The sequence below is a fragment of the Squalius cephalus genome, assembly GCF_949319135.1.
Source record: "Squalius cephalus genome assembly, chromosome: 3".
NCBI lineage: Eukaryota > Metazoa > Chordata > Actinopteri > Cypriniformes > Leuciscidae > Squalius > Squalius cephalus.
This window is the reverse complement of record NC_137124.1, coordinates 39,176,164-39,419,956: the sequence shown is the minus strand read 5'-3', so window position 1 is coordinate 39,419,956 and position 243,793 is coordinate 39,176,164. Positions and strand designations below refer to the sequence as shown.

Genomic DNA, 243,793 nt, shown 5'->3' with positions numbered 1-243,793 from the left:
GTTTTGGCTCTCACATACATTTGTCTTGGAGGTCTAAACATAGCATTGACATCACTGATCTAGTTTTATTTAGCCCACTGAGTGGCTAAGATGTACTGTAGCAATATATGGTTGGAACTTGACAAGACCCGGCTTGTTCTGTGCCTATTGTGTTGTGATTCCATTATAATGACTCAATCAATTCAATTCAGCCCAACTGCCCTGTCTCTGAGGTGGATTAGTCATGTCTGAGGAAGATAAAGATAGTGTGCGAAGAAAATAAATTGTGAAAAAGAAATTGAACCGTTACAGCAATACACCTGTCTGCTACTCATAGTACTAAGCAATGAATACATAAAGAAAAAAAAAATAGTGAATATGAATATTATTATTATAAATTAATATCATGAAGATTGATATTATCATACACTACAGTTCAAAAGTTTGGGGGCGGTAGGATTTATTTAATTTTTTTTGAAAGAAGTCCTTTATGCTCACTAAGGCTGCATTTATTTGATCAAAAATACAGTAAAACAGAAATATTGTGAAATATTACAGTTTAACCCTTTTCTATTTTAATATAAAACAGTTAAACAGTTATTTGAAACATGTTTTGTAGCATTATTATACATGTCTTTACTATCACTTCTGATCAATAAATTCACCCTTGCAGAGTAAAAATACATTTCTTCGCTGACTCCAAACTTTTGAACAGTACACGTATACTGTTTTTGAAGATTATACAATGAAACACATTTTTCTAAGTATCTTCATGTTTCACAGAAGCAAAAAAGTCACACGGGTTCAAAGCGACATTTGAAGAGAGGAACAGTGCTGTCTGGAAACTTGTGTTTCTGGTTTTGAAATGAATTCATTATTGGTGAGAATCCTAATTTGCATTGAATTTCAATATTTCCTTTTCGGCAAAGAGTCCTAATCCTTATGCACCGAGACATAAGCCCGCGTTAGCTCCTTACTTGAGACATCACCCTGACTCCTCGCAGGTAACCTAATCCACAGCCATTTCCCAGCACACCCCAGCTGCTTGCTTTCTCCTTCCCTGTCATCACAGTGAGCCCAGTCAGGGCCCATTTACAATGTGATTTATGGGCTAAAATGGCTGCTCTGATTTGTGACTGTAAATCTGGTATGTCTTGTTTTTTTTTTGTGACTAGCAAAGTATTGACTGTCCCAGTGAATGTGGGCTGCAGAAATCTAACTGCGCCACTGTGTATTTAATTTATTATTAAATAATGTTCTTTATTAAAGGGACAGTTCACCCTAAAAAGGAAATTATGTCACTATTTACTCACCTCATGACTTACTTTCTTCTGTGGAACATAAAAGGAGATATTTTAAGAAAGGTCTCAGTGCTTTTTTGTCCTTACAATGAAAGTAATCAACAAAACTGTTTTGGTATCAATTTTTTTTTTTTCAAAGCTGCAGTCCGTAGTTTTTCGTCTTTGTGGCCATCTCTGTTCGAAATATGCAATTGCAGTTATTCGCGGAATTATCAATTTTGTGTGGGTTGTGCCTCAGCACGGCACAGCGCGGATGAATCCAATGTTTTGAAGAGAATGTGCGGCTGTCAGTCACCGCGCCGGTGTGGATACTGTCATTCGGAATCACAGATTCTACTTTTTGGAAGTATGACCAACATAAGAATTTTCACCGGAAAATGTCATCTGAACAAGTAAGTAACATCCACTTTTGTTCTGACCAACTAAGGGAAAAAAAGAATCGATTGCTTATCATGTCACGTCAAACCGTGCAAATTATACTTTTGTTCTCAAATTAACAACATCAGCATTGCCTGACTACATTTAATGTGTATTAGGGCTACCTGTAGTTCAGTTTCCATTTCTGTGCAGTCTAATTTCTAATTGTCATACCAACAAATTAATGTTTCTTAGACCTGGTTCTCTTTGAAATGCAAACACACGTATCTGTAATCAGATGCATATTTATTATAATCTAATTTCAGTCGCATACATATGTCATTACCATCATTACCGTCTCTGTGTCCGTTTTTAACCTCTTCAAAACACGGAGTTCACGCCACCTTTCAAAAGCCCTTCCGATATTTATCTTTGTTTTTCGCATGGGCCAGGTTACAGTCTCTTATTTTCAGTAGTCACCACGAAGTCCGAAGTCTTTTGCATTTTACAACGGGTGAATCTCCAGTTGGCACTGGTGATTGTCGTTTAAACCTTTCTGGATCGGCCATCAAATTGATAAGTTTAATTTGATGGAGTGCTGCGATAAAATGTTATAAATCTCCACATCCACCATCCTCACAAGCAATATAGCCTACTGTATCACTGGAATTAAAAACATTATTACAAGCTTACCGTTTTGAATCGAGCTAAGGCAAGCAGATAGTTTTAAAGACTGGCTGGTTATGTACTTGCTCAAATTTATTTGGATAATTTTTAACCCAAAAAAGTTACGGACTGCAGCTTTAAATATCATTCTTTAAAATAAGTTTTTGTGTGAACTATTACTTTAAAAGAGAAAATAAACTTTCAGAAACACAAATATGCACACAAAAGCTACAACAATAGGCCTATCTTATTTTATTGTGTCCTACGTGTATTTGCTATAGTAATAACAGTATATTTTGCATAATTACAAGCAACTAGCACTGAAACAAACCCTAACCCTAGTACGTGCATGTTGTTACTTAATATTGCTCAGTACTTATTTGTGTAATTACACTGTAACAAGGAAACTTTCAAATAAAGTGTGACCGGCTCAACAATATAAACATTTAATATGTCCTCAGGTTTAGTTTCCATGTGGACGTTTCCCTCAATCCATCTATTTCAGCTGAAAGTAATGTCTCTGTTTTGTAAGAATGGAAGGTTATATTTAATTGATCTGAAGTAAATTGTCGTTTGTGTGTACTTTAATTTCCTAATAGCTACAAAAAATGTCAGTAACAACAAAACAAGGTGTGCACCCCAACAGATGTATTAATCTTCTATTTTTCACTGCAGATGTTGCTAAGGTACTGTAGACAGCCAACACAATTATCAGGTAAAACCTCAAAATTTAATAACATTTAATTTACCTCAATTTACTCGCTTCCTTCCCTCATACATCTTGATGGTAATTCATCCATTTTGAGTGGGAATTATTCCCTCATCCGGTGTTCATTGCACAGTTTCTTCAAGGGGGCTCTGATGAAAGCTCTTAGAGCTCTGGATCAGCATAAGGCCCTTGTATATTTACAGCGGCTCATGACAGCTGCATTAGAGAATCTAGCAGTTGCTATCAAGAGCAGTACCCTTGCCATCTCCTTGCTCCACTAACAACTAAACGTTCTTGACTGAGGCTGCAGAATGTCTTAGGAATCATAAATCAAGGCCTTGATAGAAACTTGGCCGCCACAGCAGTGATCCGTTGTCATGTTACAGTAGATTGGACTGTTTAAAAGTTACTAAACAGTTCAGGGATGGACGTTTTAAGCACGGAGGGACAATTTGTTTTAATTATAATTTGAGAGTGGCCCTCCTTCTTGTCACTACGGCCACTGAAAGCCCGATCCAGAGAGCCGGTCCACATTCCTGCAGTAGATTATTACTGTGATCATTGTGGGGATGCGCACATCTTTCCATGTCTATAATCTACAAGTCACTTGCTGTGCTACACCTCAAGCAGACACACACCATACAGAAATCCCCTTCCCAACAAAGCATCCCTGCTTGATCCAAGGCTGTGTGAGAATTATGCTGTGGGAGTGGGTGAGATCTATTGAACAGCCAGTCACGGCTCAATATGAAGTTTGTTTGTTGCCTCCCTTGTCTGTGGCATATGCAAATCAGTCGAGTGGGAGGGGTGTGTGTGTATGTGTGTTTAGCGGGGTCAGTCTGTGGGAAAGTGAAGGAGCTAATCCTGAGTGTTTCACAAGGGAGGAAGGACCATTCAGTCGCTTGCCCCTCCCGTGAGCCCACCCCACCACTACAACTCATTGCATGCCACTTCTCAAGACAAGGACGTTGTGTTTTCTCTTTGTATCAAAGTCCCCTCTCACCCCACCCCCATATACACACAAACACTTTAATGCTGAACACCTGTTTCTGTACACACACATCCCGCTGATGCAGAGACATGATAAAATCCCACGCTCCCATCTACCGTGGATCACAAAAAGACCTTAAGCATACAAACTGTGGATAATCACAGAATGTGATATCAAATGGTATCCATCTAAACTGTCAATCTTTTTTTGCATTTTTCAAAGTCTAAAATAGATAAATTATTCAGTACCTTAATTAGAACATTTGCAAGTAAATCTGGCACCCATAAGTTATCCCACACTTGCAATCAAGTGTTACACAGTCGAGTCTGTACTTCTAAAATGATTTCATAACTCTTTTCATAACTGCCTTCAAGTGTGAATGGGAAGCTCCTGCTTCTGAGTTATGGCACCACACATTCAAGTCATTACATTTCGTTGTCCCCCCGACTAAGACTGGTTTCTCCCAAGGTTTTTTTTTTCCCCCATTCTGTCACCTGATGAAGTTTCAGTTCCTTGCCTCTGACTTGCTGAGTTGGGGACACTTAATATACAACAATATTATTTCTTGACTGCATTGACACCATTGTATGAGAACTGAACTGAGCTGGATGATGACATCACTGTTTTCTGCTTTATAGATTAAATTAACTAATTTAATAATTTATTATCTTTAAACTGGAACTGAATCAACACTGAACTAACTTCAGCTGAACAATGACACAACTTTCTTTGAGAGCTGCTGTACAGACTAAATTAACTGTTTGCATCATTGAATAATTTTCCTGTTATCACAGTAAAGCTGCTTTGAAACAATCTGTATTGTATAAAGCACTATACAAATAAAAGTGACAGTTGTATAAAGCTAATTGTTAAAGTGAGTGATCAACTTTTTACTAGTTGTCTATGAAGTTATTCATACATAGCGCTATGCCTTAATATTACAGCAAGTAAAATAAAAAAATAAAAAAAGAGTATTTGATCCAAAAATAGTTTTCTAATGTTTTTGAATATGTCTCTTATGAAAAAAAAAAAAAAATTTTACCTTGTGATAAAAGAATACAGTAGCAGGAATATTCATTAAAAAGCTTTGAATGGCAAAATCCATAGTGTAGGATAGTTTTATCAATACACTATTTCAGAAATTCAGAATCCACTTGAAGGCCTCCCAATCCCCATTCACGTCTCCCAGGCCGTTCCATACCTTTAGTGTTTCATGATGGTGTTCACTTCACCCAACCTTCTGCTGCTCCTTTCACTGAAAACAAAGCCAATCACCCAGAATCCTGCTGTGCCTCTGCCCCACCAAACATTATCGGTCTTCAACGTCATCAAATCACCAACAGCAGTCATTGATAGAAAAAAAAAAAAAAAAAGCCTTGGAAAATATGTGGGACACTCCAAGAGCCAAAACCCTATTCAGACTTCAGCCGCACTATTGAAGCCAGATGTTTACTTAACTGGCCAATTTTGATAAATGGCGTAATGATAACCATTATGCATTGGGGTAATTTTATATCTGCACAGCACCACATTGTTTTTGTTTCGCAGCCAAACAAACTGTTTGTGCCCACGGCCAGGTGCTGGTTTCGACCTAATTGATAAGCAGACAGCAGGACTGTGGTTTTCATGTTCTTCCAACATGGCATCCACAAAGACCTAATCTGCCTTGTTCTCCGCCCTTAGTGAACTATAGCATTAGAGATGCTTTGCTATGACACTAAGTGTAGTCAGTGCTTATGGCTTATCAAGTGGACACAGTGGTGGGTTTTTGCTGTTGTTGTGTAATCACCAGTCCACACATAGACGTATGAGCTACAAGATTATCATAAAACTCTATAAAAATAATTTTTCAACATATATTGTAGTCTTTGCCCAACATACCAAGATTTGCCTCAGGCATAACTGATGTTTTGTCAACGTACATTTGCTTGTGGGGAGATTGTAGAAAACCACTTAAGTAACGTTTTTCCTATCATATTTTCAGTGTGATTACATTTCCCACTTGAAGCAATATGCAATTTTATTCACCTACAAACAACACTCTGTTTTCATAGCTGGTCATTGGTATATTACTTGTGCAAGAAAAACATACTGAAGATCAGCAATGAAAAAGCAAACAACAGTTGCTTTGTAGCATAGCTCATTTTATTGTTTAAACAGTTTTGCATAGGAAATATATCCACTTCCAGTAATTGACTGCAGTAAAAACAGCTGCTAGCAGTATAGGCTGGATATAACAGTAACAATCACAAAAAAGTCAAGCGTTATTTACACTCATTTGTAATCTTGTGGCATTTTTAGCCCCTGCACCAAATTCAACCAACTCGAAGGCAAGGCAGTGCCTACTGTTTATAGCTGTGAAAATGAAAAAAAGTCAAAATCAACAGGAAATAAAACAAGGCCTTCACTATACAGCTTCTTTAACTGTGAGTAAAAACACAAAAACTTGATAAAGTGATTCTATAATGTACATTCAGAACATACAGTAATATTTGCATACAACTGCTGTTTCCACAATCACTACTAAAAACTGTTACGACTTTATAACATTTGTTGGTGTTAGTGTTGTTGTTGTCATGTTATAAACCCACTTAACACAATACCACTGAATTTGTAACGGGCATAAAAGTGCCACAAGACCCCTTCCCCCCTTAAAAAAAGCAAAAGAAAAAATAAACAACTTTGCTGTGGAGCTGGCAAATTTTTTTTTTTCACCTGACATTTTTTGTCATCTATTGTAGTACTAAGTGTAGCCTAGAGAAACACACTGCCCAACTATCACTTGATCTCTGTGAAATAGAGACTGGGGTATCCCATTTGACTAAATTATCCAAAATTGAAGAAAGCACAAAAACACAAAACACAGAACCAGGCCAAAAAACAAGCAAAAAAAAAAAAAAAAAAAAAAAAAAAACAGAAACGTTTGGGGGATAAAAAACATGGGAAGAGGCATCCCATAGATTCTATTTTGATTGAAGATTTTTTTTGTATTCCCTAAAGAAAATTCCTTGTTTTTATATTTACAAGGGAAAGTCCACTGAGACTTTGAGCTGAAACAGGCACTGCTTGAAATATTTTTTCCTTTTTTTTTTTTTTTTTTTGGTAAACGTCTCATAATATGCTGGTTTTTATGTTCCTATTTATGTCAATGATCACTCATGCTGTTGTAAATGCCCTAGAAATGGAAATATGAGAGTAGATGTCCTGCCGTTTCCCTGCACTGACACACAGAAGAGCTGAAAATAGACATTGCATGAGTTCCACTGGTCCTCCTTGCATAAGTTATAAACATGTGGCTTCTCTAGGGCCATGGATCATGGCTTTCACAACTTGACCAGGCCATCATCTTACTGCTTTCAATATCTGAATTCTGCAACAAAAACTATTTTCAAAAATATCAGCCCTTTGAAAAAAGAAACTACTCTATATAGCTACTTCTACCCAGAAATAAGGTTTAATCTGATCGTTGTATAAGCCTCGTGACATTGTATGCTCTGGTGAGGGGAAGTGCTCCGAGCTCCCATGACAACATTCGGTCCGACTAGATACGAACACTATCTAATTGTAGCTCCGAGGCTAATCAGAGCATCATCGCTAGCTAGACGTAATCCAAACAACAAACAAATGTGCCAATGAAAGGGGTGGTGGGAACTGCAGAAAGTGCAAATGCTCAGCTGTTTTCCTCTGTGATGGCAACATGAAAAAGACATCTGTGGGTGCACACAAAGGCTTCTGGGAGTAACGAGCCTGCCCTGAAAACTATGCAGCATTCATCCCTGCCCATGGCAGACACATGTAAACACTGCAGAATGGAGGTGCCTACGTGCAGCAGAAAAATCTCAGACTTTCAGATGGCAAATTCTGTACATGGTGTGGTGGGTCAGCCTCTATTGACGGGGAAATAATGCATGCTTTATTTTTCACAAGACAGCAGAACAATCTGTGATGTCGTGTAGCGACATTACCCTGGTAGTTGTTGTTGGGAGACTCAAATCAGGTGCCTTGCTTCTAAAGTGACTAGGAGTTCCCAAACGGTTCAAAAGAACAAATAATGACCCTATTTAGCACAAATTTCAACATTATTTCTTGTCTCGTTTTCAATATCACATAATCACATCACACACACTCTATGGCCACACTAACAAACCAACACTTCAAACATTTATGAAATGTCTCAAGGATCCAAGTTAATCAACACGAAATACAACAAAAGACCTTCATCATTTTGTTTAAAACATTTACAGTCCCATACGGGAATTCACTCCACTTTGTAAGTACAGGAAAATAAAAATAAAGAATTACATATTCAACCTCTTTCTTATGTATCGGACAGCTGTTGAGTCGTAACACAAATCTGAACTCAAGACAAACTCAAGGTTTTGATTTTTTTGTTTGTTTTTTTGTTTCACTAAAAAATATGGACATCACTAAAATTCACGAATACACATCAAAAGATTTTCTTTTTACAAATGGGGAGAAGAAATAAATTTACAGTGTACACACTTTTGTCAACAAGGCAGGCATTTCAATAGAAGACCCTCATGTACTCTCCCTCTCGTAGTGTCAGAGTCATCTTGAAACACATGATGTATTCATCTACACACACACACACACACACACACACACACACACACACACACACACACACACACACACACACACACACACACACACACACACACACACACACACACACACACACACACACACACACACACACACAGTTCACATAGCTGCCAGAGCAGATTTTAACCCATAATGACTACTATCGAAAACTATTGCTATTACGATGGCCATCGAGATGACCCCTACCTACGTCCTCCTTCACGGTTTCGAACACAAGAATGACTCTATGACCCTGACACTCCCACCACTTCAGGAGGAAATGCACAATGCACTTCAGTGGCATCGCCAACGGCCAGAAGGCTGCAAAGCACTTTTTTTTTTGCAAATCAAAAACAACGAAAAGACGGAACAGTGTACATTGAACGGGGTGACTCTAGCTTAATTATATATACTGTATATATAAACATCTTGGATGAAGGAGGAGAGATTCAGCTTGACTTGAGGTCTCAGAAAAAGACTGAAAAGTGATTAGTGTAAGAGCTACCATTCTTAATCATGGTGATGTGAGAGGGATTTTAATTGTTATTATTAATTGCTGGTAATGCCCTGTGAAGCAAAACGCCTGAGTTTTTGTTGTTCTGTATTTAATTGAAAGACACTATGGGTGGATGATTGCCTATATGCTGTAGGTGCAAACCCGTTTTTTCCCCCTTGATCCTCAAGACCATAAGAGCATTAAATTATTCCCTTTGACCGAAGTCTATAACAACTCGAACAAAATTATAAAAACTTGAGATAACTATAAAAAACGATTCTCCCCATGGGGGTTTTTGTTTTACAGACTACAACCTCAAATTGGCTGTAAATTTCAAAAGGGAAGAATAAGAAACACTGATATTTACTGATTGTGACAGATTAAACACGCAGCATCTTGCGTGACAGTGATTGTAGCGCATTTTATAACAAGTCATTGTTTGTAAAAATTTAAGGCATCTACTTGGGAATTGCATATAGCTATGTTTTTTTTACTGGACAAGGGGAACAGGGTGGAGAAGACATTTGATAAAAGGATGCCAGCATTTAATACTTTGCCTTAGTGTGCGTCATTCGCCTGTGATTGTCACTCCCAAGTCAAGCTCTCTCCTCTATGAAATTCATCTTCTAATAAAGGTCAAACTATCACCCCAGGTGGGAAGTTTAGAAAGAGTTTTTTAGTTACAGTAGACAAATCAGTGACTTTGCAGCCGTATTAGACCAAATGGTGCCTTCTTTGCAGACATGCTTCAACGTGTGGAAAAAAAGTCCTCCCTTTCTGGAGAATACAAAACAAACGTCTCTCGCACGTACTTCTCTGCCTTTAGGTACACTCAAGGGAAATAAGACCTTGTCGCACACTGCATAGAAAGCAGTTCCCACTTTGGTCAAATACGAATTTAAAAAAAAAGGAAAATAACAACAACAATGTCAACAACAGCAACAGCAACAACAACAACATCAACAAAATAAATGTTTACACTATTTGTATTTCTGTACTAGCTTCTAATAATCCACATAGCTAAAAGCACTACCTACATAGGCAAAACTTGGTATTGCATAATTCTTATAAGTCTGGACCCGCCCTCCCCAATAATGACTGGAAGATGGAGAAAAAAACACACAAATAAACAAATGATTAAAACAGAATAAAAAAAATGTCAACCACCAAAAATACGGGAAAAAAATGCTGGTTGATTATAAACTTTAGAACGGCAACTATACACAGCCTTGATACACACTGTAAATGTGAGATAAAGTAGTAAATGAAGCTAAAAATCAACAATGTCACAATTTCATCCAGAGTACAAAATATTTCTTATCATAAAAATGTTACTTTTTCCCAAAAACGATAATAAATGCAGCAAAAACAAGTGTAGTGATGTTTTCTCTAAAGTTGAAGGCAAGGCACGTAACGTGGACTATATATTTTCGTGCAAATTAAGATTATTGGAAAGATTGATTATATAAATATGTCTGATTGGAGAGGCAATGGCATTGTGAATGCCGGGAGCAATCGACGATTTCTGGGACTGCGTCTGTTGGGAACTACCAAAGTGGGTTTGAAATAAGCACCTTGAGACCTCGCCTCAACCTGCAGGTTAGTGTTAAAATGAGTACAGCTTTTCACACATACACAATTTGTTTACATTAAATTACTCTGCGTTCCTCTTGTTTCTCATGATATCAAAGTGTAAACAGTAGCTTTACAAGCTAACAGCCGACTAAACATGCATACTAGATCGGTGAGTAATATGTCAAAATAAGCCATTTAACACACACTGTGTCTGAGTCTTTTTTCACCTAAGTTTAACTTTTTCATTTTAATAAATAAAAAAAAAACTACCCGCATGTTTGGGTACGGCTCAAAATAAGTGCTGTCTTGTTCGTGTTCAGTTCTGTTCACGTAAACGTTCACTGTTAATCCCACTCTTCTCTTCCACCCTTAGCTTTCCCTAGTTTCCCAAATCAAGGTTTGCATTTTTTTATTTTTTTTATTTCATTTTTCTTTTTTATGTTTTAAAGTTCACCTAAAAACATTTACTCCCCATTCCTTTAGAGTCTTAGGGCAGACAGACTATGATAGCTTCCCTTCAGTAAAATCATTTAAATTGCACTTGCCTCTTATGAGATATTGTCTTATTTTTCTCAAAATCCTTTTCAAAGGAAATATATATAAAAAAAAGAAAGAAAATGAAAAAAGGGGTTGTATTTCTTACCTAGTAATATAGGTTTTTTCTTTCATTGAAGGAAAAAAAAAAAGGTTTTCAGAGTTCTCAACTCTGGAGAGTAAATTCCAACCTTTACCTTGAAAGGAAATTAGTACAGGACTGACAAGATTACGGATTCAAAAGATTTTCCACCGTAGGTACATTAAATGTTGAGTGTAATATGAAAATAGAAACATTCAGTTCATTGAAAATTGTTCCTATGTTTTTGTTACGAATACGATAAACCTCTGTTTGATGAAAGTTTGTTCGAATTGCAGCCCGCTTTACAAATCATCCATCCAGCCAGCCCTTGTGTGGCCAGCCCCCTCTAAATCGTTTCGTAAACCAAGACTAGCAATCGTGACATAAGAACAAGAGAAACACTAACAAGAGAGACTAGCATGTCATGCATATACAGTAAGGCATCTAAAGTTTGTATGGTAAAGATCACAGTATCTCAGTTCAGGGGCCTCCTTACACAATGACTGACTGGTGTGGAGAGGCTCATGTCAGAAGAGAACACTTTGACCCGACTCACTCTACTGCTCTAAGCCAATGTCCTTGAGAGGGTGGGACAAAGGTCCATGTCGATTGTATAAGTGCTGTTAGCTGGTTTGTCCGAGGACCTGTCTCTCCGGGGTCCAGTTCAATTGCTTGATTCTGCCTGGAGGAGGGGCTCACCAATGATGTTTATGCTGTAATTCTGGACATTTGTTGGCAGAATCGGAGTCCCGTTCGACACTTGGAATGGAATTAAGCTCGCCCAGGTACCAGGACTGCAGAAACACAGGGGAAAGATAGATTGTGGGAGATATTATAATCACATTACATACACATAAATAAATAATTTATAACACTTCATATTAAGGTCTACTTAATGCATTAGATATAACGAAAGAGTCATGAACTTTTATATGCATGAATGCTTTTATAGCATTTATTATTCTTGGTTCACATTAAATTCTACATTTATTAATGCAATTTTGAACATTTATCAAGTTGTATAAATGGTTCCAAAAGTCTTGTGCACAATATCAAGAGTACTGCATTAAAAGAAGTGCATATATATATACGTTTTAAAATATAGTGTATTGATACATTTAATTAAAGTTAGAACATCTTCAAATTCTTTAAATCTAAATCAGTTAATGAAAGAGACATATCAGGTCTAGACTTTATCCCACCCTCTTTTGAAAACTACCCCTTTCCTTCCCATTAAATACACACACACACACACACACACACACACACACACACACACACACACACACACACACACACACACACACACACACACACACACACACACACACACACAATAATGGGTTCGGCATAGTGTCAGGGAACAGGATATCCCAGAGAAACAAAGCACCCTTAGTGCACATGCACGGGGGAAGTTTCCCCAAGAGCACGCATCCATCTCAGCCCCCTGCAGCTGACACCAACTTTTGGATCAATGGGGTTAAGTCAGCGGGACTGTCTACAGACCTTTCCTATCTGCATTCAGCACATGTTAATGGCACTACAACACGAGACTGTTAATTGCGAGCTGTGGTGCGAATCTCAGATGCAAAAGCACCAGGGTGCACAAACAGCATGTTGTTCCCTGGGGGGAGGACAGGGGGGCTGAATGGTGCGTACATGTGTCGAATAATTAGGCAGGCCAGAAACCAGAGCCCTGGTATGCCCCCTCCTCTTCTCCCGCCTCCATCTGAAATACCTGTCTCACCCAATCGCCGAACACAATCTTTCTGCTCACAGATTACAGGCCGTACTCCTGCTCTGTCAACAGTGCCCAGCGCACACAGCCACCTCTTTGTTTTTCCCCCCTCTCGTTTCTTTTTTTGGCCCCGAAAAAGAAAGGGGACATGCTCGAAGAGGGGTGGAGGGTGGTGGGCTGATTGAAGGAGAAGGAAAGAGACTGTTGTGTGCATAGACATTTCCATGGGTTCACTGCTTTGGATGCAGGTGCAAAGCTTTAGTGGGCTTTTCTTATGGAGTTTGTTGTTTGTTTTCCGAGGGGGAGACAAGGGCTAAAGCCAGTGGCTGGTGAAGGACAGGGACCCAGCGGATGTGGAACAGTGACTTTATTCTTCCTGAGGTAGCCCGGGGTGATACGGCTGCCTGTCGCCCTGAATGCAGCTAATGATTCAGTCTGAGTTTTATACAAATCACCCGTAGCCAAAGCCTGAAATCTTGTTTGAGAAAAAAAAAAAAAATCGTATTTTATGATTCCAGTGCGCACTGGGTCACACTTAACGATTCAGAAAGAGAGTCACAAAGTTGTGTGAATAGAAACTAAATCAAATGTGCACTAAACTCTCTTTAAAAAGGGTTTAATATATCAAAAGAAGAACTAACTGGGCTCTGTCTCTCCTCCCTCCTGCTGTCCCTTTTCATCTCCCTCTCTCTGCCGTTCTAGCCAGCTAGAAATCATCTAACAGGAAATGAGAGATTAAGTGTTTCAAAGATGTGGACTGGAGACTTTGGGGCTCACATCAGACTCAAGTCACTGTTTGGAGGATTTACTTGATAAATATTAAAGTACTTGAGACTTGATTTTGACTTTGTTTCAATTACCTATGAGTTGAGCTGAAATCCAATGGCATTACAATTGTGCACTGACTTCATTTTATTTTATTTTTTCGGTCCTACCAGACTGAAAAAGCAAGCAGTAGATATTAAGTAGTGATATCATCTACAAATATAGACTGGAGTAATGGCTGCTGAAAATTCAGCTTTCAGAATCATTTACATTTTAAAATATATTCAAGCAGAAAAACAGTTATTTTAAATTGTAACAATTGTCATGGTATTACTGGATTTAATGTATTTTTGATCAAATAAATGCAGCCATGGTGAGACCTCATTTAAAAAAAAAAAAAGAAAAAAAAAAAAGATTTCATAAATTTTGTTAACATTAGATAACTGGTTGATTTAATTTTTGTTAAGAACTAACAATGAACAATACTTCTACATCATTAATAATCTTTGTTAATAATAATTTCAACATTTAATAATACATTTAATTAACCATGCTACAGTAAAAAGACTAAAATACTTTAATTGCCATGCTTTTCACCTTGATCAACCAGTATGGTCTTTCTTTACGGAAATCTTGCTGGTTACATTAGTTAAGAAGTTCGTTAAGAATCTAGCTAAGATGCTATGCTGGAGACCAGGATCCAAAACAACAATGAATGCTGGTCTCTTAAACAGGTAAATTGAGCACAAAGGAACTGCATTGTAGTTCTTCTCTTGCTTTCTATTTCTTTCCCTGAACACGTACATTGGTCAACTCCAATAAAGGATTACTAATGGGACAGCAAAAACAAGACTACCACCCATCAAGCTCGTAAATTGTCTCATGTACTGCTGCCCTAAACTTTGCCTTTGCAGAGCATCAATAAACAGTGTCTGACTGATTGCCATGGGGTGGGGTACTACCCCTTGTTTCCCAAGTTCAAGGTTCAGTGTGGTGTTTCCTACGGCCTGGTTTCCACAGTTACCAGACAAGTGCAGATGTGACGGGCCCCTTCACAGGGGAGATTGGTGTTATGTGGGATAAAAGGGAGATGAACAAACAACTCTGCACTCTTATCAGATTCTTGCTTCTTCATGAGCCACTTACAGGTCTTTCGTTCTAAACGTCCACCCTCTTGCAGGAGCAAGCACAGGCCTGCTTCGTTTTGAAATCAGATGCTAAATTAAATTATGTAATGCCATCTTAATGGATTGCTGACCCATTTCCTACAGGATGGCAACAAACAAGCCAGGCTTCAATTCAATTTGGGTTGAGCAGTGGACTGGCATGCATCACACTGCGGCACTGCAGTTTTGCACGTGCATGCAAGCAACAAATCACATTTCCATAAGTCAGTGACCTGAAGTCAACTCTTCAGCTGCATCAGCCTTCATCTGCAGCACATTGACTTGCTTTCAAATCACGTTCTGTCAGGCTGCAAACTTATTTCTTTGCAGTTGACAGAATCATGGTAATTAGTAAACTTTTATTGAATATTTTAAATGTAACACCTGGGCTTGGTTTTTAAATGCTCAATAATGTTCAAGCCTGTGCCCCTATTTTATGTCGATTATAAAATCTCTGTATAGTAATTGTTGGAGAAACAGTAAAGGGTGAGCCACTGCTAGAGAACCTATTTCCCCTCATACTCCGTGTGGTCTATTACGAGGCCAGAAAAGGGACTGAAATGAATGAGGCCTGTAGCACTGATGCCTACAGAAGGAAGTGAGAGTGTGTTCAGTTTAACTCCACTTTTCCACACATTTACTGCAGTGAGGAAGTGCTGAGCAAGGCCTTTTCCACTGCAGGGAGCTGGAAAGACTAAATAAGTGGATGAGAGAGAGGATATGTCAAGGACATTTAGCTCACACTTAGACCACCTTACACAGGGATTCAGTGACTGCTCTAAGAATACATAGAAGCACAGCTTTCCCTTAAAATGTCATATGACGTTTATGTACATATAAACAATTTGTACATACCATATAATTTACTATAATGACAAAGCAAAAAAACATGTGATAACTTTTAATATAAGTATTCAGACTTTGCTTGACATTTGAAATTTAGCTTAGATTCATTATATTTGTAATCATCTTTGAGATGTTTCTAAACATTGACTGGAGTAAATATATGGCAAATTTAATTGGACATGATTTAGAAAGACACACGCCTGTCATGTAAGTTCTAAGAGCTGAAAATGCATATCAGAGCAAAAGCCAAGCCATGAGGTTAAATTAACTGCCTGCAGAGCAGATCTGAGGAAGGCAAAAAAACAAAAAAACAAAAACAAATCTGTTGCATTGAAGGGTCCCAAGAGCACAGTGGCCTCCATAATTCTTAAATGGAAGACGTTAGAAACAACCTGGACTCTTCTTAGAACTGGCCTCCTGGCCAAACTGAGCCATCGGGGAGAAGTGTTTTGGTGAGAGAGGTGACCAAGAACCTTAAGGTCACTTTGGTTGAGCTCCAGAGCTAATGTGTGGAGACTGGCAAAGCGTGCAGATGGACAAACAACACTGCAACACTGAGCTTTATGGCAGAGTGGCCAGAAGCCTCTCCTGCACTGCATGAGATATGAAAGTCTGCTTAAAACGAGCAAAAAAAAGCTCCTAAGGGACTCTCAGACTGTGAGAAACAAGATTCTCTGTCCTAATGAACTGAATGGTCTGGAAAAAACCAGGCACCACTTATCACCTGTGCAATACCATCCCAATAGCATGGTGGTGGTAGCATCATGCTGTGGGGGAGTTTTTCCATCGACATGGACTTGGGTAGACAGAAAACTGAAAGTAACAAAATACAGGGATGTGCTTATGGAAAACCTGGCCAAGAGCACTCAGGACACCAGACTGGGCCAAAAGTTCACTTAGAGTGTCTTAGGGTGGACTCTGTGAATGTCCTTGAGTGGCTCAACAAGAACCGGACTTGAACCCAATCAAACATCTCTGGAGAGACCTGAAAATGGCTGTCCACTGACAGTCCCAGGCCAACCTGACAAAGCTTGAGAGAATCTGCAGAGAAGAATGGCAGAAAATCCCCAAATCCAAGAGTGCAAAGCTTGTCACTACATACCTAAAAAGCCTTGAGGCTGTAACTGCTGCTAAAGATGCTTCAGCTAAGGGTCTGAATATTTATGTGATGTGATGTTTATTTCATTTTGTATAAAGTAGCAAAATTATCATAAATCTGTTTTTTGTTTTTCATTATGGGGTATGGAATGTACATTTCTGTGAACAAAAAAATATTTTGCATAAGGCTGCAGTTTAACAAAATGTGTAAAAATGAAAGGTTCTGCATTTTTTTAAATCCATTATAACTAGTAATGTTTCAGAAATTGTATTGTTTTGTAACTATGTAAAAAATGCATTTCTGCGCTTGTTCGAGAGAGAGAGAGAGAGAGAGAGAGAGAGAGAGAGAGAGAGAGAGAGAGAGAGAGAGAGAGAGAGAGAGAGAGAGAGAGAGAGAGAGAGAGAGAGCGAGAGAGAGAGAGAGCGTGTTAGCTTTGCTTGATGCATAGTAGCATTACCAAAAAGCATCTGGAGAGAAGATACAAGAATTGTAAATCTTGATTTCAGTGTCAGATATTTATGAAAATATTTTTTCAGAGAACAGTGCAAAGTTTTAATGCAGAAGGGAGGGTGAGGGGAAGGGTGACTGCCTCAGCTCTGAATCCCCAAGCTTAGCGATGACCTTTGTAAATATGCAGCTCTCAGTGAGCCTCAGACAGATTCTGCTGCACTAATGCTTGAGATCTTCTCTTTCCCAGCAGTAACCATCTTCCTAACTTCCATTTGTTCAGGGAGATAAGGATGTTAACCATTAATTGCTCTGATTTTCTTTATAACGGAAGAATCATCAGAGGTAATTTTGTGCTGACACTCCTATAGTCTCATTCCAGAGGTCTAACTGACCATGAATATCAAGGGAGGCTGACCAAGTGTGACTTGTCATGTATACTGAAACAAAGTCTTAGAACAACATTCATGGGGAAATCATAAACACTGTTGTCTCCAAGATGGGCAGAAGCTCTTATGACTATTTTGATCTAGTAATGATAGATCAGGATGATTATCTAAAACCACCCAGCATCTGTTAGTTAATCTTTTTTTTTCTCAAATATGTTTAGCAGCATTGATTTTAAGTGAATGAATCAAGATATTCAACTTCTTGGAGATGGTCCTAGAATGCTGTGCTAACATTAAAAATAATTGCTTGATGCCAGTATATCAAAACCTCTAAGAAGTTGCATCTCTAATTTCATCCAAATGTAGCAGCTACAACCAACAAATCCACCACTTTCAACATTAAAGGGATAGTTCACCCAAAAATGAAAATTAGCCCATGATTTACTCACCCTCAAGTCATCCTAGGTGTATATGACATTTCTTCTTTGAGACGAATACAATCAAAAGTTATATTAAAAAACATCCTGGCTCTTCCAAGCTTAATAATGGCGGTGAATGGCCGTTTCTTTTTTGAAGTCCATAAAAGTGCATCTATCCACGGCTCCAGGGGGTTAATAAAGGCCTTCTGAAGCAAAGCGATGATTTTGTGTAAGAAAAATGTTCATATTTAACAGGTTACAAAGTAAAATTCTAGCTAAAACAGCCATTCTCAGGCTACTTACGCCTAATGCGCATTTTTGGGTGAACTATCCCTTTAAATTCTCTCAAGCAAATGCACTGTGATGTGTGAAGATTATATGAATTTGGCCGCAGATTGCTCATCCAGATGTGCACAGAAACAGTCTTGCGACAGCCTGAAAAAGGTGTGTGAAGTTCCACTTATTACACTTTGAGAAACCAAAGTTTTTTGAACATCAAAGGAGATGGACCTAAAACATTTGGAAATATAGTTAGAAGTCAAAATGCAAATTAGAACATATTAAATTTTCTATCATGTTGTTTGCTTATCTTTATCTTTCATGACATATTTAGCCATTACATGAATGAGTGATGCACTCATGGCCTTAAACACGAATACATGAACAAAATTCATCACAAATACACTTTTGCGATGAGTGCAAAAACACAGAAAAGGGGGGCTTGATCTGGACAGGGTTGGAGGGGGTGTTGGACTATTGCAGATATAGGTTGTACATAGTAATATTTAATGGAGAGGTGGGTTAAAAATAAAGGAAACGTTTACCTTTGCCAAGAAATCCCCAAAGCCTCCTCTGAGCCATATGACCTGATGTTTTGATTCACGGGCCAGTCACAAATCCTCAGCTGTCAATCAAACACCTCTCAGTCAGACAACTGGGCTAGCACAACGGCACTAACACACATTTAGCATGCAACAAGACCTGGAGCAAGACCTAAGCTTATCTCAACACATATTCTTACATTTATCTGATGTTAATCTTACATTACTAGAATAAGAAAACACCATCACTAATGGTCATATTAGATCTTAAATCTTCTTTTCTAGGCCTAAAATTATGCCTAATTTAAATTACAATTCCATTGAAAGAAAGTTGCCATCAAAAATGTACACAAACAAAAGGCAATTGTCACATGTGGCATGCAATACCATTAGGGTTATAATAATCATCCTGAAAGCAAAAGAAGTGGTTAGTATACAAAAATGTGAGCTGGGTTATATGGAGGTTATTCATCTATCCCAGAATGCACTCGAATGGGAGGAAGCACATGCATTCCAAGTGGTGCATGCAGTTACGGTCACTTCACTGCTGTTAAATATTGTAAAAGCAGCCTGTTTTCACTGAAGCATAACATGAAACATGCTATGTGAGAGACTAATCTTGGCCAGTAGATTCAAATTGTTCTTGGTCGTCACAGTTTACAAAGCACCAGTTTTTGAAAATGTCAGTGTCGATGAGAGGGAAAAATAAAAAACTGGTCACATTTACACACAAACATGCAACAAATTGTGTGCATGAAAGTGTGAGAAGCCATCAACAAACAATGACATTAGAGTAAATCATGACACTTTTGCTAATGAACATCACTGCCCTGTCAGACACACAAGTGCTATATGAGCCTTCATCAGCTATATGCACTCTCTGAATATTCAATGGTACTCTGTCAATAGTTCCTGCTATATCTGGAAAGGACCTGTAGACTCCCAAATCAAATCCATTTCCATCGCAATAAATCTAGGAGGGTGAATAATTGATTTTCTATATTTACTTCAAAGATGCTTTAGTGCTCACCCCAGAGACTTTTGGGTGGCTGAAACACACATTTCCCTGAGTGAAAGCCACATAAATTAGGTGAGAAGAGCTAACACTGAACAGGAACTTCACCAGTAGCATGGAGGTCCTGTCACGGGTGCTGTGGATATATATCAAATTATATGTACTACATATTCAGCAGGGAAAACATTGTAACTACATGTTATGTGTAAATACATTTTTATCTAATTAAACTTTAATTCGTATTATACACTGCTGCTCAAAAGTTTGGGGTCTGTAAGGTTTTTTTTTAAGGTTTATGAAAAAGTCTTTAAGCATTCATTTGATCAAAAATACAGTAAAAAGTAATATTGTTACTTTTTCAGCAGCCGGTCTTTAGTGTCACATGATCCTTCAAAAAACATTCTAACTGACTGATTTGGTGTTCCAGTAACATTTCTTATTATTGTCAATGTTGAAAATAGTTGTGCTGTTTACAGTTTTTTTCAATCGCTAACAAGCGCTTACCCATACTTCAGATAATTTTTCTTAACTCTTAACACAGACTCACACCTACAAAACACAATTGGCCAAATGGTTAATTGTCTTCTCAAAAACACATTTTGTTAAATATACACTAACTCTTCATTTCAAAACAGAACACATGTTTCTCTGTGCACACACTAACTTTACCAAAACACTGGAAATCTGACTCAAAATGAAATTATTCTGTCAAAGAATAACACTTGTTTTCACTTCACAAGGTACATGCAGTCAATCAAAGTACACCAGGTTTCAAAATACTGGCTATTGTTGACATTACTAAAACTGCATAGACTTTTATGTTTCAGTTTTACAGGTATCTGCATGCAAAACATGCAATCCACCGTTTTACACTAAATTTCTTGGTTGGGAACTGTATGTCCACATGTACAGTACTGTTCACATTCATAAACATTCCAGTAAAAAGCAAATCAGTTTTTATTCCTTTACTGTTTACTACAGGAGGTACAGTAGAAAAATATCCATGAAACACACAAGAGCATTCTGAACAAAAAAACAACAGCAAAAACATTACATTTTGTCCAGGTCGACGCCTTTTGGCCAGATTGAATCCTGCCTCATCTATGTATATGAATTCATGAGGGGCCTGTTGGCCTCCAATTCCATAACTCTCAAAACAAAGTTTATGTAAATCATATCATCACTGTATACTATACTGTACTGTAACATATTACTGTGTAGGTTACCTACTTGCAAAGTGCAAAGCTTATAGAACTGGACATTGAATTGAATATACAGTACACTATATCTGGACATATTGTCGTTGTAGCTCCTTGACTCTCTCACTGATATATTGTTTCTGAACTGATATCATTGCAGAAGCAGAGGTTTTTATAAACTTTCATACTGTAAAAATATTAGTACAATTTGAAATAACTGATTTCTTTTTAAAAATATGTATGTCATGTGTAAAATGTAATTTACAGTATTCCTGTGATGAAAAGCTGGATTTTCAGCATCATTACAGGAAGATGCATATGGACTCGAAAAGCTTGTTTCTTCATGACATTGTTCAAAAAGCAACACATTTTGCTAGCAATCAAAATCACATTTTGCTAAAATCATGAAATTTACAAAAATGGTAAAAGTTTCATGTAAATGGTAAATAAATGCAGTCCGTACTGTATCTAAGGTTTGGAATATTGTTTTTGCTGTTGTGGGATGTTGTGTGTTAACATTTGTAAATACTACAAAAACACTCTATAATTTTGTTGGGAGGTATAGCTTGTCTGTTAAGAAAATTTAAGCATTATGGAAATGTGTTCACTGACTGCATATTGTGTGAAAAATACAAGAAATATGTGAATGGTATGGCCACAAAAGACTGATGCTGTGCTAATTGTGTTTAGAGTTTTGAAAATGTGAACACTGGTTGGACAAACGCTTGTTAGCGACTGAAAAAAACTGTAATAGTTTTTGTGGAAAACATGGACATATTTTTGTGGAAAATCTTTTTTTCAGGATTCTCTGATTAATAGAAAGATCAAAGCAAGTTTTTGTTGTAACAATGTAGAAGTCTTTGTCACTTTTGACAGAGACTTTTGATCCTTGCCGAGTAAAAGTTAACTTCTTTGAAAAAAAAAAAAAAAAAAATCTTATAAATAATCTGACTCTTACATTTTGAGAGAAAAATAAAAAAGTGCCATTAAGCTGAACATGCTCTAATAAGAGTGACTAATAGAGAAATATGTGAGGTATTTTCACATTGCTATGTACGGATATCCACCTCCGTCAGTACTGCCAACACTACTTTAACAAACTCCAGCAACGAGTGTGACAGTGTGTGTGTGTGTGTGTGTGTGTGTGTGTGTGTGTGTGTGTGTGTGAGAGAGAGAGTGTGTGTGTTCTCGAGTGACCTGAAGCCAGAAAACAATGGCACTGGGGCAAAGTCTGAGGTCAGCTATATCAGACTGTTTTGGTAGTGCACATTCATTCATCCTGTTTTGGTCGACCCCACACATTGAAAAAACACACACTCATACAATATGGTGATGAGGAGTTGCACTGAATGTATCCTCAGTGTTTAAGATCTCTGAAATTAATAGAGGGGATTTCAGGTCTTCAGATTTGGTTAATTAAACATAGACCAAAAACACAAACCACACAATACACTAAAAGGTTAAAAAAAACTGTAGTACTGTACTTGTTAAAAAAAAGTTTCTTAAAAATGTCAGCACTGAGGGTCTCTAGCTCCCAAAAAATAAAAAAGGAATAAGAAAAAAAACAAATTAATAAAATAAAAATATAAAAATAAATGGATCAAAAAAAAAAAACATTTTCTCCTAACTTGAATTTGAATCAAAGCACAAGTGCTATTTTAGTGGAGTACCGCTATTAACTGAACTAAATGGTCTTATCTATAATGAAACAACTAAAGTGCCACAATGAGGTATAAAATGCCACAGTATGTTGGCTTCAAAAACATAATAGCGAGACACAAGCTCTAGGCTTCTGTCACTGGCACCAGCGGATCACAGAGTTACGCTACAGCAGCGCTAGCACCTTCACAGCTGTGAGTGGTGGTTGCTTTAACATGTTTGCATTAGATAAAGCCAAAGATTGTGATCACTGGTCGAGAGAGAAAACAGAAGGAGAACTGAAATGCTGAAAGAGAAAGGGAAGAACCCCTGGGGAAAGTGGCTAATGAAATCTTCTCATCACTGGTGTTTTCACAAACAAATTACACAGGGGTATCAGTCTAGAGCAGGTGCTGTTGGATGGTGTGCACGAATGCTCATCTGTCATTCTCCCCTGTGTGTTTGGGTTTTGAGTAAGTTGTGAATGAGCTTGATTTAACAACAGGGCCATTGTGATCATACTTTAAGGCAGGTGGGGAAATCTCTGGCCCTCAAGATCCACTTGGATGAATGGATCTGGAGGGCCAGAATTGCCCACCCCTGCTATAAGGTAATCCGTCAATAACTGGTCATCTGTTTTCTGTCTGATGCATCAAATATAGAAATATGCATATTTAGCTCTACAAACTGTTAGACAAAACATTAAACTGCTACATTTATACGTTTAATATAGTATATTCATGGTTGCTAGGTTAGGAGAAAATACATTTCAGACAATGTAACCATTTAAGAGAAAGGCTCTGATTTTTTTTAACGTATCGTTAAAATGCTCGCCAAGGTTGCATTTATTTGGTCAAAAAAAGTCAAAACATTACTATTGTAATATATCTAAAAATGTAATTTTATGGCATAAGTCTTTACTGCAACGTTGCTGAATAAAATTTTTAATTCCTGTAAAAATATTTTTTACCGACACCAATGGCGTGTACACAAAACTTTTGACAAAAAAAAAGTTTACAGTAATAATAGTATTTAAAGATTAACTTTAAGTGAGCATCAGGACACGTCAAAGGTAATCTAAATGTAAAGACACTTAAATGAGCATGAACAATAAAAATCTCTAAAATCAGCCAATAACTGATAAAGTATGTATATGGATTGTGAATACCTAACCCTTATGTTGATAGGACAGTTGGTCACAGTTATCGTCCGAAGCAGATATTCTCAAAATGGCCAAATAATAGTCTGTAACTAACTCAGAGACAACATACTTGGTATCCTCAATTTGTGCTATGCATATATCAGCATTATTCTGGCTATCGGCAGGCATTTTTTCTAGATAACACTGTCAGCCTTTGAAACACCAAATGCAGATGACCACTAAAGCTTTCTTTTACTGTTCCAATAAACACATGTCCACGGCTCTATGTGACACTGTCCGTACTCCAGATGAATTGTCTCTATGGCTTATCACAGGAAACTGTCCATTACTATAATGGCTGCCATCCCAAAGCTGCCACTTCAGAGTCTGAGCACCATATCATATAATGTATGCGTGCTGCGACAACAGACTACAAGCATATTATCTGAAGGACCTGGGGCCACAAATCACAAGCAGCTGCGTCTCAACATCTTACATAGGGGTTATAAGCATACAGATGGTTCTTGTAAATGAAATAAGCTCAAACAGTTGCTATGGGACCAATAGCAGGAGTGATTATGTATGTATGGACACACCCACTTGATTTACTGACTCCAGTAAACGGAGACTAAAGACACGGCATCACGGCACGGCTTATGTAATGGAGTCATTATAGCGAGGGTGTGTTTGAGCTTATACATAGACCCTCTCGATGCTAGGCCCTACAAGAGGAATACAGGGATAGAAAGAGAGAAAAAGAAAAGAAAGGTAAGGAAAGAACGAAACACAAAATGAGGTAAAGAGAGAGGGGGAAAAAGCTTAGATTTGAGTGAACAGTGAGAGAATGAGAGGCGGCATTAAGGAACAGAGAGAGAAAGAAAGCGTCCCGCTGAGCGTCTGGAGCTTTCTCGGTTTTCAGACGGCCTGGCTGAGCTGAAGGCAGCACCCTGCCCCACAGCATGCTGGGAAAGGAGCGCTACGGGTCTGTAAGGTGACGCCACAGCGACGGCTGTAATCCATACGCCCCACGCGTCACACCGCATGCCCTGACAAAAGCTCAGCAGGGGAACACAGGTGTCAATATATCTCATAATATCCTATGATAAATCACTCAGAATAAAGGCTGCTGTGTACGGAAGACATTATTTACCCAGCGAAAGCGCCAGCTCAATGGCCGCAGGTTAACTCGGGTCAGGTCTGGCTTTACAATTCTCACTTCTGAAGACAAACAAAAGCTCCGGCTCATATAAACATGATAGATGGTTGATATATCATCCTGTCTACATCTGATCCCTCTCCCTGTTAAGTGAACTACAGCTAAAACAAAAGGCATTAAGCCGTATGAGACACTACAGCAGCTGTGGTGCCTACATGCGATACCTGCTAAAAGATATTATAATCACTCATTCATCCAGCTCACACACTGAATCACTGTTATCAATTTCAGTCCTTTCATTATATCCAGTTACACCATCTATGCATCCGTTCAACTTCTGCATCTTTATAAAATAATTCTCAATGTAGAAAACCGCCCCATGTTTTTTTGAAATAAGGCCTGCATCACTGTCCCTGTTGGTGAGCTGTACATTTCTTGGCCCCGTCCAAGTATGCAAAACCAGAGAGCAATAAAAGCGAGGCTTGCCATTACTGTAACTCAGGAGCAGGGCAAGAGAAAACCACTAATTATGATGTCGCCGCATGCAGATGAATTCAATTAGAGGGTGGAAAATACTGGCCTCAGACCAGCCCTTTCATGCTGCAGAGGGCCATCGCACACTATTACTCTTTTACTACACTATTACTCTTTATACAATACTGAGTGTTTTGCCAAAAATTATAATTTCACTAAATACCTTCTAAGCCGAGCCTGACATAAACCAATATCGCTCACGTTAACTACTGCATTTAGTCATATATCATTTTGTCCATCTGAAGACAATGCTAGCTTTTGTTGCACAGTAGTTTTAACCCTAAGACAAGATAGATTTTATGTTGGAATTGGTCTCAAGGGATGTGATAGCAATAAAAAAGTCCAACAAACATCCCATGCTGTGTATAAATTTATCAATTACTTTTTAACATGAACATAAACCAAATGGTAGAAAAACTGAATTAAACTGGACAGTCTGAAACTACTTGATTTCAATAAGTATAAGCATTGAGACTAATGTCTGTCTAAATTCTACAGTGGCCCCAAAAAGTATTTTGACACTTAAAGCACACTTAAAATGTAGGACTATCACTGTGTTAAGTAATAAAACATCAAACTTAGAGGTTTATATTTTAAAGAAAGAGTTTTGGAAAAAAGTGAATGTTTAAACAGCAGAAAGTTTAAACTGTTTAAAAAAGTGAAATGTGTTTGAACACTTGCTGGTTGTCAAATGTTAATCGGACATGTCCATAGCTAATGTGAGGATATACACCTGTGGTCAATCTGCTGGGACACTGCAAAAATTTGAAAAAAGTAAAGTTAGTTCTGAGAAAATGTCTAGCGTCATTTGTTGGTTTGATATTTTGCAAAGATATTTATACACAAGTATGGCTTAGTTGTCCACCTAACTTTTGGGGGCCACTGTATTTATTTTCAGGGTACTTAACAGAAAATGCCTTGGTTTAATCTTAGCTTATTTATAAAAATGTGGACTCTAAATATGTATGAATTTATGGAAACCAACGGATTATTCATAAAAGTGACATTCACCCACACTAGCAAAAACCATAAACCTCTAAACGTGACCGTCGTTATAGAGCAAGTGGAAAGATGTGCTCAATATTTGTGAGTAACAGAGGAGAGCTTGCCAGGAATGTCAATAGCATTAAACGCTTTATAAATACAATATCCTACACAGTGTCTTAGAATATGTCACTTGTGCCCAATAGGTGCATTCAATTAACAAATGCTGACACAAAACAAATGTCAAGAGTTTCCTCCTCATTTTGTCTCAACAGCCCCGTATCTTCACAGGACCACAACAGTGCCTACATTTCATGACCAGATTATTTGATGTGCTACCTGTCTGACAGCTCTGATACCTGTTGGGAATATAGAACAGCCGGATGGGGATTTGAGAGAGAACAGGGGGAAAAGAATGGTAAAGAGGGTGGGTTATATCTCACCTGTTGCTGGTGAAGAAAGGCTGGGTCTCTGGAGCTCAGTCCCACAAAACGATTGGCAGTGGGGGTGCCTGGAGCCGAATAACCTAAATATACATTCAAATACAGTATATTAATACAGGTGGAGTAGACACAAGTAATACACTATACTGTTCTAAAGTTTGGGCTCAGTACAGTTTTTTTATTATTAATGAATGAATTAATTAACACTTTTATTCATCAAGGACACACACACAAAAAAAGTGACAGTAAAGACATTTATGATGTTAAAGATTTCTATTTCAAACTTTCTATTCATCAAAGAATTCTGAGGAAAAGGGTATCACCGTTTCCACAAAAATAACAACTGTTTTCAACTGTGATAATAATAAGAAATGTGTCTTAAGGACCATATCAGCATATTAGAATGATTTCTGAAAGATCATGAGACACTGAAGACTGGCGTAAAGGCTGCTGGAAATACAGCTTTGCCATCACAAAAATAAATTATTAAAATATATTACAATAGAAGACAGATTTTTTTTTAATAAAATTGTAATACATTTTCACAATATTACTAATTTTACTGTATTTTTTTTTTACCAAATTAGATGCAGCCTTGTGATAGTGGTAGCGTAGAGATGGGAGTAACTCACCCTCTGAGGATGTGGTGATTGGCTTGGTGTCAGTCATCGAGAGAGACACTGGTCTGACCGTGCCGTGGTGGGGCGAGGGGGCCAGTACTGGCGTGAAGTGACCGGGCACTTTCCCCAGTACCTGACCACTGCTGTTCGGCTGTGGCATTCAGAGGAAAAAAGTAGTCTGTTAGCATATCAGGCCACATGTTACATGTTTTTTTAATGAAGCTAATGATCATGGTCATTTCTTTTTGTTGTCTGTGATTATGCGCAGATTAACACATCTTTTGATGTTCTCCCATTTTCTTCTGGCACTGGCGCTAGACAGCTGAGTGTGCACTTTTCATGACTTAGTTGATACAAAAACCAGAAAAAGAGGGGGGAACACAGGATTCAGACGCAGACACAGAGTGAGCGTCTACCTCCTTCTACTCTGGACTGCAGGAGACAGACTCGACTGAATTCACATAGCGGGGCCCCAAGTTCAAAACTCAAACAGGCCTTTATGAAAGAGAATGGTGTCCATGGGGTTCCCCAATGTGAATAGAATGTTTAATTAGGGTGTAATATAATCTGCGTTAAAGCAAGCATAAAAACATCCTGGCTCCCATCCACCCGATTATATGCCCCATGATATTTGCAGAGCGATCTCCCCTCACCAAGCTCCAGACCCCGGCAACGGCAAATATTTACGACCTTTATCGTTCCCTGCGGTTTCTCCCAAGTAACAGTTCCAGCGTGCTATGCCTTGTCCAGTCTATGAGCCCTTTGTTTACTGTTTGAGCGGCGGGGATATAAAACTCTGTCATATCGAAACCTCGCTTTCAATCACACAGAAAAAGAAGAAATCCCTCAGACAATCAGCACTGTGTTTCCCAACGTATCAAATCACAGCAGATATTTCTTATACTAGTTTTGCTTTTGTTAAATTCTTAATACATTGTTTTAAACAAAACTGATTTACCCCAATCAGGTTAAAAAATGAGAGAGACTGTTTTAATGGTTATACCACAAGCAAATTAGATCCTTTTACTGAATTACCCACTCTAACTTTACCTCTTTTTTTGTTGTTGCTATTGACTTTCCACATTTCCGAATAGTTTAAGCAACACAAGAGAGGTATCAAATATCTTCAAGCAAAATGGAACTGTAAGTGTTAACCAACCACAATAAAATCCAAAATAAACTGAGTTTAAATTTCCCCTTAACAAAATGTTTAGAGAGGCTTGGCCTTTTTTAAAGGTCCCGTATTATGCCCCTTTTCACAAGATGTAAAATAAGTCTCTGATGTCCCCAGAGTGTGTATGTGAAGTTTCAGCTCAAAATACCCAACAGATCATTTTTTACAGCATGTTTAAATTGACATTTTTTGGGGCTCAGAAAAACGAGCTGTTTTAGTGTGTGCCCTTTAAATGCAAATGAGCTGCTGCTGGACGACCCAGGGGGCGGAGCTTCATGAGCTCGCGCTCAGTCTCTCAGGACAAATTCATCTCACGGAATGATGATAATATCAGAAACTCTCAGTAACGGTGTTCATTTCGAGTCGGACAATAATGCCTACAGAGTCAGAGTGCTGTATAGAGATGAAACTGGTATAGTTTAGTAGTTTAATTACGGTTATTATAACGTATTTGTCATCTGCTTGTATGTATCCATTATTTATTAATAGCCTACAAGTCTGCTGTTTCGGACCAGGTCCGAATGATGATCAAACATGTACTGATGAGTTTAATAAAGTTTATTGTACATCACACAAAAGATGAAGCGTCAGTTTTACTTCAGAAAATCACCGTAAGAGCTGAGTAAACACAGTAGGCTAAGTTATAAGAAGTGTGCAAGTAGCCAGTAGAGTTGAGGGAGCATTCCTGTGGGCGGAGGTTAGTCAAAAAACGGTTCTAGTGACATCACTAAAGAAGGAAGTAGAGGGGTGTAGTCCAAACGAGCCGTTCACTGTAGTCGACTTCTGTTAAATAAAATATCTCGCTTGGCATTGAACTTTGAGCTTTATAATTTTACAGATATTATTTATGCTCTAACAGCAACATTACACACTAACTAAAGTTTGAAACATGGGATCACGAAGAACGGGACCTTTAAAATGTTGTGGTACTAATTAAGACGAATGGGACAGTCTGAGATGCTTGGCAGAGATGCAGAAAGTTCTTTAAAATTCTATTCAAAAAGAGCCCCATCCATCACCTGCTAAGGAGGAGGAGTCAAAACATCCAAGTCCTTTAATTAACAGGAATGAGGTAAAGCTAGTGTTTTACATGTTGTTGTTTTTTTCATATAACAATGAAGACATAATGGCCTATATTAAATTATATGATACAATAAATACAATAAATATTCCCCATATTTTCTCTTAATTCATACTTTAGGGAATCTCAAGTAGTTTTCATAGAGACACATTGAGTGCATGTGTGTTAGTGCTAATGCGCAGTGGCTGCCATGGTTGGAGTGTTTATTGACTTGCTTTTGTTGTTGTGTTTTTTCCTCTCTCTCTTTTCATTCCCCTTCGCTTCATTTACGCCGCTGCTGGTAAACAGTCGCCACAGCGATGAAGAGGCCGTCGTTTGGCTTTGCGCTCGGCGCCGACAGAGAAAACCACTAATGATTTTGTGTTCGTTAGCTAAACTGGGTCAATTACCGTGCTGAAACAATGTGGCCTGTTAATCAAACTTGAGTCCGATGCACTGGCAACAACCAGAGACACCAAGACAGACAGGCAACGAGAGGTAGAGGCAGAAAAAGAAGAAAACTGCACTAAAGCACCTTTGTGTTTACAGCATGTGCTCTTACAATGAGGGTCTCATTAGTTTTAGGGGGTATAGTGCCTTTAGCTCACAGTATGGTTAACATATGTGACAACATGATGATTATGATTGGAGAATTTACGGTACACGTGATGCATGTTATTTCAAGTATTTTATAAATGTGAATCTGTTCTTGCGCGTCTCAGGAAAGGGAATATTTCAACTGAGACGTTAAACCAACACCCTATTTTAACAGCTGGCATCTATTATGTATTGTGGACAATGCACACACAGTCATGAGATTTAAAGGCTCTGTTCTAGTACAGATAAACTGTACTAATTATGTATGATTGCATTAGGGTCTGGGTTAATGCGCGTGTACGTTAGTCTTTGTGCGTGTACGTGAGTACTCCATACATACCTGGCTGCTCTGTGGGCTGGACGGGTCGTAAGACTGCATGTAGTTCTTGAGGGAGTCGGGTGGGTTGAGGTGCGGCGGGTAGCGGATGGCGCCATGAGAGATGTAGGGCGAGGGGGCAGGGGGATGGATGGCAGGGGCGGAAAACTGCAGCGGAGAATGCGGAGGTGGACTCCTAGTGGAAATTACTGCACATGCAGAGAAAACAACTACTTTACTAATAGATTTTAATTTGACAACATGTACAACTCAATGAAAGTTTTTCTCATGGGTCATTATCAAGAAGCCATACCACACATTTACATAAAACCTATGTAAAAATGTTTAAAATGCTATGTTCAAGTCATGTCAGAAATGAATATATTTAAGGGCTGAGAGAGCATGAACATCACCCATAAAGTCATGTCTACCAGTGAGAAATTTGGAATATTGTTTAAGCCCTGACTTTCCCAAAGTCGTGTCATTTAAATAACTATGGTGGAAACAAAATGGTATTTGTCATAAACATTTTGTGTTGATGAAGAACATCAATAGATCTCTGTGCCAGTTACAGTGGTACTGATGATAATCGTGATATAAAAAATTAATATAAATATCATGTTCATACTTAACATACTAAAACTTGTAAATAATGCTCATATACACTCCAACATAGTAGGTGGTGATATTGCACCGTAACCCTGGTTGTTGTGATAAATTCAAAAAAGAAGAAGTGTGTAGCTACTACTGCCGCACAAAATGATATCGGAGGAGAGGACAGATGTACATACAGACAGCGAGACACTCGAGCCTGAAAAAAGTTAGCTCGCCAGTGTGGGAGTTTTTAAACGACTGTTAGACAGCCCAGTCTGAAGGAAGTGCAGATCATCAGTTAGATATGGTTAATTGTAAATATGGTTACAATCTCTCTCTCTGCCTTGCATTTTGACTGTGATTCTTTTTTTTTCTTTTTTTTGCCCTAGAGGCAGTACGAAAATGATAAAAACATCAATTACTATACACACCTAAAGCACATGCTTGTATTTCACTAGGCTTAAAATTATTTTGGGAGGAAGTGAAACAGAAAGACATAATGAAATTGCCCATTTAAGTTTAAGATCAAAATAAAAATTCAACAATCGAACTCATACAGTAAGCAGAACATTCTGCGCTCAGAATTAGCGTTCAGAATGTTCAGTGGTTGTTAGAAGGTTTGCTTGAATCAGGGAAGGATTGTGAGAAGTATTTTTTAGAAAAGTAATACCACTATGGCCAACGGTGGTCAGTCCTGGGTGGTGGTGCTGGGGGAAGGTGCTGAGCCGAGGTGAAGAGTCTTGTGGAGATGTGGGGCTGAATAATGTCTTCTCTGGCTTCTTCATGCTGGGAGAGGACATGTCTGCTGAAGAAAAGAAAAAAATAGACAGCGGATGTCAGATATAAACTTGCACCAAGATCTTTCTCAAAGTATTAATAATGTAAGAAATCAAAATCTGGGATGAGCAGAACTTGCGTATTAAAAAAAATAAATAAAAAATCAACTAAAAGAAAAGAAAAAAGTCTTAATTGACTAGGCGACTAAATCTTCGCCAAAATTACTGAACTAAGCATCCAAAAAAATAGTCAACAACATAAGAACACATTCTTTTGACATTTTCATGTTTTGTTATGCTGTTTCTCTTTCACGTCCCCTCTCTGTAGTGCAATGCAGTGTATCATCTATCTTGTTTGATTGTTTAAGAAAAAGATTAACTTCATATCTACTTCCAAGAGACAAAAAAAAAAGTCTCTTCATCAGCAGACATGGAGGAGACATAGTGCTTGGCCTGCATGTCTATGGTGCTCCTCCCTGACAATCATAGATGAGATGAGAAAACAGAAAAGAAAGGGAGGCAGACGCAATGAATAATGAAATAAGGAAAAGTGAGGGAGGTGGAAGAAAAGAGAACCGCTAGCTAATGACATATCTGCAAACACTTCTCATAATGTGTATTCTGTCTTGAGATTGTGTGTTTGGATATGCACAGATGCTTTAGGTGAAGGAATCAATCAAGACTACGTCTCTATATATTTAACTTCATAAATGCTCTCACTCTCTCTCTCTCTCTCGCAGGAAAAAGGTAAATGATCTCGACTCAAATAGCACAAAGGCATTGGAATGTAGGGGGATTCCATGTGTCCGTGTGTCCTATTCAGGGTCCCAAATTGCCTAAATGACTGTTTACCACTACTGCCAATGACAAGACAATTGAGAAAATGTTGCTGCCAAAGATTTCCTAAACATACAATGTTATTTTGCAGTATTTTTTATCTATTTAATTGCATTTTAAAATATTTAAATGATTTTATTTTAAAATATATATTTTTAAAAAAGACACATTAGGGTTGTAAACTGTTGAACAAGGCGCTCATAAATCATTTTTATAAACCGATTTGACCAAAAAGAAAGTTTACAAACATGATTCCACAACTATAAATGGGTATTGTAATAGTTTTCTAGACATAATCTACAGATAAGCATTGCAGTAACAGCACTTTAACAGAGCCTATCTTTATATGAAATATTAAATATTTTTCTTCCAAAAAATTTTCGACTGCATTTTCCTGTATCAACATGTCCGAATTTAGCATATGGCTTTCGAATAATATTTTGTCATCACACCTGTTGCAACAGAACATTGAAGAAGGAAGAAAAAAAGCTGTTAGAAGGCAGGATTGTGCTCTCTCGGGAATATCCATACCTGTGTTTGAGGAAAGAGGGAAGGAAGGAAGAAGAGAATGAAGGTGGGTGGGATATAGAGAGAAAGAGAGTTTGCTCTCCTAAAAGCCTTAAAAAAAGCAGCAAAAAAAAAAAAATGTGCATGTTTTGTTTGTTTGTATGCATGACCAGGGAATAACTACACACGCATCTGAAGAACACAGATTGGGAAAACTGATATATAAATTTTTTTCAAGCACACTCTAAGAAATGGAGACAGTGAGAGACTTGCAACTTTATCGAGGCGCAGTGGCCATACAATGACATTGTCTTTTCACAAAGTTGATTTGATATGAAATTAGAAAGGTATATTACTGGCGAGTGTGTGTGTGTGTGTGTGTGTGTGTGTGTGTGTGTGTGTGTGTGTGTGTGTGTGTGTGTGTGTGTGTGTGTGTGTGTGTGTGTGTGTGTGTGTGTGTGTGTGTGTGTGTGTGTTTCTGGGCACAAGAGGACTAGGCTTTGGCTGAGACAGTTTCCTTTTGTCAAGGCCTCATATGGCTTTAATATTCATGCTTCGCTCCTTCTGATATGGCTTTTACAAAACAAACCACTTTCTCATGAGCTCTATCTACCCCACCCCCCTCTTCACTCCTCCCTCCATCTTTCACAACAGCTCATCAGCAAAAGTCCGGGGGGGGGGGGGGGGGGACTAGTAATAATAAATTGACCAGAAAATCGACCAAATTAAGATTTTTTTTGTCACCATTTTAGCAGAAATCCTTAAATAGACACAGACTTGAGGCTATAATTTTGTATCACATTATTTTTTCCAAAATAATCAAACTAAATTCACCAATTAAATTGAGAGCCCTACCAAGTAACAAAACAAGTGCATGACAAGAAAATAAGACATAACATTTATATGTACAGTGTAATGTGTCCTGCTGCCTGGGAAATGAGTATGGAACTTGAATTAACTACAATTAAATACTTTTTTTTTTTTTAGCGCTCAAATTCTCTCTCTCTCCCTCTTATACTGGCAACCTGTTGGTCGTCAAGGGACAAGTTCAAACAGACGCTGTCACACCTGCCTGTTTCTCTGTCTGTCTCTAACACACATACACTTTACAAAAACAATCTCTCTTGACTACATGCTAAAATCTACATTTTTCACAGGGAAAGTTTTTTTTGTTTTGTTTATGTATTAAAAATAAAATCTTTTAGCTAAGATCTGAACTGAACGCTACAGAACTGGGCGTCAGGCATGTGAGCGAATGAGTAACAAGGGTAACTAATGGTGCAAACTCATTGTTAGAACAAGAGATCTCTCCTTTCATTCCTTGCCACACACCCCTCCCCCTTCCACCCCATCTGGGTCTGGTGTCTGAACTCAAAGGTCACAACCCTGCTCTGACCTTTGACATACCCATTTTAGAGATCAGGTCAAGTTCAATAGTTGCCACATGCCAGACAAATCCCCCTTTCTGAAGGAGGAAACATGGCTAATCAATTACCAACCCATGCAGATAGGAAACCAGGCTAGTCTGATCTACATCTGACAGATTTGTTTTAACACATACATTAAAGTTTTGTTTTGTTTTGTTTTTATTTTGCTAAAATGAAGAAAACTATTTTGGGGGTTTTGTCTAAAAAAGTTATATACTGTAGTTCAGGTACTTTGGGATTTCTTTGATGTTGAAGATGTGTTCAGAAATGTATCATTAATTTTATATCGACAATATTCTATATTCTATATTGTTTAAACTAGGCTTAAATTGGGCTAAAAACAGTCCTTCAAATGTATCCACTAAACTACAGTACAAAAGAATGAAACCAGATCCAATACTAACATACACAGATTTTGCCCACACAAAACAAGAGACTGTGACACTTCTCCTTAATGAATGACATCTCATCGAAGGTTTCAATCAAAACATACAACAGGACAACCTGCTCTTTCTTTCTAGTTATGTTAAACTGCAGCACACTAGAAAGTAGCGCACAGGAATGAAAATCCTTCACCAAACCCTACAATTTCTGGATACATAAGGCTCAATTAATGCAAAAAGTTGAGATTACATTCCATGTATTCATTGTGTGACTTCACAATAAAATACAGGCCCTAAAAGTGCAATTGCGTTATGAGCAAAATAAAATAAATAAACTCCAGTGAGCAGTCCCACTCACTGTAAGTGAAATTTTATACCACTGAAATTTTCAATGGTCATAATTTCAGAAAATCATTATTGTGGCAGAAGTGTTAGAAGGACAGCCGAGGTTATGAGAATGCCACAGGCTGATGCTGACAGATGTGTTTTGTTCAGTTTTGCATGAAGACTGGAGTTCACGAAGTGCTGCAAGAATGAAGACCAGTTTATCAACATCACACTTTACTGAGAACTGAAGAAAGGGGAAAATCACACAGAAAAGATCTTCACACAAAGGACAGAGAGAGAAAGAAAGAGAGAGAGAGAGGGGGGGGAGGGGGGAGAGGGGAGAGGGGAGGGTTAAAAGAGAGAAACAGTGCAGAATAGCTCTTAGTAGTGCTTAAATGGAGGAAATAAGCTTAATGCTCACATGATAATGAAATGAGAGCAAGTCTTGACCATGAACAGTCTCTCTCACCTTGGTCTCTCTCATGCCAGGGTCTGCTGGCCGGTGAACTGGGGGATGGGTAGAAGTCTGGCCCTGTGGGACTAGTCTCCATACTGTCCTCTTGGATCGTCTTAGGCCGCTTACTGCAGAGGACAGAAGAACATGCATTAATCTGACTTCTGACTACACCAATCTGTGCTGTGACATTGAAAATCATTTATTTTAAAAATCACCAATTTTGTAATTAGAATAAAGGGCATAAGGAATATTTTAATGAACTTTGACCCAAACTAACTCTAATGTAACATATTGTAGGGCAAAATTTATTTAATATATTTAAATATACACAGAGAAAAAAAAAAAAACAGTTTTTTAGCTTTAGAACAGTTTTTTCTTCAAATATGGGTTACATTTTTATAAAACAATTCTATAAAAAAAAAAGAAGCTTTTATTGTGTTTGTTTAGCTGATCTTTTGCGAAGCTGATCTTACACTGAAGACCACAAACAGGTTTAATAATGTATGTGTTTGTATGCATGGGTGGTGTTTGAACATGAATGCTAACCTGCCAGGAGGAGATGAGAGGGACCGGTGTAAACTCACTCCTGAGTTCAGGTCTTGATAATATGGCTGACTTGGCATGTCAGCCATAGGGAAGTTCACTCCTGAACCCTGTGTGATAGGAGCTGGTGAGATGTGAAAGAGAGAGAAAAGAAAGTGGTTAGGGATAGGTAGTAATGTCGAGTAACTTACATCAACATTTTGGCATAAAGAGCCAATTAACTAAATCACTTTTAACACACTCTTTCTGGCTCGCAGTTAGAAGCTGTTATTCAGTGCAGAATTTGCATAAAGGCAAACCCAAACATGTAGCTGTAATTCAATCTAAGAGAGAACAGCCGTAGGGGCTGTAACAGTATGAAGTGTGTCAGAGATATCATATCTACAGAGAAACCACAAGAGCCAGAGCACCTTTCAGTGGTCTAACCTCTGTCACAAGCCTCTTTGTTTACATACAATAGCATGACAAAGCTAGTTTGGTCTTTCATGAACAGATAGCTCTATACCTACAATTCTTCAAAAATTAAACATACCTTTCATAATATGCTGATGATTTATAAGCTGGCTAATGTACACTGAAGCACATCTTTCATTGGCAGTATCTGTGTTTATTAAGGCAGTGGTTTTGGTTTCAAGGGAGCACATGTGCTGATAACATACGTATCATGTTATAAGCTATAAGTTGCTCTGAATACAAATATTTGACAAATGCAAAAAAGTAATTTAAAATGTAAATGTTACATTTTATATAACATTATTAATTATATTATATTATTATATTATATATTATAAGTTTAGAAATGTTGTGTACTTGCTATATTATTTCCTATCATTAATCATAGTGTCTGTGTACTGGTTTGACCTCAATTACTGTACATAAGGATAAATTAGGATGAATGTCCTCATAATGTAGTGTGTATTCAAGTTTCAGGTCTCTACCCACATTATGAGAATATCCAGCTGTCTTCGTAATTTTTATTAAAGATGTTGATTTTTTTCTGTGAGGATTACGTTTAGGGGTGGTGTTAGGGGATAGAAAATATCATTAGCTCAGTATAAAACCCATTAGTCCTGTGTACAGTCCTGATAAGGATAGGTGAACAAACAACTGGGTGTTGTGTAACATATGTATGTATATAAAACCAAAAACACATGGCTAAAAATATTCTTACTGAATTAATATGCAATGCTTGTGCTATAGTGTTAACATTTCATACTAAAAAAAATAAAATAATAATCTCTTTTGCAGTAGTTTAAGGAGATGTGTCATGACGTTTTAGCAGAGTCTGTGTTTTCATGTATGACATGATATGACCTGAGGGTCTGAGGTGAAGGAAACACATGCAAAATTACTGTCAGTCTCTGCTGGCACTGAGCCCAAGACCTGCTGCTGCCACATGAATGCAGGTGAGCAGGCATGACATTTGTTCTAGTACTTACAGTTTTTTCCAATTGCTAAACGACAGTGTGCACAACTGGAGCTACATGTGCAAAACTCTAACTACAGTCTGCACTACCAACAGTCACCTGAGCTAAACACTTCACATCACCTGCAAAACTCACTCCAAGCAACACAACTCTTAACACATGGCTCAAAACAGGCTCAGTGCAGCCAAACACTATGCACAACCCTCACTGAGATAACACACACTGTCACTCAGAACACACTGAGAGTAAAAACACTCGCATTAAACACCAATACAGAAAATACAAACTTTTCATCTTTACAGTTTGAACAATTTCAGTGACTTCATACAAAGTAATATTTTCTTCAAAGAAAAGAGTGACATTCTTTCACATGATTTATTTAAATTTTTAGAACATAACTATTCTTTAAGGTAAATGAAAATTAGCAGTTTGCTTCAATAGTCTGTAGTAATTTACGGAATTACAGTAATGAGAAAAAAAGGTAGAAACTAAAAGTACATACTGTAATTCGAACAAATAATTGAGGGGCTAATCCTGAAATTGCAATCAGCAGTGTTTGAAAAGCACAAGGCTGAAATCTATTCTGTTTTGAATGTGTGGTTCACAGTTTTGACAGCAGTGTGTTAGCATTTGAACAAAGTGCTGTAAATCCACAGTGTTGTGCAGGTTGTGGTTAAAGTCATGGGTTAAGTGTGTAGAGTTTTGAAAACTGTGTTCAAGCAATGAAAAACGAACTAGAGTTTGGTCCACATGAACTGCTGCTGTGCAGACTGTAGTTAGAGTTTTGCACATGTGACTCCAGTTGTGCTCACTGTCGTTTAGCAATCGAAAAAAACTGTAATATGTATACCCTCAACGATACATACAGTGTTCACTATAACCTCATCTGAACTGCATTACAGAACAACACAATGCCCATTAAATTATACATTTTAAACCTTAAGTGTGCAATAAACTGTCAGTTTGTTCAGGAAGTTGACAGACCTTCCATTGTTCTGCTTTTTTTTTTTTTTGGTACATGCCGTTTCCTGCAGGTAAGTCATATGGCTGTAGTGTTTTTAGTGTTTGAATGCCTTTCCAAAGAGCAGAGGATCATAGAGGCCACAATGATGGCAGTGTGTGTGTGTGTGTGTGTGTGTGTGTGTGTGTGTGTGTGTGTGTGTGTGTGTGTGTGTGTGTGTGTGTGTGTGTGTGTGTGTGTGTGTGTGTGTGTGTGTGTGTGTGTGTGTGTGTGTGTGTGTATGTGGGACAGATCGCAAGCGTTGTGTTACATTTAGGTGTGACATGGATCAGTTACAGCGTCACCAAGTGCATCATACACCCTTAGGGTGAATATGAGCGTCTTTGTGTGTGTGTGTGTGTGTGTGTGTGTGTGTGTGTGTGTGTGTGTGTGTGTGTGTGTGTGTGTGTGTGTGTGTGTGTGTGTGTGTGTGTGTGTGTGGAGGGTAAACGTGTGTGTGTTTTAGGCCCTGATAAACCTTTTGGCAATTAGTACAAATCTTGCCTGAGGGCAAAATTGTCCTCAGTTATCAAAGAGAGATTCTTTTTGGAACATCTGTCATCATCTCCGATGAAAACAGGCATGTCTACACATAAACTACTGTATGCTTGTGCACCAAAACTTGTGAACACACACACAGACACACAGACACACACACACACACACACACACACACAAGACCCACTAGACTGGATTTTCCACAGATGTTCTGGGCAAGTCCCTCCCTTGCTAAATCAGGAATGCCTCAGCATAAAGCATGCTGGTTGTGTTGCTCTGTCTGTTTACTTAGCTATACTTGTGGGTTGAAGCTGTCGCAAGAAGTTAGAAAAAATTCCCTTAGGAGGCAACCTATATATATATATATATATTTCAATTTATATAAATATAATCATAATATTCATATAAACATTCAGTTTTTTTTTCCCCTCTAAAAATGCTAAATATTTTATTTTTAAGCTAGGGGTTGGGTAAGTCTAGTAGATTCATATTTATACTAGTCCATGTCCATGCGTGTCCTCATTTAGCTAGATAAACGTGTGTTTAAAGGTATAGCTATACTTTGAGACCCACATTTTTTTAAATGTCCCAACACATTTAGTGAAACTTCTCAAAAAATCTACTTGCCAGGACATATGAAGTGGTTCCCACTATTTGAAGGTCATGTTTACATTAAATCTACTGATTTCAACAGATTTATCTGATGAGTAGGTTCAGGGGCAGATCTATAGAGGAGGCATGGGATGGCAACTGGCATCCTAAGAAAGAGCATTGTCACCGCATCTGGCACCCAGTATAAAATATAAGTGTAATCAATTTCCTGTACCGCTTTTCAGCAGAGCAGCGGCATTTGATGGCATACCAAAAAAAAAAGAAAAAAAGAAAAGAAAAAAAAGATAGTGTACCACAGAATAATGGGAAGAAAACACATTTTTCTATAAACTGTCCCTGTGGGTTGCACACACATGCAACATTTTCTGTGTAGTCAGCTTCATTAAAGGGGACATATCATGCTAAATCCACTTTTTTAGCCCTTAAATGCATTTAGTTGTATATTTGGAGTCTTTAGAAGTACAGAAAAGTTGAAATTATTCTCTTCAGGTGCTTCGTTGATATCTTTATATTCTGTTTTGGCCTTATTTTTCAACCTGTTCCGATTTTTCTGTTATCTGTGACGTTTTGTGATCTATTACGTCACAGTATTTGCAGCGGAACTGCCAAATAAGGACATACATACAACCGGCGTAGCGTCATAGAACGTCTCTGAAAAGGTTCACGCCCACTTTTAGGGGAAAACAAACCGGCGAGCACCATACACAGTATCGGATTGAGGACGTGTACTAACCCTTACAAACATGTAATTTGTATTTAAACTTTTTTTTTTCACACAATAGGCTACCCCTATTATGTATTTGTATTTAATTATTTTTTTCCACACAGTATTTTGTATTTTTATTTTATTTTAAATACATTTCCATGTATTTATGCCCATCTCTGCCTGCCATCATCATCAATATCTTGCTGTTATGGAAATATCATGAATTACAGATGATGCTATCGAAAGCTAAATCAGGCTAGTTGTATGACTGGACAGAAAAGTGCACTCAGTAGCTCCTCTAAATATAAAGACATAATATTATACATTTAAAGATGTTTACTTCTTAAAACCGAAGTAAAATCATTCACTGGCTACCTGGTGACTCGATGAGGTACGAGTAAATGTCCGGGTAAGACACTTCTGGCCACTGGGTGGGGTTGTTAGACCAATTTGACGCTGGTAGGGACATATTTTTAAGTTGCCCAAATTAAGTTTATAAACGTATCGTTCACGCTCTATGGAAGGCAGGGTGAACATATAATTACTCGACATATTTCATCTAAGTGATTTCTGAAGTTATACACGTCTGCCGGCTGTGTACGGACATTGTTTTGTGCCGCTATTTTGTATTGAAGTCTATGGGAAGTCTGGTTTGTTTTCCCCTAAAAAGGGGCGGTTACAAAATTTACAGTTAAGTTCCCGGATGTGCCGGTTGTATGTATTGACTTCCAGCCCAACACTTCGAGCAATCCGCCATTTTTATTTCTCGCTGCAATTTTGTAGTCCAAGCTAAAAGATGCAGAAGTTACGAGAGGATAAGTTCAAATGTTCGGTTGTTGGATGTAGTAACCCACACGCTTCATTACACCGTCTAATGTAGATGAACTGCTTGTGACAGGGCACATGTTTAACTGAAAGAACGAGCAGAGAGAGAGAGACCCGGTCGCGCGCACGCACTCTCTCTCTCTTCAGAGCCAGGTGGAAATGTAAACAAGACACCGTCTCCAAACTAGACGCTGTCTTGCTCTCTCTCCCTCGCACATATTAATCAAAATAAATCGACACGGTGGTAAAAGGTCGGAAGACCAAAGTTTCATGTGTAAATACAGTAACACACCATTGCGATACATCCATATGAAGACGTTGTTCTGCAGGTTCGTCGTCTTCATTTTCATCTCGCTCCGGCTCCGACTCTGGCTCGAACATGTAAGGCTGGCTGGACAAGTCTTCCGTTGTTGACATTTTGTTAATAACGTGTGAATAAAAAGTTTCTGTGCCGCTAGATAATCATATCTCTGCTATCAAACTACAAAAATGGCCGAACGGGGTGGAGTTGAACCGTGTCACCTCTGCATCCTGGAGAGGGGGCGGGGTATGAAGTGTCTCAATTGTATTTAAAGAGACCGCACCAAAACGAGTTGCTCTCAGACGCACATCAGAAAAGGGGTAGAAAAGGGGCCTGTGGAGCTATAATAATGAGGAATTCAGACCCAAGCATTGCAGTTCCGCTTTATATAGACTACAAATGTATGATTTATATGTAAAAAGGAACGATTTAAAAGCATGATATGTCTCCTTTAAAAATTACTCTTATGAATCAGTTCTTAGTGAGTCAGAAACACACATCGCAACCAGTGCAGCCCAGTTTACGAACAAATTGATTGTTTATCCATTTGTTCGTGAATCTGAAAATTGCTGCTTCTCAGCTGGTTTCTCTGAGGTTTTCTGAGAAATCTAATCTCGTCAGTATATGATGTGAGCGAATTATATGAATGCCTGTTTCACTTTCATCATTGATATAGACCTTTTTGCCATCTGACAATACAATTAAATTAAATCAATAAGAAGATTCCGATCATGGAAACTGATAGCAGAGTTGGGTAAGAATCTAATCTTAATGAACTAGATTGAAAAGTTTAAAAGACAAATTTTGTGTTGGCTTGTCTTGTTTTAAAATGAAAAATAGTTTGAAGTTAGGTCAGAATAGATAGATAGATGATCTGAGTGTTGCTGTTGTTTCATAGCATCCACATACAGACAAATCGACTTCTGTTACAGTTTTTTCCGATTGCTAAACAACAGTGAGCACAACTGGAGCTACATGTGCAAAACTCTAACTACAGTCTGCACTACCAACAGTCACCTGAGCTAAACAGTTCACATCACCTGCAAAACTCATTCCAAGCAACACAACTCTTAACACATGGCTCAAAACAGGCTGAGTGCAGCCAAACACTATGCACAACCCTCACTGAGATAACACACACTGTCACTCAGAACACACTGAGAGTAAAAACTCTAGCATCAAACACCAATGCAGAAAATACAAACTTTTCATCTTTACAGTTTGAACAATTTCAGTGACTTCATACAAAGTAATATTTTCTTCAAAGAAAAGAGTGACATTCTTTCACATGATTCATTTAAATTTTTAGAACATAACAATTCTTTAAGGTAAATGAAAATTAGCAGTTTGCTTCAATAGTCTGTAGTAATTTATGGAATTACAGTAATGAGAAAAAAAAGGTAGAAACTAAAAGTGCATACTGTAATTTGAACAAATAATCAAATAAACAAGACACCTGCTTAGCCTTTCAGCTGAAATTGCAATCAGCAGTGTTTGAAAGGCACAAGGCTGAAATCTATTCTGTTTTGAATGTGTGGTTCACAGTTTTGACAGCAGTGTGTTAGCATTTGAACAAAGTGCTGTAAATCCACAGTGTTGTGCAGGTTGTGGTTAAAGTCATGGGATAAATGTGTAGAGTTTTGAAAACTGTGTTCAAGCAATGAAAAACAAACTAGAGTTTGGTCCACATGAACTGCTGCTGTGCAGACTGTAGTTAGAGTTTTGCACATGTGACTCCAGTTGTGCCCACTGTCGTTTAGCAATCGAAAAAAACTGTAATAACAGACACTCAAACAGTATTTGCACAACTGATCCAGTCTTAGTGTTTTGATATTTGGGCATTTCTTTCTAATGTTAGCAAATTCGAAAGTTTCATTTTTATTTTTATTGAATTTTATTTATTTTTAGACATAATAGATCTGGTAATGCAACCGTTTCACATATTCATGAACATAAATGTGTATGTCAGGCCATAAATCTACAATAACTATGCATGAATATTTGCTTTGGTGTTGCTACCCCTAATAGTCCTCATGCCACCATATCTTTTCTAGATCCGCCCGAGTAGGTTTATGCGTATGCAGTATCTTTACCTGTATAAAATATAAATCCATGTGCTTGTTTAAAATTGTATAAAACCATGCGTCTACGAGATGCCCTCACTAACATACAGTAGTGAAACCAGTGTGTGTGTGTGCGTGTGTGTGTGTGTGTGTGTGTGTGTGTGTGTGTGTGTGTGTGTGTGTGTGTGTGTGTGTGTGTGTGTGTGTGTGTGTGTGTGTGTGTGTGTGTGTGTGTGTGTGTGTGTGTGTGTGTGTGTGTGTGTGTGTGTGTGTGTGTGTGTGTGTGCGCGTGTGCGCGTGTTTAGAGAGAGACTTACTTCTGGATACTCTCACCAGCTCCGAAACACTAAAGACCCCTGATTTAATAAAGCTCTCTTCCAAGTAAACTGTGGGAGACAAAAGCATTTTCTTCAGACACATGTCCTTACTTAACACATACACATGAGGACATTTCAAATGCTGTGTGTTTGGTGAGCAGGCATCAGAAAACATTTTAGTTTCCTCATAGATTAAACAAATAATCTTTCGTCCTCGTCACCATTTAATTTTTGCTTTCAGGGATTGTGACGAAACTAACTGTGACTTGTTTTATATACATACTAGAGATAGATTAGGTTCAGAGAAGGCCAACTAGTACGTAACACTGTATTCCAGACTTGTGCCCAAAAAAAGACCAGATCAAATAAGCCTGTTTTGGTATAATTTCTCTAAAAAAAAGCAAAAGAGTTAAACTGGTAGACAGTGTAGGATTTTTTTTTTTTTTTTTTGTGGTACTGTGCAATATAAAGAAAAGTTTAGCTTTAATTCAGCTGCTAATTAATTAAATTAAATATATTTGTAGTAGAGTTATTTGAGACCTGGTTTGGTTTGAGTGACCAACTGATCAGTAGTTGTAAGTTGTTTCAGTGGCAAATGACAAGATAAATGTCTATAGCCCCTTTCACACAGCGCTTTGAACCCGGGAAATTGCCGGCAAATTGCCAGAGTGCCTTCTGTGTGAACGCAAACACGACCCGGGATTGATGCCGGGATCGATGCTGGGTTGGGGACCTAGTAACATTGCCGTGTTCAGTCCCGGAACGCGCGCTGTGTGAACAAAAGCCGTAATAATGCCGTGTCGTAGTGATGACGCTGAAGCCGGGATTGTTCGCCAGCTGTGAAACGGTACGTAATGCGCAAGTTTATGATCGAATCAGAGAACAAAATGGACAAGCTTGGTTTCTCGAGAGAGAAATCGCAGCTCATAAGCAAACTTGAGAGGCTGTTGAGACATTACAAGTCACATCGATGTCACGTGTCTTTACGGGATTTTTACGGGTCGTGTGTGAACGCACTCTCTCATTCCGGAAAATCACTCGCAGTGTGAATGAACCAAAATCAAACAAACCCGGGTCAAATCCCGGCTCACTTTATCCGTGTATTTTCCGGAATCTCTGTGTGAAAGGGGCTTATGTTTCTCTTCTCTGAACATGAGTTATAGGCCTACAAGTAGCTTATATCCAGTTACAAATATATGTACACGAAAACACATACATCTCACAAAAACAGGGGTCCCACACCTATTGATTATTTAATTTCCATAATGTTTTTTCAAGTCATTTGTGAATAATTACTGGATTCGATTTTTATGAATTTGTTATTTGTACATTTTTTAAATAAAATAAAAAGTTTGTATCATTTTATAATTACTCTAAATTTCTTGCTGATGAAAAGTGAGCATAACTCAAATTATTAATAATAACAATTTTAAAATTCCCAGATATTTTTAGATTGTCCATGACTTTGGGAACCTTGAAACAATATAATGAAAATTAAATAAACATCCATATAACATTGGTGTCATACAGGATTTATCTGCCTTTATGGGGTGTCAATATTATGGGTACACCAGCACCTGGCAATAGTTTACTTAAAACCCTTGACTGCAGATGTAGATTTATGTGCATTTGTGTTTTTTGCATTTATGTTGACATACCTGGAGGGTTCTTGCCAGGCTCATTGTTGCTTGGACTTCCTGACTGTTGCGAGTCTGAAAACACAAAATAAAGTTGGTGGATTAAAACACAAAACCCAGAAAGCACAGTAGGTCTACAGATGACAGTACTGCACTTCACTGTAATTTATCATCCACTTGGCAGTGTTTTCTCATGTTTGTTTAGCTGTTATGGTTTTGTTGACATTAGGAAATGAGAAAAATTTAGAAAAATCAAAACAACACAAATACACAATATATAAACAACAAACAATAGGATCCAAAAGACCACATATTTTACATTTTAATCTGGAAACAAATTGAAATCTTTAGGGTGGAACTCTTTACAACATGGAACATCTCTGGTATAAACTGAAAAATAATTATTTCAGTTTCTGCAAATTTGTGACTGATCATGTGTGAACTCTTTGTAATAATGGTCAGATGCTTTTTGGATAATCACAAAGCATGCTGGAGAACATGATCATCAGGTTTTACATATCATGCAGCTCGATTAAAGCAAATAGGCAACAAACCCAACACAAAGAAAGAATTTAGTACAGTAAACAGCCTGAAAAGCAAACTACAGTTTCTGGGTCCTGACAGGACAGGCCAGATGTGTGCAGTTACATGCTTGTTTCTTTCAGTGAGGGGGAACGGGAGAAGAAAAGGGGAAGGGAAAAAGAAGGATGTAGGAACAGGTAAAGGCAAAGCTGAAACGTGCCTCAAAAGTAAAATGGAGATACAATACACACCCCACCTTGAAGAGCATGAGCAAAGTAGAGGAGCAGGGGAGGAAAGATGGAAAAATGAGAAGAATCCTGCCTGCCATTGATGTGTGCTTTAAATGTTACATGATTAATGATGTTACCTTACAAAACCTTTAGGAAGACCCTTCCTTGATCCTACAGTGCTAATGATAGTGGCATGCATTATCCCAGTCTTTTCAGGAGCTCATTTAATAATCTGCTTATTTCAAGATCACAACAAGCAACATATTTGGGATTCACTGATATAAAATTCTGGACGATAGCAATACACCAAAGTGAATTTAGGTATCACAACATTCTATTGTATAGTATGAAAATGCTTTTTTTTTTTTTTTTTTTTTTTTTACATAGATTGCATTTAACAATGTTATTACATTATATTAAACTAATATAATATTTACTTATTAGTGATTTTAAATATTACATTTTGTATTATCCAAATATTACAGCTTTTACTGTCATCTAACATTTATTTAAATGTAAAAAATAGGATATATGAGGTTATGCAAATAATATAGTACCAGATGATCTATTTATTCAATATGGATTGATACTTTAATAATAATAATATTAATAATAATAATAATAATAATAATAATAATAATAATAATAAAGCAATCATATAGGCCGATAACCAATATAATACTAAAACAACCCACTTGCTTAAACAATAAGGCATTGCTGTTTTGTTTTGTTTTCTTTACCTAAAGGGGCACTAAAACTCCTTTTAGTTAACCGACCAATTCAACACTGATATCGGACAATGCAATTATGATGCCTAAATGTTGGCATTTAGTAAATAAAAAATGGGGGGGAAAAGAGAGAAAATGAGCTCTCATTACTCTTGTTCCTTCCTAAGCTCCATTTCAGAAGTGAAAGTTAAAGGGGGAGAGTAAGAGATAGAGAGATGGGAATAAATCTCCCCCCCCCCCCCCACCCCTCCACCCCCCCACCCCCCTCACTCAAAAATGACCATTAAGCAGAGCTGCAAAAATGGAATGTTCTTGGCTTCAGCTCAATAATGACAAAAAAGGGAGGGAACACCATATATTAAGAAGAAAAAAGTCTGGAGAAAATTAAGATAGAGTGAGAGGAGGAGAAAAATCCCCACTCGTGGTTTGTCCTGTGCATTTGTTAGAAATTTTAAGAGTTATTTCTGCATTAAGCTTCAACTATTTTTTTCCCACATAATAAATAACATCTTAAGTAGTGTTTGAATCATGAAAGCGTATTGGACCATTGGCCAACAGCTGAGTCTTTGATTGGACAGAAGCAGGTTGGCATTGTGACAGTGCCCGTTCCTATGCCAACTACCCTCCCCCTACAATTTACAAGCAAGTTATACACCATCCATCAGTCTGCTTAAAGACATCTCCTACTATGCCGATGCTCCAAAAGAGAAAACAGAAACGGAGAGAGGTAAAGGAATAGTTTGCATCTCTAAGTACAATCTTGCATGGATGTTGAGTGATTGAACACAGGGCACATCAATAGAGCAGATGGCACACACTTTTTCAAACAGCTCTGATCCAGGCACACTGCTACGGCCCACAATGAAATAAAGAAACTATGGCTAATTTCAGCAGGAAATTCAATATTTTTGTAATAAATATAAAATAAAGTTTACGTTTTTCCATAATAAGTAATACCACATCTACAAGCGCCAGCTCTTTTGTAAAGTTTAATATGGCATATATTATACACTCACTGGCCACTTTATTAGGTACACCTGTTCAACTGCTCGTTAATGCAAACATCTAATCATCCAATCATGGCAGAAACTCAATTAATTTAGGCATGTAGACAAGACGATAGGTCAAGACAATCTGCTGAAGTTCAAACTGAGCATCAGAATGGGGAAGAAAGGTGATTTAAGTGACTTTGAACGTGACATGGTTGTTGGTGCCAGACGAAAATGCCTTCTTGATGCCAGAGATCAGAGGAGAATGCCCAGACTGGTTTAAGCTGATAGAAAGACAATTTTAACTAAAATAACCACTCGTTACAACCGAGGTATGCAGAAGAGCATATCTGAACACACAACATGTCGAAACCTTGAAGTAGATGTGCTACAGAAGCAGAAGACCACTTCAGGGGGGAAAAAACGGGAAACTGAGGCTACAGTTAGCACGGGTTCTCCAAAACTGGATAATAGAAGACTGTAAAAACATTGACTGGTCTGATGAGTCTCGATTTCTGCCGCGACATTCAGATGGTAGGAGCAGAATTAAACAACATAAAAGCAAGGAGTAAACAACACAAGCATGGATCCAACCTGCCTTGTATCAACGGTTCAGGCTGCTGCTGGTGGTGTAATGGTGTGGAGCATATTTTCTTGGCACACTTTGGGCTCCTTAGTACCAATTGAGCATTGTTTAAATGCCACAGCTTACATGAGTATTGTTGCTGACCATGTCTACAGTATCTCTTTATGACCACAGTGTATCCATCCTCTGATAGCTATTCCAGCAGAATAACGCGCCATGTCACATAGCTCAAATGATCTCAAACTGGTTTCTTGAAGATAACAATGAGTTCACTATACTCAAATGGCCTCCACAGTCACCAGATCTCAATCCAGTAGAGCACCTTTGTGATGTGGTGTAACGGAAGATTTGCATCATAAACCGTTTTTCTACCGTTGGGCTGAACAGTTCTAAAAACGGTAAGGAACAGTTATGTTTCCACTTGAACCTGGTCCGGCATAATTACAAACCATTCTCGGCCCGGAATTCTCAGCACGGTTAGCTAACCATGCTGGTAGAATGCATGCAGTGATGTCGCCACTCAGGATTGGTCACTTGTCTGTTGCTTGGCTACCAGTTTCTCTGTAGCTGATTAATCGTGCTATTTGAGCGATGCAAACACAAATTAATAATAAAATTAAAATAAATATCTGATAATCTTCCATGACGTGGTAGTTATCTCATAAAATCAGTAAACCGTTGCATTACCAAGGCAACGACTGACACATTTGTATTACATTCCAAAGAGCTCCGTTATCAGCCCCACAGTGGAAAATGAAACCATATCCGTGGCCAGATCGGCACGGAATGGAATGGTTAAACAAAGAGAACGGTTTCGCCCGACAGTAGAAAAGTGGCTATACTGTAAATGCACAGCCTACAAATCTGCAGAGACTGCATGATGCTATCATAATCTCTGAGGAATGTTTCCAGCATCTTGTTGAATTTATGCCACAAAGAATTAAGGCAGTTCTAAAGGCAAAAGAGGGCCCACCAGGAACTAGCAAGATGACAATAATGTGTGTGTGTGTGTGTGGCTGTGTGTGTGGCTGTGCTTTACACATGGTGGGGCGTTTGAATAAGCAACTGATGGTTCGTTCTGAAAATAAATATCTATAAGCCACACATTTAAACAGTTTGGCCAGGGCAGTGCTGTGTATGTGTGCGCACGCTTGTGTATAAGAGAGAGACAGCTCCCAGAAACACTCTGAGCTTCTCCAAACACAACAACCCTTGGCACCCAACAGCCCTGCCACTTGTTTAAACAAACAAACTGTCCGAGGAGAGAACATGGAAGAGAGATGGCAGACTGAGGAGGAGGAAATTAATCTTTCCTTTCTTTGTGCAGTAACCCATGAGGAAAGTATGGTATAACTACTTTTTTCTGAAGAAAATGTGGACTGTTTGCCCATGCTAAACTCTTCGCCATAATGACAGGGTGCTCTTGAGTAGATGCTAGGGCATTGCAATACAGTTTCTAATGTCTTCTGAGTGGCCTGTAGCATGTTAATATGCTGTTGCAAAGGTATTCCTAGTGATTGCTAGCGCATTTCTAACTGCCTCCCTAAGAGTCCACTCCCAAGACCAATGATATTCTGCACTCTAAAACTCTCTGGGATTTTTAAACCGATTTTATCATTCGCCAGGTGAGAATTGAAAGTCTGATGGGTAAGAAAAGCAGTAGCAGAGTTCTCCTTAAAGGCTGAGACACACAGAGCCAACATCAACAAACTAGTGGCAACGAAAGCCATCTGTGTTGTCGCTTTGTGTCATCTGTGTTTGGGCCAAAAAATATATTTTTGAATACACCACAAAGACTACAGTCCACGGCCAGCTAGCATGTATGTTCAGCACCTGCGTTAAAATAAATAACTCTCCATAACAGTAGGTGGCAGTAGTCTATATACGTTATTCAAAAAGGGAAACTAGGACTGTGGATTTTGAATATAAAACATGTTGTTCAGTTGGTTTTCACTTTCTTCATTCTGGCACCGATTCAACATGCTCAATTGGCCGAAAAGTCGCCGACGGTGAACTGACTAATGTCAATGCTGCAGGACACACTTCAAAAACTGGGCCGACAGAACCTCAATGATGGCATTGGCTGGTGGCCGACTGTCAGCTTGGTGTGTCACGACCATAAAAGGCCACACAATCTGAGCAATCTCATGTAACAGTTCACCCCCAAAAAATGTATTCTGTCAATATTCACTCCAAACGTGTATGTCGTTCTGTCTGCTGTGGAATATAAGATGATATTTTAAAAAAAAATTAAATGGCTCTCTTTTTTTTTCTATACAATGGAAGTCAAAGGGCACCAAGACATTCTTCAAAAATATCTTATTTTGTGTTCTACAGAAGAAATAAAATCTTTGGAACGACATGAGTAAATGATGACAGAATTTCCTCAGTAATAGTAATTACTAGTAATTAATAGTAATAGCAACAGTAATAGTGATGCTTTTCTTGGTGACTAAAAATCTAAGATGAAGACATTCGATCTAGGATCATATCCACATGAATAAAAGCAAGATGAGCTCATCACGGATCGCTTGAGCTTCATAAATATGATGCCCTAATGTATCCTTGTGCCACCTTATCTACTGGATAGCATCCATGCAGCTGTCACAATTATACCTTCAGCACTTCTTCCACCAGCAATGTAACGTAATGTTATTCTGCGGGAAGAATGCCTCCAATACCTGAATCTGGGGTATTGGATCTATGAACCCAAACACACAAGCGCACACACTTACACTTGGCTCCATCCCAATGTAACCCAAGCAGCATCTTGTCTTTGTTTTGAGCGTGGTTGAGAGCTATCACATACTTCAGCAACTTTAATTCACAGTATCACACCCCCACCCCGCGTACGCAAACGCACACGCAAACAGACCTGCCGCGTGCACACTGTCGACATTTCAGGAGGAGGCGTCTGGCAGCCATTTTAGAAAGCTGCACACATATACTGTTATGCTTGCCAAAGAAACCAGGCCCGAGCCAAGAACGCTCTCTCTCTTTCACTCTATCCTGAATCCTGAGCCAAGCAGAGGGAGGGAGAGCGAGAGAAAGAGAGGGAGAGAGATAGGCAGCAGAGAGAACCAGAGAGGTAGAATATCTTCTAATTATGGCCAGTCGTGGCCCAAATGTTTTGAACTGTACAGCTGCAATTGTGTAAATATTGTGTGACTGAGTGACACCCAGCAATTGAGTGTGTGTTTGTGTGTGCTAGTCACTGACCGCTCTTATGACCTCACACTATAGCTGACTTCAGCATGCATACCCAAAAAGTGCACAGAGAAGGATCTTTGTGTTTAATTTCTACTTTTTTCTTCATGTTTACATCTTTAAATCAATCTTTCAGATGCATATCTCTCACTACTTGTTTCACTTTTCCCTCTATTCACTATGGCAATTGTTGATAAATCACAGCTCTTTATCAAAGTTTGTTGTAACCCAAACATAGATATAGTGAGCAGCGAGCCAGCTCTAGAGATAGAGAGTGAATGTCAGATGAGGCTTGTGTAAATGGGCATCTCTTCTCTGAAAGGACCTCAGTATATGGGTTGATGGTCATTTCATAGTGCAGTTAATATCACCTCACTTCTGTAAATTTAACCATTTAATTAACAAATATCAACTCAATGAAAATATTGAAATATCATAAAAATATGCAAATTATGCATGCTGAACATAATTTGTTTATGCCAAAGTATTTTGTTAATCAATGCTACATATATTAGATCAGGGATGGGCAACTTCAGTCCTGGAGGGCCACTGTCCTGCAGAGTTTAGCTCCAATCCTAATCAAACACAAGGCAAGGCAAGGCAAGGCAAGTTTATTTATATAGCACATTTCATACACAATGGCAATTCAAAGTGCTTTACATAAAAGAAATTAAAATAATAAAAAGAAATAAGACTAATTAAAACAGTTAAGAAAAAAAAAAAAAAAAAAAAAAAAAAAAAAAAAAAAATACAGTACAGTACAAACAGTCGGACGAACATTGGCACAGTGCTCATTCAGTAAATGCACAGCTAAACAGATGTGTTTTGAGTCTAGATTTGAATGTGACTACTGTAGGAGCACGTCTGATCTCCACTGGAAGCTGGTTCCAGCTGCGGCTGGCATAATAGCTAAAAGCAGATTCACCATGCTTTGAGTGAACCCTTGGTATTTCTAGCTGATATGATCCTAGTGATCTGAGTGATCTGTTGGGTTTATATTCAGTGAGCATATCTGCAATGTATTGAGGTCCTAGGCCATTGAATGATTTATATACCAGTAATAATACTTTAAAATCAATCCTAAATTTAACTGGGAGCCAGTGTAAAGACCTGAGGACTGGTGTGATATGTTCATATTTTCTAGTTCTGCTCAGAATCCTGGCGGCAGCGTTCTGTATGAGCTGCAACTGTCTTATGGTCTTTTTGGGAAGGCCAGTGAGGAGTCCATTACAATAATCCACCCTGCTGGTGATGAAAGCATGCACAAGTTTCTCTAAGTCTTGTCTGGAAACAAAGCATCTAATTCTTGCAATATTTTTCAGATGATAGTATGCTGATTTAGTTATTGCTTTGTATACACACCTGATCAAGCTGATCAAGCTAATCAGCGTCTTAGGATTATTAGAAAGCTACAGGCAGGTGAGTTTTATCAGGGTTGGAGCTAAACCCTGCAGGACAGTGGCCCTCCAGGACTGAAGTTGCCCATCCCTGTATTAGATGCTTCAATGATTCATATTATGCAAAAATCTTAAAAGCAAATAAATAAATAATAAATAAATAAATAGCTCAAATATTGATTATTGCACAACACACTGGGATACTGAAGTCTGATTGGTCAACCACAACATTCTGTAATCTGTATGACTGCAAAACTGTACATTTAACTTTGACCCACTAATTTCCCACATCTTTTTCTTAAAATATTTTAACATGTAATTTATTCCTGTGATGGCAAAGATGACTTTTCAGCAGTCATTGTTTCAGTCTTCAGAGTCCTCCTTAAGAAAGCAGTTTAAAAAGCTGATCTGGTGTGCAAGAAACATTTACAGTGAGGAAAATAAGTATTTGAACACCCTGCTATTTTGCAAGTTCTCCCACTTAGAAATCATGGAGGGGTCTGAAATTGTCATCGTAGGTGCATGTCCACTGTGAGAGACATAATCTAAAAAAAAAAAATCCAGAAATCACAATGTATGATTTTTTAACTATTTATTTGTATGATACAGCTGCAAATAAGTATTTGAACACCTGAGAAAATCAATGTTAATATTTGGTACAGTAGCCTTTGTTTGCAATTACAGAGGTCAAACGTTTCCTGTTCCTGTTTCACCAGGTTTGCACACACTGCAGGAGGGATTTTGGCCCACTCCTCCACACAGATCTTCTCTAGATCAGTCAGGTTTCTGGGCTGTCGCTGAGAAACACGGAGTTTGAGCTCCCTCCAAAGATTCTCTATTGGGTTTAGGTCTGGAGACTGGCTAGGCCACGCCAGAACCTTGATATGCTTCTTACAGAGCCACTCCTTGGTTATCCTGGCTGTGTGCTTCGGGTCATTGTCATGTTGGAAGACCCAGCCTCGACCCATCTTCAATGCTCTAACTGAAGGAAGGAGGTTGTTCCCCAAAATCTCGCAACACATGGCCCCGGTCATCCTCTCCTTAATACAGTGCAGTCGCCCTGTCCCATGTGCAGAAAAACACCCTCAAAGCATGATGCTACCACCCCCATGCTTCACAGTAGGGATGGTGTTCTTGGGATGGTACTCATCATTCTTCTTCCTCCAAACACGTTTAGTGGAATTATGACCAAAAAGTTCTATTTTGGTCTCATCTGACCACATGACTTTCTCCCACTCCTCTGGATCATCCAAATGGTCATTGGCAAACTTAAGACGGGCCTTGACGTGCTGGTTTAAGCAGGGGAACCTTCCGTGCCATGCATGATTTCAAACCATGACGTCTTAGTGTATTACCAACAGTAACCTAGGAAACGGTGGTCCCAGCTCTTTTCAGGTCATTGAACAGCTCCTCCCGTGTAGTTCTGGGCTGATTTCTCACCTTTCTTAGGATCATTGAGACCCCACGAGGTGAGATCTTGCATGGAGCCCCAGTCTGAGGGAGATTGACAGTCATGTTTAGCTTCTTCCGTTTTCTAATGATTGCTCCAACAGTGGACCTTTTTTCACCAAGCTGCTTGGCAATTTCCCCGTAGCCCTTTCCAGCCTTGTGGAGGTGTACAATTTTGTCTCTAGTGTCTTTGGACAGCTCTTTGGTCTTGGCCATGTTAGTAGTTGGATTCTTACTGATTGTATGGGGTGGACAGGTGTCTTTATGCAGCTAACGACCTCAAACAGGTGCATCTAATTTAGGATAATAAATGGAGTGGAGGTGGACATTTTAAAGGCAGACTAACAGGTCTTTGAGGGTCAGAATTCTAGCTGATAGACAGGTGCTCAAATACTTATTTGCAGCTGTATCATACAAATAAATAGTTAAAAAATCATACATTGTGATTTCTGGATTTTTTTTTTTAGATTATGTCTCTCACAGTGGACATGCACCTTCGATGACAATTTCAGACCCCTCCATGATTTCCAAGTGGGAGAACTTGCAAAATAGCAGGGTGTTCAAATACTTATTTTCCTCACTGTATTATTATCAAAGTGAAAATAGTTGTGCTTTTCGTGGAAACTTTGATCATTTTTTTTTCCAGGATTCTTTGATAAGTAGAAGCATTTATTTGAAATTGAAATATTTTGTAATATTGTAAATGTCCTTACTGCCACTCTAACTGAGCCCAAACTTTTTGTAGTGTATATTATACAAATTAATATTCATGTTAATTTTTGTTTAAATATTCAAAATTCAGGTTAAGTAAATATAATATACTCACAGCTTGAATGGTTAAACATGGTTTGGTGATGTTGGTTTTCTACATTGGACAATCTTTAGATCTCTAATTGGGCCAAGACTGTTTTTATTAAGGACTCTGATTAGATTACAACTCCAGTTTTCTTCTATCAAGTATCCTAAGGGGCTACATGTCACAGATCAGACTACACACAGCCTGAGACAAACACTGACCCTCTCTGAGACACAATATATCCACACATACACAGACAGACAGGGTGTGAAAATGGGACTAAAGCCCGAGTGACAGAGACTTACCACCCCCAACCCCCAATACCCCCCCCCCCCCCCCCCCCCCCCCCCCCACACACACACACACACACACACACACACACACCAAAAAAAAAAAAAAAAGTTTCACCCCAGCCACACACACTCACATTAAACACTGGCCTCAGTTTCCAGCCTGATCTCAAGCACTTGATTGCAGACATGAAGAGGGGAGGCTAAAGTCAGAATCTCCAGGGATGAATGAGAGATTGAGCAGACAGAGAGAAAGAAAGGGGGTGGGAAAGAGAGACAGAGATGAAAAGAGGAACCGAACAATGGTAGAGACAGGACGGGGCTATTAAAAAGGAGTGGGGTGGATCATGCTAGGACAAACTAGAGAGAGAGAGAGAGAGAGAGAGAGAGAGAGAGAGAGAGAGAGAGAGAGAGAGAGAGAGAGAGAGAGAGAGAGAGAGAGAGAGAGAGAGAGAGCAAGACTGAAACAAAAGAGAAATTGTGTGTTTCAGACTGCCTTCTGTGGCTAAAAAAGTGCAAATAAAAGAAGTGTCTGGGAAAACAAGTCACTCAGGGCATCTTACACACACACACGCACACACACACACACACACACACACACACACACACACACACACACACACACACACACACACACACACACACACACAGACACATGTGTAACTTCAGGCACACGTCTTCACAATATCACACTGTGTTAATAAAGACATACAAGCAAATAGCGCACACAATGGCTGAGACTAACAACTAACACTGCATCACGCAGCGAGCACCGATGTACACATGTTCCCATGTCAGCACAACACTGAACCCAGGGTGGCTCATCCGCCACATTAAAAATGACTGGACCACTGTGACAGCACTATGTGTGTGTGTCTGTTTTCCACCTCAGTAACAAAGGAAGCCTATAGAGGGCACATCAAAAAACTCGCTCACAACTGCTCCATCTGGCCTTACAAACTTTAGTCACACGTTCGATCCTAGTCGTCATAACACACATCAATAAGTTGACAAGTGTCGACCAAACCTCTCCAAAATCTCCCCCTGACAGCGTATCGCTTCTGCTCGTATTGTTGTTTGATTGGCCAAGTGAACGGTCCATTTGCATGAGTGTGCGTGGAGTCGTGGGATGCCACCGTCGGCCTGATCCATCCATAGCTGTGGCAAATGTCCAAGCCTTTTTGTAGCCGTCAGACGTGAGGAAAGGAGGAATGAAGAGAAAAAGGGAGGGAGGGATGAAGAGACTGAGACTATAGATTCAATTATGCATGCACATTTCCCCATTCATGGAGGCTTCTACGGATCAGGACAGGGGAGGCGGAAGAGGGGAACCAATGACATTCTGCCATATGTAGCTCCTGTCGAGAGGAACACTAATGAGGTGACACTCAGTGGCTGGAGCCAAGCCAAAACAGTCCATTAACTCCGCACAAGTAGTTAAGAGGAGGAGAGATGGGGAGGGGAATGGATTGAGAGAAATGAAGGAGAAGAAAGAGAGAGAGAGAGAGAGAGAGAGAGAGAGAGAGAGAGAGAGAGAGAGAGAGAGAGAGAGAGAGAGAGAGTTGTGAATGACACGCCAGGAGGCCAATGGCTGTGTGGAGTATGTTGATCAGTAGCAGTATAGTGTGTGTGTGAAAATTAGCAATGTATGTGCAAAACTACATATTTTCAAAGTCGACAAAGTTTAAGTGTGCGATGGAAGGTGTCTCAAGATTCAGGCTAAGAACAAACTTTTCTCTTTCAGAAAGTGTTGTCTTACTCAGCGCAAGAATTAACCTTTCACATGCTATACAGATAACAATTCTCAATGTTTTATTTTCAGACTACAACAAAACACCTAAAGCAATATTTTATGTTTATTCTTTTAGTTGCATTCTCCCCAGAGTACTGCTATCAGTCAAAGTCAATATAGCATTGCTCACACATCTAAGCATACATATTTGCACACTCACAGTGTGAGAAGAAATCCTGTTCACATTATTATGCTTCCACTGTCAGGACATGTCATAATAAGTGTATCTTTCTTGTACACAATGTAAAGTTCCTCTCCTTTAAGCTATATTTATATAAATTAAATAATTACAGTACATGTCAAGAAATGCCAATTCAGAGAATGTAGAAGTTATGGAGCAGGAATGTTAGGAATGAGCTCCATCAATTATTCTATAGCTGAACTGACTTCAGCTGAACAACAGCCAAAATGCATTTTCCTGTTCTCACAGTAAACCTGCTTTGAAACAATCAGTATCATATAAAGAGCTATATAAATAAAGGTTCAGTTTAAGATAGCAGTCTAGGTGACGTGGTGACATTTGCATATTGCATAGCTGCCAACTTTTGAATTTAGCTTGGAGTGAGAATAATGGAGGAGGAGGGGGAGGGGGGATCTTGCATCACAATAAGTGTATTGTGATTGTCAAAACATTTTAGTAACTAAACTGAATTTTATTAGGTTTAGTGACAACATGTTACAATGTTTACATGGTACAATTTCTGGTAAGCTACATTTTTGTATTATTGCTTGACACAAATTTCACAATTTCAATTCAATTCTTGTGATTTGATTCTTGACTCATTTGGATAAATATTAGGTTCACAAGATAGGCGTTACTTTTTCTCAAGAAAAAAAAATATCTCACCTAATGCTGTAAACATACAGAGAGCCCTATCAGCTGGTAGTATTATTTAAGGTTAAAGATAACTCAAATTAATAATAATACCTTTTTTATTATAATAACAACTTTATTTAATGATACAAGTAAAAATATAATAAATATGTAATATAGTACACATATTTAGTAAAATAGTCAAGTCAAGTCATCTTCATTTATATAGCGCTTTTAAAATACTCTCTATAGCTGTTTTTTTCTAGCCAACTAACGTTCTATAGCCTATATTATGGTCATTAAACGTCTTTCCTGAGGTAAATGTTCTGACATAATTGTTCTCCAGCTGTTTTACGCCATTTTTTCCTGCCCTTTCCATGGTTGAAAAACACTGATTGATCAAACACTTGTGGCTTTGACTTTAGTCAAATATTCTTAAATTCCTTAAAGAACAGAATGGAGTTTTGCAGAATGGATCTCCACATTGCAGATTGTATGCTGTAGTTTGTTAGCAATGAAAAAAAAAGAAAAAAAAAAACTAAAATTGTTTCTTTATGATTGACAATGATACCAATTATTTACAATGATACCAATTATTTATAAGCGTATATTTTTAAGTTACATTACCAAGTTTACCAAGTTGCATCATGTATCAAACCCAATATTCAAGAACTGACTGCTAATGAAAAATTAATGAATATTGGTTAAGAAAAATGGTAAAGAAAATCGGTAAAGATAGTGTCTTGGTAACACAAACCGAATTATTATGTACTGATTGCGTTGGAATGTAGCTAAATTGGTTACCTTAAAAATCTGTTGCAACTTTGATCGTTTGATCACTGACATTCAAGTTCCACAAACTCATCATCTTACATTGCATAAGGGGTTGCAGACAATATCAGCATATACAAATTTACACTTTTAAAATCAATGGAAAAGCATTTCATCCAAGTATTTTTAGCTTACGATTTTCAAAACTATGATCCAGGTTGTGCTAATTCTAATCTCACATACTATTTAGGATGGACAATACGTAAATTGTGATGCAAAATGGAAAAGCCTACAGATCAGAATCCCTTATGCAACTGTATTTCCTTCAGCTGAAAGACATCACAGTGCCAACCTCAGTTGATAGCCAAGCTTCCATTTGTGGTGAGGGCCAATGGGGTGTCAGCTCAAGCATGAGAAGGCGGGGCAATGTGCCAGCACAGTAGAGAAGTGGTACCCAAGTATGGCCTCACTCCAGCTGGGCCAGAGGCGACAGACAGCCACTGTTTAGCACCCATATACACACAAAACACACACACACAGACACCCCCCACCCCCCACCCCCCCACCCTACACACACACACACACACACACACACACACACACACACACACACACACCCTAATTAGGATGTTGAGGGAATTATTGGATCATATAATGCCACATCTAAGATGAGATCTTGGCCTGAAACAGACAAAGGAACAAAGCACACACTCATTTAGACAGCTCCACTGGCACACACTTCTGGAACAAGATGGGGGGGAACACTGAGTTTAATGTGTCATTATAAACATAAAAACTGACTACCAACATAGCCAACAGATGTCTGAGCACTTTTATAGTGCTATGACACCACTAATTTCACTGCACACAGAAAAAAAAAAAAAACTCAGCCAGGGCTAAAATAGATGCTGCAGGTGTCTCTCAGTGCAACAGCACTCTATTACCTGTAAAATGCTCTTGACATTCTGTGTCTTGTCTCACCTTCATAAATTGCTGAATTATGAGTCCTTACTAGTCTAGTCAGATAGTCTCTTAATTAATGGGCAACATGATTCTGGTGTTCGAATCCAATATAAGTTGAGGGATAGAATTCAGAAAAGAAAATGTATCAAGAATTAATCGGCTGTGCCTATAAAAGGTGAGTCCTTGACAATAAGTAATCCAACCAAGTTCATCATGTCATCTATTGTTTGAAGATTTGAACTGCTTTTCATTAATATGCCTCATCATGGTATCCCAGTTTTCTCTGTAATAGTCTTTAGATAGTGACGCCTCAATCTATCAGAAGTGGATCAGAGAGAGAGCAGATCTCCTTGCAGCAGATGTTGATTTTCACTTCCACCTTAGAAGGAGACAGTCCTTCTCCTGGACCCTCTCCATTCCAAACACTCTCCCGCCTTCTATCAGGTATCAATCGCTCTTACCTCTACATCATGCAGTATTGATATGTATCTGAACCCTCTATGGCAGGGGTGTCCAATCCTGTTCCTGGAGGGCCAACATCCTGCAGAGTTTAGCTCCAATCTGCCTAACTCATCTGCCAGGGAGTTTTTAGAATTGTGAAGACCTCATTTAGATGGTTCAGGTGTGTTTAATTAGGATTGAAGGTAAACTCTGCAAGATAGTGACCTTCCAGGCGTAGGATTGGACACATATGCTCTATGGTGGCCATTGCTGAAAATGTGTACATATTCAAAGCCAAAGTTTTTAAAGATGTTTACCTTATTCCCAAGCTACGTGTATGTATAGGGAACCAAAGAGATTACTGTGATTAGCATGTAGACACGATTTTGGCCAACTGTATGTTTCTCCTGGAAATTGGCCCCCACAGCAATGAGTTTTTGTTTTCTGGGATAATTATGTCATTCAGCTTCTTGAGAAAGCTGTCATATTTACAACAAAAAGCTACAGTTTCCTTTTTTTTTTGGCAAATGTAGCAAGTGTGTGAGGCAGGATGGTGTTCCCCTGACAAAGACTTTCCTTTGAAGTGTGTCAAAAAGCCAGCGGTTGATGATTAATACAAGAGGCTGTCCTTTCACTCTGAAGAGTGCACACAACCGCTGCAAGGTCAACAAACAGGCCAACTGACATGTCTTGCCGCAGCAACTGTCCAACTGCCTCAAAGAACTCCAGCTAGCCCACCAGAATGGAGTGATGTAACCCATAATTCACGTGGCAGGATCCCTCATCCCTGGCAGATGCTCAGGCAGGCAAATCCTCCATGTGCTTCTTTGGCTTGCCGGGGTGGCCTTGGGCTTCAACAGTAACATGTGGTTTGGCTCCAGTGCTCAGTTTATATGGCCGATTGTAAGAGGAGGAACCGCTAAATGAATTTCAGATTCTGTTGTTCTAAAACCATAAACAATTTTACACAAAGCCTGCACTGTAAAAACTAAAGGAGCCTCAAATATCCTGTCGGATACTCAAGGAACTTCAAAATGTAATTTTGGTGCCTCAAAGCTCTTTCTCCTATAGTAGGGTTACTGGAGGAGCATTGACAATCTTTGAGGTTCTTGCTGGAACTTATGGGATCCTTTAAGCACTTTGTATTTAGTTCAGAGGTTCTGGAGTCACCTTTTCATTACCATGAGACCTCGAAGTGCTTTGGGGGAAAATAGAGGAACTTGAATGCGATAGAAGGGTTATTGGAAGATCTTTTAACATTTAAGTGGTTCCTGGAAGATCTCTTATGTTAAAGCCAGCATCTGGAGGAACCCAATGGTTCAGTGAGGCCAGAATAAGATTATTATTATCCTATTATTATTATTATTACTATTATTATTGTTATTATTATTATTATTACAGGCTATACTTAAGTTTGATTCAGTATACATACCCAGGTGAAAAAGACGTACTATTAAATGTATTAAAAATGTACTTGAGTGTGTTTTTAGTAGACCTACAATACAAATGCATTTTTAATAGGATACATTTAACAGTAGCCTACCTCTTTTTCACTTGGGTAGCATTTATTTAGTAGGCCTATAGGCCTACTTTATTAAATAATTTAAACCTTAAGCAAAAACACAACATAATAATAATAATATTAATAATATGAAGAAGAAGAACCAGGAGGAGAGAGTTTTATTCTGTTTTATTTTATTCGAAACTGCTGCTATTCCTCTGCTGTCGTCGCTTCAGTGATGCTTCAGTGATGCTCGCGCTGCTCGCGCGCAACAAAGCTCAGCTGATCGACGTCATCGGGTTTGAACTTTGAAAGTAACGGCTCTCCTCATCAAAGCTTCCGCCGTTTGTTCGGCTCTCCATTACAAGGTTTGTAAACTCGCCAAATATATATAAATACAGAGTATACTCACTATATATTCAAACACACATATATAAACTAAATTTATTATACATTACTACGTTTTTACAGTGTTTACCCCTCGTTTATGGCACACTATCTGGTATGAAGGTTTTAGCCGCAATGTTAACTAACGTTACGTTGATCTAACGAACAAATGGAAATTATTGACGTATTGTCTTAGATTAATTTTGTCATTCAGTTCAACATATTCCTTACAATTGTGTCGTCAAATTGCTGATATAGCCTAACTAATTTAGCTGAATAACAAAAGCAGGTTAATATAGTTTGGTATGTTTTTGTTTAGCCTTACTTTAACTTACTACATGTGCCCTCATTCTCTCAAATACCATTTTAAAGCCATTTATGGTCAATAAATATTTTGCTTTGTTCTTTTGTTTCCCCAGAACAACCATTCCATTTCTAAAATAATCTGAAACATTTCAGTGGCAACATTGAATTACAGTAAGTTACCTGCACCACATGCTGTACTTTATTACTATGAACTTTCTCTGTGTGAAATTGTATTGTTTGACTGTGACTGTGTACTTGTGTTTTTTAATCAGTTTTTCTCTGAAAATCTTCCCTCATGCTCTCAAATCTCATTAATGTTACTCAGAAAAATAATATCACATGTTTGGTTCACAAATAATGCTATGCATTTTTTCTTATATCTTTATTATTTGCATTTGAATAAGACATTTTAACTCTGAATTATAACTTCAAGTTTGTTATTTTTCTACAAAAAAAAAAAAAGGAAAAAAAATATTATATGGCTCCAGAAGACTTACAACACAACCCATAACACATGAGTTGTGAACTCATTGATTCTTTTTAGGATCTTTTCTGGGACATTTTTGGAGCTTAACCATTTTTACATAAATTGTTTCATTGAATTGAACCATACAAGTGTACATAAGAATGGTTTCATGAATGATTTACACTATTTTCTGCTTGTGTTTCATACAGTGTAAGCGATCGGTGACTGGGTGACATTATGCCTGAGATCTGCTTTTGGGTTCCACAGACAGAAAGTCAAACAGGTTTGGAACGTCACAAGGCTTAGGAAATTATTTAAATTTCACAACTATCAGTTTAATAACCTTACTAACAGTACATTTTGTACTTTGCAGAGATCTCGGTAAGCTGAAATACAAGTTTGATCAAGAATCAAAATCCTCCTGTAGACCTGAAAATCACTGAAGTGCTTGGACCATCCACCAGAAAAGAGGAAAAACAAACGGAAAACGAATCTGCTGTACCTCACACCAACTTGGTCCCATAGTGACATTTTTGACCACAAACGAAATTGCTGATCGTGTGAATTCTTATTGAAATGACTGAATTCACCAGTGAACATTCACAGAACAACAGATCATTTTACTGCACCTTAATACTGTTTCCAGGTCGAAGCCTCTACTTCCTCTATCTTGTTTCATGAGAATACTCAACAACAATTTATGAACACTGTTGATTCAAGTCACACATTTAAGCTTTTCAAAAGCCATAGTGTACATTACAGTCTCCAGTCTCATGGCATCCCGGACTTCAACATTTTATGAATCAAAATAGCTGAATAACTAACCATCTGAGATTTCGGTATAGAGATAAAGGTTAGGATCATAATTTTCAGGAATATTACAGCACAATGAGTGCATATTAGCACTGTTTGTTTGTTTGTTTTTGGCATCTGATAGAGCTTTTGGACTTGGAAACAGTGATGTCAGACTTACCATCGACCTGAAACACAAATGTTTTAAAGTTAAGTGAAGATGGACATTTTTAATTAGTCAAAATGTTTGTTTTTTTTACATTGTTTTATTTTGTGGAACATATGTGTTTCCATGCATTTTGTTGAGATGTCTTTTCTTGTTTATCTATTGTATGGTTGATTATTCATGTTGCTTATGTATTATATTTTTTGTGTATTCATTGATATTAATTGATAGCTTTTTTTCCCATGTGCATGGAAGTGTATGTATAAAAATGAATATCAAATATGTAATAAACAATTCTTATTTTGTATTTGGTTCAATTTGTTTATTATAATAGAAGTTAAAGGTAACCATAGTAACAACATGAAATTAAATATAAAAAAAAAAAATGAAATTTGGTTCCTGGAGGCACCCAAAGTGGTTCCACACAGTGCCTAATATTAGAGTTCCTCAGGAAACCTGTGTGGTTCTTCAGAGAACCACCTCTTTTTAAAGGGTGCCTAGAGGATCTACAGACGGTTCCGCCGGTGTGGCAAAGTGAAGAACCCCAAAAGGTTCCTCCAGGCACCTTTTATTTTTACAGTGTGGCATTAAGAAATGGGGTCCTGGCACAAAATGAGAAATGCTTCCAATAACAAACAGCTTTGTCTTCATTCTTCCGTAACCTGTAAATCTCTCCTAAAAAAAATAAAATAAGGACACATCTACTTGTAGTGAAATGTCTTAATGGATGTCTCACTGAAAGTATGTTCAGTAGATTATTTGACAGTGCCATTTGAGAAATTTCAAAAATTATGCATTAATATCATGTGCTGTCTGTTTATTTTAATACCATAAAAATGTTGTCTGCAGTTCTACGCAAACATATACAAGGATAAAAGTAGGCCTTGTGAAGAAGGTGCAAGACCATGAAGAAGTGCAAATAGTGTCACTTTTTGAAAAAGAGTGAAAAAGAACAATGCCAAGCTGTCATGCAGCTGAAATTCAGAGGAGGCCTGTTAATTTGCCTTCACCTACAAAGGTGGCATTTCTTAACAAACCTCCTAGTAGACACACTAAAAGAAGCTGAGGAAGGCTTAGGAGAAAGGAGGGAGGGTGCAAGCCAGCGTTGGGAGGCCTGAGATGTTAGTTCACTGTTTTTGTTCTCTTGACCTCAAAAGGCAAGTTCACATGTTAATCACATAAGAACTCTTTTGTGCAAACGATGTAGCCTCTCCTTCATAAGAATGAAGTGGCGGATGGAACTCTTAGTCCCAACAGTCAGCTTTTCCAAGAGCCAACTCAGGAATTTCCCGTCCGACATTATTTCTTCTCCTGTTGTTTTTTTCTGTCACTTCCTCTGTTCTTTGCAACTGTCTACTTGACCAAACCTCAGGGGACTTTTTTGCCTTAACAGCCAAACCTGTCACCTTCCACCGTCCGAGTTTCTGTTTATTAACAACGCCGATCAATGGGTCAAAGGTGAGCGATTCGTCACACATGGGAAGTGACGTACGCTTCTCATGCATAGCTCAGAAAGACAAACAACATGAAGGAGAGTGAGGCCTTCTTGTTTTTGTTTTGTGGGACAAGTTTCTCAGAGGCAGGGCTTAAGGAAATAAGTGAAGGAAGGGAAGGAGAAGGAAGAAGAGGAAAACAACCCTTTTCTCTCACTATACGTGATGTGATCTGATCTAGTTTTTCAACACAAATCAACCACCCCTCCAGCGCACACCTGAAGACCTTCAGTGCACAAACACATTGCCACTGTTCTAGACAACACACACATTATTTCCATTCAGTCACTGCTGCACATGGGGAGATCAGGGCTAAGAGGCACACCCTGTCTCTTTACCTCAAGAAGAATTCTAAGGACCAGAACACTTTTAAGCTCTTTTTACAGCCCAGGTATGCTACCATCGTGAGCATTAATTATTATTGCCTGCAGCAATTTTCCATCGTCTGAGGAAAAACCCAGCTACATTTTTACTGCCCTGTATGGCGCTGCCATAAACATGTAAACGTTTGATCATCTACCTTTTCATTTCGTTATAGAGTAAAACTGCATACTGCATAAACATATTGACATGGTCAGGGTTGGATACATCATTTTAACATTCATATAATTATACAATGCTATAAGGTATAGATGCTTCCCCATCAAAATCTAAAATATAATGCCTTGCTCAAAGTATCAATTATAATCCATAAGTTAAATGCATGCTCATAGATGTGAATTTAAGATTATGTATGAATCACATTTTCTATTTATTTTTTATTAAATTATTAGATTCAGACAAAAAAAAAAAAAAAGGCTACATCATGTTGCTGACCCAAAAGACAATGATAGCAAATGCCTTTGCTCCAGTGGATGTGTTTTACTAAATGTTCATAACTATCTTTAGTTTGTGGTGACATCAATAAATCTGGGACCAAACCAAGAACGAACAGTTTTACAAAGACAGCGGCAAGTTCTTTAACTCATGATGCTTTCCTAACATATAATGTGTGGGAATACACTGTCCATTTGTTTCTAATCAATTAGCATGGCTTTTTCTAACAGAAATAGACGGTACCCTATGTAAGCATCAACAGTCCAGAAATGTGTTTCCCTCAAAATAAATCTTGTTGCTTTACAACATTAGAGGCCTATGCTAAAGTGATACTCCTAGCACTTGGATAGGCTTCCCAGCCAATGCTTCAAAATGTTATCTGCACTGGGCCTGGATATGCCATTGCATCATGGGAACTGGAGAGGATATCAAAGAGCCACCATTAGATCGGACACACTAATCCACACTCTTGGCAACTGTTTGCATGTACGTATGACCCCAACCTTCAATACTGGACTACTTTTCTCAGAGAGGGACTTTTTCCAAATGCTCTCTAGAAGTAAGGTCAATCTCATTGCTGACACCAGTGGCAGGCGTAAGGCAGCAGGGCTTCGGCCGCAGTCCCAGGCGGTTGGCAGAGGTGCTGCAACATTTCCCATCCGTGGCCTGGGGCCCCAATCCAAGCCACTCGAGTTTGGCATGCCTCACCTGGAACACCCCAAGCTTTCATTTGTAAACATTCACTATGGCAAACCAAGGCGCCCATATTTTCACACTGCTAAAAGTACAGTAAAACAGATCCTCTGCAACGCAAAAGCAGAGACAGAAGAAAACGCTGGGGGAAGGGCCTTTATATAAGCTTTTCATGCTGAGTGCACCAAAAGCAGGGCATGCAAGGTGGGTTTTTATCATTTGAAGGAATTATACAGATCGTATGTCATCATATGGAATTCCTTTTACACATAATGCATTTCCTTCATGGAGACAGTCTGTTAGAGGCCATATAGCATGTCTACAGGGAGAACTTTTTAGGGTAGAGAAAAAACTCCATTGACTTTCAGTGCACGTGGGGTGGGGGTGGGGGCCTCCAGCAGGGGCGGTCTCTAATCTCTGAAGAGAAATATGCCATATGCACTCGTTGAACTGGGGCCTGTGCAGGCTCCTCTCAAGGTTATTAAAAAAAACTTGCACACAAAGTAGCCAGTGCAAAAACAAACTTCAAGAAAGTTGTGCCACGGTCTGTGACTTGCTGGGAACTTTCAAGTAGTCCTATACAGTCAAACAAACATTTCTATGATGATTTGCATAGAATTAATTATTCACTTTGTTCTATCGGTCACCCCGTAATGGCAGTGATTTGTCTCTGCCCCAGATAGCAGAGCTGCTGCCTTTGACACTGAGCTTCCTTCCCCTTCAAAGCGGCTAGCGCAGAGGCTGTGCATCCGCTGCCGCACCCCTGGGCCCTCGTCCACACAAAGGTAGGAAATGACAGCCACAGCAGTTCACATTGTGACCAGGTCTCTAAATCACATCTTGTTTCATGCACCGCTCTTCATGCATGTTTCAAAAGAGGAAATTATAAATACAACAGTAGCTTGTAAAAGTTTCTGACCACAGTCATTAGAGCACTCTAAAAAAACAGGCAACTAATTGAGTAACGCCATGGCTTATTGCGGTGGCATTGAGTTACAGTGTGCTGTAAACAAAGACGGCAGATCTACAGAAAAAAAGTCTCTAAAAAAAGTAAATGGATACTATCAGGGATAAGACAGCAGAATCACAGACAACTTCAGACAGTGCTACACGTACAGGGTGTGCACCAGCTGAAAGTTTATTAAGGATTAATCATTGGTTAAAACAGAAATGTCTAAATTAAAAGAATGTGGCACAGTAGAAATCGTTTGATGATATTCCCAGCTTACATGTATTGGTAAGCAGGAAAGTATATGAACTGCTGGGGGATTTCTGTCAGCCTGCTCTCATTAGGGGGTGGTTAACCTGTCAACATTCCACTCGTGGTCTGAATAGAGGCCTACCTCGATAGGCAGTAAATAAACAAGCAGGTAGATGAATTGGTTCCTTTGCATTAACAGACCATTAGCACCTCGTAAAGAACCTATTTTCTGTTTTACTACAGATTAACCCCCGTCTTCATAAAACCAGGCCCAGGAACTCATCTGCCGCAGGTATCTAGACCTCACAGTGGGAGAAGGGCTTGATGACATCAGCTTAAGGAATCTCTCTCCAGAACTACAGACACCAAAAAAGTTGGATGGGACATGAAGGGTCATTTGTCTTTACTCATTCATGGATCATGCCATTACACCATGCTGTAAATTCTTGTATGGGGCAGAACGATAGAGAAGTGAGAACTCCAGGTCCCTGGTACAGATCTTTGGCTCACATGGTATTGAGGTTAGAGCACACAACTGAAAGAAGCTGCTGCCTTTCAGATGCCTTTATCAGAGACTGTTAAGTAAAAGATACACTAGGTCATAAATATGATGACGTAACATAAAGGCATTCCAATAAAGTAAAGGAACCTTGGTCTGCAACACAGAGGCGAATATGGATTAGATGTCACGGGTGAATGTTTACACAAACTAGTCACAAGAGAGCCATCTTTTGAAGGCAATGTGTGTGACTACTAACTCCTTGGATTAGCTCTGGTTTTATTAACTGTCATCTCTGGCTGCTCTTTGACAAATTTGCCATTGTTATTAAAAGTTCTTGAGTGCTTTCGCTGAAAGGGGAGGGTTGAAACAAAGGCAATAACTAATCTTTTTTTATTGGAAGTTGTAATCACTCCATTCGCTGGGCTGACTGATAATATGCCACTAACATAACTTACACAACCCTCCCAACTATCTGAAGTGGGCAGGCTTAATGACAAACCAGCCAAACTTGATAGAACATTTCAGCAAGTAAACGATTTGCTATCACCTTATTTAACCTTGGCAGCTGCAACTAAAGCTCAGTGGAAGACGTCTGGAGTGTTAACCCTTAGTGCACATGAGGTAAAATCCCTGAGCTGCTGTATACTTGAATCAGCGGTTATGGGAATGAGCAATGAGTGCTTTAAAAGACCAAAAAAGCATGACTACAGTATTTGAAATAGTGATAACCAGTGCTCTACAGAGCTCTTTTAAGGATTTCTGTTTTGTTTTTTTGTTTTGTTTTTTGTGAGTGTGCCTCCAGCCTCCAACACTATACACATGCAAGCAAAGCAAGTAAAGTATTTTTTAACTGGTAGCATTTGACATATTAACTGTATCCTGTCATGTTGAATAGTGACAGTGGTAGCAAGAACATTTTATGCTGAGCTGCATATTTTTAACCTCCCTGTGTCCCCTCTGCTGGGTCTCTAACCATACACCTGCACAACATAGATAACATTGTTTTCTTTTTAACTAGTGCTACTGCTATCAATTATTCTAATTATTGATTATTCAATAAATTAGATAAAGAAAAACACTTCACTGCTGTGTATATCTTTGTCTGAGGTGACTGTATAACTTGAAGTGACATTATTTGGTTTGGGGGTGGGCAAAATACCGGTAGACACGATAAACCATAAGATATGCTCCTTATATTCAGGGTCATCTTATATTTAGGACAATATGGTAATATCGCTCATCTCTAAAAGAGCTCAAACTAAATAGGGCTCAAACACTTCTAAAGGTTTTACATTGTCCTGTCTCTTTTCCTGTAACTCAGCCACACATCACAATAAATTAAAACAGACAATGTTTCCTTATAGTATGACAATGTCAAAGTTCTTTGGCAAAAGAAGCAGTTTCACTTTTTACTGGTGCAAGAGGGTAATAGGAGCAGTCCAGACTAACACTGACCTAACTCTCAAAAGCTGTCAATCATGTCTAAATAGAACAAATTCTAATGGAGGACATGAAAGTCACTGCGCTAGGCTTGGTTTACATTGTGTCTTAGTGGTTTCTACTGTGTGGAAAGAGGATAAGCATCACCCTTGCTTTATCTCTTCAGCAAAACTCTATAGAAGACATAAACATTTGTATAATCTGGCCTTAGATGCCTCTGTTGGAAAACGGGTGAAGGCATGCCATCAAGAAAAGAGGTCATTACAGTAGGCTCCACTCCAAGTAAATAAAAAAGGTCCACAGTTATTGCAATTTCTCTAAAATGTTAAATATTATAACCTCTGCTTATTCCATATCATCTCTACAAAAAACACAGTTTTAAAATGATGACCAATTCAGACTCAGTAAGCATCATAGAGCACAAACAATGCTGTGCCTCTTTCAGGGGATGGGGGGAATGAAAGAGCTCTCTGTTATACCTGGCAGATGACAGAGGTATGTATGTGAGATATGTCTACTCATTCAAGTGCAACGCCCAGCACAGCTCCCAATGTAATGCTTATTACAGTGCAATTGTGCAAGTAACTTTCAAAAGCTATCAAATGTAATAAGCATCGTGACCGAAACTACAAAAGGGACAAAAATACTATATAGAAAAACAGCTGGTAATGCTTTACAACTATTGTTAATATTAGATTGATGCATTAAGTATCATTAACAATAAAAAGCAATATACTATTGTTCATTGTTGAACAATAGTATATTGCTTTCCAGAGTATATTGGTTGAAATATTCTTAATGATATCAATCCACAATCTGACTTGTGATGCAGCGTGGAATCATAATTACACCACATTCATTAATTTACCACAACTTAGCCTGATTTGCCTGTCACCTTTGGCTGCCAGTTGGGGACACTTAAAGCAGAACTCGGCAACTCTAGCGAACTCTAGTCACTTCTTTGCTGATTTTCCCTTTTGTTGTCGCATGTTTTCCCCACGAGCTCCCCCTACAGCTGTGGGGCGTATATTTCACAACACTCACTGTCATAATAAAACTCACTTGCGGCGGCCTCCTCCCCCTCTCTACCGCTGCTCATGTGCGTTTGTTATGATCGGAGCAAGCCAACTGTATCGTGTGGAGCTATGTCTACCGAGGTGGGTAATACATCATACATGCGTGTGTGTTTATGTCGAATTGCCGTAAAGCAATTCGTGTTTCGCGCTCGCTCTCGTTCTCGCTTCTCACGAGACTTCCAATTTCTATCTTGCCGGGACGGTAGTCCCCAAGTTGCAAGGTTGGTTTTCCGCCTGGGAACGCTGGGGGGAGCGGGGAAAGTCACCAATATCACCAGAACAGGTTGTTTAACCACCCAAATGATTTCTAGACAGTTTTATTAAGTTAAAAAAGTTACCAAGTTCTGCTTTAATATTCTTAGTAGTAATATTATTGATTTGACTGCACTGACACTGCTGGATGTATAAGAACAAAACATGAACTGGAATGAGCTGGACGATGACACCACGGTTTTCTGCGGAGCTATAGCTGATTCAACTTAGTCAATGTTGCAAAATTTGCCAATTATGAAACTGTTATTGAGCTGAATTGAATCAACATTGGACTGACCGAGAGTGAATAAGAACACTATTATCTACTACAGAGTTGTTTATTGTTGAACTGAACTCAATTGACAACATTTATTTCAATTCATGAACTTTACACAATTATTGAACGGAATTGTATCAACACTATTGATAATAAATAATGCCACTATTGACTTTTTTTAGAGCTGCTTTACAGAAGAATTGAAGTTGTTTGTATCATTAATCAGTATCTTCCTGTTTATCACTGTAAATCTGCTTTAATCACTCTTTGGGGTCAAAATGACCCCAATGGACTTTTCCTTCATTTTTTAAAAATGTTATCTTCATCTCAGGGGCATGAAACTCTGTGACTTTTCCTAAATAATCTATCTAAACATGCACAAAAAAAACTGGGATTGATTTGTTGTTCTAAAGGTGTGTAAAAAAAAATGTACCACTTAAGGTCTTTGGGGTCAAAATGACCCCACATTGAAAATGAATGGGAAAATGAAAAAAATGACTTTTTTAAATTTTGTTTGTCAAAAAAATAAAATTAAATCCATTATAAATCTGAAAATTTCTACATATAAACCAAGGTCTGGTCCTAGAGCATAAATAAAAAGTAGAACGAACTTTCTATCTCATACACACACACACACACACACACACACACACACACACACACACACACACACACACACACACAAACACATAAACAAACACACAAATGTATGTGTTTGCAACAGAGAGCATTTTTACAGAAATTGGCAAATAAAATAAACAAAACTGGCATAAATCTAAAAAAATGTACATTTAAATCAAGGTCTGGTCCTAGAGCATAAACCCAAAGTGGAACGAACTTTCTATCTCATACACACACACACACAAACACACACAAACACACACATGTATGTCACTGCAACAGAGAGCATTTTTATAGAAATTGGCAAATAAAATAAACAAAACTGGCATAAATCTAAAAAAATTACATTTAAATCAAGGTCTGGTCCTTGACACACACACACACACACACACACACACACACACACACACACACACACACCACAGTCATGTCATAGTGGTGACTTGTAATGGTTCTGCAAATGTATAATAATTTGCAAAAGCAGATAATTCAAAATATATCAGAAAACAACAACAAATTCTAACTCTGACAAAAATACAGATTTTTTATGTATTTCAAAATGTTTAAATAAATATTCACAAAATATATATCATAAAGTTGTGAGGAGAAGTTGAAGCATCAAGAACAATGAAGTGAAAATGAATGAGTCTCTATGGCCCTCTATTGGATATATGTGGTCATTGCACTTTCTTTCTTTAATTATAATTTCTAAAGTTTTTCCACAAACCAGCAGATGTCAGTATTCTATCCCTAACACATAGAGCAATGTCCAAAAACTATTTAGATTTAATTAAGATCATCATTTAAGTGATTTTTTCTTTAAAAAATCATTTTTCATGAGACAATTTATGGCCTAGTTATGTAATTGTGCAGTAAATAGGTAAAAAAAATTCAAAATTTCCACAAAAACACAGCATAAATGTATAGTTGAGAAGTAAATAAAAAAAATGATATATAGTTTCCATATAAAAAATGTATATTTCCTTATGCAATCGCTCTTTAAAAGTTTAAAAGACCTTAAGTGTTGTCCTTTTTTAGGAGTGATTAAGGGTTAAAACAATCTCTATTGTAAAAAGGTGTATGCATATATATATATATATATATATATATATATATATATATATATATATATATATATATAGGTGACTTGACTTGTGTACATGTTTGTCTATGCATTTATAATTTAATTTATAAAACTTGCTAAAAAATAAAAATAATAATAATGTTCAAATGTATTTGTAATCAATAACATTAAATAATATGAATAAATTCTGTAAAAGTATTGTTTATTGTTAGTTCATAATACCTGATGTATTTACTAACTTTAACAAATTAAACCGTATTATTTTTGTTACCGCAGAACTTTTATACAACAATGCTGTGATTACCTGCAGTACTTGGCCTACAGAATATTAAATAAAACAGCCATCTTTCTTGTGTAATGTTGTTTAATTATGTCATGCATGTTTCGCATGTCCTACGACAGATCATGTTTTGCCAGCATAAACACAACTGACTCCTAACCAAATTCCTGAGTATGTGTATGCTGACTAACATAAGACAGCAACAGTGCCTCAAATGGGGCTAAACAAGTCACCATGTTCTCAATCATCTTATTACCAACAGAGCAAACGCAGCCAAGAATCACATCATGCACACTGTAGTCTATGTAATGCAATAACTTGAACTAATAGGTTCAGTACATGCTCTTCTACATGCTGGGTCTTATTGGGTACAGACAATAAGAGACCACTAAAAAATAGCCAGATGACTTAGATTTCATATACAGTAGAAGCTAATCCTACATTCCTACCCTTATGCAACAAAAATATATGGTAATATACTGCAAAATATAATGCAATATATTACATAAAACATTTCCATATATAGGAAACTACTGCTTATATTTTTCAACATACTGTAATATATGTATTGACCATGTTTGGTTATATTTTGATATAAAAATATTTAGAAATTAAGACAAAAATAACATTACATGTAATATTCATAAAGTTGTATTCTTTATTACGCACATATAGTGCACATACATGTTCCCATATACAGTAAATGTGAAAGTATGTACACACATATATACACATTCACAGAATGAGTTACAGCAGATTTCTAGTTCACAGTATGCTTTGCTTCTGACTGTTAAAGGAGAGTTTCTGGTATGTCTGGGTTTTTGGGGTTACCACTGTGCTGAAGAAGTCTGTGGAGGTCTGTCTGTGGTTAGGTTGACGATTGGCCAAAGACCATTAAGACTATATGTTACTTTATTTAAAAAGTAATGGCTATACATTCTTCAGCACAGTGATAAGTCTCTTTGCTAAATACTACATGCATGTCTGCTTGCACTACTGTACACAACCAGTGCCATGTCTTGTAAACATGAGTATGTGGAAGTTTGTTGGAGTATTTAGTTCATTGTCCCACATGGTACCAACAATAAAAAGAGAGGGCAGAAAGAGTTAAACACTGGGAGTCTCTGAGGCTTGACAGTCATGTATACAGTGCAGCTTACAACTATTCAGCAGGTGACTCTCAACCCTAGAGCCTGGTATGCAGCTCATTTCCTGATTACAAGTACATGCAAGTGAAGCTGTAGGAGAAAGAAAGGTTGAGTGAAATGGCGGAAGAGCAGTGTTTGGTTAGTGGCGGTATACATTAGCTTAGCTTTCAGTGCTTTAAAGGAATACGAGTACCAACCCCTCTGGACACACATCCCAGCGGAGCTAGTGGGATTTAACGGCTTCTAAGAATAAACACAAGTTTTACAATAGACTCTTTAGGAGTCAAATATAGGTGTGGTCACAATTTTACAGATCACAGAAACTGAACTTAAACCTAACTGGAAGACTTGTATAATTGGGCTAGTATTAGGTTCATCTGGCCCTGATCTGACACATTTCTTTCCTGTGGTAAAAGATGAATTGCAAGGGTATGAAACCGAATGCAAGAGGCATTTCATTTTATATTTTTAAAAATGCAACTGTTGTGGTGAGATGTTAACAGTTTTACAGTTGATCCCATGTACCATACAGGACCAGATTCTGTATTGTAAAAGTACTGTCTATCCATGTCCTCCTCTCTGGTTTTAATTTGATGTCACTCTGGAAAGCCATTTTTGCGGTTGGCTAAAGCATATGGTGTGTGGTAGCGTGTGGGTTCCACGCTCGGGTGAGAGGAGAAGATTGTGAGATTTATTTCTGCAAAGTTACAACAATAGCACTGGTTTATATTAGTGCCTGATTTGAGTAGAACAGCATCAGCCACCAGAACATGAGACATGTATCCCCTGCGGAAGGGTCACACATCACTGGGCCATATGTTAAACATCATGTAGTGGAAATAATGATCTAGTAAAAAGAAATATAATAATACTTGCAAATTTCACTAAGGTTTATTGTTAGTTTAACTGGTAAAAATACAACAGACTTTTCACACTATTGCTAGTTCCTTGTCTGGGCTTAAGAGATACACAAAATATCAGGTTATCCTATAACTACCGGCCAATATTTTTGTGTTCTTTTTAACTCTGATTTGTTAGTTCTTCTTAATCTGATCAGGCAAAAACTGGAAGTAGATAATATCAAGTCTTATTGTTTCCAATTTAAATAGTGTACTTTTTTAGAGAGCAGTACAGGTTTATTATTTAAAGTTGTGATAAAACCGAAGTGACAGATTTTCTTCTGTATTGTGATGCACATCCAAATGAAACGGGATATCAGAAAAGAAAAAAAGCAATCACGGTTTAAATTATTGATCTGTCTGTGCCCTATCAATTGTAAAAGTAATATTCCTGATCATTACTTCGTCTCCCACACTTTCTGTGACATAACTGCAAGCCACCTTCCCATACACAAAAGAAATATATTTGAAATATATTTTCAAAATATATATTTTTGGAATATATGCAAATATTTGAAATTGGCCCAAAAATATATTTTAGTTAAATATATGTAAATATATTTGTACATATATACATATATAAATGTTCATATATGTTTTAACTTTTGCAAATTGTTTCATTTGAAATATATTTTGAAATTTAAAAAGTTAACATTTTCACAAACAAACAACACATTTTCAATTTATTTTTTTAGATAGACCACTTCAGCCATGGATGTGGGCATGGGAGAGCAGTGCTCTACCACTTCCCCCGCCCACATTTTTCCTACTGGTCAGGGATCGAACCGGCAACCCTTCGGTTACAAGCCCCAAGCCCGAAGCCCTAACCAATAGGCCACGGCTGCCCCTTTACTGACTTCATTGGCCTAATTTTATGTAGGAAATAACCCACAAGAATGCAGAGATTTTTTCCCTATTTTTACAGAATTGAATACAGTTATTTAATAGTGTGTGTATGCAGTGTTAGACACTGAGTTATATCTATTGTTTAAGTGTACTTCACTGTTGGAGTGTCACTGTTATACTTGCATCATAAATATTGTGCATATTTTCAATATTTAAATGACTTCAGGAAAGATGTCAATAAAACAACAATAAATCTAATAATTGCACTTAGTGTTAGGTACGTGCCACCTAATATGGCCTAATAGTCCTAGGAAAGCAACTATCTGTCATTTTACATTGCAGTCATTTAAATGTAAGTACAGTATTTATTATAGCTGTGTGTCATAATACAGTAGTGAAATATGGTAGCCTACTGTTGTGTATAGGGGAAAAGGTAGAGGAATTACTATGATCAAAATCGAATAGGAATTAGTGATCCAACGCTGGATACTCCTATAGGTTACGTCCGTGGATCACGTCTGAACGCGTCTTCTCAACACTCACTTACAAACATTTTTCGCCTATCGTGCGTCTACTCTACACCCGTACCACTAAAAAGACGGATTATATCTAAGACTTCAGTCATAAATTAGTATTAATATTGATAGCATCACTGGTAGCGTCGTTGCTAACTTACTGTCCATCTGTTAAAATGGCGAATATATCAGATGTAAGTAGTCTACCTTTTGGTGCAGGTGAGGACATATTTGAGCTGCACGCGGTGCAGTCTGAGCTGGAAGCTGTTGAGAAACAGATCCACGACCTTTTAGTGAGACAAGCCGAACTGATAGACCGGCGGTTAGCTCTTGAAACATCACGCGCCGATGCACACAAATCAGAGATTAACGTTACTAACCCGCTGATTCCGACCTCGTCTACTCCGTGCGTTACTCAGCATCGGTCCCGAGTGCCGAGGTCGCGATCAGCCATGGTCTTGTTCACTCCGGCTCCAACACGCCACCACGAAGCCTGGATATTTCCGCAGCGGAAGACGCGAGTCAGGTCTAGACCAAGACCCTCTCCGACCCTCCCGGTTTTCGAGTTATCCACACAAAACCGTTTCTCCCCTCTTCGCGAAACAGAACGCGATGCTGTGATCATCGGCGATTCCATCGTTCGGCACGTCCACGCTACATTAGGTAAAAGTAAGGTGCACAGTCACTGCTTTCCTGGTGCTCGTGTTTCTGAAATCTCTGCTCACGTACCCGAGATTCTGAACTTGAAAAGAACGAGGTTCTTTTAAATAGATTAGAACATTATGTTGGCATTAGTGGAATTGCACTAGCATGGTTTAAATCATACTTATCTGACCGTTATCAGTTTGTAGCAGTAAATGATGAGATGTCTCATCGATCACAAGTTCAGTATGGCGTACCACAAGGCTCAGTACTAGGACCGTTGCTGTTCACTCTGTACATGCTACCCTTAGGAGATATCATTAGGAAACATGGCATTAGCTTTCACTGTTATGCCGATGATACTCAGCTCTATATTTCTTCAAAACCTAACGAAACTTATCAATTCACAAAATTAACGGAATGCATAGCGGATATAAAAAATTGGATGACTTGTAATTTCCTACTTCTAAATTCTGAAAAAACAGAGTTTCTAATTATTGGACAAAAAACTTTCTCACGTAATAATCTAGAATACTGTCTAACACTCGATGGCTGCTCTGTTAAGTCTTCGTCGTCGGTTAGGAACCTGGGTGTGCTCTTTGATACCAATCTTTCATTTGAAAGTCACGTGTCTAGTATCTGTAAAACTGCATTTTTCCATCTTAAAAATATATCTAAATTACGCCATATGCTCTCATTGACAAATGCGGAACAATTAGTTCATGCGTTCATGACCTCAAGGCTAGATTATTGTAATGCTCTACTGGGTGGTTGCCCTGCACGCTTAATAAACAAACTACAGCTGGTTCAAAACGCAGCAGCTTGAGTTCTTACCAGAACCAGGAAGTATGACCATATTAGCCCGGTTCTGTCAAAACTGCATTGGCTCCCTATTAAACATCGCATCAATTTTAAAATATTGCTGATCACTTACAAAGCACTAAATGGTTTAGCTCCGCAGTACTTGAGCGAGCTCTTAACGCATTATAGTCCGTCACGTCTATTGCGATCTCAAAATTCCGGCCAGTTGATAATACCTAGAATATCAAAATCGACTGCTGGCGGTAGATCCTTTTCCTATTTAGCACCAAAACTCTGGAACAGTCTTCCTACCATTGTCCGGGAAGCAGACACACTCTGTCAGTTCAAAGCCAGATTAAAGACACATCTCTTTGACCTAGCTTTCACATAATACATTATAGACTTCTATAATTTAATGTTAGGCTGCATAGATTAGGTCAGCCGGAACCGGGAACACTTCCCAAAAATCCTGATGTACTCGTTACATCATGAGAAGAATGGCATCTACGCTAATTTTAGTGTCTGTGTTTATCCCGAGGTTTTCCTGCAGCCTGCCGGATCCAGGCCGTATCCAGATCTGACGAAGGACCTTCGCCTGGACCGATGACAACGCAGTGCTGAAGTGCCAACTAGTCTCTCCCTATGGAGGATCCCACTACCACTCTACAGATAAGGCGTTGTCGGGAAAATCCGTTTCGCGTTCCTACCCCAAAGCAACAAAATAAAATAAAATTCTTTATCAAAATTTATAGGGAAAGACAAGTACTTTGTTTAGGCTTGGCTTGTAGGGAATTCCAAACCTGCATATATTCAAACGCACATAACTATAGAACCCATTCTAAATGCGCATGTGAACGCCATCAGTGTTTCTCACAGGTTCGCGTTTAAAGTCTGTGTAGAGGGAATGGTGTCGTCTTAGCGGCCCCTAATTTAATAACAAATGATCATTGCGACGGAAGCAAATAAATCAAAACTAACTTTAGATTGAAATAACTTAACTCTGCTGTAAAGCCGAAACAATCTCTGTTACCTTAAATTATACGCTTATCTCTGTAAAGCTGCTTTAAAACAATCTACATTGTTAAAAGCGCTATATAAATGAAGATGACTTGACTGAACGGTGACGTGCGCGTCGGAACTGTGGTCTTGCACGCGGGAGTGAACGACATCAGGCTGCGGCAGACGGAAGTTCTGAAGAAAGACTTCAGGAATCTGATCGATACGGTACGCAGCACATCGCCTGATATAACGATCATTGTGTCAGGACCGCTTCCCACGTACCGTCTAGGACATGACAAGTTTAGTAGATTATTCGCGCTAAATGAATGGTTAACGTCATGGTGCAATGAGCAGAAACTGCTCTTTGTAAATAATTGGAATCTGTTTTGGGAGCGTCCTAGGCTTTTCCGTGCTGATGGCTTACACCCAAGCAGATTCGGAGCGGATCTTCTGTCAGATAACATCTCCAAAATGTTAAATACCTTTTGACTAGTAACCAAAAGTCCAAATCATAGTCTCTGCTGCACCAAATTAACTGATATAAATACTAGTGTAGAACATTGCATAGAAATTGTGTCTATTCCTCGTTTAGTGCGATCAAATAATAAATCTACTGCAGGATCTAGGAAAAATCTAATTGTTATTAAAACAGAAAATGTTAGTAATGTTAGCTATTAGTAAACAAAAAAAATGTCTAAAGCTAGGTCTTTTAAACATTAGATCACTCACACCTAAGGCAGTTATTGTAAATGAAATAGTCACAGATAATAGCATCGATGTACTTTGCCTTACTGAAACCTGGCTTAAACCAAATGATTATTTCGGTCTAAATGAGTCTACTCCATCAGGATACTCCTATAAGCATGAGCCCCGTCTGATTGGTCGTGGCGGCGGTATTGCAACAATCTATAGAGATTTTCTTAGTGTTACTCAGAAAACGGGTTATAAGTTTATTTCATTTGAAGTACTTGTACTAAATGTTACACTCTTAGATGCTAGAAAAACATCCCTATTATCTTTAGCCTTGGCTACCGTATATAGACCGCCAGGGCCTTACGCTGATTTCCTAAAAGAATTTGCAGATTTTCTCTCAGACCTATTGGTCAATGTCGATAAAGCATTAATTGTTGGAGATTTTAACATACACGTAGATAATCAAAATGATGCGTTAGGGGCTGCGTTTATAGATTTATTAAACTCCTTTGGGGTTAAGCAAAACGTTACCGGACCAACTCATCGTTTTAATCATACACTCGATTTAATTATATCACATGGAACCGATCCAACCGATATAGATATCATTCCACAAAGTGATGATGTTACTGACCATTACATGGTAACTTGCATATTAAGTACCCCTGTAATATATCATGCTGCGCCGCGTTATCGATTAGGCAGAACAATCCTTCCATCCACCATAGATAATTTTTCAAATTGCTTATCGGATCTGTCTCAGCTGCTCAGTGAACCCAAACAAACAGATGAACTAGAGGAACTAACCAGCACTATGAGCACCATTCTCTCTGGAAAATTGGATATTGTTGCACCTATTAGACTAAAAAAAAAATTAAAGCACCATGGTACAACAATACTACGCGTGTTCTAAAGAGAGAAACCCGTAATTTAGAGCGTAAATGGAAACAAACTAATTTAGAGGTTTTTAGAATCACTTGGAAAGACAGTACGTCACGTTATAAAAAGGCCCTAAAAGTAGCCAGGGCTGAGCACCTCCGCAAACTAATAGAAAATAACCAAAACAATCCTAGGTTTTTATTTAACACCGTGGCTAGACTAACAAATAAACAAGCGTCACCTGAACAAAATATTCCGTTACAGTTTAGTAGTAATGATTTCATGAATTTTTTCACTGAGAAAATAGAAAACATCAGAACCACAATTGTAAACGTTCAATCCTCAATCGCGCCTTATAACTCAGCCTCGATTATCACCCCGCAAGAACAATTACAGTGCTTTACAACTATAGAACAAATAGAGTTAAATAAACTTATCACTTCCTCTAAAACAACAACATGTTTATTAGATTAGATTTACTAAACTACTGAAATAAGTGTTACCTATAGTGGAAGAGCCTCTCCTCGATATTATTAACTCATCTTTATCTTTAGGTCATGTTCCAAGAACATTTAAACTGGCAGTTATAAAACCACTCATTAAGAAACCACAATTAGACCCAAATAACCTAGCAAATTATAGACCCATTTCAAATCTTCCTTTTATGTCTAAAATACTAGAAAAAGTTGTGTCTGCCCAACTAGGCTCTTTCTTACAAGAAAATGACATCTATGAAAAGTTTCAGTCTGGTTTCAGGCCGCACCATAGCACTGAAACTGCGCTCGTTAAAATCACAAATTATTTACTCTTAGCTTCTGACCAAGGCTGTATCTCAATACTAGTTTTACTTGATCTTAGTGCTGCGTTCGATACTATAGATCACACAATACTCTTAGATCGACTACAAAATTATACTGGTGTTCAAGGACAAGCATTAAGCTGGTTCAGATCATACCTATCTGACCGATACCATTTTGTCTATTTAAATGGAGAAAAATCTATCATAACTCCAGTAAACTATGGAGTGCCGCAAGGATCTGTGTTAGGCCCTCTATTATTCTCAATATATATGCTGCCACTTGGAAATATTATAAGGAAACATGGAATTAGTTTCCATTGTTATGCTGATGACACTCAAATATATATTTCATCACGGCCGGATGAAAACGCTAAATTATCCAAATTGACAGAGTGTGTTAAAGATATAAAAGATTGGATGACGCGCAATTTTCTTTTATTAAATCCAGACAAGACAGAGGTAATACTTATCGGTTCAAAAAACCGCCCACAAAACCTCTCACAATACAACTTTAACATAGTAGGATGTCCTGTTACTTTATCCTCTACAGTAAAAGACCTGGGTTATACTTGACTGCAACCTGTCTTTTGAAAATCATATTTCATATGTTACAAAAACAGCATTTTTCCACCTTAGAAACATTGCTAAGCTACGTAATATGCTATCTGTTTCTGATGCAGAAAAGTTAGTTCATGCATTCATGACCTCGAGACTAGATTACTGTAATGCTTTATTAGCTGGTTGTCCTGCATCCTCAATAAACAAGCTACAGTTAGTCCAAAATGCCGCCGCTAGAGTTCTTACTAGATCAAGAAAATTTGACCATATAACACCAATTTTATCATCACTACATTGGTTACCTATAAAGTTCCGTATTAATTACAAGGTATTGCTACTGACTTATAAAGCCCTAAACGGCTTAGCTCCAGTTTATTTAACGGATCTTCTATCGCCCTATAATCCATCGCGCTCTTTAAGATCACTAAATTCGAGGCTTTTGCTCATACCTAGGATATCCAGATCAACCAAAGGAGGGAGATCATTTTCACATTTAGCTCCAAAACTCTGGAATAGCCTTCCTGATACTGTTCGTTGCTCAGACTCGCTCTCCCAGTTTAAAACTAAATTAAAGACGCATCTCTTCAGCCAGGCATTTATATAATATTTTTAATCTTACAGTTAAATCCGGTCTCTAGTTCATAAACGCCAGAGGAGAACTGGCCCCCGACTGAGCCTGGGTTCTCCCAAGGTTTTTTTTTCTCCATTAGGTCACCTGATGTAGTTTTTCGGTTCCTTGCCACTGTTGCCTTTGGCTTGCTCAGTTGGGGATACTTAATTTAATTAATCAATCAACAATACTATTGATCAGCATTACCAAACGTGGACGTTTTACACTAGAAACAAACACTGATGTACTATTTTATTTAATACTGTGAAGCTGCTTTGATACAATCTGTATTGAAAAGCGCTATATAAATAAAGTTGACTTGACTTGACTATGATCAAAATACATTTTCGACCCTTCTTTAGCAAGCTAAACATTTTATGACCATATTATGACCATTACATGTTATAAATGTAAATATATTTCACACTTAACATCATATATTTTTGTTATATTTCAGAATATATTTCAAAATGATAAATATAAGTGAACAACAATGCAAATATATTTCAATGTATTTGGAATATATGCCACATATATTTTTGACACTTTAAAATATATTTCAATATTTTTTTTTTCTGTATGGGTTCTATATGCAACTACAAACCTGTTCCCGTTCTTATTAATCGAATTACTCAGATTAGACCGAATATAAGCACTGCTCTTTCCCATCAGAGCAATTTTCGCTCAAATAAGGAGTGTAATTACTATCCTTTATATCTGAAATATGTTCTCTGCACCTCTGCCTTTTCACCTGTGTTCAGACTGTGCTTGACTGCTTGTAGAGTTTATATGTTGCTTTTGCTTGGCTTCTCGCTTATCAATCCCCCTTGTGAGCTAATCTCTCCTCGGAAAGCTCTCCATTTTGTGTTTCTTTCTAGAGATACTGTTACATGCAGCCCAGACACAACTTGCAGGGCCAGGGTGGGGTGGACAAACAGCGCAGGGCTGATTAGCGCACTTCCGCCCTCCTCAGCATGTGATACATACAGTATGCACTCCGTTTACTCCCTCAGTGCGTGTTTTCTGCCATACCACCGGAAGTGTGGAATGAGCGAACGGCCGTTGGAGGAGATGATGTCATTTGGCGGGAATGCAGATGGCCGAATTAGTGGAACATGGAGTCGCACAGGGTGGACACAAGCTCTTGTGGATAAAATAAAAATTCTCTTTTTTTGCTAAATGGGTGTTTATAGTATACCTTGCAAATCAGGTCAATATGCAAAAACAATGCTTGTAGTATAAATGGCCAGTGTAGATAGATCTTGCTCTTATATGTTTTTTATATTAGCAAAAGCATCAAAGGCTTGCACAATAAATCAGATTTTTTACTGTAAACACAAAAATCCGCACGAGATACGTTTTTTTCACATTCGATCTGAGCCACTTCCAAATGTGGTTATAAATCAGATACATATCCGATATTTGGACTTTCGGATATAGCCCGGAAAATAACAGTAATTATCAATTTTCAGTAATGTAGGTCACATTACTGAAAATTGATAATTACTGTTATTTTCCGGGCTATATCCATTCGGTCAGATATTGCACTGCAAAACATCCATGCCAAATGTTATCTTGTCCATGCTGGCAAATAAGCTAGCTACCCAACATGAATTATATAAATAATTTTAATAGCATGGCCATTCAAAACCAGGGTCTACCATGTGAATAGTAAAGCGATCACCGACAATCATTTTGGGCTGAAATTAATGTAAACAGATATCGGATATACCGGATATACCAATCATCATGTCTAAAATAAATGTAAACAGACGGGCCAAAAAAATCGGATATGGTCAAAAGATTGGATTTTTGCATTAAGACTTGCAGTGTAAATGCAGCCAAAGTGAATCGGAAGTATCTGCAAGCATTCAATTCATTTCCCACATACGCAGACCTCTGTATGTGTACAGTTCCAGTAGATCGTTATCAACTAGACTGAGGGGACTTATCTCAAACGCAATTGTGCTATGATCTTATCTGGCCTGTGTGTGTTGTTTATCATTGTTGACAAGGAGGCCTGGAGTGGAGTGTGAGGGTTTGGAGTTCCCCTGCACTAAAAATCTATTGAAGTAAAACGGCCAAATGTGTGTGTGTGTGTGTGTGTGTGTGTGTGTGTGCGTGTGTGCGTGTGTGCGTGTGTGTGTGTGTGTGTGTGTGTGTGTGTGTGTGTGTGTGTGTGCGTGCGTGCGTGCGGCTGTGCGTGTGTGTGTGATAGTTGGAGATGGGACGTGTCGAGGAGCTTGATTTGACACAACATTTAGTCACACACGCACACACTTCCCAGAGAACATGTGCGCACACGTATGCTCCTTCTAGACAACCTCTCAGGTGACCACTGGCCTCAGGGTCATTCTGCGTATCTTCATGCTTCTTTCTTAGAAAAAGACAAGGGGGAAGAAAGGGGAAATTTTCTCATATGCAAGGAAGGGAGAGACGAGAGAGACCCCCACACAGCGAGCTAGTATGGAAGACAGCACAAAAGAGTGAGTGAGAAAGGGAGAGCTGACAGAATCTTTTCCTCAGAGGAGAGAAGTGATAGGCCTTGTGTTTACACAGGTGTTTTATGATTATAGCATCTTACTATAAATACTGCAATGCACAGACATGTACTGCAGATCCAAACCACAAAGCACACACCTTAAATGTTCAGAAACTTAATCTGTTTGACTTTAAAATGGAAAAATAATGACCTCTGAAAACAAAATGGCTATTGTTATTGGGCTTATAACACCTCTTACAATCTTTTTATTGTTGTTGAGAGTGTACATTGTACAAGCACCTTAAGGAAAGAAGGGGCACTTTTACAGTGAGGAAAATAAGTATTTGAACACCCTGCTATTTTGCAAGTTCTCCCACTTGGAAATCATGGAGGGGTCTGAAATTGTCATCGTAGGTGCATGTCCACTGTGAGAGACATAATCTCAAAAAAAAAATCCAGAAATCACAATATATGATTTTTTAACTATTTATTTGTATGATACAGCTATTTATTTGTACAATCAGCCCAGAACTACACGGGAGGAGCTGGTCAATGACCTGAAAAGAGCTGGGACCACCGTTTCCAAGGTTACTGTTGGTAATACACTAAGACGTCATGGTTTGAAATCATGCATGGCACGGAAGGTTCCCCTGCTTAAACCAGCACATGTCAAGGCCCGTCTTAAGTTTGCCAATGACCATTTGGATGATCCAGAGGAGTCATGGGAGAAAGTCATGTGGTCAGATGAGACCAAAATAGAACTTTTTGGTCATAATTCCACTAAACGTGTTTGGAGGAAGAAGAGTGATGAGTACCATCCCAAGAACACCATCCCTACTGTGAAGCATGGGGGTGGTAGCATCATGCTTTGAGGGTGTTTTTCTGCACATGGGACAGGGCGACTGCACTGTATTAAGGAGAGGATGACCGGGGCCATGTATTGCGAGATTTTGGGGAACAACCTCCTTCCCTCAGTTAGAGCATTGAAGATGGGTCGAGGCTGGGTCTTCCAACATGACAATGACCCGAAGCACACAGCCAGGATAACCAAGGAGTGGCTCTGTAAGAAGCATATCAAGGGTCTGGCGTGGCCTAGCCAGTCTCCAGACCTAAACTTCAGAGAATCTTTGGAGGGAGCTCAAACTCTGTGTTTCTCAGCGACAGCCCAGAAACCTGACTGATCTAGAGAAGATCTGTGTGGAGGAGTGGGCCAAAATCCCTCCTGCAGTGTGTGCAAACCTGGTGAAAAACTACAGGAAACGTTTGACCTCTGTAATTGCAAACAAAGGCTACTGTACCAAATATTAACATTGATTTTCTCAGGTGTTCAAATACTTATTTGCAGCTGTATCATACAAATAAATAGTTAAAAAATCATACATTGTGATTTCTGGATTTTTTTTATTTAGATTATGTCTCTCACAGTGGACATGCACCTACGATGACAATTTCAGACCCTCCATGATTTCTAAGTGGGAGAACTTGCAAAATAGCAGGTTGTTCAAATACTTATTTTCCTCACTGTATATTCTTTGACTAAGGCTAAGACAAAAGTGAATAAGGATGTCTGAATGCAGTGTTACTATTATTTCACTCTTTATATGACAAAACCAACGTGACCTCTGAATCTCTTAATATATGGCATCTTCTATGTTACCAGAACCTGTTTACACAATATACTGTATGTACTGCTTATAAAGCGTGTTAGCGGTCTGTCAATGAATAGGTCTAATCAGAGGTGTTTGAGATAGATAAAGGGAAAAAACTCTGTGCTAATATATGTGTGGTGTGTGTGGGGCTTGAGGTCGGACTGAAGGAGCATTATCTTGGCAGTCAGGGTTTGTGATCAGGGTTGATGGGGAGGGGATGAGTGGAAATCGTCCAATCAGCTGCCTTCACTGCTCAGTTAAAGCAGATTGCTCCAAAAACATTAAGGGCCCTATTTTAACGATCTAAGTGCATGGTCTAAAGCGCAGGGCACAAGTTCACTTAGGCTGCATTTACACTGCAGGTCTTGATGCCCAAATCAGATTTGCTGACTATATCCGATTTTTTTGACGACCCGCTTACATCATCTTTTAAAAGTGACCCGTATCCGATTTTTGCATTTACACAATACACTGCCGAATCTACCAAATCTACGTTCTGACCCGGAAAATGAAGTAAAACAGCACGAAATGCAATGGATGCAGATGCAAATAAAATTATCCAGTGTTTTGCTTTCCACAATATTTAATATAGCCTACCACAATATATATATAAGTCAGCTAAACATTGGTCTCGTACGGCGGAGAAAAAAGACATAAAACCTCTGCATTACTGTGTGTAGCTTCAGGTGCGTTCAGACCTAACGCGAATAGAGCGTCTGGCACAAGTGATATCAATGTTAAGTCAATGCAAAGATGCGTTTACACGCATCTGGAGGTCCTGCGGCGCGAATAAGTCATGTGATCTCAGTTGGTGGTGTCCACCTGAGTTGACGTCACTTTTTTAATGACGTACGACTCGCATTTACTGGGGAATATCCGATTTGTCTGCTTACATGGCACACGCAAATGCACGTATCCGATTCATATCCGATTTATTACCACATATGAGTGAGGCCTGAATCCGATCTGAGAATATCGGAATCCATGCGTTTTTTTCCTGCTTACACGTTCACCGGTCATATCCGATCTGTGCCACATGAGAGGAAAAAATCGGAATTGGGTCACTTGAACCATGCAGTGTAAATGGGGCCTTAGGGCGTGTCCGAAACCACTTTTGCTAGTTTAACGATGGGAAAAATGGTCGGTACATAAAAAAAAGAGGTACATACTGAACTGTCAGGTTTGTGTATCGTTACACTCCTAATACTCTTGGTGATTCTATGGGCCATCTCTCACCACAAACAAGAGACTGTCCTTGGTCCTTGGTCACCAGGTCTTTCCACAAAAACCTCCCCATTACATGGCTTGGGACTCACACACACATTCACACCTACAGACAATTTTTAGTGTCTCCGATTCACCTACAGCATGTTTTTGAATTGTGGGTAAAACAAGAGCACCTGGAGGAAACCGACACAGACACAGGGAGAACATGCAAAGGCCTGTAGGCTTAGCACACACACACACACACACACACACACACACACACACACACACACACACACACACACACACACACACACACACACACACACACACTATAATTACATTTAAATATTGATATTAACAATTTAATGTATTATATTAATACTTACATTTCTAATTGTATATTAATTATAGAAAATGTTACATTATTAAAAAATACATGACTAAAACTAAAATTTCCCAAGTGAATTTAGGTCATAGGGTCTAACCAGCCTGGTAAACAAAAGTTGTGCTCCACTGGTTGACAGCAAAGCTCCTTTTTTTTGCACTGAATTTCAGAGGAATTTCAAAGACTTCCCACCATTTTGCAGGCATGGCATTCAGCGTCAGCAGCTCACCTCACAGCCAGAGGAATGCAGCTGTGGCTTCGCCCACCGTATGATTCTGCTGCGTCTGCGAGACGAACTGAAGGCAGATAGTGGCAGTGAGCACATTCAACAACAAGCCAAAACTACAACTGTGAGTAAACTCACTGAGGTAATTGTTCCAAACACTTTGTACTGACATAGATTACAGCAAAATAAAGCCTCTATGCCAAGCACAACACATCCTTTAGACTTGAGCTGGAGTTTGTGTGTAAAAAGTGAAAGCATTTGGAACTGAATTTATAAATAAACTTGTCACTGTTCTCTTATGTACAAGAAATAAATTGTACATCAGAACTTGTTGGTAGAGTCTTCTAAGGTAAATGAGAAGATTTTAGATCAGTACAGCTAAGATGTTTGAGCAGCTCATGCAACTCCTCGGTGGAAAGAGCATTGGAGGCCCTAAGGAAGCAGGGTGTATGTGTCCTGTACAACCTAAGCAAGCCTAGGCTCACACACACACACGTTATAACAGTCATAACTTTAGTCGCTCTGCACACCTACATTTATAAGTACCGGCAGGCCGACAGACAAGTGCCTGGCACTCGAGCTGTTTCACATACACACACCCACACACAGACAGACTGTAAACAGTCTTTAAGGGGACATGAGGCCCTATACAAACACAGCGAGCTTCTATTGAGCTCTCTATTGAGACGACTGCTGAACAATAGCAGGCCAGAACGTCCATCCGCAGATGTGTGTGTGTGTGTGTGTGTGTGTGTGTGTGTTTCTTGCAGACGGTGTGAGTAAAATCCAATTATCAAGGCCACGGCATTAACATTCCTGCAGTCTGGCAGGTGACGGCAGAGTCTTTTCAGGCAGTAGGGCCGCCACACCCTGACAAAGGCCGGCGATGAAGATGTATAGATGCAGAGCGGAGGTCCCGCAGGGGTGCGCTCACAAACACAAGGCCATTCTTAAGGAATTCATAGCTTTTGTTGGTGGAGTAAAACAAGTGTGCGTGTCGTCACAAAGCCCTGTGCTGTTCTGCTTTCTGTACTCACACATCAGCTCATATAAGATCAGATCCTCCTTTAAGAGCACCAGCCTTACCAGCTTCCAGCCAAACCGCAGCATTAAGCAGAGCTGACTGTCCAAATCCCACAAGATAACATGAGTGAAAGAGAGAAACAACAAGTGCGAGAGCTTTCCTCACAATACTGAGGACTATAGAAGTTGGCGCTTGAATGAAGCCAACACACTCTGAATCAGCACTGCTCTCTTGAAAAGGTGAATAAAATAAAAAAACGGATGCAAGGATATCCTTGTGTAAATGTTATTCAAAGCCTTTAACTTGTCCAATTCACTTAAATTCAATGGGATCACTTTTCAAAACACAAGCCAAAATAGATTATTATGCTTTCTAGAGAAAATGTGAGTGGTGTTTAGAGAAAATGTAAGTGGTGTTTGCTTATGTAATATTCGCCACCACAGGTTGTTTAGGTGGTTTCCTGGGCAGTGCTATGTGGTTGCTAAGGTGTGTAAGGAGTGTCCTTTAATGCATTGCTAAGGAGTTGCTAGGTGATTGCCTAGCTTGCTAGTCAATCCCAAAGAAAAGTAGCAAACCTCTCCTTAATCAATCACACGTTTTGAAGAGTCATTCATGTGTGTGACACACATAATGCTGCATAATTTATATGAAAAAGTTTATTATCTAGTTGTTCAAATTCTCTATAAATCAAATCCCGTTCAAATACTCTAAGTACAAGTAACAGCAACAGTGGTTCTAGCCTTATCAAGTACTACTATTGATACAGCTTGTCTATTCTCTGCACAGCCTCTGCATCTGATCGTAGTTTACAACTGATGTGTGTATGTGTATTGTGTACATCATGAGGGCTTTTCACTAGTAATGCACCGATCATGATTTTTTTTATTGCCGATTCCAATTATTTTAAGTAATTTGGCTGATTCTGATTTTTTGGCCGATTCTGATTCCGGTTGCAGATTTTTTTTCCTTTTTTTTTTTCCTTTAAGCAAATTTATTTGTTGTTTATTTGCTCTATAACAGGCCAAACTGACCCTAATAATAATAATAATAATAATAATAATAAATAAATATACATATACACACACATTTAAAATTAGAGACAACCACTGAATTTAATCATGATACAAACAAAGATGCTACACACATGCAGCATGAGCAGTTTTTTTCAATTTAAATTCAATTGTATAATTTCAAGATTTAAAGCAAAAACAGAATGGTGTGATTTTAGATTTGTGGAATTATGCTATAGACAAAATAAGACACACCTGCACAAAACAAAAACAGCAGATAGACTGAATGAAAATGCAAATTCACTCTCCAACAGTATGTGGCGCTTATGGAACAGCAGTGATATAGTTTATCCTTGGTTACCGCTGTAACGGTTCCATTTTTCCATTGGCCACAGGATTGTTAAACTTTAGTGCAATGGACACAAGTGTGTGATTGCTACTGATGCAGGTATCTTGTTACATGGCTTATCTGTATTGCCCAAAACAAATTTCCCTTAAGAGGGACAAATAAAGTATTATCATCGTACATCAAGCAGCGCTACGCTTATAAACAGGCATTATACAGAGGTAAGAGGAACCTGCATTGCCATCGAAACTTTTCTGATGACAGTCGGTTCCCTTTAGCGATAAATTCATATAAACCCCCACCCCCAATTCAATATTTATATTTTCTTTCAATATGTCCGGCATCGCAAACAGTGAGCTTGCTGTGCCTGGTACAGTATTTACTCTGCTGGCACATCTCTGTACTCCTTTTATCATCCGTCTTCAGTGTGTTCTGTCTCTGGCCTGTGTTAACGCCTAGTTTACAAATTACATTTTGGGAAATTATTGCAATTGCGCAAGTCCGGAATAGAGATCGGCCAAAATAAAACGAAAAAACGATTGTGTATTTGAAGCAAAATCCAGTTCCGATTTAGGGCTGCTCAACTGGTAAATCTCCACTTTTCACACTTGATTTAATGGTTAACCCTGGGTTATTCTAAACCCTGGATAAATGGTTTCACACTGCTCATAATTTACCCAGGGTTAACAATTTATCCTGGGTATTCATAAACTGACATTTTACATTGTACATTCCTAAAGCCTGGGTTAATGTTACATTAAGGTAAGAATGAAGGTAAGAATGAAACCGTCTGTTCTTCACTTTAATTGATGCAAAGTATGAAACATTACCCGGAGTGTGTCGTTTTTTGAGAGACTGTAGTGCTCTTAACACTAGAACTGCCATGGCGGTCATTTTGACCGTTTTGAATTTTATATATGCAATAACTTTGTTGAAAAAATAAATACAATCCTGCTGGTACCTGACTTTTCTTAAAAGTGTCTATATTTTCATTTAAAATGTTTTTCATATAATTTACACATAAGGCAAAAAAAAAAACAAATGAACATATTTACCTATTTCGGCCATAGACGGTCATATTGACCGCACTGAATTTCGCGGTATTATTATACATAGGCTATACCAATATACGCAACAATAAAATGTGGTAAAAAATACACTAAACATATTCAACAACAAATCACTTAAATGTAATGATACTCAGAACAGAACAAGAATGAAAAAATAACTATAAACAAGCCAAAATGAAATACTTTATAAGCGAAAGTGAAAGTAAGCGGCGTTAGGCTCACGTAACTCTCTAATTAGAATCAAAATGTTTCAACATTTGCGATGTATTTGGATGCTAAACTATTCTTTATCATAGGCTTTGAACTTCACTCACGTTCCAATATCGACGGAAAAAATCATCCTCTTCACACGCATAAAATGGTACGAATTAGCCTAGTACTGAGAAACAGAGCAGTGGAATTGTTGGGTTGACTATTATTATATTTTATTATGGCTATAATGAACAGGCTGCAATGTCAAGATTGCAATGCTGGAATATGGTGTGTGTGTGTGTGTGTGTGTGTGTGTGTGTGTGTGTGTGTGTGTGTGTGTGTGTGTGTGTGTGTGTGTGTGTGTGTGTGTGTGTGTGTGTGTGTGTGTGTGTGTCGGCGGGCGCGATCAAACAGTGGAAACATGAAAACATAGGCTAGGCTACTCCGTCATTTTGTTCAGGGCATCTACGAATATTATTTATTTATAAATGTATAATTAAACTTGTTTAAATGTACAGTTTGGTGTTGTTTTGTTTTTAAAAGACATCCTAATACAATAAATGCATTAATCTCTCAATTGGGGATTTATCATTAAAGATATAGAGTTTTGAATCTAGCGATCAAAATGACCGCTTGCGGCAGTTCTAGTAGTTATGGAATTCTGGCACTTCTAGTGTTAAATGTAATGAAACTATTATAAGACCTTTTAAATTTTCTTCCGTGTTTCTTTCTCCCTTGTTTTGGGGAGTTTGTTGTCTTGTTATATTTTTAAAATGTATCAAGGTGCACTCAACGCTGTTTTTTTTTGTTTTTGTTTTCTCTGAGGTCATATTTTAATAATGTCTGTATAATGAGTGTGTTGCAGGTCTGTGTTTTATTGGTTATCGTCTCCCCTTTTCCAGCTTCTACAAAGCTTTACACGCCCATTTCTAGAGACTTTTTCAACTATGAGGTGTGAACGGCCAGGCTAAAACAGGAGAGGTTTCATGACACTTTAATGTAGTTCTGAGGAAACGGCAGCAGAATGTTAAGTACCATCTACAATGGGCAATGTTCATAACCACAATACCATGCATTAAAATGTGACCCATCAAATAAGGCTGGTGTTTATCCTGATCCTTTAACAAAATATTACAAACATGAAGGGTCATTTATCTATAAACAAAAGTCTTGACATGAAAGCTTGAATGAAGAATCTCAATGAATAAATCCTGTACTGTGTGTGTGTGTGTGTGTGTGTGTGTGTGTGTGTGTGTGTGTGTGTGTGTGTGTGTGTGTGTGTGTGTGTGTGTGTGTGTGTGTCGCATGGGGCTAGTCACTACTCTTGCCAGTTCTGGTTACATCTTCTCCACACTCTTACAAACCTTCCCTCTCACTTCAATAATGCTGTGGCTTTGTCCACAGCCAGAGGGACTGAGCTTAATTATTCTTGGATTCAACATAGGAAAAAAAAGGCAACCCTTTTTCTCATTCAGTTTTTCATTCATGCGTTCTGATACTACTCAGCCATTTCAAGCCTGGTATAGTGGAACACTTTTTCCTTATATCAGTCAGTCGTTAATTTTCTATTCCATGTTTAATGCCACAATATACTTCTGACCAACTTTCCATGCATGATTGTCCAAACTAAAGGGTCTCAACAAAACATCTCAGGTTACAACTGTAACCCTAGTTCCCTGAGAAGGGAACGAGACGATGCGTCAACGACGCTTTGGGAACGCCTCCGCGTGATTACGTCTGAAGCACGTATGTCAACTAGTCCAATAGGAAGAATGAGCGTCACGGGCGGGTGACGTCATGACCAGGAAAGGATAAAAGCACATCCGGTGCAACCAGCGTTAGCTTCTAGAGCCGAAGCAAAGTCGATAACAGGGATGCAGGAAGTATGGCCGGGCGACGCATCGTCTCGTTCCCTTCTCAGGGAACTAGGGTTACAGTCGTAACCTGAGACGTTCCCTTTCGAGGGAACTCGCGATGCGTCAACGACGCTTTGGGAACGAGAATACCCAACACGCCAGACTTACAATTGCCTGTATCAAAACTGTCGGCAACTTAAGTACCAAGCACCTGAGAACCTGGGGCAGCATCCAGGTCCAGGCTATAAAACCTCACGAATGTGAGCGAAGAAGACCAACCTGCCGCATCACAAACCTCCTGAAGAGAAACCCCAGATAATAAGGCTTTAGAAGCCGCCATACCCCTAGTAGAATGAGCTCTGACCACCAAAGCGCATGGCTGGCCAGAAGACTCATAGGCAAGAGAAATAGCCTCAACTATCCACTTACTAATTGTTTGCTTAGAGGCCGGAAGACCTTTCTTAGGTGACCCAAAGCAAACGAATAACTGATCAGATTTCCTCCACGGGGAAGCCCTGTGGACATAAGTGTCGAGTGCTCGCACTGGACACAAAAGATTCAGTCTTTCCTGGTCCGAAGATGTAAAAGGAGGAGGACAGAAAGCCTGCAGCACAATAGGCCTAGGAATATTGGTTGGCACCTTAGGGACATATCCCTGTTTAGGGTATAAGAATGCCTTGACCATCCCGGGTGCAAACTCAAGGCAAGTGGGAGAAACCGAAAGGGCCTGAAGGTCTCCGACTCTTTTTAGGGACGAGATCGCTAGAAGAAATATGGTCTTAAATGTCAGAAATTTCTCTGAAACTAACTCAAGGGGCTCAAAGGGCGCCCCTGAAAGACCTTCTAGAACAATAGCCAGGTCCCAGGCCGGAACCCTAGTGCGAGATGCAGGCCTCAGCCTCAAGGTGCCACGAAGGAAACGACTGACCAGGGGGTCTCGACCCAATGACGTACCACCCACCGGGGCGTGGAAAGCTGCGATGGCCGCCACGTAGACTTTTAAGGTAGATGGACATAAACCTGATGCAAAACGATCTTGGAGAAATTCAAGTACTGTGTTCACTGAACAGTTAACTGGATCCCACTGATGCTGGTGACACCAAGAAGTGAAGACTCTCCACTTAAGTGCGTATAATTTCCTCGTAGCTGGAGCTCTGGAGCTAAGAATGGTCTCAACAACCTCGGTTAAGAGACCACTCTCTATAAGTTGGGCCCCCTCAGAGGCCAAACCCATAGTTTCCAAACATCTGGCCGGGGGTGAAATATAGTGCCCCCTGCCTGAGACAGAAGGTCTCTCCTGATCGGGATCTCCAAGGGAGGGCCGTTGAGGAGATGAATTAGATCCGCAAACCAAAACCGGCTCGGCCAACGTGGCGCTACAAGCAGTAGACTTATTCCGTCCTGGCGGACTCTCTCCAGAACTCCTGGGAGCAGAGCAACAGGGGGAAAAGCGTACAGACGCAGCCTCGGCCATGTCTGTACCATAGCGTCCAGCCCCAGGGGGGCTGGCTGAGTGAGGGAAAACCAAAATGGACAATGCGTCGTATGCTGAGACGCAAAAAGATCCACTTCTGCACGTCCGTAAAAGTCCCATATGAGCTCCACCGCCTCGGGGTGGAGTCTCCAATCCCCTGGCCTCAGCCCCTGCCTCGACAGGGAGTCTGCTCCTATATTCTGAGCCCCTGGTATATACACTGCCCTCAGAGAGCGTAATTTGCCCAGAGACCACAGGAGGATCTGGTGTGCCAGTTTGCAGAGCGGACGCGAGCGCAGACCCCCCTGACGATTTATATAAGAGACCACCGATGTGTTGTCTGTGCGGACAAGCACATGATGGCCCCTCAGGTCTGGAAGGAAATGTTTCAACGCATTGAAGACAGCCATCATCTCCAGGCAATTTATGTGCCACGAAAGATGATGACCCCTCCACAGACCCTGAGCTGAGCGCCCTTCCATTACCGCTCCCCAGCCGGTGAGGGAAGCATCTGTCGAGATCGCAACTCGATGGCAAAGAGCTCCCAACACCGGACCCTGGGACAGGAACCAATGTTTCCTTCATATAACCAAGGCGCGGAGACACCGCCGCGTGATCTTGATCATACGAAGTGGGTTTCCCCTCGGGGAGAACCCTCTGGTCCTGAGCCACCACTGCAAAGGTCTCATGTACAGCAGGCCAAAGGGGATCACATTGGACGCTGCTGCCAAGAGACCCAACAGTCTCTCGAACTGTCTCACAGTGCGTGACTGGCCTAGCCTCAACTCTTTCGTGGCTACGAGGATAGCAGCTACACGAACGGGCGATAATGTGGCCCGCATCGTGACTGAATCCCATACCACACCAAGGAAAGTGGTTCTCTGTAGTGGAGATAGCACACTCTTCTTGGTATTGAGTCTCAACCCAAATTTCTTCATATGAGCGAGGACGACATCTCGATGCCGAACCGCTAACTGCTCTGATTCCGCCAGAATAAGCCAGTCGTCGATGTAGTTCAGAATGCATATGCCCTGCAGCCTGAGCGGGGCCAGAGCTGCATCTACGCACTTCGTGAACGTGCGGGGTGATAGAGCCAGGCCAAATGGAAGCACCCGATATTGGTATTCTTTGCCCCCGAAAGAAAACCTCAGGAACTTCCTGTGTTGAGGGAGGATGGAGACATGGAAGTAAGCGTCCTTTAAATCTATCGTGACAAACCAGTCCTCGGATCTGATTTGAGTCACGATCTGTTTGAGTGTGAGCATCTTGAACTTGAGTTTCATGACTGCACGATTCAACAGACGAAGATCTAAAATGGGACGCAACCCCCCATCCTTTTTCGGAACAATGAAGTATCGGCTGTAAAACCCCAATTCTCTGTCGGGCGAGTACACCTGCTCTATAGCTCCTTTCGCTAAAAGAGATTCTACTTCTTGCTCCATTACCAGAGCCTGCTCGGGGTGTACTAACGTGGGTAGCACCCCGTTGAAGCGAGGCGGAGGAGAACCAAACTGAATTCGGTAACCTTTCTCTATTGTTTGCAGGACCCAAGGAGATATATTCGTCAGATTCTTCCACTCTGTCAGAAAATCTACTAAGGGTACCAGTCTCTCGAGACTGGCCTCTGGTATTAAAGGAACAGCTACTTCGGTGACCTGAAGCATACTGGCAGGAAACAACCGAAGTAACTGTCTTTGAACCCACCTCAGAGGGCGCGAGTCTGACGCAACGTCGAGTTGACGCTGGGTCAGAAACTCGCTGGAAACCGCTGCGCCCTGAAGCACCAAGGGTGGCAGGATTGGCAGAACGGCTTCCTGAGGACCCCGAAATGGAACGGGCACCGTAAAAAGAGGTGAACACCGTTCCACCCCGTCAGGGGCTGTCCTCAATGGTCTGACACTGAGGGCGTCAGGACCTCTTTTGAGCCGAAGCCTTCTTAGCCATAAGAACGGTCCTCAGATCCGGCTTAGACTTAGAAGACTTCGGCTGAGAATGACGGCTCGGTCCCCAAGGTTTTAAAGGGGGAGCCCGAGACGCGACACTCTCCTTTTGCTGTGCACGAGTAAATTTTGAAGTGCTAGTTTGAGGAAGCTCACGCCCAGCATCCTCAGGGGCTTTGACTTTACGAGGGATGAATTTTTTAAATGCCTCAGATTGCTTCTTTGTTTCTTGAAAACATTCAACAACCGTATTGACCGCATCGCCAAAAAGACCAGATGGAGAGATTGGTGCATCTAATAAAAAAGCACGATCTTTGTCTTTAATCTCAACTAGATTAAGCCATAAATGTCTCTCAGTAGCTACAAGGGCTGCTCAGTAGCTACAAGGGCTGCCGGTCTCCTTCGTAGCTCTGAGAGAAAGATCTGTTGCCCGACGAAGCTCTTGAATATCGTCGGGACTGACCCCCTCACTCTTGTCAATATCCCCTAATAAATCCGCCTGATAAGCCTGAAGCACTGCCATGGTGTGCAGGCAGGCTCCAGCTTGACCAGCTGCTGTATAAGCTTTGCCCACTAATGCAGATGTATTTTTTAGCGGTTTAGTGGGCAACACGGGTGATTTCAGGGACGATGCTTACGCGGGAGACAGATAGCTCGCGAGCGTCTGTTCTGCCGGCGGCATCGACCCATAACCATATTCCTTCAGTCCCCTTATATCAGAATATGTGTGCACTTGAGGACTGAAGAGACGTGACGAATATGGTTTATTCCACGATCTACTTATCTCACTATGCAGATCGGGAAAAAATGGAAGTGCCCGTGAGGGAGATGAAACACTAGACAATAAAAAACGCTCGTCAAGTTTGCTTTTAGGGCGAGTGTCTTTATTTTCAGATGGCCATTCAATATGTAATTTCTCAACAGCGCGTGTAATCACCTCTACAAGCTCATTACGTGCGGGAGAAGAAGATGGCGTACTCTCTTCTCGTGTGTTTGTGTCACTGGCCATGCTCAGCACATCTACCTCCTCGGAGCTAGAGCACTGAAGCATGGGGCTCTCTTCCTGGGCAAAAGAAACCGCGGGGCGGGCTTCTGACACCGGGAAGAGAGCACTGGATCCCCCGGGTAAGGGAGGAGATAAGGCGGAGCCCGTCTCCAACCCCGCCGAGAGATCCATTTGCGAACCCCAGGTCTGCTTTCTCCGGGCTGCCTCGGCAGCGGCGGGTCCAGCACCCTGAGGTTCGCGAGCCTGCCCACTCTCGTCAAACATGGACAGGCGGGAGCGGAGCATGCGGAGCGGGAGAAGCTCACAATGTTGACAGTCAGCCCCCTCGAAGGCTGACATAGCATGCTCCGCTCCCAAACAAACTACACAAAGCTCGTGTGTATCCCCACCCGTAAGGAAACGAGGGCAGGGAGGAACACACTGCTTGAATAGTTGTTTCGCCATAGTGATATATATATATAGTGACAAACAAACAGTAAATATACAGACAGTTTTGACATATAGCGCTTTGCTGAGGCAGAAAAGCTAACGCTGGTTGCACCGGATGTGCTTTTATCCTTTCCTGGTCATGACGTCACCCGCCCGTGACGCTCATTCTTCCTATTGGACTAGTTGACATACGTGCTTCAGACGTAATCACGCGGAGGCGTTCCCAAAGCGTCGTTGACGCATCGCGAGTTCCCTCGAAAGGGAACTGCGACCCTCTCATTCTACAGTTCCCTTTCGAGGGAACTCGCGATGCGTCAATGACGCTTTGGGAACGCTTCTGCGTGATTGCGTCTGAAGCACTTGTATCAACTAGTCCAATGGCGAGAGTGGGCGTCACAGGCGGGTGACGTGACGACCAGGAAAGGATAAAGGACATCCGGTTTAGAACCGCGCTAGCTTCTGTGCCTCAGCAAGCGCTCTGTGTTATACTGTCTGTGTTATTTATTGTTGTCTGTCACAAGCATAGATATTATGGCGAACAAAACAACCTTATATCGTGTGTTCCTCCCTGCCCTCTGTCTTTACGGGTGGGGATACACACGATGTATGTGTTGTTTGTTTGGAACGGAGCATGTTCTGTCAGCGCTCGAGGGTGCTGACTACGAGCATTGCGAGTTACTATCGTACTCGCTCCGTTCCCGCTTGTCACTCTTTGAGGAGGGTGTTCAGGCTCGCGTTCCTCGCAGTACCGACCCCGTGTTGCCGAGGCAGCACGGAAGTTGGTATTGTGGGTTCGCAAATGGATCTCGCGGAGAGGATAGAGACGGGCTCCGCCTTTTCTCTGCTTTTATCCGGGAGATCCAGCGCTCTCTCTCTGCGATCGGAAGCCCGCGCCGCGGCTTCTTCCGTCCTGGTTAGAGAGCCCGGTGTTTCAGCGGTCTATCTCTGAGGAGGTAGAGTGCTGAGCATCGATGCATGTCCACAACCACAAGCATATTATATATATCTAGACAGGAGTATGGGGAGCAAACAGCTTTGGATTGTGTGTTCCTCCCTGCCCTCGCTTCATTACGAGTGGGGACACACGCGATTCATGTGTTGTTTGTTTGGGAGTGGAGCATGCACGGTCAGCTCTAGTAAAATAAGGGGACTGACAGTGTTCATTCATAAATTCCCGACGTGTATCTTTTGCACTATCGAGAGTTTAGCTCTGCTCCCGATGGCTTTCTTCTCGAGGGAAGAAAGTCAATAAAGATTATTTGGCTCGGATCTCGCGTTTGCTGAGGCAGCGCGTAGATTACGGGTCTGCGATAAAGATTCTGTTGCTCGATCTCGGATCTCGCGTGTGCTGCGGCAGCGCGTAGATTACCGGTCTGTAATAACAATAATAGTGGACTGGATACGTTCATTCATGAACATTACCGACGTGTGTGGAGCAAGAAGTAGAGTCTCTATTAGCGAAGGGAGCTATAGAGCAGGTGTACTCGCCCGACAGAGAATCGGGGTTTTACTGTTACTTTATTACCGCTACTTTATTGTTCCGGAAAAGGGATGGGGGGTTGCGTCCCATTTTAGATCTCCGTCTGTTGTATCGTGCAGTCATGAAACTCAAGTTCAGTATGCTCACACTCAAACAGATTGTGACTCAAATCAGATCCGAGGACTGGTTTGTCACGATAGATTTAAAAGGCGCTTACTTCCATCCTCGCTCTACAAAGGAAGTTCCTGTGGGGGCAAAAAATACCATTATCGGGTGCTTCCATTCGGTCTAGCTCTATCACCCTGCACGTTCACAAAGTGCGTAGATGCTGCTCTGGCCCCGTCAGGCTGCAGGGCTACGCGTTCTGAACTACATCGATGACTGGCTGATTCTGGCGGAATCAGAGCAGTTAGCGGTTCGGCATCGAGATGCCGTCCTCGCTCAGATGAAGAAATTGGGGTTGAGACTCAATGCCAAGAAGAGTGTGCTTTCTCCATTACAGAGAACCACTTTCCTTGGTGTGGTATGGGATTCAGTCACGATGCGAGCCACACTATTGCCCGTTCGTGTAGCTGCTATCCTCACAGCCACAAAAGAGTTGAAGCTAGGCCAGTCACGCACTGTAAAACAGTTCAAGAAACTGTTGGGCCTCATGGCAGCAGCGTCCAATGTGATACCCTTTGGCCTACTGTACATGAGACCCTTGCAGTGGTGGCTCAGAGCCAGAGGGTTCTCCCCGAGGGGAAACCCACTTCGTACGATCAAGATCACGCGGCGGTTTCTCCGCGCCTTGGTTATATGGAGGAAGTACTGGTTCCTATCCCACATGAGCAGTCACGCACTGTGAAACAGTTCGAGAAACTGTTGGGCCTCATGGCAGCAGGTCCATTGTGATTCCCTTTGGCCTACTGTACATGAGACCTTTGCAGTGGTGGCTCAGAACCAGAGGGTTCTCCCCGAGGGGAAACCCACTTCGTATGATCAAGATCACGCAGCGGTGTCTCTGCGCCTTGGTTATATGGAGGAAATACTGGTTCCTTTCCCTTGTTCCGGTGTTGGGAGCTCTTTGCCATCGAGTTGCTATCTCGACAGATGCTTCCCTCACCGGCTGGGGAGCGGTTTTGGGAGGCCGCTCATCCCAGGGCCTGTGGAGGAGTCATCATCTTTTTGGCACATAAATTGCCTGGAGAAGATGGCAGTCTTCAATGCGTTGAGACATTCCTCCCAGACTGAGGGACCATCATGTGCTTGTCCTTACAGACAACACATCGGTAATATGGTAATACATAAATATGTTGGAGCAGACATCCTGTTGAGGCAGGGGCTGAGGCCCAGGGAATGGAGGCTCCACACCGAGGTGAGGAGTACATTTGGGGGGTTTATGGTCAGGCACAAGTGGATCTCTTCGCGTCTCAGGATACGACGCACAGTCCACTTTGGTTCTCCCTCACACATCCAGCTCTCTTGGGGCTGGACGTTGTGGTATGGACATGGCCGAGGCTTCGTCTGTACATCTTTCCCTGATTACTCTGCTCCCAGGAGTTCTGGAGAAGGTCCGCCGGGATGGATAATTATACTATTAGTAGAACCGTACTGGCCGTGCCTACTGGTTCTCAGACCCGGTGTCTCTCCTCGACGGCTCTCCCTTGGAGATTCCAGTCAGGAGGGACCTTCAGTCTCAAGTGGATTGGGTGATCTTTCACCCAGCCCAGAGATTTTGGATCCCGTGGGTTTGGCCTCTGAGGGGGCCCAACTCATTGACTTTGGTCTCTCAACTGAGGTTGTGGAGACCATACTTCACTCCAGAGCTCCCTCCACGAGGAAACTTTATGTGATGGGTTTTCACTTCATATTGCGGGTCTCGGACAGTGTGGCCCAGTTTACTGCCCGATTGGTACAGTGCTGGAGTTACTGCTGGTTAATTTTTCCGCAGGGTTATCCCCTTCCACACTGAAGGTGCATGTGGCGGCCTTAATGCCAACCATGTCCCTTTTGGTGGTATTTCCCTGAGGGGGGGGGGGACCTTTGGTTGTTTCCTCCGTGGTGCTTTTAGACCAGGACAGGAGTATGGTGGCTTAGAAGCCTTATTATATATGTTTATATCCTTGTAGGATGTGGTATGCGGCAGCCTGGTCCTCTCCGCTCACATTCGTAAGGTTTTGCAACTTCGACCTGGGCGCTTCCCCAGGTTCTCAATGCTCTTGTCTTAGTTGTGCAGTATTCACACAGACAGGTTCTGTTTCGTATGGCATATTGGGCATTCTCGTTCCCAAAGCGTCATTGACGCATCGCGAGTTCCCTCGAAAGGGAACGTCTCAGGTTACGACTGTAACCCTAGTTCCCTGAGAAGGGAACGAGACGATGCGTCACTTTGCCATACTTCCTACATCCCTGTGATCGACTTGCTTCGGCCCTTTTCGAAGCTAGCGCGGTTCTAAACCGGATGTCCTTTATCCTTTCCTGGTCGTCACGTCACCCGCCTGTGACGCCCACTCTCGCCATTGGACTAGTTGATACAAGTGCTTCAGACGCAATCACGCAGAAGCGTTCCCAAAGCGTCATTGACGCATCGTCTCGTTCCCTTCTCAGGGAACTAGGGTTACAGTCGTAACCTGAGACGTTTCCAAATGGCTCAGTTCCAAAACATAACTCTTCCTTAGTTAGGATCCATTTCAGTTGTGATGCTCCCTTAGAAGTAAGCAAGGCAGCTGAGCTCGCTAACTGAAATGGATCCTAACTAAGTTAGAGTTTATAATGCTCACAAACAAGGGGACCCCAAACCTAGACTTTCAGTTAACCTGGGAACCTAAAAGAAAACATGTTATAAAAACTTTCATTAATAACTTTAACAAATATGCCTTCTATAATGCTTTTCAGATAACTAATGTACCACAGTTAAAATAAATATAAAGAATATATTTTAAATAAAATCCCATGTTCAATGTTTCTGCCCACAAACCCCTTCAGGACCTTCATGGATCCCTAGTTGAACTCTGTTACACCACAATAATGCAACACAGCTTATTCCAATCGAGTTTGGCTTTAGCATGTTGCTAAGCTAACAGTAGCCGCGTTTACATTACAGATTTTTGAAACTTGAAACTTTTGCGATATTTTCTAAATGTCGATAAAAAAACTATTGCAAAATGACGCCGTTTCCATTTACCCATGTTATGCGACTAAAAAGTTATTTTGCGATAAGTCGTTCCAAAAATCATGGCAACGGATGTTGATAGATTTAAGTATATTGCAGCCATCGCACTAGCCATTTATATTTTATCTAAGGAGACGTAGGAATGTTATCCAAGCATTAATGGTATGGAAAGCCCCTTATACTTGGGAGCGGCCATGTATGAGGTGTTTCTGGGTGTTTCTCCCTTTTATCTAATTCAAGGTCTTGATAAATTGTGGCATTTCTTTGTTGTTTAGAATCCAGTATTCCCGTAATTCCTTTGTCTTTTACGAGTTTAATAAAGAACTCTGTCTCGTCTTTGTCCAAACATACCACGCCTTCTTTAAAGAATGATCGACTGTTATGTACACCAGGTGATCTGTAAATGTGGAAAAAACGTTTCCATTGCAGTTTTGCGAAATACTCATTTTTCAAATTGCCTGAAAAAGCACCTCATGTGAGAGTAAAAACTTTTTTGCAATATATGGGGGATTTTGCAAAATTTACGTTTCCATTGGGCATATTTTCAATTTTCAATTTCAATTTTTGCAATTTGAAGGGTACAGCAAACTTCTAACAACTCAATATTGTAATAAAGAGCTGTATTGAATATAATACAGTACTGTACATACAAATATTTACAACAATAATCCATTTTTATTCGATACAACTATTTTATCACTAATTTTTGGCATTTAATTAAACGTATTTAAAAAAAAAAAAAAATCTCATATGCCATCTTGAATAAATGTTTGCTTATCGCAATGATTGTTGATCCTGATTGTGGAATGGTAGGACACTGGTCTCTTGAAGGGTTTTGTTGAGTTGAGTTGAGACGACAGTGACCACTGCAACATACACTTCATCATTACAAACCCAGTGGGAATGTAGCCCCTGACAAGCCACTTCCCGCCACACGTACACACAAGCAAGCTCCAGCAGCTGTGTAAGTGTGCGTGCATGCACAAGCGTCTTTTGGCTACATATAGTGACCTAAATACCTTAACTATTTCTATTCATAAACACTGTACATGTGCGAATGCTATAAAGCACACTCATATTGACCTACACAAACCCACATTTGATTGACCTGGTCACGCCAAGCTAACGTCAGCTCAATAAAAACACATCAAGCACTTTAAGACATTTCTCCACACATACACATGCGGAGGTTTGCTAAGCCAGCGGGAGTAGGGGCAGGTTGGCGAGCTGTGGATTACAGTCTGACAGTGGCCCATTGTTAATTGAATGCCATGTGTGAAAGCTACAGAGAGATTAGTTTGTACAGCTGCTGCCATTTGTCATAACTGCCCTTAACAAGACACACATGGTTGGTTTTGGTTCAAGTCATAAGAGTCCTGGCTTCTCTCTTGTTCACTGCCCAATATCTTCGGCATTAGCTCATGAAGATGTACCAAATACCAAAACACATTATTGTCCTTGAAAGACGATTGTTGTTTTACTCTTTATTGCTGGGTTTTAATAATCAACTTACTTGAATAATTAATCTTAGGGACACCCTGATTAGGCTGTTTGGGGTTCACCTGACAATGAAAGAACAGACATGAGATGTGCTTGTGTTATTATTCCCATGAATAATCTCCCTTCATTACACACAAAAATGCATTATGAAGAAATGAAAGTTTAGCAATCCTGCATTTGTCAATGTAAGGGAAAGGCTAAATATGATACATCCTCTCTGGAGAACAATGGTCAACTTTCCTCTAATCCTTCTTAATGCAGAATTAAAAGTTCAAGTCTGTGTCTGAGCAAAGGTGGCATTGTTTTGGTGCTCAGAAAAGACACTACAAAACATTGTAATGCAGCTCCACTGATGGCAAATGAATGAGCTGGAGGAAATTCCAGCTGGCAGTTATGGATTGGGATGTTTTCAGGTTCAGGGGTAAATGTGGTCAAGTGGGTATCACAAAACAATGGCCACAGTGAAGCCAGGACTAGTTTCCAACCCAGTAATCAAAAAGAAAAGCCTACTTTGACCTATAAAGTGTCCCTTTCATTTTTAATCGTTCGTACGTTGACCATGGGTGAAAAGTAAAAATGCAATGTGTACACTTTTGACCAAGCACAGCTGTATTAATATGCTTTCTCTGTCATAGCAAACTTTATTGGACCGCATAATTACTTTATTATTTTGGGAAAAAAGCCTAAATGTAGTGTGGGTTCAGGGCCTATGCACATGTAACATCCTTAATTACAAACTTCCACGGCTGAACTCGGGACCCAAATCTGAAGTACTTGCATACAAAAATATACTGGCAGTACTGACAAATGCCATGGCAGAGCTGCGGTTATCAAAGCTGTATGCCTGATTTTGTCTAAGTGCAGGCTTTAGGAACTGAAGTGTGGGTGAGCGTGTGTGTTTCTGCATGTGTGTGTGTGAGAGAGTATGTGTGTGGGTGGGTGCATGTTCTACAAAAGTCAGAGAGGCACATCGGGGGAGAAGGAGAGAGAGGGAAAAAAACAGCAGCTAGATTCCTGGGCCAGCAGAAAGGCAGGCCAATTTGAGAAAAATTCCAGTAATCCGGAGCCAATGCGTATATCCTTTCAGTGCAGGCTCTCATAATGAGGCACATACGTAGCCGTTAAAGCCCTGTATTCATTAGCGGCCCCGTAACCGGCAGAGTGCGTTTAATCACCGCAGCCCAACTGCTAGTTCCGCAGCACTCTGAGTTTAACACACCAACTTCCCAGAACCCTCAGCTCTGAACTGTCACCGGATAGGGCAAATTACCGGAACAGTCTTCTTCAGAAACGAAGAGCTGAAAGCAGCAACAAGTTCACTATCAGTGACAGGTGGATCCACAATGGGGATGTCAAAAATAGCAGTATTTCATTGACAAGTCGAAGACTTTTATACCAAGATAAATTATGGAACGATAAAAGTCTTTCTACAATCAAACTATGAAAACTGTAGAACAGTTTTAAAATATAAAGCCTAAAAGACCTATTACATTGAAACTCACTCATTGCTCTTAATTTAATTTAATTTAATAAAGGAGTATGTTTCACCTATAAGTTTTGTATTGGAATCAAACTGGTATTGAGAATTGTGAAATCACACTGGTATTAGTTTTGACAGTTGAAATAGTGATACTGTCTCATGCAAACACTAATACACAAACTACTAGTGTCTGTTTAATTTTATTTAAATTACTTTTATCACAAACCAAGTAATAAAGTTACTCAGAATCACTAACCTAATATGACTCTTTAGTATATATCTCTGCTCATCTTTGTAGATTAACAAAGTGTGGTGAATATTTCCTCTGTGGGTGGATTACTAGTGAAATGAAAGAAATTGTTAACTCCCAAACCTGCATAAACATGCCTCAAAAATAGTCCTAGTGGTATCTGAAGTCACTAGCTAATTTTTTTAACTGATCAAGTCTATCAACTATAATTAAACTAATTCAACTCACTCTTATTGTTCTCTCCTGCTCTTTCTTTCTTTTTTACCGAAATCTGCCCTTATACAATGAAGCCGTGTGAAAACAGGATGCTATTATCACTGGGGGAAAGAGACTGGAGAAGTATGTTTTGACATCTGTCGTTCCCATGATTGCCGCGGGTTAGTTTTTATGTTGACCCACCTCACAGGATGTCCATACAGGATTCACTGTCACTCAGCTACAGAGAAATAGCACTTGTGTGGCTATACTTGAGGGACTAGAACTAAATGCAGATCTGGACAGAAGTGTACTTATTTCAATAAGATTTTTTTTCCTTATTCAAGTGGTTCTTGCCAGTGCAAAACTTGTTTTTCAGATATAGCTTGTGTCTCTTCTTCAAGGTAAGTATATGCAGTTTTTTTTACCTGTTTATCACCATTCTGGTTACAATTGTCTGCTTCATTGAATAGTAAAGTAATTCTAAAGGTAGGCGTGACTAATAGGCTTTGATAAAGAAGCAGTTTCCTCTAAGCAACCAATCAGTGCTAAGACTAGACAAAATGTCTTAAAGGAAAAGTTAGGGCAGATAAAGAGCGTGTGACATGTTGCACTATAGATGATGCTTCTGCAGAAACTTTTAACCCCATACAAAGTCATTCATAATGTGTTTTACGTCTTGGGGGTCATCTTTTTGACAGACTTGACCCCATTGTTGCTTCCCAACCCTTCCACACTGTTACCTCTGGGTTGTCTGTCTCAGCAACGGGAGGTACTGTACCAGACAACACAAAAGAAGAGACGGCCATCACTCTGAATCCTGTCTGCCATGAAAAGACTTTAACTGTGGGCCGAGGGGGGAGAAGTCACTGTATCCCATGGCAACCTCTTCGATTGTCTCTGGCCTTCTCTGGCAGCTATTCATCGGGCCTGTCCCCCTAATGAAGGACGCCCATCAGCATAGAGATGTGAAAGACACTGACTGTCCCACCATGGAGGAATCCAGACTCTCTCTCTTCACGTCTGTCTTGTGCCCTGTTCAGCTCCCCAGGTCTCAATATGGGTTTCTCAGCTACCTTAACCCTAAGCCCCCTCTGTCTTTCCCTTTTGTCTGCCTCTCTCTGGATGATCTCCATTGGCGTAGATGCATGATTAGCATGTTTGGTTGATGGCAGAGAGGAGAAGAGGCCATTATGGGGTGGTGCTGGTCCAGTCTGGGGGGAAAGACCCAGACACCCCACACAGTGAGATACTGTAAGGGAGGATGAGGCCATCCTTCTTCATTTTGAGGGAAGGAGAGGTCGGTGCTGGTCCTCTTGTAAGAGGGCCCCAGGGATCACAAATGCATTATGGGTTCTCACAAAGCCTCCGTCTACACCAATGATGTGAGGTTGTGTGGAAACGGCTTTGAGTAACACAAGATAAGTCTTTAGAAAAAAACAAAAAGCCAAGAGGCAAAGCAGGAAAGTCTGTGACCCCTGAAAAGAGAGTTCATTTTCCAACATACTTTCCCATTTTTTCATGATAGTAGACTGGCATTTAAGTCAACATTCGTGATAGGCTGAGCTTCCACCACTTTTGATAAAACATTCCAAAGGGAATATCCCTTCTCCCGACCACACACTCAGACACCCACTCAAACACGGGGTGAAGCAGCACCCACACTGCAGCACAGACCCTTCCACACTCCTCATAACTACAAACATTTATGTACACATTACAGTGTGTGAAAGAAGGCGAGGGAGGTTGTAGTGTGCTTGAGCCTGAGGGTATTCAGTCAACAAAGAGTCCCGGAGATAGCGTACACAAACACACTCTCCAACACATACATAAACTTATTTACACAGATATAAACTCATGAGGCCTGTTTATAAAATCTAGAATGCAGCACCTTAGAGGGAAATTGTGTGGTGTAAAATAAATAAATCATTAAAAAGCAAGAAACGAAAGAATGCAAAGAACTCAAGAACAAGTAAAAACTAAAAGAAAATAATTCAAGATTTCTTCATGAGTTTTTTTTTCCTGAGACTTTTCCTGAAAGATATTCTTTCTCGAAGATATTCTTCGAAAAAAAGAACTCAAGAAAGAACTCAAGAAAGAAGGGAAGGAAGAAAGAAAGAACTCAAGAAAGAACTCAAGAAAGAAGGGAAGGAAGAAAGAAAGAACTCAAGAAAGAACTCAAGAAAGAACTCAAGAAAGAAAGAAAGAAAGAAAGAAAGAAAGAAAGAAAGAAAGAAAGAAAGAAAGAAAGAAAGAAAGAAGGAAAGAAAGAAAGAAAGAAAGAAGCAACAGGCAACAAGGTAGAAGAGAAACAAAGTGCAGAATGTAAGACAGCACGACAGAAAGTAGAGAGGGAGAGAGAACAAATGAAAGGGTGGGGGAGATTTCCTTTGCGGCAGCATGTGGAGTAACAGTACACCACTGAATTGAACCAACAGCGGGCTAAGAGGAGAGACGGTGGAGGGGTGGGGGGGGGATCAATAAGGGAGGCCAGAGAGCTGGAGGGAGCTCTAAATGGATTAGACTAAGGGAATGTGTTCGATAGGTTATGGCTTTTGCATGAGCTAGTCACCGCAGGCCATGCAGAATACTAATCAGTACTGCAGCCTCTGCTTCAGAGACCTCACTGCATGCTCAGCACAAATGCACTGCGACCTCATCCCACTCTCCGCTCCAGCTCAGAGATCACAGACGCATCTGTAGATTTGTACGGCAGATTTGTCCGCAGTATTGCTGTGAATCCGAATGTTTTCCAGTGACATTCCTGTTATGCTTACATCATAAACTGATCCAGTGGGATGCGATCAGATGGCCTTGTACCATTGGGCTGCTTGGAGTAGAAGGGGATCATGTTCCTCCACAGAAAACCAAATGGATGCCGGAGGTTAAATAAGGCCAGCGTATGCCTGTCTTTATCTCTGCTCTGGTATTCAACAGACTGCACGAACCGCTCTACATATATGCCACCATAAAATTGCAGCTTAAATACTTTGAAATGCACTAGTAGCTAAAGCAAAGGGTGTTTCTGGAATAAAAACAGTTTAATATGTCTTTTAGTACCGATTTTTTTTTGTTGTCGAGCAAAAATAAACAGAGATGCAAAGAAATGTTTGGATGTGTGTTTTAGTCAATCAGACTCTTTAATCGGAGGAAACTCAGCAGAAAAGCACTCACAACACCCACAGGCCACTAAGATTATCGTCTAGATTGAAGTAGCAGTGGCAAATCCTTTCACTGCTCCTCCGCCGCCCCCCTCCTTCCTTTTCTTTCCCTCTTTATGTTTAATGTGGCGGTACACCAGTGTACTAAAACATCAAACAGAAGCTATTGCCTTTCATTTCCACAACTGAAACCAAGTCGTGCGTTGTAGTTCTTTTTTGAAAGCAAAGCACCAACAAATGCGTGGTTCAGAGAAGAAACCAGAGAAATAGAGGGAGCGGAAAAATGAACCATCTGTACTGATTTTTGGGAGCGAGTCAGTAGCTGCGGGCCATCAAGTGGATGTGCTGAACACTTTATGTCTCACTCCAAAGGACAAACTCATGACTGCCTCCGCCACAAGGGCTCACTGGAAACAATTAGCAAATAAATAAATAAATAAATGACTGAACAAAAACAAATGCTGTGGCCCTGTTGCATTCCATACACTTGTAATTCTGTATTGGTTTTCCTTCAGGTTTCTGTTATGGTCCCAAATTGTCAATGGGTTTGTATGTGTTTTGTCCCAGCCAGCTGTCCTTTAATTTATCATTAATACAGCACACTGGAGTTTATATTGTATCAGTAAACGCTGCCAATGAGGACGATGTGTCTGTCCCATAAAGGAAAATCGCAAGTATTTAGAAATGCAGAGCTTCGTATAGAAAACAAAAGTTGAGAATAGGGATGGAAATCGTAAAGAATTTAATAGTCTCAGTTAATTATAATAATGATTAATTTCCACTGTCAAATTGTGAAATAATTTCAAAAAAATTAAATTAATTTCATAAAAGGTGTGAACTCACACTAGGCGATATGAACCGTGCCGAGCGCGTTTGACCCCCAAAGTCTGGTTCGTTTGACTAATGTGATCGCTCCAACCCTGGCCCGCTTGGAAGAGGTGGGCCAGAGCATGGTTTGACTGGGCTTGGGTACGGTACGCATGTAGTCTGATAGTTAACCACGCCGGAGCACGGAACAGATGTGCACTACTGCCACAATTACGACAACAAACACCCAAAATCCAATCTGCTGTATTTCGGCTTCATTTCAAATCTTTCCATAACCCTAAAATACCTCTTACGCTTATACAATAAAATTACACAATCCGTCCATCGCTCCATCATAGTTTTCTCTAGTGGCCATAATCAGGAAGAGCAATCACACGGTGGTTTCAAGAATACTTCTGGTCTAACTTCCCATGTATGTGGACATCAGGGACAGTGTGAATTAGATAGGAGGAGACAGACAGGAAGAAAAAAGTGAAAGTGGAGAAACCACAAGCTGTACTTAGTCACTGACAGGGGTGATGACCTCTAGGTCACGCTGGCTAGTCCTGACCCTGTCGTATACTCAGTCAGCTGGAAAACTAGCTGCAAACAGCTCCTCTGCAGAGCACACACACACTGCTAATAAAGGCCCAATAGGGAACTCAGTGTGTGTGTGTGTGTGTGTGTGTGTGTGTGTGTGTGTGTGTGTGTGTGTGTTGGGGGTTTTGGCAAGTTGAGAGAGGGAGTTTGATGAATGACCAGCTCTTCTGAAGGAGCTGGCAACCGCTCCGCTGACCCAGACATCCAGAGGTCATGAGTCAGCTGGGGGTCCAGGTGCCCCCCGAAACGACACCCTGGCCTGCCCCCACGCGCCACAGGTCGCCACCTTGTTTTCAAAGATCTGTTGTGCTCAATTAAACTTCACATGACACCTTCCACATCTTTAGTGAGGTCTTGACATGGGGGCAAAAGCTAAGTCCTGCAGTCGTAAAACAGACCTCTTTAACATGCTAGAACAAATGAGAAATAATCCATCCAACACCAGAAAAGCAGCCAATGAAACAGTGTCTACTTCACAGGGAACCAAAATAAACTAGGGAGTTTGGGCAGGAAATCGTGACACCTTCACACTGTAACTGATATGTTGAGCTCTTGCGATTGTGTAACACCTTCTAGTTGTTGAGTTACGTTGACTGTTCCTGCACAAAACATGACAGCTTATTGTTGGTGTTTGACGACTTAGGTAAAATTTTCTTATTAATTGTTAATTCATTTTATTTAGCTTTACAAAAGGGCGGCTAGATATTTGAAACAAACCAACTGCCAGATAAATGTAAATATTTATGAAAGGCTTGAACCGGCACTTAATTTACACTAGCATTTTTGAGGTTTTGTGTTTATTTGAAAAATAATGTCATGTGTTTAGGATAATGTAAACCCTGAGATAAAGGTTGTGAACATATTCCAGAATGTGCTGGAAAATAAATATCTTGGGTTAAACTGAAAAATGCCTTTTTGATATAAACCGGCTGGTCCCTTTTCAAATCTATTTCTGCTTAGTCACTGTTCTAGTATAAAAAGCCTATACCAACATTTGTAGTACAGTATAAAATGCAGCAGACACAAAAAAACAATGGTACATTAATGAAACATGTCATCAATCATACAATACAAATTATTAGCATACTTCCCTTGACTGAAAGAGGGCCTGGCAAGTGAGAGTCATGATTTATGAGTTCTGAAGTAAAATGAGCATCACTTCACATGTACAGACTTGACTTACATGTACAAGGCCAATGTGGAATCAGAAAGTTGGAACAGCTGAAACAGTCCAAGCAACTTTAGCTGAAAAAGTTTCAAAGCATTGATAATTACAGCTAATAAAAATAGATCTTCAAAAAAATGTATTTATTTGAAAAATGTATGAAGTACTTTAAAAAAGACTACAAAACAGAAATGAGCCAATCACACAAAACAGGATGTAAGTATCTTGTCTTTTGTTTTCTCATTTGCTGGAAATCTGATTGTTGTGATTGTTCTGAATTCTGTCTTCATATAGAATAACTGTTATCTAGATGATGTTATAATCATTTTACGAGAGAATGAAGCAGAACAGCGCACGCACAGGCACAGACACAAATGGCATGGCCAGACTTGGTGAAGTGCAGAGGCAGGGCATGGCACAATGCCCACCAACAAGCTTGCCGCCCCTCATTCCTGTCCTCTTCACCACCTTTTCAATGGGGATTCAGCTGGGCACTAAGGTGCTATCGCAAACACTGGCGAGTCTGCAAACTGTTTGAGAGGCAAACTGTTTGATGCCCCTAAGGATGCCAGGTGCTGCGGATAGCGATTAAAACACCTTTAAATTTAAACCAGACCATGAGATGAAATACAAAGAGTGCACACAAAACACTAGTTGTGTTGGAGTGTGAAAATACTTACAATTATACTGTGAAAAAAAGCTAATTGTTCTATGAAATAAATAGAGCAAAAGCAGTAATGGTTTCCAGTCACCTTACAAAGCACCCTTTGCTGGCATATGGACATCAAAATCAGCTGAGCACAGAACACGATTTACCTTTTCAATTCACAGCCACAGACCACAGCCACAATTTCCTTATGATGTGAGTAAAGATTCCCTTTTGTTTTACATTTGGTTTTATTTAGCTGGAAGTGAATAACTGCCATTCCACCACTTTCAGGAAACTTTCCTCCATGCCTACTGCATTGCGGATGCCAATTAACGAATCAAAGGCATGCAGTAAGCAGACAAAGAGGGTTTGATATCAACGGCCATCCTCAGTCACTGGCACTCTTCCTACCACTCTCCTGGCACACCGCTAACAAAATGGCCGCCCTGTGTGCACTGGCACAATGTGAGGGCATTGTCTAGAGATGGGCACTGGATACTAAAGGCAAAACACTCCACACTGCCACGGTAAGCCCTTAACAGAGAATCCAATATTAATTTGGTGACAGAAGTTTATTCCATACTCGTCTTTTTTTTTTTTTTTTTTTCAGATTATATAAAGGTCAGAAATATCTTTAGTGAATAACAGTTATAACATGAGTCAGCCACTACGATTATGCTACACAGACATTAAAATATTTTGATAATATATAAAATTACTGTTAGAATTTATATACAAATTACTTCATATGTTATTTGTAAATAAGAGTGGAGACTAAGGTCAATTCAGAGAGGTATACAAGAGATTTAGGTTGCCGTGTGAGTGCCAACAGGCGAATGCACGCCATCTTACAAAGACACAAAAGAGAGACTGATGCCAACCATGGTGCCAGTGGCAACCATTATTGTCCCTCCGCTTTGCCTTCTGCTTACCCTGGCACTTCAGTTTCACAAAATGGAGGTGCCATGCCTGACGTTAATGAAAACATTTACATACTCACAAAAGCAACACTTCTATGATGTTAAAATTATTTTTGTTGTGTAGTGATTCTTATACATAACCTGAATTGTTGCCCCCTGGAAAATATGGGTGATGTCCAAATTAATACTTTTCAAACAGAAAATTTTAAATGGAAATAAAAGGAATAGTTCATGTTGTAGCCTTCCTTGTTTTTAAGTCATTTTGGATAAAAGTACAAATGAATAAATGTGAAGGAACATGTAAGTGTGCAGAGGAGTTTAGACCTTTTTCCTTAACTTTGCTAAAAAAAAAAAAACTTGCACAAATAACTAAAAATAACTGAAAATTACCAGAACCGATCTAGTCATTAAACACAAATAAGGGGGGAAATTTAAAAAATACTAAACAGAATTCTAATAGAATAGTACTGTGTAATTGTGTCATTTGTACAAATTCTTATTATGTAACACATATTTTGCAAGTATTTATATAATGAGTATTTGTATGTCTTTATACTTTTTCTGATTTTCTGATGTAAATTTTGAATTGTATTCTGAGACTGACCTCATCGAAAAAAAGTGCTGCTTGAGAATTCTGCTGAAATATCTGTATCTAGTTCATTTTTACAAATGCATGTGATTCCAGCGCAAGCAACACACTTTTGTCACTCATTCTCTTTTTAAATGCCAACTAATCTGTAAAATGTAAAAAAATTAATAATCATTTTAATACTACTTAAATGTACTAAATTCATTTTGAAACTCTTTGCGTGTAAAACAAGAAATGTATGCCCTTACTCTTATATCCATAACAATTGGAAATTACATTCATTTTATTTTGGCTACATCCTTGAATCTGCGAGTTAAAGTAGCACACTTAAATCAAGTCAAGAAATGTTATCTCCCAACCTCCCCTCGCACTTACCTTGATCCTGGACATAGTATGCCAGAAACAAGTCCAGCTCTTTCACAGAGACAGTGATGTGGTGGGGCTGGACGCAAAGTCCCGGGTTGGTGCAGTGCGGGGACTTGACCAGACGCTCCCCATCTGTGCTCTCCAGCGGAATACCTTTGAACAGGATGACCATCACCAGGTCCAGCCGCCACACTTTATCAGCCTGCCTCAGGCAGTCGATTCGCCGGATCTTGCCCTTCTGGTCAGGGTTGGAGAGAACACAGCACGGGTGCTTCTTGCCCGTTACGCTGAGCACAAAGTCCTCCCGGTACTCCTGCCGGATGTCCTTGCGCAGCTTGGCCAGGAGACGAGATGCCCACTTCTGCTTGATTTCAGGCTTCTCGCTGAGAAGCTCGTCTTTCACGGCCCGTTCCTCATCCTTGGACATCCGCTTTTCGTGCTTCTTAAAGTACTTGCGCTTTCGTGCCTGCAGGTTGAACCAGGTGTAGGCTATGGCACGGACATGAGGGAGCAGCGCCTCAATGAAGGGATGAAACTCATCCTAAGAGAACAGAGAGAGGGGAAAAGGAGAAAAATTGAGCAGGAGCAGAAGTGACCTTTTGGCATGGGTTCTTGTCTGAATTAGCCAAGAGCCTGTGCAGCCAAAAAAAAAAAAAAGGCAGTTTAGAAAACATTGCAGATAAAGACTATTTATAAGATGCAAAAGTAGATAAAGTTATACAAATGACTATTTAATGGTCCAGAAAAGCATTACATTACAAAGCATTACAGAGTTACAGTTACAAATATCAGTTGCAAATATAGTTTTCTAACAACTCTAGTCTTCGGTTTCCTGCTTTTATAGAACTTTTAAGCAGTAAAGTTATTTAAAATTAGATTTTAAAGCATCAGCATGAAACAGTCATCTACCATTTCCACTGCGACTGCAGGCAGCGTTGGTCTGCCTGCAGGTGTCGGAGGCACGCAGAAAAAGGATGCCACTGTTTACCGCGTCTGCCCGCGCCGTGCCAGTGAAGAATTAACAGTTCCAGAATCACCAATCTCTCACTCCCTTTCTCTCTCTCTCTACCCCCCTTCTCTCGCCTGCTCGCTCTCCGTCTCCAGCAACGCTCAAAGCAGCAGTCCGTGTGTTGGCACAAGAGAGCAAGCACCCCCCATACTTCCAGATCTCTTATCAAAGCGCCCTGCATTCCTGAAACAGCCCTTACCACAGAGACCCACAGAACCTCACGGAATCCTGGAAAATTCAAGATAGTCTCTAAATGCCTTGGACAAGGACAGCTGATTATCAACCACACTTGCAAAGAAAGCAAGACAAATGGGGACATGTCTTTTGTCTAAAATGACAGTGCAAACCTTCCCAAGGCCAGAAGTACTAGGTAAGGCTTTTAACTAAACATGGAAGAGTGAAGAAAAGTGGGGGGTGGGTGGGAAATCAATTTTACACCTTGAGCTTTTATTCTTGACTATGAGGAGGTGTTTGCGGTCCTTGGGAATCACTTAATTTGTTAGCATTAATGTACTGCAATTATTCCAAGGCCCTCCAAAAATCAAATCTAGATGGACAATGAAAATGACATCTTGGCACAAAAGCCACATTCTTTGGGCCTTAGAGCTGTTTGGTAAGAGTGGCATTAAAATGCCAAACCAAAACTAAAGCGCCCTGACTCCTCAAATAAGCGGCACGGCTAATTCACACTTGTCTTATTGAACGCTTTTTTTTTCTTTTTTTTTTTTGTCTTCATATGCCTCAACTTGCTATATAGCTTTATACTACAAACTTAAACTGGGTAAACTCAGTTGACAATTTTACAGACCTTTTCCCACACATATAATCTCCTCATCACCTCAGCAAGTGAAATTGATTCAATATTGTCAAGCAAATTCAATCATGTTTTAAAACATAAAATAGAACAGCAGGAGAATTTGTCACACTATACACTAAAAGACAAACACTACCATGATCTGAAGCTTCCCTTTATAATTTTTCAGTTCAACAAAATATAATTATAGTTCTTTTTAAGTCAAAAGATCAATAAGCACTGTAAATTCTTAGCAATGGATGAGGTTTAAGAAAAAAAAAAGTAAAAAAACATGAAAGCAAGAGTGCAAGAATCTTAACACAATGAAAAAGACCATCTTATACACAAACACTGACTCTGCAAACTTCTATGCAATTTTTTTCACCGCCACATTGAAAAATGAACAAGGACTGCAGCGAATGGATCGAAGAAGAGTTAAACCACATATTGTTCTGTGTGCAGGTGGGCGGCAGCTCTTTGGGAAACCACAACCAGCGCACCACTGCTGCCTATATTTCTGTGACAGCCCCCCCACACACAGCCCACACTCCAGCACTGTATAAATACCATACAAACTACACAACTTAAGAACGCATGTGCAATCCTTCATGCAACAATGTTGCACCAAAAATATATAACTCGCAAAAGAGTGTGAGTTTTCGCACTATGCTGGAATGTATAAAAACTACAGTACATTCAAAGTGCTGATTTTCATTAAAAAAAAATCACATCAGATGATAGATGATTGGATTATTTTTAAATTATAGCTAGCTTCATATATATTTCCTTTTGTCACAACTACATGCAACCTATAATGTATAATGCCCACAAATCCACTCCACAAATTATGCATTAATATCGAAATGACTATACTGATATAGTATACAAAAATGATCTCTATCAAATATGTTTTTTTCTGCTATAAATTTAATGAGTCTATTGACCACAAAGAAGGTAATTCTTGCCATCATGAATTTAAATAAATATATGTCTAAGGCCTTGCAAGATCACACATTTTTGTATCACTAAAACATCAAATTTAAATAAATGTAAATGTAATGTAAAAAAAAAACATTATATTGATCTGTTGTCATATCAGCTGTTATGCAAATATATTCAACAATGTTAAGGAATGTCCTTGAACCAAAAATCACACGAATTTCTATTTTTAATAGTTCAAAGTGTAGCACGAGGTTGTTGGCTGCGCAGGCTCGATGTTCTCTTGTAGGCTACTCACCATATCTCAGTCAATCACTCTCTGATGCCAAGGAAAATATAAACAGTAAAATTGTGTCAGCCAAACCCGGCGGACTCTGTCCAACCGCCGAATCAACCTTATCATTGTTTTCATCTTAATTCACTCTCTGAGAGAAGCTCCAAGTGCAAACTAAAGCAAGTTTCCTCAAAGAAAGATGAGGATAAAACGGTGAGCTCTCAAAAAGGGAATTCAAAGTCATGCCTTAACCTCGCGCTTGAAATAGCAAAGAGATGAAGATGAACTTCTCCCTGTTGTAAACTTCATAAATGTTGCCTTGTTTAATCAGGTTTTAAAGCACAATACATTTAAAGACGCCATAAAATTAGATTTAAGAAAACACTGTTATGTTCATTGATTAGGAATAAATGTCTTCGCCTATGATGCGCGCAGTGAGTTGAGTAGGCTACATTCTATCATAGCCTATCTATACATCGAGTTAGATGTTAGATTTTTAGAACTCCTGTCTACTTAAAAAACGCTTTAAAATTCAAATCGATTGCAGTCTTTAAAAAGAATAATAATAATAATAATAATAAGGTTCTTCAATGTGTCTTCAAAGAAACAACTTATTAAGAACCATTTCCCTCTCTACACAGTCCTTGAGTTGGTCATATGGTTCTTTGAAGATTAAAAAAGTTACTAGCCATAGGTTTGTCAGATTATGGTATTGGATTTTGGGTACTTTAAAGTACCAGTACATAGATGGTTTTCTAAAGAACTAGAGAATAAAAGGTTCTTTGATGAATTTAAAAACGACTTCTTCCTTCTAATTTGATTATTTATTTTCTTGAGTGATTTTAAAGGTTGCCGTTAAGTTTAAATGAATCGATTTTCTCACGTGCTTTTTGTAAGACACGACGTCGAAGAAGTTGTTCAAATACAATACTTAACACTTAAAAAGACAAGAGGGAAGTGTAGGCTACAATAAATGCGAAATAGCCTATAACTGCAGCAATTTTTAAATTAACCAAAAGCACATGCAATGAATAATGTACACAATTAAGTATAAAGAATTACCTAGTAGGCTACTCAGTGATAATTCAAAAAATATATAAAATATACCTGTGTGAGACAAATCGGCGAATACATCGTAGATCGCGCGGTTATCAAAGTCCTGAAGGGTATCAGATGATTGATATTATCGCTTCATTCTTCAGAGCCCGTGCTGCTCCGTGCACGTTTGAGTAAGACCTGATATCCTCATTCAAAAAAACACGCTCTTATCCGGCAACAGAGAACAACTGGAAATCCCACACTTTGCATTTAACCGATCCCGACGTCTATTTAAGAGCACAAAAGATTGTAAACGGAGTGAATCTAGACGCATCCACAGCGCGTGAGGTGATCCCGCCGCTGAGTAAAAAGCTACCGGAATCTGAGAGCCGAGTTTCAAATAGGAATCTTGAATAATATAGCCTATAACACGTGCAATAAGAAAACTTGAAGGCGCCTAATTTCTGATCATGTGTTTGCTTTTCAAACTTGATATAATATGGGCCGGTAACACCCTCTAGTCTGCTGGAGCCTAACAAATCAGTCTGAAGATTTTTTTTCGCCTTTAATTAGGCTACACAGTCATACTCCTCCTCTTCCAGCAAGCGCATATCCCATATCTCCAGCCCACCTCGATTACACCTCCGTGACATTGACAAAGATTTAAGCAATTTCCTACTTTTTATCCAAATGTCATTTTTATGTTGTGAGGACTTTGAGCAGGCATGTAAAACTATGAAACACGATGAAGCGAGCCCAATATAGCCTACAGTATAAGATTTTTGCTGGCTTCTTCAATTGCAAATGAAAACATCTCATGAATTGATTGTGCCTTTGACTTTGATTACATTTTATACAGGCGTCGTCTTAATAAAAACAAAATATGATGCTTATGATCAAATCATATCAGGGGATATAAAGAAATTTCGACTAGCCTACTTTGTCTAGACTTTCGTTGGTTAAGTTTACTTTCACTATCAGCTATTACAAACCAATACTGAGATATGGCATTACTTAAAAAACATAAAGGCTTTAAAATGATATCATACGCTTGGAAAAGCACGATTAACAAATGGCGCAAATGTAAGTGTGGGCCTGCAGCGTTAATATGCTAAATAACTCCAAACTGAATAAATTAATTAGTTTATCAATGTTCAATGTTATTTCTGTGCTTTTTAAAAGAGCAGTAGCCAACATGACAACGGTTTAAATTGTGCGAGAAAAGAGAGAAATCAACAGCAGTACTGCATACGGTTCTATCACGTATCCCAGTAAGAGAAGAGCACAGGGCCAGTCTGTTTGTTGGACAGATAGCCTAATGATTCCCTTCGCGTTACATCGAAATGACGGCATCTTGTGTCGAAGTCAAAGCCCACCCCCTCAGTCCAACTCATAAGTCAACAAGGCTCAACAAAGACTTTATGAAGGACACCGAGTCCATTACTAAAATGTAACTACAATGGACCGCAACAAAAGCGCAACGCAACAAAGTCCAATGTTCATGGTAAAACAATGAATCGGTTTATGGACGTGCAAACAAACATCTACGTGTACATAACGTAATGTTTTAAAGTATCAAAGAACAAAGTTACAGAGTTAAATAGTGTCAATGCAAGTGTCACTACGTAAAACAGCCCCCAGACAAGCATTTAAATGACAGTGTGAGTAAATATCAGCACGGCTTGTCCAGGTATTCACGCCGCTGCTCCGTGCCAGAAGCGCACGGCTATTCAATTGGGGAGAGTTTGAGCTAACACAGGATGCATGCCAAGAGGCACAAACTCGACTTCTTACACAATATGACCCATATAGGACGTCTGCCAATGCATGACATAAACAATCCAACATTACGATAATTTTTTCTGCAGTTTTATAGTGTCTTGTTCAGTTCAATATTGAAACGTAAAGCTATTGCTCTGTTGAGGTTACATACGCGCAACACAGCACAATATTCACAAATGTTAGTAAGACAGTGTTTTCTATCATAACGTACCATTGCACTGTATTGCATGGAATTGAAGGGGGTTCCTGGAGGCCGGACGAAATAGAAGCCGGTACGCTCACATGTCTCAAGTTAAAAAAAAATTTTTTTTTTTTCTCTCTCTCTCTTTTCGTTTCACGTTGTAGTGCTTATAAAAATGAACACCGGAAGCGAATTCTTGGCAGACAGGCGGCAAAATCAAGTCAGCGAGCACCTCAGATATTTTTTTATCTTCCTTCCTCTGCAAGTCAGTCTTTTGGATAGCTTTTGGTGGTTGAGTTGAACGCGGTCCAGAATAGGCTGAGTTTTTTGGAAGTGGGTAGGTCTGCGCCTTCACTTTCTCTGTCTGTCGTCGCTGTTGCTCGCTGGCAGCAGCCAAATGTAGCTGCGCATTTGGAATTACATCGTTGTTTCTGATTGGCTGGCGCACCGGTGGAGCTCCGCTCGCCGTTCCATGCCCTAGGCCCCTCACTTCCGCTCGGCAGACAGTGTCACTATTTGCATATTAACATTGACCAAGTCCCATCAAAGCGAGACCGAGCGCAAGTTAGACTAGTGGCTGAAGATAGATCAAATTCCTCTGTGCATTTTGGCCTTGGGGATTAAGAATATTTCCTTATGTACAGACATTAAAGCAAATAAATCCCTACTAAATTAGTAGCAATTAGTAGCTATTGTTTAAAGAAATTATTTAAATAAATTAATAATAACGATTTTCACACTTCTTCCCCTTCATACAATGTGTGCTCGATTTTTGACATAATCTCAAACCACATTGTTTAGCATTGTTAAACTTTGATTACTTTTTAATAACAGCTAAACAATCTTTAAATCGGTAGAAATATATACTGTCTTATATACTGTCTATAGGCTGTATTACTAAACCATTGTTAAGATTTTGAATGATATAGCAGAGAAAGTCACCACTGTTAGAGAGCACAATGATGGCATTGATCCAGACCAGAACACCAGTGCGCCCCCCGCGCGCGCGCACACACACACGACTCCAACAACATGGATGAAACACGCATTAATTTGAGCGTGTTTACCGGGGCCATTAAATGAGACATTATTAAAAGATAGTAGTAATAAAACAGTTTATGATTATTCACGTCACCTGTAAATAAAAAAGTGTAGGCTAATCATATAACAGACAGCAATGAATCCGAATGATTAGCAATTCTGACTAATTCATTTTTGTCTATATGCCACAAGACATGCTATTCAGTGGTGATCTCAACAAAACAACTCATTTGGTCTGTCATTTAGGTCTTTACAAATTTGTACATTTAAGTCAATCGAGCAAAGCAGAAATCCGCCTCACTTAGCCTATACATTAAGCGCTGCATGTAATATGACAAATAAATTGTTTAATCGTTCCTAATTTTGTTAATGACATTTTTAGCTGTTGTTTCTATAATTTCTACAGAATAAATTTAATGAGGCTATCATACATTCTATTTTTTATCTCTTCGATAGACAGACCTTTATAACAGGTTTCGTTTTATAACCTGGATTGTCATCTTTGCTCTGCATGACAAGTTGTCACGTCGAAAAGTTCGTTTTGGTTGTGACTGCACTCGTGGCTAACTCACTGTATCTGTCAAGATAAACGACTTATATAGAATGAATCGTTTATTCTATGCGCTGTCACACTTGTAAAGACAAACAAACAAGCCCTGTGTTTGAATCAACAAACACAAGGGCTTGTTGGAGCATTAGGCTATATCGAGTAGGTGGAGTGTGATACGAAATGAAGCGAAAGGGCTCCAAATTCTTAGACGTAAACTTTGGCAATTTCAGTGGCGAGCGGAGGACATGGAATCATTATTAACATATAGAAATATCGATGTCCTGAAGATTTTAGAGATCTGTTCACTTGTGCCTGTCAAGTTCCACATGAGTTTGGATAGCCTATGTGCCGTGTGCGCGCAGCGAGCCTCGATACTGCCTCCGTAAGTTCACTACATTTCATGTACAGATAGGCTATTCTATTCTCTCGACTCCAGACGCTCGAAGCCAAACTTTTCTAGTCATTAATTGTCGTTTTTACTTAGGCTGCGTTGTGTAGCCTATAGCTGGTGCATCGGTGGGTTGCTGTATCAAGGCGATATTTCGTTTATAATGTCTCTAGAAAATATCAAAAATATTCCGTTCCTTTCGATTAAAACGTGTTTTCGTGTTTTCACGGGTTAGGAAAGTTATATTGCTTTTCAGTAGTAAGCATTCAAGTCCTACGAGTGAATATTATTTGCTTATTACTTATGCTTCATCGATTATATTTATTGTTTTAAAAATATCGTTGCTTTAACGTGCAAATAGATTTTTAAAACTGGTAAACGGTTAAGTTGCGAAATGTACATTTAATGCAAAACAATGACCTGCTGCTTTTGAATAAACGACACCACCCTTTTAAAGTCTACCGGGTAGCAAAGAGACACACGACCGGCTTGAAGATGACCCATATGATTCCATGATCCCATATGCCCGCTTTTTACGTCATAGTTGCGCGATATGTTGCAAAGGTAAAAAAAAAAAAAAAAAAAATATATATATATATATATATATATATATATATATATATATATATATATATATATATATATATATATATATTGTAAGGTAACTAGCCTAATTTCTAGCATGATTTCCATTTTAGCATTTCACTCCGAGACAAAGCCTATGAGAGCTTCTTTCCCATGAATTAGCAGTATTCTAAATGTAATATTAATGAATGCCACATTTATTCTAGTGCTTCGATTTGTTTTGAGCCAGAATTAAAATAGTCTATGTTAATCAATAATTCATATTTATTTTATTATTATTTTTATATCAATAAGATATTTTCAGTCAAGGCACACTGTAGTTTGGTAGGACGGGTAGTGTTTCTCTTTTTTATAAGAATGAAAAACTGCGCATTTATTGTGGTGTTTTTTATTTTTATTTATTTATTTATTTTTTGTTTAATTTTAACAAGATTATTGTGTGGAATGAGAAATATGTCAGAAAAAATATATTTTGAGAACAATTGATGACCATTCAAATTCAGGATATAATTCCATTTAATATTTCACATGTATCGACCAAGCTCTCTGCAGTGCTAAATTCAACATCATCATTGTTTGCTCGGTGCAAAATTGCAAACCAGGTAAAGCGTTTGTCGAATATTCTGCTATTGGTAGCCTATTTTCTGAGTCTTCTTTTAGTGTCTTTGCTTTTAAGATAGCCTATACATAGGATTATAATTATGTCGGAACGCTTTTTCATATTGCGCCACAACGCCATATTTGTATCAGCGGGCCTAGATTGCAAACGGGGTGATGTGAAACAAATCATAGTGTATTAGATGAACACTTTCTCAAGACGCATTTTCATAATTTACAAAATAACATGTAGACTGAATCCTCCTCGAACGTAAGAATGCAGGAGCTGTGAAACTCACATAGGAGCACGCGCCAGTGACCTCGCTCTGCTCTGTTCAAGTTCCATTCATTCACTCGTTCCAAAAAACACTTTGTCTCCTTATAATGGTGTAGAAACATGTAAAGCTTAGGCTACCTTGTAACAGCTGTTTTGACAATGTATTCGCTTTAATTTTGCGGTTTAATAGGCCTACTTTAAAAACAATATCACAGAGTGCCAACATCATAGCTACTTGAAGCCACACGTGAAACATTAAGTAAAGTCCGCAGATTTTGACATATGTAATGACGTCTCATAGCGACATATTTGTTACTTTAATGCTTTAAAACATTAATACTGTATTAATAACAATATCCTTGTTCTGTTTTTATAGGGTTACATCGTAATCGTACGTCTAGTGTGACTACTGATCCTTAAACGCTTATCTCCGTGATCGTATAGTGGTTAGTACTTTGCGTTGTGGCCACAATAACTTCGGTTCGAATCCGGGTCACGGCAGGAAAATAAGTTAAGTAGTAGCTTTTACAGTTGTACGTGATTTATTAGTGATAGATAGTAAAAGCCACAACGTGTCAGGTACAGCTGGCTGGTAACATATTGTTAGAGAACATTGCGGTTGTCGGTCTATCTATAGCCTAAACTCAAAGTGACATCCTACATTAACCTGGATAACCTTCACTGAAAAAAAAAAAATCGTATGAACTTTTAAACAGCACGAATAATGCTGGTTATTGCTTTTGGTTATATAAAAACGTAAACAGAATAAAATATTTGCTCTCTGTCGATTTTACAATTTGCAAATAACCTCGTTTGTCGAAGGCAGAAGAGAGCGATAACGATGTAGGCAACCTAGTCATAGAAATTAAATTGGGAAGTGTACAACGCAGTTTCCATTCAGCCCACACGGATGCGACAGTGAATTGCTGGTCGAGTGGCATACCAGCACTGTGCCGTAATTGTATAGTGGTTAGTAGGCTACTCTGCGTTGTAGCCGCAGCAACCCCGGTTCGAGTCCGGGACACGACAGATATTTACTCAGTTAGTCTTTTCTTTTGAGAGACAAAATTATGTGTTCATGAAAACGCTAAATAAAAATCTATGTAAATCCCCTAAAATGTGACATTATATAGCCTAGCAGCCTACCATGTAGCCAACTGTCTTCGACTTGGTAACATTCCTACAACTCTATTTATTTAAAATAATTCGTGTTCATTCATAATCTTTTTTTTTCTTCTTCATTTCACAGTGATGGCAAAGTGGACCATAAAAGCATAACCAACATCTGCCTGACCTATATGTTTTAGTATGTTTCTGTAAGTGCAGTTTTAATCTGTACGCACCCGATGATTTAAGCACCAGAGGGCAGCAAACGACTATGTATATAAAACCACTGCCTACAAATGGATCAAGGAAAACTTGGCAGAGATGAAGACTGATTAATTACCTTACTGTGTTCGTTTGAGACTACTGCACCTGTAGTAATTCTATACACTGCTGTTACTGAGATGGCAAAGACTAAAACGGCCAGATAATGTTATTCAGTAGAAATGCTGTGAAAATGAATCAATAATTACCCAAACCAATCGAGGTATTGTTAATTATTATTATTATTTAAATTTCTTTTTTCTTTTACACGTTCACTGAAATGTAGTGACATGAATTTAAAGAAACATGTACATGTCCTTTGTTACAATGTCATTTTTATTTAATGTTAGTTTTCTTGTTTCCTTTCTCTTTGCCATGTGATCAGTCTTGAAAGAAATATCACACACTTACATAAAAACAAAACAAAAAAAACACTCAAAACCATGCAGAGGGAGCTCTTATGCACCTGTAACCATGAAAGACTGTCCTTATTCCTCGCCACCACAAACCAGCAACCAAGAACAAAGAGCAACAATGAGACGCACACTCAAATAAACAAGGAGAAAGCTTATATAGTGAACATGGAATCCTGCCAAAACCATTGCGTTCCATTCACACTTACTCACACACACACACACACACCCGTGCATGCATTGCAAATCCCTCAGCTTTGAGAAAGAAGCAGCAGGCCTCCACAGAAGAGTCAGGCAAAACTGCTGTGTACTTGCTTTCTCTCTCTATGTGCATCTGTCTCACTCCTCACTTCAATGGGTCTTGATTGACAGGACAAGTATGCACCTATGTCGCATGAAATGTGCATCCCTGCAGGCCTTTGTCTGGTCTCTGAACACATGTTCCTGTAATAATGTGCATCTTCATTAGCCACAACTTCGCGGTCTGATTTTTAATCTTTCATTTTCACTAAACAGGGTTTCCTCCACAAACAGCATCAAAAATAACGACTAAAGTTGTTTTCTAGTGATCACACCACATTAAAAGCCTGTGTGAAAGAGTATGAATGATAGGACTACCAATAATTTCAACATGTGCAATATCGAGTACTGTATAAGTACTCCAAGAAATTAGAGCAAAGATGTACAATTAAACTTTAAGAGTACAGAAGTAAGATTCTCTGTAGAGGTGATCAAAATCCGATCAGTTACCATAACAATTATGGTGTTTAAACGTCCACTGTATACGTAATACACTGAACTATTGTTGTATCATGTTGTCATCAGACAGTCCATTTACCTTAAAATGTTTAACTCTTCTGTCTGTAGATAATAGGACTTTGTGTATATTTCAATATGTTATTATCAGTTGGCACTGGATAGTTGAGCACTGAAACATATAAATGGAGTTAAGCATTACAGCAAGATTAATAAACATGAAATGCTTAAAGCCTCAGTTCTTTGTGAGAAAAAAAATAAATAATTTTTTTTATATATATATATATATATATATATATATATATATATATATAATAATAATAATAATAATTCATTACATTTATATAGCGCTTTTCTCGTCACTCAAAGCGCTTTACATAGAACGGGGGATCTCCTCAACCACCACCAATGTTCAGCATCCACCTGGATGATGCGACGGCAGCCATATTGCGCCAGAACGCCCACCACACACCAGCTTACTGGTGGAGAGGAGACAGTGATGAAGCCAATCAGTATTATGGGGATGATTAGGAGGCCATGATGGACAGAGGCCACTGGGCAAATTTGGCCAGGATGCCGGGGTTACACCCCTACTCTTTTCGAAAGACATCCTGGGATTTTTAATGACAACAGAGAGTCAGGACCTCGGTTTTACGTCTCATCCGAAGGACGGTGCTCTTTGACAGTATAGTGTCCCCATCACTACACTGGGGCATTAGGACCCACACAGACCACAGGGTGAGCACCCCCTGCTGGCCTCACTAACACCTCTTCGTATATATATATATATATATATATATATATATATATATATATATATATATATATATATATATTAACAGTAGCACTGTCTAGAGTTTTAATACTTGTAGAATACTTGTAGATTATGTTGGCATGACTCTTCTCATGAAAATGCTGCAGGTATAAACAATAAATAATATAATCATTATATATCCTCAGGTCTCAGAAGGCATTTAGGTTTGAAAGCAAGCGTGAATTGAATGAATTAGTGACTTTTTCTACAATATTTTTTGTTGATCTTTCATCTTAATGAGCTTTAAAAAAAAAAAAAACACTGTCTGATCTAGAACTGAACAATGTAGATGACTCCAACTCCTGCGAGGTCTTAACTCAAAATCAACATGCACCAATGCTAAATTTCTATATATTGTAATCATTATGTTGACAACATGTAATTTATTACTTCAGTGAGCTCATTGTTTCTGCCTTAAATTTAATACCTTGTTAGCTAACTGCATGATATGTACCTTGCTGAAATACATTACTTGGACACAGTCATCTCACCTCTGATAACAGATCACTCTAAATTGTAATGTTGACATGCATTTTTCTGTAAAGCTGCTTTGAAACGATTTGTAGCTATTGTGAAAAGCGCTATACAAATAAATGTGAATTGATCTGATGGAGATTAAACGTAGCATCTGGCAGGTCACATTAGTCAAACTCGCATCAGCTGACTCTCAGATATATCCACGTCTACCTATAGGAATACGACGCCTATCACTGTATACATATATAAGCTCCTTCAGTATTATCAGCAGCTATTGCATTTCTCAGGAGCTAATTACCCTCCTCCATCCCCAGCTCCTCCTCTCATCAGTCAGGATTTGGCATTCTGATTCCCCTCAAATCAGAATAAATTCTCGAATTATGTTTTACTTTAAAATCTTGAATTAATGATATCTGCAATACATTCATGTTGGTTCTGCATGGGCATTGGTTCCTAAGGGGGGTTATTGCTGCTCTCCCTGCTCTTATCCTATAGGCTGCATGGGTGTGCAGGGAGTTCTCGCCCAGAATGGAACCATACCACCAATCCAAACCATATGTTAATTGTCATTCGTATTTGATGATAGAGGTCCTGACAGAATTAACATTAAACTCTTAAAACTCTTAAAAGCCTTTACTAAACACTTATTATTGATGACCTTAATTCATGATCTTAACTTATGCTCTGAGATCAGTTAATATAAGTTGTCAAGTTACATCTATACACCATTCCTCTATGCAGCAGTTCTGGCCCATACCTTGACGCTTCTCTTTTTCCTCTCTCAAGCCTTCTTTCTTTCTTAACGTCCCCTCATCGACCCCCCCAACCCTGTTTAGAACAAAGAGGCCTTTTGTTTCCTAATTGCCCCAAGCAGATATTTGTCAGGCATGACTACACATCGCTGTAGCAGTTAAAGAACCCCTGGTCGATCATTCTCTTCAAAATGCTCCACATCTGATCTCTAAAAGATAAGTTAACTGATAGTGCATATCCATATAAGCCTTTTCAAAGCTTTTTAAAAATAGTCCCCACGTGTACATGCTCTACATGTGAGAGTACCTTATTCACTTGCTCAGTGTTCCCAAAGGACTGAAAGTATTATCTCCTTTTCTTAACAGTCTTAAAGGTATCATCTGGTTGCATTCTGAATATGCATACTTAGTATATAGTAGAAGAAAAACAGTATGTAAAAAGAGAAGGATGTCCAAATTCACAGAATTCATAAAACAGTAAGTGAAAAATACCCAGATGACTTTCTACTTCTGACAAGATTCTAAAGTGCACAGCCAGTAGACACTTTACTATCCCATGAGGCCACAGGATGGCAATTGTCAATGGCAACAGTTGAGTTCCGGAAGTAAAAATCCCATTCATTTTCTAAGGGAATTGATTTACTAAAAGATAACTTACAAACCATTAAAGACAGACCTACTGTGAGCTATGAGTTTGTTAATCAATGAAATATGCTTTAGCCGAACCCGTCAGTAATCGTATTTAACAGTGGAAGTCCTAGTGGGAAACTATTACCCAGGATGCTGCAAAGAAATCTCCACGAATAAGACCAACAACAAGCAAATTGTGCCAAAATAACTTTTAGCACATGTCCACTCCCATGAAGCACTGCGAATTATGTAATTGAGTCAGTGTCCCTACACTTTTAAACTACTTAAATATTTTTGTATATATAGATGATACAGTTGGGGCGCCATCTTCTTGCGAGACGCAGGAATTTGTTCGGCACAACCCTCACAGTGCTTTATAGGTATTCTCTAGCCATTGAGTGTACATCGGTTGTACACTCATTATTGCGGTGCATTGTGGGATTGAATGAGTGCACTCAATAACGTCCACTATGGTTTCGGACACCACTACAAATGGCTGTACCCTTAGTGCCCTATTGTGTGCCTGTTTGTTACCATAGTAACCTATTGTGTTCACCTGTCCCTCGTTAATACACTCATTTAGGGTATGTTTACACAGCACAGCAACGATATGCCTAAAACGGAGAAGTTTTTCCTTTGAGTTTTCTGCGTACAGACCATTGTCAAACCATTGTCAAAACGATCCTCATTCAGATGGATCTGCAAAAATGACTAAAAATGCTGTATTCTGCTGCCAGGACATCAGATGGTGATGAAATCCTACAGATTGTAAACAAGTAACCCTAAACATGTAATACGTCATCATTTTCAGAGATTCATGTTTTTGTTTACACGGTGAACGTTTTCAAAAACTTGCACTTTGAAAATCATTTACAAAAGTTTTCGTTTTCAGGCACCCAAAACGCTGTTGTCATATAAATGAATGTCCAAAATGATTAAAATTTTTACATTTTTAGTTTCAAATGGGAGTCCTGTATTTATACCAAAGCCAATTAAAGGCAAACCTGCAAGGTTAGAAAAAAAACCTGTGTAACTCCTGCAGGAAAGGAGACCACAGGCCGTTTTTTTAATGGATGTCAATGGAAGAGAGTCTCATTCATTTCTATGGGATCGACTATCACACAACTCTGAATGAAATTCAAATACGTCAAGGCTGTAATGTGTTTGGTTATCAAAGCACACATGATCCAATTTAGCTGTTATGCTCTCTCTAATGGTAGAGCCACAAACCCTTGTATCTCCCAGTAATGAGACCATCTCTATTTATACCTCCTGTTGAGTTCAGTTACTTGTCGGTTATTGTCTATTTTATGGTGCTCTATATTAGTGTTCTTCTTGAGATCTTTGCTTTGTATTATTGTAGAAGTTTAGTTTTGTAAATAAATTAAGATTTCTGCCTTGGATCCAAGCCTCTGCTCTCTCTGTGCTTGCATACCATATAGTGATGGGAGAAACAAATCTTTTCAAAGCTTCTAATGAATTGAACCAATTGCTTTGCAAAATTATTCACTGTTTCAAACCATTCTAAACACCACACGCTGGTGATGCCTGCTGGTCGAAATGCAACAGTTTAAATGCAACAAAAACTCAGGCCAAACATGCATAAAAACAGTTTTTATACATCCACTGCAAATGTTTTATTGAAAGTATAATCTACGAAATGCAATTAACTAATCATCTAATATCAATAAATATTAAGTGTCTGTATATGTGGTCTTTTAGCAATTTGGCTCAATGGCTCAGCTAAACAGGCCAGTAAGAGACTATTAACTACTACTATTCTTTTTAATTATACAAACGTCTCATTAAAACGTCTACAAATGTATAAAACTTGATCAGAGATCAGGTAAAAACTATATTCTAACTATATTCTACCCCCCCCCCCCCCCCCCCCCAGCAATGTACCATTGAAATTTTTAAACAGTTGCGATGTAATAAACCCTCGTTTACTGAAATTCACGTGACTTTAGCAGTATGACACACGCTCCGAACCACTGATTCGAAACAAAATATTTGTAAATATTTTGAAGCTTCATGAGGCAGTGTTTCGAAAGTGCCCATCACTTACATACCATAACAGATTACTGACCTAGAGAAGATTTAATGGATCTATCAGCAGTTCCCCTCTACACTGTAAAAACTAAAGGAGCCTCAAATATCCTGTCGGATACTCAAGGAACTTCAAAATGTAATTTTGGTGCCTCAAAGCTCTTTCTCCTATAGTAGGGTTACTGGAGGAGCATTGACAATCTTTGAGGTTCTTGCTGGAACTTATGGGATCCTTTAAGCACTTTGTATTTAGTTCAGAGGTTCTGGAGTCACCTTTTCATTACCATGAGACCTCGAAGTGCTTTGGGGGAAAATAGAGGAACTTGAATGCGATAGAAGGGTTATTGGAAGATCTTTTAACATTTAAGTGGTTCCTGGAAGATCTCTTATGTTAAAGCCAGCATCTGGAGGAACCCAATGGTTCAGTGAGGCCAGAATAAGATTATTATTATCCTATTATTATTATTATTACTATTATTATTGTTATTATTATTATTATTACAGGCTATACTTAAGTTTGATTCAGTATACATACCCAGGTGAAAAAGACGTACTATTAAATGTATTAAAAATGTACTTGAGTGTGTTTTTAGTAGACCTACAATACAAATGCATTTTTAATAGGATACATTTAACAGTAGCCTACCTCTTTTTCACTTGGGTAGCATTTATTTAGTAGGCCTATAGGCCTACTTTATTAAATAATTTAAACCTTAAGCAAAAACACAACATAATAATAATAATATTAATAATATGAAGAAGAAGAACCAGGAGGAGAGAGTTTTATTCTGTTTTATTTTATTCGAAACTGCTGCTATTCCTCTGCTGTCGTCGCTTCAGTGATGCTTCAGTGATGCTCGCGCTGCTCGCGCGCAACAAAGCTCAGCTGATCGACGTCATCGGGTTTGAACTTTGAAAGTAACGGCTCTCCTCATCAAAGCTTCCGCCGTTTGTTCGGCTCTCCATTACAAGGTTTGTAAACTCGCCAAATATATATAAATACAGAGTATACTCACTATATATTCAAACACACATATATAAACTAAATTTATTATACATTACTACGTTTTTACAGTGTTTACCCCTCGTTTATGGCACACTATCTGGTATGAAGGTTTTAGCCGCAATGTTAACTAACGTTACGTTGATCTAACGAACAAATGGAAATTATTGACGTATTGTCTTAGATTAATTTTGTCATTCAGTTCAACATATTCCTTACAATTGTGTCGTCAAATTGCTGATATAGCCTAACTAATTTAGCTGAATAACAAAAGCAGGTTAATATAGTTTGGTATGTTTTTGTTTAGCCTTAGTAAGTTTGTTTAGCCTTACTTTAACTTACTACATGTGCCCTCATTCTCTCAAATACCATTTTAAAGCCATTTATGGTCAATAAATATTTTGCTTTGTTCTTTTGTTTCCCCAGAACAACCATTCCATTTCTAAAATAATCTGAAACATTTCAGTGGCAACATTGAATTACAGTAAGTTACCTGCACCACATGCTGTACTTTATTACTATGAACTTTCTCTGTGTGAAATTGTATTGTTTGACTGTGACTGTGTACTTGTGTTTTTTAATCAGTTTTTCTCTGAAAATCTTCCCTCATGCTCTCAAATCTCATTAATGTTACTCAGAAAAATAATATCACATGTTTGGTTCACAAATAATGCTATGCATTTTTTCTTATATCTTTATTATTTGCATTTGAATAAGACATTTTAACTCTGAATTATAACTTCAAGTTTGTTATTTTTCTACAAAAAAAAAAAGGAAAAAAATATTATATGGCTCCAGAAGACTTACAACACAACCCATAACACATGAGTTGTGAACTCATTGATTCTTTTTAGGATCTTTTCTGGGACATTTTTGGAGCTTAACCATTTTTACATAAATTGTTTCATTGAATTGAACCATACAAGTGTACATAAGAATGGTTTCATGAATGATTTACACTATTTTCTGCTTGTGTTTCATACAGTGTAAGCGATCGGTGACTGGGTGACATTATGCCTGAGATCTGCTTTTGGGTTCCACAGACAGAAAGTCAAACAGGTTTGGAACGTCACAAGGCTTAGGAAATTATTTAAATTTCACAACTATCAGTTTAATAACCTTACTAACAGTACATTTTGTACTTTGCAGAGATCTCGGTAAGCTGAAATACAAGTTTGATCAAGAATAAAAATCCTCCTGTAGACCTGAAAATCACTGAAGTGCTTGGACCATCCACCAGAAAAGAGGAAAAACAAACGGAAAACGAATCTGCTGTACCTCACACCAACTTGGTCCCATAGTGACATTTTTGACCACAAACGAAATTGCTGATCGTGTGAATTCTTATTGAAATGACTGAATTCACCAGTGAACATTCACAGAACAACAGATCATTTTACTGCACCTTAATACTGTTTCCAGGTCGAAGCCTCTACTTCCTCTATCTTGTTTCATGAGAATACTCAACAACAATTTATGAACACTGTTGATTCAAGTCACACATTTAAGCTTTTCAAAAGCCATAGTGTACATTACAGTCTCCAGTCTCATGGCATCCCGGACTTCAACATTTTATGAATCAAAATAGCTGAATAACTAACCATCTGAGATTTCGGTATAGAGATAAAGGTTAGGATCATAATTTTCAGGAATATTACAGCACAATGAGTGCATATTAGCACTGTTTGTTTGTTTGTTTTTGGCATCTGATAGAGCTTTTGGACTTGGAAACAGTGATGTCAGACTTACCATCGACCTGAAACACAAATGTTTTAAAGTTAAGTGAAGATGGACATTTTTAATTAGTCAAAATGTTTGTTTTTTTTTACATTGTTTTATTTTGTGGAACATATGTGTTTCCATGCATTTTGTTGAGATGTCTTTTCTTGTTTATCTATTGTATGGTTGATTATTCATGTTGCTTATGTATTATATTTTTTGTGTATTCATTGATATTAATTGTTAGCTTTTTTTCCCATGTGCATGGAAGTGTATGTATAAAAATGAATATCAAATATGTAATAAACAATTCTTATTTTGTATTTGGTTCAATTTGTTTATTATAATAGAAGTTAAAGGTAACCATAGTAACAACATGAAATTAAATATTAAAAAAAAAATGACATTTGGTTCCTGGAGGCACCCAAAGTGGTTCCACACAGTGCCTAATATTAGAGTTCCTCAGGAAACCTGTGTGGTTCTTCAGAGAACCACCTCTTTTTAAAGGGTGCCTAGAGGATCTACAGACGGTTCCGCCGGTGTGGCAAAGTGAAGAACCCCAAAAGGTTCCTCCAGGCACCTTTTATTTTTACAGTGCCCAAAGACCTACTGCTCTCACTCTCATGATCTCATCTCAAGATGGCTGTCCCCTGGAAGACTACGTGATTTTTTTTTTCTACTTTATGCACTTTGGATGTGTGTGCAGCACAGAAAACAGTGTGAGGGTCTTCTTGTGCTTGAATGGCTTAAAATCACATTAAAATCACATTTTCCTGGGCGTGCTTTGGGTGTGTGTGCAGCACAGAAAACAGCATGCAGGTCTTCTTGCGCTTAAATAATTTAAAATCACATTAAAATAAATTTCTGTGCCCATGTTTTGAATGTGTGTGCAGCAAAGAAAACAGCGTTCGGATCTTCTTGCTCTTTAAAGATTTAAAGTCATATTAAAATGCACACAAAGCAATTGATAAGAGGAATCAAAATGTGTCTTATCGAATCCCCGGTTTTTGGAATTTTGAATCCGGTTCTAGATACCCAACCCTACTCAAGACAGCCAGTTCCTTGTCCTGGAGGCCTAGGCGAGGCCTCGGTGAAGAGCTGCCAAGGTGGAGCCAGGGTGCTGGAGGACGGAGGCACTCCCTGGTTCCCTTCAGTCCCTCGGCTCCTTCTCAGTTGGCTCCAATCAGTAACTTGGATCCGCCTCGTGTCTTCTAGTCTTCTAGTTTCTGCTGGTCCTGCCCAGCTCCAAGTGTCCTGCATCTCCATTGGTCCCGCCCAGCTCAAAGTGTCCTGCGTCTCTGATGGTCGCACTCAGCCTCCCTCTACCGCCTCCTCTACTCAAGACAGCCAGTTCCTCGGCCCTGCCTCCGCTGGTTCCCTTCTGTCTCTTGACTCTTCCTCAGTTGACTCCAATCAGCAACTCAGTTCCGCCCAAGGTCTTCCAGTCACCAGCTCCGCCTTGGCAAGGGGATCCCCTGGCACCAAATTGGGCCACCAAGCCCATCACTCCACCTCAGCCCATTAACCAGTCAACCATCTGGTTTAAGGTATAGTGTACCGTTTTTTTGGACTGCCTGTGCACAAAGATCTTTTATATCCTCCAGTATAGCTCTGTTAAATAAATTATTGTGATATCACAGTTGTCAATTTACATTTATGGCAGTGATTTTGCTGTTGCAAGAGGGATGTTGTTGATGTCAGTTGTATTTTGTAAAGTACTTTTGTATTTTTGATGTTTGTTTTTATTTGTCACTTGGTGTTGGTGATGACTGAAGGGTACCACAGACACAAAAGAATTTCCAAAAGGACAATAAACTTAAAACTTAACTTAACGCCACCTTGGCTCCTCCCTCCCTCAGCTCCACCTGGGACTGTCGTCCTTATAGCTTCACCGGGCTCCCTCGACCATCCGGCATTTCCACATTGAAAACACTTTATTCTGCTGCCAGGCCATTAGATGGCAATGAAACACTATAGACTGATCACGTAATATGCATGTGCATTACGTCATCGTCTTCAGAGATTCACGTTTTTATAGTTTACACAGAGACCATTAATTTGCACTTTGAAACCAATTTTCAAAAGTTTGCGTTTTCAGGTACCCAAAACGCTGTTGTCATGTAAATCAATGGCCAAAACGCTTAAAAATATTTACGTTTTTAGTTGAAAATTATGTTATGTAAACAGCCCCTTAGTCCTGTGTATTTATCAGTTGGGTTCAGTTACATGTCGGATATTGTCTATGTTATGGTGCTCTACATTTATTTTATTATTGAGATATTTGCTTTATATTATTGTAGAAGTTCAGTTTTGTAAATAAATGTTGCTTACCTAGATCCAAGCCCCTGCTCTCTCTGTGCCTGGAGACCATAACAACTATATAAAACACTTTTTAAACTGCCAAAAAGTATTTTGATGGTCCTCCAACAGACATTCTACTGACTAAATAACTTTGCAAGTACAAGTAAACTTATTCTACTTACCCTAACCCTAACCTAACAGTCTACTAATACTCTAATGAGAGTTAGTTGACATGTATTTGCAAATTGATGAGAGTTAACTGCTTTTAGCCTCTTAATATCCTTGATGTGTCATTACAAGTGCCCAGCCACGTGAACACGGGTGAATCTGACTGCAGTAGATGTGAAAGATATTAAAAAAGTGATGTTAATTCAGCCAGCGCTCATACCTGTATTTACATCCTGTTTTCGGTCGAAGTCCAAAGTAGTTGATTGTCGAGTTCACGCACGTGATAATAGGTAACTACACCTATGCGCGTGAACTCGACAATCGACTACTTTGGACTTCGACCGAAAACAGGATGTAAATACATGCATCACATTTATTAACTCCTAAGGAGTGCTGAGTAATCCCTCTAAAACCGAGTGTACCGCCAGCAGGCGCCACCTACACTGTAAAAATAAAAGGTGCCTGGAGGAACCTTTTGGGGTTCTTCACTTTGCCACACCGGCGGAACCGTCTGTAGATCCTCTAGGCACCCTTTAAAAAGAGGTGGTTCTCTGAAGAACCACACAGGTTTCCTGAGGAACTCTAATATTAGGCACTGTGTGGAACCACTTTGGGTGCCTCCAGGAACCAAATGTCTTTTTTTTTTAAATATTTAATTTCATGTTGTTACTATGGTTACCTTTAACTTCTATTATAATAAACAAATTGAACCAAATACAAAATAAGAATTGTTTATTACATATTTGATATTCATTTTTATACATACACTTCCATGCACATGGGGAAAAAAGCTAACAATTAATATCAATGAATACACAAAAAATATAATACATAAGCAACATGAATAATCAACCATACAATAGATAAACAAGAAAAGACATCTCAACAAAATGCATGGAAACACATATGTTCCACAAAATAAAACAATGTAAAAAAAACAAACATTTTGACTAATTAAAAATGTCCATCTTCACTTAACTTTAAAACATTTGTGTTTCAGGTCGATGGTAAGTCTGACATCACTGTTTCCAAGTCCAAAAGCTCTATCAGATGCCAAAAACAAACAAACAAACAGTGCTAATATGCACTCATTGTGCTGTAATATTCCTGAAAATTATGATCCTAACCTTTATCTCTATACCGAAATCTCAGATGGTTAGTTATTCAGCTATTTTGATTCATAAAATGTTGAAGTCCGGGATGCCATGAGACTGGAGACTGTAATGTACACTATGGCTTTTGAAAAGCTTAAATGTGTGACTTGAATCAACAGTGTTCATAAATTGTTGTTGAGTATTCTCATGAAACAAGATAGAGGAAGTAGAGGCTTCGACCTGGAAACAGTATTAAGGTGCAGTAAAATGATCTGTTGTTCTGTGAATGTTCACTGGTGAATTCAGTCATTTCAATAAGAATTCACACGATCAGCAATTTCGTTTGTGGTCAAAAATGTCACTATGGGACCAAGTTGGTGTGAGGTACAGCAGATTCATTTTCCGTTTGTTTTTCCTCTTTTCTGGTGGATGGTCCAAGCACTTCAGTGATTTTCAGGTCTACAGGAGGATTTTTATTCTTGATCAAACTTGTATTTCAGCTTACCGAGATCTCTGCAAAGTACAAAATGTACTGTTAGTAAGGTTATTAAACTGATAGTTGTGAAATTTAAATAATTTCCTAAGCCTTGTGACGTTCCAAACCTGTTTGACTTTCTGTCTGTGGAACCCAAAAGCAGATCTCAGGCATAATGTCACCCAGTCACCGATCGCTTACACTGTATGAAACACAAGCAGAAAATAGTGTAAATCATTCATGAAACCATTCTTATGTACACTTGTATGGTTCAATTCAATGAAACAATTTATGTAAAAATGGTTAAGCTCCAAAAATGTCCCAGAAAAGATCCTAAAAAGAATCAATGAGTTCACAACTCATGTGTTATGGGTTGTGTTGTAAGTCTTCTGGAGCCATATAATATTTTTTTCCTTTTTTTTTTTTGTAGAAAAATAACAAACTTGAAGTTATAATTCAGAGTTAAAATGTCTTATTCAAATGCAAATAATAAAGATATAAGAAAAAATGCATAGCATTATTTGTGAACCAAACATGTGATATTATTTTTCTGAGTAACATTAATGAGATTTGAGAGCATGAGGGAAGATTTTCAGAGAAAAACTGATTAAAAAACACAAGTACACAGTCACAGTCAAACAATACAATTTCACACAGAGAAAGTTCATAGTAATAAAGTACAGCATGTGGTGCAGGTAACTTACTGTAATTCAATGTTGCCACTGAAATGTTTCAGATTATTTTAGAAATGGAATGGTTGTTCTGGGGAAACAAAAGAACAAAGCAAAATATTTATTGACCATAAATGGCTTTAAAATGGTATTTGAGAGAATGAGGGCACATGTAGTAAGTTAAAGTAAGGCTAAACAAACTTACTAAGGCTAAACAAAAACATACCAAACTATATTAACCTGCTTTTGTTATTCAGCTAAATTAGTTAGGCTATATCAGCAATTTGACGACACAATTGTAAGGAATATGTTGAACTGAATGACAAAATTAATCTAAGACAATACGTCAATAATTTCCATTTGTTCGTTAGATCAACGTAACGTTAGTTAACATTGCGGCTAAAACCTTCATACCAGATAGTGTGCCATAAACGAGGGGTAAACACTGTAAAAACGTAGTAATGTATAATAAATTTAGTTTATATATGTGTGTTTGAATATATAGTGAGTATACTCTGTATTTATATATATTTGGCGAGTTTACAAACCTTGTAATGGAGAGCCAAACAAACGGCGGAAGCTTTGATGAGGAGAGCCGTTACTTTCAAAGTTCAAACCCGATGACGTCGATCAGCTGAGCTTTGTTGCGCGCGAGCAGCGCGAGCATCACTGAAGCATCACTGAAGCGACGACAGCAGAGGAATAGCAGCAGTTTCGAATAAAATAAAACAGAATAAAACTCTCTCCTCCTGGTTCTTCTTCTTCATATTATTAATATTATTATTATTATGTTGTGTTTTTGCTTAAGGTTTAAATTATTTAATAAAGTAGGCCTATAGGCCTACTAAATAAATGCTACCCAAGTGAAAAAGAGGTAGGCTACTGTTAAATGTATCCTATTAAAAATGCATTTGTATTGTAGGTCTACTAAAAACACACTCAAGTACATTTTTAATACATTTAATAGTACGTCTTTTTCACCTGGGTATGTATACTGAATCAAACTTAAGTATAGCCTGTAATAATAATAATAATAACAATAATAATAGTAATAATAATAATAATAGGATAATAATAATCTTATTCTGGCCTCACTGAACCATTGGGTTCCTCCAGATGCTGGCTTTAACATAAGAGATCTTCCAGGAACCACTTAAATGTTAAAAGATCTTCAAATAACCCTTCTATCGCATTCAAGTTCCTCTATTTTCCCCCAAAGCACTTCGAGGTCTCATGGTAATGAAAAGGTGACTCCAGAACCTCTGAACTAAATGCTTAAAGGATCCCATAAGTTCCAGCAAGAACCTCAAAGATTGTCAATGCTCCTCCAGTAACCCTACTATAGGAGAAAGAGCTTTGAGGCACCAAAATTACATTTTGAAGTTCCTTGAGTATCCGACAGGATATTTGAGGCTCCTTTAGTTTTTACAGTGTACCCCAGACCTAAACCTACCCATAACCGAACAAAGCTCTGTGCGTGTCATATTGACGCTAAAGGGTGCCATGTGCGTTCGATGTAGACGAAATGTCAAAAGCGTCAGTATATGACGCCCTAGGATGAGAATGCGTTGGTCCATGTCTAAAATGGACTATCGAAATAAAATGTAACTTTTTTCTTCCCTGTAGTACGGTGGCCGAGAGAGCTCAACGCGCTGCAAATGAAGAAAACACATGCAAACAGAAAAAAACGCATGCAAACAGAAAAAAACACATGCAAACAGAAAAAAACACATGCAAATAGAAAAAAACCCACCAGCGAATAAGAAAACATCTTCATCAGTTTTACAACTCACGTGCGTCCCAATACTCACAACACAACCAAATACGGAAACGCGCTGCAATTACAGAAACGCGCTGCAAAAGTTCACAACAAAACCAAATACAGAAACGCGCTGCAAATAGGACAGAACACAACGGAAATGTTTCCGGGGAACCCAATAAGTGACGGACGGACGGCTCGCGAGCTTTACCAGAGAGACGCGGGCTCTGGCTTTACCTATGCCCTAACGTTACTCTCTTAAAAGGGCAGACGGCAGAGCCCTTGAATTGGGCACTTTGGAGGGAGCGGGGCACTTGTGTGCCATTATGTTGATGAAGGGAGCAACGAAAGACAACGTAATTTCCTCATTATTTTCACCTGGGATGTTCCCATGACAACGCAGCGCGTGTCCATCAGCTGAATAGCTGTTATACCAGAAATAGTATTAATGCTGTTAACATAACTGTTGCAAATAAATATACATTTTATACAACAAAGTTTTTAAAATATGTGTTATATCTTTGTGTGAGTGTCTCAACTTTAAAACTTGCCGTCTCATATTTGGACCTATAGCTACATTCTAACATTTCTTATGAAACTTATTATAACATAACATGACAAAATGTGTTCAATGTAACTGATGTATAGATTAATGTCTTTTCCTCGTTCTTTTTCTCTATCTTTTTATTTATTTATTTATTTTAGTCTTCAGCTCATTGTTCTTTTTAGTATTCTTATGACATTGAACATATCGCAAATACATTTTGTATATTGTATACAAAGTTGTATGTCATAAACGTGTCATCTTTGTATGTTTTGCACAAAAAAAAAAAAAAGAAAATAATAAAAGTAGACAGCTGTAAGCACGTCCTAGCCGTCCGTCCGTCACTTATTGGGTTCCCCGGAAACATTTCCGTTGTGTTCTGTTCTATTTGCAGCGCGTTTCTGTATTTGGTTTTGTTGTGAACTTTTGCAGCGCGTTTCTGTAATTGCAGCGCGTTTCCGTATTTGGTTGTGTTGTGAGTATTGGGACGCACGTGAGTTGTAAAACTGATGAAGATGTTTTCTTATTCGCTGGTGTTTTTTTTCTATTTGCATGTGTTTTTTTCTATTTGCATGTGTTTTTTTCTGTTTGCATGCGTTTTTTTTCTGTTTGCATGTGTTTTCTTCATTTGCAGCGCGTTGAGCTCTCTCGGCCACCGTACTGTAGTAATATGAGTAGCCTATCCTTAAGCTTGGGGAAGGCACTATATGTCATTAAATGTTTTACACATGAAGAAACCAATTGTACTGTTAAATGTAATAATAATAATTATTATTACTACTACTTGTAATAGTATTTTATTTAATTTTTCTAAGAATACTATTTGTTGCTTTATGTGTAAAACATTTTATGAGAATAAAACTCTGAGTGCACCTTTAGTGGTTGTTTATTGTGGTCCTATTGGTACTAGAGGTAAATGGTGAGATGATGGTTGGCAGAAACTTTAAACATGCTACTCTAATAATACACAGTGGGCCCTATCTTGCACCCAGCGCAATTGACTTTGTACACCGACGCATGTATCATTCCTATTTTGCACCCACGCAAAGCGGACTTTTCCCTCCACAGACGCACGTCGGATAACTAAGAAATACACTTGCGCTCCCCGGGGCGGTTCAGCGCAAAGAGGAGGCGTGTTCCGGCGCAAACGTTCCCTCATGCTATTTTGCAGGTTTAGAAAACAATTCCGCCACTGGCCGAAAAAAACAACAACAGTTTAAAGTCAGTGGCGCATTGCACATGTTATTCATATGCTATTTTAAGGGCCATAATCAATGTAGCGTGTGCTCAACGCGCATACACTTTGATTCTCTCATCTACACACAGACACAGCAGTTATCATTTTTGCAAATCATACATTATTACGATAGATAGATAGATAGATAGATAGATAGATAGATAGATATTTTATTATAAAATCATACATCTAGCTTACACATTTACCCAAATTATCATATGCATGTTTAACAGGAGTTAATTTGGGTGTGTTTCTCCATCCTCAACGTCCCTGGGCTGTGAACCGCTCCTCTCGTGCGCCTGGCAAATCCGCCGTTATAATAGGAATCCGCTATATAGAACAAGCGCGCCTGCTCTTAAAGGGAATGTGAGATGACGCTCTGATTGGTTTATTTCACGTTACGCCCAAACCACACCTATGAATAATGTAGCTACTTCAGACCAACCCATTTTAGATTTGCGTCGGGTGCAAGAGTTATTTATCCCGCCGGTATAATAGCAACAGCGCCCAAGACCCGCCCACAAAGTTACTTGCGTTTTGCGCTTGATACTTGCGTTTCAGATCGTTAAAATAGGGCCCAGTGTCTGCAGAAAGCATTTAGAAGAAGTTGAGCTTGATCCCTATGATAATGATCAAACAAACCTGAGGTGTGCCCAACATCTGGAATAATTAACAGTGATTATGGAGAGAGTTTAGCTTCCAGACAAACAATACCATTTACTTGATAGATCAGTGTGGGGATTTGAGTCTAAATCAAATGTACCAAGGTGACCCATCTAAAAGTCCAACATCACTACTGTCATATGTCAGCTGACACTAATCCCGTGTTGTGATCAGTTTACATGCTGGTCATTGAAGAGTTAAATGCTAAGCATCTCAAAGTTCTTTACCAAAAACGTGTTTATGTACATACATTTAATTAGTACGTATTTAGACATTCACAGAATACAGTCACCACACCTGGCATAAAACAGACAATCATTAGTTAAACAAGTACAAGTTCTAAAATAAGCAGCGCTAATTTGTCTGCCCATTATAAGCGGTCAGCGTGTTCTCATCATCTGACCAACAGTCCAGAGCATCAGATCCCAGTGGTCATCCAATCAATATAATAAACACAGTTGTCATAGAATTTCCTCATTTATTTCTTCCCCTAGTGCTAATCCTTTTAATTACTGCCTTACTCAATGCTAATGTTATTCACGATTAGTTGGTATTATGCTAATCTTCGACCCACATTCGGCAGGAGAGCAGGAGTATCGTCTAAAGGCCAGATTGCTGGGAGGCTGCATGCAGACTGACATCAGTCTCCCAGCTGCACAAAGCAAGCCAGACAGAGAGACTCTTGCAGGAAAAAAAGACCCTCAATAAACAAAAAAGGGGGGGCCGTAGTGTATACCTTAATGAACAACTGTTGGCCACAGGGATTAGTGATAAATGCTGCTTTCCTCTCTGCGTAGCTCACCCCAGCATCTGTGACAGTGCTGACATTTTGCACCAGTTTCTTAGTGGTTAGCATTTCAAACTGAACCATGTCTGGACCCTGTCCTTGTTTAGATGCGTATGTCCATCTGCAGGTGAGTCCATGCCAGATCCAAGGTGTTTTATATGAATTTGTTGTGCCACATTTTTCTTTTTCTTTTTTTGCCATTATGAAAAATATTTTGATATCGTGTACTATGTTCCAAATTCTTGATTAAACTCAGATATTCCATTGGACATTGGTTGGGAAGGATGAAAACATCCCATCTGTCAAAATGAAACTAAAGCCATGGAGAATGTGTGTCTGGTTTAATTATTTTCCATAAATAGAGAGCATATTCAGTGGTAAACACACAACATCTTTTAATTTATTATTAATGTACACATATCTACTGTATAACATTCATGTATACTGTAACATTTGACCTGAAAATGATTAAACAAAGGTAGTCCCTTCCTTGTGTCTGCTACTAAATTAATTGCTGCATTTTTATTTAATCATTTTCAGTAAAAAAGTATTTTAAAAAAAATCTGCATAATATAAAAATTAAGACTTAAAAAAAACCTCATAATAAAACAATACATTAATGAGTGTGTAACCCTAACCCTAACATATCTACAACCAGAACAGACAAAGTTAACTTTTGTGAAAAGCACAGAACGATGGTTATTGCAGTTGCCCTTCACCAAATAACCTACATAAAAAAGAATGTAACTTTAAATTATGTATACTAATTATACAATTTAATCTTTATTTGTTTTATTTGTTATTTATTTTTTTCTGTGAGTAGCGGGTTGACTTTTAATGGCTCAGACAGGTTTACACAAAAATTAATGACTTCATAAGTGAAAATACAAAAGTGTATGTTTGAAAGTGTATTACTGACACAATTGTGTCCAAATGAGTAAAGTACATTACCACTAAATTTCTGACTTTGTCTGGAGCAAAAAAAGATGATTAATTTCTAAACATTTTTGTAGTTATGAAATATCTAAAATAGTGGCTTAGAGGCATCCCTTTAAACCCTAATAATTGTCACTGTCCTATGAAACAACACAATGATAAATTGTTAACTCACAAGACAGCTGACAGAAGAAAAAAAGTATGACTTTTGATGCAAAATTAACAGTCATAGCGGAATGAGAACCAGCAGTAGCTGTAGCTTCATTGAAAGTGACGCTCAAACAAGAGGCTTTTGTCTGCCAGGAGGAAATATAGACAAACAGAGAGAAAAATGTCAACAAGTTTAGAGCAAAACCACATCTTGAGCGACAGAGTTCATAAACGGCATGACCAAAACCAGGGAAGAAAGTCACTTATCAGAAATATCAACGGAGCAACGACTACAAGAAACATCATCCAGAATAATTGATTTCTTATAACACTTTAAAACTTAATTTTCATCTGAAGGGGTCCCTGATCATCGCTTACAAACTCTCAAAATCCCCTAAACAGAGAGAATTGGGGTCGGACACTTTAAACTTAATTAAATGTAAGCTATGACCTAGCATAGTATAGTTCAGAGTATACAAACAGAATAAAAAAAAACCATGACCTCCTGACAGTCAAGCGCAGGCTCCTGACCTCATGTGACACCAGTGACATCCCTATACAACACACGCTTTAGTCAATATCAACACATTAGAAGACTCTTTTACACGAATAACCAAAAGTTTCTGTAAATAGCCTACTTCTGTAAATATCTCAGTAAACTTTTTCAAATGATAAAACATATAATTCAAATTCAAACAACTGCTCACGCAAAACCTTTTCTCTAAGACACGCTATGAATCGCACTGAAGGAGGAGTTACGTCACTCAAAAATTGGTGGGAAAAAAAGTGAAGAAAAAAAAAAGCTCCAAAAAGCACCAAACTTACCATCCACCAGGTCCTGGCTGTCATGTCATAACATAGCTGCCATTTGATGGAGCTGTCTGCCGTTTTCCCAGCCATTCTCCCGTCAGTAGCTTTCATCAGGAGCAGCTCAGGAGTAGATAACACACTAATCAAGCCTTCATCAGACGCCACTCTCTCAGCCCCATGTAGGCCAATCCTTATCACACTGCATCATGGGAGAAAAAAAGTGCACACACACACACACACACACACATGCACGCACATAGCCCTGTGCTCTAGCGATGACTCCAGCCTGCAGTGCTGCCTATAATGACAGGATCAGGATCCGAATCCCTCACACACACACACACACAGAGAGAGCCCCCCACCTCGGCCAGGGCTTTAAATTTTTAAGCTGTGCAGAACAGGAGCATGAATCTCTCTTTTTTTTTTTTTTTTGGCATCTTGAGCTGCACAACAAGTGGGCAACCAATGAGGTGCCTGTGTGCGCGGATGCTTTTCAAACTTTATTTGCATTTTCATCAGTTCTATATTGTTGATTTGTGTTTTTTGGAATCCCCCCCATCCACCCTAAAGCCATAAATACACACACACACACACATTTTGCCCCCCTCCCCCGAACGCTCCTAATTCTGTGTCGATGAGGGGAGGCCCAAATGGGAATTATATTCCCCAAACAAAGACTGGGGAGTTTCATAGACATGAGAGCCGGGCATGGTTCAGATATCACAGACTTATACAGCAAATGAGGGAGGGAGGGAGGGAGAAAGAGAGAGAGAGAGAGAGAGAGAGAGAGAGAGAGAGAGAGAGAGAGAGAGAGAGAGAGAGAGAGAGAGAGAGAGAGAGAGAGAGAGAGAGAGAGAGAGAGAGAGAGAGAGAGAGAGAGAGAGAGAGAGAGAGAGAGAGAGAGAGAGAGAGAGAGAGAAAGCAGGGACGCAAGAGAGAAAGAGAGGCGCAAACACTGACAGGTATTCCAAGTCCATTCACTTACTAGCCTGCTGTACTTACTTCACCAAGCTTTGAATGACACTTTTTTTATAAGCAACAAAGGACAAACTCATTTGTTTCAGAAGCAGCAAGAGAATTTAAACATCCTCTACAGATAAAATATTTACAGATCAAGGAAAGAAACTGCAAGATTTCATTAACTGTGCTGCAGTTAAGAAAATAAAGGTGTTTTGCTGTCAATAATAAATTCATAAAAATTTAGTTACTCTGTCACATTCTCTCGAAGCAACTCGAAGCATGAAGTTGGTGATGATGAAAAATTATTTATAAATGACACTGATGTTGACTTGGAAGTGCATTAGAGGTGTTAATCGTTCTCACATGTTCTCAATTATCACTGAACATTAGCATCAGCATGTAAAGAAAGTAAAAAAATAATTGGCTCAAACACAGAGTTCAGTTTTGTAAATTTTTTATGAAACCACAAACGTGTTTTTTTTTTGTTTTTTTTTCCTTTTTACATTGAGTGGAGATCAAATAAACACTGAAACCAAGTTCTAATTTATAATAGAAAACACGACAAGGCACTAATCTTATTTATATTTTTTGTTTCATTTTTGACAGTTGATGAGAGTTTTAAGAATTAGCAGTCTGATGCAACGTGGAGGGATGAATCTTGAGATGCTTCCTTAAATATATATATTTGCAAGAAACTTTAATAGAAAATACCACAATTACTTTATTATTATTAGTATTATTATTTATTACATTTGTTTATTTAATCCACTCTGGACGCTTTTTAGTTCATGAATAAAATGTCCTAAAATGAACATGATGAAACAGAACAGAAAGAACACATTCAATTTTAAACCTGATCTTTGAGCAACAAGTCATACAAAGTTAATTCATCTACAGATTCAAATTGTGCTAGCAATGATAATGGACAACTCTGTAAACATCTAACTTGCAGTATATAGATGCCATGTAAAACCAACAGCAGCTTCTGGACTGCTGAAGAGGCACAAAGCTGTTAGAGCTGATGAGATTCTAAAAGGTTTTAAAACATTCAAGTAATCAGAATTTCCTAGAAGCAAGTGCAAAGGCATCAGCTAGCACGTAATAACTGGCTTGCATTAATAGCATTAGCACAGCTTTGGCTGTTTAAAGCAATGCAAAGCAGGCTTTGATGACATTAACCAATTATAAGGATTCTCTTGCATTGGAAGGCAGAAAGATGCAAGTGTCATCCAATGGATGTGCTAGAGCCACTGGTTTACAGTTCCTCCCCAAGTGAAACAACCTCATGTTTGAGGCTTGTAAAGCATGCTCACATCCCACTCCTTCAGAATTATGTTTAATACACATACATGCAAACAAATCGTGCTTTTGACATTTGCAGAATTACGCATCAACCTGACACTCGGCTGTGAGTAGTGGGGTTTAACGCTGAATGCCAGCTTTGTTCCATGTTTGGGACTCTCTTTGTAACCTATCCAGACCTTTTTCCCTCGGCAGCGCATTCCCAACCTCCACCTCCTCACAGAATGTTCCCGCCTGCAGCTGCTTCCCTCCACGTGAATTGTGGGATTGTGTGAGAACGTCCCGCGAGTCAGGGCACAGCGCGCCTGGCATTCAGGGGCTGAGGTGGCATTTCAGAAGCACCATGGCCAGAAGAATACCTAGAGTGTTGTTTATCCCCCTCGCCTTTTGCGTTGTGTCTTTCCATTCATTTCCGAAACCTTTCCCACATTTCCACACAGGGTCCCAAAGAGATTATTCTGTTTTCTTACACTTTGGATTTCAGGGGTCATCTAAAATACATTCTGTTCCATATATAATCATCCAATGTAAGCATTAATCGAATAATTAAAATAATTTGCTAAATAATAAGAAACCAAAGTACAAGGTTATTGATCCATAAATGCTAACTGAAAGAAAACCAAGAACAATTCCATTACTTTATAAAATATTGTGAGGTGCTTTCTCTGTTTTCTGAATATGCTAAAACATTCTCTTGACATTTCACTTGAATTTCCCTCACGTGTGCCGTATTGATTTTGACTCTGCAGATCAATACATTTTCTAGCCTTGATTGGATTAGGATTACCTTTTCAGACTAGTTTTAATTAATTGGATTTCTACTTTCTTTCAGTCAAGTGTTTGTAAGATTTACATGAAAAAATCAATAGGTAAATCAATAATTTGAGAGGCCGGAAAGTGAAGACTGGTAAATTGATCCAAGTAATGTGAACACCTGCTACAGACTATCTGTGTATGTGCTATCTACTTACTACAAATCATAACAGTTGGAAGACATACATAAGCAAGTCTTTTTGTCAATTGATGTATTTATTTAAAAAAAATTGTTTATATCAAATATATATATTTTTCTAAATATTATTATGAATTCAGGATGTAACCTCATAATGCTTTCAAAAAAATCATATGGACCTAATTGTAGTCAAATTTCACATGGAGCAAATACAGCAACCACGGCTGAGGGTCATTTAAATTTTATTTATGTACAGACTATTTAATGTTGACCCATATGGGTTGGGCTGTCAGGCAATTAGGAAAAAAGAGCACTTGTCTGTTACTAATTGATGATTACAAATGTCCAGAGATGCTTCTTAATCCCTTTCCAAGACACATTGAAATTCTAATACCTTCAATCATATTGATGTGTAAAAGAGATATCATCCCAAATATCACTCCTCTAGACACCCTATTAGGTTTTAAGTTTTATTCCCATAATTCCCTCTTTTGTTTAACCAGATGTCCACTTCTAGAACAATAACAGGTGGCCATTTGTTTAATTAGGCCAGTTTACTTAGCAGGTCAGACACATGGGCAAGCAGAAAATTATAATTCAGCATAAATACAATATACATTCAATATACACCATTCAAATACATTCATTTAGATTGGTTTTTATTTATTTTTTAAGCAATGAACAAAAATGCGATTGACTGTAATTGGCGCCATTTTTCATAACAAAACAGTAATTAATGCCAGAACAGACAATGATGGACAGTAATGGAGTAATCTTGGCTAAAAAAAAAAAAAAAAAAAGAATTACAAAACCTAGTCTAATTTGTTCACAAATGACCACCTGTTGCTCCACAGAGGAAATTATGCCTGCTTCAGGACAATGGAGAGACTTAAACCTAAGGGTAATTTAAGAGTCAGTTCTTAAATAATATAATCATTTAAATTACGGTATCGCCTATTCATTTTTGGCTTGATTTCTTAAAATATTTCCCTGAGATAGAAAAAAGATATATGTACAAAATACATTAAAGTTATTTGCAAATATAACTTCTGGGAAATTTCAGAGACCAAGAAAACAAGGAGAACATTTCTGTAGCTCTCAAATAGTTGAGCATGGCACTAGCAACAGCAAGGGGATGGGTTTGATTCACAGGGATTGCATAAACTGATAATACTTATCAAAGTGGCTTTGGATAATAAAAGGAAAAAACAAACAGCTTCCTATAAAAGACCCTAATGAAAAGTGATTCGATTCCAGTGGAGTTATAAATGCAATATGTCCAATGATTAATTTTGGCTGAGAGGAGCGATGCAGGCGAACACTTGCTCAGAGGTCATGACTCAGTCTCTCAGTGAGAGAGCGACATTAAAGAGTCCCAGCCAAGATGTTTTTTTCCCTCTGGGACGAGGTGGTCCTGCCATCACACAGGCAATCTTTTAGGATAATTCAAGGGAGGTACTATCTGCTGTCACTCAAGTGAAGAATGCTGAACGCCGGGGAGCCAGTCACAGCTGACAGGGGCCGTCATTCACACCACCACACAGTGCAGGACACACGCCGGGCCAATCAACAGAGGCCCCTACTGGGAATGGACAGCATCAGGGCAGGAGGCATCCAACCGTGGCAGGGAGAGAGAGAGGGTGGGAGCGAGTGGGCGTGGGACCTTCTGGGGCAATGCCAAAGTTCAACATGGAATGTTGAATGGAAGCAACTAAACAACCACTAGGATAAGGGGTTAAGATACAGATTAGTTAAATTAAAGGCCTTGACATTGAATCATTGAGCACAATGACTAAATAATTCTCAGATTATATGAAGAGTCCTGGAAAAAAGCATCAAATTATTGTGAAAAATAAAACAAAAGCATTGCATTCAACTAATTATGCTTATTTTGACCTAAATAAACCAGCAACTTATCAAATTGCACAGGAAGTGAAAACGACTGCTTCAGGCAGAGGTTCAAACAAGGTGGGCAAAGGACGGGGGTAGAGCTAGTTTTTACTGGCCCAGACGCCACCTTTCAGCAGGGCACAACACACACACACACACATTTCGCTGATTCAATGAATTGTTCTTTATCCGACACACCATCCAAAGCCTCTCTAAAAGACGTCTCCTCGCAACCGTCCCCTGTGCCGCAGTATTAGACCTGCCAGCCTAGAGGAAGTACATAAGGAGCCCTTTGTTAGGTTACACTGGAGGGACATTGTGTAAAATACAGTGCCTGCCCAAGATAAAAGGCTTACCTTTCCTCTCATCTGAACTAAGTTTATCCTCCCTGAAGTCTCTCCTTTCTGCCCAGCAGACAAAGGGATGACTTTAGTCTTAGGAACAGCAACCGATCAATACATTTATCATTCTAAGAGAAGAAAGTCATTGTGGAACTTGCCAAAAATTGCTGAATGTGGGAGTGTCGTAAGCATGTTTATACGCAAAAAAGGGGCAAATGGCCCCTTAGTAAACTAAGCAAAGTACCTACAGTAGACCTAACTTCTCTAACTGAACATTGTTTTGTTCTTTGTTTAGGCCACAAAACCCTTTTCAAAACATCTCATTAGACGTTACAGGTAAATTCTTCACAGGATTAAACTCTGCAAATTGAGTCTTGGCTATCAGGTGATCTGTGGAGAGCAGTTGGAAGCAGAAGTCTCCCATCCGTGACTCAGGTAACTGAGTTTTTGGTGTAACACTGAGCCCTGAAAGGAAAGGACAACGACAAACAGGAAACACACTGTGCATTTCCATGGCAACAAACTTCCATGGTAGCCAGAGACCCTACATTGCTGAAGATCCTGACAAATAGTTGGCAACAAAATTACCAGGCTTTTAGTTCATTAAGGATGAATTATAATACTGATAAATATAATATGTTTTAACTTAAAATTTGAGAATTTAAAATATAGCTTCAACAGCATGTTTTGGTCTTCAAATCTGATTGGTTGAGTGGTGTTCCAAATGGCTTGAAATTGAATCCAACACAGAGCCTTTGAAAAACAGTTGAAACACTCCCATAGTGCATGTCATGAGACAAACAATAGTTCCAAATGCTGCATAATTCCAGCATTAAACCTAATTAATTTCGGTGTTCCTTAAAGGTTAAGTTCGGTATTTTACACTTAAAGCCCTGTTTACAGATCGTTTCTGATGAAATAGAACGGTTAAGATTAAAATTTGGACACATACTGCTGGCCCGAGAATTTTAGGTTTATTTCGCTTCCCCCCCACCTACACAATGGCAGCCTATGGGCACTGGAACAATCCTTCATAAAACGCATTCAACTTTCGTTTACAAAGACGTGAAACTCACCGAGTGGTCAGGGGTGTTCACTGATATGCTCACAAAAAATTAGCTGCAAAAGATGCTTTCCAACAGGTGTTTTACCATTCGTTGTAAAACTATGGATCTATTTTTCCAAACATCTCACACCCGTACATTCTTCCGTTGAGAGCTTGAATAATAGACACTCCAGCCCAGTTGGTGGCGATAATGCACCTTTGCCAATTGCAAGCAAACCACTGGCATTTAATTGAATACACAGAATAAGCAGAAGAAGAAGCAGCGGAGTAATACCGTACCTCACACAGCTCATCCAATACAAGTCAATGGAGTTGGACAAAAACTACGATAAAACCTGTTGGAAAGCATCTTTTGCAGCGATTTTTGTGTGAGTATATCAGTGAACACCCCTGACCACTCGGTGAGTTTCACGTCTTTGTAATCGAAAGTTTAATGCGTTTTAGGAAGGATTGTTCCAGTGCCCATAGGCTGCCAGTATGGAGTGCTGTCAGTACAGAGAACAACGACAAAAATCGGTGTTGCCTACACCGTGTTATTCTCTTTTTAAAATTTGCACCCTGTTGACTTCAATGGGGCAAGTTTTAAACCTGCTTTTAGCCTCTTAATATCCTTGATGTGTCATTACAAGTGCCCAGCCACGTGAACACGGGTGAATCTGACTGCAGTAGATGTGAAAGATATTAAAAAAGTGATGTTAATTCAGCCAGCGCTCATACCTGTATTTACATCCTGTTTTCGGTCGAAGTCCAAAGTAGTTGATTGTCGAGTTCACGCACGTGATAATAGGTAACTACACCTATGCGCGTGAACTCGACAATCGACTACTTTGGACTTCGACCGAAAACAGGATGTAAATACATGCATCACATTTATTAACTCCTAAGGAGTGCTGAGTAATCCCTCTAAAACCGAGTGTACCGCCAGCAGGCGCCACCAGCTGCGAAAATATTCATTACCATATTTTTCAAAATTTTTGCCTTGATTTAAATGTGTAAATTAGATGCATTAAAAAGCTGAGATCCTAAGCTTTAAAATGATATATAATTTGTGTTGTTCCATTCAGTGGTTGCTTAGTAATTAGATTTTTTTCTTTCCGAATGGGAATCAAAAAATAAAAATAAATAAATAAATAAAAAAGCTATAGGCAGCCTATAGGCAGTTACAGGACATTACACACATTTATATATTTTTAAAGCCACTAGATAGCGCTCTTCTCACTTGAACATTTTTTTTTTTAGGCCTGCACTCTATTTTGATGTGAAATGTTGCATTTATTGAAAAAAAAAAATAATAATTTATATATATATATATATATATATATATATATATTAATTCTAATGGAAAAAATAGCTCATAAAAATTATATAATTAATGCAAAGTATCATAAAAATCTTTAAAAATTCTAAATAATAATAAAAAAATATTATTGAACAAAAATATATTTCATTGGTTTTCCTGGGGGAAAAAAGTTAAATTTTAAGGCTTTGTACGTTTTTGCACGAAAGGAAGCCAAGTGTAACACATTCAGCCCAGAGGGTTAAAGACCTTATAGTGCATCATCCTATACATTGTCACCAAGTGGAAAGCCGTTGTATGTCGATTTTTGTCGATGGAGACTCTTGCAGGTAAAAAAAATGTTGTAGCATCAAGCAATATCTAATGAGTCATATCACAGTAAAATTTTCCAAGGAATTGATTTCAGATTGGGAGGAAATTCTGATTATTCATCTGTCCTCTACATTAGACATCATGCATCAATAGATATTTTTCAGCTACAATTCATACAAAAAATTAATTGTTAAAAAACCCCACAATTTGATCCTACAGAATTAGTCAATTACAGGCCGATCTCAAATCTACCTTTTCTGTCAAAGATACTAGAAAAGGCAGTATCTTCACAACTATGTTCCTTTTTAGAAAGTAATGATATCTGCGAGGATTTTCAGGATTTAGACCGTAGTACTGAGACAGCTCTCATTAGAGTCAAATGATTTGCTCTTATCATCCGATCGTGGTTGTATCTCTCTATTAGTGTTACTGGATCTTAGTTCTACATTTGACACTATCGACCACAACATTCTTTTAAATAAACTCGAAAATTATGTTGGCATTAGTGGAATTGCATTAACATGGTTTAAATCATACTTATCTGACCGTTATCAATTTGTAGCAGTAAATGAAGAGATGTCTTATCGATCACAAGTTCAGTATAGGTGAACCACAAGGCTCAGTACTAGGACCGTTGCTGTTCACTCTGTACATGCTACCCTTGGGAGATATCATTAGGTAGCATGGCATTTTCACTGTTATGCTGATGATACACAGCTCTATATTTCTTCACACCCTGACGAAACTTACCAATTCACAAAATTAACGGAATGCATAGAATGGATGACTAGCAACTTCCTACTACTTAATTCTGAAAAAACAGATATTCTAATTATTGGACAAAAAACTTCCTCACGTAATAATCTAGAATACTGTCTAACACTTGATGGGTGCTCTGTCAAGTCCTCGTCGTCGGTTAGGAAACTGGGTGTGCTCTTTGATACCAATCTTTCATTTGAAAGTCACGTGTCTAGCATCTGTAAAACCGCATTTTTAAACCGCATCTTAAAAATATATCTAAATGACATCATATGCTCTCAATGAAAAATGCAGAACAATTAGTTCATGCGTTCATGACATCAAGGCTAGATTATTGTGATGTTATTATGGGTGGTTGCACTGCACACTTAATAAACAAATTACAGCTGGTCCAAAATGCTGCAGCTCGAGTACTTACCAGAACCAGGAAGTATGATCATATTAGCCTGGTTCTGTCAACACTGCATTGGCTCTCTATTAAACATCGTATTCATTTTTAACCCTTTCACACGTAAGTTTAAAATATTCTGGCTGACCCCCCAGTGTGAGTTTTTCAAGGTGACCGTTATTTAGAACTTGTCTCTTTATGGTTTCCATGGTGACACGTCATTGCTTGTCACGTGACATACCGCAGCAACAACAGCGCTGAATGAATGATGATCTGCTTTTATGTCAGTTTTCCTTTTTAATTCAAAATATTCACAAATTTGTTAGCTATTGGATGAAATATCTGATATTCTGATTGTCAAATATATGCAAGTGGAAGTGTTTTGTTGTTTAAACACCTTTATAATGATCGCGTTAGTTGAGCTGTATGCGCGATGGGCGCCGCCATGTTAGTTTGTGCCGCAGACGCAGTTCAGAGAATCGGATCTGTTGGATTTATTTACAACACGTGAATTCATCCACTTCTCCTGAAATACATAAAAGTAAGTGGCTGGTGAACTGGGAGAAGAATAGAGTAAACTTTAAAGTTACTTACACAATGTGTATCTGAATAAAACGCCTGTCTCTGGCTCAGCGCCAGCCAACGAGAGAAAGCACATTTGAATTTAGCAGTTGATCACGTGATGCACTGACCGTTCTAATCACACCGGTGTGATCGTACGCTCCAGGGACCAGCCTAGACTGATCACACCGGTGTGATTGTACGTGCGAAAGGGTTAAATATTGCTGATCACTTACAATAAGAAAACACTGAAAACACAGAAAACACTGAAAAGTTGTGATATATGACAGCTCTGAACGCGCCTGTCTCTGGCTCAGCGCCAGCAAACGAGCGAAAGCACATTTGAATTTAGCAGTTGATCACGTGATGCACTGACCGTTCTAATCACACCGGTGTGATCGTACGCTCCAGGGACCAGCCTAGACTGATCACACCGGTGTAATCGTACGTGCGAAAGGGTTAAATATTGCTGATCACTTACAAAGCACTAAATGGGTTTGCTCCCCAGTACTTGAGCGAGCTCTCAACGCATTATAGTCCTTCACGTCTATTGCGATCTCAAAATTACGGCCAGTTGATAATACCTAGAATATCAAAATCGACTGCTGGCGGTAGATCCTTTTCCTATTTAGCACCAAAACTTTGGAACAATCTTCCTAACATTGTCCGGGAAGCAGACACACTCTGTCAGTTCAAATCTGGACTAAAAACACATCTCTTTGGCCTAGCATACACATAACATATTATAGACTTCTATAATTCAATGTTAGGCTGCAGAGATTAGGTCAGCCGGAACCGGGAACACTTCCCATAAATCCTGATGTACTTGTTACATCATAAGAAGGATGGTGTCTATGCTAATATTAGTCTCTCAGTTTATCCGAGCTTTACCGAAGTCTGCCGGATCCAGTCCGTATTTAGATCTGATGAAGGACCTGCGCCTGGACACGATGACAACGCATTCCTGAAGTGTCAACCAGTCCCTCCCCTGTTTACTGAAGTCAGCCGGATCCTGGCCGTATCCAGATAGGATGGTGGACCTGCGCCTGGATCCATCCATGATGCATCCCTGAAGTGCCAGCCTCATCAGCCCTGTGAAGGCCTCATCGACACGACTGCCATCGGCACTGATCCTCAAAATACTCGTCTCCATACCGGCGTGATGACTCCAACCAGATGGAACTAGATAAATATTCTGAATGTTCTGATCCAATCTGACTTCTGACCTGTAATGCTGCCTGGATCATAATCATACACTGTTCGCTCGTTGGCCAGAGGAGAACTGGCCCCCAACTGAGCCTGGTTTCTCCCAAGGTTTTTTTCTCCATTCTGTCACCTGATGGAGTTTTGATTCCTTGCCACTGTTGCCTTGGCTTTTGGCTTGCTTAGTTGAGGACATTTAATATTCAACAATATTATTGATCTGCCTTACTTAAGACTGTTTTGTATAATATGCTGATGTGTTTATACTTGTTCATTTGTTCATTTATGAATGCAGTTCTCACGGTGTAAACAAGACTAGCCAAAGAATTAAACGCCGAGAACCGAAGGAACCGACTTGTGTCTGTGTTGTTGTGAAGAGAGCTACAGTCATACTTAGACTTACTTTAGACTTAGTTCTGCCAGCGGCGTACGGCGCATTTGGCGATGATGCCATCTGACTTGATCCATTGCAGTGGTTTTAGCCTCATCCCATAAGAGACAGACAGCTTGCAGATACTGAATGAATGTGCTGCGCCAGGTTCGGGCAGCCTCGCTTCCACTTTCCTTGCCTAAGCACATTGTTGGTTTTTACTGGATATGGGCACCAAACCAGAACCGGCATTCAGTGACCATGTCAGCGAGGGGCTGTGTCGATGTTAAGCAGTAAACTTTGTCGTTCGAAATGTGATTGCGGTAAGATATAATGTGGTGAAGACAGAGTTGGTGAAAAAACGTTGAGTCGACATGTAATACTTTCTGTCATTTTCCAAGTCTCACATGCATATGTCGCCGTCAGAATAATGATAGCATTGTAGAGGTGAAGCTTAATCTTTAGGCTGATGGAATTGATGCGGCAGATGGGGCAGAGCTGCTGATAAACTGCGAAAGCCTTTCCTATTCGAGAGACCATATTGCGTTCCGCATCTCCATCACTGGCCATGACACTTCCCAGATAGATGAAGTTTTTGACTTCTTTAATTGGTAGTTGTCCAATGCGGATTGGTATATTCGAACATGTGCATTGACCAGATCAGTAAGTGCTAGCATTAGCTCCCGCCCTCCGTTTTTAAGCATCTCAGCAGCAATCTCGTCCATGCCCATTTTTAAGTGTACACACCACCACCATGACTTCGGATCCGTAAGTGACGGGTAGATATTCTATTTGTGCAAATTCGTCTAGTTCAGTGATCTTCACAATTTTTTTTCATGAGAGACACACTGATAGGACAAAGTCAGTATAGGAGAGCCACTTTTACCGCAAAGTATCAAGAGTTACATCCAGTCATAAATACCATGTCTGCTTATGGTAACCTTGAACATACAATATGCAATGCAATATATACAAAAAGGTGAAAAAAATTATTCTTTATGATTAACCAGTCAAAATTGTAACTGGGACAATATGATTTCTCTATCATTCTCCTGCATTGGTTCTTTGTTTGTTTTAAACAGTAGACTTAATATGTATCCATTTCTGGTCATAATTGGAGACAATGAACATATGAACCATTGTGCCGTGCTGCCTATATTTATCACGCAGTAAAAATGCCGCGCCCTGTGGGTCGTCTGTGGATGAGAATCCGAAACAAGGACTGGTGGGACGTTGTCCTGCTCCACTTCACAGACGCTGAGTGAAAGGAGAATTTTAGAATGACGGGACACTCATTTATATGACACTTTATTCGACAGGAACAACAGCTCGTTCCAGGCATCATATGTCGTCCTTTCTGTTTCGGATTTTATCCGATCAAGTGTTTACATGTCCTCTTGATCGGATTATAAAAGGAATAAACCACCCCTTTCAATCTGATTGAAATTATTTGTAATAGAGCAGACACTTTGAGTTTTTTAATGGGTTATGTTATAGTCCTACTTGTTTTTAATGTTTTTATGAAATATCTATATTGACTGCATGATCATATCACTGTATTGTTTACCGCAATGCGAGCCACAAATTTAAGCTTGGCGAGCCGCGCAATGAGTAACACTGGTCTAGTTGGAGGATCCTCTCAGGGGCCGGTTGATTAACCGTCCCTTAAAAGTGTTCAACCCACCATCTAATTTGCGCTTCTTTGGTCAAGAGAGGCTTCCCATGCTTATCCTTAATAGGCGTCCCATGGTCCCCTTTTGACCCTGACAGATCATGCACTATGCGGAATAGAGTCTTCCAATCATTCTTATCTGCTGCTTTCTGGGCTTCCTCACCCCGCTGTTCAATCCAGGCCCACTTGTCTCAATGGCAGCTCCGTTTGACTTGCCGGTCCAAGTTGCGGTAAATTTTTTCGACATGGGCACGCTGATCTTCATTTGCTTGTCTCGTCCCACATCCACCGCTCTTTGTAGGTCCCTCTTCGATGACCAATTGTGACTTCTGTGTCCACCACCACCTCTATGAAAAGCTTACAACAGTCCTCCAAATCGATGGACTCAAGAAGGGTCCAATGTCTGAAATCGATTCTGAAGTTCAATCTGGAATCGTTCATTCACGATCCGATCTTTGAACTTTTTCACATTGAATGGACACTGTCGCTGAGGCGGGGAAGGTCGCCGCACAAAATGCGAATGACACTTGGAACGAAGGAGGCTGTGCTCAGAAGCCATTTCCATATCAGCGCTGGACTCAGACATCGAGATTAGAGGATCGGTATCGCTTTACGATGCAGATGTAGTCAGTCTCAATAGCCACGTTTCCACTGTTGGGCCAGTGCAAGCCAGGGCTTTAAACGGGCCGTGCTGGGCTAATGGGACCTGTAGCACCAAGCCCGAGCTCGGAGTTCAGTATGTAAGTGGTTAGGACTAGAAGTGTGGAGAAGGGGTGGTGGAGGGATGCTGCTAAACTGTCATTGGATTGAGGTGAAACTGCAGAATGTATATATACCCCTTACCATTGATTGCTGAGTGCTCTCCACTTGTGTTAATTATCTGAACGTGCTCCTCCCGAACTTTGCTAATAAAACATAATTTCACAAGTTCACACTTACACCGAATAACCCCCCCGGAAAATTTCTCGCTGCGTCCGCTGTGAGACCAAAAGCTCGCTGGACAGAAGAGGAAACAGAAAAAGAGGAAAATGAGTACTCGACAGGGAAATTTTCTCACTGTGTCCACTGAGAGACCAAATGCTCGATGGATGGAAGAGAAAACGTAAGTGCTCTACCGGGAAAGTTCTCGCTGCATCCGCCGAGACCAAATGCTCGCTGGACAAAAGAGAAAACAGGAAAGAGGAAAATTAGTACTCAACCGGGAGATTTTCTCACTGCGTCCGCTGTGAGACCAAATGCTCGCTGGATGGAAGAGAAAACGTAAGTGCTCTATCGGGAAAGTTTTTGCTGCTAAACTGTCAATGGATTGAGGTGAGACTGCTGAATGTATACATACCTCTTACCATTGATTGCTGAGTGCTCTCCACTTGTGTTAATTATCTGAACGTGCTCCTCCCGAACTTTGTTAATAAAACATAATTTGTGGAGAACGAACCGGTGTGAGTTCGAAGCTTCAGAGGAGGGTAGGATAAATAGTTGAGCGCAGCTGTGATTGAACAAAAGGGTCATGTAAGTTACCTCGTACAGGAGGGTCAGAGAAGGTGCACTGTGCATGTGGACCATATGTTGCCAAGAAAAGCTGCAGAAGGATCTCCCTTGCATGGTGTGTTAGAGTTCTAGAATCCAGGTGTCACTGATGAATGCAGTGGACCATTGAGCTTTCCTTTGGTCAGAGACAGTTCTCTGCCAATCATTGAGCCTGAGACCACTGGAAACAGAGAATTTGACTGAACAAGATCCAGTGAGTGCAACACCCTCAGAGAAAGCTGTTCGTAGAGATCCACAGAGTTCGTACTGCTCCAAAAAGTTATTTTACTATTATATCTTTGGTGCCAGTGTTTTGATGTTTAAAGGAACTGGGTGTTGTAATGTTGTGAAATATTGTTATCTGACAATTGGTAACTGTTGTGGGTTCCCTGTTGCACTAATGTGAAAAATGTTTATTTCTAACATGTTTATTTTTAAACGAAGATGTTCAAATCTAAAGGGGAAGGACTGTAATAGATGTGCAAAGTGACAGGTATGTTAAACTAAGCCCAATTGTATGTACGTGAGTTGTCCGTATGTGCTGAAGTACTCAATAAAATAAGTGAACATGCAGAGCGGGTGTCTGTCGTTCCTCTCCCCGAACCAGCCTCCTATCAAAATATATTGCAAATATAGCAAACCTGCAGTTGGATCTGGCAGTTTTAAAAGGCCCGAATATATCTACAGCCACTTTCTACCATGGTCCAGTGGCAACGGCTGGAAAGGAGCATGATACTTGACATTTTTTCAGTGAGCTGACACGTGTGGCAGGAACGGACAGCACCATGAAACTGACCATCCATCCCTGGCCACCAATAGAGATCCCGAAGGTGTTGTTTGGTTCTCATATCTCCCTGATGTCCTTTGTGCGCTATGGAGACCAGCACAGATAGAAGAGCAGCAGGTGCTATCAGTCGTGAGCCCGAAATACAATGTTTTCCTTAACAGACAGTTCCAGATGCAGTTTATAGTACAGCAACAACTCAATGTCCAGTCCTTTGGTTGAAGGAGGCCAACCTTTGGAAATCTGTGTATGAAGTTTACAGGCAGCAGAAAAGCAACAAACTCCTCATCAACATCATCAACAGGAGCTATGACAGAATGACAGATAATCAGAAGGGACATTTTGAATCGCATGTACATGTGATTCTTCAGGAAGAAGACCCTCCACGGAAACAGTATGACCTAAGAACAGCAGGCTGGTTTGCCGGAAGCGACACTTGTCTTTATTGAGCTGCAAGCCAGCAGCTTCTAGTCATTGTAAGACCGCGTGAAGTGCTTTATAATGTCACGTCCGTGGGTTATATGTTATGTCGCACAGGTAATTTTCAACCCCTGACAAGCCAGCCAGGATGATGGTCATCATCTTCTGAAATGTCGGGGGTGCTGAAGCTTACGGACTAGGGGTGTAACGGTACGTGTATTCGTACCGGACCGTTTCGGTACAGGGCTTTCGGTTCGGTGCACGTGTGTACCGAATGACTGAATGCAATATTTTGTGTGCGGAACATAGGTACATTTTCGTGTTTCCACACGAACATATTAAGTGGCGGAAGTCTCCGCGTTCAGCGCAAATCCCGCCCTGCAGCTGATTCTAAAGTTTTACCAGGGCTGCGTTCAGCCCCGACAAAACGTTGCACAACGTTTTTTAAACAGAAACGGTGATGCGTTGAACACACTGTTCTGATGACACAAGAGTTGCAACTATGGCAGCTGAGAAGGCTATTCTTTGTGAAGAATTTTCGGAGCCTGATGAAGTCGGTATAAATATGTGTTTAATACTACAAAATATGCCCGATGTTACTGCACTTGCCGCCCAGAACAAAAGAGAACATCCCAATCGAGTGAAGGGATTGCTGAAACTGAAATGGAAGCACACATCTTACCTAATTCAGACTAAAACACATCTATTTAGCCTCACAGATACTTTATTTGTAGTTCATACTGTTTTAATACCCTGTATTTTCTTTCTCATTTTTAGGAAAAGCACTTAATTACCATTGTTTATTTCTATACCAATACACTTGCAATGAAGCTAAAAATACAACTACATTATTTTGTTGATATCCTATATTTTTTATAATAAAACTTTCGACAAACATGTCTTCTAATATCCTCAGTTGTTGCGTATATCGAGCTGCATCGAACACATTTGTAAATTTAATACTTTCCTTGAACCCATTGTGCGAGTTCACTTTAATACCACGTGCTTTATATACATGTTGCTGCTGATTGGACTACAGTTCTGACACACCCACCAAACAAGAGAAAACGTATCTCAAACCCCGTTGCACACCGGTGCACGCCGTTTCCAGGAAACATGACGTTCAACCCGGAAACCGTAGCAAAACGTTGCGCACCATTTTGAACTTGAACATGCCCCAGTGTTTTACCCGTCGTCACTGTAACCTAAACCAATGAAATAGACTGCAGGGCGAAAAAAAGCTTTTCCGCTCCGTGTGCGCCGCCGCACTCTCCGTTCCGTGTGTGTGTGTGTGTGTGTGTCGGCCCGCTGCGCTCTCTGCTCAATGTTCGAGTCCATGTTTGCGCTGCGCGTTCTGCTCTGTCGTTAACGGCCCAAACACTCCAATCATGTACCGATCACGCACTGGAAAAGCAAAGTCCGCTCAAATAAGGTGAAATTTCTCAGTAGTACACTTCTGTTTGCTGAGCTGGTATAGTTATGCTGGCAACAATGATAAAATGACCTGCTCTGATCACATGCTCTGGTAATAATAGCTTTGTACTATAGCTTTGGACTATATTTTATTTTGATAATTAGTAAAAAAGTGGGAAAAAAAAATCTTAAATTGATTATGTTGATTGATTATTGAAAAATAATAATACATTGATATATTTATGTTTAATATTATTTTAATATAGGGCTATTTTCTGTTCCTTTTTTCCCCGTGTTTCATTTAATTAGGTGATTATAAGTTTAATTATTGATGATTACAAGCTTTGAGGAATTGCAATTAATAACAGCAAATTGTGCAATTAATTAGTTCTTTTTTTTTTATCGATTCCCAGCCTTAATTTTTAAATATGAGCAGGCCTACAAGCTGGGATTGGTAATGCTGCACTGTAATCATAGTTATTTATTTATATTTTTCATTATATTTTATTATGTGATATTGGTTTGAGACTGAGAGTATTTTATTTAGTGGAGAACTTTGCAGCAGTATTTTATTTCTTATTCTTTTTTTATTTTATATATATGTTATATTTTATTAAAAAGTGTTTAAAAAAGTGTAAACAAATTGTTAAAAAAAAAGTTTATAGTAATAAACCACCTGAAGTTTAATGTTTGCATTTCTTTCCCTTACTGTACCGAAAATAAACCGAACCGTGACTTTAAAACCGAGGTACGTACCGAACCGTGATTTTTGTATACCGTTACACCCCTATTACGGACTGTAAGGAACACGACAAAAATGGAACAGTCCATCGTGAATAATAAAGGCCATGAGGTCACGGCTTTCCTCATGCAGCGGCACTTGGTAATAAGCATTAATCAGGTCAATGGTAGAGAAAACAGTAGAACCTTTCAGAGCAGAGAGTGGTTCATCCATGTGTGGCAAAGGAAAAGAGTCCACAATCACTGCTTAATTTGGCTCTCTGATGTCAATGAACATCCTAATTTTACCTGACTTTTTCTGCGTAACAACACCCATGCTGAGGTGCCGATGCATTATATCACCCCAGCTGCTTGCAAGCAATTTAATTCCTCTGACACATCCCTATGAACAGGGAGTGACAGACGGCAAACTTTTTGGTGCACAAGTGTGGTGGTTTCATCTAGCTTTACATGGTGTATAAAGATTTTAGCACATCCAAACTCAGTTGACTCAGCAGCAGTGCACTGAAAGACTGGCACAGGAGAAGCAGGCACAAGAAGGGCATTAGGTCCCTCCCCATGAGTGGTGTCCCTCTGTTCACAATGTAGAACGTAGCAGGAACCGAGTGGTCATGTAGGGAAATGTTCGGTGACAAACATCCAACCATCGGAATTTGGGCTTTGGAATATGTCACCAGCCTGGCTGTAGGCTGTGAAAGCACATCGGTACTGAAATGGTATGCATAAGTGCTGTAGGCCAGGATAGATATGGAGGACCCAGTGTCAACCACCAAATCCACCACACAAGTCTGTGTCAGAAGTAGATATAGTCACTATGTTTGCAATGCTGGGAGTACGAGCGGAATATTCTGTGTACAGTACAGTAATTTCTGGTAATTCAATTTCACAGGCCTCGCGCATTTGATTGCATTGATCTTTTTACACTTCCTGCATGTTGTAGTTGCAGCCGGGTAGTTTGTAGCATTAGCCAAATGTGCCTCCAATCCACAGCAAAAGCATAACTTCCTCTTCCCCACCTGAGCAGAATTAAGAGGTGCTTAACAGTTTCTCCATTGTTCTGCATTTTACTGTGTGCTGCACCGCTTATGAGGGCTGTAACTTAGCAGGAATTTGAAATGGATTTAACCTGATTGGCAACAGATTCAATCAGGGCCGCGTTTCCCAAAAGCATTTTAAGCCTAAGAAGTTCGTAAAAATGATCGTACGACTGATATTAATATTATGGTATGTTTTCCAAAAGCATCTTAACTTAAGTAGCACTAGAAAATCGTCGTAGAACTATGAGTGCTCTGGAGTAATCGTAAATCCCCAAGTGCATTGTAAGAAGACAGATTTATGAGGTCACCTGCAGGACAACCGGCAGATTACACTTTTATCTAGATTTAACAGATTACACTGCAACGTGAGTATAATATAAGGTTTTGATTGTACTTTATTGTACTCGTTTTGTGTTTAAATGAATTTATAAATTAAATAATTAAAAAGGGAAGAAAAAATAGAAATACACATCTAAATTAAATGAATGAACCAAAAAAAATCATAAAAGAAGTAATGTGGGAAATATGCTTCAAAGACTGGGCAAAATAGGGATGAATTAAAAAAAAACCTGTCAATGACTTGCTGACGTGCACGAAAACCAGCCATGTATTTTTATTTATTTATTTATTTGATAGGGACAATGCTCATTGATCAACAAACAAGTTACTTGCTGTAAACAAGCCAGAGTTAGCTACAAGTGCTAGTTTCCATCTGTTGTCCCTAGCCAGGTCTTAACAGGCACCCTAAAATACAAAAGTCAATAAAAATACACTATAAATTTAATAAATACAGTAGCAATGTAATAAATACAGCAGAAAAAAAAGCCAATAAAAGTATGTTCATGGACTTAAGTATTTGGTGTATGGTTACAATTGTAATTGTCCCTAATCAACGATTTAAGCTGTTTTTTTAAAAGAGGAGAGACTATTACACTCCCTTAACTCATTGGGCAGACTATTCCAAAAAATTGTGGCTCTGACAGAAAAGGCTGTGTTTCCAATCCTACTTTGTCTATATTGAACTATGCAGTCCCCTCTGGTGGTTGCTCTGGTTACTCTATTGACCTTATCTTTCTGTTTTATAAACTGGCACAGTGGTGGTGGAGCAAGCCCACAGAGTACCTTAAAGACAAGACAGGCATCAGCAAAGTGTCTGAAGTTTTCGAAGCTAAACATGTTGTGTTTTTTGATTATGTGACAATGATGATAGCTATTACCCTTACGGTCCAATGTCTTTAATGCCTGTTTATAAAGTGACTCCAGTGGTTGCAATGTTGTTTTATTGGCTTGCGACCAGCTAGTTAAACAGTAAGAAAAATGTGAGAAGATCATCGCATGCAAGAAGAGCTTTGCGGCCTTCATTGGTAGGTATGATCTTATGTGCTTAAAATTTGCCAGGTTAAATTTAGCAATATTGGCAACCTTTTTTGTATGCTTTTTAAATGAGAGTTGTGAGTCTAGGATGATTCCCAGATATTTAAAGTCAGATACCACTCTAACCTTCTCTTGGTTAACAATTACCTCAGGGTCATAAGTCACAGTAGTTTGTTTTGTAAAATACATGCATACTGTTTTACTTATGTTCAGGTGTAAGCATGAATTAGTTAGCCATATGGAAACCTTGCTCATGGCCTCAGTCAGTTGGTGTGCAGCTTGTTGTTTATTTTTAGCATGCATGTAGAGGACTGTGTCATCTGCATACATTTGTAAATGTACAGATGGACAAACAGTGGGCAGATCATTTATATAGAGACTGAATTGAGTGTTGTTAATGTGTGTGCTTTGTTTTCTGTCAGTTAAGTATGATTTCATCCATTTGATTGCATTCCCACAAAAATTAAAATAGGATAGTTTTGACAAAAGAACGTCATGATTGACGGTGTCAAATTCTTTTTTTAAATCTAAAACTATTGCACCCACCATGCCTCCTTTATCTAGATTAATTTTGATGTTCTCAATAAAAAAGCAGTTGGCTGTTTCTGTGGAGTGATTACTTCGAAAGCCAAACTGCATTGGGTGCAGTGGTGTATGGCCTTTACTAAGATGAGTAGTCAGCTGTTTTGCCACCCATTTCTCTGCTGCCTTGGATATTACAGGTAGTATACTGATGGGCCTAGTTCTCCACCAGTGTTTTATCACTGGCCTTGAAAATGGGGGTTACCACAGCTGTTTTCCAGGAACTTGGGAAAATACCTTGTTTAATTGATAAATTGATTAAATGTGTAAGAGGTTTAATTAAAGACTGTTTATGAGTTTTAAAAAATACAGAATCAAGACCAAAGGCACCTTTAGCTTTTGAGTTCCTTAAAGGGATAGTTCACCCAAAAATGGAAATTCTGTCATCATTTACTCTCCCTCAAGTTGTTTCAAACCTGTATGATTTCCTTTCTTCTGCTAAACACAAAAGAAGATATTTTAAAGAAGGTTGGTAATTAAACAGTTGCTGGTCCCCATTGACATCCATAGTATTTTTTTTTCCTACTATGGAAGTCAATGGGGTCCATCAGTCGTTTGGTTACCGACTTTCTTCAAAATATCTTCTTTTGTGTTCAGCAGAAGAAAGAAAGTCATACAGGTTTGGAACAACTTGAGGGAGAGTAAATGATGACAGAATTTTCATTTTTGGGTGAACTATCCCTTTAATGAATTTATGGTATTCTCTACCTCAAGTTCACTAATTTCCTCAATTCTAAAAACAGGTTTGTCAATATCAATAGGAATGCTCACTATATTACTAGCAATGCAATTCTGTGCCAATTCCTCAACTGACTGGATAAAAAAATTGTTAAAAGTGCTTGCTATAATGTCGTCTTCTCTGGTTATGATTCCATTTAATTTCAGTACAAGTGCCGGTGCGCAGTGCTGAGTATCTTTCCCAATTAATTTATTAAGATTGTTCCAGATTAATTTCCCATCTCCCTTTGCATCATCATTTTATATAGAAATCTGCTTTGGCTTTCCTTATCTTCCTTACTACTCTCTTTCTGAGGGATGTATAGCTATACCAGTCACTTCTGAGTCCTGACTTAAGTGCAATCTTTAGTGAGGAATCTCTGTCCCTCATCTGTTTCCAGAGAGCCTCATTGAGCCAAGGTGGAGAATTTTTCTGTCTTGGTCTGTGTGTCATTCTTCTGCTATATGAGGATATTATAGTATTAACAGTGCTTGAAAACAGGTTGCAACTGTTCTCTATATCTTCAATAGCCAAAAGATCAGTCCAGTCGATATAATTTAAAGCAGATTTGAATTTGTCCATATCATTTTTAGGAATACACCAATACCGGATCCGTGCGGACCAGGGTTAGGCTCGACATCTCCAGGCAAGAGAAGGATTGTCAACAGCAGAAGGATAGCCTGGTAGGGCCGTCTTGATTTTATTTTCCTTCGGATACCTGTATGATTTGGCAGGGTAGCTTGGCCTTTGTTTAGCAGAGCTTCGTAATAGCATGTTGGCTCGATGCGTTTGGTCTGATGCCGTGCTGAGACTTTCCAAGCCCAGCCGAACCGGCACAACAACATCGTACAGAGAGTAGGAGTAGCACAAAGACTAAACTTGCTACAAACAGACTTTTAGTGATCGTAGCACTTTGCCTTGATGGTATGAGATGGCGTGAGCCAGTTTTGTACGAAGACAAGGGTTTTGCGTAGTTGGCAGCATTGTTTGAGTATACGGCGACAGGAGCACCTGTCCGCATGCGTGCCGCCATTGTTCCAGCTCATCAAATGGCAAATGAGCTACTGTATTGGGCATTTCTTGGTTGGCCATCATGTGGTCCCATGCCATCTTCATCCTCCTCCACCTCCTCCACCTCTTCATCTTCCTCCCTGTTAAGTAAGGGCACTCTCATCTGCACTGCAATGTTGTGCAGCATAGCTGTTACTATTATTACTGCACAGCACTTTTGTGGAGCAAACAAAAGACCACCGCTGGACTGGTGAATTGCCCGAAAGCGCATCTTCCACCTCCCTATTGCGCGTTACACAATACTACGTGCAACATGGTGTGCCTCGTTGAAATTTGTTTCCCTGTTATTCATAGGATTAGCCACAGACGTGAAGAGATATGGCCTCAATGGGTAACCACTGTCCCCAAGCAGCCTCCACTGTCCCTGTGAGTTTTGTGCTTCCTGACCCACAGATGAATTGGTGAACATGGAGTCGTGTGTGCTTCCGGGCCACCTTGCCACAATGTCTGTGATCAAACCCTTATGGTCACAGATCACCTGGCAGATAGCTGCATAGCCTTTATGGCATATATATACATGGCCATCCACAGATGGTGTAAGGATCGGGATCAAGGTACCATCGATCACTCCAATGACCTGTGGGATGTGATGATGTGTTAAAAAAATACTGTTGTATTTCTGTGATGTCCTGTCTTGATGCTGGAAATTTAATGTGTTCCGCAGCAAGTGGAAGTAATGCATTGGTGACCGCTTGAACAGCTCTTGAAACTGATTCCTTACTTAGTCCAAGCCCATCACCAAGTACCTGGAGAAAACTGCCTGTTGCATAAAATCTCAAGGCTGATAGGAGTTGGACTTCAGCGGACAAGGCAAAATTTCTCCTGGTGGCACGCATCAGCTGAGGTCCAATGCTATTTAGCAGTTGGGCTATTTGCCCTCTTGGTAGACGGTATTGCCTAATTATAGCCATGTCATCAAGGATATCCAATGGGTTTTGATGCTGTCTGATGAAGGCATTTATAGTCACCAATCTACTTCGTGGTCGTCTCTGTCTTTGTCTTTCTCTGACCCTCAATTGAAGAACACGCTGTAGTGCAGCCATGATTTCCTCTGCAAGTCTAGTGAGGTGTAAACTCTAATTCTATCTTAATTGAAGGAGCCATGTGAAGGTTATCAGGCTGTGATACTCTTCACATATCCCACTGCCTATCATCAATTTCAGTAATCACATCAGGCCCTACCTTCAAGAAAGTGAAGGTGTGGCATGCTTAGAAATTGTATAGATTACATCTTTCTTTAATCTATCCTCTGTTCATAATGATGAAAAGTTGTACTTCTTATCAATATGCATACATAGAACAGTACTGGTAAAACATGTCTTTTTTGTCTGTACCTGTAGAAATGTATTGGCTAGATGAATTTGTGCTATCTGTCACGCTAAATATATAGACTTTATATATTAATAATATTGAAACTTAAATGCTTATGTCTGAAAATAATCATCAACCATTAGCCATTTACTTCAGAAACACTTGGAAGAACTCATAACAATTATTATAGTATATAGCCTTGTGTGCATGGTTCAACAAACACATGGACATCAAAAACATTGCATCTAGCTTTATTAATAAAAAACATTGCATAGTTTTATTAATTTGGGTTATTTAGTTCCCCAGGACCTGCAAAAGACATTGTACAGTGGGATGAGTCATAACTACATATAGAAAACATTTTACATTGCAAGAAATGACTAAAACTTCATGAATCCCCATTGAACAATAAATCACATTACCTGTATCTTCTGGCAAGATAATTGGCACAGAAATTGAGGGCCTTGAAAAACTCACCTCCTCCAGCTTGGCCTTCTTGAGCTCAATGAGCTGCTGTTGAAAGTTGTTGTCCCTCTCATTTGCTTTTTGAAGGCATTGCCTAATGTCTTTCAAGACATCTAGCTTCTCCCTCTCCGGCTGCTCTAGGTCCTGACTACAGCTACAGACATTCTCAAACTGCTGAGGTGTTGTGGCTGCAGTCTGGACAACTGAAGATGGAGGCTGAGGCCTGGGAGGGTTGTTTGGAGGACTAGGAGATGGTAGGTGCTGGGAGATGGCAGATGAAACTGATGGTTCCTCTGAGCATGAAGGACCTGGCTCAGGCTCAGGTTGAGTTATCCCTACTCCTCCATGGATGTCAATACCACCACAAATGCCATCTGAAGCACTTGTGCCAAGTACTGACAAGGCCTTTTCTTCATCTGCTGTGAGAAGGGGGGACTCATTGGTCCCACCACCTGTTTTTTTTATTTTTATTGCAGTCCTCTGCAGTGCCCTCTTCCTTTTTGCCAGGCTTGCAAAATCCTGCCACTTCTTGCGGACCTCCTTCCCTGATCTTTGAACACCCCTGGTTGCAGTTAGTTTGGTAGCAATGTCCTCCCAGATGTTTTGTTTTTCCTTATTTGTATGGTGTCCTTTAAATCTGTTAAAAATAACATCTTTGTTTCACTCTATCTGCTCTAAAAGGACATTAATTTAATCTTTTTGAAAGGTATCTTTTCTTGTTTTTTTTTGTTCAGTCATTTTGTCAGTGCCTCCGCCTGTAGGTAGGTGCTTTATATAGATTTGTCTTGATTGGTAATCCACAACAGATGACGATTATTAGGTTAAACGTTCAGAATACGATTCCATATAAGGTTATATTTCAGCACTTCACAACTGGACAGCGACTCTTAAGTAGCACGTAGAACGCTTTCTCTCGCATTCATGTTAAGTGCATTTTTGGGAAACGCGCGTGGAATTGCGGCGAGCGTTTGTAACCTTGCACGTAGAGACTAATTAGAACAGTTTTTCAGCCAGGAGATAGAACTAATTAGTGAAATCAGTAAGCTGAGTTTATGGGTGGAATAAACATATGGCAGAACTTTTACTTTCTGTCCCCTGAACTTTACACTTCTGCATTACACAACACTTCAAAATAGTAGTCAACAATGTACAATTCTTCTCATGAGCACAACAGACAGACTGAAATTCTGCAAAAAGTACAAGGATTGGACAACAGAAGATTGGTGCAAAGTTATTTCTCTAATAAAGCCTCCATCCGACTATTTGGGGCATTTGGAAAATCGACTGTCTGGAGAAGAAAATGTGAAATAGTATTAATTTCGTTGACGAATAATTTTTGTTAACTAAGATAACTAAATAAAAACCATTTTGTGATGACAAAAACTATATGAAAATCTATTAAAATCCTTTCTGTCAACATTTAAGAATGAGATGAAAATGTTAGGGAGGGATGATTTGGGCAGAGATTCAATCACAATGAACCTCTTTTAGACATTTGAATGGTAACATACTATACCCAGCCATTTAATAGGATTGCTGCATGTCTTATAAAGCGTTTTAAAATGTCAACATATGTGAGAAAAAAAAACGGAAAAAAAACCCATATGTACCTGTATAAATTTCACATTTGATGTCAAAGAAAATAAGACCATTTGTAAACTGTGTGGAGCGACGCAATAATCTTCAGGAAACCACAAATAATACAGGGCAATACAGGGTTTATATCAATTTAAACAATACAGCAATTTTAATCTATTCAAGCGCAAGAACATGTGAAAAAGAACTCAATTCGGGATGGTTTTCTGTGCGCAGTTCGCGTCTTATTGAGCTTGAAGGGACAAACATACCAAAGTGCCCATTTTGGCGAGTATTCATTTAACAGTCGGTTAAGTAAAAGTTAACAAGTGAAAGCAAATGAACCTGCTGCTGTCTAAGTCCTAAATATTAATTCAAAAGATAAAGAGAAAATCACTCACTGCTCTTGACTAAGTACTTTTAGTAGCTTTAATAAAGGGTTCATACAAGGAAGACTAGGCACTGTTATTTTACATTTGATTATTTTATCCAGTTTCTAGAGGTAGTATTTCTTACCTGAATACTTAGATTGTTAGATCTACCTGACAAACTTAAAGCACTGTTTATTTCATTTATATCTTTGTTTTATTAATTATATCTTTGTTTTATTATATTAAACTCCAAATGTATGTATCTGCCAATACTTTTGGCCATGGCTGTAGGTACTACACTTATTGAAGAACTTCGCGACCATTAAAAAAAAGTAAGCTATAGGCCTATATGTTTAAAATCCAGACATAACAGACATCCAGCCATGTTGGCTTTGTCACGTAACCTACAGCGTCAGAGTAGCATCACTTCACTGCAATTCACATCTTCTCTCCTGTGGCTTCTTGGGATAGTAAAGTGTCTATTGAATGTACACTCCAGAAACTTGTCGTGCTTCCAAGGTCATTCGAGTAGTTTTTGCCTATTGTTTCTTCGAATGCAATGAATTTGGAGAGTATATTATGTTCTCTTTTGGATGTACATTTTTTCACATACTATATGTTAGGGAAGTAGGAATATTTCAAATGAATGCAGCCACAACTAAAAAACAATGAAGTTGATTTCCTAAAGCCAAAGACTACACCATTTCATGTGTCCTGTCATCTTCAGGTTCACCACCTCCCAGATCACACAGACTTTTTGGGAACAATAAAATAAAATCCAACATTAATTGTATCATAAACACATATCATATTTCATATCTTCCAATAATGCTGAAAAACTGTATATTCCAATGTGAATGTGCAGTGTAGAGCAAAGGCAGAGTGCAAGTTTCACTCAAAGACCGTGACTATGGTGATTGTCCCTTTCATTTGGAAGGCGGGTTCCAATTTATCCCATTCATTGTCTTCAACTGAAAGCAACTTGCACTGACATATCTTAAAATATGTCAGTGCCATTGTTCTGTCTCTTTTTTTTACTAAAGCATGTTTGTTAAAGCTACTTAAATGCCCTAATTGAGCCTAATACTGGCTTAATCTAAGCCCTGTCTATGAAACACTAATATATATTTTTTTAAAAACATTAACATCATACAAACGATTATACAAACATTAATCTTTTATTCACATTTTCATGCCTCCATATTTCAATGTACATTTACTATAGTTATATAGTAGGTATACTATAGTTATATAGATAGGTATACGTACATATTGAGAATACTTACTGTTATGTGTGGGTATAATATTGAACTGTTAGTGTCTGTGATTTATTTCTTTTGAGTTCGTTGGTGAAGTTTTGAGAAGGGATTTTCCCTGCACCGCGGAAGTGAAGTGACGTCATGAGAGTTCCTGCTATTTAAGCCGTGACGGTGTTGATGGGTCTCTCTCTCTCGCTCTCTCCGCTTCTCTCGCCTGATTGCCAGCTGGGGGTTTCTCGCCTTGCGGCGAGCTCACTCTCGCTTCGCCTCGCCATGCTGGAGCGATCCTTATGATTGTGTTTTTGATTCTATTTTATTCTTTAAAACCAGGTAGTGGTGTTATTTTCTCAGTACACTTTTTGTTATTTATTTAGTACAGCGAAGGTAAGCAGTTGCCCGGAAGATTCACCCGTTACAGTTATTTTCGGGAGCTAGGTAAGATCTCTCCTGGAACAATAGGTGTAGCTAAGGGTTCCAGTTTTCTTGTAGCTGCCCTACCTGTGTTGTTGATTTGATTATTGTTGGTCCATCTCTTGAGGTGCTTATTATCCTCTCATTAAAACTTATGGCGTTGTTGACGTCAGAAATGTTACCCAATCGTCTGTGATTTTTAAAAGAGCCAAAATTGGATTAAGGGCCGTAACATATTTGGGGGCTCGTCCGGGATTGAATTTTGTGTGGCTTTGTTTGATCTTTTTGATCTGCTCACACTTTGTATTTGTTACTTGAGTAACTTTGAGTAACTTTGTTTAAATCACAGTCGATTGGTGTGAATTTTCTCGTGTAGTGCTCGTTAATTTTTTTCCTTATAATAACCGGACGTTTAATTCTGATCATGTTTGAATTAGCGAACTTTGTGGCAAAACCGACGCAAGTTGAGCTGCTTCAGATAAACAGAGTACATCTGATGAATGTTGCTGCTCATTTTAAAGTCAGTTTTCGTAAGACTTCAACTAAATGCGAACTTCAGATGTTGCTTATTGATTCATTGCATGAACAGGGCGTTTTTGGTGATGAGGAAAAGATGAATCAGTTGAGGGTAGTTCCGAGGAGCTCGCGATGCGGATTAAGAAATTGGAGCTGCAAGCTAAAGAGCACGATATAGTTTTGTTGAGGGAGAGAGAAGAATGGGAGCGTGAGAAAGAGAGAACGAGAGATCGTGAGAGACATGAACTTGAACTGAAAAGGCTTGAAGTAGAACAAGTGTGCCGTCTCAAAGAGATGGAGTTGAGATCTCGCGAAAGGGGTGTGTCAGATACTTCTGATTTCGACGTGAGTCGTAATATTCGTATTGTTCCTCCTTTTCGAGAACAAGAGGTAGATACGTTTTTTGCTCTTTTTGAACGCGTTGCTGTTAACATGAAATGGCCGAAAACATTTTGGCCCATGTTGTTGCAGTGTGTTTTTGTGGGTAAAGCCCAGGAAGTTTTCTCCTCTTTGTCAGTTGCAGATTCTCTTGATCATGATCAAGTGAAGACATCCGTTCTCAGAGTGTATGAACTAGTCCCCGAGGCTTATCGTCAGAAATTTCGTAATCTACGGAAAACTGACGAGGCTTACGTTGAGTTCGTTCGGGAGAAAGAGTCACTGTTTGATCGTTGGTGTGCTTCCATGAAAGTGAAAACTTTTGAAGAGCTCCGTGAACTGATTATTTTAGAGGAATTTAAAAACTGCTTACCAGAGCGTGTTATAATCTATCTAAATGAGCAATAAACTGCTAAATGTTCTGCTGCTGCTACTTTGGCTGACGAATATGTGCTTACACATAAGAATGTGTTTAGCGTTGCACCGAAGTTACCATCAGCTGGTAACAGTCCTCGGTCTTCTCAGCGTAATTTTGAACGTTCTCTACCTGTTGATAAAGTGACGGTGAGTCCTGATAAGTCCGTGTTCTCACCTGTTTGTTTCTATTGTAAGAAACGTGGACACATTATTTCTGAGTGCAATGTGCTCAAAAAGAAAAAAAGTGTTCCTAAACCTGTAGGTTTATTGATGACGTCCACGCCACAAGTGGAAGGACTTGGGTTGTTGGCTACGGAAGCTGACGTGTGTGAAGATGAGGGGTATGTGCCGTTTATGATGGACGGATTTGTATCTCTGACAGGTAACGCTTTACGCAAACCAGTCAGGATACTTCGTGACACAGGGGCTGCTCAGAGTTTTATTCTGGAAGGAATACTGCCGTTGTCTGATGAGAGCTCTATTAGTTCAAATGTCTTAGTACAGGGTTTTGAGATGGGCTTCGTGAAGGTACCTTTGCACGAGATTGAAATTGAATCTTCCCTTGTTGTTGGCCGCGTTGTTGTTGGAGTGCGACCGTGTCTTCCCGTTCGAGATGTCACATTTATTTTAGGGAATGACTTGGCGGGAGGAAAAGTTTTTGCCAGCTCTGAGGTAACTGATGTTCCTCTTCTCTGTCCTACTGCTGATGCATTAGCTCAGAAATATCCTGAGATTTTTCCCTCATGTGCTGTTACTCGCGCTATGACTCAGAGACTGAAAGATAAAAGCCTTAGTGAATCAGAAAGTGAGTAAGTTTGACCTGAGTGATACGTTCCTTTCTAATTCTCATCCTTGTGAAGTCAAGTGTTCAGATCTTGTTTTTGTACATTTGCTGGTCACTTAGGAGTGAACAAAACGTATGATCGCATACTTCGAAAATTTTTTTGGCCAGGCTTGAAAACTGATGTAGCAAGTTATTGCCGAAGTTGTCACGTGTGCCAAATGACGGGAAAACCGAACCAGAATATTTCACCTGCTCCGTTACATCCAATTCCAGCTATCGGTGAGCCATTTGAGCGTGTGATGATTGATTGTGTCGGTCCCTTGCCTCGCACGAAGTCGGGAAATCAATACTTGCTTACCATCATGTGCACGTCAACGCGTTTTCCAGAGGCAATTCCTCTGCGTAAAATTACTGCACCAGTGATTGTAAGATCACTTATAAAAATTTTCTCACTGTTTGGTCTTCCGCGTACTATTCAGTCTGACCAAAGTACGAATTTTATGTCCCGTGTGTTCAAGCAAGCTCTGAGTCAATTGCATATCCAACATTGCACGTCAAGTTGTTACCATCCAGAAAGCCAGGGAGCACTCGAAAGGTTCCACCAGACTTTAAAATCAAGGTTGCGTGCGTTCTGTCTTGAATTTCAAAAAGATTGGGATAAAGGAGTGCCTATGGTTATGTTTGCAGTGAGGGAGGTAGTGCAGGAGTCGTTGGGCTTTAGTCCGGCCGAGTTAGTGTTCGGGCATACTGTCCGTGGCCCACTGAAGTTGATTAAAGATCATTGGACTAGTGATACAACTCCAAACAACATTCTTGACTATGTCTCAGAATTTCGTTTCAAGTTGCGCCGCGCATGTGAGTTGGCCAAAGAGAACTTGGAGATGTCACAGCAACGAATGAAAAAGCGTTTTGATCGTCATGCTAGACTTCGTAGCTTCGCTCCTGGTGACAAGGTGTTAGTGTTGATGCCAGTGCCTGGGTCTGCATTGCAGGCTCGTTATTATGGTCCCTATCAAGTGAAAGAGAAGGTGAGTGAGCTTGACTATGTTATTTCGACGACAGACAGAAGAAGAAAAAACTCGTCTATGTCACATTAACATGCTTAAGCCGTACTTTGAGAGACCGCCAGATTTGTCTGGACGGAATTCGGCTGTGTTAACTGTTTCACTCACAGACTTTCCGGTGACCGGAGAACAGGCGCTGTCCAGTGCTGATGTACCTGAAGTTGAAGCGTTGGCCAGACCTGAAGCCCTGATCCGCCCATTGTGTTCTGCTGTATCAGACAGCGGTGATAATTCCACTTTTGAGGAGGATGTAGAGTTTCCTTCCACAGAACTGGTTGCGGGAAGATTGAAAAATTCTGAGATGATCCGAACCTTAGACTCGCATCTTTCCCATTTGACCGTTGCTGAACGAGCTGACGTAACTAATATTATTCGGACGTACAGTAATTTGTTCTCTGATGTTCCATCTCGTACTTCGTTAATAGAGCATGATATCGATATTGGTGACTCGTTGCCTATCAAACAGCACGCATATCGGGTAAGTCCTGAAAAGAGAATTCTGTTGCAAAATGAGGTGACCTTCATGCTTGAAAATGACATCGCAGAGCAAAGCTTTAGTCCTTGGAGCTCACCTTGTTTGCTGGTTAAAAAACCTGACAGTACGTTTCGTTTTTGTACTGATTTTAGACGCGTTAATGCTGTGACCAAACCAGATAGTTATCCATTGCCTTGTATGGAAGATTGCGTGGATCATGTCGGAAATGCTGCGTTCGTTACGAAAATCGATCTGCTTAAAGGATACTGGCAGGTGCCCTTGTCAGATCGCGCAAAAGAAATCAGTGCGTTCGTGACACCAGATCATTTCCTCCATTATAACGTAATGGCTTTCGGTTTACGAAACGCCCCGGCAACCTTTCAGAGATTGGTTAATCGTGTCATCGAAGGCATGCATAACGTTGAAGCGTATTTGGATGACTTGGTCATTTACAGCGCGTCTTGGTCAGAACATGTGGAACAACTCAATGTGCTGTTCAGTCGTTTGTCTCGAGCTAACCTTACGGTTAATTTAGCGAAGTGCGAATTCGGTCGAGCTACGGTCATTTATTTGGGAAAGATTGTTGGTGGTGGTCAGGTTAGACCTGTTGAGTCTAAGGTCGAGTCTATCACTCATTTTCCCGTGCCCAACACACGTCGCGAGCTCCGTCGATTTTTGGGTATGGTAGGGTACTACAGAAATTTTTGTAAGAATTTTTCTGTTGTTGCTTCGCCCTTAACCGACCTTCTTAGTCCTAAGGTTCCATTTAAATGGTCTGAGATTTGCCAATTGAGTTTTGAGAAAATCAAAGCACTTCTAGTCAATTCTCCTATTTTGTCCGCTCCTGATTTTTCTATTCCGTTTCGTCTTGCTGTTGATGCAAGTGACACCGGTGCAGGAGCTGTTCTCCTTCAATTAGACCCGGCTGGTGTTGAGCATCCCGTTTGCTACTTTTCACGCAAATTATCAGCGAGGTTATTCCACTATTGAGAAGGAGGCGCTCGCCCTTGTCCTTGCCATTCAACATTTCGATGTTTATGTCGGTTCTGTTTCGCACCCACTGATTGTTTACACGGATCACAATCCCCTGATTTTCATTAATCGAATGAAAAATAATAATCAACGTCTGATGCGTTGGAGTTTGTTTTTACAGACTTTTGAGCTGGACATTCGTCACATTCGGGGTAAGGATAACGTGATTGCTGACGCTTTATCTCGTATTTGAATTAATTGTAGTTCACTCTGAGGTAAGATCCTTTCATTCCTACAATTAATCATTTAAGGGTGAGGGTGTTATGTGTGGGTATAATATTGAACCGTTAGTGTGTGTGATTTATTTCTTTTGAGTTCGTAGGTGGAGTTTTGAGAAGGGATTTTCCCTGCACCGCGGAAGTGAAGTGACGTCATGAGAGTTCCTGCTATTTAAGCCGTGACGGTGTTGATGGGTCTCTCTCTCTCGCTCTCTCCGCCTCTCTCGCCTGATTGCCAGCTGGGGGTTTCTCGCCTTGCGGCGAGCTCACTCTCGCTTCGCCTCGCCATGCTGGAGCGATCCTTATGATTGTGTTTTTGATTCTATTTTATTCTTTAAAACCAGGTAGTGGTGTTATTTTCTCAGTACACTTTTTGTTATTTATTTAGTACAGCGAAGGTAAGCAGTTGCCCGGAAGATTCACCCGTTACAGTTATTTTCGGGAGCTAGGTAAGATCTCTCCTGGAACAATAGGTGTAGCTAAGGGTTCCAGTTTTCTTGTAGCTGCCCTACCTGTGTTGTTGATTTGATTATTGTTGGTCCATCTCTTGAGGTGCTTATTATCCTCTCATTAAAACTTATGGCGTTGTTGACGTCAGAAATGTTACCCAATCGTCTGTGATTTTTGATATGTTCGGTCCTTGTCTTTTGTGTGTTTTTTAAAAGAGCCAAAATTGGATTAAGGGCCGTAACACTTACCTATTTGAGAATCATATATTAGCCTATAAATTACGCATTAAAGTCGATTAGTATCACCAAAACAGTAAAACATCCCAATAAAAAAAATCTTCATTGGAAGCAAAAGCAAATGTTATGGTAATGCTGTGCTGTCAAAGCTCTTGAGAACACAGATCTAATCCACCAGACCTTCTGTGCTTTTTAACCACTGGTTATAGAGATATTGGTACATCTGTGTTGCCAGGGCCTCCAACTGGACCTCAAACTGGCACTTAACCGTCACCGTGACCGTGTGTGGAACAGTGCCTATCACCAGAGAGACCCTGGCACACACCAGGGCATGAGACACAGAGGCAGGCAGAGAGGGCATTGGGCAGCTGGCCAGGCACATAGAGGGCTGCTGAGAGGCAAAGCACCACTGCCACCACCAACACAATCTTGCCAAAACAACACACCCCTAACTAAACCTTCAAATGCCCAAATAAAAGGTTATTTTGTAGATATAGAACTATTTCAATTATCTCCAACCAAGGCAAAGATAATAAACAGGTGCTCCTTGTAAAGTATTTTTTTATGGTGGAAAGTGGACCAATATATAGATCACCGTAATATTTTCCTACTCAGAGAGACTACAGAGAGTGCTCATTGTTTTCTTTAAGGCTTAAGGATTTTCTATGCTATAAACAGCTTAAGGACAGGTGAGGAACAAGCTGACAACTCAGATCATGTCAATCATTAGATAAAGTAGACCAATGTGTTCAAATGGCAATTGCTGTAATCTCATTTACAGGCCTCAGAGCTAACTGTTTAACTGTCTGAGGAAAAGCTTTTGACGCAAAAGCCAAAAAAGAAACCGTGGTGTTTCAACATAATAAATCTGCCTTTACAAAGCTTCTGTCCAGGCGGTCAGCATGTGGGTGTGGATATGGTTAACGGGAACACTCAAATATCTACATGCACATAAATGCAATTCTTTAACGAAAGGACAATGGTTCACTACAAAGTTGAAATGGAAAGGCATTTAATGGACTGATAAAACTGGATGAAATATTACCAAATATGACAACTATGTATGAAATCTGAAAATGAGTAGTAAAAGATGAGTGCACTGGTTTCAAATGAGCTGTAAGGTTGAGCGGGGAAGGATGAGTCAAGCTTTATTTGTGTAAGCATATGAAAATAATTCACACGGGAGATTGACGGCCAAAATTCCTCAGCAGGAGGATTTCACATTGAGGAGAAACTCTTTATTAAAGGGAAACAAATGAAGGGTGGACCTTTGCCCTTCTGTGATGGGATGTTGAGGTAATACTGATCAGTATTCCAGATCTCGGAGTGTCAATGTCCTGTTCGTCATGAATGAGCTCAACACTGAAAACAGTTTGAAGAATTTAATTATTACGTAAATTATTATCATAATGTTTTTTCATATAAGGGTATTTCTTCAACTTTAGCTACTTTTATATCCCAAAGGGTGATTTTTATTAAAACTCAAAATTTGTATAATGTTTTTTTAAGCCTGGTTCAAGACCAAAACTATGTAAATCTTTTATTTTAAATATATGAATGATTACATGTTTAAAACTATGAGGATATCATAAACAAACCATTTCAATACATATTGTGTGAACACACTTAAAAAAAAAAAATTGGCAGACAGTTGTGACAGTTTACAATAATATAGATTTTTGCCCCTAATACATATATATAATACTGAAATTAGAGTTGGTAATTCATGAGTCAAAATTAGAGTTACTGTAACAAATATTATTTTTGTACATACAGTGTAGTGTGTGTGTGTGTATGTGTTAGCTATTAAGACGAAGGAATACTCAATTTTATTCCAATAAAATATTTCACCAAATGTTATAAGATGCAAAGTAACTACAGTGACTGACAAATACTATTTGTGTCTGTGTGTTTGCTATTAAGATGAAGGAATATGCAATTTTATTCCAAAATTTTTTCACCATATGTTATTAAACACAAAACATAATATGTGATGTGGTGGAAATGACAGTTGTTCATGATATATTGTACAGATGTCTGAATCATTTATTTAAAGTGTTAGACATTGTTAGTGTACAAATTAAATAAACTAATAAGAGTGTGAAAAGTGTTTTACTTGATAAAAAGCACAAACCAAAGCAACTGGACATCAAGTAAAAGAACACCATTTATTAAAAACAAAAAATGCTTTCATAAATAATTTGATATGCTTCAAACTCCCATGACCCGTACAAAATAAACATTATGACTGACTCCACAAAAAATAAGCAGATAAACAAACTCCATAACTGACAATTCAATCATAAACCTGAATATGGTTGTCATCCTCAACAGGACAGCTGTTACTGGTTGCTTATATTATAATATTTATGAATAGTGTATTAAAATAAAACAATGTTCAGTGAAATATCTGCACGCACAATAGTAATATCTGCTATAATAGTGAATAGCAGGTCTTATTGCTTCACAATGGACACATACGCACGCACACACACACACGCACGCACGCACACACAGCCTATAAACTTGAAGCTACAGTGAGTACTGCACTTGTATAAGCTCTCTTAATAACTGATATGATGTTAATATATTACAGTTTTTCTGTAATGTTAAATATTAAATAAATGTCATATGAATCAAGTAATGGAATCAATCCAGTAGCCCCAGCACAATTTCTTTCCCCATTGTGACAGTTGGGTAGTGATGAAAAAGATTTACACAATTCACAACATTTGTATAACAGCAAAAAAAAAAAATTATTAAATAATTTTTTTATAAAAAAATAATAAAATTTAAGAAACGGCTACAGTGCTCAGAAAATTTAAAATAGAAGAAACTCAGCAGTTTTTAATAACCAATAATATGACCCCCTACCGTAAAATCACAAGACACAAAATGTACTGAAAAAATAACAAACACCAGGAAAAGATAAATAAAAAGTTAAAAGGCATGATATTCACAATACACATTCAAATAGGTATTAAGTAAATGTGTTCAGCTTCTAAATGCTGTAACAAAAAACAAAGAGCTGATTTATAACATTATTTGGGTGGAGTGTAATGTGAGACAAAATCATTTCAAAGAGATTCTCTTCTGTTGACAAATTGTAACTACTTCAGGTCATGATAGTGGTCTAATCTAACTTTTCGTATGGGATCTCAACTAGAGCTAGATTTAAGATAGAAAGGGCTACCAGATCACCATCAGAGCTACCATGACAAGAAAAATGTGTCTATTGCAAAATCATAAAGACAATAATTATCAAGCTTTAACAGATTATATTCACTCAGGCCTAGTGGACAAAACCAACAATTGCTCAATTAACCATTTGGTGAAGAATATTGTTTAATTGTTTAATTCAGAATGGCTTGTCAGTATAAATGTGTTTACCCCAGATGTACTTGTGGATCATTACGGTGTTTTCAGGAAACTGACCCAAAAAAAGTCACAGAAGTGTATTTGTTCACCTAACGGATAGTAAGTTATTTTATTAGAACTGCATGTTTAGAGGCACTTCAGACAATTGGGGATTTGCTACTTGATTTCAGGGTTTGGATTTGGAACATGTACAAATGTTACAAGGTAATTTAATGATTTATAGTTTTTATGCATTTATAGTGTTGTGCAATAACAGTAAAAAATTATTAAAAGTATAAATCATGTTTAATCCTTTTAGTAAATAACGTCTTTACATAAGTGAATTTAATTTAGAACATTAATTTTTTTTTGATGTGTCATTTAAAATATAAATTTCAAATATGGTCTTGCATCATTGGATATTATTATTAGGGGCCAAGCACCGAAGGTGCGTAGGCACCTATTGTATCTGTTCCCGTTCCTATTATTATTATTCTTCCTTCTTCCGACTGGGAGTCTATGGCAGCCCATAGAACCGATTGCGGGAAAGTTGTAATGGTTTGACATTCTGATAGAGGACAGCCCCAACATTAAATACACCAATTTTGGTATGTCTAAGTCATTCCCTCTAGTGCCACCACCTGTCCAAAATTTCACTTATATTTTGTTAAGAACTTTTGAACCGTTCGGCCAATCAACAAAATTCTTTTTTCCTCTGATTCCTGAGCTCATGACGATTCGATTGCACCCTATGACGTCATTTTCCGTCATAAAAATATGGCCGCCATTTTGAATATTTTGAAAAACCTACTTTTTCGAACTCGTCCTAGACGGTTTGTCCGATTTGCACGAAAATTGAACCAGATCATCTTCAGGCAGTGCCGACAAAAAGTTATGGAATTCAAATTGATTCGTCAAACCGTTTTCGATAAACGCTCGAACAAATTTTATGTAGCGCTTGCGAAAACAGTCGTAAGGCTGTATCTCCGCAACGGTTTATCGTAATCAGACCAAACTTGGTACATGTCATCACAAGCATGACCTGAGGCTACATGCTGCGTTTTGGCACAGCGCCAGCTACTGGTCCGGAGATATGAAAAATGGCTATTTTTGCTTATAACTTCTGAACAGTTTGTCCAAAAATCATAAAATTGGTCTCGTTAGATTCAGGACAGCATGCCAAGTCGACTGATATCCAATTTTACCATATCGGCCATTTTGACTGTCGGCCATTTTGAATTTTGTGCTAAAATGCTGTATTTTAAGAACGCATTAATGGATTGTTACGAAAATTGGTATGGGTCATGAGCACAATGTCCTGAAGGAGCGTGAGAAGTTTCAAAACAGCGCCACCTAGTGGTGATTTTTTTTTTCCAAATGCTTATAACTTTGGGTGTGGTCGACTTATTTTCACCTGAGTCATCTCATTAGACTCCTGAATCGTTGCCGAGTCCAACGATACCAAACATGCTGGGTTTCGCCTTACGGTTTGTGTAGCGTTGTGATTTAGCGCTTAAAAAACATTTGGCTATATCTTCGAAACCGCTAGTCTGATCGAGACGAAACCACCGTCAGAAGTTTGGAAACATAGGTCGATAGCTAAACACCAATGCCCAAATGTGAAAATATTGATAGTAAGGGGTAGTAAAATTCAATCAAAGTCATGTGTCAGTCATTTTTTACGCGTTTTTTCATATAAATGTCTATAACTCCGAAGCGAATTGAGATATTTTCACCAAAATTGACATTGACAAATTGACATAAAAAAAATGGTGGGACTGAGCCTCTTGGTGGCGCTATAATAGAACAAAACATGAAATTCCCATTGACTTCAATACAGTTTTGTGAAATAAAATGCTATACTAAACAAATGCATTGGTGTAATATTACGAAACTCAGAATGTGCCAACAACGCCATCCCCTGAAGGTACTCAAAATATTTCGAAACAGCGCCACCTAGTGGTCAAAAGTTATAACAAAATTTCCAAAAAGGCTAATAACTTTTGAATAAATCTGGCTATTGAAACGCCACTGGTCTTAATAGATTCCTTGGGTCAAGCCGAGAACATAGATACCAAGTTTTCCTTATTTGGCCGAACTTCCTGTCCGCCATCTTGATTTCAAGTCAAAACCTACTTTTTTCGAACTCCTCCTAGACCGTTTGTCCGATTTTCACCAAAATTGAATCGTATCATCTCCAGACTGTGCCGACTAAAAGTTATGGATTTCGTGTCGATAGACATAACCGTTTTCGTATAGCGCAGCAGTAAATGTGAGGCATGATGCTAAAAGCACTATTCAGGCTTTATCTCTGCAATGCCTTGACATATTGACACCAAACTTTGTATGTGTCATTGTCACTTCACTCTGACCACATCACATCAGTTTTGTAACTGCTCCACCTATTGGTCGAAAGTGATAATCCATTAAATCATATTTTGAATTACTTTTTATATGACTTTCCAGCCATTTCGCCTAAAATCCTCTTTAAATGTCTTTAATTGCTCATTGTTGCAGTTGGTCTGACACCTTTAGCCATGTTGGCATGTCTTGTCATCTGCTTGCGCTTGGCCCCGATAATTGCTGCTTGCAGGTATATTTATTATTATTATTATTATTATTATTATTATGTTTAATAGCTCCTCAAAAAAAATGGTTTCCACTGTGTGACTTGATATAAAAATAAATGTGTAATAAGACACAAATGAGTTAAAAAAATATGGATTTTAGAAGGCACGAAAAAAATTAATGAAAAAAAAAAAAAAAACCTTGATAAAATACAGTTATAGTAGTCAAACGCTTAGTAGAGGCATTAGCAGTGCTTGGTGCAGAGGAATGCGTAATTATGTGCATTATAGTATAAGGTATCGTAAACCGTGTTTGTGTACGTGTGTGTATGTGAGCATTGTTAAGCAAAACTTCAGCAGTGTCTTTCACCCATGCCAGAGGTCATGACTCACCTCGAGAGCCATCAACCCTCAGTGCCATAAAACCAGACAATCTCCGCCCACTGCATGACAAGTGCTCACGTGATCCAGACCTGGGGGAGAGGACTGGGCCGAGGACTCAACAAATAAGGGTTACCCTGGAGACAACAAAGCCTCACAACCAACTATTCCCTTGTAATCCTGTTCCAGTGGTGCTTGGTGTTTTAAGCCCCCAACGGCGCCTTCCAGGCAGCAAGGGGATGGGTAGGTTTAAGGTTGAGGGTAGGGTTAGCTGCCTCTAAGGAGCCATTGGGGGCTTAAAACACCATCGAGCTGTTTCAGTACCCTGAAACCCTGACCCAGCATGTGCAGTCAAAACAGAAAAAGACTACATATTTGACACTGTTATTTTCAACTTCATTCTATATGAATATATATATATATATATATATCAGATTATGTTCACAAGTAATGTAGAACCTGAAGAAGTTTGATCCAGTAGAGATACCAATCTATTGTGGAGAGTGTTTTGCTGAAGACAAGGGGGCGGGGAGAGGGGGGGGGGGGAGGCTGGGGTCGGAGGGTAACTTTTCCCACTGGAGAGATGTGTGTGTGTGTGTCTCTGTCTGTCTGTCTACACATGAGAGCGTGAGGTCAGGTTGAGCCTTAGAGGCTGTCTGCTCCTGAACGGCAGGAACCACAGGATCTTCCAGCGAGTGCCAAACACCTCAGCCATTGCTTGCTGCCACGACCGCCGCGGTCCACTGGGAGAGCGGAATAAATTAAAATACGCATCATAAGTTCATGTGAAATAATATCACTCTTGAAAATTTGAACTATAGAGAGAAGCTAAGAGATTTAGGAGAGACTGGGGCTAGTTGTCACATTTTACTCAAGTGAATATTAGTCATTGTAGGTTTACGTTTTGAAAATTAATTTCTATATAGACACATAACCTAAACATCTTAGATAGAAAAAAGCTATTAACCCTCTGAGGTCGGCAAACGCGCGGGCGCGTTTTGCTGGATTTTCTCCACATTGTAGCACTACAAACTTAAATTACTCCGTCATTTATGGTCATACAGAAAAAATAAATATAAAAAAAGAATCTGTGATATTTCTACTTTTGTATGTGTCCACTTACAATCAAATCAAAACATTGTGCTTTTGTAAAATAAAGAAAATAAACAGGGTGTGCGTTCTGCCTCTCAGTCGCGGTGAACTTTTTTTTCTTAAGCACGTCTATAAACTGAAACAAAACTCAGCGAATACTTGTCACACATTTATGAGCCATACACCTTTATAAACATTTAAGTGTGTACTTTTAAATGATCTGGTTCAAAACGAAAACAAATATTTTCTGTTTAAGTAATTTGTATAAAACCAACAAGATGTCCAGCTTCTCAAACGCTTGCTCATTACAGTTAATTTGGCCACGCCTACTCGCGCAAAAGATATTCACATGCAAATCTCCACATGGAACGCGAACGCGCTCGTTACCTCAACAACAAAACACCAAAACACTTCACTTCACTTTTCGTCGAGTTTGAAAGACGCGCCTGAGCTTACATTGGATTTAGGCTACCTCAGAAGAAGAACGCGATTTGAAGACAAGAAAGATTTAAGGTAAGAAATTCTTACATATTAGTTTGTTATTGTTGCATAAATGTCACATTCCAGTTGAACTGTTGCTAGAAATATGGGGAATATTATAATGTTTAGACCCGTGTTTACTGTTAGGCCTACTGTGTTTGTGGATATCTGGTCAAACGTAGATGTGTATGGTAACCATAATGTTTTATATTTGAGCGCGATCGCGTTTGAATGTATCAGATTTTGCAGCGCGATCGCGTTTGAATGTATCATTTGAAAATTTGAAAAGCAAAACACACCAAACGGCTTAATGTTTTTACTATTATCTCATTTCATATCATCATAACGAATGGAAACATTTGAAGTAACATGATAATCAATATATTTTTCTCTAGCTTGGTTGTTACTGAAATATTTTGGAAGATTTATACTGCTATCTATTGTTATTATTATTTTACCCAGCACTGCACATAGCCTATGCCTACAAGGCACAACAAACCTGGTGTTCATTATATTGTTGGAAACATTTGTGTGTGTGTGTGTATTTTGTGAATTTTAAAAAGCAATTTTAACCAGAAAAATCTAATATTTATTTCCAAAATCATGCAGGCCTTTCTCTTGATATCAGTATGTTCACTTTTTTTTCAGGGCTCAGATGCCACTGAGTCCTGCCGACTTCAACATTCACATGAGTCTCTGGAACATGAACATGGTAAAGTGAAAATCAAACACCTTGGAAATTAAAGGTAGGCCTATGTACAACGTTTTTAGGAATGGCACAAAGGTCTCTGTCTTTCAATAAGTGCTTTTTGCCATTTGTTGTGTCTATTTGGATTATGTTGTGTAAATAAATCTAAATAATCTAAAAGCCATTCTTTTTTAAATCTCCTCATTTACAGTATTGTGCAAGGTTGCTCAGAATGATAGGGGCCTGATAGCTCCTAATAGGGCCGTTAGGGGAGGTTCTTTGTCTTTCTCAGGTGAGAAAAGCCATACATATTAATGAGCTTTCGCATAAGGCTTATTCACACAAAACACGTCGTAAAAATTTTAAATCAATATATTGTCTTCTCTGAATGAGCAGTCAGGGTGATTTTCACATAGTTTTGCAGCAAATATTCTAGGCTACGTCATACAATTTTCAAAAGTCTTGTGAAGAAATAATCAGTATGGGTTTCATGGCCTTATTTCAGTGAGAATTTTTTTTTGTATTTTCACAAACCACGCATAAATGTCATTATCTCAAAACTACAAACTTTTACATACATGCTGTTGATATATTATTGTAGCAGAGTTTGTGCTGAATACAGTGTAATTAGACTTTAGTCATGAAAATGTCACAAGTAACAGAAATAACCAGAAATGTCAGAGCATGTCAGAACACCTCCAGGGCCCAGAAAATAGCTCAGACCTCAGAGGGTTAAAGTTATGGTAGTGGAAGAAAGATATGGTTTATAGAACACAAAATCGATCCATTGTTGCATATAGTGGGGCATGTTGTCACATTACATTATGGAACCTGCTATTAATTGCCATATTAGAGGTTTTCAGTTAAACCGCAAAATAATTATGAAATACAAAACAATTAAGACTAAAAGACTAAAACAGACACTTTGCTGAAGTGTACTGTTCAAAAGTTCAAGGTCAGTAATGTTTTTGAACAAATTCTCTTAAGATCACCAAGTCAACATTTAGTTGATGGGTAGATTACAATTTAAAATAAGTTGTTTTTGTTTGTTTTTTAGCAGCCATTACGTAATTTTCAGTGTCATGATCCTTCAGAAAACATTTTAATATGATGATGCTCAAAGAATATTTGTACTTTTAAAACCTAATTACTGCTTATTAATAGTTAGTAAAGTAGTTAAGTTTAGGTATTGGATATGATTAAGGGATGTAGAATATGGTCATGCAGCAGAATAAGGCATTAATATGTGATTTATAAATACTAATAAACAGCCAATATCCTAGCTACTGTTTATGCATGCTAATAAGCAACTATTTAATAGTGAGATTTGGAGCCTAAACTAAAGTGTTACGGAAATCTTTTGTAACAATATAAAAAATTATTTATATTGACACTTTTGAATAATATAATGCTTCTTTGCTGAATAAAAGTATTTAAAAAAAATCTTACTGGCCTCAAACCCAAAACCTTACAGTTGAGCTGTAACAAGTAGCCCTGATCTCCATGTAATGAGGGTGTAGAAGGTATTACATTATTGTTAAATGACTGAAATGATGCTGCAAGTTTTGATACTTACATGTCTTCCAATAAGTGCGACATCTTCTCTATGGTCGTTGTGTCCTGTCGTGGAAAACATGAAGGATATTGCTTAGTATCAGCAATGAATTCTGAGCAAGTTATTTCTTATGAATGTGAGAGACAATACAATGACAATTCATGAAATGATTTATGACAGCGAGCCAGTGGATGCGAGGGGGTGAATTGGATCGGTTTTTAATCTTTCCCACGCTGGGAGTGAAAACCACTACAGAATACACTGAGACAAAAGAGAGACAGTGAAGCTGACAGCAGCAACACTCCCTTGGTGCCCTCCTCACCTTGCCAAGTTGGCACAGGGGCAAAAGGGCATCTGCCTGCGGACAATGGGACCGCATGCATAGGGATGCTAAAATCCCCCCTGCTTGCCAGGTGAAGAGAAGCGGCAAAGAGACAAAAAAAAAACAGACTGAATATGTAAATAAGGTGGGATTAACAGAGGCGAGACTGAAGAGCCTGTTTGTGTGAAAAATGGTGGATGTGTGATTGACAGTGGCTTTTTTAGAACAATCTGTGCTTTGTGTGCCATCCGCAAGACAAATAAATAAAAAAGGGCTCCGTTCCTGAAACCATTAGAGGTTATGTAAAAATCCGGACTTGAATTGTTGAAGTCAATGACTCTTCATAAGTCAGATTTCACATTGTGAACCGCTAGAGGACACACTCTTGGCCCGGAGAAGCCAGCGTCATGCCAATCTGACGTGGCTGCACTTCAGGTCGAACTGAGCTGCCCTCAGAGAGCATGCGTGAGGAAAAGATCTTTGCAGGGATCAATGGTTAAGTCTGCTTCCACAGTTGCTATGATTGGCACAGGGCTATGCACTAACCACCCTGTCAGCCGCTAAATCTTCCAAGACATCACAACATGGGATAGAGGGGAGAAAGAGTAGCTTGTGCGTTAAAGCATCAGGACTTTCCTGGCCTTTGGATAACGAGAAGGCTTAAGGGCAGTACAGGACACAAGATAAGACAGCTTAACATGGGCTTTTAGCAACACAGGTTAGATTAGCGCTGTCAAAGGAAGTCTCCTGCAAGAATGGGTTAACGTCAAAGGTCATCTAAAAGAACGGCTGGACGCAGCTTGTGCAATAATTAAGGATAACAGGATTACATTTTCAGGCTTGTGCAATTGAGCCTGTGGAGGAAGACACAGTTGTCCAAAGGGTTTGGAGAAAGGTTAGAGTTGGGTAAACTGACCCAGAACAAGTGTAAATTGCTATCTTGAACTCAGTTAATGGTTGGAAATGTGTAATGAGAAGACGGAAGACACTACTCAAACGACAGAGGATAGGATGTGAAGTGGGACGTGTTCTTTGAATCATTTCCACAGCATATGGTGGACGCGAGGGGGTCAAGTGATCATGACTGGGAACCAGAGAATAAGATTAGGGGAGGTGTATGCTTTTTAAAGGGCTGCACTTTTTTGCCGAATTTAACTAGGTCATTGCTAATCCTCTTTTGCATCACATGAAGTCATCAATTAAAGGATAAGAGTCAAACGTAATTATCCCGCTTGCCCCAATTACAGCCATGTTTCAGGCCTAATCAACAGAGAAATGATGGAGGACATAAAGGAAGTATAAGAAGAGATTGAAGGACTCAGTAATATAGTATAGTGTATACACAGAGATACAGCGTCTGACCACCTTTTAAAGGGATTTTGCGTATGTTCACGTATGCTCACCAGAATATGAGGGACCATATATGCATGTCAAACTCTTGTTGTGATGTTGTCAAATGTGATCTTTTCGGACAAATCATTGTTTGTGAACATATCCGTTGGCGGAATGCTTTAAGACCAAGCCGAATCCTCTGCCGGCTGGTTTCTCCTGCTTCACAGCGAGAGGGACGCATTAGCGGCAATTCCCTTTCCTAACATTGTATTGATTTCAGCAAATAAGTTTGGGCAAATGCAGACAACTCAATTAAGGTTCATGAGCCCAACATTCAGCCAAGCAAGAAAACATGCAATACACCTGAGGGAAGACGTAACCAAAAAGGGAAGTCGTTTTTCACTATTGTTAAATAAATGTAAAATGTTTTCTCCATTTAAAAACATTAAAGTAACTTTTAGCATATTCCTAACCTTGGACTTCATAATTGTTATTATCTATATCTTTTTAACAGAAACACAAAATGACCAATAAAGCACCTTCAGCAGCTCTATTAAAACTATTTCAATCATACATGGTTTAAACTAAATTTTAGTTCTAATTTTAAGTGCCATTGTTAAAAAATGCTGTTTTGACTGGTTTAATATTCAGTTGTTATGCTTTCAAATTATGCGCCATATGTATTTATCTTGAAAAATCATTTAAAAGCTTTATTTAGATAGTTCACTTTAGACATTCTATTGACTAAGTAACTTTGCAAATACATGTCAGCTAATTGTACTGACCCTAACCCTGAACTAACAGTCTACTAATACTCTAATGAGTTGACATGTAGTTGCTTGTGTCATGTAGTTACTTATAGTTAGTACAATGTTTAAAGTGGACTAATAATAATTGTAATGTAAATGTAAAACGTTCATATCCCATGTCATTATTATGTGATTCCATGATGTGTTTTATCTTAAAGGGGTCATAGACTGGATTATTTTATTATTTTATAAATATTTCCTGGGGTGCCCTTATAATGTTAGTATGATTTTAACATCAAAAATTGTCATACTTTATGAATAAAAGGAATTTTTCCAAGCCTGATTTTAGCCTCTGATTTGAACGCTCTGTTTTAAGGGGTGTGTCTGCTGTGAGACTTCAGTGTAAACGCCCACTGCTGTGATTGCCTGACATGCTTGCATATGAAATAGCTAGTATTACATGTGGAACTCTCTCTAAAACTTTTACTACGTTTTTACTATAACAGCTATCGAGATTAAGGAATCGTGAAAACTATTGATCATAATGATCTATTCCCATCACATGAAAGGTTGCAGTGATGAGCATTGAGCAGATGACAGACAGTCTGTTGACCGCGTATGAAATTACACCTCTGGCTTTCACCAAATAACAATGCAAACACCATGTAAATACAGTAAAAGCTTTGTTGTACAGTACATTGTAACAGCAACATGATTTTGTGATGACTGATTTCAACAAGTTTTTTTTTTGTTTTTTTTTTTGTTTGTTTTTGGAGTTTTTTCTAACAAGTGTCCAGATAAACTAGAGCTGTGACTGACAGCTCGGGCAATTGGAAAGGGAGCTTTCTTTGATCGCTTTCTTTATATAATTTAATCACAGTTTAAATAAGATTATTTTCATCCTACTAAGAGAAACGACGTGAAGTTGATTGTTTAGTCACTGGCTTGATTTACTGATGCATAAACAGTATTGAACGATATTTTGAGAGATAATCTGTCTGAACTTGAATAATTACATCAGAAATCACTGATCACAGATCACAGATCAGGCATTAGAATAAACATTACTACTTACATGTTTGCGGCGTTGCTGGCAGATCCATATCGTAAAAGTCTGTTTGCAAAGCCTCCGCCAAAATTTACCAAATAATCCACAGTGAAATACACCGAATACAAACATAAATGCACTGCTGAGAAATTCACATTGTTGGGGGAAAAAAATCCCACTATCCTAGCATTAGGATCGTTTGGAAGGAAATGGTATTGATCCTGTATCGATCTTTTCTCGTTCTCATGTCACTGTTCACTAACGCTCCAGTGGGCGGGGCCAAAGCTGAAGTGTGACGTCACAAGTCTCCACTTTTTAGATCCTGTCGTTTGATGGCCTTGGTTTCAATAAAAGCAGTTTTTGGAATAACAAGAAAGTTTTGAGTTTTGAGACTTACAGGGTATTTTTATAGTATAACAAACTCTTAACTGTCAAAGGATCAAGGAACATTTGAATTCTCATTCTATGACCCTATTTAAGGCATGTTTACACCTAGTCACTTCATGCATTTTTACTGATTGGATAATTGTCTGTTTTGTTAAATGTCTTCCATTTACACTTAACCATATAAAGTCTCAGCAAAACAAATATAAATTAAATCTTCAATTCCTGTGCTATATGCAAATTGAACAGAGTTCACGTCAGCGAAAGCAACCGATATGAGCTTCATTTTATTTATCATCAACTAAACTCAAGGTCAAAGGAAATAAAACCTTACCTATCTGATACGATCTGGTCCAGTCGCACTGGCAAAGTGGATCGATCAGCTTGGTCATCTGCATTTTCCGGTTCAGAATGATTCGGGCTCAAATTGATAAGGAAGTACCGATATTATCACCTGTCATTATTGCTTTGGGAGCTGATGTTCCAAATATAGGGGCATGACATTTCAGTCACACGCTTATGGTTTTTGGGCCAATCACAATGCACTGGATTGCTGGCCAATCAGAGCACACCGCGCTTTTCAGAACGATGAGCTTTGTGAAAATCGCTGCGTTTCAGAAAGGGGGGGCATAGAGGAGCAACAAAAATGTACACTTTGTGTAAAATAATTACTTTTTTAACCTAAAACCACGTAAACACATTGCATTAAACCAAATACACAAAATAATGTTCTTTTTAGAACCATCATATGACCCCTTTAAACCTGCACAGTTAAACTAATGTATGTACTTACTGTGAGGATTCCTTTGACTTGTGTGTAGAAAAGGCTGCTCATTCCACCAAACATAATCAGCCCCATGAAACAGGACCCACGTAGAAGAGCCAACTCATGACGTACTGCAAACTCCGCCTGAGAGAGACAAATATTTTACACACATGCTATAAATTCTCATGGACAAATCAGACTATTCCCATGCCAAATTTTTATGCTACACATTTTTGCACTACAGGCCGTTATGGAAAGTGATGTGACACTGCTTGTTTTCTTTCGCTGAAGGCTTATCTGTGACTATAACAGCAAACACACAAATACACAAAATCCACAATACTTTGCTTCTTATGGGAAAGATAACGTCACTATCTCTTCCATACAGCCGTTTCTGTGTCAATACAGCATCTCTCGCTTCTCAGCTGCATCTGTTTACTCACACACAATGCTCCACAGAATAAACAAAAACAGGAAATTGAGCGTTATGGGCTTTTATTTACAGGCGGTCTACCATTGCCATGATGGCTCAGCTGTTCAGCTGCATTCAAGTCGGAATGATGCTCCTGTGAATTTAAATGCTGTGACAGAAAAATACACCACTATATTCCTGACTCTTTGAAACATAGGACAAAACAAGTCCCACAACTTCACCTGCCATTAGTTTTTAAAAATAGCAAAACTTCCATTCTACAATTTATCAAAGACCACTATGTTCTTCAAACAAACACATTATAACAAATTATAATTTAATTTCATGAAATTTTATTAAATCACCCACTACCCCTAAACCCCCCATCATCAGACCATAACTTTAAAATACAAGACCAGATCATAAGACTAAATAATTAAATCGCATCCAAAATAAAAGTTTGTGTTTACATAATATGTGTGTACTGTGTATAATTATTTTGTATATACATACATAATACAGACAACTCTTCTGATTATTCTTTTCACTCCTCTATCAGAAATCTTGCGAGGAGCACTGGTCGAGGCAAATTTATGAGGAAATTATTGTCTTCCCACTTCCATATTATGGCCCCAAAAGTGCTCACTGGACCATTCAGAAGCTTAGAATGGTGCCTATAACCAATGCCATCATTATGTTTTGCAACAATTAGCTTGCGAAGGTCTTGAGACAGCTCTTTGCTTTTACCCATCATGAGATGTGTCTTGTGTGACACCTTGGCAATGAGACCTTTTTGTAGGCCATCATTTGGGACTGAACCAGCTGTTATTAATTTCCAATGACAGGGGGCTGGATTGCTTTTTAATTACTGTAAGTTTTCAGCAGTTGTCTTGGCTTTCCATGCCTTTTTGCGCCTCCCTTTCTTCATGTGTTCAATACTTTTTCCCTGTGTCATTTCACATTATTACACATAACTTAATTTCTGAACTTATTTTTGTTTGTTTCTTTGTATGTATGGCTTACTTGGGTTGTTACCAACATCTGGTGAAAATTTCATGTCAATAGCACCTTTGGAAATATATTTACTGAGAAAAATGATGACGTGTTCAATACTTATTTCCCCCGCTGTAATTGCATTAATGAGAAATTGAACAGGTGTTCCTAATAATCCTTTAGGTGAGTATATATGTATATATGTATATATGTATATATATATATATATATATATATATATATATATATATATATATATATATATATATATATATATATATATTAGTGGTCGACCGATATGGGATTTTTAATGGCCGATGCCGATGCCGATATTGAGAAAGCAATCTGGCCGATTGGCCGATATGAGGCCGATACAATACATGTGAATACAGTAAATGAGAGACAAAGAATATTGGTGAAACTAAATGAACATTTATTGTACATACTATTTATGCAAAATTCTTTTTGCAATAAAAAATATTTACTAAGAAATTAAAAAGTAAACAAAAAGGTAAGGTAACACTTCAATAAGTTTTAGTTTTAGTGTTTTAGTGCAACTTCTTGTCTGCTTTAATATTTACAGTCATTTTTTCAGTCACATAAATAATTACTGCTGCTTACTGCAGGTTACAAATAACATTTATCATTAATGAACCAATCGAAACAATATTCATAAATTAATGACAAAATAGTATGTGAGATTACATACATTTTATGTACAACATAGTTAAATATAAATCTCACATAGTTTATTTACACTATTTACTTTAAAATAGTTTAAATAGTTCAACCTTTTTTTAAGGTTGTTTTACTTCAAGTATATTTAAATAATAATGATTTATGTGTTTAGTTTTGCTTGTTTGTTTCTTTAAAACGTTGCAAGCCATCACATGTATTTGCATGACATACATGAACATATGAAAATGTATACTACACACGATATTACGGATATATATAATCATGGATAAATAAATACAGTAGATAGTGAATAACATTTTCAAGGATTTATTTTCAAACGTAATATTATTACATAGTGTTCTCCTCTCATCCACCTCACGCGACCAACTGATCTGTAATGCACGCGACCCAGCTTTTCCGTGCACGCGAGTCAGTCCGTTGGAAAACAGCGTCTAGTTTAAATGTAACCCGAGAACAACGCGCGTATCTGAGGGACAGCCAGTTACAGGATTTTTGACTGTTTGTGAGGTAAAATGTTTTCAGTTTTGTTTGAATTCGTTTATATCACACATCTGTGACCCCCACTGGAGCTACCGCTGGGCTGCGGATCTGACATATCACGGTACTTTGAATAGACTCTGCTGCACGCCGGAGTGTTTTTGTGTGTAACACAATGTAGCATCAGGTTAGAAAGCGAACGCGAATGGTCATTTACTGTGTCTGTCAGATGTCTGTTTCACTTCTACGTGGCTTGTTTTACGGTGCTGGGCGGAGCAGAGCGAGTGTATTCAGTTCATTCACGCTCGCTCTGTTCGCGTCAGTGGAAAAAAGCGCTAATGCACAGTCACAAACTGTTTTGAAATATATCGGCCAAACGGAAAGATTTATCGGCCGATGCCGATATCTAAAAAATTCCAAATATCGGCCGATATATCGGCCTCGGCGATATATCGGTCGACCACTAATATATATATATATATATATTGGATGTTGGATAAAGTGGTTAACAGTGCTTAATGGTCGCCATGGAGATCTGAGGTAAACAATACTACAGCTCAAGAAAACTGAGGTGATCTTTCTGTTTGAGGTGATCTTTCTGTGTGGGGTATGTATTATTACATATTACTATCATATCTGTAGTTGTGATAAATACTTATTTATCATAAGTCATTTAAGTCATATTTATAGGTATTTGGTGCTCATTACATCCATCTAACGTTAGCTAGCAACAGTTTGCTAACCACAGTTAGCTATCTATGTTAGCTAAGCTATTAAGCTTAACATCAACCGTATTCTAGAGTGGACAATGTCATATTCAGATTATACAGTGGGGAGAACAAGTAGTTGATACACTGCCGATTTTGCAGGTTTTCCTACTTACAAAGCATGTAGAGGTCTGTATTATCATAGGTACACTTCAACTGTGAGAGACGGAATCTAAAACAAAAATCCAGAAAATCACATTGTATGATTTTTAAATAATTTGCATTTTATTGCATGACATAAGTATTTGATCACCTACCAACCAGTAAGAATTCCGGCTCTCACAGAACTGTTAGTTTTTCTTTAAGAAGCCTTCCTGTTCTCCACTCATTACCTGTATTAACTGCACCGTTTGAACTCGTTACCTGTATAAAAGACACCTGTCCACACACTCAATCAAACAGACTCCAACCTCTCCACAATGGCCAAGACCAGAGAGCTGTGTAAGGACTTCAGGGATAAAATTGTAGAGCTGCACAAGGCTGGGATGGGCTACAGGACAATAGGCAAGCAGCTTGGTGAGAAGGCAACAACTGTTAGCGCAATTATTAGAAAATGGAAGTTCAAGATGACGGTCAGTCTCCCTCGGTCTGGGGCACCATGCAAGATCTCACCTCGTGGGGCATCAATGATCATGAGGAAGGTGAGGGATCGGCCCAGAACTACACGGCAGGACCTGGTCAATGACCTGAAGAGAGCTGGCACCACAGTCTCAAAGAAAACCATTAGTAACACATTACACAGTCATGGATTAAAATCCTGCAGTGCACGCAAGGTCCCCCTGCTCAAGCCAGCGCTTGCCCAGGCCCGTCTGAAGTTTGCCAATGACCATCTGGATGATCCAGAGGAGGAATGGGGGAAGGTCATGTGGTCTGATGAGACAAAAATAGAGCTTTTTGGTCTAAACTCCACTCGCCATGTTTGGAGGAAAAAGTACAACCCCAAGAACACCATCCCAACCGTGAAACATGAGGTGGAAACGTCATTCTTTGGGGATGCTTTTCTGCAAAGGGGACAGGACGACTGCACCGTATTGAGGGGAGGATGGATGGGCCATGTATCGCGAGATCTTGGCCAACAACCTCCTTCCCTCAGTAAGAGCATTGAAGATGGGTCGTGGCTGGGTCTTGACATGACAACGACCCGAAACACACAGCCAGGGCAACTAAGGAGTGGCTCCGTAAGAAGCATCTCAAGGTCCTGGAGTGGCCTAGCCAGTCTCCAGACCTGAACCCAATAGAAAATCTTTGGAGGGAGCTGAAAGTCCGTATTGCCCAGCGACAGTCCCGAAACCTGAAGGATCTGGAGAAGGTCTGTATGGAGGAGTGGGCCAGAATCCCTGCTGCAGTGTGTGCAAACCTGGTCAAGAACTACAGGAAACGTATGATCTCTGTAATTGCAAACAAAGGTTTCTGTACCAAAAATTAAGTTCTGCTTTTCTGATGTGTCAAATACTTATGTCATGCAATAAAATGCAAATTAATTACTTAAAAATCATACAATGTGATTTTCTGAATTTTTGTTTTAGATTCCGTCACTCACAGTTGAAGAGTACCTATGATCAAAATTACAGACACTTCTACATGCTTTGTAAGTGGGAAAACCTGAAAAATCTGCAGTGTATCAAATACTTGTTCTCCCCACTGTAGATGACTCATGTGTATTGAGAGTAGCATTGTAGTTGTTACAGTAAATTAACAGGGTAAGGCCACGTGAACATGTCCCATTGACCTCCATTCATTTTGTCTATATGACAAATTAATGGAGAATCTTGAAAGCTGAATTCTGAGAAATGCCCAAGTTGCCCAAAGGGCAAACAAACAACTTTTACTTTGATAACCCTATAGAACATGTTACTGTATAAAAGTTCACTGTACTCAACGTTTCCAGGTCAACCTTTTGGCAATTAGACTAAAAATTGCACATTGTTTGAAATTTCGTGCTTCATGTGTTAGATGGCACCCCTAAATCTCAATGAAATTCCTCAAAACTTTGCAAAAGTCATTTTTATGTTAATTGGAACAAAATGCAATGCCAGCCAAATTGATATTTTGAAATTAAAATTTCCCATTGAAATTTGATGCACCCTAATATACATATATACATACAGGTGCTGGTCATAAAATTAGAATATCATCAAAAAGTTGATTTATTTCAGTAATTCCGTTAAAAAAGTTAAACTTGTATATTATATAGACTCATTACATGCAAAGTGAGATATCTCAAGCCTTTATTTGTTATAATTTTGATGATTATGGCTTACAGCTTGTGAAAACCACAAAATCAAAATCTCAGAAAATTAGAATATTACATGAAATCACACAGTAATTACACAGTAATCCCATGGTCATTGAACCAGGTTTTGGTTATTTTGGCAGTGTGGGCAGGTGCAAATCCTGCTGGAAAATGAAGGAAGCATGAAGTGCTCTGAAAATGTCCTGGTAGACGCCTGCGTTGACTCTGGATTTAATAAAGCACAGTGGACCAAAGTCCTCTTTTCTGATGAGAGCAAATTTTGCATCTCATTTGGAAACCAAGGTCCCAGAGTCTGGAGGAAGAATGGAGAGGCACACAATCCAAGATGCTTGAAGTCCAGTGTGAAGTTTCCACAGTCTGTGTTGGTTTGGGGAGCCGTGTCATCGGCTGGTGTTGGTCCACTGTGCTGTCCACTCAACGCAGCCGTCTACCAGGACATTTCCAGAGCACTTCATGCTTCCTTCAGCAGACAAGCTTTATGGAGATGCTGACTTCATTCTCCAGCAGGATTTGCACCTGCCCACACTGCCAAAATAACCAAAACCTGGTTCAATGACCATGGTATCACTGTGTAATTACTGTGTGATTTCATGTAATATTCTAATTTTCTGAGATTTTGTGGTTTTCATAAGCTGTAAGCCATAATCATCAAAATTATAACAAATAAAGGCTTGAGATATCTCACTTTGCATGTAATGAGTCTATATAATATACAAGTTTAACTTTTTTAACGGAATTACTGAAATAAATCAACTTTTTGATGATATTCTAATTTTATGACCAGCACCTGTATATATACATATATATACACATACATATATACATACATACATACATATATATATATATATATATATATATATATATATATATATATATATATATATATATATATATATATATATATATACACACACTCACCTAAAGGATTATTAGGAACACCTGTTCAATTTCTCATTAATGCAATTATCTAATCAACCAATCACATGGCAGTTGCTTCAATGCATTTAGGGGTGTGGTCCTGGTCAAGACAATCTCCTGAACTCCAAACTGAATGTCAGAATGGGAAAGAAAGGTGATTTAAGCAATTTTGAGCGTGGCATGGTAGTTGGTGCCAGACGGGCCGGTCTGAGTATTTCACAATCTGCTCAGATACTGGGATTTTCACGCACACCCATTTCTAGGGTTTACAAAGAATGGTGTGAAAAGGGAAAAACATCCAGTATGCGGCAGTCCTGTGGGCGAAAATGCCTTGTTGATGCTAGAGGTCAGAGGAGAATGGGCCGACTGATTCAAGCTGATAGAAGAGCAACTTTGACTGAAATAACCACTCGTTACAACCGAGGTATGCAGCAAAGCATTTGTGAAGCCACAACACGCACAACCTTGAGGCAGATGGGCTACAACAGCAGAAGACCCCACCGGGTACCACTCATCTCCACTACAAATAGGAAAAAGAGGCTACAATTTGCACGAGCTCACCAAAATTGGACAGTTGAAGACTGGAAAAATGTTGCCTGGTCTGATGAGTCTCGATTTCTGTTGAGACATTCAGATGGTAGAATCAGAATTTGGCGTAAACAGAATGAGAACATGGATCCATCATGCCTTGTTACCACTGTGCAGGCTGGTGGTGGTGGTGTAATGGTGTGGGGGATGTTTTCTTGGCACACTTTAGGCCCCTTAGTGCCAATTGGGCATCGTTTAAATGCCACGGCCTACCTGAGCATTGTTTCTGACCACCATGTACCCATCCTCTGATGGCTACTTCCAGCAGGATAATGCACCGTCACAAAGCTCGAATCATTTCAAATTGGTTTCTTGAACATGACAATGAGTTCACTGTACAAAAATGGCCCCCACAGTCACCAGATCTCAGCCCAATAGAGCATCTTTGGGATGTGGTGGAACGGGAGCTTCGTGCCCTGGATGTGCATCCCACAAATCTCCATCAACTGCAAGATGCTATCCTATCAATATGAGCCAACATTTCTAAAGAATGCTTTCAGCACCTTGTTGAATCAATGCCACGTAGAATTAAGTAAGTTCTGAAGGCGAAAGGGGGTCAAACACAATATTAGTATGGTGTTCCTAATAATCCTTTAGGTGAGTGTATATATATATATATATATATATATATATATATATATATATATATATATATATATATATACAGTGAGGAAAATAAGTATTTGAACACCCTGCTATTTTGCAAGTTCTCCCACTTGGAAATCATGGAGGGGTCTGAAATTGTCATCGTAGGTGCATGTCCACTGTGAGAGACATAATCTAAAAAAAAAATCCAGAAATCACAATATATGATTTTTTAACTATTTATTTGTATGATACAGCTGCAAATAAGTATTTGAACACCTGTCTATCAGCTAGAATTCTGACCCTCAAAGACCTGTTAGTCTGACCTGTTAAAATGTCCACCTCCACTCCCTTTATTATCCTAAATTAGATGCACCTGTTTGAGGTCGTTAGCTGCATAAAGACACCTGTCCACCCCATACAATCAGTAAGAATCCAACTACTAACATGGCCAAGACCAAAGAGCTGTCCAAAGACACTAGAGACAAAATTGTACACCTCCACAAGGCTGGAAAGGGCTACGGGGAAATTGCCAAGCAGCTTGGTGAAAAAAGGTCCACTGTTGGAGCAATCATTAGAAAATGGAAGAAGCTAAACATGACTGTCAATCTCCCTCGGACTGGGGCTCCATGCAAGATCTCACCTCGTGGGGTCTCAATGATCCTAAGGAAGGTGAGAAATCAGCCCAGAACTACACGGGAGGAGCTGGTCAATGACCTGAAAAGAGCTGGGACCACCGTTTCCAAGGTTACTGTTGGTAATACACTAAGACGTCATGGTTTGAAATCATGCATGGCACGGAAGGTTCCCCTGCTTAAACCAGCACATGTCAAGGCCCGTCTTAAGTTTGCCAATGACCATTTGGATGATCCAGAGGAGTCATGGTAGAAAGTCATGTGGTCAGATGAGACCAAAATAGAACTTTTTGGTCATAATTCCACTAAACGTGTTTGGAGGAAGAAGAATGATGAGTACCATCCCAAGAACACCATCCCTACTGTGAAGCATGGGGGTGATAGCATCATGCTTTGGGGGTGTTTTTCTGCACATGGGACAGGGCGACTGCACTGTATTAAGGAGAGGATGACCGGGGCCATGTATTGCGAGATTTTGGGGAACAACCTCCTTCCCTCAGTTAGAGCATTGAAGATGGGTCGAGGCTGGGTCTTCCAACATGACAATGACCCGAAGCACACAGCCAGGATAACCAAGGAGTGGCTCTGTAAGAAAGCATATCAAGGTTCTGGCGTGGCCTAGCCAGTCTCCAGACCTAAACCCAATAGAGAATCTTTGGAGGGAGCTCAAACTCCGTGTTTCTCAGCGACAGCCCAGAAACCTGACTGATCTAGAGAAGATCTGTGTGGAGGAGTGGGCCAAAATCCCTCCTGCAGTGTATGCAAACCTGGTGAAAAACTACAGGAAACGTTTGACCTCTGTAATTGCAAACAAAGGCTACTGTACCAAATATTAACATTGATTTTCTCAGGTGTTCAAATACTTATTTGCAGCTGTATCATACAAATAAATAGTTAAAAAATCATACATTGTGATTTCTGGATTTTTTTTTTTAGATTATGTCTCTCACAGTGGACATGCACCTACGATGACAATTTCAGACCCCTCCATGATTTCTAAGTGGGAGAACTTGCAAAATAGCAGGGTGTTCAAATACTTATTTTCCTCACTGTATGTATATATGTATATATGTATGTATATAATTGTTTAATTGTTTTCTGTGGAACAACTATGCAATCATCAATAATTTCTTATCAGGATTTTTTTTTTAATAAGTCAGTGTAAAAATATTACAGAGCAAATAACATCATTTGAAAGCAGCAATAAAATATGCAATAAAACCATAAAGGCTTAAACTTTGGGAAATTGCTGTTTGCAGGTGTGTTTTGGGTGAAGTGATATGGCATAAGACCAGTACAAACGATCATCGCATGCAAATACAACTGGTGTTAAATTCAGTTTCTCTCATTCAAAGCTTATTCAGTACTTAACAGTAATGTTGATGCCACCTGCAGGTCCCTAATCTCAGTTAAGAGGGGCAAATCCAGTGCTAAATCATCTGCCTCCATTGAAAAGATTCTACTAAACCACAGAATAATAAAGACAGCTAAATGAAAAATAGCATACTACATTTAATAGTTCTTCATAACAATATGCATTTGACAAAATGTAATGCATAATGTGCTGTATTCAACAAAGCAATGTACTTGACTTAACTATCCATATCCAATATGACAAATTAACAGGAAAATATCAAACAGATTTTTTTAAATTCGATTCATTATTTAATCAGTCAAAAGATTTTTAACAAAAAAACAAAAATTATATATATATATATATATATATATATATATATATATATATATATATATATATATATATATATATATATATATATATATATATATATATATATATATATATAAAATTGTTGTTGCCAAAAATCAAGATGTACAAAAAGTATGCTATTACCATCACTGTCATAGTACTCGTTTGCAAAGTAAAAAATGTAGGCTATTGCTTGTTAATGGAATTTGTGTGGTGTTTTACCATATTACGGCCAGTGGTGGGTGAAATGCATTACTACGTTATTAATAAATGTAATTTAATTACTTTTTCGTTGAAAAAAGTAAGGGATTACTCTTAATTTTCTGTAATTTAATTACAGTTACTTCTGATGTAATTGCAATAAAAACTGTATAGACTACAGAACAATTCTATATTCTAAAATAATAGTGGATTTAACATCTAATATTAAAATGTATGTTTTTAATGTAACTGTCTCCCTTTAAATACTCAAAAATAATTTATGCAATTTTAAATAATTTATTTGAAAACTGTAAGTCATTAAAATGGTCAAGGTTGCTATGGGATTTAGAAAGTAGTTATAAGTACTGCAATACTTTTTAGAGAGAGTAATTAGCACAGTAATATAACTACACTGTTGAAGATGTAATTAAATTAGTAGCTACTTGTAATTAATTAATATTTTTAGTGTACCTTACCCATATTGATTACAGCTCATATGTATTGTGTTTGGCTTAAACAATGTGCACACTAAAATGTAGGGAAATTATAAGGTCCACCCACATGACTTACAATTGAGCTTTAAAATAGTTATTCATCGATTTAAACCCTTACACTGACTTAAAGCACTCGGGACAGTGTACACTACACTAAATGTAGGAGTGTAAATGTAAAATGGTCTTACCTGGTCCACCGAGGACAGGGGCTGGAAGTAGTAGTACTGGCAAAAGTCCAGCACCAGAGTGTAAAGACTCAGAACCTGAGTGTAAAAACACAGCTGCAAAAAGAGCCAGTGGTTATCCTCCCCAACACAGTTATTAATCCTGCATAGACAGAGAGAGAGAGAGAGAGAGAGAGAGAGAGAGAGAGAGAGAGAGAGAGAGAGAGAGAGAGAGAGAGAGAGAGAAACATTTTTTAATAAATTATTATAAGAAGTGCAAATTAATATGTTATATGTATTAATATTTATTTTAATTCCTAAAATAAAAAAACAAGCTCTATTCCAAATCCTAGTGAGTGAGCTTGCTAACGACATTGCTTTTAATACAGTTTGATCTTAACATGTAGTTAAACTAAACGTCATGATACTAATAGGCATAAAAATCCACAACCGCATCACTTTTCTAAACATCTGAGCTTCATTATGCACTTGGAAACACAATCGCAGGCAGCAATATAAAGTCTATATGGACATTACTTTGACAGTCATATAATAACAGATTACTCTTAATTGTAATATAAAAACATGCATTTTCTGTAAAGCTGCTTTGAAATAATATGTATTGTGAAAACGCTATACAAATAAATGTGAACTGAATTGAATAATTGATGGGATAATAAAAAAATTGGCTGATATGAAAGTGTTAGATTAAAATGGTCAATATAATTTAAGTTGGATGTCCACCTTAGAGATAATCACTATATTAATTTTGAAACCATCATATTTAAAAAATATATATATTAAACATATCATAAAATAAACTATTTATTGTTACTACTGTAAAACCATGCCATATTAAATCATTTGGGGAGTAATATTCATAATAGTTCTTTCATTCTCTTTCAGAATAATATTTTTATTTAATTTTTCTGGATATTTTAAATGACAATATTTTGATGACTATTTATTAAATAAAAGTATATTAACTTTATTTATCAGAAAATAATATGGTACAAACTTTGCCAAAGTGGTTGTTTTGAACAAGCATTAAAGGTCTCGTTCTTCGTGATCCCATGTTTCAAACTTTAGTTATTGTGTAATGTTGTTGTTAGAGTATAAATAATATCTGTAAAATTATATAGCTCAAAGTTCAATGCCAAGCGAGATATTTTATTTAACAGAAGTCGCCTACAGTGAACGGCTCGTTTGGACTACATCCCTCTACTTCCTTCTTTAATGACGTCACTAGAACAGTTTTTTGACTAACCTCCGCCCACAGGAATACACAAAAAAAGGGGGCGTGGTCTTGTTGCGCTCCCATGGAGAAGAGGAAGAGTTGCGTTTGTAGAGTGTGTTTGTCGCCATGTTGTCGAGACACTGTTATTTTCATCCCGGAGTCCAATCACCTTTGTTTGGCCCTCCCAGGGACGCTGTACTTAGAGATCAATGGTTACAATTTATGCGCATCCGCATGCATCTCCACGTTATGGTAAGAGGCGTGACCTTTCCGGGCAACGTGCGCTAAGCTGCTGTCGAATCACAACACAGGAACCGCTGGCACAATCAGAACTCGTTACGTATTTCTGAAGGAGGGACTTCATAGAACAAGGAAGTCATCAGCCCGTTCTTAGGACAGTGAAAACAGCGGTATACAGATAAGTAAATTGTGTGAAAAATACTGTGTTTTTTTACACGCAAAACATGAACACATGTTATATTACACACTGTAAACACAATCAAAGCTTCAAAAACACACGGAAAATGGGACCTTTAACTTTAACATTGTTTTAGCTAAAGCAAAATGTGTTGCATGGTCAATTTTCAATACATTTTCAAATCATATACTATGAGTAAAAAGCGGATTTTCCATAAGGTGTGCCTTTAGCACCAATCCACCCTAATAACATAATAATGATCAATTAATAAAACTAATTAAATAAAAGTGATTTAAGTTAGAAAAATGAAAAAGTATAAATATGTAAATGCAGCATTACAAAAGAAATCATACAGCCATCAATGTGTTTTAGGTTGTGGTCTCTGTCTGACATTAATGCTATTCTCTTGCATTTTAAGACAAGTTAAAGCACATGAAGAAGCACAAGGAACACAAGAGAAGAGAGTTGAGAAAGCGGGCAGAGAAGGCCAAAAGAGAGAGAGAGGAGAGCAGGCAAGGTTGAACTGTTAGTCAAACGAAGACGGAAAACGATATGGCCTCGTTTTTTTTTTTTCTCCGCTTCCCTCGGCCATTACAGGCGATGACAGGGAGTCACGATTTGCTGAGTCCAGACAGACAGCAGCCTTCTTCAGCTGTACTGTAGAGCTGGACTTAACACAGGCTTCTCTGGTCACTCGATATCGCCTCTCCCTCTATTTTACCCCTCTACAGAGACTTCATTAAACTTCCTCCATACAAAACCCACCAGGAATGTAAAGCTGTCTGGGGTACAGGGTCGTTTAAGGTTATACTGTGACCTTAGGTCAACATGCCAGATTTCAGTTTGGATCCTAAACCATTGTAAAGATCTCAGCACGTCTCACATAGACATAACAAGCCTTAGTGTACCCGTATAAAATTACCTTTTTTTTTGTCACTGTTTAACTGTTGAAAACTAATTTATTGGACAATTTCTGTACAAAATACATGGATGAGATATAGATACTGAACTTTTTTAAAAGACTCCCATGTCTCAAACAAAAGCTGGTAGAAGTGTATTGACTTTATTATTTGTATTTCTTGTTAAAGTTTTACCAGGGACAGTGGTGGTCCATGCGACGGACACAGTGGCCGCAGCGGCTGCAGTGATGTGACCTCTTTGGTCTCATCATGTTGCATTTATTGCACAGTTCCCAGTCGTCTCTCTCTGAAATGACAAGGCAAACAAAACCTCTAAATCATCCACTTTTCAGTGCTGAAACCTGTACAAAGCAAACTGTAATTCTAACTTTGGCAAAAAAACACACAAAAAAGGTATTCATTGCCATCTAGTGGTATTCAGAGAGATTTTTTTTTCTCAACTTTACTGAATAATAAAAGGGGGGGAATCAAGAAACAGGCAAGAGAGAAGATGTACAAGAGCTGGACGCTAAACATTACAACAAAAACATTATATTTATTGTTCTATACTTTTAATACCAAACTTATTGGGGTCTATATATTCTACTCTTATTATGCCTCAAAGGGGATATACATTATGAAATCTAATCTACTAAAAGTCTAAATACTTTGGATTTTGGTCTATTCAATCATTAGGATCACAATAGATGATACAATACATATCCAGAATAATGTTCCAAAATCACAATGATGTAATTTGTGACTTTACACTTTAAAATCATAAGAAGTTCATCTTTTCCAAAATCACTATGACGTCATGAAAGAAACGGTCAGAAAGTAACAGGGGCAAATGCCCCAAAATCTTTAATGTGGGGACAAAAATGTCCTTACAGAAATAAGATATGTGGCATGCCAAAAAATTGGGGTCACGCATTTACATAAATGACTGTTAAGTTAACAGATTTCACTAGTTGGCTAATAACATTGAATGTCTCTGTCAGAATATCAGAGTGTATTTCAATCCACTTAACCAAGATACAGTGGGGGAAATAAGTATTCAACACATCAACATTTAAAAAACATTATGATGACATTTTGATCAGACATTGGTATTAACTCAAGAAAATAAACAGATAAAGAATTCATTATATTAAAATCCATAAAAAAAGTTATGTGTAATAAAGTAAAATGACACGGGGAAAAAAAGTATTGAACAAGCTCACTGAAATTGTATTTAATACTTGGTGGGAAAAAAAACACTTGCATTCAGAGGTGAATAAGCCTATCAACCTATAGGCTTTGAGTATAGCCTGTTTCTAACCTATCAACAAGCACTAAGCCAGCTGATTCTGATTTGCACAGGTAGGAGGAGGTAGAACTAGTTAAATCAGCTGCTGCCTTGCCTTGGTGTACGGGTTTTTCTTAGGGGCTGTTTGCACGACACCATTTTCAACTAAAAACGTAAAACTTTTTATGCGCTTCGGCCATTCATTTACACGACAACAGCGTTTTGGGTGACTGAAAACGCAAACTTTTGAAAACGGGTTTCAAAGTGAAAGTTTTTGAAACCGGTCTACGTGTAAACAACAAAAACGTGAATCTCTGAAACTAATGACATCATGCACTTGCGTATTACATGTTCAGTCTATAGGGTTTCATCGCCATCTAATGGCCTGGCAACAGAATAAAGCATTTTTAAACTTTTTCGCGGATCCATATGAATGGGGATCATTTTGACAATAGTGTCACCCGAACGCAGAAAACTCAAAGGAAAAACGTCTCAGTTTTAAGCATATCGTTGTCGTGTAAACGTTCCCTCATTGTGTTCAATACTTTTTTCCTGTGTCATTCCACTTTATTAAATATAACTTGTTTTATGGATTGTAATGTTTTCTTGATCTACTTGGATTTCTTGAGGTAATACCATGTGAATTGCTGCATTGGAAAGGTGTTTAAAATAAAATGTTGACGTGCTGAATACTTATTTCCTCCACTGTACATATCAGTCCGGTTTGTTTCCCAGCATAAAATAACCAAATGGACAGAATCTTGATATGAAGAAAGAGTGGCCACATTTGCAGCACATCCACATATTGTATCAATACCAAGCAAAATAGAATGTTGCTAAAATTGCTCATTCATTTTTTTTTTCCTGCCAAATACAACCTCAAATGCCCCAGAGACAAGTCAGGCAACTCTTCTGAAGGTTGCCTTTAACATCATTAAGCCAAGCGGATATCAGGTAATCTAAGGCATGACTTGCTAAGACCGGCCATTCAGTGATAACTAGCTTAGCGACAAGCTGTTCATAGTATCAGAGTCCTAGCTGAGTCTAATTAATCTTTCGGCAAACTGCCACTAACAAATCCTTTAAGAAAATCTAACAGCCTGTGGTGACTGGTAAAGGTTAGAGCAGGACAAAAGACAGAGATCTGGAAAAAAAAACTCTCATCCATGTGATAGCGTTGCACTTAATAGGTGAATTTGAGTGTAAAAGCAAAACTTCTAAAATAATTAAAAGGTACGCTGTGCCCTCTAGTGGTTAAAAAAAAAACTACATGAATTTCACAGAAGAACATTGTTTTGGCTGTGCTTTGGCTCTGCGTGACTGTGCGGATGAATATGACCCTTCGCAATAGATAATGCTTTACAATGAACACCGTTAGAGAGTTAAATATGGCAATGTATCTGTTCAATTACAAATCTTACTCACCTGTTCAGTAAAAAAAAAAACACCATTCACACTCGCAATCTCTAAAAGCAAACGGCTGTTTACTAATATATATAAATAAATATATATATATATAATATAAATATATAAAATATATATAATATATATAATATATATAATATAATATAATATAATTACTCTCTCCACCTTTTTTCCTACACTCCATGACACTTTGCGCAAATTATGGGAGTAACCTCCATTAAACTGTAAACAATCAGCAACTGCCAATAAACTTGTTTAAAGGTTCGCTCTATTAATGCAATAATAATAATCAGCAAAAACTGGGTACAATGAGGTGACATTCTCCTCATTCCCAAAACACTGAACATCAAAAGGAAACTTTAAAATGTAAATGTATTAACAAATTCCTATCAGCAAACCATGAATAACCTAAAAAGCTCAGATGAGTCTTTTAGCAGCAACGTTATGGATGTGTATGTTGCACCAAAAAATGTTCCATCATTAACTGAACCATGATGGATATTTCAAAGTCTTTCCTCCCCTATTTTGACAGATAAATGCATTTCCAAGCTTTAGAAATACTGATTACTCATTTAAGGAGAAAACATATGTTATAAAGCACCATTTGAAAAACCGGGAAAGAGATGCGAGAAAAGAGATTTGGGGACAAAAAAACAGAAGAGCAGATCTGTCACAATGTCTGTCATCTTTTTCATATCAATACAGCAGAACATAAAGAAAAAGAAAATAATCAAGAGGAACAGAACAGACTAAAATCTTTTGTAACAAACATTTGTGTGATATTTATGTCACATTAAAATATCAAAATATCATTATATTATTTTCCTGATGGATAAAAATAGAGCATGACAGAAAATGCTGACTGATAAAGATTATTTGTAGTGCAGCCTTATTACCTGAAATGATTGTTTCAGTCTTTCTGAGTGGAAGTTCTCCGAATCAGAGTGCCACCCATAATTTAAAATGCAGCAGGCTTGTTCAGAAAAAAAGTGGATATTTACTTCTAGGTGTAACTGAGAAAAATGTCCATCATGTGTTAGTTTACTTTAGAAACAACATTTAGTTTTGTAGCGTCATGTATATCATACAGCGTAATCAGCCAATTATAATCTAATTCATAACATATTTAAATAATAATTTTATATAATTTAGAACCAATTATTGATCATTACATCATAATACATTTCAATCCAGATGAACATTATTAAAGGGTGTGTTCTGTAAAGTACTTGCAGCTAAATAACACATGTTAAACCATTAACTAGCTAATACATCAAGCGTAGCTCAAAGTAACAAACGTTCAATTTCACTTATGTACTGAAACACAACAGCTATTTATAGGAGCAAAATTAATTCTCATCAATGCTTTATCGGAAGTATTTCATACACTTCCATACACAACATATACTGTATCACCTAATATCTCAGTGTCTACAGAAACCAACAGATCCCAAAACGCCAAAAATAAAAGATAATTCAAAAAAATTCAAAAGTGTACCAAAGACATCACTTGCACATTACTGTGACATTCTGAAAAAGATCTAACATTAAGTGAAGGTATTAAGACAGTCACTGAACACTGAGGTATACTGCCCTCATCTGGTTAGTTAGTGGAACTTCATGAAGAACGGAAGAGCGAGCAAGGTTTTATATTAATATTCGATTAATGCATTCTGAACTCCAAGGCGCAGAGTTTTAAGGCCACTTGTTAATAAATCCTTCAACATGTGTGAAACAAAACTATGTACTAGAATACAAGTATAGCTATGCTGTATTAGAGAAAAACAAAACAGGAAGTATAGGTGAGCATTGTTTGTTTCATACCTCCGATTGGAATTTTGGGGTCCTGAGCAAGTTTTCCGGGGTCGGCGGTGGAAGCCCTGAATAATGCTGAGACACACAGCAGTGATGCTAGATAGTAACCTGGAGAAATAGAAGAGAGAAGTATTACTTCTAAGTATTACACTATAACTAGACATGAATTGATGTCAAGCAGAAACGTAGTGAGATTTTTATTACATTGCTATTTTAACATGTTAATGAAAACTTAAAACTTCTCCAATTAATTCACCCAAACCACTGAATGTACAGACAAATGTGGTTCTCTTACGAGAGGTTCTCTCGTACTGCGTAATATCTTACGCTATGGGGAAATCTCTTTTCCGCGATCTATATTTAAGCCAAAAATTATCCTTAATTTTGAAATAATGTAAAACGTGTTGCGGCAGCATGCAGGCATAGGCAAGACGGCTCGCGTGCCTATTGGCTGCCCTGCGGCAACTGCAGCAGCCTATCGAGAGAGGCCCCCGTGACGTCAGATCCAATGGGACGTGGATCCAATGGCACAGATCCAATGGCACTGCGTCACGTCCCGCCGAAACTCACGTGGCGTGGGCCTATAAATATAGCTCGACAGGCTGATTCCACTGATTTTTCATCTTTTCAGAGGAGCTCACGCATCGCTGGATCCTGAGAGAAAGAAGCCGCGCCATCAGAAAAAGCCTTTTCAGCGGGACGAGCCACTGCATCTGAAGCCGCTGGCCGCGCCGCCTTCAGTCGCCGTTCCTGCTGCGCTATCCGGCGTTATATCCTTTTCTCCTCTACTGTGTTTTGTGTGTGTGTGTGTGTGTGTTCGCCGCCGCGACACACACTCTCATTGCACTAAAAGAGCCGGGCGTCTTTTTCAAGATGCCCCTTTCCTGTGGCTCGTGCCGAGCCCCACTCAGCGACGGGGACCGCCATTTCATCCGCGTTTCCTGCCTGGGTGAGAAACATGCAGCTCTCGCGCTCGCCGACGGCGGCTGCCCTCACTGCGAGCTGATCCCCGTGGCGACTCTGAGGACTCGCCTGGCATCTTTCGTCGAGACTGCACCTCCACCCGCTGCGGTGCCGCGCCGTAAAGCGCCGTACTCAGCGGGTCCCGGAACCTCCTCCAACCCGCAAAAGCTCGCCGGTTCGCCCGCCAGCTTCGCCGCCTGCTTCGCTCGAGTCTCTCACTGACGGACAGCGGCCGCCGTCTGCCGCCGCTTCCGTCATAGATGACGACAAAGAAGCCGCGTTTATGGAGGATTACAGCTGCTCTATCCTCCCGTGCTCAGCTCGCGCGCATCACTCACCGGCGGAAGGAGGAAAGAGAGTGTTTTAGTCCGGCAAAGGCAGGACCAACCTCCATTTCTCACACATTTCTCAGTTCCCTCCTAAGTTCAGTCGACTGGAAATGTCAATATTGCAGTGAACGAGCCTGTTGTAATACACGCACGCCTGCAAACGAACGCCGTCACAAGACGTGATGACTCTCTCTGGATGGATGTTTTCCTTCAAAGGGGCTAGTTTTTCTTTACATTACAAGAAAGCTACCCCGCCCCTCCTAGGAAAACGACGGTGTTCAAGTCCCGCTGCGGTCAGACTTCCACCAAAACTTCTTGCTCGTTCAGTTCCAGAAAATGCGACTGTTCCAGTGTATTTTTTGCAGAAAACAAGCCAGTACCACAGCCCGTTTGCCTGCATACAAACGCCGTTTTTACGTCGGCCCAGATAAATCTCATAAATATTTCTGGTATATTTGGTGTATTTCTGGTATTCCGGCCACGGCTGATGGTGTTATGAGTGTAGTAAAATGCCCACGCCCAGTGCTCATTCCTACACACAAGCACAGCCCGCCACATTTCAGGGCTAGCACACATGAAATCGACTCATGTCGATTGTGCATTAAATGTAGTAAATGTGCCCACGACCCAATGCCCACAAACACTACACACTGCATGTCTCACGGTTTCTGTAAAAACGAAACCAACGCACATACAGTCGGCTCAAGCCGACGGCGTTCTCAGTGTAGTAAATGTGCCCGTTGTCCCACGCCCACATTCACTCACAGGCATGACAAGCCCAGGGCTCGCACAAATAAAATCGGCTCATGTCGATTGTGCGTTAAATGTCCAGCCACGGCCGATGGTGTTATGAGTGTAGTAATAATGCCCACTGCCCAGTGCTCACTCCTACACACAGGCACAGCCTGTCCCACAGGGCTCGCGCACATAAAATCGACTCATGTCGATTGCGCACTAAATGTAGTGAATGTGCCCACGACCCAGTGCCCACAAACACTACACACTGCATGTCTCTCAGTTTCTGTAAAAACGAAACCAACACACATACAGTCAGCTCAAGCCGCTGTCCCACGCCCACATTCACTCACAGACATGACGAGCCCCACGGGGTCCCCCCCGCTCGCTCTCTCTCAGCTACCCGCCATAAGAGAGTCGAGCGCGGGCAAGGCTGCCCGCTGTGTTCAGCGCGCCGCCCGCCTCGAACGCTGCAAGCGCGGCGTCTATGTTACAGCATACCGAAGCTCTCCGGCCGCCACTATGTCACGGCCAGAGCCCAGATCTCATTCAACTCCTAGCTATTCATGCAAATGCGTGGGCAAAGCCTCCCGGGGTATCAGAATGGGTGCTGAACATTATAGAAAGAGGCTATTCGCTACAGTTCGCTCGACGCCCCCGCCGTTGCGCGGCGCGAATCGAAACCACGGTAGAAAAGGAAGTAGCACATCTACTTCGAACCGAAATTGCAAAACTGTTGAGCAAAGGGGCCATAGAGCCTTTATCTCAAGCTCAGAGCGAAGGGGGTTCTGTACAGCAGATATTTTCTGGTACCAAAAAACAAAACAAAAAAAAGACGGGGGTCTCAGACCCATTCTAGATCTAAGACGGCTGAACAAAGCGCTTTCAAAACGCCGGTTCAGAATGCTCACAACCAGGAAAATCCTCTCGCAAATTTGCCAGGGGGACTGGTTTGTGTCAATAGATCTGAAGGACGCGTATTTCCAAATACAAATAGCATCACGTCACAGGCGATTTTTGAGATTCGCCTTCGAGGGCCAGGCAAATCAATACACAGTCCTACCGTTTGGCCTGTCCCTAGCACCCCGTACATTCACGATGTGCATGGACGCGGCCCTCGCTCCCCTGAAACCTCGGGGAATGCGAGTTTTTGAACTACTTGGACGATTGGCTGGTTCGAGCTCAGTCACACTCAGAGCTCATAGAACACAGGACCATATTACTCGAGCATCTCGAGAATCTGGGTCTCAAAGTCAATTGGGCGAAAAGTTCACTGTCTCCCAGTCAGAGAATATATTTTCTGGGCACAGAACCTGACTCGCTGTCTATGACAGCTCAGCTATTGCCACAGCGCAGACTGGATATTCAGCGCATGACGGAAACTTTCCGCTGCGGCGCTATAGTCCCGCTCAGAAAGTTTCAAAGGATGCTGGGTCTCATGGCCTCAGCATCATCAGTACTTCAGTTGGGTCTGCTTCGCATGCGCCCACTGCAGTTCTGGATAAAAAAGGGAGAGTACCGCACCGAGCGTGGACCTACGGTCTTTTTCGCCTCAAGGTCGATCAGAAATGCGTCTCAGCTCTGAAACCTTGGAGAGCGATCGACTGGTACCAGTCAGGTGTAAGCCTGGGGACTTCCTCGAGTGTGAAGGTGGTGTCTACGGACGCCTCCACCTCGGGATGGGGAGCGCTGCTCGAGGGCAGACCGTTCTTCGGCCAGTGGTCAGAACGGGAAAAGCTTCTACACATAAACTGCTTGGAAATGATGGCAGTCGACAACGCGCTGAGGCGCTTTTGTCCCCAGGTAACAGGACACCACGTCTTGGTCCGTTCGGACAACATGTCAGTGGTGGCCTATATAAATCGCCAGGGAGGTATCAGGTCCCGAAACCTTTACAGGCTGACGGAACGCCTCCAGGTCTGGGCTCAGCACAATCTGCGCTCGTTGAGAGCAGCGCACGTGTCTGGCCACCTGAATGTGGGACCAGACAGACTGTCCAGGAACAATGTTCCAGCAGGAGAATAGTCTCTAAGCGCGACGTGTATGGAATTTGGGCCAAATGACTCAAAAGTCATACTCAAACCGAGGCACGGGTACGTTCCTAAATCCCTCAACACACCGTTCAGGGCTCAGGTGATTCCCTGTCTGCCCTGCCGGTCCCTAACGAGGAGAAGGATGCCAGCTTCCTTTGCCCGGTCAGGGCATTAAGGGCTTATGTGTCTCGCTCGTCACGTCTACATTTATAAGGTTTTATAACCTAGAGGTTGTGGAACACTATCAATATAATTGCTCCTTATAGGATGCTATTTATTACGGGAATGATGCTATTCTAGCCCCTCTTCCTGGACTCTCTGTGAGTCCCTGATGATCATGTACTATATGAGCCCCAGACACTTGCCCTTGGGACTTTGGTATTGGATCTCAGCATGCACGGCGTTTTACACTGTGTTCCCCATAGCGTAAGATATTACGCAGTACGAGAGAACCTCTCGTAAGTACTGCGTATCTTTGCCGTGCCTGCAACACGCTCTGGTTCGCTTCGGTGATGAAAAACCAGTGGAATCAGCCTGTCGAGCTATATTTATAGGCCCACGCCACGTGAGTTTCGGCGGGACGTGACGCAGTGGGCGCGAAGAGCCCCCATTGGATCTGACGTCACGGGGGCCTCTCTCGATAGGCTGCTGTAGTTGCCGCAGGGCAGCCAATAGGCACGCGAGCCGTCTTGCCTATGCCTGCATGCTGCCGCAACACATTTTATATTATTTCAAAATTAAGGATAATTTTTGGCTTCAATATCTCGCGGAAAAGAGATTTCCCCATAGCGTAAGATATTACGCAGTACTCGTTCCCTCTTCTAGAGAGAACCGAGGTTACGTTAGTAACCGAGTACGTTTTACTGATAGCAAAACCTAAGGATGAAGCGATGTAATTTTGGTTTTGTTAGAAAATAATTTAAAGAATTCTGAAAAAAAGTTACGGTAACACTTTACAATAAGGTTCGTTTATTAAACATTAGTAAATGTATTAAAGGAGAACTCGGCAACTCTAGTCACTTCTTCGCTTCCCCGAAGGCCCTATTGTTTTCGTTAGGATTATTAGGGCCCAAGCCCTGAAAGGGCGCAGAGCCCTATTGTTTTCGTTAGGATTATTATTAGGGCCCAAGCCCTGAAAGGGCGAAGGCCCTATTGTTTTCGTTAGGATTATTATTAGGGCCCAAGCCCTGAAAGGGCGGAGGCCCTATTGTTTTCGTAAGGATTTTTTTTTTTTTTTTTTTTTTCCTTCATTATTTATTTTTTTGCCTTTTTGCCACTTTTGGGGCCCTTAACATGCTCAAAAACTCTTGAAACTTTGCACACAGGTCAGAACCCGCGGCCATCAGGGCCGGACTGAAGCTGGTACCCGGGCGTGGCAGGGGGGCTCGACAGCGCCCCCTGGAATGGGGTCCGAAATCTTGGTCCATATATCAAACACGCTTGCATGTAATAATATGAAACTCAGTACACATATAGATCTCATCGGGCCGCACAACTTTCGTGCTCTAAGTTTTACAAAAGCCCAACAGGAAGTCGGTTATTATACGTTGTTTGGAAAACGCATACAATGGAATGTGAAATACTCCTCCTAGGGAATTCATCCGATCGCCGCCAAACTCGGTGTGAATGAAGTCAAGACATTGAGGATGAATTCTTGCGAACAGATTTTTGATATCTCGAACGGTTTGGCCGTGGCGAGGAAACGAATTTATGGCGAATAATGGGACACAGGAAGTGTGTTATAACTTCTGCATTCATTATCTGATCTCGCTGAAACTTCAGCAGTGTATTCGTTGTAAGAGGCCGATCACATGGATATGACCTTTGTGAGTCAAAGTTATAGCGCCACCAACTGGCAACAGGAAGTGTGTCACTTTCAAAATGCTTTGAAATCACTTTCTTATTTTTACCCGATTTGCTTAAATCTTTATGTGTATAATGTAGACACACGGCAGATGTAGACCTGTGAAAGGATTATTGATATCTTAGATACTGTTGCCGTGGCAACGCATCAAACTTTAATATTCTTTTCAGATGCTTTTGAGACTCTTCACATGCTTGAAAATGCATGAAACTCGACAGACACATCACATTTATTATACAGTATACATGTGCAAAGTTTCAGAAACGGGCGTGGTGGAATGGCTCAGTAGCGCCACCTTTAGTCAAAAATGGGGGCTTAGTTTTTCCTAGAATCACAAAACTTGGTAGGTGTATTGTTCTCATCAAGCAGGACACCTTTCTAATTTACAGTCATAACCTCAGACCCACAGGAAGTCAGATATTTTGGTTTGAATGTGGATTTTCTGGAGAATTTTCTCTCTCTCTCTGTGTGTCTGTGTGTGTGGGGGGGAGGGGGATGTGTCTATTCCATTTAATCTTTGTTTTTCAAGGTTTCAGGGGCTTTTGGGGCCCTTAACGTGCTCAAAAACTCTTGAAACTTTCCACACAGGTCAGAACCCACGGTCATCAGAGCCGGGCTGAAGCTGGTACCCGGGTGTGGCAGGGGGGCTCAACAGCGCCCCCTTGGACACGGTCTGAAAACTTGGTCCATAAATCAAACACGCTTGCATGAATTAATATGAAACTCGGTACACATATAGATCTCATCGGGCCGAACAACTTCCAATAAAAGTCAAAAGTTATAGCGCCACCAACTGACAACAGGAAGTGTGTCACTTTCAAAATGCTTTGAAATCACCCTCTTATTTTTACCCGATTTGCTTCAAACTTTATGTGTATAATGTAAACACACGGCAGATGTAGACGGCAGATGTGGATTTTTGATATCTTTAATACTGTTTCCATGGCAACGCTTCAAACTTTAATATTCTTTTTTGATGCTTTTGAGACTCTTAACATACTTGAAATTGGATGAAACTCGACAGACACATCACATTTATTAGCCCGTAGACATGTGCAAAGTTTCAGAAACGGGCGTGGTGAGGGGCTCAGTAGCGCCACCTTTAGTCATAAGTGGGGGGGTTAGTTTTATCAACAGCAACAAAACTTGGTATGTGTATTGTTCTCATCAAGACGGACAACTTTCTAATTGACATTAACTATCTCCGACCAACAGGAAGAGAGATATTTTGGTTTGAATGTGGATTTTCTGAAGAATTTTCTCTCCCTCTCTTTGTGTCTCTCTGTGTCTGAGGGCAGGGGGGGATTTGACTATTGCTTTTATATTGTTAATCAAGGTTTCAGGGGGTTTGGGGTCCTTAACGTGCTCAAAAACTCTTGAAACTTTGCACACAAGTCAGAACCTCCTGCCATCAAGGACGGGCAGAAGCTGGTACCCGGGCGTGGCTGGGGGGCTCAACAGCGCCCCCTTGAACGGGGTTCTAAAACTTGGTCCATATACCAAACACGCCTGCATGAATTAATATGAAACTCGGTACACATATAGATCTCATCGTGCCGAACAACTTTCGCCCAGTCAAGTTTTACGCCAGCCCAAGGAAGTCGGCTATTATGGGTTGTTTGGAAAACGCTTGCTGTGGAATGTGAAATACTCCTCCTAGAAAATTCACTGTGTCCCCTCCAAACTCGGTGTGCATGTAGTCAAGACTTTGAGGATGCTAAATTGCGGCCGGATTTTTGATATCTCGAACGGTTTGGTCGTGGCGAGGAAACGAATTTATGGCGAGAAAAGAGAAACACGAAGTGGAATAACTTCTGCATACATTAACTGATCTTGATGAAACTTCAGCAGTGTGTTCGTGGTAAGAGGCCGATCAGATGGATGTAACTATTGTGAGTCAAAGTTATAGCGCCACCAACTGGCAGCAGGAAGTGTGTCACTTTCAACATGCTTTTGACAAAAGTGGGCGGGTTAGTTTTATCAACAGCAACAAAACTTGGTATGTGTATTGTTCTCATCAAGACGGACAACTTTCTAATTTACATTAACGATCTCCGACCAACAGGAAGAGAGATATTTTGGTTTGAATGTGGATTTTCTGAAGAATTTTGTCTCCCTCTCTCTGTGTCTCTGTGTGTGTGAGGGGAGGGGGGGGATTTGACTATTGCTTTTATATTGTTAATCAAGGTTTCAGGGGCTTTTGGGGTCCTTAACCTGTTAAGCTTCACCAGTGCGTGGGCGCACTGAAGCGTTTTTTTATTTATATAGTTCAAAGTTACTATCAGATTTAATGTTATACCTTGACAAACTATACATCATTAAAAAGATATAATACTCAAGTTTCAGTATTTGACCACTATTGTATTCTGAGAAACTTATAGTGACAGTTATGTCTTAATTTGTGTCAGGAGTTATGAAATGAAAAAATGAGTCGATACCTTTAATATGAATTATGCGCGTCAGCCTGTCCCATTCATAAAAAACTCCCGTGCTGTCGTCATGACAGCGATACACAAAACAACGTCCTTCAGGGCTTTTAGCTCAAAAATGTGCAAACTTGGAGAAATATTGATATATTCTCATAGATTCACGTCATATTTCTAAAGACAGGAATAATATTTATTGAATTTATACCCAAATGTGTCGATGTAATCATTGTGAGCGCTTTTACTGAGATGTGCAGTGTTTTCAATTCATACCAATAGCCTGAGGGCGCTATATGCACAAAAAATAATCCATATATGGGACATGAAGAAGAGCCATGATCATGTGACATTCCAGGACGTCACTGATACACACAAAGCTAACAAGAGATCCTGCTGTAATATGCAGATAAAAGATGTTTTGAAGACAATAAACATGTTTGCTATGATATTTGATTTGCCTGTGTTCTTCAAGCCATGCCAGGTATTTTCATATAATAGATTATATTTATAATGTAATGCTAATCGATATACTTTATCATCGTGCATAAAACTATAAATAATGTTTTCTGTCTGATTTTTTTTTTATCTGAAGCCAAATTAGATCAGAGAAGATTATTTAAAACACTCGATTGCGTTATGAAGTAAGTTTGGAGCACAAACATGGTTTTAATCTCATAAATGGTCGTGTATTGATGGTGTGCTAAGCTAACATGCTAGCTAGCCCAGGTGCACCTGCCACCAGGGGTTATTCTTTTATGAATTTTGTTCTAAATAAGAATGCTTACTGATATGTTTTAGTGCATTTGACCACTATTTAGTGCACTTCAAATGTGAAGTGAGAACTTTGATAAAAGAAATTAGGGATTGAAACTCTATGAATAGCCTGTGAATAGCCAGTTGTTAGTAACTATAATGCAGACAAAGAAATGCATATTTAGAGCCATAACCAGGCTGGAGAGGTGTGAATGTGTGCAGGGGGAGACTGAGACTGAATGGGGCTCGTTTGCACCACAAAACAATAGAGACAAAAGTCTGAATGGATGCTTAGAAGACGACTAAACATCAGTAGCATTTTTAGAGTAGCCTAATCAAAATAAAGTCATGACATGATCTTGAAAAACATTTAACTAAATACAGAGTTTTAGACTTATTATCTTCATATTTTAAATATAACATGGTCAGACATGTGGCTTTAGCTGTAGTGCATTTCTAGATTGCTCCAGTGCCAACTTCAATTTTATTTTCATTAATATGTTTCATAAAAAAAAATTCTAATAACTTTACAAAACTTTGAAGCTATTTAAAAAAAAAAAAAATCATTATGACAATAATTAATTCTACATTTACAATAAACTACCAGGTGTCAGCTTTCAAATGAGATCATACTTGTGCTTTTAGTGCAAAGGGTTCATGAACTGTATCTGTTTCAGTTTGGGTATGTCATTTCTGGGGATTTTTCAAAAGTGGGGTTGCAGCTTAACAGGTTAACCCTCTGGGGTCTGGGGTGTTTTTGGGGTCCTTGAGATGTTCTGACATGCCCTGACATTTGTGCTTTTTTCAGTTGCTTATAAACATATTAATGGCAAAAAAAAATTACACACTATTTAGCACAAACAGGGCTACCATAATATGTGAGCAACAAGAATGTACATGTCTGCATTTTTGAGAGAATAATGTTTATGCGTGGTTATTGAAAAAACTAAAAACTAAAGTTTCTGAAATAAGGCCACAAAACACATACTAAATATGTGGCAATAAGACTTTTGACTAATGGATTTCATCGCCTAGTGTTTTTTCTTCAAAATGATATGAAAATCATCCTGCCTAATCATCCACAAAAAAACGATACATTGATTTTAGTTTTGTGAAACACTTTTAGTTTGGAAAGCCAATATGCGGATGGGGCGTAAACGCTCCAACAGCATCATGCATATGTAGTAGTTCACACCTGGTGAGACTACGTCCCTGCATACTTAATGAGCCATTCATTCAGGTGACGTGTCACCTATAGCTAACTTAAATATACAAGCTTCATAAAAATGATCATTCTAGGAGAAAATTTCAGATGGCATTTAGAGGCTTTTGCATCTGAACTCTTCATATATACACACACACATATATATATGCATGCACATACATACTTTATAATCTTTTCAAAACTAGTCAACGTCTTTCAAAACTAAAGTATACATTTTATCATACGTATTTCAAAGTAAAGGATTCATTAGTTAGTTGATGACTTTATTTTTGACAAAACACATACAGTATATATTCCTCATCTCAGTATAGCAATAGAGTTTGCTAAAAGCTGTTCATTCAATACAGCAGTATTTGAAAATCGATCATATTTTGTAAAATTACATTTATATTTGCATTTATGTCAAAACCTAGACACTTTTAAACATCAAAAGGACATTTATTAATATGTATTCGTGTCAAAATGACAAATAAACAGATTTTCCTATTCAATTTTGCATGGAAACGCTTCCAGACGCTTGCGTGTCGCGTGAAAAATAGGCGTCGGTTCTATTTCTAGAATGCACGCGTTTTCCACGCGGCTCGTGCCGCGCCTGAGACGCGCGTCTCACACAGGCAGTATGCAAACTCTAAACTGTTAACATGGATGGGAGCCGAAATAAAAACGGACACGCCACGCAGCTGAGACGCTTACGCCACGCATCCAGTGTTTCACCGGCCTTATCCAGCGGATGTGGGCATTTCACAGGTTTGTATGGATTGCCTCACATTTGCGTTTGAATAGCGCGGTCTCCGTAGGCGGAGTCACATTAAAACTTAATTAGCTGAGATGAGAACGACTGACATCTCTCTCTTTACATACATATTATATAAACTGTGAATATTTGTTTTTTATAAAAATTACTTCATTTGAAAGAAGATAATTCAAGCTTCATGCCTGTGTGACTGTATGCCTGTTTGACTGAGTATTCGCTGAGTTACAGTTCATTTTCGGACGCGTTTCAGAATTGACTTCACTGACGGAGAGTAGGCAGAACTCGCATCATGTTTATTTTTCTTTATTTGGCGAAAAGCACAACACTTTGTTTTTATTATGAGCATACACAAAAAAAATACACACTAAACAGGATCGATTGATGTATAACACAAGCATATAAGATAAAAAATTTTATATTTTTTTTATTATTTTTTTGCACTCATACGAAAAAAAACGAGCCTATCGCGCCAGCGCGATAGCCGACCTCAAGGGGTTAACGTGCTCAAAAACTCTTGAAACTTTGCACACAAGTCGGAACCCCCTGCCATCAGGGACGGGCTGAAGCTGGTACCCGGGCGTGGCAGGGGGGCTCAACAGCGCCCCCTTGAACGGGGTCCCAAAACTTGGTCCATAGATCAAACACGCTTGCATGAATTAATATGAAACTCGGTACACATATAGATATCATCGGGCCGAACAACTTTCCCCCTGTCAAGTTTTACGCCAGCCCAACAGGAAGTCGGCTATTATTGGTTGTTTGGAAAACGCTTGCTGTGGAATGCAAAGTACTCCTCCTAGAGAATTCATCCAATCCCCACCAAACTCGGTGTGCATGAAGTCAAGACATTGAGGATTCTAAATTGCGGACGGATTTTTGATATCTCGAACGGTTTGGCCATGGCGAGGAAACGAATTTATGGCGAGAAAAGAGAAACACGAAGTGGAATAACTTCTGCATACATTAACTGATCTTGATGAAACTTCAGCAGTGTGTTCGTGGTAAGAGGCCGATCAGATGGATGTAACTATTGTGAGTCAAAGTTATAGCGCCACCAACTGGCAGCAGGAAGTGTGTCACTTTCAACATGCTTTTGACAAAAGTGGGCGGGTTAGTTTTAACTACAGTAAAAAAAAAAATAGTTTGTATATTGTACTCATCAAGCCGGACAACTTTCTAATTTACATTCATTAGCTCCGGCCATCAGGAAGTCAGATATTTTGGTCTGAATGTGTGTTTTTTTGCAAAATCAGCCTCTGAATTTTTAGCCACTCCTCTTAAACTATTTATTTTATTCCCACCAAACTTTTTCAACATGATGAAAATACATTAAATATGCTAAATTGTGAACAGATAATAAATATCTCAAACGGTTTTGCTATGGTGAGGGATTAAAGTAATGTCCAAAAAGGAAACACTAAAAGCCTCAAATCTTCTAAAAATGTAATTATATACCATTTATTTCTATATAAAAGTATACAAATATTACAACTAAACCCATTTTTTTCTGTTTTTAAAAAGAATTTTATTCTAATTTTATTCTAAAATTAAAAACAGCAAAGTAAAAAAAAAACACAAGTCATACATAGGGCTATTCTGCCCTCTTGTGTCCAAAAGGACATCAAAATAGTATATAAAACTTTTTATCAGGTAGGCCAATATTGTATTTAAATATACATTTATTAGGTATGTGTCTGAGGATATTTTCCCACCGGTTAATCGACGTGTGACACGAGCGGGTGCTTTTAAATTGCTAATATAAAAGTGAAAGAAAAATACGGACGTCCGCACGGACATTGATAATGTTGCACACACAAATCACACACACGTTGGAAAGAATGATACTTTTAAACATAACACTAAACCGCCATTAAGTGTCGCCAGGCGACCATCTTAATGACTGAGTCATTCATGATTAAGACATATGTTTATGGATTGATCATTCAATCTTTGAGTCAACCGATTCATTCAAAATGCTGAATCATTCAGAAATGAGAAAACACATTGCTGAGAGATGCGCGTGATGGTTCTGCTGTGATCTTTTTGTTGAACTATTTTCGCTGCTGAAACAGAACAAAAACAGTCAATATTGCATCTAAAATGTAAGTGACTTGATTGTAACTGTTTTTTAACCTGTTGTATGAAATCAATGTCACAGTTTCAATCGTGATTGTATTCAGGAAACAGCCTTCTCGTCAAGTGAGGTTGCTTAACTGTTATAAAATATATCAAAACTCCATATTTATAATTTTTATAGTCAGTAAGTTGTTAACTGAGTTTGTTTTTTGTGTGCTGATCTCATTTGTTTACATTTCTCCTGGAGAAGCTGCATGAGCCTCAGCAGCGCAACCTTGTTACCATTGATCAACTGATAACTGGTAATACATTTATTAACAACTGTTGATTGCAACTTAAAATGAATGTAATAAAATTAGAATAATCTCTCGTTTTAGTGATTCCCAAGTTTGTTTTTTTTGTCATTGACGTTCTAATCAGGCTACTCTGGTCGGGCAAGTAAAATTCTATTTCAGGTTGGCCTATTGTATTTATATATAAATATATTAGGGATGTGACTGTGGGAAAATTTTCCCACCGGTTAATCGATGTGTGACACCGCTGGGGGATTTTGAATCGGTAACTTAAAAACGAAAGTAAAATATGTTCGTCCGCACGGACATTGATAATGGTGCAGAGCGAGCGCATTGCAAACTTGATATCGCAGTCTGTTCATTATAGCCTTTATAAAATATAATAATAAAATAGTCAACCTATCATATAAAAATTACACTGCTCTGAATAGTATGAATTGTACTGACTATTTAAACACAGTAATCACCGCTAAACTGTGATGTTTCCAAGCTCATATTTGCGCATGTGAAGAGGATAATTTTTCCCTTATATAGTGGAACGTGAGTGAAGTACAAAGCCTATAATAAACAAATGTTTAGCATCCAAAAAATGTAATATATATATATATATATATATATATATATATATATATATATATATATATATATATATATATATATATATATATATATATATATATATATAAAAAAAAAATGGATGGATGTAACTATTGTGAGTCAAAGTTATAGCGCCACCAACTGGCAGCAGGAAGTGTGTCACTTTCAAAATGCTTTTGACAAAAGTGGGGGGGTTACTTTTACCCACAGTTACAAAAATCAGTTCATATATTGGTCTCATCGAGCCGGACAAGTTTCTAATTTACAGTCATTAGCTCTGACCAACAGGAAGTCAGATATTTTGGTTTGAATGTGGATTTATTTGCAAAATCGGCTTCTGAATTTTATATATATATATATATATTTTAAAGTGACAAGACAGAGAATATTACTTGTATAATATTATATATATATATATATATATATATATATATATATATATAGCTGCGAGCAGCGATGGAGGGCCCAAGCCGGTGACACCGCCACCCCAGTGCCTTTAGTGTAACTAAAGGCACCAGGGTGGCGGTGCCACCGGCTTGGGCCCGGAATCGCTGCTCGCAGCTATATTTAGGGCCCAAGCCCTGAAAGGGCGAAGGCCCTATTGTTTCCGGTAGGATTATTTATTATTATTATTATTATTATTTTGTCAACCTTTCGGGCACTTTTGGGGTCCTTAACATGCTCAAAAACTCTTGAAATTTTGCACACACGTCAGAACCCGCGGCCATCAGGGCCGGACTGAAGCTGGTACCCGGGCGTGGCAGGGGGGCTCGACAGCGCCCCCTGGAACGGGATCCGAACACTTGTCCATAAATCAGACACGCTTGCATGTAATAATATGAAACTCGGTACACATATAGAACTCATCGGGCCGAACAACTTTCGTGCTCCAAGTTTTACGCCAGCCCAACAGGAAGTCGGCTATTTAGGGTTGTTTGGAAACGCATGCTGTGGAATTTAAAGTACTCCTCCTAGGGAATTCATCGATTCGCCTCCAAACTCGGTGTGCATGAAGTCAAGACATTGAGGATGCTAAATTGCGGACGGATTTTTGATATCTCGAACGGTTTGGCCGTGGCGAGGAAACGAATTTATGGCGAAAAAATGAAACAGGAAGTGTGTTATAACTTCTGCATACATTAACTGATCTTGATGAAACTTCAGCAGTGTGTTCGTTGTAAGAGGCCGATCGCACAGATGTGACTATTGTGAGTCAAAGTTATAGCGCCACCAACAGGCAGCAGGAAGTACATCACTATTAATATGCTTTGAAATCACTGTCTTATTTTTACCAGATTTGCTTCAAACTTTATGTGTACAATGTAGACACACGGCAGATGTAAACCTGTGAAAGGATTATTGATATCTTAGATACTGTTGCCGTGGCAACGCATCAAACTTTAATATTCTTTTTTTATGCTTTTGAGACTCTTAACATACTTGAAATTGCATGAAACTCGACAGACACATCACATTTATTATCCAGTAGACATGTGCAAAGTTTCAGAAACGGGCGTGGTGAGGGGCTCAGTAGCGCCACCTTTAGTCACAAGTGGGGGTGTTAGTTTTATCAACAGCAACAAAACTTGGTATGTGTATTGTTCTCATCAAGACGGACAACTTTCTAATTTACATGAACCATCTCTGACCAACAGGAAGAGAGATATTTTGGTTTGAATGTGGATTTTCTGAAGAATTTTCTCTCCCTCTCTGTGTCTGTGTGTGTGTGAGGGGAGGGGGGGATTTGACTATTGCTTTTATATTGTTAATCAAGGTTTCAGGGGCTTTTGGGGTCCTTAACGTGCTCAAAAACTCTTGAAACTTTGCACACAGGTCAGAACCCACGGCCATCAGGGCCGGGCTGAAGCTGGGACCCGGGCGTGGCAGGGGGGCTCAACAGCGCCCCCTTGAACGGGGTTCTAAAACTTGATCCATATATCAAACACGCTCGCATGAATTAATATGAAACTCGGTACACATATAGATCTCATCGGGCCGAACAACTTTACCCCGGTCAAGTTTTACGCCAGCCCAACAGGAAGTCGGCTATTATGGGTTGTTTGGAAAACGCTTGCTGTGGAATGTGAAATACTCCTCCTAGAAAATTCACCGTGCCCCCTTCAAACTCGGTGTGGATGTAGTCAAGACATTGAGGATGCTAAATTGCGGACGGATTTTTGATATCTCGAACGGTTTGGCTGTGGCGAGGAATCGAATTTATGGCGAGAAAAGAGAAACACGGAAGTGGAATAACTTCTGCATACATTAACTGATCTTGATGAAACTTCAGCAGTGTGTTTGTGGTAAGAGGCCGATCAGATGGATGTAGCTATTGTGAGTCAAAGTTATAGCGCCACCAACTGGCAGCAGGAAGTGTGTCACTTTCAACATGCTTTTGACAAAAGTGGGGGGGTTAGTTTTAACTACAGAAAAGAAAAAATAGTTTGTATATTGTTCTCATCAAGCCGGACAACTTTCTAATTTACATTCAATAGCTCTGGCCATCAGGAAGTCAGATATTTTGGTCTGAATGTGGATTTTTTTGCAAAATCAGCCTCTGAATTTTTAGCCACTCCTCTTAAACTATTTATTTTATTCGTACCAAACTTTTTCAACATGATGAAACTACATTAAATATGCTAAATTGTGAATGGATAATAAATATCTCAAACGGTTTTGCTATGGCGAGGGATTAAATAATGTCCAAAAAGGAAACACTAAAAATCTTCTAAAAATGTAATTATATACCATTTATTTCTATATAAAAGAATACAAATATCACAACTAAACCCATTTTATTCTGTTTTTGCAATTCAAGAAGAATGAAAAAGTTAAAACAGGCTATTTAGTGCTATTTGGTTCAACAAAAAAGCAAACATAGGGCTATACTGCCCTCTTGTGTCCAAAAGGACATCAAAATAGTATATAAAACTTTTTACCAGGTAGGCCAATATTGTATTTAAATATACATGTATTAGGTATGTGTCTGAGGATATTTTCCCACCGGTTAATCGACGTGTGACACGAGTGGGTGCTTTTAAATCGCTAATATAATAGTGTAAGAAAAATAATGATAATGTTGCACACACAAATCACACACATGTGGGAAAGAATGATGCTTTTAAACAACACTAAACCGCCATTAGGTGTCGCCAGGCATCCATCTTAATAAGCGAGTCATTGATTCATTCGTTCAAACGATTCGTTCGAATGAGTCGATCATGATTAAGACAGATGTTTATGGATTGATCATTCAATCTTTGAGTCAACCGATTCGTTAAAAATGCTGAATCGTTCAGTTATGAGAAAACACGTGATGCGTGATGGTTCTGCCGTGATCTTTGTTTAACTATTTTCGCTGCTGAAACAGAACAAAAACAGTCAACATTGCATCTAAAATGTAAGTGACTTAATTGTAACTGTTTATTAACCTGTTGTATGAAATCTAGGGGTGGGAGAAAAAATTTATTCTTAGATGCATCGCGATGCGGACGTGGACGATTCTGAATCGATTTACAAATGTCAAAAAATCGATTCTCTAAAAAAAATATTTTCTAATAACGTAATATTGACGGAAGGCAAAAGGCGGAACTCTAAGCGGACGTGCGTGCAGTCTGTGGTGCGCACATAACAGAGAAGTTTCTTCTGCTCACCAAGGCTGCATTTATTTGATTAAAAATACAAACAAAAACAGTAATATTGTAAAATATTATTCCAATTTAAAACAGCTGCTTTCTATTTTAATATATTTTAAAGCTGAGTTTTCAGCATCATTACTCCAGTCGTCACTGTCACAAGATCCTTCAGAAATAATTCTAATATGATGATTGATACTCAAGAAACATTCATTATTATTTTAAATGTCGAAAACAGTTGTGTACAGTCTTTGATGAATAGAAAGTTCAAAAGAACAGCATTTATCTGAAATCTAAAGCTTTTGTAACGTTAAACACTACCGCTCAAAAGTTTTGGGTTAGTAATAATTAAAATTTAATTTTTTGGGGAAATAAATAAAATAAATCAGTACTTTTATTTATGAAGGATGAGTTAAACTGATCAACAGTTACAGTAAAGACATGTATAATGTTAAAAATATATATATTTGAAATATATGCTGTTCTTTTGAACTTTACATTCATCAAAGCATTTTGAAAAAAAAAAAAAATCTGTACACAACTGTTTTCAACATTGAAAATAATAATGAATATTTATTGAGCATCAATCATCATATTAGTATGATTTCTGAAGGATCATGTGACACTGAAGACTGGAGTAATGATGCTGAAAACTCAACTTTGATCACAGAAATGAATTACTATGTAAAATATTTAAAAATTGAAAACAGCTGTTTTAAATTGGAATAATATTTCACAATATTACTGTTTTTGTTTGTATTTTTAATCAATAAATGCAGCCTTGGTGAGCAGAAGAGACTTCTCCTAAAAACATTAAAAATCTTACTGACCCCAAACTTTTGAACAATAATATATATATATATATATATATATATATATATATATATATATATACATATATATATATATATATATATATATATATATATATATATACATATATATATATATACATATATATATATATATATATATATATACATATATATATATATATATATATATATATATATATATATATATATATATATATATATATATATATACATATATATGAATTTGTGTGTACGTATGTATGTATGTATGTATGTATGTATGTATGTATATATATATATATATATATATATATATATATATATATATATATATATATATATATATATATATATATATATATATATATATATATAAATATAGCTGCGAGCAGCGATGGAGGGCCAAAGCCGGCGGTACCGCCACCCGGTGCCTTTAGGTAACTAAAGGCACCGGGGTTGCGGTGCCACCGGCTTGGGCCCGTAATCGCTGCTCGCAGCTATATTTAGGGCCCAAGCCCTGAAAGGGCGAAGGCCCTATTGTTTCCGGTAGGATTATTTATTAGGGCCCAAGCCCTGAAAGGGCGAAGGCCCTATTGTTTTCGGTAGGATTATTATTATTAGGGCCCAAGCCCTGAAAGGGCGAAGAGCCCTATTGTTTCCGGTAGGATTATTAGGGCCCGAGCACCGATGGTGTGAGGACCCTCTTGGAATTGCTCTGTTTATTATTAGGGCCCGAGCACCGATGGTGTGAGGACCCTCTTGGAATTGCTCTGTTTATTATTATTATTATTATTCTTCTCCGCATTGAATTGCATTTTTGAGGGCCTAAACATGCGCGAAAACTCACGAAACTTTGCACACGCGTCAGAACTGGCGAAAATTTACATCTGATATAGGTTTCAGAATTGGACGGGGCAAAATGGCTCGATAGCGCCACCTATAAAAGTTCAACGGAGTGCGCCTCCTGCAACGTTCCACGTACGTGCACGAAATTCGGTACATACGTGTAATGACCTAATACCTACAAAAAAGTCTCTTGGAGCATAGCCCTAAACACAACAGGAAGTCAGCCATTTTGAACTTCCTCTCAGATTTTTGTGCAGTTTTTGCCATTTTCAGGCCTCGTACTTTAACGAACTCCTCCTACAGTTTTAATCTGATCATCTTCAAATTTGGTGAGTGTAATCTTAAGGCCTTTGCGACGTTAAATTGCGAAGATCTTGAGTTTTCGTCGAAGGGCGGGTCCTCGGCGGCCTTACAAATTTCGATGTTTCGCCATGAAACAGGAAGTTGCTGTAACTCAGGCATGGAATGTCCAATCTCCCCCAAACTTCACACGTTTGATAAGAGTTCTGTCCTGAACACATGGCCATGCTCATATTCAGTTATAGTCATAGCGCCACCTGCTGGCAACAGGAAGTGACATGTTTAACACTGTTATGGACTCCTAATAACATATAAAAAAGTGCCAGCAAGTGCGAAACATGCTAACAACATACTAGAAGCATGCTAAAACATGCTAGCAAACTCTTAGCTAAGTGCTAAAGCATGCTATTATTGCAATTAAATAGGAATTTGCTGTAACTCAGGCATGGAATGTCCAATCTGCCCCAAACTTCACACTTTTGATAAGCGTTCTGTCCTGAACACATCTACATGATAATATTCAGTTATAGTAATAGCGCCACCTACTGGCAACAGGAAGTGTCATGTTTAACACGTTGATGCCATTCTAGCAACATGTTAAAAATGCCATTGAGGTCTAAACATGCTAGAAACATGTTAAAACATGCTAGCAATACTTAGCTAAGTGCTAAAGCATGCTAATTCAATGAAACAGGATGTTGTTGTTACTCAAGAAGGCAATGTCCAATATGCGCCAAACTTCACACTTTTAATAAACGTTCTGTCCTGAACACATGACCATGCTCATATTCAGTTACAGTCATAGTGCCACCTGCTGGCAACAGGAAGTGACATGTTAAACACTGTTGTGGACATATAAAAACATATAAAAAAAGTGCCAGCAAGTGCTAAACATGCTAACAACATACTAGAAACATGCTAAAACATGCTAGCAAACACTTAGCTAAGTGCTAAAGCATGCTATTGCTGCAATTAAATAGGAATTTGCTGTAACACAGGCATGGAATGTCCAATCTGCCCCAAACTTCACACGTTTGATAAGAGTCATGGCCTGAACACATCTACATGAGAATATTCAGTTATAGTAATAGCGCCACCTGCTGTCAACAGGAAGTGACATGTTTAACACTGTTGTGGTCTCCTAATAACATATATAAAAGAGCCAGCAAGTGCTAAACAGGTTAGCAACATACTAGAAACATGCTAGCAAACACTTAGCTAAGTGATAAAGCATGCTATTACTGCAATTAAATAGGAATTTGCTGTAACTCAGGCATGGAACGTCCAATCTGCCCCAAACTTCACATGTTTGATAAGAATCATGGCCTGAACGCATGCCTATGCTCAAATTCAGTTATAGTAATAGCGCCACCTACTGGCAACAGGAAGTGACGTTTAACACGTTGATGCCGTTCTAGCAACATGTTAAAAATGCCATTGAGTTCTAAACATGCTAGAAACATATTAAAACATGCTAGCAATACTTAGCTAAGTGCTAAAGCATGCTAATTCAATGAAACAGGACTTTGTTGTTACTCAAGAAGGCAATGTACAATCTACCCCAAACGTCACACGTTTGATAAGAGTTATCTCTTGAACACATGTCCATGCTCATATTTAGTTATAGTCATAGCGCCACCTGCTGGCAACAGGAAGTGACGTTTAACACTGTTCTTGACTCCTAATAACATATAAAAAAATGCCAGTAGGTGCTAAACATCCTACCAACATACTAGAGACATGCTAAAACATAATAGCAAACACTTAGCTAAGTGCTAAAGAATGATATTACTGCAATTAAATATGAATTTGCTGTAACTCAGGCATGGAATGTCCAATCTGCCCCAAACTTCACACTTTTGATAAGCGTTCTGTCCTGAACACATGACCATGCTTATATTCAGTTACAGTCATAGCGCCACCTGCTGGCAACAGGAAGTGACATGTTTAACACTGTTGTGGACTCCTAATAACATATAAAAAAGTGCCAGCAAGTGTTAAACATGCTAACAACATACTAGAAACATGCTAAAACATGCTAGCAAACTCTTAGCCAAGTGCTAAAGCATGCTATTATTGCAATTAAATAGGAATTTGCTGTAACTCAGGCATGGAATGTCCAATCTGCCCCAAACTTCACACTTTTGATAAGAGTCATGGCCTGAACACATCTACATGAGAATGTTCAGTTATAGTAATAGCGCCACCAACTGGCAACAGGAAGTGACATGTTTAACACGTTGATGCCGTTCTAGCAACATGTTAAAACATGCTAACAATGCTTAGCTAAGTTCTAAAGAATGCTAATTCAATGAAACATGACTTTGTTGTTACTCAAGAAGGCAATGTCCAATTTGCACCAAACTTCACATGTTTGATAAGAGTTCTGTCCTGAACACACATCCATGCTCATATTCAGTTATAGTCATAACGCCACCTACTGGCAACAGAAACTGACATGGTTAACACAGTAATGCAGTACTAACCACATAATTATTGTGTACTAAGCATGCTAGAAACAGACTGAACATGCTAGCAACACTTAGCTGAGTCATGAAGCATGCTATTATCACCATTATACAAAACATTTTGTAACTGACTTTGACATACTCTTACTATATATACCTCCTTAAATGTACATTTCCCAACCATGCTCTGCCTTCCTAAAGCCACCGAGTGTTGATGGCACGGGTGCGAGGGCCCTTTCATCGCTGCTTGCAGCTTTAATTATTATTATTATTATTCTTCTCCGCATTTAATTGCATTTTTGAGGGCCTAAACATGCTCGAAAACTCACAAAATTTTGCACACGCGTCAGAACTGGCGAAATTTTACATCTGATATAGGTTTCAGAATTGGACGGGGCAAAATGGCTCGATAGCGCCACCTATAAAAGTTCAACGGAGTGCGCCTCCCGCAACGTTCCACGTACGTGCACGAAATTCGGTACATACATGTAATGACCTAATACCTACAAAAAAGTCTCTTGGAGCATAGCCCTAAACACAACAGGAAGTCAGCCATTTTGAACTTCCTCTAAGATTTTTGTGCAGTTTTTGCCATTTTCAGGCCTCGTACTTTAACGAACTCCTCCTACAGTTTTAATCTGATCTTCTTCAAATTTGGTGAGTGTAATCTTAAGGCCTTTGCGACGTTAAATTGCGAAGATCTTGAGTTTTCGTCAAAGGGCGGGTCCTCGGCGGCCTGACAAATTTCGATGTTTCGCCATGAAACAGGAAGTTGCTGTAACTCAGGCATGGAATGTCCAATCTGCCCCAAACTTCACACGTTTGATAAGAGTTCTGTCCTGAACACATGACCATGCTCATATTCAGTTATAGTCATAGCGCCACCTGCTGGCAACAGGAAGTGACATGTTTAACACTGTTATGGACTCCTAATAACATATAAAAAAGTGCCAGCAAGTGCTAAAAATGCTAACAACATACTAGAAGCATGCTAAAACATGCTAGCAAACTCTTAGCTAAGTGCTAAAGCATGCTATTATTGCAATTAAATAGGAATTTGCTGTAACTCAGGCATGGAATGTCCAATCTGCCCCAAACTTCACACTTTTGATAAGCGTTCTGTCCTGAACACATCTACATGAGAATATTCAGTTATAGTAATAGCGCCACCTACTGGTAACAGGAAGTGTCATGTTTAACACGTTGATGCCATTCTAGCAACATGTTAAAAATGCCATTGACTTCTAAACATGCTAGAAACATGTTAAAACATGCTAGCGATACTTAGCTAAGTGCTAAAGCATGCTAATTCAATGAAACAGGATGTTGTTGTTATTTAAGAGGGTAATGTCCAATCTGCGCCAAACTTAACACTTTTAATAAACGTTCTGTCCTGAACACATGACCATGCTCATATTCAGTTACAGTCATAGTGCCACCTGCTGGCAACAGGAAGTGACATGTTAAACACTGTTGTGGACATATAAAAACATATAAAAAAAAGTGCCAGCAAGTGCTAAACATGCTAACAACATACTAGAAACATGCTAAAACATGCTAGCAAACACTTAGCTACGTGCTAAAGCATGCTATTGCTGCAATTAAATAGGAATTTGCTGTAACACAGGCATGGAATGTCCAATCTGCCCCAAACTTCACACGTTTGATAAGAGTCTGAACACATCTACCTGAGAATATTCCGTTATAGTAATAGCGCCACCTGCTGTCACGAAGTGACATGTTTAACACTGTAGTGGTCTCCTAATAACATATAAATAAGAGCCAGCAAGTGCTAAACAGGTTAGCAACATACTAGAAACATGCTAGCAAACACTTAGCTAAGTGCTAAAGCATGCTATTACTGCATTTAAATAGGAATTTGCTGTAACTCAGGCATGGAATGTCCAATCTGCCCCAAACTTCACACGTTTGATAAGAATCATGGCCTGAACTAGCCTGGTTAAAACCAGACCCTTCTCAGTTGAAACTGAGTGTAGGGTCTGGAGAAGCTATGTAGACAAATCATTTCCAAAGGGGCGTCACCAACCGACGTAGCTCAGCTTGATTGACAGGTGATCTGACCAATCATACTTCGCCATCCGCCATTTTGTCCGACAAAGCAGTCAGGAGAGTAGTAACAGGATTTGAACTTGAAAAACGGAGTGTACTGACGCCTTTCCGTGGTTAAAACAACATTCCTTCTTATGTTTGTTCATGTTTATTTGAGGCTATAAATTAACTAGAAGGAAGAGATGATCGGTTCACAAGAACAGCTTTAACTGATGCTCTACAGCGATCTGTCACGGCACATTAAAGAGCAACAAAACGGTATTTATTGTTTAAATTTCTTTTAATAAATTACCAAATTTGAAAGCTGAGACTTTGTTTAATATGTTTAATATCAAACGTAACCGAAAAGTAGCCTGCTATGTCCTGTCTGCCAGCGTGTTGTCAGTCTCCTCTGCTCCGCAATGTATTTTTCACTGCGTGAGAACTCCTTCAGCGTCGCTGCACTGTCGTCATCATGTAAATCCCTCCCCCAACGTTTCTGATTGGTGCCGCGATTTCAGCGGCACAGTAATGAGTTTGAATGGGCTCTTCTCCAGACTATCCTGAAGAGAGAATTGAAATTCGCCGGAAGTAGTCTGGGTTTTCCCAGGCTAGGCCTGAACACATGTCTATGCTCAAATTCAGTTATAGTAATAGCGCCAACTACTGGCAACAGGAAGTGACATGTTTAACACGTTGATGCCGTTCTAGCAACATGTTAAAAATGCCATTGAGTTCTAAACATGCTAGAAACATATTAAAACATGCTAGCAATACTTAGCTAAGTGCTAAAGCATGCTAATTCAATGAAACAGGACTTTGTTGTTACTCAAGAAGGCAATGTACAATCTACCCCAAACTTCACACGTTTGATAAGAGTTATCTCTTGAACACATGTCCATGCTCATATTTATTTATAGTCATAGCGCCACCTGCTGGCAACAGGAAGTGACGTTTAACACTGTTCTTGACTCCTAATAACATATAAAAAAATGCCAGTAGGTGCTAAACATCCTACCACCATACTAGAGACATGCTAAAACATACTAGCAAACACTTAGCTAAGTGCTAAAGAATGATATTACTGCAATTAAATATGAATTTGCTGTAACTCAGGCATGGAATGTCCAATCTGCCCCAAACTTCACACTTTTGATAAGCGTTCTGTCCTGAACACATGACCATGGTTATATTCAGTTACAGTCATAGCGCCACTTGCTGGCAACAGGAAGTGACATGTTTAACACTGTTATGGACTCCTAATAACATATAAAAAAGTGCCAGCAAGTGTTAAACATGCTAACAACATACTAGAAACATGCTAAAACATGCTAGCAAACTCTTAGCTAAGTGCTAAAGCATGCTATTATTGCAATTAAATAGGAATTTGCTGTAACTCAGGCATGGAATGTCCAATCTGCCCCAAACTTCACACTTTTCATAAGAGTCATGGCCTGAACACATCTACATGAGAACGTTCAGTTATAGTAATAGCGCCACCTACTGGCAACAGGAAGTGACATGTTTAACACGTTGATGCCGTTCTAGCAACATGTTAAAAATGCCATTGATTTCTAAACATGCTAGAAACATGTTAAAACATGCTAACAATGCTTAGTTAAGTGCTAAAGAATGCTAATTCAATAAAACATGACTTTGTTGTTTCTCAAGAAGGCAATGTCCAATTTGCACCAAACTTCACACGTTTGATAAGAGTTCTGTCCTGAACACACATCCATGCTCATATTCAGTTATAGTCATAACGCCACCTACTGTCAACAGAAACTGACATGGTTAACACAGTAATGCAGTACTAACCACATAATTATTGTGTACTAAGCATGCTAAAAACAGACTAAACATGCTAGCAACACTTAGCTGAGTCATGAAGCATGCTATTATCACCATTATACAAAAGATTTTGTAACTGACTTTGACATACTCTTACTATATATACCTCCTTAAATGTACATTTCCCAACCATGCTCTGTCTTCCTAAAGCCACCGAGTGTTGATGGCACGGGTGCGAGGGCCCTTTCATCGCTGCTTGCAGCTTTAATTATTATTATTATTCTTCTCCGCATTGAATTGCATTTTTGAGGGCCTAAACATGCGCGAAAACTCACGAAACTTTGCACACGCGTCAGAACTGGCGAAAATTTACATCTGATATAGGTTTCAGAATTGGACGGGGCAAAATGGCTCGATAGCGCCACCTATAAAAGTTCAACGGAGTGCGCCTCCTGCAACGTTCCACGTACGTGCACGAAATTCGGTACATACGTGTAATGACCTAATACCTACAAAAAAGTCTCTTGGAGCATAGCCCTAAACACAACAGGAAGTCAGCCATTTTGAACTTCCTCTCAGATTTTTGTGCAGTTTTTGCCATTTTCAGGCCTCGTACTTTAACGAACTCCTCCTACAGTTTTAATCTGATCATCTTCAAATTTGGTGAGTGTAATCTTAAGGCCTTTGCGACGTTAAATTGCGAAGATCTTGAGTTTTCGTCGAAGGGCGGGTCCTCGGCGGCCTTACAAATTTCGATGTTTCGCCATGAAACAGGAAGTTGCTGTAACTCAGGCATGGAATGTCCAATCTCCCCCAAACTTCACACGTTTGATAAGAGTTCTGTCCTGAACACATGGCCATGCTCATATTCAGTTATAGTCATAGCGCCACCTGCTGGCAACAGGAAGTGACATGTTTAACACTGTTATGGACTCCTAATAACATATAAAAAAGTGCCAGCAAGTGCGAAACATGCTAACAACATACTAGAAGCATGCTAAAACATGCTAGCAAACTCTTAGCTAAGTGCTAAAGCATGCTATTATTGCAATTAAATAGGAATTTGCTGTAACTCAGGCATGGAATGTCCAATCTGCCCCAAACTTCACACTTTTGATAAGCGTTCTGTCCTGAACACATCTACATGATAATATTCAGTTATAGTAATAGCGCCACCTACTGGCAACAGGAAGTGTCATGTTTAACACGTTGATGCCATTCTAGCAACATGTTAAAAATGCCATTGAGGTCTAAACATGCTAGAAACATGTTAAAACATGCTAGCAATACTTAGCTAAGTGCTAAAGCATGCTAATTCAATGAAACAGGATGTTGTTGTTACTCAAGAAGGCAATGTCCAATATGCGCCAAACTTCACACTTTTAATAAACGTTCTGTCCTGAACACATGACCATGCTCATATTCAGTTACAGTCATAGTGCCACCTGCTGGCAACAGGAAGTGACATGTTAAACACTGTTGTGGACATATAAAAACATATAAAAAAAGTGCCAGCAAGTGCTAAACATGCTAACAACATACTAGAAACATGCTAAAACATGCTAGCAAACACTTAGCTAAGTGCTAAAGCATGCTATTGCTGCAATTAAATAGGAATTTGCTGTAACACAGGCATGGAATGTCCAATCTGCCCCAAACTTCACACGTTTGATAAGAGTCATGGCCTGAACACATCTACATGAGAATATTCAGTTATAGTAATAGCGCCACCTGCTGTCAACAGGAAGTGACATGTTTAACACTGTTGTGGTCTCCTAATAACATATATAAAAGAGCCAGCAAGTGCTAAACAGGTTAGCAACATACTAGAAACATGCTAGCAAACACTTAGCTAAGTGATAAAGCATGCTATTACTGCAATTAAATAGGAATTTGCTGTAACTCAGGCATGGAACGTCCAATCTGCCCCAAACTTCACATGTTTGATAAGAATCATGGCCTGAACGCATGCCTATGCTCAAATTCAGTTATAGTAATAGCGCCACCTACTGGCAACAGGAAGTGACATGTTTAACACGTTGATGCCGTTCTAGCAACATGTTAAAAATGCCATTGAGTTCTAAACATGCTAGAAACATATTAAAACATGCTAGCAATACTTAGCTAAGTGCTAAAGCATGCTAATTCAATGAAACAGGACTTTGTTGTTACTCAAGAAGGCAATGTACAATCTACCCCAAACGTCACACGTTTGATAAGAGTTATCTCTTGAACACATGTCCATGCTCATATTTAGTTATAGTCATAGCGCCACCTGCTGGCAACAGGAAGTGACGTTTAACACTGTTCTTGACTCCTAATAACATATAAAAAAATGCCAGTAGGTGCTAAACATCCTACCAACATACTAGAGACATGCTAAAACATAATAGCAAACACTTAGCTAAGTGCTAAAGAATGATATTACTGCAATTAAATATGAATTTGCTGTAACTCAGGCATGGAATGTCCAATCTGCCCCAAACTTCACACTTTTGATAAGCGTTCTGTCCTGAACACATGACCATGCTTATATTCAGTTACAGTCATAGCGCCACCTGCTGGCAACAGGAAGTGACATGTTTAACACTGTTGTGGACTCCTAATAACATATAAAAAAGTGCCAGCAAGTGTTAAACATGCTAACAACATACTAGAAACATGCTAAAACATGCTAGCAAACTCTTAGCCAAGTGCTAAAGCATGCTATTATTGCAATTAAATAGGAATTTGCTGTAACTCAGGCATGGAATGTCCAATCTGCCCCAAACTTCACACTTTTGATAAGAGTCATGGCCTGAACACATCTACATGAGAATGTTCAGTTATAGTAATAGCGCCACCAACTGGCAACAGGAAGTGACATGTTTAACACGTTGATGCCGTTCTAGCAACATGTTAAAACATGCTAACAATGCTTAGCTAAGTTCTAAAGAATGCTAATTCAATGAAACATGACTTTGTTGTTACTCAAGAAGGCAATGTCCAATTTGCACCAAACTTCACATGTTTGATAAGAGTTCTGTCCTGAACACACATCCATGCTCATATTCAGTTATAGTCATAACGCCACCTACTGGCAACAGAAACTGACATGGTTAACACAGTAATGCAGTACTAACCACATAATTATTGTGTACTAAGCATGCTAGAAACAGACTGAACATGCTAGCAACACTTAGCTGAGTCATGAAGCATGCTATTATCACCATTATACAAAACATTTTGTAACTGACTTTGACATACTCTTACTATATATACCTCCTTAAATGTACATTTCCCAACCATGCTCTGCCTTCCTAAAGCCACCGAGTGTTGATGGCACGGGTGCGAGGGCCCTTTCATCGCTGCTTGCAGCTTTAATTTATTATTATTATTATTATTATTTTGTCAACCTTTTGGGCACTTTTGGGGCCCTTAACATGCTCAAAAACTCTTGAAATTTTGCACACACATCAGAACCTGCGGCCATCAGGGCCGGACTGAAGCTGGTACCCGGGCGTGGCACGGGGGCTCGACAGCGCCCCCTGGAATGGTGTCCGAAAACTTGGTCTATAAATCAAACACGCTTGCATATAATAATATGAAACTCAGTACACATATAGATCTCATCGGGCCGAACAACTTTCGTGCTCTAAGTTTTACACCAGCCCAACAGGAAGTCAACTATTATGGGTTGTTTGAAAAACGCATCCTCTGGAATTTGAAATACTCCTCCTAGAATATTCGTCCAATCACAACCAAACTCGGTGTGCATGAAGTCAAGACATTGAGGATGCTAAATTGCGGACGGATTTTTGATATCTCGAACGGTTTGGCTGTGGCGAGGAAACGAATTTATGGCGATTAATGGGACACAGGAAGTGTGTTATAACTTCTGCATACATTAACTGATCTTGATGAAACTTTCGCAGTGTGTTTGTTGTAAGAGGCCGATCACAAGGATGTGACTATTGTGAGTCAAAGTTATAGCGCCAC

The 243,793-nt window shown here is 39.1% G+C and overlaps 2 protein-coding genes across 24 annotated transcripts in view; both read right to left on the bottom strand.

The window, feature by feature from the left end:
• Positions 1 to 6,419: 6,419 nt before the first annotated feature.
• Positions 6,420 to 147,804, bottom strand: LOC307155820 (nuclear factor 1 B-type-like). Of its 20 annotated transcripts, none has more exons than XM_079866796.1 (12): positions 147,476 to 147,804; positions 116,440 to 116,971; positions 46,121 to 46,174; positions 44,463 to 44,531; positions 36,717 to 36,837; positions 36,183 to 36,295; positions 32,127 to 32,261; positions 30,887 to 31,071; positions 27,728 to 27,866; positions 27,096 to 27,178; positions 18,989 to 19,068; positions 6,420 to 12,089 (listed from the first exon to the last, which is right to left on the bottom strand). In XM_079866796.1, the coding sequence occupies exons 1-12, from the start codon at positions 147,569 to 147,571 to the stop codon at positions 11,960 to 11,962; spliced, it is 1,737 nt and encodes a 578-aa protein (XP_079722922.1). In that variant the 5' UTR covers positions 147,572 to 147,804; the 3' UTR covers positions 6,420 to 11,959. The 20 variants fall into 20 exon arrangements, with proteins under 20 accessions (XP_079722922.1, XP_079722919.1, XP_079722908.1 ...); XM_079866793.1 differs by having other exon boundaries at positions 32,130 to 32,261; positions 147,476 to 147,634; XM_079866782.1 differs by having other exon boundaries at positions 32,127 to 32,258; positions 147,476 to 147,634.
• Positions 147,805 to 183,255: 35,451 nt separating this feature from the next.
• zdhhc21 (zDHHC palmitoyltransferase 21) overlaps positions 183,256 to 243,793 on the bottom strand; it is a 120,463-nt gene continuing 59,925 nt past the window's right edge. For all 4 annotated transcript variants that reach the window (XM_079866807.1, XM_079866804.1, XM_079866805.1 and 1 more), the window contains exons 4-9: positions 213,873 to 213,971; positions 209,531 to 209,642; positions 206,806 to 206,944; positions 195,911 to 196,027; positions 191,304 to 191,347; positions 183,256 to 188,210 (exon numbers count right to left, since the gene is read on the bottom strand). In XM_079866807.1, the coding sequence (XP_079722933.1) occupies positions 188,081 to 188,210; positions 191,304 to 191,347; positions 195,911 to 196,027; positions 206,806 to 206,944; positions 209,531 to 209,642; positions 213,873 to 213,971 (641 nt within the window). In that variant the 3' untranslated portion in view covers positions 183,256 to 188,080. The remainder of the gene's footprint in view (positions 188,211 to 191,303; positions 191,348 to 195,910; positions 196,028 to 206,805; positions 206,945 to 209,530; positions 209,643 to 213,872; positions 213,972 to 243,793) is intronic.

Excerpts from the sequence above, each read along its gene's own strand:
- LOC307155820 (XM_079866796.1), bottom strand. The coding sequence starts at position 147,571 with ATGAAAGCTACTGACGGGAGAATGGCTGGGAAAACGGCAGACAGCTCC. Across the intron at positions 46,175-116,439 it reads ATACTATGTCCAGGATCAAG|ACTCGCAACAGTCAGGAAGT; the intron begins GTAAGTGCGAGG and ends TTGTGTTTTCAG. Across the intron at positions 36,838-44,462 it reads GCTGGTGAGAGTATCCAGAA|CTCCTATCACACAGGGTTCA; the intron begins GTAAGTCTCTCT and ends ACATCTCACCAG.